We start from the raw sequence: 288,358 nt of genomic DNA on the forward strand, positions 1-288,358 counted from the left end.
TTATTTTGTCATCTTTCTCTTTTCCCCTCTCAGATTTCTGCTCCATTTAAATACCGTGGGAACTGCCCAATGGTTACAGTGCATCCATGGGTTGGACAATGGAGAGGGAAAGGTTCAGAGAACTGCTGAATGGATCAACTTTTGTGCGAAGCTATCCAAGATGAAGTTGCTTCATTGTGATTCCACAGAGTCTCCATCACAATTTGAACAGGTGCCAAATTTTAAAAGCATTTCGTTAATTACAGATAAATGTCGAATCAGCAAACAATTTTCTTCTCAGTTTCAGGAAAAATTCCAAGACTATCGTCACCTTTCATTAAAGTCTTTTGGGAGCGAGAGTTGTCTAGGATTTAATAGTTGGATGGATCAGCTTCTGTCATTATTCATCTCTGAAGACTTACATCTAAATTAAATTCCTGTTACTCAATTTCAGACAACTGCGGGGTAAACCCCAAATGGCAACAATGGGCAAAATAGGTAAATCAACAGGTTTATTGCAATTAATACATGAGATAAACAGTTACATTTTCAATAATTCTCCCATTTATTTTGGTTTGATTGAAGCACTAAAGCCAAATGCTTATTTGATCTGCTTCTGGAGATTTGACCCAATTTTATTTAATCTCACAAAACTCAACCAAGATACACTGTGAGTACAGCAGCTTCTAGTTAAGTTAATGGACCAGAGTTGAAAGTGTTAGGTTAGGGATAAGAGTTGGAATTAATGAGAGCTGGGAAATTAAATTTAAATCATCAAGTAGATTTTGAACATAAATGTTGATAAAGTTGGACACAGTAACAATACCCATTGAATAAATAGATCGTTCAATCATGGTGTCTGCAGAGTTTCATGTTTTACTTCTGTCTACTGTGAAATCACTTCAAGGAATCCCTAGCCTGAAGAGGTTCTCCTTTGGTCTCCGAAGGAAGTTCTACGGGATTCTCTCTCACTGTTACCCATCTGTAATCCCTGATGCTCTCAAACTCTGGTGTGCCCTCCCTCCATTATCCACGTATTACTTCCTACTTGTGGGACTGTGCTCCTCCCACTGTCCTCACCACCACCACCATTTAGTTTGAGAGCCTGTCCACATTTTGTCCATACCTGATGAAGGGCTCAAGTCTGAAACATCGGTTATGTGTCTTTATCTTTGCTACATAAAGTAAACTGTTTGACCTGCTGAGTTTCTCCAGCATTGTCTTTTTACTTCAACCACTGCTGCAAAAACTCATCTGGTTCACTAAACTTCTTCACGGGAAAAATTCTACCACCTTATCTTGCTTGGTCTTGCATGTGACTCCTTCCACCATTGTGCTTGACTTCCAATTGCCTCTTCAGGTCATGAGCAATTGTGATTGAAGAAATGTTTGATCATTTGGCCTTTGATAACTTTTTGGAAAAAAAATGATTACCTTTGGGTATTTGACATGAAGGGCCAAATAAATAACAGTGAGATAAATGAAAACATTTAAAAAAAACTAAAGAGTAGAAAAATACATTTAGTAATGTTAAAACAAGAGGCACTTGTATTCTTTTTGTAGTATTAATAACACCATAATAACCAATGGCGTCTTGCAAATTTTTAGATTTTTTACAATATTTGGCAAGTTATGAAAATAAATCAATAAATCAAAACCAAATTTAAAGCATGCTCCACCACTTGGAGTGTGGGTTTGATCCTCGGAGAAAAGCTCCAAAGCTTGAAGCAGCAGGGAATCCAATAACTCTCACACGATGCAGCTGATGCAGCTTGATTACAAGTGCCCACAGTGAAGAATCCTCGCATAAAACAGTGTTTAATACGCGAACGATACTAACTCCTCCTAAAACTTGAGTTATTCCTAAATCACAGACTGCTTCGGGATTGGGCCTGTCCGGATTTTCCAGATTCTCGGGCAGTACTTTTAAAATTCAAATTTAAGGAGGAATAAAGAAGAGAGTTAACTATTGCTAGTTTATTCATTAGCAAATACAGCACGCTTCATTTATCAAAAAGGAAAATAAAGTAAAGAAGTGGGGTTGCTTGTTGCCGCTGTCCATCTGCGGTGCTTACACAGGCACACAAATTTTAAAAGTTTGAGAGCTTTCGAAAAGTCTGGATTCTCGTATGGTCCGGATATCTGGCCTCCAGAGTTTGGACTTCGACTGTAGAACTGAATTTCAAACTCCGAGGCAATATTAAAATCAACTGTCCAATACTGCAGCGCTTTTGAAACAAACCCTTTAATATTTCTCTGACACATGATTGCATTTCGAAGCAACGTGAATGTCACCATTCAGTTAATACCCTGCAAGTAGCATTACCTCCCAATCGCTGGGTCTTTTAGATTAATAAATTAGGTAGTATATAACTTTCTCTATCTCACAGCATCTAATAGCCTCAATGCACTTGGGGTTGACTGATATCGGAAGCGAACCAGGCACAGGACTGGTTAGTCCTTGGAGGGGAGACCACCTGGGAACACTAGGTTTCTGTGAGGGACACTTGACTTAAATGGCAACTCTCTGTCTGCCTGTTACCCTTCACCCCTGTCCCTTCCCCAACCACTCCTGTTGTCTATTTATGAATGTATGTCTATTTCTAATTTCTAATTTACAATCTACAAATATGGAATAAAGTAAAGGCAGCTACAACAAATATAAACAGAAACTAAATATCGCAGTATTACAACAGTACAACTTTCATAAGGATTGGTGATGCCTTTGGTGCTATGAGTTGCACTTTCAATCTTTTTTTTTAGCGCTTTCAGTCCACGTTTAAAACAAAAATAAATCCACTGTCGAAGCTCGACTGGAAATGGTTGGTTCCACAATGTGCTGGCTGCTTTTGTTTTGCAAAATGCTGATTATAGCAACAATATGCTGACTCATTCAGCCTGTGCACCCAGTTCATCATCTGTTTCTTTCTTGATTTCTTTTTTATGATTAAGATAAAACTAATTGTTATTCCGATTCTCATTTTACCTAACTCGGAATGATAGTTACTGAACTTGTGAATTAGAATTGACTTCCTTTACCTCCTCAAAGCAAATTTCCGTCTATTTTATTGGTTGTGTCTGGAAAACCTCTCACAGGAAGTTTTAGTATTCCTAGATTCCATCGACAAAATCACTTAATTTGCCAAGCCTATCAATTCCTTCACGATATTGGAATACAGAAGAAGGCCTAAAATCCAGAATCCAGACCACCCGAGAATACGGACTCTCAAATTTAGCGGGCTTTTGTGTGTGTACGCTCAGAGCCAGCAGGCAACCACACTTGATACAGGTAATCTTATCACAAAGAAATTCATTTGTATGCTGTATTTTTATTTTACAATGTTTGTTTTTAAACATTATTTCAAGTGTTACCCACTCTCTTTTTGTCCTGAAAAATTCTGTTCACATTTTGTCAAGTATTGACTTTATTTTTCTTTAAACTGATCAGGAAGCATGTGATATTTGCTAACAAATAAACCATTGAAATTTACCTCTTTATTTCTTTATTCCTCCTTAAATTCAAATTTTAAAAGTACCGCCCGAGAATCTGGAAAATCCGGACCAACACAATCGCCAAGCAGTCCGGATCTTAGCATTTCTACTGCAATTAATTTCTAATCTTCAGACCAATAAATCTGAATTAATTGCTGAGCATTATCAGCTGCAGAAACCACCCATTAAGAATGGTGCCCCGAAGACAGGCTCAGGCCCAGTCTGTCGACTGGCCTATTGCTTTCCATGGGTTCCTTTGCTCATGTTCTCCAGCATCCGTAGATTTCCTGTTTACCTTCCACTCTGTGGTAGAGTCAGTGGAGTTGGCATGTACTCACTGTGGCCACATGGGGTTTCCTCTGGGTGCTCCAGCTTCCTCCTACATCCTAAAGACGTGCAAGTTGATTGGTTAATTGTAAGTTGGCCCTGTGAATAGTAGAATCTGGAGGGAACCAGGGAGGACACCAGGAATATGAAAATGGAACATTCTGGAGGCACAGTACAGGCCCTTCAGCCACAATGTTATGCCGACCTATGGAAACCTACTCCACAGCAATTTAATCTTTCCCTACCTCACACCCATAAACTCCTGTCGTTCTTACTTATGCCTATCTAAGTTCATATTGTACCAGCTTCCAACATCACCCCCAGATTTGCATTCCAGGCACTCACCACTCTGTGTAAAACACACATCTGGGATTTCCCTTGAACTTTCCTCCACTCACCTGAAACAGATGTCCTCTGGTATTAGCTATTGTCATACCAGGAAAAGGGTGCTGACTGTCTACCCTATCTAAGCCCCACATAAAATTCTTTCTTTGGCTTGGCTTCGCGGACGAAGATTTATGGAGGGGGTAAAAGTCCACGTCAGCTGCAAGCTCGTTTGTGGCTGACAAGTCCGATGCGGGACAGGCAGACACGGTTGCAGCGGCTGCAGGGGAAAATTGGTGGGTTGGGATTGGGTGTTGGGTTTTTCCTCCTTTGCCTTTGTCAGTGAGGTGGGCTCTGCGGTCTTCTTCAAAGGAGGTTGCTGCCCGCCGAACTGTGAGGCGCCAAGATGCACGGTTTGAGGCGATATCAGCCCACTGGCGGTGGTCAATGTGGCAGGCACCAAGAGATTTCTTTAGGCAGTCCTTGTACCTTTTCTTTGGTGCACCTCTGTCACGGTGGCCAGTGGAGAGCTCGATCTTGGGAAGGCGATGGTCCTCCATTCTGGAGACGTGACCCATCCAGCGCAGCTGGATCTTCAGCAGCGTGGACTCGATGCTGTCGACCTCTGCCATCTCGAGTACTTCGACGTTAGGGATGAAAGCGCTCCAATGGATGTTGAGGATGGAGCGGAGACAACGCTGGTGGAAGCGTTCTAGGAGCCGTAGGTGATGCCGGTAGAGGACCTATGATTCGGAGCCGAACAGGAGTGTGGGTATGACAACGGCTCTGTATACGCTTATCTTTGTGAGGTTTTTCAGTTAGTTGTTTTTCCAGACTCTTTTGTGTAGTCTTCCAAAGGCGCTATTTGCCTTGGCGAGTCTGTTGTCTATCTCATTAAAATTATCTCAATAAAATTAGAAACCTTATAAAACCACCACTCCTTCATCAGGGCTCCAAAGAGAAAAGCCTCCGCTCTCTCAACCTTGCTTCATATGACATGTTCTCCAGTGCATACAACATTCTGGTAAACCCTCTTTAAAGCATCTACATCTTTCCTGTTATTAGGTGACTGGAACTGAATGCAATGGTCCAAGAGTGGTCTAACTAGAGTTTTATAGCACCATTTCCTCACTGATCTTGAACTCAATCCCCCAAAATAATGACACCATATGCCTTCTTAACCACCCTATCAACTTACATGGCAGCCTTGAGACTTCTATGGACCTGGATCCCAAGATCTCTCTGTTCCTTTACACTGTTAAGAATAAGGGGAGAATGAAATAGCGGAAGATGTAAATGGATGCTCGATTTTGGCATGGCTAATGTGCTTGTTGCGGTGCCTATGTTTATATAGAAATAGCCAACCTCTTGTTGTAATATTTTGATTAGATGGTACACTTTTGGGCTCTGTTGAGTAATTTGGACCTTCAATAGTGCAAATATATTTAGGTTTCTAGTTTAAACAAATGTGGTTTAAGGGTTTTGCATTCCTATCAAATCCTGCTGTAGAATTTCTGTGGTGAGCGAGGAAGCACAAAACTCAAAAGACTGTACAACAGGCTTTATTCCAGTAAAAGTCTGAACACCGGCTCATGCTTTGCTGGCTCCCGTGTGACTGGCTCAGGAGGGGCCGGCTCAGATCGATAGTCGGGTCGGCTGATTGACAGCCAGCCAGGTGGAGTCAGACCATAAGTGGTCTTCCTGCAGGTACGGAGATCGCCCCCTGCAGTCGGCTGGTGGTCGTATCCCCACAGTCTCAAGACGAAATATCGACCAACCTTTACCTCCATAGATGCTGCCTAATCTATTGAATTTCTCTAGCTGCTTGTTTGTTTCCAGCATCCGCAGTCTCTTGTGTCTCCGAGGCAAAGACATGTATGAGTAAGATTGCTAGCAGATGGTGGATGCAGCAACAAAAGGTGGCTATTTTTAATTATAATTCAACTGCAGTGATGACTTATACATTTCATCATTAATTAAATCTCTTACATTGTTTGATTCAATACAACCATTGCAGTTCTTCTCCGTTGAAATTGATGCTTTGTTATATACTTACAACTAAAATGGGGACTGAAGAATCAGTTGTATCTCTGAATGGACGTAAGTCAGAATTGTGCCCGTGCAGGTGGAGTACCGATGGCTTCAAGCAAACCGTTTAATTAAATCCTTTTTTTCATCTTACGTTTGACAACTTAAAGTTTCCGGAATTCGTCGATCAAGCTCGGTGAATCTTTCCACATTCTGGTCCATGCTTACCTTGTGAGTTGGTGTTCCGAGGTCCCTGGGGCTGGGCGCGGCCATTTTGATTCCTGTGCTCATGTGTGAGCCTTCGTTGGGTTCACATATTGGAGTTCGCATGTAGCCATTCAAAAATCCCCTGGCACTCATAGTGATGGATAGATCAGTGGTTCTCAACCTTTCTTCCCCAGAGAAGGCCACAGGTGCTCTGTAAGGGATTACTTTAATGGGTATGTGAGGGCAAAGAAAAAGGTTGAGAACCACTCCCCTAAATCTCCTTCAACCTATTTCTCTTAATCTCTTTGGTTATTACATTTAATTGTTTTTTTCTTCCTTGTCATAATTTTGAATATTCACCATTCATTTAACTTATTTTTATTGCGGCTTCAAGTTGGTGTTTGGCGTTTGAACTGAAGCAATTAATACAAGTTCAAGCAAGAGCTCCTGAACATTGATCCCTGGGTCACTTGTCTCGACTGAAAAAAACACTAACGTGTTACAAGTTGCCAAACAACCCAGAAATAGCACTTGCAAAGGATATTACATTTTACAAACAGTGATTACTCAGCAATAATTTAAACATTATTATTTATTCTATTCCCTTAGCACGATGATCTAATTTTGATTTCTAAAGGTGCAACATATCAAAATTTGTTTGGTCATGACAACTGCTAAAAGTATCACCTGGTTTAAAGTCATGAATAGAATGTTGGAGACTAAAAATAGATTAATACTGACATATGCTGTAAACGAGCTGGATATTCATCTGTTTACTGTACAATAAGTGCTGCTCATATCAAGGTCACCAAAAGAGTGATGTTGTTTGCAAAGGCAAAAATGTTCTACTCCCAGATGCTATTAAATTTATGTTGGCTTTTGACAAAACACATGACAGGCTTTTCACTTATTTCAATAAGGAGCTTGACCTTTTGAGTTAGACAACGGGAGCTGTGCTTTGCAATTTCCCATTCCCTACAAAAATGAACTTGTGGACATTATTTTGTTTCAAACAGGAAGCTATTTGGAACCAGCCAGGAAAATCATTTTTTTTTAATTTTACTGCAGTTCAAATTCTTTCACCAGGAGAGGCAAGCAGGCTGTCCCCAGAGAGGGGTGAAGTGCTGCTGGACTTTACCGGAACACTGCACTGGCACCTCAGGAGGAAGATCTGGCACCTCAAGGATTCGTTCCAGGCACTTCATGGCTTTGGCTCCTCCTTGTCACCATTTTTTGGTGAACTCTGGCACCTAAAAAATGAGAACTACAAACTCCTTGCAGAACCTTGGACACGGGTGCGGTAACAGCATCAAGCTAACAGCTACGCTAATTATCCCACCCCAAATTATGTACCATGCTGAATTATAAATTAGAGAACATGAGTTAAACTTCTCCATTCACTACTATAGCTTGACTATTGTGTTCAAATATGGTTATTGAGATACCATAGAAATCCTCTGGCATTCACAATGATGGATAGATCAGTGGTTCTCAACCTTTTTTTTTCGACTCACATACCACTGTAGGACGCCACAGGTGCTCTGTGGTTAGCCTCACTGACAAAAGGCAAAGGAGGAAAAACCCAACACCCAACCCCAACCAACCAATTTTCCCCTGCAACCACTGCAACCGTGTCTGCCTGTCCCGCATCGGAATTGTCAACCACAAACGAGCCTGCAGCTGACGTGGACTTTTACCCCCTCCATAAATCTTCGTCCGCGAAGCCAAGCCAAAGAGATTTAAGGTGGTATGTGAGTGGTAAGAAAAAGGTTGAGAACCACGCCCCTAGATCTCCTTCAACCCACTTCCCCTAATCTCTTTGGCCATTGCATTTCATCATTTTTAAAATGTCTTGTTGTAATTTTAAATATTCACCACTCACTCATTTTAAATTATTTTTATTATAGGTCTTTGGCCTGCTGCTTCAAGTTGGTGCTTAGAGTTTGAACTGAAGCAAGTAATACAGATTAATTGCTTCAGATGGCTTCCCAGATGGCAGTGACACCTGGGAATCACCTGCGCTGAATCTTAATGTGAACCCTACCGGATCTACTCAGTCATTGCACCTGGGAATCACCTGCACTGAATGTTAATGCGAACCCTACAGGATCTACTCAGTCATTGCACCTGGGAATCACCTGCGCTGAATGTTAATGCGAACCCTACAGGATCTACTCAGTCATTGCACCTGGGAATCACCTGCACTGAATGTTAATGCGAACCCTACAGGATCTACTCAGTCATTGCACCTGGGAATCACCTGCACTGAATGTTAATGTGAACCCTACAGGATCTACTCAGTCATTGCACCTGGGAATCACCTGCGCTGAATGTTAATGTGTCATTGCACCTGGGAATCACCTGTGCTGAATGTTAACGCGAACCCTACAGGATCTACTCAGTCATTGCACCTGGGAATCACCTGCGCTGAATGTTAATGTGAACCCTACAGGATCTACTCAGTCATTGCACCTGGGAATCACCTGCGCTGAATGTTAATGTGTCATTGTACCTGGGAATCACCTGCACTGAATGTTAATGCGAACCCTACAGGATCTACTCAGTCATTGCACCTGGGAATCACCTGCACTGAATGTTAATGCGAACCCTACAGGATCTACTCAGTCATTGCACCTGGGAATCACCTGTGCTGAATGTTAATGTGTCATTGCACCTGGGAATCACCTGTGCTGAATGATAATGTGAACCCTACAGGATCTACTCAGTCATTGCACCCACCTGAGGCATGTACACAGTGACATGGGATCCTCAAAAATGATTTGCATACAGTATGTCAAATATGAGATTATGGAGGCACAAACATGCACCCTGCCCTTCCACTTAACCATGTTCCCAGTCTCTGGTTCCATCCATATATCTCAGCACATTCCTAGCTCACAGGCTGTCAGTTGGTCGGTTGGATGGAGGGCAGTCAGTCAGTGTGCTCACCCAATAATTTCAGTGGGAGAAAGGAGGCCGAACTACTTTGTCTGCAGCTACCAGCACTGTTGTCTGACTGAACATTTGAGCCACATCAACCTTCAGAACGGATCAGAAGCTGACCAGCTTGTGATGACAGGACGTAGTCAGGACGTAGTGTGTGGATTATGCTTGTGATCTGAAGTAAATTCTCATGACATTGTTGAATCCTTCACTAAACAAGCCTTATGCTCAACATTTGCAGTACAAATCTCCTCTCCCTGACCCTGCTGCATCACAAGGCCCTTCAAAAATAAAATTTCATGGTAAACATGGATCATTTCCCAAAATTCAAGAGACACCTTTGGGTGAAATCAGATATCGATGATAAAACTGCCAGCACATCTTTTGTTTGACTGTATCACGGCCCAGGGGGTAATAGTGATTCCTGCCCTCTGTATGCCATTAAGATTCCAAGTCCCTTCAATAGGCATGTCAAGGCAATGAAAAAATACCACTAATGCAGTTAGTCTCTGTAAGGTTTTCCAAAATCACAGGAAGGACAAATGGACCAACATCAGCATCTTTTCCCAGGCCAACGTCCTAAGAATTTGGCCGCTATTGTTATGGACCCTGGACAATTTTATTTTAAGACCAGGTACAGGACTGAACCTACAGGGGAAAGAAAGGATCATGTGCTATTATGAAGCACTGAAGTGGCGCTGGGTAAACTGACAGCTGTCAGAAGCGTGAGAGCCATGTGCTGGAAGCCAGAGGGCTCACGGAGAGTGCACCCACTGCTGTCAACCTCTCTCCATCAATGGGGAGAGCTGAAGGCGCATGCTGGGGCAGTTGAAGGGCCCAGCATGCTGAGTTTTTGAACGGGTTGTCAGTTGGACAGTTAGTTGGAAGGAAGTCAGTGTGCTCACCCAGTAGTTTTAGTGGGAGAAAGGAGACTGAACCACTTTGTCTGTGGGTGCCAGCACTGTTGACCTGACACCAGTTTGCACCACCCTTAGATACCCAGAGTGTGTGCTGTGTGTGTGACTGACTTGGGCTTCCCCAGTCCCCTTCCAAGAGGAGGACCTTGTGTGACAGAAGTCACTTGATGACCCCAGATGGGGTGTTTAGTGGGGGGAGGACTTGTGTTCCAGAAGGTCACTTGGTAATCCTCGGGAGCATGAACCTTGTGTAGTGACGAGGAGGTCACTGGGTGAAAATTCCCATGTGAAGAAATCAAAGGTGGTTGTTGCCACATTTGAAACTCAGGAAAGTCGTAAGTCTACAGTGATTGTAGGTCTACAGTGATCACGGCCATCTGTCGCCATGTTTAGCCAAAAGGACCAGCGTGCAACTGAACAAAGAATCCCAAGCCTGGAGACTAGATTCTGCGAGCTATTCCTCTTTTGACTGGCAGACTTTTTAAAGTTTCGCAATCAATGGAGAACTGGTTGTTCAGAACAACAAGCTCCACAACTACTTTATTTTGTTGTTGTAAGCATCACATAACTGTGGCTGACTTCCAAGTTTCACAGAAGCTTGCCACTGAGATCTCCAACAAAACCAAGTGAAACAACAAACATTGTAAAGGAGAACTGTTGATGTAATTCTAATTATATTTGTTAGTTTATCAGTTTATTTTAAAAACATAGAGAACTTTAATTGTGATAATATTGTCGTTACAGAGGCAAGTAAGTATTAATATTAAATCAAAGCACAGGGTCAGAAAACCTCAGTAAGACAAGTAGCTTCAGAGGAGAACAAAAATAGAATCCAAGTTCAATTGCAACAATCACTGATTGGCACTGAGAAAAGTTAGACTGAATCATACAAGTTGCAGAGAAAAGGAGGGAATAAAATGAAAATAATGTAGATGTCTGTGACAGGGGAAAACTAGGAAAGACTGATTGGCACAATGGGCAGTGCAAAAGCTGAGAGAGCATAGTGAACCTGTGCAAATTTGATGAAGACGACAAAGACGATGTGGTCAAACCACAATCATGGCTTTTATTAGCAGAAACTCATGCTACAATAATGAAAGACAATGGGTGCATATACAATTATACCCAAGGGGAATGTCCTTAACAGTAGAGATAATGAACAGCCAATGTTAGTTAGTACAGCAAGGTTCACCAGAGGGGAAACAGGCAGCTTGGCAGACATTCACCACACACAATGGGCAAGGCAAAAGCTGAGAGAGCATAGTGATCCTGTGCAAAGTTCATGCACATCCCTAGAATGACCTTCATTGTATCACAACAGTTTTTGCATAACCCATGTGTCCCATATTAACGACCGAACAGATAATTAATTTGAGTGTTCCAGAACTCCAAGATTACATTTCAAAAAAATATCCATGATTAATTACCACATAGGCAAAAGAAAATCAAATGGTTCTTTCATTGCATTTCCAAATGCTGCTATGCACCTTGATTATGAGTAGGATTGTGTCTACTTGAACTTGGTTCAAAATGTCTTGGATTCCTGCAGCACCGTCTATGTAGTAAAACACCCTGTGAATGTCTTGACATGTTTACTTTTCCCTTCTGCAGCCACTTCCTGCCAAACCACAATTCTATTTATGTTGGGACATTTCTTTCTGCTCACATAACTGGTATTTTTGTGAAGGTCTTGTCAATTAATGAAGATGTTGCCGTGGTTGAAACTCTCCTAGTTCCCACCCAATACCTTGAGAGGCAATTTGAATAACCTTCTATTCATAATCAATGGAATTGACTTTTATTGCTGTGATAGTACAGATTCGATCACCAATGTGTCTACGTACAGATGTTAGTGTAGGATGACTGTGATTGGCTGAGAGCATAGCCACGCCTACTGGCAGGTCTTCAAGGATGGCTCCTCGCCAGACCAGGTCATTCTGGACTGGTCGACCTACATGTGATATGCTCCAGTCTTTTAGTTATTAAAACCCTTGGTTGGGATCAAGAAATCTTTGGTTCTTTCGACGCGCTCTACAATTGTGGCAAACCTAATTGTGAGTGGTAAACAATAAATGTGCCTTCAGTTTTAATCTGCCCTATTTACCCATTCAGTGTATAAATTTGCAGTGCCACAGTGAGCTATTTGCTTTTTATTTCTGCAACATTGATTAATCTTTGCTGACCAAAAGTAAAATAGGAGCTGGGACATAAAATTTCAGTTGCAAATTGTTTTTATAATTATACCTTGCAAATGGATTACATGCCTATTAAAAAAAAAGTCCTTGTAGTACATCTGATGGCTGGTACAGCACCATTACAGCACTAATGACCTGGGTTAGAATCTGGCACTGCCTGTAAGCAGTTTGTACCTTCCACCAATGTCTATGTGGGTTTCCTTTGGGTACTCTGGCTTCCAAAGTCCAGTCCAAAGATGTATGGGGTTAGAAGGTTAATTGGTCACATGGTGGCATGGGCTCATGGGCTGGAAGGCTGCATATCTAAATTTTAATTTAATTTAGTTTAGATATACAGCATGGTAACAGGCCCTTTTTTGAAATAATCCTTAAAATTCTTTGTATTTGTAACTTCCTTCATTTCTTTCAGCCTCTCAATTTCTGGTCATTTGTGTATTCCTGAATTTAAATTGATCCACCATTTAATGTTTATGCCTTCTGTTGTCAAGGTCTCAATAGCCACCCCTAAACTTCTCCTCCTCTTTAACTGAGCAAATCTACACCTTATCATTCCTTTGTGTTTCCTTATCTATGCCTTTGATCACCTGGAAATGTTTTAGTCCATTTGAGAATAATTCACCTTGGGTTGCTTTGCTTGATTGAAGGGTGCTAAACAAAAATGATTTCAATCAACTTTCAAGGTTTAAGAATAAGTTTTACCATCACATTTCCCTCATTCCCAACTTGAAAGCATTTTTTTTTTCCTGATGTTAACCAGACTACTGCACCTTCAGTATTTTAGACAATTTGACACGGGTTTCCTTGACTCCGGTCCACAATACATTAATTTCCACCTCAGACCAATGCTAATCCGATTGGGACAACTAAAGCCGTCTGATATCTGAAAAATAAGACAGCCTCCAGAGCAAGTGAAATCCCGACTTCAGTACGAAAACATGACAGAGAACTTCTGGTTCCACCTCACTCCAAAGTTGTTTCAATTGGAACTCAGTGAGAGCCTGCATTGTTGATTGGCCTACTAAACCTCATTGTTCCGACATAATACATTAAGGAGTCAAGAAAAATATTCTTGGATCCTTTGGTATCTTTATCTTCATAATTTTCCCTAATAATAAACTCAGTTCATTCCAAAACCTTTCCACTTTTTCACAAGACCACAATGAATGCAAAAAAGTCCCTATTTCTTTTGCACATCGAAAATTGAACAAGTCCATTTAACTTATGTGAAGTATAATGCAATTGATGAAGAAAATAATATTGAACCATTTGATATCTAACATATTTAAAATATTTTTATTGGTTAAAATGAAAATAATTGTATACAAAGATACAAATCAGTAAATTATATCAACCATTCCATAAATGAAATAAACAATTCCATTTAGCATAATGCCCATAATTGTAAATCATGACCATTTTTAAATCAAAAGATATTCAGATTTTATTTTACAATCAACATTTACAATTCTCAATCATAGAATATAAAAGAAAAAGGATAAAAGGGAAAAGAAAAAACAAATTAAAAAAGAGAACAGCCCCCCCCCCCTTAATCAAACCCTCACATCTTTACAAAGTTACTGAAATAAGAAAACTGTACAAAGGATTCAAGTGACAACCAGAGCCCAGATAGCGCTTCGCTGGAGGATTCCAACATCTTAGTTCTTTAATTATGAAAATAATCCATGAACGGGCCCCATGTTTTATAGAAATTAAGCCTTGGCATTTTTAATAGAACGCCTGATTTTTTTTTTCCAGATTTAGGTGGGCCATAATATCCTGTAACCATTGAGTTGGTGTGTTGTCAGAGCATTTATCTGTAAACTTGGGAGGAGGGTGGGGTGGGTTAATTATCTATAATGTTATTGCTAGTCTTTTGGGCAGCTATGTGGAGGGGGAGGAACTTGCAGATGCAGCGATGGTTGTTTTCAAAAAATGTGACTGAAAATAAAATACTTTTAAGGTTCATGGAAGTAAAGTTTGTTCAGTGTAAGTACAGTAGTGTTTTTTATGTTTCTTTTTACACAGAAATTCTGCAGTGTTTCCATAAGGAAGACCAGCATTTTTCTAGGTCAGTGTATCTTTTTACACAGCAAGTCAGCATTCCGTGAGCAAAAGGTGGGGACATGTAAATCGTCAGCATCTAATGTCACTTATAACAATACATATTTGATGGCATGCTCAACCCACAATTTTTTCCAAAAGGGCTCAAAAATATTCCCCCGGTCTTGTATATGAAAATTGAAATTAGGGTGATAATGATAACGTTGACAGTATGCTGTCGGTCCCTACATTGGTCATTGTTATGTTGAGAAAGTCTCAAGTTCGTGAGAAACAAGTCTGGAGGAAAGGGTTTGCAATCAAACATTACTTTTATTAACACACAATTAATAGAAGAGTATAGGTCCTCCATCAGCCAGCTCCCCACCATGACTACCAGCCCCCCCACATCTCCATCGGGCACACAAAACTCAAAACGGTCAACCAGTTTACCTATCTCGGCTGCACCATTTCATCAGATGCAAGGATCGACAATGAGATAGACAACAGACTCGCCAAGGCAAATAGCGCCTTTGGAAGACTACACAAGAGTCTGGAAAAACAACCAACTGAAAAACCTCACAAAGATAAGCGTATACAGAGCCGTTGTCATACCCACACTCCTGTTCGGCTCCGAATCATAGGTCCTCTACCGGCATCACCTACGGCTCCTAGAACGCTTCCACCAGTGTTGTCTCCGCTCCATCCTCAACATCCATTGGAGCGCTTTCATCCCTAACGTCAAAGTACTCGAGATGGCAGAGGTCGACAGCATCGAGTCCACGCTGCTGAAGATCCAGCTGCGCTGGATGGGTCACGTCTCCAGAATGGAGGACCATCGCCTTCCCAAGATCGTGTTCTATGGCGAGCTCTCCACTGGCCACCGTGACAGAGGTGCACCAAAGAAAAGGTACAAGGACTGCCTAAAGAAATCTCTTGGTGCCTGCCACATTGACCACCGCCAGTGGGCTGATATCGCCTCAAACCGTGCATCTTGGCGCCTCACAGTTTGGCGGGCAGCAACCTCCTTTGAAGAAGACCGCAAAGCCCACCTCACTGACAAAAGGCAAAGGAGGAAAAACCCAACACCCAACCCCAACCAACCAATTTTCCCCTGCAGCCGCTGCAACCGTGTCTGCCTGTCCCGCATCGGACCTGTCAGCCACAAACGAGCCTGCAGCTGACGTGGACTTTTACCCCCTCCATAAATCTTCGTCCGCGAAGCCAAGCCAAAGAAAGAAGATAGGTAATTTGTAGCAGGAATAAAACACAATTTATAAGAACGTGGGGAAAAAATGGCATGATTTAATAAAACAAGAGCTTTGGAAAATCTACTGCATTGATCTATAGCAATAGATTTTAATTTTTCCTTTCCACTCACATACCACCTTAAGTAATCCTTATGCCATAGATGCTCTGTCATTAGTATTACTTAAGATGATATGTGAGTCGGAAAAAAAATTGAGTACCATCGGTCTAGACCCAATTATTAGTGACTTTGCTCGAGGTGGTGGGCTTGACTGTTCAAACTGAGGAAAAACCCACAGACCGGCTTGCTCACAGCACAAGGTGACTAGACACCTGGAGACAGCTGAGAATGGGGCAGAGGGATCAGTGTGGGGGATAGCCTTTTATCACAATCCCACACCCTTAACACTAATCTCCTCTACCTTAATATCTGAAGGTCTGTCAGTGACTGTCTCAAATACATTCAGTAACTGAGCATTCCCACCCTCCTTCTATAGTTCCAGACTCAGTACACTGATACATTTTTAAAAAATCTCATTCATGAATAAAGAAGCCCTATTTTGAAAGGCCAACAGCCTCCCTACATCTGTCCTGTCAAAAGCACGAATTATATACTTAAATCATTTCTCATTCTCCCAGCAACATATCAGTGCTTCACCTTCCTAACCGTCTAGTAGATGCATCACTATTTCACCACCAGCTCATTTCTTCTACACTTCATTTCAGACTTCTGCTTTCCTGGAAGCATGTAGACATCCGAGAAAGCAGTCAGCGAGCCGCTGGGAGAGAGCGTGACAGTGGTTTTATTATTAAAATGAGTTTTCCTTTTGCATACACTGAAAAAAATACAATCACATCCTTACCCGAGTTGGTCCTGGAAGGCCAGAAGCACCTTTTACATATCCATTGTTCCAGGGCTGTTACTAGGTCTGCTGCCAGAAAGAAAAAGCAGGGACTTGAAGGACTCCCCCACCCCCATTTTAAGACAGCAGGCATTCCATTATAAAGGAACAAATGACCCAAAATGAAATGGCTGTGTTAAAAGCATATTTGTCTTTTAAACTGGTTATTCTTAATGCAGATGTATTAATGAAGAATTATAAGTCTCAAGCAACCAGAAATACACTTATCCAGCACCTACCAATCCACAGAGGTGCTGGATACCAGGAGTTACTGTATATAACAATGTTTCAGGTATGATTCTCAGCATTTCTCTCCTTTCTATCCATGGCCACCTGTGGACTCTTTCCTTTTGGCCTGTGGTTCGCCCCCTCCTTTTTATTCAGACATCTGACTGCTTTTTACTCCTATTTTGATGGAAGGTCTCAGGCCCGACACTTTAGTTATAGTTCTATGGTTATATTGGGCCGAATGTGGGCCAGATGGGCCAAACTGGCCTGTTTCTGTGTTGTAAATGGTTATATGGGTTATATGAGTTTCTCAGCACACTTGTGCATTGCCATTTTGAACTTGCAAAGCTGTGTTTGGTGTATGACATTAAGCACCAAAAGTTTCCATTACAATGAAACAAATGGATTGAAATCCATTCAGCAGGCATTGATGAATTCCAGCAAGTTTTGTATTTGAATTCATTGACAAGTGATCATTGCAATATTTGAAGTGCTTTGAAGCACCTGAAGGGGCAACTTATCTGTTTCTACTGAGCTTCCAAACATTGGATCAAACAGTTTGGTCCCCAGTTTGAATTTATCAAATGTAAATGAGTCATCATCCGAAAAGAATTTCAGGAAAAAAACTGAAAGTTACTTTAACAAATGCAGTTTGATATTTACATCAGAAGTTAAATGAAATTGAATAATAACTGGAAACCTTTGAATTACCCCAAATGTACACAAGCTATTACTGATCCTCCCATACATTATGTGAAAAGAGAAATAGCTTGAGCTATTAAAAGGCATTAGTGGAAAATCCAATTTGAAGTATTTGATATTGATACAGATTTTATTACTTTTTGAAGATGACTGAAATGTATTTAAACCTTTGAAACAATTTTCCATATTTAATGTTAATGAATAAAATGGTACACCAAACTGATAATAAAAACTTAAAATTCTAAAAATCATTTTTTGTTCAAAATGCATCATCTTAAAATTTCACAGGAGTTAAAATTACATCCTTATGACTAAACGTCATATTGAACATAATTCTATTTTCAAGACCAGACGCAATGTTGATGTACATAAATATACAAGAGTACTACAAACTGAGCCCAAACTAAAATCAAAGATAGTGTTTATGTATTACAAAATACAAGTTTGTTTATAAAAGAAGCAAAGCTTGATGCTTAACCCTTTAAAGTTCAGCAGTTAGATTAAGAAAAGCATCCTTTGCAAATGCTTCACAATTTGAAGGGACAGTGATTCACGTTCTACACTAATACAATCTTTGGCACATTCTATACAAAGCACATATACAGATGCATACAGCATTAATGTACAAATAAAATTAAAAATTTTATTATGAATATATTACAAATTTGGATTATAGGATAGAGGAAATTTTGAGGAAGTCTTTTAGAGAGCACATTTGCAGGTAGCAGGTAAATAGACAATTAAAAAATTGGCTTATTGAATGCAATTGTGTTAACTGATCTTTCTTGCAGTTGCATAACAAATCCCTGCTCAGCAGGTGGAAATGGGGAGCAATGGGAGAAGACTAATAGGGATGGGAAAGCTTCGTCATAAAATGGTTGATAATATAAAAGCAAAGAACCACTCTTTCAATTATACACAGTGTTGGTCTGAATATTCTTTCTGGTTTTCCCTTGTCAAGATTACCCAGTTTTGGAAAAGAACAAGTCTAGCATATCAATAGTGAGGTAGGGGCAGTTGTGGAAACAGAACAAACAAGGGATGTATTTCTGAAATAGCAGAGGAATTCAACTAACTTCTAAAGACACGGAAGGAATTGACAAGGATGATCGATCCACCTAGTTAGAAGTTTCCACATGGAAATACAATCATGTAATGAAGAGAGATCCACTTTCCCCCCACCAAAAAAAAAACAGAATGACAGGATTATGGCCCAAAGTGTTATGGCTGCATGTGTTTTTATGCCAAAGTTAAAAAAAAAAGCCATGAAAGATTAAAATTAATATGCTGGTATGGTGAACAGAAACAACAGTACATGTTTGACAGTCTGAACATAATAAACTTGCTTCCATGCTTCTGTTACTAACTCATCTCAATGTTGCCAGTCTTTGAAATTTACATGGCTTCAGAACAAACACCCAAAAAAGTTTAATGTCAATCATCTATTTTAAAGCTACATACATATTACTGGCTTGTGAAATGTCATTTAGACCAATAGCACAGAGGACAAATCATATTTCAATAGTTTATGATCCTTTGTGTGAACTGGGACAGGAACTTTGTTTTAAAAAAAATTCAGCCTTCCCTGCATACTGCTAATCTGACTCCATTCAGTATTTAACAGCCCAGACTTTCATTGTGTTTGCAATTGGGCTATTCTTGGAATGAATTGATATTTAGTGCCACCTTTTTCATCTATATAAACATCTCTCAACACTGGATGGAAAGATTTTTATTATAAAGAGTCAGTGTCAATTTAAAGTTGATCACTTTAAGATTACTTTTATAATCTGCTCTATTCTACCTTTCTCTAAAGAACCATGCTTCATCTGGAAAAAAAAAATCACATTCCGTGGCTGACTGTCTTGCTTAATTGACGTGTAACTAGATTTATTATTTTCCATATCAGTTAACTTGGGTCTTTGTGTAATGCTGGAGCTTTTGTATAGCCATGTTCTTTGGATCACTACTAGGTATACACCAATCGTCAGCTTCGTGGTTATGTTGGTAGTGTCGCCAGGCAGATTTGTTATAAACTGGTAGCCTTTCTACTGAATCTTTTGATAGAGCCTGAAAAACAAATCAACAAATGCAGAGTGAACATCCAAATATAGTAGACATTTCCTTCATTTTGTAACACAAGACTCAAACACCCAATTTTGATAAAATGGGTGTGGGATGGTTGGCATAGCAGTTAGCACAACACCTTTTACAGTACAAACGATCGGAATTGAGGTTCGAATCCTGTGCTGTCTGTAGATTCTCCCCAGATCTGTGTGGGTTTTCCCCAGGGGCTGGTTTCCTCCCACTGTTCAAAACATACCAGGGTGTAGGTTAATTGGGTGTAAATTGAGCGGACTCGTGATGGCCTTTTACCATGCTGTATGTGTATGTATGTATAATGTACTGACATTTATCACTTTACTTGGGTAGAAATGATCATCAGTAATAAGATTTTTTTAGCTCAAACGCAGTAAATCCTAAACGAAACAAGCTAGATGGTTAATTTTGGGGATGCGATGTGCGCCATTTAAAGTAGCAGAAGCACAAATGGATTCTGTAGAGTAGTTGTGATTTAGCCAGAGGGTTTTTGCTCAGATGGGAGGAGAGGCAGACAAGTGCAAGAATCTGCTAGTCCAGTGATTCTCAAGCTTTTTCTTTCCACTCACTTACCACCTTCAAATAAAGGATGTGATAGGTGCTCGGTGGTTAGTAAGAGATTACTTAAGGTGGTATGCAAGTGAAAAAAGGCAGAGAACCACTGTTCAATCCATCACTATGAATGCCGGAGGATTAGAAAGGGATTACTTAGAGTGTTATGTGAGTGGGGTGAAAGCCACTGGGTTAGTCATATGGCCCAGAGTGAACTAAAGGACCATTCAATGGAAAAAAAAAAAAAAAATCGAAGGCCAAAGAATCTAGAAGGGCACAAAAAGTGCAAAACTTCTTCAAACATCACTAACCGCATCTAACTATACTCAAGGCAAAAACATTTCCATAAATAAATTACCAATAATTTGTGACAGAATTTATCTTTCCTTCACTAGCCCCTTTAACACCTGCCACTAGCCCACACCTAAAATAACCTTCCACAAAAAAACCACCATTTTAACCGTGGCAGGAACATCAAACGCATTGCCTGACATTATCAACGTAGCACAGAACCCAGCTGTTGCAGTAAACAGAAATGCTGGAAGAACTTGGGTCTCGCAGCATCCATTTGAGGTAAAGACGCAACAAAATTGAAGCTATACAGAGATGAGCATAACCCCTGTGCAAGGATTATACGCAACTTCGTGAAGTATTCCATATTTTTGTCTGCCCAAAACCTGTTGGTCTTCTCAGTGAAGGAATGCTGTTGACTGGCACAATTTAGAGTGCTAAGGGACACACAGAGTCTTGGTGTAGCCAGCGTGAGGGACCACAGTCTGGAATCCACCCATTACTGGGCATTGAGGGGCTGAGACGGTGGGAAGTCCCTCACAAACAAGAGAGGGAGGTGAGGGGGGAGAAAAAGAGAAGTGACAAGGTGCCACAGGGGAGGTAATGGTGTATTTAGAGAACAAATGTTACAATATACATTGATTGAATTGATATGATTGATACTTTGGGTGTGAAAAGACTTTCAATGGTTTTCATTTTTGTAAATAATTTATTGTGAATAAAATCTATTTTTGGAAAAAAATAGTTACTGATGGGCCTGAGCCCTTCAAGGTATGAGTGAAAAAAGAAGCAGACATCTGTATTAAAAATGACAGGGAAAAAGGGAATAATGCAAGGAGGGAAAAGCAGAGACCAAAAGACAAAATATGTTAATTGAATATGAAAGGAGAGAATTGATTTGTGGTGGTGGGGGGTTGGGAATCAGAATGTGAGTGCAGAGATTAGGCTAGAAGGACAAAAAGCAAGATGCTTTGTGCTCGGAGTTCAGAGGAAGGACAGGCAGGGACAAAACATAAAGGTAGCCAGTTAGAAGGATTGAAATGTGTCTATTTCAACACTAGGAGCATTAGGAATAAAGGGGATGAATTTAGAACAAGGAACTACGTCGTTGTGGCCATTACAGAAACTTGGCTGGAGGAAGGGGAAGATTGCCTGTGCAGGTACCAGGGTCCACGTGTTTTAAAAAGAATAGGATGGGAGATAGAAAAGTTGGAGGTGGGGGGGAAGTAGTATTACTGGTCAGGGATAGTATCATGGCTATAGAAAGGGGGGACGCTACAAAGGGAGTGTCCACTGAGTTGGTTTGGGTGAAAGTCTGAAATAGGATGAGAGCTATCACTGTAAAGCCCCCAAAGAGCCCTTGGGATACCAAGGAGCAGATAAGCAGGCAGATTTTAGAATGGCACGTGGTTGTAGATATGAGTGAGTTCAACTTCCCTAATATTGACAGATACATACCAGCTATGGAGGGAGTGCAGGCCATTACAGCTAACAAAGCAAGGGCAAACACCACAGATGGCTGTGATGCTTCCACTACTCGATGAACTGAAAACTTATGCCTGCTTTGAGAAGAACCAAACCCATGAGAATCCCTGAAAAGGCTGAGGACCCTATGATATCGGAGGGCGATCCCTCACAAGGCATCAGGCTCTGATGGCATACCTGGCAGGGTACTGAAATTCTGCACCAAACAACTTGCAAAGTGTTCATAGACATTTTCAATCTCTCATTGCTGCAGTCAGAGATTCCCACCTGCTTCAAAAGGGAATCAATCATCCCGATTCCCAGAAGAGCAGTGTGGGTTGCCTCCACTCCATCGAGGACATCTACAAGAGGCAATGTCTTAAAAAAGCAGCCTCTATTCTCAAAGACCCCCACCACCCAGGCCATGCCCGCTTCACTCTGCTACCATCGGGGAAAAGGTACAGGAGCCCAAAGATAAACACTCAACGGCACAAGGACAGCTTCTTCCCCACTGTCATCAGATTCCTGAATAATTCATGAACCATAAACACTGCCTTACTTTTCGTGCACTATTTTTTTTATACAAATAGTAATATCTTAAGATCGTGCAAACATACACATTATAAATATGATGCTGCCTCAAAACACCAAAATTCAAGACCTGTTCATGACAATTCTGATTGACTGATTGTAAGAGGGATAGATGGAGCTGAATTTGTCAGGTACATTCAAGAAGGAATCATGATACAGCATGTGGACTGGCCGACGAGAGGAGAGGCCATACTGCATCTGGTTTTGGGTATGAACCTGGTCAGGTGGCGGGAACTCCCAGTGGGGGAAGCATTTTGGTGAGAGTGACCACCACTCCCTTAGCGTCAACATAGGAAAAGGATATAAACAGTCAAAATGGAAAGTGCTTAACTGGGGAAAGGATGAGGAAGGAACTAGCGAGAGTACAATGGAAACATGTTTAAGGTGAAAGCACAGAAGTAAAGGTTCCATTATTGTCATGTAATACTACATTTAGAATGTAACATATATGAAGAAGTTTATGGACCACTTGAGCAAGGTTCAAGATAGGTTTGTCCCAATGTGACAATGGTAGGAAAAAGAAACTGTGGCCTGATGAAACAGGTCAATCAAGAGGAAGAAGGAAGCATACATCAGATATAGGAAGCAGGAAAGGCTCATGAGAAATATATGGTAGCCAGGAAGAAAGGACTTGTTAGAGCTCAAGGAGCGTATGAGAAGGCCTTGGCATGTAAAATTAAGGAGGACCCTCAAGGCGTTCTATGCGTATGTAAAAAAAACAGAAAGGTGATGAGAATGAAGGTGGGCCACTAAAGGATAAAGAAGGCACCATGTGCCTGGAGGCAGAGGACATTGGGGAGGTCCTAAATGAATACTTTGTATCAGTATTCACAGGATGAAAAAACCTTGATCACAGAGTGTGTTGGACAATGTGGAGATTAAGGAAGTGAAAAAGTCAGATCTCAAAAACATCAAGATTGATAAGACTCTGGGGCCAGACACAAGATACCCCAGGCTGCTGTGGGAAGTGAGAAGAGATAGCTGAAGCAGTAGCTACGATCTTTGAATCCTCTTTGGCCTTAGGGGATGTGCCGGAGAATTGGAGAATGGCAACAGAGAATCCTGGTAATTATAGACTGGTGAGTCTTATGTCAGTTGTGTACAAACTAATGGAGAGGATTCTTAAGGATAGGGATCTATGAGCATTTGGAGAAGTCCAGGCTACTCAAGGATAGTCAACATGGTTGGTGACTAGTAGAGTGCCACAAGGAACTGTTCTGGGATTCCTGCTTTTTGTGATTTTTATAAATTGATGAAGAGGTGGAAGGATCGGTCAGTAAGTTTGCAGATGACACAAAGGTCAGATGAGTTGTGGATAGAACTGAAGGTTAGCAGATTACAAGAGGATATAGACAGGATGCAGAGTTGGGCATAAATATGAGAGGTGAGGCATTTTGAAAGGACAAACCAGAGGTTGAGTACAGGGTTAATGGTTGGTTACTTAAGAATGTGGAAGAACAGAGGGACTTTGGGGTTCAAATCCTCAAGGTCACTGTACAGGTTGATAGGATAGTTAAGGGATGCTGGGCATTCATTAATAGGGGGAATTAATTCAGGAGTATAGGGATCCTGTTGCAACTCTAGAAATCTCTGGTGATTTGTGGTTTATGGTTCAGTGTTTATGGTTCAATACTTTTAGTATTGTGTTCAGATCTGGTCATCTTGTTACAGGAAGGATGCGGAAGCTATGGAGAGGGTGCAGATTTACCAGGATGTTGCCTGGATTGGAAAAAATAGTCTTATGAGGCGAGGTTAGCAGAGCTGGGACTTTTCACTTTGGAGCATAGAAGGATGAGAGGAGACTTGATAGCGGTCTACAAGATTATGAGAGACATAGATAGGATGGACAGCCAACATCTGTTCCCAGGGCAGGATCAGCAAGCACCAGAAGACACATGTACAAAGTTAAGGGAAGGACGTTTAGGGGAGACATCAGGGATGTGCGATTTTTTTTTTAAATTTACACAAAGTTGTGGGTGCCTTGAATGCCTTGCCAGGAATGGTGGTGAAGGCTGAAACATTGCAGGCATTTAAGAGACTCTTAGACCGACTCTTTCATCCATCCTCATGGATGAAAGAAAAATAGAGGGTTATGGGGTAGAGAGGGTTAAGTACTTTATTTAAAAAAATGAATATGGGTTAGCACAACTTCAAAGGCTAAAGGGCCTGCGCTGTGCTGTATTGCTCTATGTTCTAAACTTAATCAGCCAGCAAGATTCATCTTCATCATTGCTGACAAACTGAAGGTCATTGGATTTTTAGGTTTGGATGCAACTTCAATGCAATTGGAGTCAATTGCTTGTTGCACTGTGGGGAAGTCTGCAATTCTTCCAAATCCCCTTGCATTTACCATCTGTTATTCCTTTTGATGAGGGAAAACTCAAATTTAGCTCAAGTTGAATGCCTCACTAATGGAACAATAGAGCATGGAAGAGTCAAGCAGAGGAGCAGACCTTCGAACCACAACATTTGGATCGAACACTGTGCTAAAATAACACTAAGACTTGCTGCTGTCATATACATAATATGCCCTTCTATTCCTTGCATTTTAATGTGCATCTACAAGCATTTTAAAATCCCACAATCACGTCTGCTTCAATTGCTAGTTTTGGCAGCCCTACTTTTGTGTAAAAACAAATTTGCCCTACTTTGTTAGAGCTCGAGGAGGGTATGAGAAGGCCTTGCCCTCCTTTAAACATGTGCCCTCTCTCCCAGCAATTTTAAATAAAAGTTGATTTTTTTTTTATCCTGGGTAAAAGATTTTGACTGTGTAGCTTAAAGTGAGTGGGGATTTTGCGGTGTTGTAGAGATAAAGATGTTTGTAAATACATCCGCCAGTTGTCCAGCACAGGTTCCAAGGATAGTATTGCTGGGGTTTGTTTTGGATTGTCTGATAGCATGCATTTCTTGCCTTAGCTGTCATATTCCTGTGATGTTGTCTTGAGAGTCTGGCAGAGATTATACTTTTATTTCTTTTAGAGGGTCAGGTCATCTGACTTGAATGCCACTAAACTTGCCTTCATAAGGGAGTTGACTTCTCAATTCATCCATGGCTTCAGATTGGGGAATAACAAACTACATTTTTAGAAATATTTCCTAATCCCATTTAGTTTTAACCACAATAATTCAAACGCCATTTGAAAACTTTTTAATCAAATTTAATTCTTAAGTAGTGACGGAGAGAAATACCGAACGCTTTCTTACATTTTTCAAGCAGGACAAATGCTTACCTTCAGGTAAATGACTGCATCTGTCCCATAACCTTCCATAGAATAGAGCTGAAGATCTCCTTGAAAATACTTAGCATAAAGTCTTGAAATAGGCAGCCCATAGCCAAAACCAGCCTAAAATTGTAAATAACATTGGATGAGGTTACTCCGAGCAGTGAAATATATCAGCGTACATGCTTTACGTATTACATTATTTGTGCATGGCAATGTGTAAATAAATGCACACCAGAGGTGCTCCTCCAGAACTTCCCAAGTGTGGTGTAGGAGCTGTACTGTACATGTAACTGAATAATCGATCTATCTTACTTAACGGAACACCACCACCTTTGTCATTCATCTATATAAAAAAATAAAACAAAACAGTTATTTCATATCTCATTGTAAAGCTTAATACATGATCAAAATTCTATATCTCGAAAAACAATCAAGTTCCAGAAATGAAAGAGGAGCTTCAAGGAAATTCAGTTTACACTTAGCTCCAGTTAAGATACTGAATCAGAATACTTCAACAGTTCATATAACAAATTTTAAACTTGAAATACCTTAATTGTGACATCCTCTCCTCCCAGTGAAACTCTTACTTTAATGGGTGGAAGACAAGGACTGGATTCGTGATATTCCACAGTAGCTCTCATAGCATTCTTGAATATAAAAAGGCAACTATGTCACTGAATGTATTTACTAAACTAGAGCAGCTCAGCAACCAGTGCCAGGTAGTCACCTATTGACTAAAGTCACATGAACCATGGCTGAGCAATTAATACTTTTTTTTTTTTAAAGTGGTTTCACAAGGGGCAGCACAGTTAGCATGGCGGTTAGCACAATGCTGTTATAGAGTGCCAGCGACCCGGTTTAAAATCCGTCACTGTCTGTAAGGAATTTCTATGCTCTCCCCAAGTCTGCATGGGTTTCCTTCAGATGCTCTGGTTTCCTCTCACCCTTCAAAACGCATGAGGGTTAATTGGGTGGCACATACTCGTGGGCTAGAAGGGACCATCACCGCGTAGTAGGTACAAAAATAACGTTTATAATTGTCAAATATTATTTCAAGAGAATGTATTGATTATTCACTATTGTATGTGCAGGATTAATAACAAAAGTTGAAAAATTTCAATTCCGCTCGAGCACGGTAACAGGCTCGCAAGCTCACGGCATCCAAATACCGTACAACATTTACAAATCTTATACGTTTATTTAGAGGGTGGGAGGAAACCAGATCACCAGGAGTAAACCCACGCAGACAAGGGGTGAATGTACAAACTTCTTACAGACAGCACTGGATTTGAACCCAGGTTGGTGGCGCTGTTGTAGCGTTGTGCTATCTGCTGCGCTGTATGCCACTCTGACTTGTGCTAACTTGGGAGTGTAGTATTCTGTTTTTATCTTACCACAAACTACTTTGCTCCCACTGGGATGGAGTCATTTTTTTGTAGAATTGTAGGGAGAGCAAGTTTACCACAAGTTATTCGTTATTCCAGACCTTCAACATCAAAAGGTTACTCAGAATTATCACTGTTCCTTGTGTGTCGATCAAAGAGCATGAAAAAAGTTAGATAAATTTAGAGTTTGCTCTTCATTGTTGCAATTTTAAGATACCAGTCAAGGAAACGCATGTTGCATTCAATGCCCAACTTGCGCCACTTCTACTGAGATTTGAGTTTTTCCTCAAAAGAGCTAATATTCAAGAGTTTGATAATCAGATACAATTAATCAATCAATAATACAATTTAAATTGTTAATGCAACAGCTGGTTTCCTACCTTGAAAAGTTCAAACAGCATGTGGTAGAGATGTGATGGCACATAAACAATATGGACTGGTCCTGAACCACTCATTGCTGGAAAAAAAAACAATTACAATCTATCAGGTTCCTTTCCAGGAAAGTGAATCAGTACATCTCACAAAAAGTTTTATTGGCATGCATCAAACTCAAATAGGGAAAACTAAATGGCAAGTGTAAATGGGATAACTTATTTGTGCCATGTTAAGAGAAGTACTGATTTAAGCAAAGTACTGAAAACTAAATGGCAAGTGTAAATGGGATAACTTATTTGTGCCATGTTAAGAGAAGTACTGATTTAAGCACAGGACCCCATAATAAACAAACAAGCTAGAAGTCCTGAACAAGGAACAACTCCATAAAAAGTAATCCTAATAAGTCAATAAATGTTATACCAATAATTAGTCTAAAATAACTTATGATGCCTTACCATTGTGCTGGTCCACTTCTAGCGTGGGAGAATCCATATAGTATTGGTCACAAAGCAGTTTGGCAGTTTCATATGCATCTATAAACAACACGGGCCAACATTAACCAGCTCTGAATTCACGACATTTACTTTATGCAAACAATGTAGTTGTCAATATTTAGTTTTATGCAGTTTCTACACTTCATTTTGATGGCAAACCACAAAAGAGACTCTACCACAGAAGAATAACTCTTTATAAACCTCACTTAGACTGTAAGTTCAGACAGTAGGACAAACAGCATCAAGCACAAATGCTTTCCAGCCAGAAGCATGCTAAAACAAATAAAAAATCACCAATTAAAAATCGACAAAAATTTTACTGACTGCAAGTTAGCACAGGTGGAGCGTCAGATGTTATTAATCATCTTCCTACCACATAGCAGAAAGGTAAATAAGTTTTAACTATTAAATTCAACCATTTTTGTCAATATAAATGAAAGACTTGTTTATTCAAAAACTTGATACCAGCTACACTCCTAAATTATTAAAAATAGTAAACGGACCTGGATTTTGCGAGGCAACTGCAATTTGCTAGAGTTTGGAAAAATTACCTGATACAATTGACAAAAACATCTAGATTTCCATCAACAAAAATCAGAAGGTTTTGCTCCTTGGCTGATGTGCAATGGCAGGCTCTTCATAGATTTCATCTTAAGATAAGGAATTTGTAATTATAATTCACTAGAAAATACTATGACAGTTTAGAAGTAAATAGGGCATTCAAATGGCTTCGAATTAAGTAATGGTTTCATCGCTCCAAGCCCAGAAGAACTTAGCGAACTGCCAAATTTTTCTTCTCGAGTTAAGGGAATGGGCTCCTGCAGCTAAAATGGTGTAGAATCCTTTGACAATGTGCAGAGCCACAAAAAATCCTTCATGCTGCCTTTTTCACCCCCACCCCATGTTTTCGAAGGAGGATGTAGTCAGTGACAAAATGACTAGTTAGAGAATGAAGATTAATTGAATCAGATTTGTTAGTTAAAAAAAAACCTGAAATTCAATTTGGTTATGTTAACTAATCAGATACTAGCAAGCATTTACTTGCAAGTTATGTTTTATACACCAAACGGATCAAGACAGTACTTACAAAACTTAACATTTACAATATCTACATAAATAATTTTTAAAAGATAATAGTTTAGAACAAATAGCCAAATAAGAATAGAACAAGCTCCACAAACAGTTCCATTCTTGGCATAGATCCTATTTCTTCTTCACAACCCCCCAACTTTCACAGTCTTGAACATATTCAATGATTCAGCCTCCACATCTCTAAGTTAAAGAATTCTAAAAATCCAATATGAAAAGTTTATCCAATAAGCAATACCCACAAGATCCAGCTTCTTTATAATCAAACATCCTCTTTGCACCTACTCTTTCAAGCTCCCTCAGATTCTTTCAATAAAACCTTCCATCATTCTGAATTTACCTGCATACCTGTTCTGTCTGATCAAGAGCAACTTGAGAAATAGTATTATCCAAAATTTCAAGTGCGGATTGATGCAGATTCCAATTTATTGAATTCAAATTTGAAATTGAAATGCAACTAAACACTGCCACCTGTACCATTAACGTCAATAGTTGGACAATTACTCACGTATCCGGAGTGAAACCTTCACTGGACTATTTTACTGATGACCACAAAACCAGTTATAATTAATTAGAAAAAGAAAATCACCAAGGGTGAGATTCCATAAATAGCAAAGTACCATGAATGTCGCAGCACAGCAATGACCTCACTGAAATTAATGAACCTGGATGTGCCATGCAACACACAGACAACCTTGAAATGAATATAAACCAAAGGAAATCTTTGGCTTCCTTTTAACCAATGGAACTTCACAATGTATTTTTGTGGAGACTGCAACAATAATTAAAAAAAAATAAAGAAAAAGTTTGTCGTGCGTTGGCACACAGCCAACATTCTCTTCATCTTATTGACTACCATAACCCAGTTATTAAAACCTGGCAGTCAAAGATTACTACCTTTGCCACACAATAAGGGACATTTTTGATGGCGAATAGGAGAAAAATCTGATATTCTGGGCATTTTAAATCGGCCATTTTAAAAATAATTACCAGGACAGTCAATTTGCTCTGCATGGGAGCTTGCCCAAGCAAAATATTGACATTAATTTATTCTAAAAGTGACTATCTCTAGAAGTATACGATTACCTGCAAAGTGCTTAGCAATATTTTGAAAAAGACAGAAGCTTTAGTCACAGAAATCCTGTTTATTATAAGGAAATCATTCCACTGAAATCTACCAACATAGAAAAATAGGATTAGGCTTATGGAGTCCCACTCAACATGGATTGAAAGAAAAATTCCCCAAAGAAAACCATCTTACCTTTAACAACATTAACAACTTCGCAGTCAGGATCAATACTGCCTATATGCTTTGGATGAGCAGGATTTGTTGTGCCACCAAAAATGAGCGCTGAAGAGAGAAAAATATATATTCATCTGACACAATTGGCATTAGTGAAATAAAGCACCCAAAATGAAAAAAAGGATTTTTTTATATATATATATAATATATATTATATAATATATTAAATATATATATTATATTATATATTATATATATATATTATATATTAAATATATATATATATATATATATATATATATATATCGAGTCCACGCTGCTGAAGATCCAGCTGCGCTGGATGGGTCACGTCTCCAGAATGGAGGACCATCGCCTTCCCAAGATCGTGTTATATGGCGAGCTCTCCACTGGCCACCGTGACAGAGGTGCACCAAAGAAGAGGTACAAGGACTGCCTAAAGAAATCTCTTGGTGCCTGCCCCATTGACCACCGCCAGTGGGCTGATAACGCCTCAAACCGTGCATCTTGGCGCCTCACAGTTTGGCGGGCAGCAGCCTCCTTTGAAGAAGACCGCAGAGCCCACCTCACTGACAAAAGGCAAAGGAGGAAAAACCCAACACCCAACCACAACAACCAATTTTTCCATACAACCGCTGCAACCGTGTCTGCCTGTCCCGCATCGGACTTGTCAGCCACAAACGAGCCTGCAGCTGACGTGGACTTTTTTTACCCCCTCCATAAATCTTCGTCCGCGAAGCCAAGCCAAAGAAGAAAAGAATATATATTTATTAAAAAAAATCACAAATGTCATCCACTATTAGGGTTAGGGTTATACTATTTAAAGCAATGATTTATTAAAATAATTCTATAAATAACACTCACTATGCTGATTAATAAGCATTCGAATGGAAATTCGGCTCATGTAGAAGCGATCCAGAAAATACTGTACATTCTGAGTGGTGATGCTATCTTCACAAAAGGATTCTTTGTACTCAATCACACCTTGAGCCATAGTTGGAACCACATCATTGTGCCTGTTCCGGATTGTGATTAATGCATCTGTAAAACTAAGAATATACAGTACATAAAATATGAAGCCATTTCCTTGAGGTACAGCACAAAGTCCTCAAACGCTGCTCTTTTAAGTCGGGTTAGAACCTTACTAGATGCAGCTACACTTTGGAAGCTTTAACAGAATAGTAGACTTGATTCATGGAATCGTTGATCCCTCAGACTCCAGGCGTGTACAAATAAATAAATTGATCAATAAATAGATGTGCAGTTTGCATATGCTTTAGTGAGGGAAACTGCATACCATATACACGTCTGGGCCTCCCAGCAATAACCCAAACTTTGTTACAACACCCCAATCACCATGTAACAAACCAAGCTGGTCAGATGAAAATGAAAATTGAGTATAAGGCACAAAATATCCAAATGCATTTGGATTTAGATGAATAAAAACAAATTACATTTATCTGGTCCACTTAAATGTACCTTCCCAAGGACAACTATAAGGTCATTGCTCAGCCTTTTAAACTGTAGGAAATTAAGATGCACTTTTATTTTAATTTTTCCAAGACTGATAGAACATTATTACATACTTCATATAGTATTTTAAAATTAGAGTCTCACCAAATCTCCCCCCACCCCTCAACTGCAAACATTTAAAAAGAGAAGGGGTGCATTTATTTAACTTTTGGGGTGTGATACATAGCCTGTGTAACCAATTATATTGTATCATGCGTAACCTCGTGTTTATTGTATTTCTCCTAGTTCTGGAGCATAGCTTTTCCCATTTTTCATTTTTTTATCTTTATGACACACCAATGCATAACCCTAACCCTAATAGTGGACGACATTTGTGATCTTTTTTTTAAATCCGGTTTTCATTTTGGGTGCTTTATTTCACTGAATTCCAATTGCATCATCATGAAGAAAGCCTCTACTTCCTCAGGAGTTTGCGGAGGAGCTAGTGGAGTTGTTCAAGTGAACCGATACGGACTTGAAGGGCCGACATGGCCTGTTTCCATGCTGTAAACGGTTATATGGATCGAGATAGTAGTTTAAAATGTTAGCAACATTTAGCTTCCCCAAATCACATGTGCAATCAACACAGTGAATAATTTTAAATACTAAAAATTTATAAGGATAAAAATGTGGCAAATGTACTGTGACAAGTCTCTTGAGAGTTGAAAATGCTCCAACCTAAAAGCTAAGCTCAGCCAGTGCTATCGGGGACATTAGTCTTCACCCCATTAAGAACATATTTAAGAGGCTGTGCCTCAAGAAAGCAGCTTCTATAATCAAGGACACTCTACACCCAGGCCATGCCCTTTTCTCACTGCTAGTATCAGGAAGCACACATAGAAGCCTGAAGACACAAAATCAACATCACAAAACCAGCTTCTTCCCCCTCCACCATCAGATTTCGGAATGGACAATCAACCCATGGACAGTATCTCACTTACTCTCTTTTTTTGCGCAAGAATAATTAATTTTTAAAATCTTGTATTTACAGAATTGTAATTTATGTAATAATTTTGCATCTTGCTTCTGCACCAATTACTGTTGCTGCGAAACAACAAATGTCACGTTCATGACAAGAAACTTGATTCTGATTCTAATTAACAATTCACCTCCGCACTTCAACATGTCGTAATCTAATTAGGAATTCAATTAGTCAAAGTGGAGTTTTGGGTCTGTCATGTACAGGTTAATTGGATACAAAAACTGGCCGCAAAAATTGGACTCGTGCTGCATGTTTAAATTTTTAGAAAATTAAAATAACAGAACCAATACAAACAACACCTTTCATTTTCAAAATATTATCTCCATTTACAGATAAAGCCTAATTAAAAGTTATAGTTTTTAAATTTTGCAATTCAAGGCCATATTGTATGTTCAAAGGTTTATGAAACAAGACTCCAATAAACTGCCTTCAACATAAAAGTGAACTGTTGAACATTTTGTTGAAAATTGATGAGTATTCAACAATCATAAATAGTTTTAAAGGATTATTTAAAAATAAACACACCCTGATAAAACACTGAGATCATCAGGGTTCCGATTGTAAAATTCAAGAATATCCAAGAGACTTTGAACGTACCTAAATGGAAACACACAAGTTCTAATTAAAATAACTCAGCAACATGCATATACACAAATGATACTTATGAATTCCTATACAAAACATTACTGACCAAATGAGTGCAAAACATACATGCATTTATTGATTACAAGAGAGATGCATTAAGAATTGTGATCTGCAAAGGAAAAGTTTTACGTCTGATTCTCTAAAAAGCCATTCCTTGAAGAGAGCCAACTCCCATTTTGTCCTTCGTCTCAACGTGCACCAGAGTTCAAATGCATTGAGTGAATTATTGGACGTTAAACTCAGGAGAGGTGGTGTAAGGGAGAGATTACACATGACTACATGCTTATTTTTTTAAATATTAAATTGAACAAACATCCATACTCCATTTTACAAATCCTGACTAGATATTGAAATTAACCTGTTCTATTATACTGGAGGTGGGCTATGCATCCACAGAGCAGTTTTACTTCAACATTAAAAGGAAATTTGTTGAAAACATTACAGCCATTTAACTCTGCCAATAGGAGTTAATCTCAGCCAGTGCTAGACTGTAATTGGATAGTGGGTCAAGTTCAGTCAAACCTTGAAAAAGACAAATGTTCCAAGCTTATCTTTTTTTTAAAAGAACAGCCATATTTACATTAATAAAAGTTTTATAAGTTGTCCTGCAATAAATCTCCACATGCCAGCTTTAAGAGATTAAAGGGCTCAATGTGAAGAGATTCAGTGCTAAATGATCGCCAGCTTTAAGAGATTAAAGGGCTCAAGTGCTAAATGATCAAGATCCCATGGTGGAAATTTGCAGTGCCTGGCAGAATCAAAGTTCTCGAACAGAAATAAACCAAATTTTGAAAAGTTCGGGCAGAGCAATAACAATGGCATTTTTTTTTTAAAAAAAGGATAGTGAATACACGTGGCCAAAATATTATTCTTCACTTTTTAATTTCTCAAGCAAATAAAATTAACATTTGATAACCCTCAGCAAAACTATAATGCTCTCCAATTCCACATTTGTCTTTAGGAATATTATATGACCATCAAGTTCTTTCTGAAAAAAACCCATTCTCGATTGTATTCAGTTACATTACCAGAATAAAGTTGAGAGTTCCTATGGAATGAAGATTAAAAATAAAATGGTCAAAATCATCTACAAATCTCCACTTGTACCATTTGCTCTCCTGAGCAATAATTTACAATGTTTTCTTAATGTGTCTCAGAGAATACATGGATTTGCAAATGAAGTCCAACTGCTAGGCTTTTGAAGGCTGCAGAGTTACTGAATCCCAGCAAGGATCAATGTCCACAAATGTACATAAACATGGACTTTTTGTTAACATTGACTTAATTACCAGCACTTCAATAACAAATTATCTGCTCAATCAACCTAAACAAGAGATTGAAACTGGAAACTTCCAGATCACAGGTACATAGCAGAAAGGACATGCCAATCAATGTTTAATGCAGTGCAGGTACCCATGTTCTACCCCAAATTTAATATAGACATTTTTGAGACCATATGTAAAACAGGGGTTAAATTTAGTAAAAGAGGTTTTTAAAATCACTCACACACTAGATCTGAATATAACCCAATAGAAATGGCAAGTTTACCCTTCTCAATAATTTTAAAGATTTCTAATAATAGCATTGGACACCCTCAACATAGCGAAAAAGGAAATATTCACATTACAAGTTTATACATCAGTCTGACATGATCTGCAATAACTTAATGCTTCACCAAAATATGGAAACGATACACAGATATAATGTTTGCTTGCTCAAGGTAAAATTCTGCCTTTTGCAGTGCATGTCTGAGAAAGCTTAATGCAAATACTAAAAGTACAAGAGCAAAAAAGGAAACAAAAGGACCATGCCAAAGCTCCATTTATTTTGAAGGATTTTTAATTTATTTTCAAATGAAGCAACCCACAAAGGAGGAATACAAATCACATTCTAAAGGTGCTTATAGTGCCATAGAAATATTGTCAGGCTACTGCCTCAAAGATGAAGAGATACGAGTCGGAGACCAGAAACGACTCACTGCTTTGAGAGTTCCTTACAGAACATATTTCTAGCTTTGTTGTGCTTTATTTAAAATTGCCACTTCTGCACTGAAACAAAGCAGGATTTATAATCGTTGGAAGAAATTTAACGATGTAATTAAACAATTTGAATTAAATCTAGATCCAATTTAGTGATTAAAAAGTTGCCCTCATTGTACATGATACAAAAAATACTATTTTCAACTGGCTTTTACAATTCAATAGAACACATTATATGCACACACTGACGTGAGGGGGAGGGGCAGAGGCAGAGCAGGAAAGTGGGATAAAGTTCACAGCAGAGTTTACACAGCTCCAACTATGCAACTTGAGCGTTATCAGCAAATGTATTTAACCAAATGGCTAATAGAACTCGCAATATCCTCGCGTACAGAAAGTTAACATTTTTTTTTAAATCTGGATAGAAAACAAACCAGAATCACAGCAAATTTAATCAACTTGTGCTACTTTCAAGAAGCCACCCACAATAGATACATTCTTAGTCTGAAAGGGTCGTTCTTTGTTGTGCATGAACTTCTTCTGTGTGGCTACTCACCAGCTTTGAACTAACTGAACGGAAGGTGTGCCAAGTAGCCGGTCTGGTAGGAGGTTGATTTCCTTCATAATATTAGACAGTCTCACAGGCAGTTCTTGCCTCAAAAACATAAATGATGTCTTCTCACAGGCATTTGTTGAGCCTAAATAAATAAGAATGCCACACTGTACTTAATGCTAATTATCAATATCTTCCACAATTTTCTTCTCTCCCCTGTGAGAATTAAATTGCAATACAATTCCACGATGGTGGATGGTAACATGCAAGGCATATGGTTCTAGGTGGGAAGAGAAGGAACATTACAGTGAAAATGATCATCACCCTCATCCTAATGCTCGAACATGGGCCCAAGATAATGATATAAACAGGATTTTTTTTAAAATATTCAAGTTCTAGTCTCTTCAGAGAACTTATTTAATGGAATCACATATAGAAATAGCAAGTTGTTGTATTTTGGAATGATACACACAAAATTCTGATCTTTATTTATAAGAGGGAGACATGCTCCAGATGGATACTCCCTTAATTTCCATCTGTACTGTTTACCTTGCTCAAACTATCAACATATAATATCCGAAATCAAAACTACATGGAATTTTCTCTTAAGATCTTAATTTCTTTCACCACCATCTTGTCAATTTTTTTTAAACTAATGAGGCTGGAGAGAAAAAAAAAAACACCATACAGGAATGATTCCTTTCAATGTAGCACATGAATGATCGTAATGAATTTTCTACATGTGCATGTATGTATACTTCATTTTCTATACAACTGCAATTTGTAGTTTATTTGATGGAAACATTCACAAGGTCACATGTGAAACAGTGGCTATTGAAACCACAGGAAAAAAAAATGAACAAGTAATATTTTGTTCCTTAACAAACCTGATAATCAAGAACAAAGTCCCATGCAATCACTTAGAATAATTTCTGCAGGTTAGTAATTCACAGTGAAACTGAACAAGTTTGGGTTTCATTCCACTCTTGCATGGACAAAACTGAAGTTCATCTTGTTCAAACTCCAGACAGAGGTCCAAAAGGTTGTAACCACAAAGGTGAACTAATTAATATTAAAAGACCCAGATAAAGTTCTTAGTCTTCAATTACTTGCTGGACAACAATCAAGTAAACCAAAGGCATGAATTTACATACAACAATAGCCTACAAATAAATCATTAAAAGGATAACATATTTGTAATAAAAACAATGTTGAAGAAACTCAGGTCAAACAGCAAACTGTGTTTTTACTTCAATCACCGTCTGCAGACTTTTGTGTTGTACACATATTTATAATAAATATTTAGCACCATCCCAGAAAATAAAGTAAATTACCTGTTCGACAAAAATATTTAGTTTCATTACCACTGATTGTCAGAGGGGGAACAACAATCCAGGTTTTAAGATGATAAATTCATTGTAGAGGCAGAATTACCAAAGCTAAGTGATGCACATTAATATCAGAATTTATCCAGTGAGTTCCAGGGAAAGGTTGTGCAGACTGGGGCTTTTTTCTCTGGAGCGTAGAAGATTGAGAGGGAACTTGATAGAGGTGTTTAAGATTTTAAAAGGGACAGACAGAGTAAATGTGGATAGGCTTTTTCAATTAAGAGTGGGGGAGATTCAAACTAGAGGGCATGGTTTAAGATTGAAGGGGGAAAATTATAAGGGGAACATGAGGGGAAATTTCTTTACGCAGAGGGTGGTAGGGATGTGGAATGAGCTTCCGGCAGACGTGGTTGAGGCGGGATCATTGGTTACATTTAAGGAAAGACTAGATAGTTACATGGAGAGGAGAGGACTGGAGGGGTATGGACCGGGTGCTGGACAGTGGGACTAGGAGGGTGGGGATTTGCTACGGCATGGACTAGTAGGGCCGAACTGGCCTGTTCTGTGCTGTAAGTGGTTATATGGACTCTGTATCATCTTAATTTTTCAAATGAATCCTTCACCCTGAAATCAACAAGATACATTAGCAAAAATCACCTTTACAAGCTATCAGGATTCGAATCCTGCGCTGTAATGTGTTTCTACGTGCCTCCCCATGTCTGTGTGGGTTTTCCCAGGGGCTCTGATCTTTTTCCCACCGTTTGAAATTACTGGAGGTGTAGGTTAATTGTGTGCAACCTGGGCAGCACAGACTCGCGAGTTGAAATGGCCCATTACCGTGCTCAACGATGCATTTTATTTTTACGAGAAACAATTAATTCAGCTTCAAGCTACAGTCAGACTACCCTACTTTTTGGTAGCTTTCAAAATGAAAGGCAATTTATTTACAGGATATGGATATCATTTGGCTGAAAAATTTATTGCCCATATTAAATTGCCATCACATGCAGTTACATCGACCCCATTGATGGTCTGGAGTCATCTACAGTATAGTTCAGACCACGCAAGGGTAGATCATCTTGTTTAAAAGCTACAATGTATTTATAATAATTTATTATTCCAGATTTCCATTTTAAATTTAAATTCCCTAATGTAATTGCACCTCTAGATCAATGATCTAGTTGTGTAGATACTGCTCCAGTGATACGTGATACACATGCAATGCCACAACTGTAGTTTTATTCTCTGTCCTACAAGAGGGCTTTTTTTAAGATTCAAATTTTAACATCACAATAAACAACAAACCACACGAAGATACCAGTGTTAAGAATTTTATGCGACATGGGCCGCATAATCAAATCCTTTCATTGTTCAATGAAGCTGCATTTGTATAATCAGATCACAAAAGAAATAAACCTTTAAAATTTCAATATGCAAATGGATAAATGATCAAAATGCTTAAAAAAAAATCAGGATTATGAAGAAACAGACTTTACAGTGAAATGGATAGCACCCAAAGAGCTAACACAGGCATGCTGGGTAGAATGGTCTCCTTTCCTAAATGAATGTTAATGCACCAATACAAAAATGGCATAACCCTTCTCTCATTTTGTATCCATTTGTTTCTTAATGATTCCAGTATTTTCACCACTATTTGATCTGTTCATGTCAAATACCACCAATGTGCTCAGGAATAACACAAATTGGTATTTATCGAGAACCTCTGAAGTAGAAAGACCTCTCGAGATTCCAATGGAGTCAAACAAAAATTAAAATTGAAGTGTAGCTTAATTGGGTGACGTGGGAATGGTCACAGAATGGGGTTTATTGAAAGTCAGGAAAGGAGAAAGTAAAATTTTGGGTCAACAACAGAATAGAACAAAGGAATTAAGAAAGTATTACATTGCGTTGGAATAAACAATGTAAACAAAAAAGAGGGTTGAGGACTTTAACATATCAGCTGAGGCTAATGCCAAAATTGGGCAATGCAACAGAAAGGGGTGGCAGTAGCAATATCTCATTGACATGAGTACTGATGTTATTTTAGAATTGCATATGAAACCAAGATTGCAAATTATGTGACCCTTGGTTTCATTTAGTCTCAGTTTCAAGCAAAGAGAATCAGTGAGCAGGGAATGATGTTTATAGCCTGGCGACTGAAGAGAAAGGCTTTTCCTTATTTTGCAAATGTTTCTACTCATCCAACACAGATGGTAGGGCGAGGTGGGGAAAAGAAACAAAGGTGAAGGACAGGCAGATTCTTGAGATGGGTTAGGGTGTTGGGATGTTACAAGGAAAGATATCTGTATTGCAGATCATAATTCAATGGAAAGGTGCAAGTGAACAGAAAAAAGTAGTAGATAAAACTGTCATTCCTAATATAATGGATAGATTTTCCACAAACAACTTGTTTTGCCAAGACTAATGGTGATCTCATTGTGCACAAGTTGGAATAATATGGGGGAGCGCAGTTGTCTTATTGTTCCACAGAATCAGATTGGATGCTGACCTCTAGCATGGTGAAGTATGGAAATTAACCAAGGTGCACTGGACTGCACCCACAATATTACAGGATAACTGGGTCCTGTAAATTGTCCCAAGTGCGAGTGGCTGGCAGGGGAATCCTAGAGATGTATGAGAGAATATGTTGCTGCACAGTGGGGAATGCGATTGTTCTGATAGCAAGCAGACTTAATGGAATAGATGGCCAATGTTGTACAGAATATAACATAGAACATAATAGCACAATACAGACCCTTTGGCCAACAATGTACCTACCAGAAAAAAATGAAACCCTCCCTACCTCATCACCTTCATTTTTCTTTCAATCATGTGCCTGTCTTAGAGCCTCTTCAATGCCCCATCATTTCAACCACAACTTTCACCCCAGTGAGGCATTCCAGGCACCCACAAATGTAAACACAAGCTTACCCCAATGTCTCCCCTAAAATTTCCTCCCAGCACTTTGCACAAATGTCCTCTGGTGTTTGCTACTCTTGCCCTGGGAAAAAAAAGGTGCTGATTATTTATGCCTCTCATAATCTTGTAGATCTTCATAAAGTCATCCTTCTTCAAAAGAGAAAAGTCCCAGCTCTGCTAAACTTGCCTCACGAGTCACATTTTCCAATCCATGCAACATCTGCACTGCACCCTCTCTAGTTTCCACATCCTTCTTTGCAGGAGGTAACACAATATTCTAAGTGTGGTCTCACCAGAGATTTATTGCGGTCAAACATTGTCTCACAACTCCTGAACTCAATCCCCCAATTAATGAAGCCTACCATATATGCAAATATCCTGAAATACTTATTTGTATATAATGCCTTGTTCTTTCTTTGGCTTGGCTTCGCGGACGAAGATTTATGGAGGGGGTAAAAGTCCACGTCAGCTGCAGGCTCGTTTGTGGCTGACAAGTCCGATGCGGGACAGGCAGACACGATTGCAGCGGCTGCAGGGGAAAATTGGTTGGTTGGGGTTGGGTTTTTCCTCCTTTGCCTTTTGTCAGTGAGGTGGGCTCTGCGGTCTTATTCAAAGGAGGTTGCTGCCCGCCAAACTGTGAGGCGCCAAGATGCACGGTTTGAGGCGATATCAGCCCACTGGCGGTGGTCAATGTGGCAGGCACCAAGAGATTTCTTTAGGCAGTCCTTGTACCTTTTCTTTGGTGCACCTCTGTCACGGTGGCCAGTGGAGAGCTCGCCATATAACACGATCTTGGGAAGGCGATGGTCCTCCATTCTGGAGACGTGACCCACCCAGTGCAGCTGGATCTTCAGCAGCGTGGACTCGATGCTGTCGACCTCTGCCATCTCGAGTACTTCGACGTTAGGGATGAAAGCGCTCCAATGGATGTTGAGGATGGAGCGGAGACAACGCTGGTGGAAGCGTTCTAGGAGCCGTAGGTGATGCCGGTAGAGGACCCATGATTCGGAGCCGAACAGGAGTGTGGGTATGACAACGGCTCTGTATACGCTTATCTTTGTGAGGTTTTTCAGTTGGTTGTTTTTCCAGACTCTTTTGTGTAGTCTTCCAAAGGCGCTATTTGCCTTGGCGTGTCTGTTGTCTATCTCATTGTCGATCCTTGCTAAAAACCAGCATGGAACAAAATGAATTTACTATTCTTTTGTACCAAGATAGGCTAATCACCCAAGACATAATTTTAGGAAGTTCCACACCAATGGAGACAAAAAGGAATTCCACTTTGCAAATACAGATATGGAGTATGATGCAATAACTGCGTTTCCTGATTGACAGCGGTTAAAAAACTGTCAGTTCTATTGACAGCGTGCAACTAATTCAAAACAAATCGGAAGCCACTTCACTGTCACCTGATGTTTCCCAAAGTTGAAAGCCAATGGATCAAAAGTGAGGTTTAGGATGCCACTTTTTCGGCCAGCAGACGAGAGGAGTTCTTCTGGTGGGAAAGTGGCAATCATGGTGTATTACAATTTTGCCATTTGTGTGGTTCCAAAAATAGCAACTACAAAAATGATATAATCAATTCTTGCATGTCATAGCCAATCAGAAAATAATTGACAACCTACATTTAAAATAAAACTAAAAACCAAACCATAAAAACACTGGAAACATCTGGTAGAAAAGGTGAAAAAGATAAACAGAGGACAGACCTTTCCCTTTGCACAGGTACTACCTTCCAGTATTTTCTGTTTCTCATAGTCCGGAAAAAACACAGGAGACAAATTTGAAAATAAGAAAACAAAAATAACAAACAAATGTATCAAGTATTGTGTTTGAATTAGAAAAGGCTTCCATAAGCATGCAAAATCAAAATGCTGGAGAATCTCAGCAGGTCAAATCATGTCTATTATGTACTAAAGATAAAGAACCAGGCTTGACCCTTCATCAAGGTCTGGTCAAAATTTAGGTAGGCACCCAATCAAAATAGTTGGGGGAGGGGCAGGGCAAGGAAATGTCCCACAGACAGGAGGTAATAGGTAGATAAAGGAGGGACAGCACACCAGCAAGGGGAGGGGAGGCTCTGTGAATCGAGAGGGAAAGGGGTGAAGAGTTGGAGGAAAGAAAATAGAGGGATGGGGAGAACAGAGTAGCTATCAGAAAGTAGATAAGTCCACGTAACTGGTCAAATTCTAATCTCTTTGCTTGCCCACTTGTACTGTTCCAATGCAAACTCTTGGTGGTGGGCAAGAATTATTATTAAGAAGGAGGAGTCAGAATACAGAGGTGAGGTGCAGTCGCTAACAGACTGGTGCAGAGCCAATAATGTTAATATAGCAAGAGATGGTTGTCATCTTGGGGGGGGGGGGGGGGGAGGGGAAATCTTGGGATGGCCTCCGACCGTTTGAGGTTGTGAAAAGTACCAAGTTCCCTGGAATGCACTTGGCAGAGAATCTCACCTGGTCCATTAACATAAGCTCCATAGCCAAGAAAGCCCACCTCTACTTCCTGTGAAGGCTGAGGAAAGTTCATCTCCACCCTCTCTCCTCACTACATTCTGCAGACAAGGATGTATTGAGAGCATCCTGTGAAAATGAATCACCACCTGGTTTGGAAGCCGTACCTCCTCGGACCGCGAGACCCACAGCTAGTGAAGTCAGCGGAAAAGATCATCGGGGGCTCTCTTCCTACCATGAAGAACATCGACAACACTCTATTCAGGCAAAGGACAATAAGGGCTGCACGGACCCCTCAGGTACATGGTTCTCCCTCTGCCATCTGGTAGGAGGCACCTAGCACAAAGGTCCTTACTCCAGACTGGACAACAGGTTCTCATTCTCCCCCCGCAAAAAAAGCCATCAGGCTCTTGAATTCCCATATGTGGGTAGTGTTCCGTGGACTTTTACTATCTACGTCTTAATTTTAATGTGTTTAACCATTCTAACTTATATTTATGTAAATATGATCCGTGGTTATGGAGAAACACTATCTCGTCTTTACCATGCGAGCTTGGTATAAACAATAAATAAAGGTGACTCGATTTCATCTATACATTGAGATCAAGAGTTTCAGATAATCAAAGGTTCAACCCATTGTCCCTCACAATTCCAGCATTCACAGGTTTTGTCACCATCTATCTGTGGCCCGGGCTCCTGCTGAACATTTTGCTCATACCTGAGGAAGGGCCCAAGCCCCAAATGTTGCGCTGCATAAAGTACATTGACAGCCGGCGAGGTAGTCAGCCCCCCTAAGGGGGTCTACGGCAAGCAAGCATGAAACTCAAGATTGTACAACAGGCATTGTTCCGATACAAGTCTGAACACAGTGTGACTGGCTCAGGTCAGCTGATTGACAGCCGGCCAGGTGGAATCAGGCCCCCCCTAGGGAGGTCTATGGCTGATTGACAGCCGGCCAGGTGCAATCAGCCCCCCTAGGGAGGTCTATGGCTGATTGACAGCCGGCCAGGTGCAATCAGCCCCCCTAGGGAGGTCTACGGCTGACTGACAGCCAGCCAGGTAGTCAGCCCACCTAGGGAGGTCTATGGCTGATTGACAGCTGGCCAGGTAATCAGCCCCCTAGGGTGTCTACGGCTGATTGATAGCCGGCCAGATAGTCAGCCCCCACTAAGGGCATCTACGGCTGATTGACAGCCGGCCAGATAGTCAGCCCACCTAGGGAGGTCTATGGCTGATTGACAGCTGGCCAGGTAATCAGCCCCCTAGGGTGTCTACGGCTGATTGATAGCCAGCCAGATAGTCATCCCCCACTAAGGGGGTCTACGGCTGATCGACAGCCGGCCAGATAGTCAGCCCCCACTAAGGGGGTCTACGGCTGATTGACAGCTGGCAAGGTAGTCATCCCCCCCCCCCCCAAGGGTGTCTACGGCTGATTGACAGCTGGCCAGGTAGTCAGCCCCCCCTAGGGTGTCTACGGCTGATTGACAGCCGGCCAGGTAATCAGCTCCCCTAAGGGGGTCTACGGCTGATTGACAGCCGGTCAGGTAGTCAGCCCCCACTAAGGGGGTCTACGGCTGATTGACAGCCGGCCAGGTAATCAGCTCCCCTAAGGGGGTCTACGGCTGATTGACAGCCGGTCAGGTAGTCAGCCCCCACTAAGGGGGTCTACGGCTGATTGACAGCCGGCCAGGTAATCAGCCCCCTGGGGGGAGGGTCTACAGCTGATTGACAGCCGGCCAGGTAGTCATCCCCCACTAAGGGGGTCTACGGCTGATTGACAGCCGGCCAGGTGCAATCAGCCCCCCTAGGGAGGTCTATGGCTGATTGACAGCCGGCCAGGTGCAATCAGCCCCCCTAGGGAGGTCTACGGCTGATTGACAGCCAGCCAGGTAGTCAGCCCACCTAGGGAGGTCTATGGCTGATTGACAGCTGGCCAGGTAATCAGCCCCCTAGGGTGTCTACGGCTTATTGATAGCCGGCCAGATAGTCAGCCCCCACTAAGGGCATCTACGGCTGATTAACAGCCGGCCAGATAGTCAGCCCACCTAGGGAGGTCTATGGCTGATTGACAGCTGGCCAGGTAATCAGCCCCCTAGGGTGTCTACGGCTGATTGATAGCCAGCCAGATAGTCATCCCCCACTAAGGGGGTCTACGGCTGATCGACAGCCGGCCAGATAGTCAGCCCCCACTAAGGGGGTCTACGGCTGATTGACAGCTGGCAAGGTAGTCATCCCCCCCCCCCCCAAGGGTGTCTACGGCTGATTGACAGCTGGCCAGGTAGTCAGCCCCCCCTAGGGTGTCTACGGCTGATTGACAGCCGGCCAGGTAGTCAGCCCCCCTAAGGGGGTCTACGGCTGATTGACAGCCGGCCAGGTAATCAGCTCCCCTAAGGGGGTCTACGGCTGATTGACAGCCGGTCAGGTAGTCAGCCCCCCTAAGGGGGTCTACGGCTGATTGACAGCCGGCCAGGTAATCAGCCCCCTGGGGGGGGGGGTCTACAGCTGATTGACAGCCGGCCAGGTGGAGTCAGCGCCCCTCCCCCCCACTCAGGTGGTCTTCCTGCAGGTGCAGAGATCGCCCCCTGCCGTCGGCTGGTGGTCGTGTCACCCCAGCACAGCGTGACCTGCTGAGTTGGCCCCCCGCCCCCCGCCCCCCGCCCCCCGCCGATTTTACAGGCTTCATTCCGGGTGAAGCCCCAAACGTTATTGCTCAGGATCGACCAGCCTTGTGTCTCTCTCCGCGCACACACACACTGGGGGCTCCGACCCGGGGTTGGGGGGGGGGGGGGGGCAACACACGACCCTCACTCACCGAAATCCAAGAACTGCTTGATGGACAGCGGCGAGGGCGAGAACTTGGAGAAATGGTCGATGTGCCTGGGCGCGTTGGCCAGGGCCGAGTTCTTCATCAAGAAGCGGACGAACTTCATGCTTCCCTCCCGCCTCCCGCCGCCCCGCCCCGTCCCTCTCCTCCTCCTTCTCTCGCGCTCCCGACGCCGCCGATTTGAACTTCAAGCCGAGCGGCGGCGGCGATTATCGGCCGACCGTAATCTGCTTGGCAACCAGGCCGCGCTGCCGGCCAATCGCCTGCCTCCCCGGACCCGCGTCGTCGCCCTGACGTCACCGCCCCGCCCCCTCTCTCTCAGATGCTCCTGATGTTTTGTTCTCCATGCTGCTTGTTGGCCTCTGGGACAAGTTGTGAAATATGCTGGTTGTTGTGGTGAAAGTTGGACCTTTGCCTGTTGAACATGATTTAAGAAAGGAGGAAACCTGAAACAAAGGCGCAGCAAACCGCCTGCATCTTAAACCTGAGAACAAGAGCTGAACTTCATAGAAATTAACAGAAGTTCTCATCAAGTTCTTTGTGGAGTTTCACATCATACAGCGAGTCGGATCTGCATTCAGTCTAGCAGGACCTCTCTCCTAAAAAGTCGAGCTACAATTAAAAAAGAGGCTAGGTTGAGGACATTAGGGTTCTCTTGATCCTCAAGGGTTTCACAGTTTCACTCCCGAGCCTTCTCCCTGATTCGGGGGCTGGGAGAAGGGGGGGGGCTTTCAGTATGTTGGCCGCCTTTCCCAGGCCGATGGGGCCCGTGCAAGGGAGGGAAGTTTGCCAGATGTCCTGGGCTGTGTTCATTGCCTTCTTTCTGCAGGTTCTTCTGATATCTTGAACGGAGCAGTTCAGGTGATGCATCCAGACTTTCAGTAGTGCGGCTGATGAAATTGTCGAGGAACACGGGGACATCCTAAATTTAGTGTTCTCCTGATGTACTTGCTATGTTGTTGGTATATTTTCTAGGATGTCAGGTCATTTACGTGGAAGACAAACCCAACACCCAACCCCCAACCAACCAATTTTCCCTTGCAACTGCTGCAACCGTGTCTACCTGACCCGCATAGGACTTGTCAGCCACCAACGAGCCTGCAGCTGACGTGGACATTACCCCTCCATAAATCTTCGTCCGCGAAGCCAAGCCAAAGAAGAAAAGAAATAGGAGCAGGAGTAGATCATCTGGCTCGTTGAGCCTGTTCCATCATTCAATGAGATCATAGTTAATCTGATGATAGGCTCATCACCTACCAGACTTTTCCCCCATATCCCCTAATTACCCTGTTTTGTAAAAATCTATCCAACCTTGTCTTAAATGTGCTAACTGAAGTCACCTCCACTGTTTCAATGGGCAGAGAATTCCACAGATTTACCACCCTCGGGGAAAAGCAGTTCCTCCTCATCTCCATCCTAAATCTACTACCCTGAATGTTGAGGCTATGTCCTCTAGATCTAGTCTCCCTCACCAATGAGAACAACTTACCTCCATCTTATCTATGCTTTTCAAAATGTAATGTATTTCTATAAGATCCCCTCTCATTCTTCTCAATTCCCAAATGGCTCAATCTCTCCCCATCTCTGGAATCATACTTATGAAAATCCTTGGCTATGTTTAAACTTGTTGGGATTATTTGGGTATTTGTGTTAGGATGTAAGGTTTAGTGGCATCAGTAATTAAGATGGATTGAGTGTACACAAAATGAAAACAAACACCGCTGATATGTGAAATCTAAAACTCAATCTCTGGAAAGAGAATCAGAGTTAGGTTTTAGTTAAATTTTCTTAGTGGGGACTGTGACAGAGAGAAAACAAGTTGCAGAGAAGATGTAAGAGGGATATATAGAATTAAGCGAAGATCTAGAAAGGTGAGTCCTTAGTTGTAATTAGGTTAAGTTGTAGACATCATCTAGTCCGTGGGTTAATGAAGTCAAGTCTTTAGCAAGGTCAAAAAACCATGTTCATTGATTGATGGTATCCCAGCTTTTTTTTATATTTATTAAAGTTGAACGTGAAGTACCTTGTACTTTTGATCATAATTTTCTTACCATCCAATATTAAAAACTCAGCTGTTCTCTTTTATGCACCTCACAATTTTTCCTATTAATTTCATCTACTGTGTTGTCACTCACTCATTTGAGTTATTTATATCTCCTTGAAGATGTTATATCCTCCCTTCTAATCAAAATTCCAATTATATTTCATCATTTAGCAAACGGAAACATAACACTTAGTCCCCATGAGTTAAAAGAATGATTGGTCAAGCACCAATCTCTGCTGTACTCCAATAACATTGTCTGGTAGCCTGAGAAATAGCCATTTATCGTTTCTGTCTGCTAAGCAATTCTCAATTCATGAAATATGTTCTTCCCAATTGATATAATCTCCAAGACCAGCATTCTTTATTGCCATTATTGAACGTTTTCTGATATCTAAATATTAACTTCCAGTGGTCATCCTTAATTTATTCTACAAATCATACTTTCAAACAACTCCAAAAGATTAGTCAAATATAATTTTCCTTTCAGAAATCCATGCTGACTCAGCTCAATGTATTTTTCTTTATTAATTGCTGAAATATTATATAGTTTTCCATAGATTTTATCATTTGCCTACCACTAATGTTAGTTTACTATTGGTAGTTCACTGTTCCTTGGGTTTTGAGTTGTTTGTTGACCTTTTACAGACTGGTGCTTCTCAAGATGACCTTTTCCCTGGTGGCACAGAGGATACCTGGATCAAGGTGTTACCATGAAATACTGCTTTTGACTGACAAAATGGATGTGGTTATAAAATGTTTCAAGAATTTTCTCAAGAGAAAAACTTTACTTCCTCTTTCTTTCCAGTGGTTTCCATTCTATCCAAAATTGATATTCAGATCAGATTTCAGATTTAATGTCATGACATCACATACAACCCTGAGATTCTTCCCTATGGAGAAGGCAGATTTAACACTTATTTATGGTGCAAACAAAAAAATTGACTCAACAAACTGACCTCAATACAGTCCTTAATAAAGTTCCTGATTGAGTTTGTTGTTGAGGAGTCTGATGGTGGAGGGGTTGCAGCTGTTCCTGAACCTGGTGGTGCGAACCTGGTGGCACCTAGACCTCTTTCCTGATGGTAGCAGTGAGAACAGAGTGTGTGCTGGGTGGTGCAGATCCTTGATGATTGCTGCTGCTCTCCGACGGCAATGTTCCCTGTAGATGTTCTCGATGGTGGGGAAGGTTTTACCTGTGTGTCCTGATCTGTGTCCACTACCTTTGCAGGGCTTTACACTAAGGGGTATTGATGTCCCCACACCAGTCAGCACTCTTTCCAATACTTATTTGTAGAAATTTCTCAGAGTTTCTGTGTCAGGTCAAGCATCCGCAAACTCCTGAGTAAATAGAATTGCTGACATGCTTTCTTCATGATGCCATTTGTGTGTTGGGTCCAGGAAAGATTCTCTGAGATAGTGACTCCCAATAACTTAAATTTGATCACCTTCTGATCCCCAAAGATCACTGGATTGAACACCTTGTTGGTCCCTTCCTGAAGTCAACAATCAGCTCCTTGGTTTTGGTGACATTGAGCGTGAGGTTGTTGTTAGTGAACCATTCAGCCAAGTTTCGAACTCCCTCCTGTTTGATGTCATCAACAAATTTTTAGATGGTGTTATTGTCATACTGAGCATCACAGTCATAGGTGTACAGTGAATAGAGCAGGGGGTTAAGAATGCAGGCCTGTGGTGCTCTGGTACTGCTGGAGATTGTGGAGGAGATTTTACTAATCCTCACTGCTTGTGGTCTGGAGATGAGGAAATCTCGGATCTAATTGTACAGTGGAGTGTTGAGTCCCAGGTTCTGGTGTTTGCTGATCAATTTTGAAGGGATGATGGTGTTAAATGCCAAACTGTAGTCAACCAAAAGCATCCTTATGTGGCATCTTTGCTGTCCAGGTGTTCAACAGCTTAGTGAAGGGCCAGTGAGATGGCTACAATAGACAAATTGGATCTGATCCAAGTTGCTCAGAGCAGAGTGGAGCTGATGTACTTCAACACCAGCCTTTTAAAACACTTCATTACAGTTGATGTGAGTTATTTAGGCAGTTTACCACATTCTTCTTGGGCACCAGTATGATTGATGCCTGTTTGAAGCAGTTGGGTATCACACCTTATTGGTGTGAGATGTTGAAGATATCCGTGAATACTTTGGCAAGTTGGTCAGCACAATTGTATAATATTTAGCCGGGTACTCCATCTAGACCTGATTCCTTCCTCTGATTCATTCTTCTGAAGGCAGCCACACGTCGTCCTCAGATATGGACAGGAGAGGATTATCAGCAGACATGGGAGTGTGCAGTGGTGACACTACCTTGTTCTAATGGTCGAACAGGGTGTAGAAGGCATTGAGTTCATATGGGAGTAAAGCTTTGGTGTCTCCTACTGCACCAGATTTGGGTTTGTAGCAGGCTATACCATTTGGACCCAGCCACAGCTGTCTGATATCCTTCATCATTTCCATTTTCATCTGGAAAATCCACCTTGCTTGGGAGATGGCTTTCTGAAGGTCATACCTGTTCCTTCTGTAGTGATCTGGTATCTGGACTTAAATGCCTGTGATCTGGCACTCAGAAAGTTCCAGATTTCATTGTTCATCCAGGGCTTCTGTTTGGGGCACTTATAGAAAGTAAAAGGCAATCAACCATTTGGGCTTGACTTTGGCAATGTGGAAAAACAGTAAAATACCTGTATGTAAAGGTGGAGGCAGAGGAGAGGAGGGAGGAAGGGTAAGAAGGAAGTGCATAGGCTAACAGATAAGAAGTAAGTTCGTGGGTACTGATGGGAGGGTAGAAGAGAAAATTGCCCAGGACAATGTCCTGCAGGACTTTGGGAAAGTGTTTTAGACTCTGAGTTAGGCTGTTGAAATTCCAGTTTTGGATTTATTGTCAGTGTACATGCATGACATCAAATACAACCATGAGATTCTTTTTCCTCCAAGCTATTGATGGTTGATGTTTTATTGTTAGGGGTTTAAGATAAATTAGGTTTAATATTTTGGTGATAATGGGAGTATAAAGACAACCAGATTAACAATTGCTCCTCTTTTACATTTCAGAACCATTGATTCCTTCACTTTACGACATGATGTCATTGACATGCTCTTCACATTGGAAAACACAAATGCAAATTGGGTAAGCACTTTGTTGAGTAGCTCTGTTCAGCAAATGAGCATGACCCCAAGATGTCCAATTGTCTTTCACTTTAATTACCAAATCCACCAAGGATACGTGAACCAAATGCAACATCCTGTCCCGCACCTTAGCCTCAAGAATCAATCTAAACAGAGAATGATAACCTGAGAGTCTTGAGTCTCTTTGTCAAGAAAAAAAAATGTGAAAGACATGCATCACCTCCCCTAACCTGCACACATGAGAGAAATACAATTAAGAAACAGCCCAATGAGTTTTAGTTGGCCATCAACTCATCCTGCATGAATCCCTTTGTTAAATTCAAACCAGCGATGTCCAGATTAAGCTAATCTGGCATGCTCAGACTTTGCTGGTACAAATTTAAGTTCAAGTTTATTATTATCATATAATCGTAAAGTTCAACTGGTCAAATGGCATTCTTCGGTGGAAAGAAAGTTGCACGATCTAGCCATCCATCGAGTAGGCTGGTAGCATGGGATCTGAGACCCTGACGAGTGTTCAGGTTACTTAGGGGATAGGCTGAATGGGAACAGGTCACCAGTTAATAGGTGAGATCAGTAGAAATTGTGGCCTCTCAGAGTAGAAAAGGAATATGTTAAATATCATATGTGTGAACCAGATGCTGAACTAGTGGAATTTCCAAACAAGGATAGCAGATTACTGGAGTTCAACAGAGTCCAAAAGTGATTATTCTAGGGGTGGCATCACCAGCATCCAATTTTGTTTTGTTAAGACACCTCTACTCTTTTACCCCATCCATTTGTAATAAAAGCTATCATTCCATTTGCTTGGCTTTACCAACATCTTGTTCAGTTTTGGTAAGGTATCTTTCTGGCTTTATTCCATCTACTCTGCAGTAATTTTTTTTGTATTTTCTGCAAGAGTTCATACATCTCCCTCCGTTCAGCAGCTCTTGCAGTCTCTCTCCTTTTATACCATATTCTGCTTTACTGTTCTTCTCAGCAAACTAGATAAACTCATTTTTTCTACATTATATTGAATTTATCAACTTTTTTCCCTCTCACAAAATCTCCCAACATCTCATAAAATGCTCGGCTTTTTCTCTCAACTTGTTTTCCCACTTTATATTGTCAACAAATTTGGCTAAAGTACATTTGGGTGCCTTCATTGCAATATATAGATTGTGGCGGCGCACTCTCTCATGGCGAACCGGCTCCACGTGTAACGCCATGTGGCAGGGCAGCCTTGGGAAGATGGCGCCGTCAGGGTTTCTCCCTGCCTCAAGTCTCTTGCCCAGCGCGCGCCTGGGGCAGCGATTATGTCATCACCTTGTATGTGGTGACTGAGCTCATGCTACCCTTAAAGGGGCGCGCGCTGAATTTGAATTAAACAGTTGTTAACGACTGTGTCTTTCTTGGCTGTGGCCAGCTCTACAGATCATAATTAACTTGTTTTTCTTCTTTTATATCTGCTTTCCTGAGGCAGCCTACTAGTTACATCTCTGAAACCTGAAAATATATCTTTATTCTGACTCACTTTTCTGTTATTTACCCAATCCTTTATCCACACTAATATATAAACTTATTGCCTTGAGAGTATACCATTTAAAGTATATTTTTCCTAAAAATTATAACATCATAAAAGATAAAGAACAAAAATTCCCACAGTTCAAAATGTACCGGGGTTGTCGATTAATCGGGTGTAAATTGGGTGGCATGGGCTTGTGGGTCAAAAGGGCCTGTATGTCTTAATTTGTTTTTAAACAGGGTGTTATTTACAAGAAACATTTTTATCTGTTGTCTTCAGGGCCAGAGAATTTGCTAATCAGTAATTATAAGCTTTGCCATTAAAATATCCCAAACTTTATGCAACAAATCACTAAATTTTCAGTGTCCAATACTCACACTGGTTGACTGATTTCCCTCGATACTGTTGGCAAACAGTAACCAATTGTGGTTGAACCCTACAATCTCAAAGCTGCTGTCAGTTTCTTGAAAGAACAAAAGCAAATTCTGGCCCTAAAGTATCAGAATAGAGTTTATTGGGTTATAAAATTGAGAAACAGCACAGCCTAGCTTACCCAAGTACATTTATTCACCCCTTCTTTCCACCCTCACTCCCCTCCCCCCAGTACAGCCAAAACTTACAAAATTACTTTGAAAATAATTTGTAGAATCTGCTTGAATAGTTTGTAACAGTGAATGCAACAGCCCAATAAGTTACCTTTTAAATATTTTGTGAACATCTTTAAAAAAAAATATGCCCTCATCTTGGCATTACTGTAATAAATATAGTTGCTTCATCACATTTGATATGCTTGTTTAAAAATGTCAGAAAAACCTAAACGCATCTTGGACCAGTAGAAAATGTCATACATTTCTCAAACTTCTTCGTATTCTTTATTTCTAATCACCATTGTATGGAATAAAATTAGACCACTGCTTATTCTCAAAACAGTTAATAGCATTGTAACTGTAGCCACTAATAAAAAGTAACAGGAATTAATCTCAAGGAGTACTCATAACAGACAGGAATTTACAAAGCTCTTTAAGTATTTTGGATAGCACTGGACAAATCTTTCAGTGGTTATCAAATGCTATGTCCAAGATCTAAATTGGAATCTAATAATTTGCTGAACAATTTGATTATTCAACAAATATTTTTCAGAATTAATTGCTCCACACCTCATCATCTAATATGGTTGGCAGGAAGTGCATGATGTTTAACTTTGCAACCAAATCAAAATAATTAGATTGGAATGGTTAAGTCTTCAACTTTTGTGTGTACAAATGCAAAATATGAATGTCGCAGTCACCGTGATGAGAATAAAAACACAATGCTGGAGAAACATACCAGGTCAAACAATGTATTTTATGTAGTAAAGTTTGTGACATAAAGTACACTGTTTGACCTGCTGAGTTTTCCAACATTGTGCATGTACAAATATGTAATGTAACAACCATTTGAAGCCCTAACAAAGCTTTTCTTTGTGCTGAGGTAAAGCAAGTTAATCAGACATGCAGTCAACAAGATGCATTTAAAGAATAATCTTAACTGAGTGTTAAGTTTGGGGGGGCAGGGGTGGCAATACAGTGATCTGGTTATCACTATCTTAAGATAAAATATTTGCACTAATAATAAATTTATTCTTGAAAACTGTTCATAAACTAAAGTGCAAATAGCTGAAAAAGAACATAATACGAAGTTCAAGATTACACTGTGGATGAGGTTAATTTAGGTTCAAAGTCTGTATTTAATATATCACTTGGTTTGGATTGAGCAAGCACTTTATGACGTTGGTCAAGGAGGTGAATGCCATCTTGTTGGCCTCCTCTGTGTTTGATCACCTGGACTATAAGACCATCTACATCAGGCAATTAAAAACCCAAATCTGGTGCAATAGGAGATAGCAAAGTTTCACTCAATGCTTTCTACACCCCATTCGACTATAAGAACAAAGAGGAATCACCACTCCCATGTCCCCTGATGATCCTCTCCTGTCCATATCTGAGCATGATGTGGGGTTGCCTTCTCAAAGTCTTTCAGAATGGCAGTTTACCAAGAGGAGAGGAGAAGCTGTCAATTCTTCATTAAATCTCACATTTTCAAAATGCATCAAGTCCTCAACAAAGCTCATCTCCACTTCACTGCTTAATTTCAGCTACATACTATTGAATGTATCCCAGGGACTAATTTTGTACAATTGACAACAGTGAACAGACAACCTATTACTAATAATGCTTTTGGTATTACTTTCCTTCAAACTGAAAATTTGTACGGTGAAGCCAACTCAAGTTTTCATTCAAATTTATTGTCGGGGTACATTCATGATATCACATGCAGCCCTGAGATTCTTTTTCCCTGTGGGCCAGGCAGAATTCCTGCTTATCAGTAGTGTAACTGTACTCAAGAAAAAGATACATATACAAAAGAGAGAAATGTAAACAAAGAAAGAAATGTAAATAAACTGACAGCAAATACAAAAAAAATTCAATAATAAATAATGTGCAAAGTGAGAGTTAAATATTAAAATATTAAAATGACTTTGAGGATTTTTTTGAGTCTGATGGAGGAGGGGTGGCAACTGTTCCTGACCCTGTTGGTATGTGTCTTGAGGCTTTTTCTGATGGCAACGTACTGGGTGGTGTGGATCCTTGATGATTGTGGCTGTTCTCCAGCGGCAGTGTAACATGGATTTTCTTGATGGGGGAGAGTTTTGCCTGTGATGTACTGGGCTGTGTCCATAACCTTTTGCAAGGCTTTCTGCTCAGAGATATTGGTGACCCCATACAAGACCATAATGCACTTTCCACTACACAAGTTTGCCAAAGTTTCCAATGTCATTCTGAACCTCCTCAAACTCCTGAGGAAATAGAGGCACTGATGTTCTCAATGACATTAGTGTGTTGGTCCAGGGAAGATCCTCTGAGTTAGTGACTCCAAGGACTTTAAATTTGCTCCCCCTCCACCTCTGATTCCCCTGATGATCACTGGATCATGCACCTCTGGGTTTTCCTTCCTAAAGTCTACAGTCATCTCCTTGATTGTTGGTGCACCAATCACCCAAGTTTCCAATATCCCTCCTGTATGCTGACTCATTGCCTTTTTTATACAGCCCACTACTGTGGTATTTTCAGCAAATTTAAGGACATTGGTACTATTGTACTGAGCCAGGCAGTCGTAGGTGTACAGTGGGGCTAAGTATGCACCCATGTTGTGCTCCAGTTCTCATGAAGATTGTGGAGGAGGTATTCTTGCCAATCAACACTGATTGGGGTCTGGAGGTGAGGAAATTCAGGATCCAATTACATAGTGGGGTGTTGAGGCCCAGGTCTGGAAATTTGCTGATCAGTTTTAAGGGGATGATAACGCTGAATGCAAGACCGACATTTGATGCATCTTTTAAATTGAAGAAGTTTGGCGACCGTTTATTCAATATTTTCATATAGCTTAAAAATCATAATTTTATACTGGATTTTCTTCTAGTTCCTTATGGTAAATTTAGTTTTAAGCAGGAAACCCTTGGTTTTCATACTTTACTCTCTTTATTTTTTTTAGATGAGGAGATTTTGTAGTAAAAATAATTTTTTTCTCTCTCTCTTTTGGTTTTACAAAAGGAGAAGAAATTTATGGTTTATATATTTGTTAAATATTAATATGTTCTCATTCTTATACACTTATAAATACATGAATATAATGTAACATGATGGATTTTATCATATTTTATATTATGTATAGATATGTTTTTGGAGAATATAGATTGAGGGGGTTTAGTGTAGGTCACAAACAAACACAAACACTTCATTTAAAATGCAAGAGCTTTGCTCAAACTAGACACTCTGAGCCCAGGGCCTTTGTAAGGACAATGAAAACTGTTTTGCTAGAGGCTTTTATAAGGAGGTGTAAATAGAAGATCCAAGCTCAAGAGACTTCACAAGTAGGTGTTAATTGGACATGCTGTGGAGTAATGGATTATTGTTTTGAAAGCAACAGATGAACACTCAGAAGTGTGGGTCCAGTGCCAGAATCTGTCTGGTTTCAGTTTGCTGTTCTAGGAAGGTCAGTGGTTTTGCAAATAGAGAGAGTACTGGTTTCTGAAATCATGGAAAGCTAGCAGCTTGATGAAACTCCATTTTGAAGTTCTGAGTTCAGTCTATTGAAAACCCTTGTAGTCCATACAAGAAGAAATGGCTGGTTAGAGTGTTTCACCTGAAATAGGGAAAACAAAAGGAACTCTGTGGTGACCTGCAGAAGAAGAGGTTATCATTTGGAAAACCCTGATGGAGTAAGTTTCTTCAGCAAGACACTGAAGTGGCTGATCGGAAGGAATCAGTTTGTGTGTGTCCAACGAGCAACGAATCTCTCTCTGAAACTGACAAGAACCTTCCTGAGTGGTAACCATTTAAGCACCAGAGCTTGGTGAAAATTCATAATGTTAACTTCTGTGCAAAGTATAAGAATTGCCTGATACCGGTTAACTTGGAGAAGTACACATTACATACATCTGCACTTAGAATTAGATGGGGGTTAGGTTAAGTTAATGGTAGTAAGTTAAAGTTTGATCCTGTTTTTATGTTTAAAGAAAATTAAAAGTAACTTTTGTTTAAGTAGCCATTTGTCTTGATGAATTTCTTTTGCTGCTGGGTTTTGGAGTCCTCTGGGCCCATAGCACTCTCCTCTTGTATATATGTTCGATATATTAAAAAGAAAGATAGCAATGAATGCTGAACTGTAGTTGATAAAGAGCATCTTGATGTATGTATCTTTGCTGTTCAGGTGTTCCAGGGTTTTGTTCAGAGCCAGTGAGATGACATCTGCCATTGACCTGCTTCATCAGTAGGAAAACTGGAATGGATCCACGTGGCTGCACGGTCAGGAGCTGATATGCTTCAACACCAGCCTCTCAAAATACTTCATCACTGTGGACATGAGCTGGATCAAAATGTGAACTGATTGTTTCAATATTATTTCTGCATTTATTACATGAATCATACCACTTCATGATAGGGCTGCCGATACATGATCTAAGATTATCATCAGATTCTACAAGTTCTATATAGATTACCAAAACAAAATAGACTTGCATCCAAATTTCTGCAAATGATTAAAGAATTAACAATTCTCCAACTAACAGAAATGCTCAGTGGACCTATTTTTCTGCAAAATAGAAGTTTATTCTGTTGCATCAAACTGAGTTTTTTGTTTTTGCTTTGACCTGAATAATTTTAGCATCCGATCATTTTCACTGTGACAAACACTTGAAGTTACAGGGAATTAAACAGGCAAATCAGCAGATATTGTGATTGTAGAGCAACGCAACTCCAGAGGATTATTAACTTGGCCAGCAACATCACTGGTACCAGTCTTCACTCCATTGAGGACATCTACGAGATAGAGTCTTAAAAAAACCCAGTCTCTATCCTCAAGAACCCCACCACCCAGGCCATGCCCTCTTCATTGTGCTACCTTCGGGAAAAGGGTACAGGAGCCTAAAAATGAGCACTCAGTAGCACAAGGACAGCTTCTCCTCTGTCATCAAATTCCTAAATGACCTTATCTTGTCTTTTCTTTATCTTGCACTCTTTTTATTTATTTTGTAATGTTTATATAAATATTTTCACCGTGGTGCTGCCACAAAACCACAAATTTTGTGCCATGTTCATGGGAATAAATTCTGATTCTGACCATTAGGTGATTACAAATATTTTGTTCTAATGCCACAAGCCTCAAGTGAGGACATCTTTTTTCTCCCCAATTGAAGGATTTGCCAGATTTTACAAATGTCCTAAATAGATTCTTAAGAATCTTGTTAATTCAACCTGATAATATTGAATCTAGTAGCATTTCATCAGTTTTGATAAAAATATTTTTATTTAGATATTCTAGTAGCACAAACTATTAAAAAGACATAACCCATTTCAGCAATTTCAGAAACAGTAATAAACATTTTATACAATATTAATACAATTTAATACAGTAGACTACAGTAGCAAAACAGAACCCCCACTTCCACAGTACAAGAATCTTAGTTCTGTGTCATTTATATATTTGCTAAGTATTCAGCAGTAAAGAATATTAAATACAGAAGTAATCAACCAAATCTGCTTCCACCACCCTTTCAGACTATGCATTCTAGATCAAAACAACACGCTGTATAAAGCTTGTAGGTCATTTCTAGTTCTTTCACTACCTATCTTAAATCTGCGTTTCCTGATCCCTTCTCTTAATCTCTCCGTTGAATTGAAATTTCACATGATAGGCATACTCTGGTAATTCTTTTTTGTGACTTTTTCCAAAGTTTTAAGTATAGTGTCCAGATATGAACACAGCACAAAGTTCTATTTTATATTTTGATCTTCATTTTTTTAAAATTCTGACTGAACAAAAGTGCATGTATTAACCAAGACAGACTTCAGAATGGATTGCAGGTTGTCCAATATCAGTATGATCTAAATGGATAAATTTTAAAAATATATTTGTTTTAGAGTCAAATCATTTGCATTTACTGGAGAATTTAGCCACTCACTGCAAGAACCAAATCTCTATCTCTTTTGTATCTTTACTTCAATAGGGACATCTGAATGTCCTTTATTCTAAGAGATGTTAATCTCTATTTATATTTTATAATATGGAGGATTTACATTTATGTTAATCATTTAACTGTTATTGTCAGCAAGAGGACACCAACTCTCATTTAAATCTAAAGCCCCTTTTACACAGCTTGAAAGCCGGGTTTGGTTCGCCTTTTGAGTGCTGCGTGCGTGAAAGAATCACAAAGTGGATTGGTGGGGCGGGAGGTCTAGACTTACCTGCCTTCGATCCACCTAGGGAGTTAGTCTCAGTGGTGGGGCGTATTTGACTCACAGATCCGACTTTTTTCTTGTTCTGTGTGAGTATGCAAGATGGCTTCCTAAGACGCGTTATGTCTACGGGAATACCACGGCTTTGCAGTATAAAAGGGGATTAAATTTTCAAGCTATGTTAACTTCTGTGCAAAGTATCGTTAACTGGTCACTTGTTTCTTACTTTGTGTTGTCAACTTGAACAGATGTATCACTACATAGATGCACTCATGACCTTGTAATTGATAACCTACCACATGTTATATTTATTAACTTTCTGTGGAGAGTCCTATAAGCAGTTTACCCGTTTGGGCAATGGGAAGGGGGTGCAGCGATGGAGAAGCAAGTATTTGGAATAGTTACCACTGGAGTTGACAATGTTATTCTGATTGTCAAAGTGAGCAAGAAAAAGCTAGGCTTTTGCTTTAATCCCTGTGCATTCACTTTCATCTTGTCATAGTAGCTTTTCTGTTAAAAATAAGAGTGTTTATGAGCAATTAAATGTAATTTAAAAAACTAAAATGGAGAGATAAAATACCTGGCCGACTCCTCTTCTTCACATAACCTTGGTTCTCAAGGCAGCAGACAGTAATGGTAAAGTATGGATCCATTAGTACCTCAATCTGAAGTGATAAACAATATCAAACTTCCCCACTAATATCCCGAAAACACATTGGTAATTGTATCCTTGATACTAGTGCACGGATTGCAATTTAAAAATAGTACCATCTATCAAAGACAATAGAGAAACCAAAGGATTTACATGGCAATCACAGAAAATGTTTTGGTAAAACTGTCTTTCCTTGTCACTTGTTTTTAATTATTGTTTATCATAGAATGATACACTTTCTGCAATTGTTATTCAGTAGATAGTGCACAAATGTAAAGGTCACATCACATCTGTAACAATCTTGGAAGTAGTTCTTTCATGGGTTTCAGTGTGGGACAAAGGAGAACATGCAACACCAACATCAGCTAACCAGAATGCAGTTTGTGTTGCTCCCATTTACTTTGTAATGTTCTTTGGCATGGGGAGAGGAGGAAATAAAAGAACTGTAGCTGGCTGCAACCCTTCCAAGAGCTCGTCAACTGATTTTCAACTAAAATACTCTAACCCACAAACTATTTTAAATGGACCCATCTTCCCTTTTAACACAATAAATTAAACATTAACTGATATTATTCTAGAGTTAAAACTATTACAGCACAATGACATTTTTTTCATAAAGTGGTGATGACTGCCCTGTTCTTTGTGTAAATTAATGCATTTAGTCCAACCTACAATCAGCCCTACCTCAACCCTCCAACCAACAAACTCTTCTATCAGCTTTGCCCTTCTGTATTTTCAGTGCATTGAAGTCTTTACCTAATCTAATCTGGGAAAACCATGCTTCTGCACTAATCAATAGCTCATAGGTGAGCTTCAAAAGGCATTGAATATTCCAAGTTGTTCCCACTGTGCTTTACAAACAATATCTCATATATGTTTCTTGAATTTGGCTGAAACATAAGTTATCATAAATAGAACTAATGTAACATGAACAGAAATGTTTGTACACAGGTCAAGTTCCAAGTAATATTTGCTAGGAAAGTGTTTGGATACAGCAGGATGGCCACTTATAGATCCAGGAAGAAGCAATCACTGGTACTTGTCCTTTTCTTTCCAATTCGTTACCCATTGCTTCTTCTGGGTCTTCTTTGTAAAGCCTTCTGTGATAAAATAACGTTCTTCTTTGCGGATTTTCACAGCATGATACTTTGGCATACTCCTGTAGTATCTTGTTCTCTTGAAGAAGCCACACTGTTCAGGAAAGAAAAGTCACATGGAAAGTTATTTGGCACTTAAGAGTGAAATGTTCTTTTAAAGTAATGACTGACTAATTCCAATATCATTTTGCTATGTTTGCTACCTATGGATAACCAACATCATTTTTAGAAGATTAAAAATAATGAAATCAGGTTCATTGACCTTCATTTGGTAAAAACAGAACAATCTAGTCCAGATATGATTCTCAGATTTTGTGGTGATTTAGCTGACCTCAACAGGAAAGATAGAGAAGCTAGAGGATGAAGGAGAATGGTTATTAAATAAGAGTTAGGTAAGGTATAGTTGAGGAGAGAAGTTTTCAGGAGGTTTTGAAGATGTAAATAGAGATAATTGATGGTTTCAAGGTATTAATAAGAGAATTCCATTCTCAGGGGCTTGATCAATGAAGACTTAATCAGGAATGTTGAGTGAAAGAGTATACATGGTGAACTGAATACAGAGCAAAGTAGGATCTTGAGCTGTGGCTTAATGAGAGGAAAAATTACTCATAATTCTGAAGTCTTTGTGTCAGAAAATAAGCAAAGAAAATTGAGAACACTGGTTTTAATTTGAAACCATTTTAAAAGTGCTAACTAATAAATAGAACCGTCGATTCCAGCAACATTTAGGAAAATGTTAAAAAGAAAATGAGAGGCGAGTAAACATAACATACTATGATACAAATCTTTTCAAGAAAGCTCACTGTAATCAAAAGAGGAAATTAGGCAATATGAAGATTACAAAGAGATCATCTGTCAGCAGGATTAAAAAAGTACAATTAGTAAATTTAGAAAAAGAATTAGAAAACCCAGGCATCTGTTAGAAAAAGGAACTTAGAGAATTAGTCTGTTTCTTGTAAAGGATAAAGCATGAAAACAACAGTTGTAAATTAAACACAATAAAGTAGTCTCTTTTCGTTGGATTTCTTTTGGGCAACAATTAAAAAAATTACATTTAGCACATAACATTAGTTAGCATTTTGATCGCTATCAAATTTAATGGCATTTCAAAATATACTGCAAATATAGTGGAGAAAGGAAATAATCTAAGCAATTCCAGTTTTAAAAATGAGCATCATTAATGCAATTCATTTTTTCTAAATTGATTATATACTATAATATTTCCAAGATAAATAACAACATTCTTGTTATTAATTAACTTGTTTAGGCTTTAAAATATATTTTTAAAATGCCATGAGCTTCAGAAGACAAATGTTTATTGCCCAGCCATTTCTCAACTGGATAGTTCAATACAATTGCAAGAATGATCCTAAACTTGATGTAAAATTCAACCATTGCTCCGACACACTATCTGATCATCATGGATGGACAGTTATTCCAGAGATTCTTGGAAAGTTCAGGATGCTCCACAAAGTTCACTGTTTAACCTGCTGAATTTTTCCAGCATTGTGTTCTTACATTTAATCTTTCCTCTGTCAAACAGCTGATTTAATTAGCATAGATTTGTTTTTGGCAATATCATTACTGAACCTTGAGGAAAACACCAGGAAAATGGGACAAAGCTGGATAGCATTGTCTTCTGTGAAAACATTTGGTTCTGGTGACATAGTTGTGGGTCAGAATTTAAGAACCAGCTCTCTTCCTTCCCAAGTCATTTGCTTTGACTCAGTCGGCAATAATATTTTACAGAGCTCATTTGATGTGGAAATAGTTCCCAAGAATCCTTGCATACTACCTAACAACATTTGACAGTCAGCCTCATAAATCTGGAAACTGGGATAAACCTAGTGTTGGTTTTTGACCAGTTTGGACTTGCTGGGTGAATGGCCTCTTCTGCACCATAAGTTTTTATGATTCTAAGGAATTGTCAGAACAGGCAACCAAAGACAAGGCCAGTAAACTAGGTTTTAAGGTTAGCTTCAGAGTGGTAAGAGACTGACACCATTTAGGAAGGGAATTCCAGACGGAAGATGTAGCGATTAAAAGTTGAGGAATGACTTCTTTAAAATTGTGCAAAGACAGTTCATTTCTTAATTGACTGTTATTTTAGAAGTGTGGAGGAAAAGATACAAAAACAAATATTCCAGTGATTAGATTTCCAAAATAACAAAAATATTTTAAAATTAGCTAATTTCTGCAACAAGTTGAGATGTTGAAAGAAACCAGAGCAACTCTTGGATTAAATTGCTTTTTATATAAAGAATAACCAAGGGGCAACCCTGTGGAGGATTACAAAATAATAGATCCCAAACACCTCCCTACCCAACCTTATTCAGTCACTCTCTATTACCAAAATGTGCAGGTGGTGAGGTTGACCAGCACTAGTCATTATCAGTAAGGCGCTCAGTTTCTGAAGGCTGAATCTTGATTTCAGCCTTTTGCTCTTTGGCTTCGTACATAGCTCGTGTATTCGCTCTCTTGAAGAAACCACACTATAAAGAAGGAAGTTATTCAATTAAAATGTCAACAAAACAAGAAGTATTTAACAAAACAAAGCACAAATACACAAATGCAACACAAAAGTCTTCAGATGCTATGAATGTAGTGAAAACACTAAAATGTTGGAGGATCTGAGCAGATCTCACAGCCTCCATACGAGGTAAAGGTTTCTGGTTGAAGGGCTTCGGGCCGAAACATTAGTTATACAGTACGTTTCCACGTATCTGAAATGGAACAAAACCGGGAAAAAAACCCAAAAACAGCATTGTAGTATCAGCCATTGCCAGTTCCTGACACCACTCGAACTGCTGTCGTTGATCCCTGTCACCTCCCCATCACCGCTGGTCCCCACTCCTCTCCGAGAGCCGGAAGTACCCACTCCTGCCCGGGAGCCTGAGGTCCCCACTCGTGTCCGGGAGGCCGCTCTCCTTAATGTCGCTGAGACAAAGAATTCTTCCGACAGCTTGCAGCTGGGAGACAGTGGCAGGCAGTTTGTAAACCAAGGATAGCGGAGGGTAAAGAATAAATGGAAAGAGAGAGGGGAGGGAGTTACCTGAAACGAGGACCCTTGTACCTAATTTCTCCCCATGTGCTGCATAATCCTCCAGTCCCTCACTGATGGCTCGAGATTCCAGCCTGCTTTTCTGAGCCAATATCTACCCATTCGGCGTCTGTCTTCCTGGCTGGTTCTGAGCTTTCTTACCACCAAACTGGCACCAACAGAGCATCAGAGCCCCACATGGGCAAGTCGGGTGATACATTTTTTTCAATTTGTGACGTAATGTCGGCACCGCAATAAAGTTCAGTTAATGGATCTTTTCGGTATTCAGAACTTTGGATATGCAGAAACGTACTGTATATTTTTATCTCATATGGACGCTGTGAGATCTGCCGAGTTCCTCCACTATTTAATCGTGTAAACACAAAAGTATTCTCTCTAAACATAATTATGATTGAAGAAGGCCAATCTTATTATATATAATCCATGACAGCAGAAATCAAATTCTGCCATCATGGAAGATGTGGATCCTTTGGCAGAATGTATTTCAAAAAAATTTTTTTGAAATGATTCCCAGGTTATTAGGCCTGCAAATGTATCTTGAAGTCAGCTCCAAATTTGGTCCGTGAAGGTGAAATGGAATATTCCAACATCAAATTAAACGTGATGTGGCTTTGTCCAACATCAATTTGGAGAATAAATTCCAAACTTGCTAAGTAAAAATAGTTCTCATTTTATCTTCTCTAATGCTTCAGCAATGAATATAAATGGACATTTCTTGGTTTCCAATAAAGGAACATAGGAACATAGGAAATAGGAACAGGAGTAGGCCAAAAATGGCCCATCGAGCCTGCTCCGCCATTCAATACGATCATGGCTGATCTAATTTATGACCTAACTCCACCTATCTGCCTTCTCCCCATATCCCCTAATTCCTTAGTATACTTAGGATACTTAGTAAAGACCTTGTTATTTTTTTTCTGACTACATCTCCCCTCAGCCTCCTCAGTTCCAAAGGAATAAACCATATCCTATCCAATCTTTCTTCATAGCTAAAAGTTACCAGTCCTTTCTAATCCCCTTATAAATCAACTCTGCTCCCTTTCTCGTTGAATCTCATCCTCACTCTCATTGGCAACTAATACTGAAATTTATACTCACCTCTGGTCCAACTGGTCTCCTAGCAACACTCTTGTGTTCTATTTATTGGCAAATAAAGAAGGATATTGCAAATGCCTTTTATCAAACCGCTCTACACTCATTTATTTTGTATTCCCTGGTCTTCTTGTACCCTCCCAAATATATTGTGTCATACTTCAGAAGGTTGAATTCCTTTAACTTTTTTCCACTCTACTAACCAGACCACCTTTATCTTCCTTGCACCCTCAAGCCTTCTCCCTCGCTGTTGACTAGAGAGTGAATTTTTTGTGCAAAATTGATCAGTGAATTCAAATCGTTTCCTATTTACTACAATGCAGCTGCTTGTCCTGCAGAAGGATCATGGAGTGCAAATCTATTGCTCCCTGCAAATGGCAGCAAAAGGTGATCAGCTGAAAAAGAAGCATTCATTGGTCTGGGACTGGAATATAAAAATCAAGAAGTCATGTTGCAGCTGTCTGAAACTTTGGTGAGACCGGGCTTGGAATATTGTGTGCTGATCTGGTCACCCCATTATAGGAAGGATGCAATTGCTTGGGAGAAGAGGTTCATCAGGATGTTTCCTGAATCGAAATGTATATTCAAATAATTTATTCAAAGAAAGCTTTCTTTGTTTATTCTTTGAGGAAGGGCTCAGGCCCGAAATGTCAGCAAGACATCTTTTATCTTCTATGATGCAGCAAAGACTGGCCGAGTTCCTTCAGCATTTCGAAGTGTTTTTACTACAATCACAGTGTATGCAGACTTTTGTGTTTCACTCATGTCATATCAAATCCACACACTAATAGGTTATAAATAATTTCATTGAGCACTTTACAAATGCTCGATGATTTGCTGATCTATTTCACAATCAAGCCTCCGATCACAGCCTCATCTCATGAATGTCCCTTGATATATCTTCCATCAATTTCATTGTTTATTTTATACCATAAAAATATTCTTCAGTGCTTAAAGGAGCATTGCATGACATGAACTGTGGTGACAGAAGAGTGATACATTAATGTATATCAACTATAGAAATTGTTCACTGGATTGATAATGTGTGAATATTTCCCTCCAAGTATTATCTCTCTGTAAGAAGAAACTGAGAAGGATCCAGATTGTGGCATTGTCAGTTATCCTCTCTGTGTCGTAAGTTTTTTTCCAGCTCTTGTTCCTCATGGCTGCTGCGGCTAATTAATGCCCCAAATTTACAGAATACTTGCAGGCTGAATGACATACCTTCCACAGTAAGAGTATTATGACACTCAACAGTACAATCCCTGCAAGCACAGCCACTATGATTACCCATTCTGAGATCACATAAGGTGGTTCTTCATCAACTTGGGACTCAACATTGAGGATTACCTGGATTAAACAGAACATAAATTTCAGAAGCGGAGCACGAATCACAAAACATAAGAGACAACGGAAAATTTTCTCCCCAATTGTGTTTAAAATTCTCAGATTTGCTTATGAACCCTCCCAATGCCTGCACAATTCTAACTTGCTCCAGCCCACAACCCTTTAAAACCATAGCAATCTTCCAGTTCCGGTGCTCATTTTTACACCAAGGCAACCGAGTCTTTATGGTTCAAGTGTTCAAATTGATTCCCTCATTTCCACTCTTTAAGACCAAACAATCATTATAGATCTTTATGTTAAATTTTGTTCGCTACTACTTATGTAAAGTGCTGAAAGAAATTCTACTCCTTTAAACATCAAGTTGTTCGATTTGATTATTTCAGATGGCTCATATTAATTAGTCGCTTTAAAGTTCAACATCCCTTTTAAAAATATGGACTGTGATTCATGACCATGGTCAAAAAGGACTCACATTTGCATTTGATATTTTCAGTTTGATAGTGGAGACATTGGTCCTTAGGTGCAAGGAAGCATCCAGATGCACAGAAATCCGGCTATAGTCCCTGAATTCCTAGAGAAAACAAATGAAGTGCTTTTAAAAAGTTATGACCTAGAACTTTGTCAGCAGCTTGACAAACATTTTCAGCAAAAGGAGCCAAGAAAATGTTTTGCATGGGAGACTAGTGCTAGAAAAATGTAGTAGCACAGAGAGTTTAATACCTCAAGTATCATTTAGTTGGCCTTAATAAGACCCAAAGTCATAAGATGTGATCTTTTGCAAGATTTGAGACAAGTTCAGTGCCAGGATAGATGCAGGAGCAGAAATAAGACTATTCAGCCAATCAGGTCTGTCCTGTCATTCAATCATGAGCTGATCCATTTTCCCACTCAGCCCCACTGCCTGGCCTTCTTCCTATAACTTTTGATGCCCTGCCTAATCAAGAACCTACCAATCTCTGCATTATACCCATTAACTTAATCTCCAAAATCACCTGTGGCAACAAATTTTACAGATTTACCAACCTCTGGCTAAAGAAATTTCTCCACGTCTCTGTTTTAAGTAGATACCCTTCAAGTTGTGCCTCTTATCCTAGCCTCTCCCACCATGGGAAACAACATTCTACATCGACTCTATCCATTGCCTTTTAATATTCAAAATGTTTCAGAGTTCCTCTCTCATTCCTCAGTTATTACAAGTCAAGAGCCATTAACCATTCCTCATAATGATAACCCTTTCATTCCTAGAATCATCCTTATGAACCTCCTCTGAACCCTCTCTGTCAGCACGTCTTTTTTCAATGAAGAGCCCAAAACTGCTCACAATACTCCAAGTGATGTCTCACCAGTGCCTTGTAAACTTCAACATCACATCTCTGGTCTTGTGTTCTATTCCTCTTGAAATTAATGGCAGTATTGCATTTGTCTTCTTCACTACTGACTCATCATGCAAGTTTATCTTCAGGCTATCCTGCACTAGTACTCCCAAGTCCCTTTGCATCTGGGAATTTTCAAATTTCTTCCTTTTTTTAAAAAAAACCTGCCTGTTTATTTCTTCGACCAAAGTGCACGGACGTACACTTTCTGTCACTGTATTTGCCACTTCTCTGCCCATTCTCCCAAGTCCCCTTGGCCGCCTCCACCCTTCCTCAACACCTGCTCCTCCACCTACCTTCGTACCATCTACATACTTGGCCACAAGGCCATTCATTCCACAATCTAAATCATTGATGTACAATATGAAAAGAAGCGGCCCCAAAGGCCGATCCCTGTGGAATGCCACTAGCAACTGACAGCCAACCAGAATATGATCCCTGTATTCTGATTCTCTGTTTCTTGCCAATCAGCCAATGCTATACTTGAGCTAGCATGTTTCCTGTTATATCATATGCTCTTGTTAAGTAGACTCATGTTCTAAAAGTCCAAATGTTCAATATCCATTGCATCCCCTTTAAGTATCCTGCTTGTCACTTTTTTAAAGAATTCTATTAGGTTTGTTAAGCAAGGGTTTCCCTTAAGGCCTATTTTATCATGTGCCTCCAAATACTCTATAACCTCAGCCTTGATAATCCACTCCAACTTCTTCCCAACCACTGATATCTGGCTGACTGGTCTATAATTTTCTTTGTGTTGCCTCCCTCCCTTCTTGAGTTATGGGATGATATTTGCAATTTTCCAATACTCTGGGACCTTGCGAGAATCTATTGATTCTTGAAAAATCATTACCAGTACCTCTACAATCCCAACAGCTACTCTGTCAGAACTTGGGTACAATCCATCAGGTGACATATCTAATTTTAGACCATTCAACCTTTTGAGCATCTTCTCCCTTGAAATAGTAATTGCACTCACTTCCCTGATGTTTCCCTCCTCGTTACCTTCTGCAAAACTCCCCAATCCTCTATGTGCCCACTAATTCTTGCTCTCTTATATGCCCTCTCTTTTGCTTTTATGCTGGCTTTGATTCCCTTGTTAGCCAGAGTTGTGACATTATTTGAATATTTCCCCTTTTTGGTGTGTATCCATTCCTGCACCTTTCTTATTTCTCCTCAAAATTCCATCCATTGTTGTTCTGCTGTCTTCCCAATTGTAATCCCTTTGGCCAGTTCCTCCCTCAAGCTGCTGTAATTTGCTTTACTCCACCAAAGTAGCAACACATCTTTGAGATTGAACAAGGAGAAACTAATCATATTGTGATCACATACCGGTATTTTGTTTTTCACTAACATTGAACTGTTAAAGCCATAATTCTTATTCAAAATTTTGGGCAGTTCTCATCTAGCCATAAATGCCTACCTGCACCTTGTGCACTGCATCAGGTCTTTAGATTGTCTAGCACCTGAAAAGGAAGGTTACCTGGACTAGTTTCCAAAGCATCAGGTCACCGTGAGAAGAGTAGCAATATGCACGTTATTTGGGTAATTAGGAGTTACACGCAAGAGTTAGAGAGTTTGGGGTGGCATGATTAAAGTAACGGTAAGCACAACGCTGTTACAGCGCCAGCGAGCGGGACTTGGATTCATATCCTGCACTGACTGTAAGGAGTTTATACGTTCTCCCCACGTCTGAGTGGGTTTCCTCCAGTTTCCTCCTACTGTGCAAAAATCATTGGGGGTGTAGATAAATTGGATGTAACTGGGCAGCACAGGCTTGTGGGCCAAAAGGACCTGTTACTGTGCTGTATGCCTACGTTTATTAAAGAAAATTAAATTTAATATACTCAATCCATTATTTTGTAATTTTGCAATTACAATCTTAGGTAAAACTGTCTTTATTAATCAATTAAGACTCATTCTTACTCCTGATATTCAAATAATCTTTCATGTTTGCTTTAAATACATATTATTCACAGAATAGATAGTAAATCAGTGTACTGTTTCACGGATGGAGAAATAAGAATGCATGCTCAGTTTCATTTGGATTATTCAAGCACAGAGGTGCCAATGGGAGTAGCTGGATGCAAATCGAGTAAGTGGGAGGATGACAGAGGGTAAAAGGCAAAGGATTAGTGAGGCATTTAATCAGAGCTTGTACTTGTTAATAATTGACCTGCAGATCAACACTGGAAGTGGCTCTCAAGAGGGCATAGTCCTGCACGTTTGCAGGATTTGATCTGTACCTCAAGAAAGGTGCTATTCCACAGTCGTGCCTTGAGTGTAACTGTGGCCTCTTTAGTCATATTACGTAGAAGACAATTGAATCGCTTGCACCGGGCTGTGTGTTTGTCTTTGCATTCCTGTTAAAAACAAAATGTGAAATAGCATGTTACAGACATATAAATACAATCTGTTTGGAATTTTATATCTATACAATATAGATGAAATCATAAAACGAAACCAATTAGTAAACACTGTTTCATATGCCTCACTAAAGTGTTTTATAAAATTAAGATTCTGATGTTCACAAATTTTTACCTGGAACAGCATCTCAAGAAACATAATGCCACCTGGACAAAGCAGCTCATTTAATTACCATTCCAACTACCACTCTGAACATTCACTCCCTCATTATGAGAACACAATGTCCACAATGCGTAGCATGTGAAAATTGCACCACATCTCTAATTAATGCTGCTCCATCCGCACTTCCCAGTGATTTCTATCACTGAGAAGGACAAGTGCAGAGGTGCCAGTGGAAAAGCTCCACTCTTAGCTTTCCCTCTAACTTTGAACTTCCCAACTTTGAAATAAATCTCAGCCCTTTCATGGTTGTTGATTTTAAACCATTGAGCTCCCCAACCAAAAGCAATGTAGGAATATCTTTAACGGAAGGACTCCAGCTCTCTACCGTCACCTTCTCAAGGGCAATCAGAGATAATATTAACATAAAAGTATTTTTGTGGAAAATAAATATATAAAAAAGGCATCCAATTCCAATTATTATTGATCAGAATAACTCATATACAGACATTTTATTTTATCTACCATAATTGGACCTCTTGCTTGCACAGCACTTCGATGCTGACATTTCATATGTGGCAAATAATTTATGACAAGGGTGATCTTCTGGACTATTTGGAAGTCTTGCAATTTCCCATGTTCCTTTTCACAGATTATTCAGTCTTGCTTTGCATTTCCATTCAGGTAAACAGATAATTTTCAGTGTGTTTCAAGGACATTTTTCACTTCATGGACCAGAGGTTCTGTCTCCCACTGTTCATATTTTAAGAAATTGTCTCGAGCGGATGTCCATATTTCAAGTTCCAGAAAAATGTCACAATTATATAGGATTTCATACTCACCAATTTTTTTTTTCAAGAAAAATCAGAAGTATAAATTTTGTTTTGATGATTAGTTCAAAGTTTCCTGATTGTATACTTACTAATTGTAAATTGCCTTTTCCTTTTTTCACTGTAGCCAAATTTCTGAGATCTTTAGAAGCTGCTGGTCCCACATCCCGTCTTGTTCTTTCTGGGCGTTTTGTTTGATTATTCATCTGAAGTAAAAGTTTCAGAGTGAATATTAATCTCACAACATAAAGGCCAATTTTGTTGAAACAAGGGCAAGACAGTTGGCGTAGCGGTTAGCACAACGCCTTTACAGTGACATCGACCAGGACTGGGGTTAGAATCCACTCGCTATCCATAAGGAGTATGAACGTTCTCCCTGTGTCTGCGTGGGTCTTCCCCGGGGGCTCCGGATTCCTCCAACTGTTTGAAACGTAGCGGGGGTTGTAAATTAATTGGGTGTAAATTGGGCAGCATGGACTCAAAGGCCAAAATGGCTGATTATTGTGCTGCATGTCTAAATTAAATTAAAAATATCTTGATTTTTAGCAAAAGATAATGTGCCAGATTATAGATAAAGATTGATTATTGACCAATATCAGGTCCCAGCTGTTTGCTCATCCATTGTTCGATGGCTCAACAGATTCACAAAGCTTGCCATGTTCTGCATACAATGCCAATGCAGTTTTGAGTGAAGACGGCCAAATTTATTGTCAACTGATTGTACAAGTACAACGTGACAAAGCAGCGTTCTTGGTCCTTGGTGCAAAACATGCAAACACACAACCAGACATAACACACATATAGACAACTAATGCAAGACAAGTATTTAAATAAATAAATATTGTTCTGTGCATAAGAGAGTCTCAATGATGGTTACTGTGACCACTTCCTTTGGTCATTCAGCATTCTCATTGCCTCTGGGAAGAAGCTATTCCTCAGCTAATACTCCTGTTTCTCTGTATCCTGTAGGTCGGCAATATACTATCTCTTTGTCTCCTACGGGTGCTGAAAAGACCGACCGAGTTCCTCCAGCGTTTCGGTGTGCTTACTCCTTTATCTCGTCACTATCTGGAGCAGCTGAAAGATTCACAAACTTACTCGATTTCTATGTAAAAATGCAGAAATGCTGCACAATTCCAATTTTCTCAGTGAAAATTATTACCGCTAAATCATTGGAAAATGGCACATTAGGTAGTACAATCTAAACATGTAGTACAATCTAAACATTACTTTTCAAAGCAGTATGACAGACTGATGTCCTAGTATAGCACAAGCTGCCTGAACCAGTCTGTGGCACTTGGACCCTTGTGATTGTTGCTGCCTCTGTCTCTATTGTACTAAGGCATAATTCAAAGGATATACACCATTAAATCCTTCCCCCACAATTCCCTCATTCCCATTCTCCCCTCACCATCTTAATTTGGCACTCTAGCATTTCCATTGTCCAAATCCAACATGCCTTCTCCAAGACGATCCGAGGTGATCATGGAGAAAAGAGAAGGTAATGGGGAAGGGAGGGTTTAGTACTTTTTTTAGGAAGGAATATATAGGTTGGCACCACATCAAGGGCCAAAGGGCCTGTACTGTTCTCGAAGGTTCATTGGCCATTGTAAATCACCCCTCATGTCTCAGTGACTGGTAGAAGCTGGGATAGCTGAGAATATGCACGGAATTAAAAGAAAAGGATCAATGTAGGATGTGTAAATGAGTGTTTGATGGTTGACACAGATTGGGTGTTCCCACACTGCTTCTCTCCATAACTAGGTTAAAGTAAGACCCCATTTTGCAAGGAAATAACCTTTAAACTCTCAGCAAATTAGTAAATAATGAACTTATATTTTCACCTAATATTTGAGTATTTGTATTGAACTTTGCAGGACTAAGTAATTCCTGTGATGTTTGGAGATAATTCAAATAGCTGCAAAAAAAAAATCACTGGAGTTGGTTAAACATTTAATTGCAATGATAAAAATGGAGAAAATATCCAAATACCTGTAAATTTAGTTCATTCACAATTTTCCCCTCTGGGATACAGTACTGGTCTTCTGTTCCATTCATTTCAATTTCAGTGAGGTACAGCAACCACTTCCCATTACTGATTTCATATGGCCAATAAAAATTAATGTAAAGTATTCCTAAGTCACCCAAAGGCTCTCCATTATTATTCACCTGTTTAGAAGTATAGTACAGAAGTATTAGTATGACACGCCTAACATGTCAGCTACTGGGATAGAATATCAAGGTATTGTAGCCATTAAAACATTCTATTACATACTTCTTTTTGAAAACTGCTTTAAGTTATCTCATCTTTCCAGCTAAAGTAATATCCTGCACAGCAGTCATTCTCAACAGGGCCCACGGACTGAAATCATAAAATATTTGTAATTTTTTAAAATGTAATCGGTAGAAGAAACCAACTAAAGAACTGCTTCACATGGAAGGGGGCTGATAAACCTTGGGCCTAAGGGGGTTGAGAATGGCTGCTGTAAAAGGTTAAATATGGAAATACATAATTTCTCGAGTATAAAATTCTTCATTGTGAAAAGAAGAACACGAGAATCATAGATGCTGTCACCAAGGACAAGCTGGAAGGACTCGGCAGGTCAGGCAGCATCCATGGAGGGAAATGGGTCTGACCTGAAATGTGAACAGATCATTTCCCTCCACGGAAGATGCCTGACCTGTTGTGACTCTCTCGCTTTTCAATATTTGCTCAGTGATGCTGGATGTATTTTCCATTACTTACAAGTTGTAGCAATGTTAATACCACACATTATTAAATTTTGATGATTTTTATTATGAACAGCAAGTAATGGAATCTTTCCTATAGGTCAGTGGTTCTTAACCTTTTATTTCCACTCACATTCCATCTTAAGTAAATTCTTACGAACCACAGAGCACCTTTGACATAGGATGACACCTATGGCCATTTTATGACATAGGATGACACCTATGGCCATTTTATGCCATAGGTGCTCTGGATAGTAAGGGATTACTTAAGGTGGAATGTGAATGGAAAAAAAAGGTTGCAAATAACTGCCATGGGTGTTTTACAAGGTAGTTGATATTCTACATCACCTTTGTTGACCTCACCAAAGCCTTGGACACCGTGAGTAGGAAAGGGCTTTGGCAAATACTAGAGCGTCTCGGATGCCTCCCAAAGTTCCTCAACATGGTTATCCAACTGCACGAAAACCAACAAGGTCGGGTCAGATACAGCAATGAGCTCTCTGAACCCTTCTCCATTAACAATGGCGTGAAGCAAGGCTGTGTTCTCGCACCAACCCTCTTTTTAATCTTCTTCAGCATGATGCTGAAACAAGCCATGAAAGATCTCAACAATGAAGACGCTGTTTACATCCGGTACCGCACGGATGGCAGTCTCTTCAATCTGAGGCGCCTGCAAGCTCACACCAAGACACAAGAGCAACTTGTCCGTGAACTACTCTTTGCAGACGATGCCACTTTAGTTGCCCATTCAGAGCCAGCTCTTCAGCGCTTGACGTCCTGTTTTGCGGAAACTGCCAAAATGTTTGGCCTGGAAGTCAGCCTGAAGAAAACTGAGGTCCTCCATCAGCCAGCTCCCCACCATGACTACCAGCCCCCCCACATCTCCATCGGGCACACTGAACTCAAAATGGTCAACCAGTTTACCTATCTCGGCTGCACCATTTCATCGGATGCAAGGATCGACAACGAGATAGACAACAGTCTCGCCAAGGCAAATAGCGCCTTTGGAAGACTACATAAAAGAGTCTGGAAAAACAACCAACTGAAAAACCTCACAAAGATTAGCGCATACAGAGCCGTTGTCATACCCACACTCCTGTTCGGCTCCGAATCATGGGTCCTCTACCGGCATCACCTACGGCTCCTAGAACGCTTCCACCAGCGTTGTCTCCGCTCCATCCTCAACATTCATTGGAACGACTTCATCACCAACATCGAAGTACTCGAGATTGCAGAGGCCGACAGCATCGAATCAATGCTGCTGAAGATCCAACTGCGCTGGGTAGGTCACGTCTCCAGAATGGAGGACCATCGCCTTCCCAAGATCGTGTTATATGGCGAGCTCTCCACTGGCCACCGAGACAGAGGTGCACCAAAGAAGAGGTACAAAGACTGCCTAAAGAAATCTCTTGGTGCCTGCCACATTGACCACCGCCAGTGGGCTGATATCGCCTCAAACCGTGCATCTTGGCGCCTCACAGTTCAGCCGGCAGCAACCTCCTTTGAAGAAGATCGCAGAGCCCACCTCACTGACAAAAGACAAAGGAGGAAAAACCCAACACTCAACCCCAACCAACCAATTTTCCCTTGCAACCGCTGCAACCGTGTCTGCCTGTCCCGCATCGGACGTCAGCCACAAACGAGCCTGCAGCTGACGTGGACATTACCCCTCCATAAATCTTCGTCCGCGAAGCCAAGCCAAAGATTAACAGAACAATGTCATAATATTCTCTCACCAGAAAAGTAAACTCCACAGGACTTCCCACATCATCAAATGTCTTCATTCCACTTTCACCCATGACCGTACCACTGTAGTACGTCTGCATATTGTTTCGTTCCCTGATGTGAGAGAGGAAAAAAAATAGGAGTTTTATTGCACATCCCATGCTCCAGTGAGGGTTCAATTGACTCATTTAGTAACATAGATTTGATAACATAAGGACATGTTAAACTTGGCTCATAAATGGGTCCCATCTGTGCTTACTTTTTTGTTGGTTATGTGAAGTAATCCATGCTACAAGCCAACACAGGCTTTTCAACTCTACCTCCGTTACATTGACCACTACATTGGTACTGCCCTCATGCACCCATGATGTGGTCATCAATTTTACCATTTTGCTGCTAATATTCACTCCAACCTCAAATTCACTTGGTCCATCTCTGGCAACACTTTCCCCTTTCTCAATCTCTGTCGCCATCTTGAGCGCAAACTCTCTACAGATATTTTCTACAACACAACCAGCTCCCACAATCACCTTGATCACATCCCTTCACATGCTGTTCCCCACTCTGCTTTCCATAGGAGTGCTCCCTCCATAACTCCCTCATCCAAAACCCTTCCCACTAATTGTCCATATTGTACCTACCCCTGTGACTGCAGGAAATACTGCACTTACATCCACACCTCCTCACTCAGCACCATTCAGGGCTTCAAACATTCATCAAAGTGTAGCAATACTTCACTTGTGAGTCTGCATGGGTCATCTACTGCATCCAGGTAGTTTTGGTGAACACCTTTGCTCTGTCTGATGCAATAATGCGGACCTCCCAATGGCCAACCATTTCAATTCCACACCCCATTCCCAAACCAACACATCTGTCCTTGGCCTCACGCACCACAAAATTGAGGCCACCATCAATCGGAGGAACAACACAATCTGAGCACTCTCCAACCAGATGGCATTAACATCAACTTCTCCAGTTTCTGTTAGGCCCCTCCTCTGATTCTCTTTCTTTGACTATCTCTCCATCTCCTTTCTAGCTCCCTGCCTCCTTCCTTCTCCATTCAGTAAACTACTCCCTCCCCCTATCACTTTTAAACATTTTTCTCTTCTGCCCTCCCACCCATATCCACTTGTGACCATTTGCCTATTGGCCTGTGCTCCTACCCCTGTCCCTTCTTCCCTCCTTCCCTTATCATTTATTCAGGTACCTGTTTGCTTTCTGTTCATCACTTGGTTCCCCGTTATTTCCTAGGGATGCTGAGTTTCTCCACATTTGTGCATTGCACTAAAAATCATTGCACTAAGAATCTGCAGGGCTTCTTGCTTAACTTAAATAACAACAAACTGGCTTGATTAATAGGGGAATAAAAAGTCACTGGATCTGCCACATAAAAACTATGAGTATTGCCATTTCAATCAGTAGATTCATGGTATTTTACATTTATCTGCTTTTATATATAAAATTCAAAGTTTGGAAATATGAACAGCTTGTTTATCTTATGCACCAAGAATCTAGCTCAACAGCAATTGATAGATGGCTAATTATGTAAAAGGCTCCAAGTAGTGGGAAAACAATACTTCGTTCAAAAATTCTAATCTCTCATCAGATTTGTAGCATCGAAGAAAATGAAGACATGCTTAACAGATCAAGTAGAACCTTACCCAACTAGGTGAATTGGTAATTGAATTTCCATGGATATTGATGCCATGACTAAGTGTAAATCATCTTGCACACTTTCCCTGTTGATAACATAATAAATTAATGCTTGAATATATTAAACAAAAAGGTACCATTCTTAATTTCATGGCCACACCAGGTAACATGGATTGGGACATGATTTTGTTTCTAAGCAATTGGCCAAAATTATCTTTCTAACTACATTTTCATAAAGAATCATGGTGGCACTCAGCTGGATCTTTCCCAAACAGTATTGAAGAAATCTAGATGAAGATTAGAAGGGGAAGTATAGGATGCCATAGGTGCTTTGTGGTTAATAAGGGATTACTTAAGGTGGTATGTGAGTGGGGAAAAAAGTTGAGAACCATAAATTTAGGATATCCAATGCAAACAAAAAAGAAAGCAGATGCTGGAAAACTGGGACAACACACAAAATGCTGGAGGAATTCATTGGGTCAGGTCCCATCCATGGAAAGCAGTAGATCAGTGGTTCTCAACATTTTTATTTTTATTCACAATACCACTTTAAGTAATCCCTTCACCATAGGTGCTATATGATTAATAAGGAATTGCTTAAGGTGGTATGTGGGTGGAAAGAAAAAGTTTGAAAACCACTGTTTTAATCGTACCTAAATGACTCGTTACATGCACAGTTTCATAACTCCAAAGGAAATAGGCCAGTGACAATTTTTCTCAAGCAAAATATTTCAGTAATATTTGGGTCTACAGTAGTGATTCTAAACCTTCCCTTCCCACTCACATACCACCTTAAGCAATCCCTTACTCATCACAGAGCACCGATGGCGTAGGGATCACTTAACATGGTATGAGTGGAAAGAAAATGGTTGAGAAGAGAACCACTGCAATAGATAATCAAGTGTCCACTGCCTTCTATGGATGCTGTCTGACCTGCTGAGTTCCAGCATGTCCATATTTTCTATGCATTTTAAAGTTATACCTTTCCCACTATGTTTCACTATCATGGATTATTCTTCCATTATGTCTAATCACTGGGCCACATGACTTTAGGAGCAGAAATTGTCATTGCTATTGTAATTTTAGTCCAAAGGTCTGCCAGTCAGTGAAGATTACTCCGAGACGGATTGATTGGGGTTTTCACAGATGCTACCAGGCAATTAAGTTCTCCCATGCAACACATTCCCACATTGTCCATGACAACTCCTTGTTCGATTTAGGATTGCCCTTATTATCCATGGCAAGTTGAAGCTCACTTTCTCAGTTATTAGCTGAGGTGTTTATAAAAATATTTTCAACCAGAACTCTCTAATGTGGTGGATTACAAGGTTCCAAAGGGGACTCAGGAGATTGTGGGTAGGATTAGATAACCATGATTCTCTATGAAAGGTAAAGTTGGAGATGTTGTTCCCTGTAGAATGGGAATGGGAAAGGGAGGTGGTGGTGGAGAACTGAGTTGAATTTAAGATTCTGGAGACCACTTTCATTACCAAGTGGTGTGGTGTTGGGTACTGATGATGGTTTGAGGCCCAGATAGGAGTAGGACATTCCGTGTCCTTTGGAAGAGAAACAGAATTAATGTTTCATGCTGAAGATCCTTTATCAGAATGGGGAAGGAGAGAAAAAGAAACTTGTTAAACTGCAGGAAGGATGGAGGGAGGTTGGATGTCTCTGATCAGGTCAAATAAAGGTGACCATGGAAACAAAGTTATCTGGTGACTAATTGAAAGGAAATAGAACATGGAGATAAAGGAACAGTTATTCAAGGTGTGAGCACAAGTTCAACCAGGTGAATGAGTCCATGGGTAGATGAGAAATGAAAAAATAGTGAAGATTTCATAGACCATCTTAAAGTGGGATGGAAGTGTAAAAGGATTGCCTATTCATGGTCAAGATGAGCTCTTAGAATTAGGGAATTGGAAGTAGTCAAAGTGGTGAAGGACATCAGTGGTATCACAGATACAAGTGCAAAGGGTCTGAACCAGAGGAGAAAGGATCAAGTCAAGGCAGGAAGAAGTAAGTTCTGCAGGGCCATAGCAGCTGAAGCAATGCATCTTTCAGGGCAATCCAGCTTGTGAGTTGGGTGGGAGATAGAAGTGGGCTATGCTGAAATGGGAAATTGTAGAGGGAAAATTTCCAATGAAATGTAGTCTATGGCTATATGGGAGTCCATGGCCATATGGTCAATGGTGGAATTGTGAACCAAAGGAAGGTATAAAGAGGTGTCTGAGAGCAGTTGTCTTGCATCCATGAAATAGAGGGTGGTTCAGTGCTGACACCAGAGTTAGCTCTTACCAAATGGACTGTTATAATTTTAGAAGGCAATGAGTTAGAGCGTCTGACTTATTGGTCTCTGGCTTCCTGTACTGATACAATGAGGCCCAAAAGCAAGTTTGAGTAAAGCATGACATCTCCTAACTGAACACATTGCAGCCTTCTGGAATCAATATTGAATTCTACATTTCAGGCAACATGATTTCAGTGATCAGTCACCCCTCTTTGATATTGTCTGAGCTTGTTTCATTCTCTTTTTCCTTTTTTATCTCTTGAATTTGCGAGCAAACCCAGACTGCCCTGCTGGACACGTCTTTCTACTCTGCGTCACACAACTCCCCACAGCTGAATAAGTCAATTCTCCTTCCCAGTTCTGACAAAGGGTCTTCAACATAATTTTCTGCTTCTCTTCCCAGATATATGGCCAGTCCTGCTGAGTTCTTCCCACCACTTTCTTCCTTTATTTTGGATTTCCAGGATTTGCTGGATGGTTTGATTTTCTGAAATTTCAGTGCCAGGAGGACCAGAGCTATAACCGAAGTATGGCGAACAGAGGTCTTTGCAACCCATCTGGTGTCAGGCAAAATTCTAGAGTTCCTTACAGTCCATTCAGACAGATCGCAAAACTTCAAGAATAGAAACAAGCAGGCCTCACTAATTATGTCCACATACCCGAAGAGAGAGAGAAAAAAATCCATGCACAAGATTTACTGTTTTGGTGATCATAAAATCCTTTAATTGCAAAGGATCAATCATAGATCTTCCCAATTTATATCAGCACAAAATTTGAAACCCTCTTATTTAGACCAAGAAATAGAGTTTTGTTTTCTCTCCAGAATTAAATCTTTTTATTTCAGTTGGTGGATCTGTTGTATTCTCTCTGAACAGGGATTTAATTTTTTTAATATATAGTTGTTGCAAGGTCTGTCAGTAGGTCAAGGTCTTTGGGTCTTTATTCTTTGGAGCGTAGAAGGTTGAGAGGGGATTTGATAGAAGTATTTAAGATTATGAAAGGGATAGACAGAATGGATGTGGATAGACTATTTCCGTTAAGAGGAGGAAAGATTAAAACAAGAGGACATGAGTTAAGAATTAAGGGGCAGAGGTTTAGAGGTAACATGAGGGGGAACTTCTTTACTCAGAGAGTGGTAGCTGTGTGGAATCATCTTCCGGGAGAAATAGTGGCGGCGGAGTCAATTGTATTATTTAAGAAAAGGTTGGACAGGTCTATGGATGAGAAGAAGATGGAGGGTTATGGGCATTGTGCAGGGAGGTGGGACTAGAAAGGGGTGTTTGGTTCGGTGCGGACTAGAAGGGCCTAATGGCCTGTTTCCGTGCTGTAATTGTTATGTTATGATAACACTGAGTGACAAAATCAATTCAAAATTGCTGCAGCAACAGTTCAAGATTCTTTCAGCATCCGTACCATAATGGATTGGTTTCAAAAGTTTACTTTATTTTAAAAATTAACGATGAAAGGAATAATAATGAAGAAACATGTTGTACACATGAACAATGGACAAATGCTTACGTTGCAAGTTGGAGCCCCACTTCGATTTCTCTCACTTGGAGATGTATTTCTTTCATTTCCAAGATTATATTGACTTCAGCCTACAAAAACAAAAGTACCATCCACTAGCTTTCTTTGATATTTCTCATTTTTTCCTCTTTAAATATTTTTGACCCTCTGTCCCTTATACATTTCCGAATAAAGTTTACATTTTATGCATCTTCTCTCTAACATTATCTTTTATTCAGCATTAAAAGCAAACATCAACAATATAAACAACAGCTTGTCTGGCATTTTCACACATGCACCTGTCATATATGTAAGTCTTAGAAAAAAAAAGAGGTTTACAAGTATATCCAGAATGCCATGATGCTATTAAAGCTGATTGAGTTAGGGGCAAACCCACTTTAAAAAACAGATTAATGCAGTGGTTCTCAACATTTTTCTTTCCACTCACTTACCACTTTAAATATTCCCTATACCATAAATGCTCTGTGATTAGTAAGGGGTTGCTTAAGGTGTTATGTGGGTGGAAAGAAAAAGTTTGAAAACCATTGTTTTAATCATACTTAATTGACTCGTTATGTGCATGGTTTCATAACTCCACAGGAAGTGGGCCAATGACAATTTTTCTCAAGCAAAATATTTCAGCGACAATTGGGTCTAGAGCAGTGATTCTCAACCTTCCTTTCCCACTCATGGACCACTTTAAACCATCCCTTACTAATCTCAGAGCACCGATGGCATAGCGATTACTTAAAATGGTCTGTGAGTGGAATGAAAAAAGTTGAGAACCACTGGATTAAAGTGTTTATCACTTTTTAAGAAATTATTTAATCATTTTTAATATTCTGTATTTGTTTTTGAATATCTGAGACATTTAAAAAAATCATTAACCATCATTTACAGCATCTACAGTTGACAAATCTGAGGATGGAGTATTTCCAGCTGTCATTCTGATCAGAGCAGTGGTAGTGGGTGCCCTTGGGAATCTGGTACCGGGGCAGAGACACCAATGCTTCTGCTTTTTAGATAATTTTCTGTATCTTGGCTACCCCATGAGACATCCATTTTTCCCCATTAAATCAATAGACACCATGAGTGTTGAGTCGGGATATCTCTTGGATGACCACATCTTCTTAAAAAGGAGATGATATCACCAATAGCTTATTTACTTTGGAAAGGTGCATGCATGTTGCCACTGGAAATTCAAGACACCCTTAGCATCCTATCACCCCCACCCCACAAGTTGTTTATCTAAGATCATTTGTGCCTCTTCTCAGTCCTCGAGGCCCAGCTAAACCAGGCCTGTGTTCCAAAATATGTGTCAAGGTTTTTTTTACATCAGGCATGAGCACAATAGACAAACCTGGGTAGTAGGATTCACCCATGAGTTTCAGACACCAAACTGGGCTTAGGTGGTAGGAACAAGCCTGGGACAGGATAGTGGAGACCGATGTTATCGGGGGGACTAACTGACTTGTGGTGCTCACCTTGGACTAGACAAGTCTCTCACTGACAGTAAATGGATTTTAAAGCATTTTTTCAAAGAGTTGTTAGAGGAAAAAAGGGCTGTGAGTTTATTTGAACTACCATCCTTGGCCTCTTTCCTATATTTTACTGTTGTTTGATAAAGGCATGTATATTGTAACTCAAAGGATTCTCAGATAAAGCTGATGCTTTAAAGAACAGCAGTTTAGGAAATGTGTCCAGTTTCCTGACATAGGGGAGTGGGACATTTGCCTTTGAGATTACAGCTAGAATTAATATTTCATGCATTCTTTCTGAATGTCTAAGTGTTTATATTTTGAGCTTAATAATCAGATTTCCAGAATGGGTGGATCCTGTTCCATATTTTTTTGTTAATTTTTCACTTATTTATCATTTCATATGGAGTTCAGAGTTAATACAAGCAGTTTGGCGCATGGAACCTGTGCCTATCCAGGGCTCTTCTAATATACACTGGGGCTTGTTGTTAATGGCAGAAGTTTGGTCCCACTCAGAACAGGCTCCATCCACACACTATCTTCTATTGTTGAAATATAAAGTTAGCAACCCTTTTCTCCTTCAAAAAATGAACCCTCCATATCTGATGGGCAAGTACAGATGGGGGATGGATCAACAACACCTAGCTCTACGTTTAGAATGTTGGCTGGAATTCATGTCTGAATCAATTTTACACAGAGGCTAACTTTTTTATTTTGATCTTAATATTGCAATAATAGTTACTTAGGTAAAACTCTTTTGCTTCTCTAAAGTTTTGATGATATTCTTTACCAGTATTGTAAATCATTTAGTTTTATAAGCTGTGGTAACTCGTGGTTTGCTAACAGCCAAGATAAAGTGTACTTTCACCATCTAGTGGTTTAGAGAAATCAATGCATAGAAAAGTGAATCAAGACAGTCCAAATTGAACTGATAGAACTTTAGACTGAGGAGATGATCAACATCTTTTATATTGCCCTAGTTTTCTCCTCAGATTTTACAAAGACATCTACTGTATGTTTTTTGTCATATCTCTCTATTGTCTCATGTTCATATCAGAACTAATACTTAACCAATTTCTATTTAAATCATGTGTGTGTGTGTGTGTGTGTGTATATCTCCAACCACCATCCTGTTAATGAGTATTTAATAGAAAAAATTTTAGAAGTTATGACTTTCTGACAGAGATGAGGATGTAACCAACTGTGCGAAAGCTTACACCACACCTAATTTACTGAGGAAAGATACAATCGGAAGATCAGAAACAGCACAAGCATGGATCATATGGCCCCTTTGAGCCCAATTTGCTGATTACGAAAATAGTGCCTGGTCACTTGTTCAAGTTATATTCCATCTGCCATTTCTTGTCCCACCTTCTCAGCTTATCGAGATCTTGTAATCTTAGGTAGCCTTTTCCCCTGTACACCACCCCACCAATTTCGATGTCCATGTTGCCTCTTCATTAAGTTAAACAAGAAAGTGTGCAGATGCTGTGATTGTAGTTTACACAAAAGAGGTGGAGAAACTCAGAAAGTCATGCAGCTTTCTTTATGGAGCAATAGGTCAGTTATGGAGGTTGGTCAGGCAAAATAAGCACGTGCTTAGGGCACCAAGGGAAGGGGGGACCACAGTGTTTTTTTTCCAGTACTGGATTTACTAGGGCACCACAATTTGCATTTTTTTCCTATTGCTCTAGTTATAAGTAAATAATTTGCTTACTGCTATTTAATGTTAAATAATTTAGGGTTAAATAAAATTTTAGAAAAACAGGTTATATTTAATATAGTTGTGGGGTCCAGCCTGGAAGAAAATTGAATTTTTAATTTATTATTTCACATTCAGCACTTATGGAGTCTTAATGTCTTGTCAGTTAGACAATGGAAGGGTCAAGGGAGAACCATTGTTGGGCTGTGCTTAGGGCATCAGTTGGCCTTAATCCTGCCCTAATGTTGGTGGGAGGGCACAAGAGAAAAAGGAGCTCCCACCCATAGTGACTCTGTGCCTGTGCTCCTCCCCCTGCCCCTCTCCCCCACCATTTTATTCAGGTGTCTACCTGCTTTTTGCGCACACCTGACGAAAGGCTCAGGCCCGAAACATTGGTTATGTATCCTTATCTCCTCTTCGAGACTTGTTTTTCCCATCTATCTATGTTAACGTTCTGATGTAGGAAAATAGCCATTGAGTGCAACTTTATTCTGGTGGGAAACAAACAAAGCTGCAGATGCAGGAATCTGAAACAAAAACAGAAATGCTGAAAGAACTCAGCCATTCAAAAAAGATATGTGAAATGAAATCGGTCAACATCTTGAGTCAGTGATCCTTCCTCAGTACCTTCTGACGAAGGGGCTCAGACGCAAAACATAGACTGGTTTCTCTTTACACAGATATTGCTTGATTGGCTGTTTATTTTTGAGTATACTCCTTGAGTATTTCTATTTCTGATTGTTCCTTTGGAACTTCCAGAGCTTTAATGCAAGTTTGTGACACAGAAGCCTTTCTCATTAATTTTATGGAACTTTTGTGAATATTAAAGCATCACCAATGGACTCCATACAATATGTCAACAGCAAAAGGGTAGTGAAAGGGCACACCTGTTTTATCTGCTTCTACACGGTTCCAGTGACCAGATTCAATCCATATCTTGGATTCTGTCAGTATGGACACTCTCCCTGTGGAGTATGTGATTTCCCTGGATGCTTGGTTTACACCCCATATGCCTGGCATATGCTAGTTAATAGTTTAATTGGCTAGTGTGTTTCCAATGGTATAGGTTGATAGTAGGAAGAGTGGGAGGGAGTATGGGTGTGGGGTGGGGCAGTCTATATGTGTGCAACAGACCAGTGCATTTGGATGCTTGGTGGTCAATGGAGACACAATGGGCCAAAGGGTCCATTCTCTGCTGCAGAATGGGAGGCATAAAGGTGAAGAACGGGAGGCATAAAGGTGAAGAACGGGAGGCATAAAGGTGAAGAATGGGAGGCATAAAGGTGAAGAACGGGAGGCATAAAGGCATAAAGGTGAAGAACGGGAGGCATAAAGGCATAAAGGTGAAGAACGGGAGGCATAAAGGCATAAAGGTGAAGAACGGGAGGCATAAAGGCATAAAGGTGAAGAACGGGAGGCATAAAGGCATAAAGGTGAAGAACGGGAGGCATAAAGGCATAAAGGTGAAGAATATACCTGCTGTTTCTTTTTAAAAGGGTTTCCAAAATCACAAATCAAAGTGAAGTCGCTCTCTGGATCACAGCGCACTTTATCCTGAAAGAGAAAGGTTATAGTTACTTACAGCAATTCAGAATAAAGCTGACCTATTGTGAACGTACAGATCTATCACCAATGTATATAGTGTATATAGTTACAGTATCTAGACTGTGCTTACAGCGATTGGCTGAGAGCTAAGCCACGCCTACTTCCTGGGCCTTAAAGGGTTGTGTCCCTAGCCAGGTCGGATCATTCCGGACTGGTCGGTCACCTGTGAAGAGCTCCTGTCTTTTGCTAATAAAAGCCTTGGTTTGGATCAACAAGTCTTTGGTTCTTTTGACGAGCTCTTCACCTATCCTGCAGAATATCTCCATTTCAGCTGTCTAGTCCCTGGCTCTTTGCATAAGATATCATTTCGCATTTGAATCTTGATGGTGAGGGTGCAAAAGGAGAGAACTTCAGTGGGAGTTTAGGGTTTCACATTCCAAATGGAATATGAATTTAGAAAATTGGTTGGTGCTTCTAAGAGTTCATTAGATCTTTTGTGCTGAACCAGCAGATTCTATTTGTGAACTTGTGACTGGGAGATCCAGGAGTGCATGAGGCCAGTGGCACTGTGTGCTCTTGTACTTCCTAGACATATATTTTGTATGTGTTTCCCTTATTTTTCAATATATATATACTTTTTTAATAATTCTTTCTGTGGGCTAGGAATGTTTGAAGGATCATGAGGGAACTGGCTCAGAGTACAAGTGGACAATGTATCCAGGATCTGAAGGGGTTTTTGGCTGACAGACTGGAAAAGGAATTCATGGGACGGTAACATCAGTAGTGGTAGAAAGGGCTATTAATTAGGGAACAGGCTCAATAGTTGAAGGGGTGGGCCTTTGCTTGAACATGGGGTTGGAGTCGGGTTGGCCTGGCAGATTGGATGGGTTTAGGGATTTTTCAGTTATTTCAGGTTGAGAAGGAGACTGGAGATGCTGCAAAGGGCTTGAAGAACAGCCAGTTAAGAATTTAGAGTTGGGCTCCCAGTGCCAAACTATTATGGGCTCTGTTTATGTTACAAAGAAGCAGGCTTTATAGGTACAGAGGAGCATCATTTCCACATCAATAGTCTCCAGATCCTGAACAACTTTAAAGATCTTGTATGAAGTCTGCAATTCACAATTGCATTTAATTTACTGGAGTTTGGAATTTATCTAGAATTGTTGCTCAGTATTGCAATATTTAAGTCCTTCTGGTTTTAGTTATATTCACTTGTGTTTGTTCCAGTCTAATTATGGCATAAGCAAATAGCTCATAATATACAAGTGAACAATGACCAAGGTCAGATGATTCAATAGTGATCTCTTTGGTTAGAATTGCACTGGGTTAATAAAGGCAACAATTTACCACCAACTATAAACATAGATGTTGGATTGTACAGATATTCTTTGGACACTTTTTTTTATTTTATCCTCTATATCTAAACCACTCCTATTAAGTGTGCTTCTGAGAAACAGTTCTGAAGCTTCGATAACAATGTCCTGCAACCACTGATCATGACAAAAGAAAGGGGCCATTTGGCCCATTAGGCCTTTGATGGTACTCAGGGCAGTCCCATTCTTCCATTTTAACCTCTTCACTCTCTTACATGCCCAGAAACTCCTCCCCAAATCTCCTCCTACCCAGTCCCATTCTTCCATTTTAACCTCTTCACTCTCTTACATGCCCAGAAAGTCCTCCCCAAATCTCCTCCTACCCAATCTACAACAAAGGCACCTTCTTACCGAACGAAAACCAGAGTAGGACAATGAATCTGGTAGAGTAATGTTCAGCCTGGCCTGGTGTGCATCCTCACCATTGGTAGAATCTGTTGGGTTATTGGTAACATTTACTTGCAACACAAGTTTAAATTGCAAGTTGCTTTGCGGATGGTACTCCAAGATTTGCTTGCCATTCTTTCTGGTATTGAAACATCAAGATAAAGAATTATTTCCAACTTTGATCCCAAGAGCATTTCAGATAACAACAATGTTGCGTAAACTATATAATTCTCATTCTCCTTATAACATTTTAATGATCATATTTGATGGCATTTAAGACCCACCTTTTTCCCAAAAGAATGGCTCAAAGATATCCCCTGGCTTTTATAAGCAAAGTTGAAATTAGGGTGATAATGGTGAGTAAGGCCAACCTCGTGTGGCTCGCGAGCATCACTGCCATCTATCTGGTGGCGGGATCAGTGCGGGGGCTGGTGGCAGGCTGTCGGGGGGGGGTGGGGGGGAGAGTGGGAGCAGGACAATTGATGGCAGCGATGCTAGTGAGCCATGCAGCAACGATGATTACCGTCGGCATTACTCACTGTTAAATACTTACCCATCAAATATGGTAATTAATGCCATTTTAATTATTTTTTTCTCATCATCTAGGCACCCTGCTGCCTATCCTGAGGAAGAAAAATTGGGGGGAAAAAACTAGATATTGTGATACAATTTATTTGATACAAGAACAAGAAAAGGACTTCTGTTTTTCTATTGAGGCTTTTTTTTAAAATTTATTTCTTCTTTTCGTTTCCAAAATTTTCAGCAATTGTAGCATCTTAGTTGAAGTTGTAAATCCTGCATTACCCTTTCTGTATCTCAGCAGAGGAGGTACATTTACTTTTGGGAAGACGCTTCCACAACCTCACTTGCAAGAAGAATTGTTTTCCAGACTGTCACAATCTCAATAATGTTCAAAGCATTCCCAGATTTTTTTTTTTGTTACAGGTTTCTGTAGGTTGTAATTTATCACCTAATCAGTAAAATCAGGAGATCTTTATGTTTTAAGTTCCCCCACCCCCCAAATGTAATAATTCCATGGTCTGGGCAGAACAGTTAGCAAAATGCTGTTATAGCGCCAATGGCTGGTGTTCGAATCTGGCATTGTTTTTAAGAGTTTGTACATTCTTCCCGTGTCTGTGAGGGTTTCCTCCGGGTGCTCCACTTTCTTCCACCCTTCAAAATGTAGTGGGTTGAGGTTTAGACTAGCAGGGGAGTAGCTACGTCATGTACCCTAGACCGGCGGAGCCCTAGACCGGCAGAGCGGTCCTCTTCTAGGGGGCCATCCTCTGCGACCGAGCACTGAGCTTTCTATTCCTGTAAATGTGTCTCATTTAATTGGGAAAGATGATTTTACTTGTAAAGATATTTCATGATCCATGTCAAACTAAATTTGGTGAAATTGTGTTTGGAAAATATTGAAACTTTAATTTTTTGGCTATAACTGAATATGTCCTTTGTTAACCTTTGCTCTAATGTTTAGTTTTGCTGTGTGTGTATAAATCATCTCAGCAATCTATAATTTGTCTCAAGGCTATATTTACCAGCATTAAATCATCCAATTTTCAGACACTTCTTCTTTATAAAACTGTTGATTGAATATAAATGAAAATTGAAGTACTAAATCCTCAAATTAATTTGTACAATTGGAAATAAATAAATAAATAGATAAATAGAAATGTACTGGGTTGTAGGTCAGTTGGGTATAATTGGGTGGCATGGGCTCAAGGGCTTAAGTGGCCTGTAACCAAGCTATATGTCCAAGAATTTAAATTTTCCTTGGCGTTGGAAGTCCAGGCACTAAATTTTTAATATAATTCATAATTTCCCAATATTTTCAAGCTACCAATTAATAAAGTATGCAATCACACGAGCCAATAAAACAACTGTTTTTTTTTGTTAAATTTTAACATTCTGTTCCCAACCAATTTACTCCAGAAGCAGAAAGGAGCTGAGGATCAAATGCAATTTGATCAGATGGTGAAAAACATTATAATCTGCTCTCTTGCACAAATGCCTAAACTAACTGCGTTCCCATTAGATTGAGATATACAATGAAGGAAGTAGAAGAAATGTCACTGAACACAGGAAACCAAGTACAGTAAAATCCCTGGTATTCGGCACCTATGGGGATTGGTATAAGTGAATTTTTTGGTTGTTGGAGATTGTGTGTTGCATGATTGCTGAATTAATGGCAAGATGCGCCAATTTTAAACTTCCATATTTTTTACCTATTTATTTTCCGTGATTTTTTTTTTTGCTGGTTGCTTGAAGCTGCCAGTTGCTTGAATTCCAAATAACAGGGGTTTTACTGTAATACCTTGCTTCTCTATTTATGATCAGCCATTTGGATGATGCATAAACACAATGGACCATCCTAGATAGCGTGCTCTGTTAACTTGGGCAACAGTAAATTACCATATGAATTCATAATCAATATCCAAGCAGTATTAAGTTTCCCAATATTTTATCTTGCAATCTGTTCAGAGAAAACACCATATCATTTTGAAAAAAAAAATGAAAATGTCCTTTCAGAAGAACGTTACCAAACTAAACGACAAGGTGGCCCCAATGTGTGGACAAACTGTAGGCTTACAGAAACTTAAAAATGATAAGAAGAGACAGGAATTTCAGGCAAAAAAATAAAAATGGAACTTGGGGCGAGCAGTGAAATGACTAAGATGCGCAAGAAACTGGAATTACCAGAGCTGAACAAACAAAGGGAGCAAGAGGCAACGAAGGAATCTAAACAAGAACTTATGAGGTAAAGCTTTGGCGAGGATCTTCTGTGCCTGAATGAAGAGAGTTTTCCAATTACCTCCTGATAGGTTCAAAAACATCATTTCTCTTGAGCCTGCCATACTGGTATGTCATATGGAGATTGCTTTTACAGATGCGATCCTCCCCACATTCTTTCTGAATATGTATCTGCAAAAAAAATCTTTTTTTTAATAATGAAATGAATGTAAAGCAAAACACAATCCCTAAAATATACACAAATGTTTCAATGAAATTCTTTTTTTATGAGTATTGTATCTAATTTATAATTTATAATTTATAATCTAATTTGGGGCTGATGATTAGATAGATGGGGAGTGAGGGCAAGGGCCTGCCACTGGCAGTCTGACAGGAAGATGTCATTGGTTGGGTGCATGGTACCTGTGATCAACACCAGAAGGCAAGGGGGTGCTTATATTGGGATCTCAGCATCTGGATGAATGGCTTCAGGAAGATCGGCAGCTACATTTAAACCAGATTGGGTAAGCAATAAAGTTGCACTTTGGAACAATGGGACCTAATTTAGCCAGGCAAAGCATTTTCCCACTCCTGTCTCATTCAATGCAAGCACAGTTCATTCCAAGAAGTGAGCCACCATCCAAAGTGAATTCCACAAGCAGCTCTTCAATTTCCAGTACCTTATCTAAAGCACAAGAGGCAACAACATTGGGGCCTTTGCATCTGTCAATAAACTTTTACTTTCAGTTGGATCATTCTTCAATGTAAAGACTTTTTTTTAATGACTATAAAGCCATTTGTGGTGCTTCTATGATCACCCCGCTAGGTGCGGCTTTTCTAAAATTGTCATCGTAATAGACACTACTAAAAATTAGTGGATTTTTTAATGTTTAAGTCCCTTCCGTGGACCCTAAAGCGAATTGCTTGAAAAATCCACATCATTTGATAACGGCCTCTTGTCTAATTTCCAGACTCTCACAAGCAGCATTTAGCAAAGTGTGCAAAAAAATGTGAAAATCTGCAGACATCGTGACTGAAGTAAAAACACAATGTTGGAGAAACTCAACAGGTCAAACTGTATTTTATATAACAAAGTTAAAGGAACATTACCAACATTTTGGTATTGAGCTCTTCATCGAGGTTTTGTTTGTTGGTTTTGTATATATCTTTGCTATATAAAGTATTTCTTGCTGAGTTTCTCCAGCATGGTCTTTTTTTTACTTCAGTCACGGTGTGTTTTACACTCTTTGCTAAATGCTGCTTGTTGTGGAATCATTAGGTGGATAAATCTCCAGATTAATCTTCAAATTACCTCTTTTTTGGTGACGTACCGGTGACGTTCATTCAAAATGGGATAATTGTTCATATCGACCATTCCTTCAACTGATTTGCTTTTATTGTTAATTTTATAACTCAAAGTGATCGAAATGGGTTGAAGTTTATCCTGCACATGGTCCTGGAAAGCACACAAAAGATCATTTCAGTGTGAATTAATATCAGAAACTCACCATCCATGCATAGGCAAAATTCTATTAGTGACCAATCCTCAGAATTCAAGCTGGTTTACTCTCTAAGCTCAAGTGATCTGAATCTAATAGAACTGGCCTCACCAAAAAAGGGAAGGAATTCAGAAAATCAGCCAGGATTTTGATAACCCAAAATACATTAAGATATGGAAATACATAATCATCAAAAATGTAGCGGTGGCTGTAAGATTTATCACTTAAATTTCTATGGTGATTAATAGCAAAATGCAATCAAATGCAACAGACAAAGTGAAGAGGAAGTGATACCAAAGAAAATTTGAAGAATATACAAAGAGGAATAAAACAGACAAACAATAAGACTGGAGAAGAAAAGAAAGATTAAGAAATATGCTGAATATTGGTGAAATAAATAATTAAATGCAAAGAATAATAGAGAAGAATTTAAATAATTGCACAATACACAAAAGTGCTGGAGAAACTCAGCAGGTCAACATTTCAGGGCTGAGCCCATCATCAAGGTATATAAATAATCCCTTTGCTTCCTATAGATGCTGTGTGACCTGCTGAGTTTCTCCAGCATTTGTGTGTATTGCCCTACAATCGCAGCATTTACAGACTTTCCTATTTATAGCTGAATTTAAATAATTGCTTGGTGGTGTACATTATCAACAACATTTATTTATTTTCTACTTTTGTAAAAGTTCTTTACTAACTCATCAAGGATCAGGGAGAACTAAGAATCAGAAGCTTGGAAGGGGAAGCAATGGCAGAGAGACTGAAAAACCATGGAGTGTTTTAGCGAGGTTCTGGCCTCTGGGAACAGGAGAGCTAAAGATGATAGGATATGGAATCTGAGACAGGGTAAATAATTGAGAAGATACATTAGCACGTGCACGCAATGTGTTTGCAACATATCACACATTGCAGTGTTGAAAAGTAGTGGGCGTGTGTGTGTGCGCGCGCACCCTTCTCCATTTCGTTCAAAAGCCCTGGTTAATACTCATTCTCATCGACCTACCATAATGTTTATTTCCCTCTCTCAATCACCACCAATTTCTAATTGATTCCTTCCAGGAAAGAACCTGATACCTTTTCGCAACATTACATTTCCTATCTTATTATCTGATTATATTTCAAATCTAGTTACGTTTCAAAATTCCTCCATTGGTTGTGAAGTGCTTTGATGGATCCTGGGTTGAAAAACACAACACTTGCGCAAATTCAAGCAGCAAGAGAATGGAGGATGGTAAAATACGATCATTTACTGCAGTTAGATTGAAAATTCCAATTTATGGCGCAGAGCTTGGAACTATTCTTATATAGTTAAAGGTTAATGCACTTATATGATGTGGTAATGCTGCATGGCATTAATAGGGCAGCAATTTCTGGGAAAGGAGAGGGAATGGAATTCAAATGTTAATTCAATTTAAAAACAACACATTAGTGTTTGAATCAATATTCCCTCTGCATTTCATTTGGTATAGACTGCATTAAGATCTGTTTGGAAACGTGTTCTGCACCATCACAAATATTACTTTTGAAGATTTCAGATAAAAACATAAAGGATAATTCAAATATTACTAAACAAAAAATAACTTAAGGATAGGTTTACCTTACCATCAATCCCAGCTTGATAACATGACATTTTGATGTTGGCATTTTGAAAACCCCTTCGTAGATAGCACTTTTAGTCTTAACAAATCTAACTCTTGGATTAGAGCGCCTTTCCTTTTCAGCTTCCAATTTGTATTTAAGAGCTGCATATAAAGGGAACATTAAATAATGACTTACAAGCTTAGGAAGCTCCCCCAAGATAGTGAATGATTTCTCCACATGGTGAACATCTGTTGGAATATGCCACGACGTCTCTTTCGATCGTTTCTGAAAGCAGACTACTGCTTGTTCATCTTAGACTATATAACTAAGTCCACAAAACTAATTTTACACAAATTAGCTAAGAATTCTTATTAAAATAATTTTTTACTTTATCATTTGCTTGTTTCAAATTAATGGCAACTAGAGAGGTTAATGACAATGTCGTCAATAATTCTAAAATCTTGATTCTAACTTGAAAGTATTTACTGCTCAAAACAATGAAAGTATATTGCTATATCTACCAATCCTGAATCCGCAAGGGAACCCTCATCCCAAAAGCTTCTATCAGTCGCATAACGAAAAGGTGGCAGAACAATGGTCACACTTACCAATAATGCGGTTGTACTTTCTATTTCCAGTGCTTACAATGTACGAGAAGCAAACTTTCACGGTGACACTAAATGAAAAAGAGCCCATGGAAAATATTTCACACTATAAAAAAAAATCAACTTCACATTTGCATTTCTAGAACAGAGAATGAAACAAATTGAACTTCTGAGTCTGAATAATCCCATCAATCCCATTCCTCCACATACATCCCTACAATTCAATCTCTGCCACATGCTCACTGACACCACCCTGATTCTCCTGCCATCCATCCACATTAATAATCCAATGTGTTTTCAGGATGTGTGAGGAAATTGGAGCACATGGGGAAGCCCATTAGTTTCAGGAAAAATGTGCAAAATCCAGTTTAACAAGAGTGAAAGTCAAAATTTAGCCAAGGTCACTTGAGCTTTGTGTCAGCCACTTAGTAATCTTTGAATTGCTCGAGTTAAAAATCCTTGGATTAAAAATATTGCCCAACTTCCCAAGGTGAGAGAAAAAAAACCTTTTTGAGCCAGAACCATTAATCAATTCTTGATGAAGTTCCAATTTGAAATGTTAACAATTCTTTTTCTTCCATTGACGCTGCTCAACCTGCTGAGTTTCTCCAAAATACTGTTTGTTAATGCAGAGTCCAGCATCTCCAACTTCTGTGTGACTCCAGTTATCCAACTGCTTCTCCTCCACTGCATTATATACATCTTGTTTTGAAACAGAGACACAGCAGTGCTTCCTCTGGACTTATTTTTTTGTTAGACATACAGCACAGTAACAGGACCTTCTGGTCCAAGAGCCCATGCCTCCCAACACCCCGATTTACCTACAACCCCTGTTCGTTTTGAAGGGTGGGATGAAACTGGAGCACCCAGAGGAAACCCACATAGACACAGGGAGAACATACAAACTCCTTACAGACAGCACTGGATTCGAACCCATGTCGCTGGCGCTGTAATAGCACTGTGCTCACTGCTAGACTAAATGTGCCAGCCCTTATGTACAAATATATTGAGAGAAAGAGTTACACGCCTGCTGCAGCGTGCTGCAACACCATGGTGCAAGCTAAACTGTTACTGAATGCATGATGTCATACAGTCATAGACTCAAACAGTGCCAAAAAGACCTTTTAGCCTAACTTGTACATGTTGACCAATTTGGCACACTGGGCTAGTACATATCCTAAGCACTTCCTATTCACATACATGTCAAAAAACAACCAATAAATTAAGAGAAACATGTTAAAAAATCAATTGCTTACCAACTCTTTATGCTGCAAATGCTAGGATCAATTATTTTTGGTTGCACAGTGAAAGTTTCATTTATATTAATAACTGGCCGAGATCTGCAAATAAACCATAAGCCATTAATTTCACCATCTATACCACTGACACCCACGTACGACTCTATCTTCTTGCTGAGGATTGATGATTTGTGAGATGCTGGTTTAATTTGCAATATGTTGAGCCTAAATTAAAATTGTAATGTCAAAAAAAATCTTAATTTTGATGCAAGTATCTTGCATCCATCAGGATTTCTTCCAAAAGTTATTTCATTCATTTTCACATTTGATACAGTTTTTTTGGCAAATTTTGGTCTCTCCATATAGAATGAAAATTGCCTGTGTAAATTAGACATGTTGTAACTGCAGTGCTTTGCAGTTGATGACTCTATGGTTTGTTTCCCATCCCTTTGATGATACTGTAGAAATGTTCTTATCATATCTGGTCAAACACCTCCAAGTTTACAATAGTAATACAATGAGTTTGAAAAATAGTTTGCATGAAATGGGAACTCAACAATGTGTGTGTATCCTCTTCAATTTTCCCTTACTCGCTAATCCTTTTACTTTGACTCCATGCCCATTTTCACTATCACATAAGTTGTACCTCAGTAAAACGACCTTGTCAGATAATGTTCCAATTAGGACATCAGGATATTCATTGCTATCGACATCAAGCCCTCCACTGATTGAGTATCCAAATGTCTTGATCTTATTAGTACCACCCAGGGTTTTTCCACTGATGACCTGGAAAATTAAAAATGAGTAGAGATTTTACTATTATTGAACATAGAACAGTATAGCACAGTATCAGGCCCTTCAGCCATGTGTCAGTACTAAACGTAATGTGCAAATCAAACTAAAATTCTGCTGCTTGCCCTTGATAGATGTCCCTCAATCCCCTTCATATTCCTGTGTCTATCTTGAATCCTCTTAAATACTGCCATTATATCTGGTTCCACCACTATTCCTGGCAGCTTGTTCCAGGCACCTACCACTCACTGTGTAAAATATTTACCTTGCACATCTCCTTTAAACTTTATTCTCCTCATCTTAAATGCAGGCCTTCAAAGTGTGTGATGGTTTTACACTGGAGAAATGATTCTGATTGTCCACTCCATCAATGCCTCTCTTCATTTTATGAGGACTCCTCTCGGCCTCCTACACACTAGAGAAAACAACCCAGGTTTATCCAATCCCTCCCTGTAACTCCTACCTTCTAAACCAGACAACAACCTAGTAAACCTCTTTTCTGTACCCTTTCCAAAACATCTACATCTTTCCTGTAATGGCACAACCAGAATTTGCCACAGTATTCCAAGTGTAGACTAACCAACATTTTCTCCAGCTGCAACGTGACTGTCTTACTTTAATATTTAATGCCCTGCCCAATGAAGCCAAGCCTATCATCTGCCTTCTTTACCACCTTATCTACTTTCAATAAGTTATGGACGTGAACCTCCAGATGCTGCTGCTGTTTTTAATAATCCTGGTATTAATTGTTTACATTCCCCTCACGTTTGACCTCTCAAATTGCAACACCTCCAGCTTAAACTCCATCTGCCATTTCTCTGCCCGTATCTGTAACTGATCAAAATCCTGTTGTATTTTTGATTGCCATCTTCACTGTCTACAACTTTATATCATCTGCATGTGTGACACACACACACACACACGCACACACACATCCCTGTGGAACATCACAGGTTACAGGCCTGCAGCTCGAAGAACAGACCTCCAACCACCTCTTGTCATCTATGGGCCAGCCTATTTCATATTCAAACTATCAACTCACTGTAGTTCCCATGAATCAGTGTTTCTTGAAGGGCTTATCAAAAGTCTTACTAAAGTGCATGTAGATAACACCTACTACCTTGCCCTCATCAACCATCTTTGTGTACTTCTCAAAAATCTCACTCAAGTTGCCCCTAACAAAGCCATGTTGGCTATCCCTAATCTGACCACGACTTTGCAAATGTGCATAAATTGCATCTCCCACCACTGATACAGGCCTATAATTTCCTAGATCGTCCCTTTCTCCCCTTGAAAAGAATCCATAACATTAACCACTCTCAAAACCTCTGGGACCACTCCTGACACTTGTGAGGATGGAAAGATCTTTGTCAAGGCCTCTTTAAATAACATGAGGTATAATCAGTATCAGGCCCAGGGGCCTTGTCTACCTGAATGCTCCTCAAAATCCCAACACCACCTCTTTGTTCATCTCAAATTGCCCTGATATTTGAGCATTTCCCAAATTCTGGTCTTTATCACTGTCTATGTTCTTCTCCTTGGTAAATACTGATACAAAGTACTCATTTAATACCTCAACCACTTCCTCCAAGTTCCCTCCTTTATCTTCAAATGTTCCTATTTCTCACCCAAGTGATCCTCAGGTTTTTAAAATGCTTTGGGTTTTTAATTCTGCTTGCTTCTCATGGCCTTTTCTGACCTTCAAAATGGAACGTGTTACTTCTTTCCTGAAATCTTTATATTCTTCAAGGCCCTGTCTGTTTGTAATGGTTTAGTACAGGTGTTTAATCTTTTTTTCTGAAGTCCTTGTAGTCCTTTTGAGAATTTTTTGGATAATGGAATAATATTAAAATGATGGTACTTTAAAGTAATTGCGGTGGGGGGGGGGGGGTTGAAAGTGTTAGAAGGTGGGGTGGTAAATGAAGTGAGATAAAGATAAACTGCTCTTTCCCCATTTGCCCGCCTGAGTCGCACCACCGCTCTCTCCCCAAAGCCACTCCCTCTGACAAATACCCTTTCAGCATTGATGCTGAAATTTTGCTGGAGGACAATTGTTAGGTCTGCTTTGTTCATGAATGAGTGAGTCAAACACCAGACTGAGCCGAAATCAAGGTTCTTTATTACCGGATTGTAACACTTGCAACTAACAGTGTTAGTTGGAGAAGGCGCATTCTGCCGTTATCAGCAAGTGGTGTTTTTTTATACCTTAGGATACGTACTTAGTAAATTATCATACCATGACATTGTCCAATGAATAAACTGTTGCTATCCTTCTCTGCTAGCTTTCTGCACATCAATTTGTCATCACCACTCTTATCTTGAGAGTACAAGGTCACAACTGCATCTTGTTACGGCCCAGCACTGGGTGATTCCTTCATTCCCAGCTCATGGTGTTTTTACCTAACACAATCCCTGTATTTTTGTAAAGCATGCAGTAAAACATCAAACTTAAACTGGCACAAACATCTGAAAATATATTCTACGTGCAGTAAAGAACTGTTTGGTTTTTGCTTTTCAGAATTTCAGATAAAAGATTACATACTGTATTTATAGTAAGAATTGTGTTTCAGGCCTACAGTCAAAAATTCGTTCCATTATCCATGTCTTCATTTGAATGTATTGTCCTTTTCTTACTGTTAGCTGTACTGAAAGGTTTTGATTGGGTACATAGGGGAAAAACCTTTTCTCTGAATACTCATTGAATGGTATGTAACGAAGTTTAAGTCATCAAAAAATGAGGTTAAAGATTAAAAGAAAAAAATCCAAAACTATCCACTCATTCAAAAAAAAATCTATCTGCAATTGAGTAAAAGTAATTCCTTTATGTGAAATATAGGAGTGTCACACATTGCATTTCCATGACCATAATTAGGTTACACTCAATATATCAACCACCATTAGATTGCACAGTTGGCTAGTGGTTACCATATCGCTGTTACAGCGCCACCGATCGGAACCGTGGTTCAAATCCCACGCTGTCTGTAAAGAGTTTGTACGTTCTCCCCGTCTGCATGGGTTCCTCCCACCTTTTGAAATGTACTAGGGGTTGTATGTTAATCGGGTTTAATTGGGGCAGCACGGGCTCGTGGGCCGAAATGGCCTGTTGTATGTCCAAATTTAAATTTATATTGTGTATTTACTGCAGTCAATCAGTAATGAGTTTCAATACAAATATCCATACAGACAAAGATGAGATGATTTGAAGGAATATCATATTTTAGTTCATCTTAACTCTCAATGCAGGTAGGCTGGCTGTTTGTTTTTTTTTTAAAAATGGAGTTTAATGGTTAACAGCAAAGTGCATTAATTTCCATATTGTCAGCAAAGTTTAAAAGTTGAGGATCGCTGGCATTCTACCTTTGGCAAATGAAGGTGCCATCTCCCAGAGTGCTTCTGGCTTAACTATCCATCAATAAATATTAACATATTGTTTTAATTAACTGCAACATAGGTCCCTTCATGATCTCCGTAAGTTAAGAAATTAGTTCAGGATATATCGCTGGTTTGACAATTAACAAACACTCTTGTTGAAGGCACTGGTTGGGGGGAATCGGGGAAAGGTCTAAGAAGCAAGAAGGGGTCAAGGAAGCAATTCCAGATGTAGTTCATCCACTACAGAAAGTAAAATATTTGAAGGAAATCCAAAAAGAATTCCTGATGGAGAAATTCTGATGTGACAGGAGGGGCATTAACCCAGCGAGTCGATGTGTTTAAGGCATCTGTGGTATGTCAGTTTTCCGTCTCTGCAAGATGGAATCCAGAGACACCACTGTGGCAACAGAAAAATAAAATAAAATAAATCTTTGGACCAGGAATGCGAGGAAAGCAAAGGCATTCAATCTGTAACATCCTCATATTCAAAGGCAGATGTTGTTTTGCTGGTTGAGGAGACTTTGACCATAGTCATAGACTAAAATTAAAATCAGTTTCTTCAAAGGGAGCTCCAAAAAGCATCTGGGGAAAGTGACCACACATCCAGTAAGATCTGAAAGGAGAGGTTCAGCCAAACTTTTTAAAAATTATTGAACAGATCCATAACAAGAAGTGAGCCAGGAGTTGCTTGCCTCAAAAGATCTAGCAGCCAGAGTTTAAACCCAACCCTCTGGTGTGGTCTGTGTAGAGTTTTATGTTCTCCCAGGAAATGTGTGCTCTGTTTTCTTCCCACATCTTGTTAGGTTAATTGGCCGCTGTAAATCACCCCAAGTATGTAAGTGGGTGGTAGAATCTGGGAGGAGTTGATGGGAATGTGTGGAAAAGAGATGTCAGGGAAAAGTCGTGCAGGGGTGGAATAGCTCTATGAGCTGGTATAGACTCAGTGGGCAGAAATTACCTTCTACATTGTGAGGAAATATGAATCAACATTCTTTACAGAGAAAGGTAGCGGAAAAGCAAAATAAACATCAGAATTTTCATTTCCTCAGCAGGGAAATTGAAAGAGGATATTTAGACTTGGGTCTAATCAGATTTATTGTCAGAGTACATCATTTACATCACATATAACCCGGAGATTCTTTTCCTGTGGGCCAGGCAGAATTACCACTTATTGGTAGTGCAAAAACCTGTACACATATATGTAAATAATGGAAACTAACTGTGCAATACAAAGAGGAAAAAAATTCATTAAAGTGCAAAATTAATAGTCCTTAAAGAGTCCCTGATTGTTTGATGTTGAGGAGTCTGATGGTGGAGGGGTAGCAACTGTTCCTGAACCTGGGGTGTCATCTATACCTCCTTCCTGATGGTAACAGCAAGAACAGCGAGTGTGCCGGGGGGTGTGGATCCTTGATGATTGCTGCTGCTCTCTGACGGCAGTGTTCCCTGTAAATGTTCTCAATAATGGGGAAGGTTTTGCCTGTGATGTCCTGACCTGTGTCCATTACCTTTTGCACAGTTTTTCTTTCAGGGGGTATTTGTGTCCCCAATATAAACCACAATATAGTAACTCTACCTCTCGGTACCCAGCTTTGGAACATGACCCTTTATACCTATGGGTAACATAAATTTAACAATTTCATTTTAAAACCTGCAATTGATCTTCTATTGATTGGCATTTTTCAGGAAGGACTTCAATCTTTTGTTGCATTCTGTACCTGGAAGTATTTCCTTGACAACTTAGCAAGATTTTAATTTTAGTCTATGACTATGGTCAAAGTCTCCTCAACCAGCAAAACAACATCCTGCCTTTGAAACTTAGGTTGAGTCAATAAATTAACCCAATAGCTTAACCTATTTTTTTTTTTAAATCTTAATTTTGCCTTTGGTAACAGATGATCACTATTTGGGGCCAGTAGGACTCTCCCAAGGGATGGTGCTGAGAATACTCCTTGTGATTTAACAGGGCTTTGTATATAGTTGTGGCATAAATTTTATCCTCCAGTAGTCAAAACTTTTAGTTAAATAGACTTTTATTCAATTGGTTTTCTTGATTATTTTCTGAAAAGAGAGGTGTATGTGACTCAGGCGATCACAAATGCCCTCCCCCACTACCTTCCATTAACCCCAATCTATACTTTCCATGGCTTTAGAAAAGCAGCCAACACATTAAAAGACCTCTCCCATTCCTGGCCACACTCTCATCTCCCCTCCTATCTAGGGAGATAGATCAGCTCGTTGAATGGTGTAATGGCAACGTTAGCAAAACAAAGGAGATGGTTGTGGAATTCAGAAGGAAGTCAGGGGAATATGACCCAGTCCTCATCGAGGGCTCAGTAGTTAGTGGTCAAGAACTTCAAATTCCTGTGTGTCAACATCTCCAAGGGTCTCTCCTGGTGCCTCCATGTTGATGCAATCACAAAGAGGTGCTTGAGGAGATTCATAATGTCACCGAAAGCTCTTGAAAACTTCTACAGGTGTATCATGGAGGACATTCTGGTTGTTTTCATCTCCGCCTGGTATGGAGGCACTAGCTCTCAGGATAAAAATAAACTCCAGCAGGTTGTTAACTCAGCCTGCGATATCACAGGCATCAGACTTCACTCATCGAGGACATCTACACGAGATGGTGTCTTAAAAAAGCAGCCTCTACCTTCAAATGCCCCCACCACCCAGGCCACACCCTCTTCACTCTGCTACCATTGAGAAAAAAGGTGCATGAGCCTAAACATGAGCCCTCAACGGCACAAGGACAGCTTCTTCCCTGCTGTCATCAGATTCCTGAATAATCAATGAACCAAAGACACTGTCTTACATTTTGATTCTATCTCCCATTGGGAAGAAGATTCATGACTATGTGATAACACATCGCAAATTCAGTTTCTTTCCTGCCATCGTCAAACTACAAGGAACCTCACATGAGTAAAATTATGTTACCTTTGGTCTGTACCAACTAATGTCTCTCTTTAACTCCACACTTCTATAGCATGCTTTACTCGTTGTACCCTCCATGGGATGTCTAACTGGACTGCTTGCAAAGCAAACTTTGGCATTACACCTTGGTATATGTAACAATAAATGAACTCAACTTAAACTTGAACATGTCCTTGATATTTAAGTGACACATTTTCATGTACATGGGACTCTGTTACTGTTTAATCACTTTTTACAGTTTAGAACATACAGGTTCTTATCCCTTTATCCGTGATTCTGAAAACCAAACTTTTTTTTAACTGAATATACAGTATATTTGCAGGTATTCTAGCGAGAGTGAGGAGAGAATGCGGCTTGGGGGCAAGGAGGGAGAGAGTGAGGAGAGAACGTGGCTTGGGGGCAAGCAGGGAGAGAGTGAGGAGAGAACGCGACCCAAGGAGTGTGAAGGCCCAGTTGGGGCAAGAAGAGTCGGAGCCCACCGAGCTGCCAGAGCCAGAGGGTGAAGGGACCCAGGTGCTGAGCTCCATGGCCCGGGAGGAAGGAGGAGAGAAGCGAGCCAGCGCGCAAGGAGAAGGTGGTGCCAGAGGGAGGAGGAGGTGGCACGAAGCCCCCCGGCAGCCAAGCTGGTGCAGAGGGACCAGATGATGGGAAGCAGCCCAATGGCAGCCGAAGCGGGCCAGAAGGAGGCAGACAAGGGTATGGTGGAGCCTGGCAGGGTGGGCTTCTTTTTGTTTAATGCAGGATCAATAGCCATCTTCGTTACCCATAATCCCCCACACAGCTGGAACCACTCTGCATTTCCCAGTGTGGTTCTAGCTGTGTGGAGGAATATGGGTAACAAAGGCACCCATTGGTCATTCAGCTGGCTTCAATGGAGTGTCGCTCCATAAAAGGGGCCTATGTTTTGCGCCATTTTAATTCTATAATCTGGAATAATCCAAATACCATAAAGTGTCCGGTCCCAAGGATCTCTGATAAAAGGTTAAGCATCTGTACTTTATTGTTTGTCTGTTCTATCTCACATTGGAGTACAAAAAAGGGTCACAATCTGAAATGTTAACTGACCATTAGATGTTGCCTGAGACTGAGCGCCTGTAGCAACTCACTGTTTGCACTGGAATATACTTACTTGTTTTGCAGGATGGTTTACTCTACTGGTATCTCTTTGAAATTTAATGTCTCTATCTGCACTGACTACAAGTTCAAGTCTTTATGATATTGTCAACATGTAGATATTCCACCTCATTGTCTCTGCCTCTTACAAATACAGTGAATGGTTGTCTGAGATCCTTGCAGGGCCCTACATCCTGCTCGTTTCTGTACCAGTTCATTATCCCCAATCTTTGTCTTCTGCCACTCAGCCAACCTCCCAACCAAAGCATTGACGTGTTCAATTCTAACATCTGTGGAAAGAGAAGCAGAGCAAATGTTTCAGGTTAAAGACCTCACAAGTGAAGGGTCTTTGGCCTGAAACATTGCCCATTGGCTTTGGAATAGAATAATGTTGCCTGTCCTGTTGAGTGTTTCCAGCATTTTCTGTTCTTGGATTTTAACATTTGCTTTCACTAACTGACTTGTTCCAGGAACTTGATCAAATTACTTCTCAAAGTCTATATAAATAAATCTGTAGACAATTCCCTGTCTGCTACTTTAGTCAACTCTCCAAAACACTTTTTAATTTGTTTTATTAGGCATGGCTTTCAATGTCTGGGTAGATAAAAGCCAGGAAATTTTTATTCTACTGAATCCAGCCAGTAGATGGTGCTATTGTCCTGTTCAAACTGGTGAGGGAATAAAATACCATTACATGATGTTAAGTTTCTAAAATAAATGTGCCACGAGATAGGAAACTGAGCAACTGAAATATACATTGTAAAGCTCCACAAATAGTAATGGATGATGTGTTGACGGTGTCTTGTTGGTTGAGTGATAATTGATGGCTCCAATGCCATAAAGTCTCCTTCACACTTCAAATTAATTCCTTGTCTCATTCAAAAGGCAGCATTTCCAAATGCTTGGGAATTCTCTGGGCTTTAACTGGATTTTCCTGTCATTTATGAAAATTCAAAGTTGCTGGGGGAACTCCCACTAAAATTTGGGTCCTGCAGATGTGCCATCTTTACTGGTGTATGTGTGGATATCAGTCTGCACTTCCAGTTAACAGGCTGACAAGTCTGAAGATTAGCTCTTTGAAAGAGTTCCTCAGTCTATCTCCAACTCTGTCAGTATTGAAGCACCAGACTAGGATTGGAGCTCATGACCCTGACGTGTTGATGAACACACACCTGTTGATTCCGAGGTAACAGTGCTGACCATTGAACCAAGCTGACACTGAATGGTGAGAGCAGGCTACAAGCACCTCAAATAGCATGCACTCCTTAAATTACACTGCACTCCAAATAAATCGGAAGGACAGCTAAAACTTTCCAGTCTCCTGAGCACAGACAGAAATCTGAAGTTGAACTGTTTCTTCTTCCCTCTAATATAAATCTGTCATGTGATCCCTCGGCCAACATCGGCAGCCGACTCACAGATTGGTGACCTGCCGTCATAGTGAAAGTGATAGATGGCATCAGGAGCTGTTGGTTGCACCAAAGGACAAGTTTAAGGAGAGGGTTTATACCAACAACATTTTTCCATGGATGGCACACTTTCTGGGTGTGAAAATTTGCAGTAGTACTCACAGAACGAAGGATAATTCACATTTATATTTCAGTAAACTTTTTAAATTGCTTTGTTCATAATGATTTCCTTCTGTTGAGTACACCACTCTCAGAATATAATACAGTATATCCTCGTTAGAACGCTGTAGTTGGGGTCCAAGATTTCATAGCCGAGTGGTGGAACAGATGCATATATGTGGCTGGAGACCCACCAAAGCGGTTACCATCTTTACTGCCTCCTCAGTTCAAGAACGATTCTTACCCAGTCTAGCCTCCATGTACTAAAACTGTAGATATCGTGGTTGAAGTAAAAACACAAAGCTGGTGAAAATCAGTAGGTCAAGCACTTTGATTTATAAAGTTCGGGGTCCACATACACCCACGCTATAAGTGATTCCACGGATTATCGAATCACGTTCAAACGAGGTTTCAGTATTCTTGGAGCAGAAGCTATTTTATAGGGAGTTACACCTGATAAGCAACTATGAAAATTAATAACTAGTTAATCAAATAACTGTTAATCTATTCATATTGAAGGATTTTACAAACGACACCTATAGAAATCTTCCTGAGATCTCTAACCTCACTCTCAAAAGCATAATCTGGTAGCTAAGGCTCTGATATAAAATCTCAAACTAAAAAAAAATTGAAGAATGTTATTTGTCCTGTAAACTGCAATCAATACTTGTCTAGATCACGCTTGAAACCATCATAAACAGTTTAAACCCAAGGTACAAGTCATCCTAACTGCTTATTCAATATATTTTTTAAAAAACTAGAGAGTTTAGAAATCATGAAAAACTACACAAAATCTCCAATGGTATCTCAGTCCTTCAGTCATCAAGTTCACTGTAGAAAACATGTTTACTGAGTTTCAGATTGTTCCCTCGCCAGCAGGACACCAGAATCCAGTCAGGTTCATGCATCTCTGCCAAGGGAACAGACATCGTTAACCACTGCTCCATCATCAATTTGGGGATTAAGTTGGAAAAGTATCTCACAGCTAAACCACCAGGAGCAGATACTCACGAAGCAAACAAGAAATTAGATTTTTGATATTTTTGGAACCATCTGCCCTCATTTTCTTTTGTCAGGAACTCTGCGGAACGGAACATTCAAAAGACTCTTAGATAGGCACACGGATGTAAGAAAAATAAAAGGTCATGGGTGTGAGGCAAGGAAAAATTAGATTTCTGTGGATCAGGTTGACAATAGGTCAGCACAATATCGTGAGCTGAATAGCCTTCACTGTGCTGTAATGTTCTTCGTTCTCTGAATTTCTATCATGGCGGGTGAATAACAAAATATATATCTTAGGGGGGAGATGAGTACTGATAAGGCAGAAGGGAATGAATGCTGCTGCGTGGAGAGAATTAGGTGAGCAAGGAGCTAAATTTGGACATGCAGCATGGTAATAGGCCCTTTGGCCCACAAGCCTGTGCCACCCAATTACATCCAATTGACCTACAACCCCAGTATTTTTTTTCCTTTAAATATTTTATTGAGTTTAACATATGAACTTACATACAAAATTTTAAGGAAAACATAACCAGTCATCTCAGATACAGTACAACTCTGCTTATCCGAAATCAGATTCTCTAAAATACTCATTTAATTTAAAAAAAAATTCAGATAAATGAAGATCTCCCAAACAAATTAGAAATCCTCACTGGAGTCGAGCTAACCTCACAGGTTTGAAAAAAAATTCACCTGATATTAAATTAGAACGACGATTGTCCTCATTTCAGGTAACTCCCTCCCCTCTCTCTGTCCATTTCATCTTTACCTTCCCCTATTGACTGCATGCCGCTGTCTCCCAGCAAATCCCTTGTCCCAGGGCGGCCTCCCAGGCAGGAGCGGGTCCTCCGGCTCTGTAGCTTTCTCTCCCCTTCCCTCCCTCCCTGACACTGTGGAGCTCCCAGACACTGACTTCGAACCCTCCCCTCGGCCTACTACCACACACGCACAGCGTACTTCCTGGTGTGCGTGTGTGGTAGGCCTAGCAGGGCGTCAGTGTCGGGAGCACCGGTGACTGGAGAGACAGGAGCCTGCCAACTTGCCATTGAGTGTTCAACTGGCTCAGGAAGCCTCCATGGGGATCAGCGGCAGCAGTGGGGTTGTGTCAGGATTGACTATGGTTGGGAGATCTCTGTGACCAGCATTTTTTGATGAGAATTAAACATTATTTTAATGCTTAAAAAGCCTTCCCTTGTGGGTGGTTGTTGTTGTTTAAACATTGATACAAATGATTTGTTGTTGTTTCTGGGCTGATTTTTTTTTAAAATGACCACCTCTCTGAAAAAAGCTGTTGTTTATCTGACGGAGGCCCGGGTCATGTCAATCTCGGATACTTGGAGTTGTACTGCACATTCAAGTCCAAAAAAAATGGATAGAACTATCATTAAACATGAGAAACAAGTTATTGAATGAGACAGTGGGAGGAAAACAGAGGAAACCCGTACAGGTATGGGAAGAACCTACAAACTCCTTAGATACAGCACTGGATTCAAACCCCGGTCACTGGCGCGGTAACAGCGTCGCTAACCCTGCTGCCCCGTTTTATATAAATTTTGCAGTTGAAAACAAAGCATACCTGGCTTGGTTTAGGCGACAGTCCTTTTATTCCACCATGGTAAATGAAAAATTTGCCGTCATTATCATAGGGGGCGCCAATGCCAATATCTGTGGGAAAAAAAAACATGCATGTGTGACTACCCTGCTGTATGCAAAGGCTCATGCCAATGAGGTGGGAAAACTCGCACATACATGTGTGATCATTGATTGCTCAGGGAAGGCTGAAACACGTAAGACTGCAAAAATTCACAGATGTTTCTTCTCCGCCATCAGGCCACTCCTTCTCAGATTTTTTAAAACATCTCACCTGGAAAGCTGAAGCAGGCCTAACATTTAAGAGTGACTGAAAAAAAAAATCAAATAAAAATTATTTTCACCAAGGATTAAAACATTTTTTTACTATATATATTGGGGATTATATTCACCATTTCCACAATCTTTTTTGAATTAATGTAACTTTTAGCAGCAGTGGTCAAAACATTTGGAGAGGAGAATCAATCTGAACTATTTCCTGACTAAAGTAAAAACCCTGTTAGCCAGAATTCAAGCAAATGGTCGCCTCAAGTAACCAGCAAAAAAAAAATCAAGGAAAATTAATAGGTAAAAATATGGAAGTTTAAAATTGGTGTGCCTCACTGTTAGGTCACCAATCCACAAGACACACAATCTCAAGCAACCTGAAAATTCACTTACATAGAACGTAAAACACTGCAACTTAGTACAGGCTCTTTGGCCCTTCATGTTGTTCCGACCCATATATTCCTTTAAAAAAAAGTACGAAACCTTCCCTACCTCATAACCCTCTTCCATCCATGGCCTGTCTACGAGTCTCTTAAATGACCCTAATGTTCCAGCCTCCACCACCATCCGTGGCAAGGCATTCCAGGCTCCCACAGCTCTGTGTAAAAACTTACCCCTGATGTCTCCCCTAAACTTCCTTCCCTTCACTTTGTACATACATCTAGTGTTTGTTATCTCTGCCCTGGGGAAAAGGTGCTAGCTGTTCATCCTATTTATGCCTCTCAAAATCTTCTTGACCTCTATCAAGTCTCCTCTCATCCATCTTTGCACCAAAGAGAAAAATCCCAGCTCTGCTAACCTTGCCTCATAAGACTTATTTTCCACATCAAACAACATCCTCGTAAATCTCCTCTGTACCTTCTTTGTAGCTTCCATGTCCTTCCTATAATGACAGGACCAGAACTGAGCACAATACTCCAAGTATGGTCTTACCAGTGATTTGTAGAGTTGCAACATGATCTCTTGACTCTTATACTCAATTCCCCATTAATGAATCCCAACATCCCATAGGACATCTAAACTATCCTATCAACCTGAGCAGTGACCTTGAGATATGTATGGATTTGGACCCCAAGGTCCCTCTGTTCATCTATACTCTTAAGAAACCAATCAACCATGGAAGGTCAGCCTTCTAGGTTAACCTTCCAAAATGCATCACCTCACACTTATCCAGATCGAACTCCATCTGGCAACTTTGATGCCCAACACTTCATCCTGTCTATATCCTTTCGTAACCTATGACAACTTTCAGCACCATCCACTACTCCTCCAACCTTTGTATCATCCGTAAATGTACTGACCCATCCTTCGACCTCTTCATCGAGGTCACTTGTAGAACAGAGCCCTGCGGAACTCCACTAGTCACTGACCTCCTGCCAGTATACTTTCTGTCCACTACTACTCTCTGCTTTCTACATGCCAGGCCATTTTTTTAAAATCCACACAGCCAAGGTTCCATGGATCCCATGCCTTATGGCTTTCTCATGGAAACCTTGTTAAATACCTTACTAAAATCCATATAGACCATATCTACCACCCCACCTTCATCAATTTATTTTGATACCTCCTCAAAAAATCAATTAGGTTTGTGAGGCTCGACCTTACCTTCACAAAACCTTGCTATCCTTGAGTAGACTGTACTTCTCCAAAGGCTCATAGATCTTATCATTAAGAAACCCCTCCAATAGTTTTCACACCACTGACTTAGAACACCCTGGTCTATAATTCCCAGGATTCTCTCTATTACCTTTTTTAAACAAGAGGACCACATTTTCCATTCTCCAATCCTTTGGCACCTCCCCTGTAGCCAAAGAGGACTCAAAGATCAGAGCCACCACCCCAGCTATCTCTTCCCTCACTTCCCACAGTAATCTGGGGTATATCACGTCCAGCCACGGGGACATCAATCAATGTTTTTAAGAAGACCCAACACTTCCTCTTCCTTAATCTCCACAATGTCCAGCACACAGGCCTGATCTATTCTAACCTCACCCTGATTAAGGTATTCTTCTCTTGTGAATACTGAAGTATTCATTTAGGACCTCCTCAACCTCCAGGCACATATTGCCATCTTTATCCTTTAGCGGCCCCACCTTCATTCTCATCATCTTATCCGGCATCTACCAATCCCCATAGGTGCTGAATACCAGGGCTTTTTACTGTATTTTTAAAAAAAATACAATGGTGCAGCTCTAAGGCAACAGGTAACAGGACACATAGACCCTAAACATGATGGGCTGGGTTTTCAGCCAGCGTTGAGAGCTGATCACAACTAGAACAGCATGAAAACATCTGCAATTGCTTTTGATAGTTCTATTGTTCTGGAATCCCACTCCTGATCATCCCAAACCTCTGAAAGATCTGAAAAAGTATGGAATTTTGGGCAAGGAGAACAGAACTGGATTCAGCTGCCATGCTATCTGTTTCCATCTGATGGATAATTGTTGGGGCTAACGTATGGAGAATGTCCATGCAGGAAGCTATAGTTCTGCAGGTGCCATCACTATCTTCCTTCAAGAAGGAATGGAAAACTATCATAATAAACCCATTAAACAAGGTCATCACACAATGAAAATAAACAAGAAAATTGTGTCATCTTCTTTTTACACACTGGGTCAGTTCATTTCGTCTTCTTCTCATTCTATCATTTTAGGGGGTGCTTCATCCAGTTTGAGGCTTAATTCTTTACTTCTTATATTACTTAGAAGAAAGATCTCTGGATTTTTTGGAATGTTGCTTTTTGTGATTTTATTTAATACCTGGTTTAGATCTTCCCAAAACTTTTCCACTTTCTCACTTGCCCAAATTGCACGTACTGTTGTTCCCGTTTGCTTCTTACAGCGAAAACATCTATCTGATACTGTTGGGTCTCATTTATTTAACTTTTGGGGCATGATATATATAGCCTGTGTAACCAATTATATTGTATCATGCGTAACCTCGTTTTTATTGTATTTCTCATAGTTCCGGAGCATAGCTTTTCCCATGTTTCATTCTTTATCTTTATGTTTAGATCTTGTTCCCATTTTTGTTTGGGTTTACAGCTTATTTCATCATTTTCTTTCTCTTGCAGCTTGATGTAAATGTTTGTTATAAATCTTTTCAATTATTTTAGCTGTAGCAAAAAAAATGTATAATGTCAACCTGGAAATCAGAAGAGAGCCTGAGAGTACAGGAATGGTACATGAAAATTAGTAAATGTATTCCATTGGAAAAAATAACATAAATTTAAAGAATAAAGTCACATTATTCAAACAAATTTGGGAACCGTACATGGAACACAACAGAGAGGGCCTACCGTGGACCTCCACCCCCTAAAATGATAGAATGAGAAGAAGACGAAATGAACTGACCCAGTGTGTAAAAAGATGACACAATTTTCTTGTTTATTTTCATTGTGTGATGACCTTGTTTAATGGGTTTATTGTATTGTATATGTTGAACGTTTAATGGGTTTGGAGGGGGGTGGGAAGGAGGGAGGGATGGGAGGGGGAAAAAGGGGAGAAAATTACACTTTGAATATTCAAGAGGGAAACGTTTGGGTGTATTTTGGTTAATATGCTTCATAGTGTGAAAAATAAAAAAAAATTAAAAAAGGAATGGAAAAGATGGTACACTGGACACTATAAGTAGGAGTCAGGTGTATGGTCATTTTAACTAGCTCAGCCATTAAATCAGGTGAGCTGATCTGAATCTTAACCACTTACTACCCATGTCTCAATGCGAAAAGCAAATATCTATAAAGTGCTTTTAAAATGAACTAATTTATTAAGATTCTTAACAATTGAGGAGAACTGTAACTTGTACCCTATCAAGGCAGCTTTCATGTGCTACACATGCCTAGGATTGACATTTAGATTCATAGAGTTAATACAGAACATTAGAGTTGCACAGTCAAACAACACAGAACAGGTCCTTTGACCCAATTCATCCACATTGACCAGTAACTCCACTGCCTGCATTTGGTCTATATCCTTCTGAGCCCTTCTTATCAATTTATCTGTCAAAATGTCTTTTGAACATCAGGATTGTCCTGTTGTGTCCTTTGTCAACTCGTTCCAGATGCAGACTACCCACTAAGTGAAAAAGGTCCCTCTTAACTCTCTCTCCTCTGACTTAAACCTGTGCCCTCAAGTTCTAGAATCAAATGCTCTGGGGGGGAAAAAAAAGACTGCAAGCATTCACCTCATCTATACCCTTCATGATTTTATAAACCTTTATAAGATTGCCTCTCACCCTCTTACATCATGGGGAATAAAGACTCAGTCTATCTAATCTCAGAATTTCAGAATCAGGATTTATTGACATGAACAAGTCATGAAATTCGGTGTTTTCCAGCAGCGTCTTAGTATAAACATTCATATTATAACCATCATACAACATTACTATAAAAAATAAAGTAATAATAATAATAGGGTACGAAAAGAAAGACAATGTCATGGGTTCACTGATTACTAAAGAATCTGATGGCAGCAGGGAAGCTGTCCCTGTGTCACTGAGTGCTCGTCTTTAGACTCCTGTACCTTTTCCTGATGGTAGCAGAGTGAGGAGGGCCTGGCCTGGGTGAGTGATGGGTCTTTGAGGATAGAGGCAGCTTTTTTAAGACACCGCCTCATGTGGATGCCCTCGATGGAGTAAAGTCTGGTGCCTGTGATGTCGCAGGACGATTTAACAACCCTTTGGAGTTTATTCTTGTCCTGAGATTTGGCGTCTCCATACCAGGCAGTGACGGAACCAGCCAGAATGCTCTCCATGTTACACCTGTAGAAGTTTGAGAGTCTTCAGTGACATACTGAACTACCTCAGACATCTCACAAAGTATAGCTGCTGGCAAGCCTTCTTTGTGATTGCATCAACATGGAGGCTCCTCGGAAATGCTGACGCACAAGAATTTGAAGTTGAAACCCTCTCCACTACTGAGCCCTCGATGAGGACTGGGTCGTTTTCCCCTGACTTCCTCCTGAAGTCCACAATCATCTCTTTGGTTTTGCTGACATTGAGTGCAAGGTGGTTGTCGTTCCACCATATGACGAGCTGATCTCTCTCCCTCCTGTACGCTTCCTCATTGCCGTTTATGATTCTGCCGACAACTGTGGGGTCATCAGTAAACTTGTAGGTGGTATTGGAATTATGTCTGGCCACACAGACATGGGTGTATAATGAGTCGAGCAGTGGGCTAAGCACACATCCTTTGTTACGATCAGTGACGAGGAGACATTGTTTCCAATTCATACTGACTGTGGTCTTGTGATGAAAAAGTCAAGGATCCAGTTACAGAGTAGGGGTATAGAGGCCTAGAGATTATAGCTTCTCAACCAACACTGAGGGAATAATAGTATTGAAGGACGAGCTGCCGTCTGCATGAATTGCTGTTTTCGAGGTGATCCAGAGCTGAGTGGAGAGCCCGTGATATTGCATCTGCTGTGGAGCGATTGTGACGATAGGTGAATTGCAGTGGGTCTTTACATGCTAATTCTGGCCATGACCACCCTCTTTTAGCACTTCATCACAGTAGAAGTTAGAGCTACTGCCCGGTAATCTTTGAGGCAGCCCACGCTACTCTTCTTGGGTATTGAGATGATTGATGCCTTTTTGAAGCTGATGGCAACCTCTGACTGCAGCAATAGGAGGTTGAAAATCCGTGAACACTCAGCTGTTTGGTGCAGATTTTTAGTACCCTGCCAGGTATGCTATCAGGATCTGACACCTTCACCCTCTTGAATGATGTTCGCATGTTACCTTCAGAAAAAGATCTCATGGAGTCCTCAGCATTTTCAGGGATTCTAGTAGGCATTGGTTGGTTCTTCTTCTCAAAGTGAAAGTGGTCTCTCCCTCTAAATCATGCCCTCTGTGCCTGGCAACGTCTTGGTGATTCTCTTCTGTATCTCTTCCAATTTATTGATATCCTTCCTATAACTGGGTGACCAATGCCTCATATAGCTGAACCAGATCCCAATTGTAGTACTCAATTCTCTGACTAATGTAAACCAGTATGTCAAACACCTCTTCAGCATTCTCAAGTCAGATCCTCTAGCTTGGAGTCAAGAACTTTGTGGGCCCGAAACTGGAATTTAATGGTACATTACACAAAAGATTTAATAGCTTGATAATAATCTCGCAAGTTCTCTAAGTCACAAGGCTGCCAAAAAAAATGTAAAATTGTCACATTAATCCATTGGACTAGTTTGGTAATTAGACTCCAAGTCATAATTTCCAAAACATTCTGGAAGATTATTATTCTGCAATGCGACCCATCTATCTCTGTGACAAATAATCTTGAGAACTTGTGTCTTTTTATGAAATTGGAGGGAAGCCCTTGACATGAGGATTTATTAATAATCCAGTCATTTAAAGTCTTAATGATTCAGAACATGATTTGAAATAACCATGAATGAAAATAGGATTCCAAAATCTAACGATAATAAATGCCAAAAATAAGATAATGAAAGATAAATAAATCCCTGAGCAGATCTCAGTTTTCTTCTGGGTTTTAAAATGGGTGTCCCAGAGAATGCATAAATAAATAAATACCTGTAATCAGCCAAGTGACCTTGATCCACACCAGACGGAAATCTCTGGAATATTTTAACATGTTGTGAGAGTCCATTTTGGCTTTGAAACAATCAGCAAGCCTCAAGTTCATCAAAGCTTGGCTACAACAAAACTTGTACAGAGAAGAATTGCTTTGAGCCCTCCATCCTTTCAGTCAAGGACTTTCTTCCTGATAATGTACTGAGATTTGTCGCAGAATGTGAACCGAGTGCAGCTAAAGGGGAATACGTACATCCCAGCTCCCATCTACCAAACACAAAGGGTGGGTGAAGTGATGTAGATACTGGCTTGTGAAATGGACCCATGACTTCACTAGCAAGCCATCAGTCAGGTGGCACACAGCACCACTGCTGGAAGTAACAAAGCAAGCACCAGTGAATGCCTGATTATGAACTGAGCTCCTGAATTCAGCAGTGTTATTGTGAAGAGAGTGAAACACGAAGGTCTGCAGACGCAGTGATGGTAGTAAAAACTCACAGAAATGCTGCAGGAACTCAACTGGCCTCACGGCGTCCATAGGAGATAAAGATATATTTCTGACATTTCAGGCCTGTGCCCTTCTTCAAGGAATAAGCAAAGAACAGGAAAGCGTCAGAATAAAGTCTGAAGACTGGCCAGGGGAGGAGTCCAGGCCAACAAAAGGTGTTAACTGGAAATGATGAGAGGTGAGAACTGATTTTAAATCTGTGAAAGGAGACAGAGGGAAGAGGGAGTGAGAGAGTGAAACATGACCACAGGCAGAGCTAGGAGTAACTGGCTATGGGTGAGTTGTCAGGCTCAGGTGGTACAACTTTTCACAGCAGAAAATGTACAAGATTTCACCAACTTGACATTTTAAAGATTCTTCTTTCCCAAAAGATCAGGTGTTCCTGTTAAATTAATTCCAGAGTTTACAACTGACTGAGTTCGGCTCGGAAGTATCTGGCTCTGGGAATTGAATTGTTAAATGTGGAAAAACTAAGAATTTATTTTGTGTTTTATATATTAAAAGAGGAAAGTCACTCCACCAGATAGAAATTTAAACTGCTCAAAGTACTGGAAAAAAAAACACTTAATTTGAGATACATCAAATCAGAAAAGGTGCTAGAGAAACCATGGGTAGCAAGACAGCTTTTTTAACACTAACAAAACTGGTTGAAAAAAATTACACGTTGGTGACATCTTGGAATGTTTAAAATTGCAATGTTTTGAACAGCTCTCCTCAATCCTTCAGTGGACAATGTGTGTATTCAACTGTGTGTTCCCCAGGTGAAAGATCAGTTCTGTAGCACCAGTGTCAACATTCAAACATCTAAATTGTCACAGCAGAGTGAAACTTTACAGCTGCAACTGACAGACTGTTTAACTTCAGCTAACAGAGTCTGCGCAGAGTGCACTAGTGGCAGTATGTGAATGCACTGGCTTCTTTTGATCAGTGACAAATGTTAACATTTCAGATTTTGATGCATACAAAAAATAGAGAAAACTTTGAGAATACAGCATTACCGAAATTGTCAAACCAGGTTCACAGATTTACATAGTGCCTTGTTGCAAATTGCGTGGATGTTGTTTGGAAAAGTTTCAGTAGGAAAACTGTCGATAGGACACAATGGTTTAGAAATCCTGGTCCTCCATAATTGTGTCTACAATCTATATTATCTCAATAAGCCTGTTGGTGAAAACATCAGTAAGATCAGACATTACCCAGTACTGGGGGGGCTGAAAATGTATTGCGTAGAAGCAAAACCAATGCGGAGATTAGAGTAGCTGCTGACCAGTAATCAACTCAGTAGAGTGTGGAGTTCCAACTGGCAAATTGGAGGGTCATTGGCCGATCAGCGAGCCAGTGGGGAAGTTTAATACATTGAGGATGGGAACAAAAATGGTAGTCAGAGACATTGGGAGAAAGGATGGAAGTGGAAAAAATGTTGGTGGATAGCATTGAAAGATAAAAAAAAATAAGGATCTACTTTGGGGGGATTCCAGTCCATCAAAGACCAACATTTCAGTTCGAGTGAATCTTCTTCCAAAAGGTTGATCTTCCAGGGGATCTGTTTAGAATCCCATCTACTCTCCTGCTCTTCTGGAGATGGGGGTGGGTTGGGGGAAAGAGTGATCCCATCAATACTCCCACTCTGTGGAGCTGGGAGATGCAATCGTCTCGACACTGCTCCAGATTCCTGAAGCTGGAAGCAATGGACATGTTTCTTCCCTCACTCAACCTTTCCTGTGTCTGTTTCTGTCCTCCCTCTCCCCACCGTCTTGGTTCTTCCTCTGCCTTTGTTGTCCGCCCATGTTGTTCCTTGTCAGATAAGGACAGATGGTGGGATCCATCTGTGCTGTGACCTTTCATCCTACACTTCTGCATATCAGTCACCGTTTCTTTCTTGGTGGCTTTTGAGGTTTCTTTCGTCTCTTGACAGTCTGCCACTTCTTTGTTCCCAGCGCAGCTCCCTCCTCCACATTTGGCCCAGGTGCTGAGGGACTTGCTGGGCCATTTTGAAATGCAGTTAAAAGTCAACCCATTGCTGTTGGACTGGGGCCAAACGTAGCCCACACAGAGTAGGGTGGGAAGATTGCCAGATGGGATTTGACGACAACTCAGCAGTTCCCTGGCAACCAAAACTGATGTTAACTCTTTTGATTCTCTGCGGCTGCCGGATGACATTGAATGTTGTCTGATAATGTGATATCTGACTGCAAGAGTTCCAATCACATGACTCTTGCAGTTTACAGATGTGGTAATATTGAATGGTTGATTTGTTTCAAGTCCCTCGTGATAATTTGGTGTAAAACACTTAAGTCTGCTGACATCGTGAATGAAGTAAAAGCACAATGCAAAAGAAACTCAGCAGGTAAAATATGGCAAAGATAAAGATCCAAAGTGGGCACTGAGTCGGAGAGGGTGGCATATAGCATGCACGGAACTCATTAAGAGCAAAAGGTCAGAGGACATGGTAAAGACCAAGCAGGAGTCAGAGAGGGAGGGCAAGTCAGTGTGGTGGAGGGAGGAGGGTGTGGGGAGGAGTGCGGTATGTGGAGGGTTGGGCAAGATAGAAGGAGGAGGTGCAGGTTGGGGGGGTCAGAGGGTGGAGGTGGTAGGGGAAGTGGAGGTTTGGAGAGGTTAAGGGGTGAGTTCAGACAGGTGGTGGAGGGTAGATGTCAGAGGGGTGAGGTGGAAGTTAGGGTGGAGGAGAAGGTCTGAGAGTTAGGGGTGGGGAGAGCTCAAAAGGGGAGATGAAGGTTGAGGTGTGAGGGGTTAGGGAAGGGTAGGGAATGAGCCAGTGGGATCCAGCAGCGGTGCCACATTTGGCAGTGCAGGGGAGGTCGGGACCACAGTAAGTCCCTGCGTCATTGAAGGCGTGGGTAGCCACGGCGTGCTGGCAGCCGGGGCCAAAGTGAGAATCGGCGTTGGAGGCATCCAATGGGCATGCGGCCAGGGCCCATGTGAGAGTGATGACATGAACCAGCTGCTCTGAGAACTAGAAAGTCACCAATGCAGAGGCAAGGAAAGTGAACAGATTCAAGCCACACATAGGAAGCTCTGCATTCCTGGCATTTCTCCTTCAGAAGTGTTTGCTTCAACTTCCAGGAATGCCATCTCGTCAGTGAATCTAGTTAATTAGGTTTTAGGCAAACATTAAATAAGTTCAGTAGCCCCTCAGTATAATTCCACACAAGCCCTTGAGCCCATTCCCCTTGAGATCTCTCCTTCTTTTAAATATCTTATTTAAAATTAGACATACAGCATGGTAACAGGGCCTGTCAGCCCATGAGCCCATGTCTCCCAGTTAACCTACAAACCCATACATCTTTTGAGGGGTGGGAAGAATTCCTGACGTTGGGGAAACAGAGGATGACTTTCCTTATTCTCCCTTTATTCGGGACAACATTATACATTGTGCTGAAACAACAGCAAAACTCTTTAGTCAGCAGGCGCGGATAATATCACGCATGCACTCATGCAAAATGCTGATAGTGACCTGCCGTACAAGATAATGCAGGGATATCCCAGAATTAGACTTCAACTGGACTCTGACAGAATGATAACCTCTGCATTAACAGGGAAGTTTGCTGACTGGAATTTTTCTTTTAGAAATGCCACAGTAGTTTCCCATAGTTCCAGGAAAATCCTGGTCAACCCAAGAGGATCGAAAATCCTTATTCTTTGCCGGCGCTGCCAGAACTGCTGTAACGGCAGTGTGACTGCTGGTGCGGGCTCAGGAGAGTGGGAGGCGGAGACACAACACTGCTCCGCAGGGTCCTACTGCCCGGTCTTGATGTCAATGGTTCCATACTGGCGTTAAACAGCCTGTAAGAGGATCTAATGGTGTATTTCTTAAAATTCTGGAACCATGGGGGTCTGTGCCCAAGATGGGAATACCAGTGCTTGGCAGCGAACCACAAGGGGATGCAGACTGGCAGAGCAGCAGTCTAACACAAGGCCCTAGAAATAGGGTGAACAGCCTCCTGCTGAGAAGAAGCATGGGAGGTAAGGTGACTGTGGCAGGCTAGCAAGGGGCTCAGCAGTCAAAGGGCTCACACTGCTGTGGATATTGGTGTCATGGGGTCGAAGGACTCACACAGGCTGCGAGCTATTGGTGTCATGGGGTCAAAGGACTCACAGAGGCTGCAGGCTTCTGGTGACTTGCAGTCGAAGGACCCACAGAGGCTGCAGACTGGAGGCACTGGAGGTGAATCCACGGATAATCAGTGAATCTGAAGGGACTCTGTTGCTTCTCCTTTTCTTATCGTTAGGGTGCCAGGCCTAACTCTTTGTTTGCCTTGTGGCAGACAGAAGTTGATCATGTATAATTATAATTTATGACAAGACATTAAAAGGAACCTTGACCCATTATTATTGGTTCCCAATTAACTTGCCTAAGTACAAGCATTTCCATTGCTTCATGGGAAGTCGCTTCATCACTTGAACAGTGACATTGTGTTGTCATTAAGCAATCCTGCAAAGTGCTCCAAACATCCAAAGTATTTTTATTGCCTGCACTTGCAATGTTAAAGCACTCGATGATACACTGACCTAAATTTGGATGTATTTTAAAAATAATACTAGAATGATGGTTTGAGAAGAAAATATCATGATGAATTAAACGTCTTACACGTGACAGATTAGCTTTCTTCAACATCTTCACACCAAGATGGTCACTCACTTTGATCCTGCAGCCCACCAATCCTATGGTCCCTCCTTATTTTAAATATCCTTTTTGTTTTAATTAGACCTACAACACGGTAACAGGCCCTTTCAGCCCATGAACCCGCGCCACCCAAATACACCAGTTAACCTACAAACCCCATACATCTTTTGAATGAGCACCCGGAAACAGGGAGAACGAACAAAATCCGTACAGACAGCGTTGGATTCAAACCCAGGTAGCTGGAGTTGTGCTAACTGCTACACTAACCATGCCTCAGTTATTCCCTCTCAGTTATCCTTCAGTTATTCCCTCTCAGTTATCCTTCTCTCAGTTATTCTCTAAGATGAAACCAACAGCAAGCCGAAAAATCAACCACCAGTGGTCGGAACTATAGCCCCGCCCATGGGCTGCCCACTGACTTTCCGAACCGCAAGCTATCAAAGGCCTTTTCCCTGTTTTTAAATACAGTGGGATTTGAGGCAGGGGAACAGGAGGTCGAGGCAGGGGGAAGGTTGATGAGTGCTGCTTCAGGATATGTGCTTTGAGGACATCACAGAAATCTGAGCACAGCAAAGTAACATGAGCCAAAACAGCAGTGATGTATCACCGCAAAGCTTAGCTCCATTTTGGCCTGATTGGACTGCAGGACATCTACCTTCCAAACGATAGATCTAACCAGCTGAAGAACTTTGACTTTAAGGGTCTGATGAACATTCCGTGATACTAATTCAGACTGGTCCCGAATTTAGCTCGCTCACCTGCAATCCTCCAACAAGCTCACCCAGGTCTGGTCTCTAATGAAGATAGTCATGTACATGCATGAAGGTAGAATTTCTCACATTCTCTCTGCATAGCCCAATGAGACAAGTATTCATTCATTGCTCCCCAATGAAGAGGGTTGAATGCTCAGAGAGGTGAAATAGAAAACGGGCATGTTCACTTTGATTGAGATAAGAAACATCAATCAGAACTCATTCCAGCAAATCATATCCCTTCCAGAACAAACTTTCTGAGGAGTTCAGGCGACCATGTTGGGAGGATGGAAGGGAGGGGGAGCTGCAAAATGGGGTGGGTGTACATCCTGAGGAAGTGGTCTGCACTTCAATTTTCTGTAAAGTGAAGCTCCATATTCTGTGGATGTGTCAAGAAAGAATTCCGATTTCTTTTTCTCCCCCACATAAATTCCATGAGGCCCTATTTTATTCTGTATCTCAGATTTTTGGGTAGTGTTGTGAATCCGGTGCGGCTGTAACACGAGGGTTGGCCGTATTGAAAAATTAGTAAATCAGTCTTCTCATGGAGCACAGCTGAAGTAAAGCTGAGGAACAATTCCATAAATAACTTTCCCCGCTTCAACAGCTAGACATTGAAAGACTGGCTAAAAACTGTGACATAATCTTGAATATATTTCCAGTTGATTTCACATTGTCCAATTTTGGTACTGAATTAACTCTGTTATAATTCATTCAACTGACATAGCATCAGATGGCCAGTAGGTGGAAACATTCTCTACTTTTCCGGGTAAAGGAACCAAGTCCACACAAAACCTGAACTCTCAGATTTCCTGGTTATTATCGGTTCCTAATTACCTTGCCCAAGTACAAAATAAAGGTCCATTGCTTAATGGTTAACAGCTTCATCACTTGAATCGCATTGCGTGGTCATTAGCAACTCTGAAAAGTGCCCGGAACATCTGAAACATTTTTATTGCGTACACTTGCAATGTTCATCACACATGCTGATCTGTTGAGGGCAGGTCAACACCACCGTCAACGTTCGCTAGTATATCATGCTCACCCACCCCACCCATAATGAATAAAAATGATCAACTTCTATTTAATCTGCAAATACAAAACCTGGAATCACAGATCAAATTTCCTCCCGCACTGAAACTTTAAAACAATAAATCTATAACGTGCATAAAGTTCAAGCTTCCCTGTTCATATGGGGAAGCTGTGGCAGCTCTCTTACAAAATAATTTCCTTCTCTACTGTTGCAAATTCAGGGAAAGTACACTCACTTAATCTTGGGTATTGAGGGGCTGTATTTTCAGAGACAGGTTAGACAAGTAGAGGTAGAGCTGAGTTTCTCCAGCATTGTGTTTTCAACCATAGTGTCAACCACGAAGACTCAAAAGGTGGTCGTGGAGATGAGCCCCCACTGCTACACAAAATTCTCTTCATGAAGGGCAACCAAATCCAACTCCTGGCCTTCACATGAGGCACGGTTCTTATGCCCGGTGGAGCTAGTCTCACTGACAGGAGAAGGGGCAAAGGCGGGCCACTGGTGCCTTGAAGTCAGTTGCTCGAGGCAGATGGGGCTCGTGAACCATGGATGGTAGCTCATCTAGGAGAGGGATCATACCGATTTCAAACCTCCGCTGCCTTGTGGCTATACCCACTCATGGGAAAGGCTTTGGGAGTAAACCCAGAGGAAAAGTCCAGAGTCAAGAGTCCTGAAGGTGCCTGGGATGCTGCTGGCACCAAACTGTATTGACTTTCGTTGTTCTTTTGGGCTTGACATTAACATGGAGAGGGGGGGGTCCCAGGGCATGGGCAACATACAGATCTATGTGTGGCTGTGGCTTGGCGAGGCCACTCCAGTTACTACCAGAGGTGCAGTACCCATGGTTGACCATGACCAATGGAGGCTTTCGTGTTTAGTTCCTTTAAACAAGTAGAGGGATATCGGGATGGACTGATGATGTTGCTACTTGCCCTCCTCCCCCCACCCTTCTAAAGAGTCACAGTAATGGAAAGGCATTTGATGTGTTTATCTTCTGTTAACCCCACACTTGATCATTCGACCAGGTAAAAGAGGGGCATCCTATCCACTTGAATTCTGGGAGTTTTGGCATCTGAAGGGGACTGCCCACATTTGGAGTGTTTGCATGATGTAACCCTCAAACTATTGTTTCCCGAAAATTTCTGATGGAACTTGTTCAGTGTATTTCAAAGGACAAGTGAATTACAGATGAGGGATGGAGATTGAAATCTGAAGAATTTTATTTTCAAATTGTGAATAAATCACCTGACCTTGAAATCCGTCTTGGTTTATGTCTCCGACGCTGCTGACTGCGTGACCAAACAAGGAACCCAATGAACCATTCAGCACCAGGTTTGGTTGTTCAGAGAATTTCCCTGCCTCATTCATGTAAATATAAACAGTGCCACTGATCTCCTTCTTGTGGTCAAAGTAGTGAGGCGCTCCAACAATGAGGTCCTGCCAACTGCATTGAAAAGCAAAACAAATCATTTTAATTTCTACAAAATAACATAATTGACATCACTTACTTATAGACCAGCCCAGTCGGAACAGAATGCAGCAGGCTCTGTTTATCTTGTCTGAAATTAGCAATAAATGAAGTACTGTGACATATGAATCCACTAGATTTCATTAGAAGGAAATGTTAAATGTGTAATTTCACTGCACAAGCAGTTGGTGCTATACGGAGAATTCCACTTACACAACAACATGGTTGATAATTGAATATGCAATGTGAACCATATAAATCTGACAGGTCCTTAGCTCGCCCCTTAGCTTCTATTATATCAGCTAATCCCTCTTTCCCAATTCAGATGAATGGTCTTCGATCTGTTAGCTGCCTGACTTGCTGTTTCCAGCATATACTTTGACAAAGGAGGCTATTGGATCGTGTCACATCTGCAGACGAAGGAAGAAATAATAATTAACTGGAGTTCTCTGTGCTAATCATTATGTTTTGGTTCCAATTTGTGTTCACTTGGGTGGATGTCAGATGAGAACAGTGTGTAGTTTAGCTTTTTTTTCGAAAGGTACTCAATTTTGCTGATGTCTGCTCACACAGTGCTGGCAGTTTGCCAGCATTTCACTATTTGGCCGCATTTTAGATATAAATCTAATGATTTGTTGTTCAGCTACTTCACAATAAGAAAGGAGTTGCATTAAAACCATACCTTTCACGGACTTGGAATAAGCAAGGAGTTTAATGGCTAGTTCATCATTCTTGAAATAGAGTTATTACAATACAGGGAAACAGGGCAACAGAGACACCCAGCACACAGAAATGAAATAAATGACTGTACAATCTAATCATAGCTATGCTCGTTTGCAATTGATAGCAAACAGAGAACGAGAACACCCTGGCTCTTCAAGGAATGCTGCTGTGTCTTTCAGATTCATCTGAAGGGAAATAAACAATCTGTTCTTTCACTCTTTAAAAACACTGAAGGGGCACAAAGTTTATCATTTAGCCTTTTCAACTGCAGCACCTGGTTAGCCTTCCTGGGACCTAGGTACAATGACTGGGGCAAAGGCGCTGGAAGCACCCGTTAAATTGCAACAGGATCGACCCATTAAATTGCCAACCCTGCGATTTAAAGGGGATCCCGCCCCCGTAATGACGCGTCATGCACTCACTGGAAGTACTGCCGGATGTTCGGATGCTGGGTGCCCGGTGACGCACGCACACAAGCGCAGGCATCACCGGAATAAATGGGTCAGCCATTTTTGTTCTCAAATGGCCTGTGGACACGACCTAGGTAAGTTTAATTGGGTTCCCTGACTACCTCTGAGGTAGGTCAGGGACCCAGTTGGATTCCGACGGGGTTGACCGGGTCAAACCCTTTCGAACTGTCACATAACTGGGGCACTAACTGGGCAAATAACCCCTTCTTACACGGTAATTTGAAAGGGCCTACTGAAGTAGATGCTACATCGACTGAGATAGGGCTGTGACCGAGTTAGCTTGAGCTCCTGGAAAGAGAGAAGAGAAAACTAGAAGGGGAAAACTAGTATGAGAGAAACCAAAAAATAACATCAAGGGGTAGAAAATAATCCTTGGTCAAACTTGCAGCAATAGTTACATATTTTGGTGGCTCACCAATTCCCAAATTTAATTCAATTGAGGAAATGAAAGCAAATTTCTGAAAATGGGTAAAAGGCATAACTGTAATTATCAGTTTAGGTCACTTGAAGGAAGGTAAATTTCTACAGTCATATCTTTCTGAAGTAAAATCATTAATAGAATGATCACAAGTTTGTTGATGTCTAATACTGGTTGAGCAGGAATTCCAGTTCACATTACCTTACACCAGTGATTCTCAACCTTTTTTTTCCCCACTCACATACCACCTTAAGTAACCCCTTACCAACCTTTCTATCCTATGTGGCATGCCATAGGTGCTCTGTAGTTAGTAAAGGATTACTTGGGGTGGTATGTGAGTGGGGGGGGGGGGGGGGGAGGGGAGGTTAAGAAACACTACATAATACTCTCACAGAATGCGGTTTCTCATATTCTGACAAGATTTGAGCAAATTTTTTTTTTTAATAAATGTGAATTAGGGAGAAATTTTTAAAGAGAACAGGTCACTGAGAAAGACATTGTGCAGCAGATTTGCAGTGAAATTTCAGAAATGCATAAAAGCCTAAGGGGAGAAACTTCAACAATCTAGAGAATGAGGGAAATGGAAGTAGTTGTTCAGAGATATGCCTGAGAGAACATTTGGGTGACATGCTTAGCATTACGCTATTACAGCACCAATGTCCCGGTTTCGAATCTGGCGCGACCTGTACAGAGTTTGTAATTTCCTCCTGTGTCTCTATGGGTATCCTCTGGCTGCTCCAGTTTCCTCACACATTCTAAAGCCATTCAGAGTTAGTAAGTTAATTGGTCACATGTGTGCATTGGGAAAGCATGGGCTCATGGGGCAGAATGGCCTGTAACCAATCTTTATCTCTAAATTAAGAAACATTCTTGTTCAGTACATTTCTGGCCAGTGGCAGATTAACTACCACTCAGGCCCCTAGGCTGAGTTTTAGTAAGGCCCCTCCCCTGATCTTGCCTACACCCCCCCCCACCCAGGTGATCCCTTCCCCTCACATATTTTAAGTTTACCCGCCGGGTATGTACTTGGGGTGTGTGCACACTGTGCTCAGCGATGGTAGGATAAAATTGATAGGCCGGGTGGCAATAGCCTGGTGGAGAGGGGTGGATGAGGAGTGGAGAGGTTGGGCCAGTAGTGGGGTGCCTTGGTGCCAGCTGGGCTCCAACACTGATGACCACCCATGTAACCGGTTCGTCAATGTTGGCATTTTATCTTCTGAGCTTTCTGGCTCAGGTTCAGTGAAATAGCTGGAGACAAAAAACAGCTAGGTAAAAATCACGCATAGGCAAATTTCTAAGATGCAATATGCTTGTATATAATCTATTACTAACGCATATTTCTATTCCCGGACTTCTTTTTCCTCTAATTACATCGATTAAAACAGAACACTCTGTCCAGGGTCCGCCTTTGCTTGTGCCTTGACAACACAATGGAAAGCTTCTCAGTTGATCGATTCAGATTTATTAAATCATAAATACCACACTGAAAATGCACAGATATATTTCTGTGTGGTAGGGAGAATTGAAAGAATAAGGTTATTTTTAATTTGGGACACCACGGGATGTGAGAGTCTCTCAGGAAACAGCGAGGTGATTGCATTGAAAGGCAATGACTTTACCCTTCTTGGTGACAAAACATAGGCTGCGACAGCGGTGAAGTTCAGGGAACAAAGATAGATTGTCCCCCTTCTCCAATCTCTCCCCACCCCCTCCATCCACCAGGCCTTGGAGTATTCACACTCAGCCCAATTGCTTTGAAATGTTCTCCAAGAACCCCATTTTCTCAGGCAGTGTTGTGTGGATCACGGTGACTCGTGAGGCAAATAAAATCCTTTGCAGTTCTTTGCGATTCTGACATCAATTATCTTAAATCAGAGCACCGGCCGGGTCATGTCATGCTTGTCGTTGGGGGGGGGGGATCCTAAACTCTTCCTTATTATGATGTTATTCTGGAGATTACAGGCAGGATTCAACACCGTCTCCTACCCAACAATCCTCCACCTTCCCACCAAACTACAGTATTAGATTTTAACATTTCTCCAACTCATTTGGACATTAAAAATCTAATAGTTTGGTGGGAAGGTGGAGGATCGCACACGCCACAAATCTTTACGCTGTCGCAGCAAGGGTCACCCCAGCAATGGCGCAACGCCAACTCTGGCATGCTCACAGTCACTACCTTCACCCATGACAGCCCGCAGTAAATGTGAAAGGATAAACCGAGACCAAGCTACCCTTTACTGAGCCTTCAGGCTCAGGCCCCTAGGCTTCAGCCTATTCAGCCTAACGGTTAGCCGCCACTGTCTAAAGCCCATTAAGGAAGACAGCGTTTGCTGTGTTTGGTTCTGGGAAGCACATCAGATCAAAGGGCAGCAGGGTTAGCGTAGCAGTTTGCTCATTGCTGTTACAGTGCCAGCGACGCTGGTACAAATCTGGCGCAGTCTGTAAGGAGATTGTATGTTCTCCACATATCTGCATGGGTTTCCTCCCACCCTTCAAAATGTATGTGGGTTGTAGTTTAATTGAGCTTAATTGGGTGGCACGGGCTCATGGGACGGAAGGGCCTATAACCGTATGGTATGTCTAAAATTTAAAATTTAAGTGGACCAAGCATCGGTGAATGAATATTTAGAAAGCAGCAATCATGTTATAAAATTTAGCTCAGCTATGGAAAAGAGAATAGACAATTGTGAAGTAAAACCACAATTGGTTGAGGGCCAATTTCAAAGGGTTGAGAACCCATCAGCCTTGGGTAAATAGGAATCAAAGCTAGGATGGCAAAACTATAATTCAGCGATGGGAAGTCATTGTGGAGATGTTTCAGCTAAAATTCAGACACACTCCTTTAAGGGAAGAGCGTAGGGAATTTAAAGAGTTTATGGATGACAAGATAGAAAGTAATATAACAGCGTGCTTTACTCTCTCCAGGTCATTTTCTATCAGAGGCTAGTTTTAAACAATATCTAACAGTAGCAAAGAAACAATGAGTCCCATTTATTGATGGTGTGTCAGCACGGTATTCTCGATCTCCCGGTCTGATAAAAGTTAAACACTTCCATCAGGAATTGGAGGAAGTTTCAGGAAAAAGTTTAGAAAAAGCTCATATTCAGTTAACCAGTTTACCTATCAGATGCAAGGATCGACAATGAGATAGACAACAGACTCGCCAAGGCAAATAGTGCCTTTGGAAGACTACACAAAAGAGTCTGGAAAAACAACCAACTGAAAAACCTCACAAAGATCAGCGTGTACAGAGCCGTTGTCATACCCACACTCCTGTTCGGCTCCGAATCATGGGTCCTCTACCGGCACCACCTACGGCTCCTAGAACGCTTCCACCAGCGTTGTCTGCGCTCCATCCTCAACATCCATTGGAGCGCTTACACCCCTAACATCGAAGTACTCGAGATGGCAGAGGTCGACAGCATCGAGTCCACGCTGCTGAAGATCCAGCTGCGCTGGATGGGTCACGTCTCCAGAATGGAGGACCATCGCCTTCCCAAGATCGTGTTATATGGCGAGCTCTCCACTGGCCACCGTGACAGAGGTGCACCAAAGAAAAGGTACAAGGACTGCCTAAAGAAATCTCTTGGTGCCTGCCACATTGACCACCGCCAGTGGGCTGATAACGCCTCAAACCGTGCATCTTGGCGCCTCACAGTTTGGCGGGCAGCAACCTCCTTTGAAGAAGACCGCAGAGCCCACCTCACTGACAAAAGGCAAAGGAGGAAAAACCCAACACCCAACCCCAACCAACCAATTTTCCCTTGCAACCGCTGCAATCGTGTCTGCCTGTCCCGCATCGGACTTGTCAGCCACAAACGAGCCTGCAGCTGACGTGGACTTTTTTTACCCCCTCCATAAATCTTCGTCCGCGAAGCCAAGCCAAAGAAGGATATTCAGCTACAATGTTTCTTTTAAATTGATGTTGACAACCATGTTTGGTCTCCCTTTGGAGCAGAAATTTTCTCAGAATTTTTCCACTAAAGGAAAAACGTTCCTTCTTTACAAATTGACTGGTAAAAATAATCAATTCAAACGGCAGCTTTGAACTGTCCAGATTACGTACCTGTCACTGTCGAGATCCGCAACAGCCACAGAACTCCCAAAGTATGACCCTGTTTGATGGCCGGTTATCGTGTGTTTTATGTGCAGTTTATCGGTTTTCCCTTGTTGAAGCAGAAATACAGCCCCTGTGTGATTATAGCGTGGTCCTCCTGCAACGTAAGTGAAGTGATCTTTATGCGTGATGCGCTTCCCAGAGGTGAGAGAGTATCCTATGGAAAGAAAGAACAAACACAAGGTTATTCTTGAAGGCATTGAATAGGTTTAAGAACGAGGTAGCTGAATGATTCCAGTCCAAAAGACTGAAGCTTCCTACATAGCACTACTGCAAGATCACTAAAGATTTATCATTTAACATAATACACTTTTGGACTATTAGCCCTCAGCCAACCAACTGAGAATACTGACTATTTATTTATTTTACCATTGTACAGTAAAACCCCAGTTATTCAGAATTCAAGGATCCAGCAGTCTCAAGAAACATGCAAAAAAAAAAGTGGACGATATATAAGTAAGAAATACGGAAATTTAAAACTGACATGCCTCACAACTAGTTTGTCAATCTCGCAACACACAATCTCGAGCAACCGGAAAATTCACTTAATCGGCATCTACCAGATAATGGGGACTTTACTGTATCTTTTTTTTAATCTCTCCTCATGGTTTCATACACATGATTAATTTGTGTCAGTCCATTTTACGTAACTGGAGTGAGTAAAACTTTCATTCATTGCATCTGTACATTGTGCTTATGCATTTGACAATGAACTCTCACTCATTCATTCAACCTCAAGGACCAAGTTAAAGACGGGTCTCATCTGTCCACTGAGGTACTACAGTCAGTGGGCCCATTCTTCATTGAGTCATGCCAGAAAGAACATTTTTTGTCATTGTTGTACGATGACAGGATAGACTTCCATTAGTTCATCTTGTCTTAAACTCAGATTGAATTGACTCCATAACAAGAGGACTGGTTGATGAGGACTGAGCACTGTGGCTGCCTAATGGAAGGATTCAGCATTAAGTCAGTACCTCACTTAGAAGAGTGGCATCGTGGAGGAAATATTGTGGAGACTGTTCAATACCTATATAGCTGTTACTTATTGATAAATCCGGGAGCTGATAGGGGCCATCATCCAGTATATTGAGCTCCAGAAATGTGATGTTCTTTTGTGCAACTTGGACGGTTCCTATTAAAAAAAAAACAAATTAACCATTAATCAACACCTGAAATCTCATTCATTCAGTACTTCCTCAAGACAAGGCATGAAAATATTCAGATAAAAAAAATTCACAGGAAGTTCAACATCACTGTATCATTGGTAACGAGTAACATGATAAACTTGGTTTTGATCTCAGCACTATAGCCTCCCTGAATTGTTTTTTTGTTTGGGTGACAGTGATACTAACTTCTTTTCTAAATGCTGAAAGAGATACAACAGCTTGAATCTTAATTCAGCCTGTCCGAGCATGGAATGCATGTCATCCAGCCCACTTCAAGCACTGTTACAGCACCAGTAACCTGGGTTTGAATCCAGTGCCGTCTGTCAAGAGTTTGCACATTAGCTGGTGGTCAAAACTAATCACCATTTCTGGACTTGGGTGACCAATCTCAGGTTGCTATTTTCTGGCCAAAGTGATGCTGAATCGTTGGCATGGATGTTCCTTATTTGGAGGAAAAGAAAACTTTTTGACGTTGCAGGCAACATCCCTCCATTGACTTTCACCTCATCAAGCATCAGCTGAGAAGTGGGTGCTGGTCAACTCAAACCACATGTTCTCCTCCATGAGGCAATTGTTAGCATGGCAGAAATTAAAAAGAGGGGCAAAGTGTTCATTTCTCGGAATGAAAAGCGCTTTTGGCTCAATGTTTGTGTGAACCTTAAAAATTACGGAAAACAATCATCGAATATGGCAGAACAGAAATGCTACTGCCACATAATGCCAGAGATCTGCATCATCCTTGACTTCCAATGCTGTGTGTGGACTGTGTACATTCTCCTTATGATCAAGTAGGGTTCCCTCAGATGTTCCAGTTTCTTCCTATATCCCAAAGACGCGGGGCTGGAAATTTACACTGGGACTGTAGATGGGTGACAGGAGAATTTGGGGAGCTGATTGGCCTTTGAGAAAGAAAATCTTTCAGGGAAATGTAAAGGAAGAAGACTGTATTTGATGGGTCAAATGGCCTCCTTACTCATTGTGTGAAAGTATGAGGAAGGACAAGTACGTGGCCCTAGAGAAGATCACCTATAACCTCAGAAGCAGGTATGATGTATTTTCAAGAATATGGAATTCACTCCCAAGGTACATCAGGGTAAATCTTCAACGATTCTCCCTCCCATCTCTTCCAACCACCACCCCCCACTCCCCCTCCCCCCACCCCCAGTGCTCGCAGCACCGAGGACCCTAGATAAGTCAGGTTATTTCTCCCTTGATGGAACTGGGGTTTATCCGAGGTGAAGCCCATCTTTTCTTTTTCTTATTGTTTATCTTTTCTTCTTTCTGGGAGGATGGGAGGTTCCTCTTATTTGGTTCTTCTTTCTCTCCATTATCTTTCTATTCTCTTTCCCTGCCTTTGGTACATCATGGACATTGAATTTGTTTTTTGGAGTGTTACTGTAACTTTTTTAATAATAATTGAATCACATGTTGACTTCTTTTTTCTCATTTTCTTTAATATTGACCTGCAGATCAACATTTGTATTATTTTGTTAATATTATTGATGATTTTCTTTTGATTTTTTTTTGTTTTGACTGCATGTTGATTAAAAATACTCAAAATAAATTATTTAAAAAAAGACAAGCAAGTGGGACTGATCTCTGGGATCAACTGGATGTCAGGCTCAACGAACGGTTTGGGATTCTTCTTTGGCTTGGCTTCGCGGACAAAGATTTATGGAGGGGGTAAAATGTCCATGTCAGCTGCAGGCTCGTTTGTGGCTGACAAGTCCGATGCGGGACAGGCAGACACGGTTGCAGCGGTTGCAGGGGAAAATTGGTGGGTTGGGGTTGGGGTTGGGTGTTGGGTTTTTCCTCCTTTGTCTTTTGTCAGTGAGGTGGGCTCTGCAGTCTTCTTTAAAGGAGGTTGCTGCCCGCCGAACTGTGAGGCGCCAAGATGTACGGTTTGAGGCGATATCAGCCCACTGGCGGTGGTCAATGTGGCAAGCACCAAGAGATTTCTTTAGGCAGTCCTTGTACCTCTTCTTTGGTGCACCTCTGTCACGGTGGCCAGTGGAGAGCTCGCCATATAACACGATCTTGGGAAGGCGATGGTCCTCCATTCTGGAGACGTGACCCACCCAGCGCAGCTGGATCTTCAGCAGCGTGGACTCGATGCTGTCGGCCTCTGCCATCTCGAGTACTTTGATGTTAGGGATGAAGGCGCTCCAATGGATGTTGAGGATGGAGCGGAGACAACGTTGGTGGAAGCGTTCTACAGTAACATCCCTCTGATTACACTGTCACACCAGAGCTAACAATTCTATGCAAACATTTAAACTCTACATTTGTTAGTTTTCATGAATGAACAAATACCAATTGATAGATGAATCTTAGCTATAAAAATTCTACATAAATGAGATGACCTTCAGAGCATAATCTATATAATCATTAAGATGTACAGTACAACTCCGATTATCCAAAATGATTGGGACCTCGCCTATGTTGGATAAATGGTTTTTCCAGATAACTAGTCTTTCTTTTAAAAAAAACAGCCCAGTAGCAACAGCAAATCACTTGTATCTATGTTTAAACAACAATAAACAATAAGGGAAGGCTTTTTAAGCATTAAAATAATGTTTAATTCTCACACAAAAAAAATGCTGGCCGCCGCCACCGATCCCTGATATGTCCCTACCACTGCCACTGATGCCCAAGGAGGCCTCCCGAGTTGGTAGAACACTCACTGGCAAGTCAACAGGCTCCTGTCTCCCTGGTCGCTGGAGCTCCCAACGCCCAAGTCCCGATTTTGAATCTTCCCTAGGCTGATCCCACATGCACATCGGGGAATGTGTGTGAGTGTGTGGTAATAGGCCGAGGGGAGGGTTTGGAGTTGGCATCGGGAGGGAGGGAGGGATGGAAGGCGATAGAGGGGGAGGGGAGGGAATGCCACTGAGCTTGAGGTCCCACTCCTTCCCAGGAGGCCATTCTCCTTGATGACGTCGGGACAAGGGATGCTTCTGACCACTTGCGGCTGGGAAACAGTGGCACGCAGTTTGAGAGGGAGAGTGAGAGAGAAAAGTCAATAGGGTAGGTAAAGAAGAAATGGAAAGAGAGAGGGGAGGGAGTTACCTGAAACGAGGACAATCGTCGTTCTAATTTCATGTCAGGTGAATTTCTTTTCAAGCTGTGAGGTCAGTTAGAGACCAAAAAAATTTTGGATAAATGAGAATTTCTGAATTGTTTTGTATATCCCCATTTATCCGAAATTTTAAAAAAATTTGGATCAATGAGGATTTCAGAGAATCTGATTTTGGAGTTGTACTGTACTCAATCTCCATAACATTAGTGAATGATTCCCTCATCCCTTGATTGTTAACTCTAGACTCCAGCACACTCCAATCTTGTTCCACTGTCTACAAACTTCAGATTTATCCCGATGCCTTAGCTCCTGCTGGCATGTTTCCAGAGTAAGTTGATGACATGTTGACTTCAAAATTCACATCCTTGTTTTCAAAGTACCTTCTGGTCCAATTCAGTCCAAAAAAAAACAAACAAGGGCGGAGAAATTAATTTTTTGATTGGCTTCAGCTCCAGGAGAGCGATTTTGCACATTCTTCAGAAAATCTGATTTCTAACTTGATGTCAGGATTTTTGTTTATCTTATCACCTGGTTTCCAGATAATATTATCAGACATGTAACATGCCCACTTCATCTACAGTGAAAAGTGCCAGGCTTTGCTCATTCTATTTCCTCTGGAACTGACTGTACTGGTTAAAGAGTCAATGCTCCAAATGTAGCCTTTATCCTCACTGGCATCTGGCATTCTCAAACACATCTTCCCATTTTTCCCTGGAACTAAGAGTCACAGACATGGTTGATTCATTAGTCACAGCATCATGGTTGACACGGTTCGTGTAGTGGTTAGCTCAATGTTGTTACAGCACGAGCAACCTGGATTTGAATCCAGTGCTATCTGTCAGGAGTTTGCACGTTCTCCTCGTGTCTGCGTGGGTTTCCTCCGGTTTCCTCCCACCCTTCAAAACGCACTGGGGATGTAGGTCAAATGGGTGTAAATGGGTGCGACGACTTGTGGGCCGAAAGGGCCTGTTACCATGATGCTGCATGTCCAAATTTAAAAATTTAGATAATTCCAGGCAGTGGTCAGTTCTCACAGTTTACTGCACACTGGTGTGTTTGACAGTCACACAAACTTCTGACTCAAAGGGAGGAAACTTCACCTGGTTTCTCTTCAGCAACGGAGCCTTGCACATTTGACTGAGTTGCAAGCTTGAAAAGCAGGCATTCGCAGACCTCATGGCTACCTCAACATCTCCTGCCAGGAGTACCCAGTTCCACAGGATCACCATGACTCCTTACAAATACCAGGGCAGCTTGATGGGTAAAGAATATTGTATACCTCAGGATGGCACACAATGCTATCACGGTGCCAGCAACCTGGGTTTGAATGTGGCGCTGTCTGTCAAGAGTTTGCACGTTCTCCTTGTGTCTGTATGGGTTTCCTCCAGGTGTTCCAGTTTCCTTCCACCATTTCAAAAAAAAACGTATACGACTTTAGGTTAATGGGTGTAATTGGACGGCATAGCTCTCAATGGACAGAATCGGCTTCTATCATGTTGTAAATAATCAGAGAGACTTGGTCAGGTTGCTGATTCAACAACAACCTTGATTCTCTGGGCACACTCTTCCACAATCCCATCACTGGAAAACTTGTTCATTCATCAATAACACTGCTGGCTGCGCAGATCAAAAGCGAAAATCAAAAATCCAGAAGAAACCGTATATACTCGTGTAATAGTCGACATCATGTAAAAGTCAACCTCCCTAATTTTGACACAAAAATCTGATCTTTTCCATATATCGTATAAAAGTTCATCTCTCTATTTTTGGCCCCAGCCGTCTATCGATGCTCCTGACATCCCAACACGGACTATCACCAAGGCGCCGGCCACCCACCCATATGTATTATGCGTGTAATAGTCGACACTCTAAATTTTAACCACAAAAAATCTCCATAAGATATAACTGTTACACACGTATATACGGTAACAAATCAGGCATCACTGGGAAGAGAAACAATGTTAACATTTCAGGTCAATAGCTCTTGGTCGGAACTAGCCTATGTTGGCAGGATAAAGCTTGGGACCATCTGGAACAAAGAAGTACTATTCTAAACAATTTATTCCTTCTACCATTGCCACAGAGAGGTTGCAATGTGTACCATTAAAAAAATTACGTGGTTGTTACTCATCTCTGTTATTCCAACATCACCTCCCTAATTTTTTTTTTAATTCCACCTCTGTGGGAACTCAAAACATGTCACTTGTTTTACACAGGGAAATTTGAGAAACTTGTCACAAAAGTAGCAAATGTAGATTTTAATCTTTACATGACGTTCACAAACGGACATAAGGTGACATTCAAAAGCAATTTCTGTTTCAGTTTCATAAACCATATTCCAACCACGTCTGTGATTTTTAACTAAAGGCATGTCGGAGAATGGCCTGACACCTGGATCCCGACCTAGAAGAAATCAAAAGAGTTTCAACTTTTTTTTCAGGATTCTTTAGGAATTGAACAGGTATTCTCAAGGAATGTTTAAGCTTTCTCATGCACTGTGAATTTTTCCTCATGCAAAATGGTGGTGGGTAGGGGCAGGGAAAGGCCCACAGACTCCTATTACCTCATAGGTTGATAGGGGTGGGAGCACAGGCAAATGACCTCTTGCTTGTGTGCCTGTGCTCCTCCACCCACCATTTTGTTCAGAAGCCAGGCTACATCTTGCTCAAACCTTGATGAAATATGTTGGTTATGTGCCTTTTATCTGTGCTCTATAAAGTACGCTGCTTAACCTGATGAGTTTCTCCTGCATTGTCTTTTCACTTCAATTGCAGCATCCTCAGACATTAATTTAATCCAAAATAGATAGATGGATAGGAAAGATTTAGCAGGATATGGGCCAAATGCAAGCAAATGGAACAAGATCAGAAGACAACTTGGTCAGCATAAGCTGAAAGGCCTGTTAACATACTGAAAAAACTCTTAGCTCCATGAATCCCCTTCTGGGCTTTTGTCATCTCCAGTCCAAAATAATTTCTGGTCCACCTCAATCTCAAATTTACCCAAAATGAAACAAGTTCTGAAGATTATCACAAGATCAGGAACAAGTTTATATGAAGATACAGCCATTTAAGTTTAATGTGAATGAAAACTAGAGGGGATAAAAAAAAGTCACACCTTGCCAGTTCCAGCCGCCTGGCGCTCCATAATATGCGTAGTGATTGGGCTGTGTGAATCCTGCGGCCATGCCCTGCTGACACATCAGTAATCCGCGGTGGTCGTCCCCTACATTTTCACAGAACTGCACTGGAGACGAATCCCAGTCATCTTCTGGGTTGATGGTGATGTCGTCACTGATGACAAAGCAGCGACCCACCAAAATTCTCTTCTCATCCCGTGAGCTCAGTTGTCTTTTCTCATACCTATGCGCACACACCTGTCAGGAAGAGAAGCAAGATTTAAATTAGCGACTTACCAGTAAGAGTTTTGTCTTTTGAAGCCTCACCTCCCTGCTTCTGCTGAACTAAATTAGCTTAGGGCATGAATAATATTGAGTTGTCAAATAAATCTAGTTAAAATGGGATAAGACTCAACTTTTAGAACAAAATTCTTTTTACCTTCCTCGCCCAGAATAAAAATGCTTTCTACCATTAAGTGATTTCTCTTAGAAGCAGATGTCAACAAAGTTATCAAGCCTTTCCATAGAATTAACAGAAAGATGGCTGTATCTCCAAGAGATCTTTAAGGCTAAACTTCTGAACACTTGTTGACTCAGTTTAGATCAGATAATCAAACCAGTACCTGAAAACTGATTTGACATATTTGAATAGAGCACCAGTTGCTTGATCAATATAAACACACCCTTCAGGAGTTAAAGGTTTATGGACGTTCTGCAGATGACGGAGGCAAATTGAGGATTAAAATTCCTTCCACTCAGACCTGCAATGTATTTTATATGGGAGGGTTGTTTCATTTCCCTCACCAATTGCTTTGACAATGACTCCCATGTTTAGTAGCAGAAAGTGCTGACTTGTAGGTCATTTTGTGTCTTGAACTGAAAAGTCATTAAAGACACATTAACACAAGTAGAATTCTTGTCATCTATAAAATGAGAAGAGTGTATCTCAAGATGCTTGGGGGAATTTAAACTCAACTCTGAATAAGATGAAGACGGCACTTCATTTCATGGAGTAGTCTAACTTTCTAATGCTCATAACTTATGCCAGAACGTGTGTTATGTCTGGTTGTGTGTCCGCATGTTTTGCACCGAGGACCGGAGAACACTATTTCGTCAGGTTGTACTTGTGCAATCGGATGATAATAAACTTGATTGTTCCTGATCTTGGTGTGTTACTTCTCATTGTTTATGCTGGCGAGGGTGCCAAGGGGATTCGCCAGGATATTGCTTGGATTGGAGGGCTTGACTGAAGGAGAGATTGGATTGGTCAGGTTTCTTTTCCCTGGCCTGAAGGCAATGAACAGATGACCCAATAGAGGTATATACAATTATGAGGGAAATAGATAGTAAGAATCCTTGTCCCATGCTGGAATATTTAAAACAAAAGGGCATAGTTTTAAGATAGTGTCGAGGCATCATGTTTTTCCACACAGAGATTAGGAATACGTGGCCTGAGCAGGTAATGGAGACAGATATCACCACAATTGAGAGTTATGTAGATGAACACTAACACAGCCAAGAACCTAATGTGGATAAATGAGATTAGTACAACAGAAAATGTTGGGCCAAAGGGACCAGTTCTAGGCTGAAATTACTCGTTTTCAGAATTTTTGCAATGCCATTAAGTAGACAATTGCTCCTTGCTCTCTGTACAGGAGGTGCTCAGCATTTTAAACACAGCTAATGATGGCCCAGAGAAAAACAGTGTCATAAATCAATAGCTCCTTCTCGCTAGTCTTCCGAATAAACTCATCTGTGCAACGTTCAGATTTGCCTTACCAGCACTTTTCCACCAGGTCCCTGACTTGCCACCGTGACCCCAAGCCATTGGTCTTCCTTACTTTCTGTTTGCGGATCAGCTGTGAAAGGAAATAATTCATTGAAGGTGAAAATGAACGTGTGGGTGACACGGTCAGCGTAGCAAAAAGCACAATGTGGTTACAGTGCCAGCGACCTCAGTTCGAATCTGGTGCTGTCTGTAAGGAGTTTGCACATTCTGCTTGTGCCAGCGTGGGTTTCCTCCCACCCTCCTAAAGCATACAGGGATTGTAGTCGGTTAATTGGTGTATTAGGACAGCACAGGCTTGCTAGGCTGTTACTGCATCTCTAAATTTAATTTTTTTTTTAAAAAAGGTTTAGACATACATCATGGTAACACCCCCTCCGGTCCACGAGCCCATGCCGCCTAAACACCCTGGTGCATTTTCGAAGGGTGGAAGGAAACCAGAACGCCCAGAGGAAACCCACGCAGACACGAGGAGAATGTACAAACTCCTTACAGACAACGTGGAATTAGAAACCGGGTTGCTGGCGCTGAAGCAGCATTGCGCTGACCGCTAGGCTAATTGTGCCACTAAAATAAACAAAAATTAAAAGCATAATTTCCATCTGATGAAACAGAAAAATACCTTCTGGTTCCACAGCAGGGTAATTTTTGAGTGCCCAGTTCAAATAACATGCCTATGGCCACAAATATTCTGCTTCATGAAAGAATGTTTTATTTTGAATAGATTAATGAAATTTTGGACTGAAGTTGTGAATCAGACACCAGCAGCCAATCCAAATCTGGAAACCGCGTCCCATCAGATCAACTCCTCCACCCATTTTGCCATAATATTTTGCAGCAAGTCTCACCTACAATCCAACATTATCTTTAGTCATGATTGTTACCCCATTACTTCGATCATGAGGCTTTCCTCTAAATAGCTCGTGCTCAACTAATTGGCTCCGTGATAAACAAGTAACACTGGGCAACAAAGATTTTGCTTTCTGAACACTTTTGGGCGTATTTCATGGATTTTGGTCTGCTGGTCATGAAAATCACCTTATTTTCCTACTATGTGCCTTTTTTTTTTAAAGAGATGACCCTTTTTGTGATTTGCTGTCTTATTTTAAGTCTACTAGAGTAGTGCCCACAAACCAAGCTGTTTTGGTCAAACCTGGGCACCTGCTCAGTGCTGGTGCTAAGAAAATGTTGTCATAGGTCTGGACATGATTAATCAGGATAGCAAAAGCAGCTCTCATATACAGATGTTGTGCATTACATTGATTATAGATTGAAGGCATGTGATGCACATTTTCTTCAGGCAATAGCATAATGAATGCAATAGCATTTATTGTCTTCAGGAAGATTCAATACAGCAGAAATGTCTCAACAGCTGCGGAACATCCTGTTACATTTGTGGCAAGTATATACTTGACGCTAAGTTCAATGAAAGTTATTTTAACATTTCTCCAACTTCCTGCGTGATACAGCAAATCTGAAATTATCTTTGTGGTCAACTTGAAGTTGTCTATCCTAATCCCCAATTTTTGTTTCAGGAAGCAAACCTTGTGGAAAAAAAACTTGTCCAGTGTATTTTGACAATATTTACTGCTTTGTTGCAGAAATCTGTGAATTCATTTCCATTGCCATATCATTCCCCATAAAGGGTCAATTACTTTGATTTCCTTGCATTTATATGACAACCTCAAAATGTAGAAAGTCTTACTTGGTTTTTCAAGATTGGCACGTTCACAGTCTTGCTGCGATGCGGTAACTGGGCAGTAGAACAAAGCCCCTGTGCGATTTGCCAACTGATTTTGGAGCCCTGCCGCCCGAGGAGCACCAACTAGTAACCTGACCAAAGGAAACAGTGAAAATCTGAGATAATCATGGAACCAAGAGGCCAGCGCTCAAAGTATCGCAATTTATGCAGCTTTTAAAATCAGACAATAGCAATTTGCCACCAAAATTCTGATGACTGCAGCAGGATCAAAAATGTTAAGAAGGGAGAGAGTGTGTGAGGGGACCAAAAAAAGTGAAAGAAAAGGGAAGAGACTAACTAATTACTTTTCCAAAATGATTAAAAGGGACCCAGGAATTTACAGAGGCTCGTTGAGAGGGGTCAAGCCATCTCTGGATTGGAAGATTTAGCAAGAACAAATTTATTTTGGCAAATACACGATCTTTTCAACCAAACACCACAGTCACAGATATTTATCGCTCTCAATGCAGGAGGAGCTTTGAGATTTAATTTTTTTTTAAATGCTGGAGAATCTCAGCAGGTCACACAGCATCTATAGGAACCAAAAGGTGACCAACGTTTCGGGCCACAGCTCTCCGGCAAGGTATGAGCAAAGAACAGGCAAACACCCAAAGATAAAAGTTGGGAGGGAGGAAAGGAGGGATGTAGCACAGGCCAACAGGCCAGAGGTGGTATGGCAGAGAGAAAAAGCTGAGAAGTGATAGGGGGAGGGGTAGCTCTCTGAGTGGAGGGGGAAGAGAGACTGGGGAGGGTTAATGGAAACTGGAGAAGTCTATGTTAATGCCATCTGATTGGAGATGGAACATTAGGTGTTGTTCATCCAATCTGCAGGTAAATTTTGGGGTTTGTTGTTGCAACTTTTCAAATCATATATTTAATATGTGAGCAGCTGGGTTAAATGGACTCACAATCTCCAAATGCATCCAACCTTTAAAAAGTTTTCAACCTTTCAAGTAAGTTCACTTATGAATGGTACGATCATGTCTGGTGCTCCAAATCAGCACCTCCTGCATATGGTAGAAAGCTCACTAGGCAGACCTGGGAATAGTAACTTGCTTTAAAGGCAATGGCTGGTCAAGGGTGGTTGGAGATTAAATTCTGTGGACAATTTCCTGGGCAGTTAAATTCCAGTCCAACAATGACACAAGAGTGCTGATTGCCCCCAAAGGCTATTTTGTCCGTGAACTACTCTTTGCAGACGATGCCGCTTTAGTTGCCCATTCAGAGCCAGCTCTTCAGCGCTTGACGTCCTGTTTTGCGGAAACTGCCAAAATGTTTGGCCTGGAAGTCAGCCTGAAGAAAACTGAGGTCCTCCATCAGCCAGCTCCCCACCATGACTACCAGCCCCCCCACATCTCCATCAGGCACACAAAATTCAAAACGGTCAACCAGTTTACCTATCTCGGCTGCACCATTTCATCAGATGCAAGGATCGACAACGAGATAGACAACAGACTCGCCAAGGCAAATAGCACCTTTGGAAGACTACACAAAAGAGTCTGGAAAAACAACCAACTGAAAAACCTCACAAAGATAAGCGTATACAGAGCCGTTGTCATACCCACACTCCTGTTCGGCTCCGAATCATGGGTTCTCTACCGGCATCATCTACGGCTCCTAGAACGCTTCCACCAGCGTTGTCTCCGCTCCATCCTCAACATTCACTGGAGCACTTTCATCCCTAACGTCGAAGTACTCGAGATGGCAGAGGTCGACAGCATTGAGTCCACGCTGCTGAAGATCCAGCTGCGCTGGGTGGGTTACGTCTCCAGAATGGAGGACCATCGCCTTCCCAAGATCGTGTTATATGGCGAGCTCTCCACTGGCCACCGTGACAGAGGTGCACCAAAGAAAAGGTACAAGGACTGCCTAAAGAAATCTCTTGGTGCCTGCCACATTGACCACCGCCAGTGGGCTGATAACGCCTCAAACCGTGCATCTTGGCGTCTCACAGTTTGGCGGGCAGCAACCTCCTTTGAAGAAGACCGCAGAGCCCACCTCACTGACAAAAGGCAAAGGAGGAAAAACCCAACACCCAACCCCAACCAACCAATTTTCCCTTGCAACCGCTGCAATCGTGTCTGCCTGTCCCGCATCGGACTTGTCAGCCACAAACGAGCCTGCAGCTGACGTGGACATTTACCCCCTCCATAAATCTTCATCCGCGAAGCCAAGACAAAGCATTTATTCCATGCAGCTAAGAAATGCCTGATGACATCCAAAATGAAACTTATTAACTATTAGCTGTGATTGCAGTTTTTGGGATTCTAGGTCACCAGTTAGAAATTAGCATCAGAAATTCAAATAACAATACTCCTTAAACTAATTAAAATCATACAGCGTTTCCTTTGTATCTGTGAATACAAGGCTAACAAATACAAATTCAGTATTCTAACATCTGTGAAAGGATGTTACGAACCTTGAACTTTACCGTACTTGGTCAATGCCATCATTGGATATTATGGGGAATTGTTATGGTTAATCATTAAGGAGACGTACTCGTGAATATACAAATTGGAACAGGTTTGTCAGGCACAAATGCACCTCTTGATGGATCAAAGCATGAGCTGCTAGAGTAAGCTCTCTCTCACTCTGTCCCCAATATCTGCATTAGCACAGTGATTAATTCATTTTTGACATACCTCCTCATTTCCCTTATTTGTGCACTATGTCATTGTTTCACTGGCCCAGCAGCTACTCCTCATTCATTGAGAACTCATTTGCTTCAATGTCATACGCTGAATTAGAAACATCCTGGGATATTCCTCGGTGAATTTCTTTGGCTGTTGCACAAAGTTAAATCCAGGCAAGATGGAAACATATCCACACCGGGGAAAAGTGCAAAGGACCTGCAAAGACTGCACTTCATGTCAAAGTACTCAGAATCATGCACTTGCTTACAAGAATTCCCATTAAATTGTTTAATTCGGCAAACTATAATGATTGTCCTTGAGACGGTCCAGTGTTTTGTGAGCTCTCCACTATTCTGGAACATTCTTGCAAAAAAAATGGATGAAACCAAAACCAAGAAAATAAACTCTTCACTCATTTTTTTTAAAAATTGAATTGAAATAATGCGTGTTACTAGGTTTGATCCTGACCTTGGGTGTTGCGTGTGTTGTTTGCGTGCTGTCTCTGTGAATGATTAGATTTCAGTCAATTGAAGCAAAAACATCCTACATTAAAGATCACCCTGCATTGGAGGTACTGGTAGGTTATTTGGCCACTGTGAATGTATGCATACGACAAAAAGAACAAAGGGGATTTGATGGGCATGCAAGTGAGAGCCAGCTGCGGAGCTGAATGGAAATAACCAAAGACAATAGGGATGATGTTCTGCTGGTAGCCAGTTCACCTCATCACTTAAATGATTTCCATCTGTGTCACAATAGGTTAGCGTGCTTAAGGTGAATTTTCATGCACATGCAAGTGGCTTTGGGACTCATGCTGTTACACCACTTACACTGGACAATGAAACTTTTGCTTCCTGAACACTTTTGGGTGTATTTTATTGATTTTGGGCTGCTGATCATGAAAATCACCTTAAAATATTCCTATCATGTAGTTTTATAGCCATAACCTACTTTTGTAATTTCCAGTCATATTTTAAGTCGACTTCAAGCATACAAAGCCACGAAGTGCAACGTGTCGTTGAAAATTCATTTTCTGCATTCGCACTTGGACGTCGTCCCTGCTGATCTGAGTGCGGTCAGTTGTGACGAACACGGTGAGAGGTTTCATTAGGACATTGCGACTGTGGAAAAACTGTATCAGAACAACTGGAATCCATCAATGCTGGCCAATTATTGTTGGACATTGACATGAGAGGCATCAGATGCTGAGTACAAATGAAAATCAGCTGCAAAATATTTTTAGGTCAGTTAAACTAACGCAATGTGTCGGCGTCATTATGCGATTAAACATACTGAATTCAATACAAATTAATTTAACATTTCTCCACTTTCCGATGTGATAAAGTAAATCTTAAATTATCTTTGTGTTCTGCTTGAAGTTGCCTACCATAATCCCTTGTTTTTTCAGGAAGCAAATCTTTTGAGAAAAAATTGTTGTCCGGCGTGATTAACTCATTTTGCACACGTTGCAGTTTACAAGGTTTGTAAACTGCTGAACAGTTGTGTATTTATGATACCCAAGTGGTCTCTGAACCGTGGTTCGAAGATACATTTCTACACTTGGAGATTAACAGCAGTTTTCTACCTTAATCCTCCCTTTATTAAATACAGGACATAAAATATTTGTTCTGCTTACATGGAAGCATACTCCCTACATAAACAAGATGAGGTGTTCAATTGAAGATTACTTTTGCAGCCTAAATCTTGGAAACAAAGATTGTATTCCAGACTTAGTTTTCAAAGTCTAATTGATATGCCAGGACAAGTATTCATTTCAATTTAGAAAAGTGGGTGAAAAGAATTTATGAAGAGATTCCCTCCAGTCAATCAAACAGGACTCAGCTGCATAACAGCTGGTATCACTGTGACACCATGGGATATTATGCATGAACCAGTGCTGAATCTTGCTGGGGTGCAGTTCCATCAGAGTGAATCGGGACCATAAGACCACAAAGCATAGGAGCAGAAATATGCTATTCAACTCATTGGGTCTTCCCCACCATTTAATCATGAGCTGATCGATTTCTCCACTCAGCCCCACAGCCCAGCCTTCTCCCCATAAGCTTTGATGCCTTGGCTAATCAAGAGCCTGCAAATCTGGTCTTAAATACACCCATTGACCTGACCTCCACAACCACCTGTGGCAACACATTCCACAGATTTACTACCCTCTGGTTGAAGAAATTGCTGTACTTCACACGCTTCAATCCTGAAGTTGAGCCGTCTTGTCCTGGATTCACCTATCAAGGGAAATAACTTTCTACATCTGCTCTGTCCACTTCTTGCAGGCAATTCAATTGTGGAAGGATCTTGTACTAAGATCTGGCATATTTTCACTAATTTAAAATTTAAATTTGAATATACAGCATGGTAACAGACTCTTCTGGCACACAAGCCCGTGCTGTCCAATTAGAACCATAGAACTATACAGCCCAGAAACAAGCCCTGTAGCCCTTATAATCCTTGCTGAACTATTATTCTCCCTAATCCCACTGACCTCCAACCTGACCATAGCCCTCCATACCCCTCAAATCCACGTACCTGTCCAAATTCTTCTTAAAAATTAAAATTGACCTCACATTCACCACTTCAGCCGGCAGCTCGTTCCACATTCCCACCACTCTCGGGTGAAGACCTACTACTAACGTTCCTTCTAAACCTTTCCCTTTTCACCCTTAATCCGTGTCTTCTGGTTTATATCTCACCTGCCCTCAATGGAAAAAGCCTACCTTCATTTACTTTGTCTAGACCCCTTATAATTTTAAATATCTCCCCTCAATTTCTATCCTCCAGGGAACAAAATGCTAACCAATTTAACTTTCCCTGTATCTCAGTTCATGAAGTCCAGGCAACATCCTAGTAAATCTTCTCTGCATTCTTTCGATGAAAGCCAATTGACCTACAACCCCCATATGTTTTTTGAAGGGTGGGAGGAAACCAGAACACCTGGAGGAAACCCACATAGACACAGGGAGAACATACAAACTCCTTACAGACAGCACTGGTTTTGAACCTGGGTCACAGGCGATGTAACAGTGCTGCGCTAACTCTGCCACCCCAATTTATGAGCAATTTCCACTGATCAGTCTAATGCATAGTCGATTCCCTGTGTTCTACCCCCCAGCTCAGTAATGCAGCAAGCTACAGATTCCTTGTTGCCACACCTCTTGATATCAGATAATTTAGTATTGGCTAAAAACTGACCGACCTTTGTACCTTCCAGGTCTGTGTTGTATCATCCCATCTTGGCAACCCCTTGATAGAAACTGACTTCAATTCTTTGCATCCTTTCATGTCAACATATTTACTGTCATTCGAAGGACTGGCTGTGAAGGTGTTTTATTTTTTAAATTTCTAATTCAACCATGCCCAATGTGTTTCCTTCCAGCAAATAAAGCCACTTAAACAGAGGGAAAGTTTCCTTCAAGATTCTCTTTTAAACAACGTCAGCTTCAATTAAATAAAAACTACTCCTAAAACATCCAATTGATTTCCCTGTCAGCAGGCAGCTGGCTAAGATATTGCAATTAGGTTCAGAGGTCACAGATGGGAGTAAGATTCAATTCTCAGCATCTCTAAAGTAGTTTGCTTTAATTACAATTAATTGACTTCCTCCTCCTTTCTCATTCCTTAAAAAAACCTCATTTCTTGATGAGAAATTGGAAAGAAAAGGTGCTGAAGGATACAAATATCAAACGTTAATGGTAAAATTTAAAAGAGTAACAGTGTTTAACAAAAAAATAAAAGCAAACACTTTTGATCACTGAAAAAGTATAAAGTAAAACCCCAATAGTCCTGTTAAACAAGAGGCTTGCAGATAAAGTGGTCAAGTGCATTAGTCATTGGTTACTCTTTATCCCTATGGATGGTGCGTGACCTGCTTCGTTTTTTCCCAGCACATTTGTGCGTTGCAATAGTACATTCAGGAACTCAAAAGTGCTGAAATGACAGATTTTCCATACTACTGGACGTTACTCCATATTTATGCGCAAACATGTTTTTAATTTAGCTATTTTTCAGATATTACACAATAAATATTCTAGTGAACCCTTAAAGTTTAAATGGAGCACAGGAAATTCAATTTAAAGGGAGCACAGGAATTGGATCCTGGTAAGTTGAAAGGTAATCTGGGAACCAGGGCTTTGGTGAATGAAAATGTTGGGCAGGAAACAGGGTTAGTGAGAAAATGACTGTGGGGAGCATTTTACATTTTCAGTTTCTTCCAAACACGTTCATAGAAGTTAATTTTCTGTCCAAAAATTTTACTTCAGAAATGCCTTCTGTCAGAACCCCCGAGTGCGGGTTAAAAAAATACTGCTGTGGCGACGCAGATAGTTGTAGCGGTGAACCGGCCCCGCTTGTCACGAGTAGTCAACGGGGCAGCCGCGGCAAAGATGGCGTCGCGGGATCTTCGCCTGCGCGCTTGCATCAGCGTGGCACCAGCTCCGGGAAGTGAGGGGTGGGCCAGACACAACCTTAAAGGCTGCAGCGCAGAATTCAAAGTAAAACAGTTGTGTTACTTGAGCTCTTGGCCTGTTGTCTCAGTCTTTTTGTTGCACTCGTGCACAACTCACTGCACATTGCTTGTAATTACACATTTCAGATAGGGAGGCATGGATCCTTGGTGATTTTAAGCTATATAGCCACATACCATTCAATGCAGCCAAAATTCCACCCCAAAGCGGTAGTGCTAAATATGCTACGTGGTTCCATCAGCATATTGTGTTCTATCTCCGAAATGCATGCCAGTGAAGTCAACAGAATGAATTGCAGAGGCAGTATACAAAGTGTTGCTACTGCTACGCAGTTCATTTAGCACTAATGACCAGAGATGATGATCTCAACTCAAATCTTCTCCACTAGTGAAAATGCTGGCGGTACTCAGCAGGAACATTCCTTTCACAATAATGATTGCATGAAGGGCAAAGATTCAACCAATGCGTTGAAGATCTAAATCCTAACCCTAAACCTTCCCAATGAGCCAAAAGACTACATCTATTTATTTTCATTCTCAATAAACGATGTAAAATCATTAAAACAAATCATGAATCTCTTCCAAAATTCCAACTGGAAATAAATCACTGTGTTGACAATAATTCTACTCACTATACATCATTATTCAATACATTATGAAATTAATTCTAGTGCACTTCAATCAAGGTGGGAAAGGGACTGAACTCAACTTCAGTCAGGACTGGTGTTAAAATTGCCCCCCAGGTTTGTGGCCACATAAATAGCATCCATTCAATACAAGAAAATAAAACATTGGATCTCCCAGTAGAAAACTGGAGACAACCTCTGTTGAAATTGCCAAAGCACCAGAAATTTGTCTCATGGAAAATATTACAATAACCCAAGCCTGATCCACTTGAAAAATCATGAGGCCAAGAGTCTCTGCTGGCACCATGAAATCATGAAAAGTCTTTTTTTTTGTTTCCAGAGTTTCTTTGTAAGGTACTGAAATTGATTAGAAATTGATATAAACATTATTAACTATTAAGTTCTGGAGTATAGGCATTTCATTTTCTGAAGCCTCATGCAGACATTGTTGACAATAAATCTCAAGTCTCTCTGAAAATCTCATTGATTGTAGGCAGGAAAAGAACATGATTAATGACATCAGTAGTTTTAACATTTGTACTTCATACATAATACATTTACTACTCAGTAATAAACCACTGAATGCACGTACAAAAGACATTTCAATCGGCAATTTTGGATGAGGATGTAAAAAGTTTTAGCCTCAAGATGCAAAATCAGCAGATTTACTTAATAAGAATTTGTGCCAGGGTCACTTTCCAGTGGAGTTGGGCATCAGTCAAAAGCACTTAGGAGGTGATTTGAAGGTGTAGCTGAGTCCACGGCCAATTATCTTATTGAATGATGGAGCAGGGTCAATAGGCCTGGTGACCTTCTCCTGCGCCAATTTCTAGGTTCTTATGAGAGTTTTAATGTTAAATTCTAATACATTATGAGAATACTACAATGTGACACAAGAGATATACAAATCAAATTTCGAAAAGTGCATGAAGTACCATAAGGCATAAGAAGTATTATTTCTGTAAAGGCTGATAATTTTTTTATATTTAGACATATAGTATGGTAACAGGCCCTTCTGACCCGCGAGCCCGTGCTACCCAATTTTGTAGGGTGGGAGGAAACCAAAGCACCCGGTGGAAACTCATGCATATATGGGGAAGGTACAAACACCTTAGAGACCTCATGGGATTCGAACCTAGGTCACTGGCGCTGTAACAGCATTACACTAACCATGCAGTTTATACTAGTGCTGCGCTAACCATAACTTTAAATATCTTTTCCCTTTCCATAAATCATGGTTACCCAATGGATATCTAACCAAAACATGCATTCAGTTGGGCATTCCCATTTCATGTTTTAGTGGGGAAAGCTTACTGCATAGGATTAAGTTCAAGTGTTAGCAGGTATGGAAAGTGAGGAGGTGAGAGGATGATGTCTGGCAGCCGGGAGATGCGGGAGGGGAGCACCCGACTCAGATTCAGTCCAGGAGGGGTAACAAGATAAGTTGCCGAGAACCAGGGCATCAGAGAGATGGGCAGCCTGGAAATTTGGGCATGGGCCTTTGGATAAGTTACGGAAGAATAGGTGTCTAGGGTGGGTGTTTTGTGGGTCACTAAAGAATCAGCAATAGACATTAGACTTAGCCTTGTGTGCCCCCAATCCTGTGCCATGGTATACTCCTCATCCTCTCAACAGACATCTTCCTCAAAGCTACCAACTTCCATAACTATTTTAATTACACCTCTTCACACCCAGTCTCCTGCAAGGATTTCTTTCTTGCAATTCCTCGGACTCCGTGGCATTTGCTCCCAGGATAATATCATCTAATGCCAGGTCATCTAAACATGCCCTCCTTCTTTCAAAAACATGGCTTCACCTCTACTACCATCAACTCACCTTGCACTCACATATCCTCCATTACCTCTGGCCCCCTCTGCTTCTAGATGCTACAAGGACAGGATTCTCCTTGACCTCACCTACTACCCCACCAGCTCCACAGCCAACATATCATGCTCTGCCATTTCTGCCACCTACTATGTGATCCCACCACCAGACAAATCACCTCTCCTCCCCATCTTCCAGAGGGACTGCTCCCTCCATGACTCCCTTGTCCACTTCCACTCTTCCCTCCCATTAATCGTTGCCTTGGCACCTATCCCTATGATCGCAAGAAATGTCACGCAACCACACTTCCTCCTCCATCACCATTCAGGGCCCATCTTCCAAGTAGACCAGCACTTTGCCTGTGAATCTGCAGGGATCATGTAACTTGATCCGATGCTCACATTATGATCTCCTCTACATTGGAGAAACTGGGTGGGGAGATCGCTTTAATGAGCACCTTCACTCTGTCTACTGAAATAATGGCAACCCATTTCAATTCCCCATCCCACTCCCATGCCAACTATTCTGTCCATGGTATCATGCACTGTCAGACGGAGACCATGTGCAAATTGGTGTAACAACATCACATATGGTGTTTCTCTCATGGCCCATCCCTTGGCAAGTGAAGATGAACACGGTGCCTTGTAGCTCTTCTTTTGTTCTGTTTTCCATGGAGCTTTAGGCACAATGTGCCGGGGCAAGGACTTGGAGGCGAGTGCTTGCCCAGGACAAGCGCCTCTCTCTGGGTCCCACGCCACTGGGCCTGGCAGAGTGCGAGGCACGACAGCCAGAGTGACGTGGGATTGCCCTGCAGTGGTCTGTTCCAAGACCATGCTCGCTGACCATTGTCCTTACGGATCCTTCTCCCACCGAGTTTGCTGCTGCAGACCGCTATGGGAACTGTTTCCCAGCGCTCTGTCACAGATGCCAGCCCCTGCTGCCAGACTGACATGTGCTATTTGCCCATAGCTGAGGCCCTTTCCAGGTACTGACGGCTGGGCGAGCCAAGGCCGGGGATTTGAAGTCAGAGTTACCTTCTTCTAGCCTTTGCCTGAAGAGGCAAAACCTGCAAGGCAGCAGGTGGTTTGAACCGACAGATCCACCCCCGGGAGGAGGGACCCCCATCCGTAACTGAATCCTGGTCCGACTCCTTCATGCCCTCATCCCGCTCCCTGGCTCCAAGAAGTGCTCCTTCCAGCAGCCCGGTTTAGGTATTTTAAAACTAATAGGATAGGAGATAGAAAGGGGAGTGAGTTGGGGGGTGGGTGGAGTAGTATTACTGGTCAGGGATAGTATCATGGCTATAGAATGGGGCTGAATTTGTCAAGTCTGTACAAGAAGGATTCCTGACACAGTATGTGGACTGGCCAATGAGAGGAGAGGCCACACTGGATCTGGTTCTAGGGAATGAACCTGGTCAGGTGGCGGACCTCTCGGTGGGGAGCGTTTTGGTGCAAATGACTACAACTCTCTTAGCTTCAACATAGCTATGGAAAAAGATAAAAAGTGAAACTGAGAAAGTGCTTAACTAGGGAAGGGCTAATTATGAAGGGATGAGGGATGAACTAGCGAGAATAAATTGGAAACAGGCGTTTAAGGGTGAACGCATAGAAGTAATGTCGAGGAAGTTTAGGGACCACTTGTAAGATAGGTTTGTCCCTCTGGGATAAGGAAAAGGGAACTATGGCTGATTAAACAGGTCTGGCAACTAGTCAAGAGGAAGAAGAAATTGTGACAGAGGCAAATCTGAAATTGCTACATTGACACATATGTTTTGGTCTTGTTCATCCTTAGAAAATTATTGGAAAGAAATTTTTAAAATCTTTTCAATTGACTCCAGGTGGAGCTACAACCCAATCTAGTAACTGCTCTTTTTGGGGTTATTGACCCAGACACGAGGAGTTTTTCTGCACCTTTGCAACAGGTTGTGGCCTTCTCAGCGGGTTGTTGGCTAGAAGAGCCATTCTATTCAAACAGTGATTCAATGGTTTTCTCATAGTATGTCCTGTTTAAGTTTAGAAGAAATTAGATATCATGTATTTGATTTATCGGAGAAATGTGTTGATACATGACAACCTTTTATGTCTTATTTTCACTTGATGTAAATGTTTCTAATGTGATTAGATGTACTCACTCTTTCAGATGTGATATTTACAGAAGAAATCAAAAGTTACAAAACATAAGTAGCCCTCAGGATAAGATGCTCAGCTATTTTTTTATTAGAGTAGGTTAGGTGGTTTTTTTAAAAATGTAGAATACTTTTGATTTTTTTTTTCATTTTCACTCTTTGCAGTGGAAGGGGGACCAAGTCTATACTGTTTGAAGTTTTATATTAATCTATATCATTTATAAACACACACATATAAATGACCTGGATGAAGAGGCAGAAGGATGGGTCAGTAAGTTTGCGGATGACATAAAGATTGGAAGAGTTGTGGATGGAGCTGAAGGTGGTCGAAGATTTCAAGAGGATTATAGACAGGATGCAGAGCTGGGCAGAATAGTGGCAGATGGATTTCAAGTGTGAAGTGATGCATTTTGGAAGGGCAACCAGAAGGCTGGGTACAGGGTTAATGGAAAAGATATTGATGGATTTTTACCACTGTACCATTGAGAGCATATTTACCTATGATATCTCAGTGTAGTATGGCAATTGTCTCAGCGGGTGGTGAAAACTGCCCAGTGGATTGCCCACCATTGAGAGCATCTATCAGGAGCGCTGTCTGGGCAGGGCAGAGAGTATCATCAAGGATTAATCTCACCCAAACTATGGACTGTTTACTCTTCTCCCATCTGGTAGGCGCTACAGGAGCCTTCACTCTCGAACCAGCAGGCTTAAGACAAGCTTCCATCCCTTCCCCCGAGGCTGTGACCCTGCTGAACCTCAAATCCCAGCGCTGAGTGGTACTGCACTCACATTGTACTGTCAGTACTTTTAGAATTGTTTGTTTGCTGAGGGCGCTTTTTTTTTATTTGCACAGTTATTTGAAAAATGCACTTAAAAAAAAACTTCTGGTTGGATGCTAATTGTATTTCATTGGGTTTGTATTTTACTGGCACAATGACAATAAAGTTGAATCTAATCTAATAATTTGTCAACTTTTGTACTCAATGATAAAGGTAAGCTTGCCACATGCCTTCTTTACCTTCCTATCCATTTGTGTTGCCACTTTCAGCGACTTACACCCCTCTGTAAATCAATGCTCTGAAGGGTCCTGCCATTGACTGTATATGTTCATCACATATTTAACCTCCCAAAAATGCAATGTTGCAACATTAAGGGAAAATTAAATTTTAAATTCCAAAATGTCATTGATAATAAAATCAGGGTCTACACATATTGGCGCCATCAGCTGCTGTCAATTCGACCCCGTCCGAACCTCCGACACAGTCAGGAAACCTTCAGCACCTCCTCACATCCCAGTTCCGATACCTGGTACCCCTCCAGCCAGTCCGCAGTCTGGCACGAGTCTCCCGACAGCGGTCTCCAGCAGCCCACAGCTTCCTCGCCTCGAGTCACCAGCAGCCCCCCACATGCACTGGACCCTCAGTCGCCGAGCCCCGTCACTGGTCCGCCGCCGTGGTCACCATCCCCACGGGTCGTCTCCTCCAGTTCTCCCTCTCAGACAGTGTGCGATCTTCCAGTCCTCCGCTTCCCCGGAGTCTGCAGCCCCTCATGGGTACTGCCGTCTTGGGTGCAGACCCACGGTCGCAGGATTTCAACTAAAACCACATTCAGCTCCCCCATCAAGCCATTCAAAGCCTGTGTAGAGCCAACAACAGTCCACTGGGCGGCTGGATCCCACGGGAGCGTTGCATCTTCCTTCCCTTCCTCCTCACGGGCAGCAGTTTCTACCGCTATAGTGGTTCTGGGAGTGCCGCCATTTTACTCATTTATTGGTTGTGCAAAAACTGGTACTGAAGAAGATAGGTATACATGGTAAACAAATAAATGTTAACAAACTGAGCAACACAGAGAGAAAATGTAAGAGTTCTGATTGAATTTGTGGTTGAGGAGTCTGATGGTGGAGAGACAGAAGCTGTTCCTGAACCTGGGGGTACGAGTCTTGTGGCACCTACACCTCTTTCCTGATGCTAGCAGCGAGAACGGAACATGCTCTGAGCATGACCGCTGCTGCTCTCCGATGGCAGCGTTCCCTGTAGATGTTCTCGATGGTGAGGAGGGTTTTGCCTATGATGTCCTGGGCCATGTCCACTACCTTTTGCAGGGCTTTACGCTCAGCGGTATTGGTGTCCCCATACCAGACTGTGATGCAGCCGGTCAGCACACTTTAAACCACACATCTGAAGAGATTTGCCAGGGTTTCTGGTGTCGTACCAAACCTCCGCAAACTCCTGAGGAAGGAGAGGCGCTGACGTGCTTTCTTCACAATGCCATTAGTGTGTTGGGTCCAGGAAAGTGGTGCGTTGGGTCCAGGAAAGTGGCGCTGTAACTGCACTGCAGCTAATCGCCACTCTAACCATGCAGCCTTTTATTGTATTCTGATTTGGCAACTCGTAGCTCTGTGGCACAGATAATGGAACTCCTGCTTCGTATTCTACTAACCCAGGTTCGATCCTAACCTTGCTGTTGTGTGCAGTTTGCATATTTTCTCAGCGCACCCGAGACAGTGACTCCCAATGACTTAAATTTGCTCACCCTCTCCACCTCTGATTCCCAAATCTACATACTTCTGTACCCACACTTCTGTAGAAATTTGCCAGGGTACATTTGTGACTTCATTGTTTTGAATAAAATGCCAAAAAGTAAGAACAAACAAAGAAAAGGGTGTGTGAAAAACAATGAGAAATTATTTGACCTCAGCAACATTTTCCTGGACAATAGATGCTTAAGGATATGAGACGAATATAATGGAATTTTCCAAGTTGGAAGACATATTGCTTTCTTGGGATAGAAACATATGTCGTTTTGACGTGACTGTAATGCAACCTGTCCCTTTAAGACAATAAAAATCCAATTGCACTGAAAAGGCCCATCCTGTGTTCATTTACAAGCTAAGCACATCCTGAGGTCATTTTGAGGATAACTGTGTTTGAGTAGTTTGCCTGCTTGCTGTAAATCCTGGGCTTTTCCGAAGGTCGGAGAGACTCAAAGGAACAACTAGGCTCTTTAGCTATTATTTTCATGAATCTGCAAGTCTGGGGAACGTCGACGGACAAATTTTACCCTTCAGGTGGGCTGAAGTTGAGCAAGAAAATGAGCAAGAAAACTGGCTGAGTTGTTGGCAGGTTCCTCTGCCATCAAGTGGATGGCCCACTATATTTTATTGATTACAGAGATCTGATACAAAAGAGCAAGTAGGAAATGCATTACTAACACATGATTTGAATGAGAAAAGGAGCAAACGTGCTGCATACCTATACTGCCTTACAGATGTTCCTAATCCATTTTAGAACTGCACCTCTCCCCTTAACTCGGTCGGTCCCCCTCATGAATTTGAAGTCTTCCCTATTCATTTCACTTTTTATCCACATCAAATATTATGTCAAGTTGCATCCTTTTCTCATATCCTATTTCCTTACAACACAGAAGGAGGCCATAGCCATTGAGTCTATATTGAAAAATCCCGTTCCACACTCATTTTCCCTGTGTCTTGCACATAACTCTGATTCTAGCACTCGCCTACACACTTGGAACAAATTTACAGGGGCCAATTAACCCACACACAACTTTAGGATGTGAGAGGGGAAGCAGGACACCAGGGAAGTCGATATGATCAGGGAAAAAATGCAAACTCCACACAACAGCAAGGTTAGGATCGAACCTGGGTTAGTGGAATACGAAGCAAGAGTTCCATTATCTGTGCCACTGAGCTACGAGTTGCCAAATCAGAATACATAAAAGGCTGCATGGTTAGAGTGGCGATTAGGTGCAGTGCAGTTACAGCGCCAGTGACCAGTTTGAATCTGACACTGACTGTAAGGAGTTTGTATGTTCTACCTGTGTCTGTGTGGGTTTCCTTCCACCCTTCAAAACATACTGGGGGGGGGGGGGGGGGGAAGAGTAGGTTAATTTGGTGTAATTGGGTGGTATGGCCTCATGTTTCCATGCTGCATGTTTAATTTTTTTTTAAAGTAGATCAATAGTACTCTCATACCTGCTCCAAAATTCAATAGGATCATTGCTGAGTTGTTTTAACCTCAGCATCACTCTCTTGAAGTTGATATTATAGCCATCTTACTATAAAAATAAAATAATAATAGGGCATTAAAAGTGTCTCTGATTTATTGATTGTTCAGGAATCTGACGGCAGCGGGGAAGAAGCTGTCCTTGTGCCGCTAAGTGGTCGTCTTTAGGCTCCTGTACCCTTTTCCTGATGGGTAGCAGAGTGAAGAGGGCATGGCCTGGGGGGTGGGCTTGAGTTCGTTAGCAGCCCATTACTCTGCAATAACTTCAGAGCATCATTTTTCCCCCCTTTCACACAGGGATCATAATATCCACAGATTTTTTTTAAAAGTTAATAATGGAATTAGATATGGATTTACATTTTCAAAATCTGACCAAGGTCATCAAAGCTACAGGTGCTGCATTATGAGATTCTGGTGGTCGTGTCAGTCAATTTGAGACTGTCTGAAAATACATCATCTTCTGAATGGAATTTACCAATGTATGAGATAATCCATCAGTCACAGGTTTAATCCATACAAATGGATCGTGGCTACTCTTCTATCTGCAAGGGTAATGAATTATGGCTGCTCCAGTGCTCTCTGTTGAAGCTTAATTTGTTCCCTGATACATGCTTAAAAACAGGATGCTGGAGATTTCCTTTACAAGTGAGTTTGTGAGGCACGGAGCGGAACTGGCTTTATCTGCAAAATGCAGATGCCTGGATATTGCACAACCTCTCACTGAGAATTCATTAATGGAGTTAACTAAAAATGAGTCACCTTCTAACAAAATTGTAAGAAAAAAAAACATCAAATTGGCTGGCAACTTGGAAAGTCAAGGTAAGAAGGAAAAAAAAAATTAAGGCATAATTTGAAACCTACAATGCAGGAAAACAGCAATGTGGTCATCAAATTTCAGTTTGTCCTCGGGTAAATCTGGTGCTTTGCAAGGAGAATGGGCTTTTGTTTCACATTTTTATCCAGTGACTGATTCACTGAAGGGCAAAGCTTATAACAATATGCCTCATCTCATTTATATATTTTGTGACTGGATTGGTCCATGACCAGAAACAGATGAAACTATAATGTAATCATGAATTAAGAGGGGTGAATGTTAAATAAAGAGCATAGTTATTGATGTTTAGGTCCTTTAAAGATCCTTTAGTTCCCTATGTGCTCTCACATCAAGTTGATTGTATTAACACTGCAATTGGCAACAAGTGCCATGAGGGTCCAGTAAAACGCAAGTATTTTTACTGTCAGTACACTCATGCATGGAGCTGATATGTTTGGGAAGGGGTGGATGAATGTAGGAAGCTGATCACATGCCTGTGGTGCACTGTTAGACAGAACCAGACACACACAAGGTAAAGACTGTACAACAGGCTTTAATCAACAAAGACTTCCACAGAGCCAAGCTGGGTGTAGCTGCAGTAACTCTGAGTGAGACTTCGGAGGCCGGCGCAGGCTTATATCCCAGAGGGTGATTGACATCTGACTGGGTGGGGCTTGATCCAATCAGGTCAACTGATTAACAGCCTGCCAGGTGTTGTCCTGTCCCCCTTACAATGTCCAACACTTCCTTTTGTTCCTTCTGGAGAACAAGGCTTCATCATGCATCCTAAAACCTTATTTTTCACCTTCAGTGTTTCAGAACACTCTGAAGACTTTCATGCAGTGCCCAATATCCCTCGAGCTAATGTTCATAATTCGACAAAACCATCAAGGTCTTAAGGTCCTTGACCTAAAGCATTACCTCTGCTTTGCTCACTACAGATGCATTTGACTTGTGGAGTATTTCTAGTCATATATTAGTTACAGTTTTATAAAATAAAGAAGTTTTGTCTAGGTATATTAATTTTTTTCAGCTTTTAGCTGAAGTCCCACAAGTCTTGTTACAAATCAGTTTAAAATTTAAAAAGAATCTCAGGGTTGTATGTGGCATCGGGCATAGGTGACAATGAATTTGAACTCCGAAAATTTCTTAAGTTGTCAAGCTGTGTCACAGCAATAGTTCACTTAACATAGAACATTCCAGCTGTAATTTCTGGGAACACTAAAGTTTTAAGCAGTTGATCTGACAGTTGGAGGTGTTGCTTTCAAATGAGACTTTAGACGGAGGACTACTTATCCCATAACCAACATAATTAAACATCATAACCAACTTGCCATTTAATTCAAAACCCAACACCCAACCCCAACCAACCAATTTTCCCTTGCAACCGCTGCAACCGTGTCTGCCTGTCCCGCATCGGACTTGTCAGCCACAAACGAGCCTGCAGCTGACGTGGACATTTACCCCCTCCATAAATCTTCGTCCACGAAGCCAAACCAAAGATTTACATGATGTTAGACAGTGATATGTAGCTGTTCACTTCCTGGAATAAAGCAGTGAGAAAACCAAGAGTGTTTAAAAAAAATCAGTGCAATTTGATAAGATGAAAGACACCTCTTAAATGCTACATCAATCTTAGTTTATGCATTGATAAACCTGCAAGGTGTAAATGAATAATATTCTTCATTGTGAGTCAAGGGTTGTGCAGGTATTGGACTAGAAGCCACATAAAAAAAAAATAAATTTAGTGATACAGCCCTTCCAGCCCTTAATCCACCTATCTGACCAATTAGCCAACTCATCCTGCATGTCTTTGGAACGTGGGAGGAAATCTAAGCACCCAGAGGAATGCAGCTGGATACAGGGAAAACGTATAAACTCCTGCTACACTAACGGTGCTGCCCCAGTACTAGCACTGCCTCTGCAAGACCCTCTGTCAGCTCAACATCTCCAGCATCGAGGGGCCTAGTCGCTCTCTGCCAAACATTATTGAGGACCTTGAGGGAGCAGAGAGAAGCACTGCAGTTGTGCGCCACCTCACAAACTGCCCCCGACCCACCATGCATGGAAGGAGATACAATTACCACACTGGTCTCAACCTCCTCAGGAGAAGGAGAAGGATATAGATGTACAAGGTCAAATCTCAATTTTACAAATCTGGAAAATGAGCACACTACACTAGACTTGTGCTAGGAGTGGCTTATTAATGTCCTTTGGGGGAAAAAAAAAATCTATCATTCTTATCCAAACTAGCTTAAATGTAGTTCCAAAAATCACCAATGTGGTCAATTCTTTACTTCCTTGCCTGCTGGTGGCCATGGGTAGTCAGTCACTCTCACAGGTACAGAGATTTTAATTCCATTTTGGCTGCTCTGGGAACCAGATCTCAATAATGGGGTCTGCTGAGATTGTCCAGCACTTTTGTGAATTGCGCTCATAATGAACAAACTCGTTTCTACAGCAACGGGTGCGATAAATTGCAGGTCTGCTTTAGAAAATGAATCTACAGTAAAAATGAAACAGTAATCTTCCTGCTGGTCAAGGAAACCTTAAACCACCTTGTGTAGCTCAGCAGACAAAGTTTACTACGGTAATTGTAGAGATGTCCCAGAGATCCAGTTGCCACATGATATCGTGAGAATTAATTGGAAAATACAATTAAGAGATGGACACACAACAAATTGCTTTGACCCTGATCAAATTCCAGACTGAGAATCTATATGCTGGACTATTAATTACTTCTGCATTTGTGGATTGTTTAAAATATTGAAGTGGCACTGTCTTCCCTTCCTGAATTATCATGTCCAATTTAATTTTGAGGGAAGTTTAATTTTCTAGAATGTCTCATTTATACCCGAGGTTATTCTTTAATAACACTGAATTATAAATAATTGAGGAGATGAGAAGACATTTCCCTGATTGTAATATAGGTTCATAGTCACAAATTTGTAGACATCTCAGGCAGCCCAATTGGTACAATGGATTCAAAATATTCCTGTGGCACATTTAATGTTCATTCTGCTACAAATATCACAATAGTTGGTCGAGAGAAAATAAGGATGAATACTGTCGCATATTTATGGACATTTTCAACATGGGCAGCATATGGGAAAGACTTCATGACCTCACAATGACCATGGAAGATTTATTTATTTACAGTGGAGGCCATGTGGCCCATCAAGTACATGCTGGCTCTTAACAGTAAACTCAGCAATTTCATTCCAATTCTCTTCATTTCCCTGTAGCTCATTTTCTAACCTGCTCTCCTTTCATTACTTTGCCTTACTCAATGAAGTAATTTGCAGGAGTCAATGAACAGCAGAAACTTATGCAAACTCCACACATGTAGAAATGGATGTCAGGATGTTATCTGGGTTCCTGGAGGCCACAGCACCAACTGCTGTGCCCCAAATTTAGAATGTTCTTTGGTACCTAGGAAGAAATTAGAAATGGGCAGCTCGTGGACAACTTGCAGATTTGCGGCCTAAATTTCTATTGATAACACGATCAAAATGCCGTGCACGATTGAATCAGCCTTACACAGTTAACACTTTTAAAAGTCTTTCCTCTAACACCCCATTGCTTTGAGTATGGGGTACGGTGTGGATGAGCCATGGAATGAAATGAGGTTCATTTTAAATTAATTTGGGTCTATAGGAAATAGATTCTCTGCACTGGGCTCGTTGTAAGCAAAGGCGCGTGTGGGTGTAGAACCTTGAAAAGAAATTGCAGCCGTTGTGGAGCACGCGATGGGCCACGGTTAATTTCAGCAAGCATCTTTCGTTTAAGTCGTCTGCAGAGCGTGTGGCTTCACAGAATTTCTTGGTTTCAAAATGTGACAGTAATTCCAAGAGCAAACTGTGGAATTCACAGACCCATTAGCTGAAGGCAAGTAGTCCAAGTACAGAAGTCTGAGAGGTGTGAACATCTCAGAAATTGTACAACAACAATAAATCCAATCAATAAAATTCCTCAGGCTTGAGGAAGCTTCAACTCAGAATGAGAGTCATTGTTGAAACTCTTCCACAATGTACACGCTATGTACAGTATTAACTGCTGGCGATGTCCAATCCAGCCAGAGCCAAAGAAACATTCAATGCTCAAAGGTTGCATTGCCAAGGAAACTCACAAGCACATCTATAATGTCAGTGAAGGACCAACAGAATTAGTCCCTTCTAAATTATTGAGTTACCGCTAACAACAGCAGCATGAAATGAGGGTTAACTATTGATAGCCTTAAATCCCTAGCGTCTTATCCTTGGCAATACATAGCCAAACCAAAGACCCAAAATATTCAAACGATGCAGAACTTGGGCAAATCCCAAATCTTTTGTTGTGATGGGAACAACTAAAGAAAAAATGCATGCACTGAATAGGTGAGGTGGATGCAGTAAGTAGGTTAGAATCTGAAAGAACTACTCACCACGATAAGTTTCAAACGTTACCACTATCTTAAGGTTTTCATTACTTGTCCCATGTATTTTCACACGGGAACTATTACTCCATCACATTCATATTTTTTTTATATGGAAAATCAGGCAACACTCCTTGTAGGAGGAAGCAAAATGCTTTCTGAATCCATGGCAAGGATGTTGTCTCAGCAGTAGCATTCCACTGTGGTAAGAAAACCGATTTGTTATCCTGTCAACTCAATTTCCCATACATGTGGTACAAATCACACACAACCATGATGGGCCATGCAACAAGTACACCAGATTTGGCTTAAATTGATCTAAAGACATCAGAAATTATTATTATAACTTGCAAAGGCTGAAGCATATTTATAATGAAAAATTAGATTGATGCATTAATAGGACTTTCAATTGGCACAAGAGATTTTAAAGATTCAGAGGTTGAAAATTGAAAAAACACGGTATTGGTAAATGGCAGGAAAGAGAAAACTAATGGTTTTTCTCATGAGTTATAAAGCAAACTTCGAATGAATGTGGAAACGGCGAACTATCCCTCAGCTCATTTATTTTTACATTTGCTCTCCCAGAAAGAAGTGGAAAATAGAAATGTTAAATGAAACTGGAACCTGATAATAATCCATAACCTCTCAGCCTAAACCTCCCATTGCAAGTTAGTGGAGAGAATTCCACCATTAATGTGGAAATGAGGAAATGCTGATTGTTGGGAGTAGAAGGAAACATGGGATAGGACATTCGTCACCCCTCATAAACTTGTCAAAATTATTTAGGTTCAGACTCGTAGCCTTTTAACAAGTCACTTCGCACTTGTCCAAGTTAAGTTCCACCTCTCATCCTTTGCTCACTTTCTCAATTGATCTAGGTCCAGTTGTGACCTTGGATAGCTTTTTTTTTAATTGTCCACCACATCAATGAGGTCAAATTCACCTTGTGCCCTGCCCTCACATACATTCTTAAAGGCATATCCATAGCCATACTCCGGTCCTCTGATTCTTCACCTGTGGCTTAACAAAACTGCAGTAAGTTACAAAAGAATTAAGAATCTTAAGGTTCCATTATTGCCACATAATACTACATTTAGTACGTAACATACATTCAACTTGTCTACCATTAGGCAGACAGAGTCGCCACTTTGCCCTAGCAAGGGACAAACTTGCAACCCTTGGTTTACAAGGCCAGTGCTCTAACCACTGAGCTATCAGTCTCCAGCTAATGCAATGGATAGATTAGGTGGTATGGTTAGTGTGGTGGTTAGAGCAAAACTGTTACAGTGCCAGTGATTAGGAGGAGGGTTCGAATCCTGCACTGTCTGTAAGGAGTTTGTACATTCTTCCTGTGTCTGCTTGGGCTTTCCCTGCGGCCTTTGGTTTCCTCCCACTAGTCAAAACATACTACATTAATTTGATAGCACAGGATCGTGGGCCAAAATGGCCTGTAACCATATTGTATGACCAAATTTAAAATTTTAAGATTCAGTGAAGGAGTTTCCATTCATGCTGTAATTTCATCCCATTCATCTCCTTGTGCAAGATCAAGTGTATAGATTTCCTCTGGATGTTTAAAATGGACAATGTATTCTGCAGTACACTATCCCAACCATCTTCTTAGTTGTTTAATTCCAGTTAGAAATATTGATAATGAGCTAACTTTAGGATTAGGATTCACCCACCCCAAGCAATACAAAGGGAAATTTGTTTTCAACAGAATGTGCATTTAATGTCAAAAATTTCATACCACCTGTTCACCAATCACACAGATGTCCACTGGAACCTTTTTTAATATTAATGGATCAACAATAAATATTAACAGATTGAGCAGCAGAGGGAGGGAATTATGTGACTTTTCAACAAAAAGGATTTGTTGTGATCTTATCTGGGCTTGGAAATTACTGATCTTTGTCTTTTAAATCTATAATCAGCCTAGAGGTGAATAATGGGCTTGGATATCTATTATTCACTCAATTGACACAGGAAATTAGATTTAGGCTGATTCCTTTCTTGCTTTTACAATTTAAGAAAAAAGGGGTGACACGGTTGGTGTAGCAGTTAGTGAAATGCCTCTACAGCGCAAGCGATCGGGACTAAGGTTCAAATCCCACACTGTCTGTAAGGAGTTTGTATATTCTCCCCACGTCCACGTGGTTTTTCCCCCCGGGACTTCTGTTTCCTCGCACTAGCCTTTTTCAGCTGCATTCTGCGCTAAGAATGCACCTCAAGCAGAAGCGGCCCTTTAAATTGCCGTTCAGGTGGCAGCATTTAGAGCACAACGCTGGCAACCTGAAAGGACAGCTGCGCCGGGATGCACATCTGAGCACATTCCGACACCTGTCCCTTGGGCTGTCAATTCAGGATGGCTGCTGTCAGCTGGGACAGCCAGAGCGGGCTATCAGCGCAGGGACATCCCGCATGGAACGTTCCCACACTGATCCCGCTTCCCCACTCACGTGGCCGGAGCAGCCGGTGGGAGAGAAGGAGGCTGGAGCGGCTGGTGGGTGAGTACACCCTCGAGTCGGGTACCGGCATTGTTTTGGTCAGTCTCCTTCTCCCCCGCCGGCCGCTCCAGCTCTGCAGTCCCCACGCTGACAGCCCAGCCCCCTTCTCCCCGCCGACCACTCTAGCCCCGCAGTTCCCATGCTGACAGCCCAGCCCTGATGTCCTGCGCTGGGAGAGGAGCGGTCAGGCTCGCCAGCTGACTGTCAACCCAATGCAGCCGCTTTTAGGCAGCTGCATTCAGATGGTTGGGGAGACCACTGCGCTGCGGCGATTATCCCTCTCGGAGTTCACTTTGCAAGCACCTCCTGCACATTCAGGTGGCCCCCCCCCCCTCCCCCAACAGCCGCATATTGTCAAAATATGCGGCTTTACAAGCCACCTGAAAGTGCCTACTGTTTGAAATCTACTAGGGGTGTAGGTTAATTGGGTGTTAATTTGGCAGCACAGACTTATAGGCCGAAATGGCCTGTTACCGTGCTGTATGTCACTGTCAACTAGGTTCAGGCACAAAAGATAAATATGATCATTCCCTTGCCTATATTTTACTTCTATTTTCTTGGAAATTTCTACTTTCTGAACTACTTAGTCTCCATGAATGAAGCATATCAGCACCTTGACTTCCTCAAAGGTTTGCAGAGGTTCAGTCTGTCAGCAGAAAACTTCTATAGATGTGCAGTGGAAAGTGTGTTGATCGGCTGCATCACAGTCTGGTACGGGGGCACCAATACCTTTGAGTGGAAAGCCCTGCAAAAGGTTGTGGACACAGCCCAGTACATCATAGGCAAAACCCTCCCCCACCATCGAGAACGTCTCCAGGGAACACTGCCGTCGCAGAGCAGCAGCAATCATCAAGGATCCACACCACCCAGGACACGCTCTGTTCTCGCTGCTGCCATCGGGAAAGAGGTCTAGGTGCCACAGGACTTGCATCACCAGTTTCAGGAACAGTTACACCCCTCGACCATCAAACTCCTCAACAACAAACTCAATTTAAGGACTCTTAATTTTCACATTTTTATTACTGAATATTTATTTCTTCTGTATTGCACAGTCAATTTGTTTTCTTTGCTTGCATTCTCTCTGCATCTTTCTTCTTAAGGACATTTCCAGTTACCAATAAGTGAAAATTCTGCCTGGCCGGCAGGCAGAATGCCAGCGTTCTATCTGATGTCATGTATGCACTCCACCAACCAATCTGAACTTTGAACTTCCCTGAAGTACAACAGGAGAGTGGAGAAGTTCCATTTGCCAGCAGTTGAGAACCCAAATCTTCTTGCTCAGCGGTGAAAACATTTTAAAGCACATGCTCTGCTTTGCACAACACAACTGGACAATTAATGAAGACCCTAACCTTCCCTCAATGCTCCTATGTCATTCCAGTGTGAAAAAGAATTGGATCACATATACACATATTAACATTGAAAATATTAAATCCAAGCATATACAAATTGCAAATTTAACCTCACTCAATGCATCTTTAAAAGCAATCATGAAAAAGCAGAAAGTGATGCAAATTTCCCCTTTTAATACCAACTCTTTTAAAATGACTCACCATTACCTGGGCAAGATTTTCAAAGTAATATGTTTTCACCCTTCTTTCTTTGGCTTGGCTTCGCGGACGAAGATTTATGGAGGGGTAAATGTTCACGTCAGCTGCAGGCTCGTTTGTGGCTGACAAGTCCGATGCGGGACAGGCAGACACGGTTGCAGCGGTTGCAAGGGAAAATTGGTGGGTTGGGGTTGGGTGTTGGGTTTTTCCTCCTTTGTCTTTTGTCAGTGAGGTGGGCTCTGCGGTCTTCTTCAGAGGAGGTTGCTGCCCGCCGAACTGTGAGGCACCAAGATGCATGGTTTGAGGTGATATCACCCATACAATAACTGGCAATCTAGTCACAGGAAATGAATCACAAGATGGAATTTGAATTTATTAGCACGCTTTAAATGTAGATGAGTCAGTTGGGATGAGATGAATTGCCGCAGGTTATATTTTAATCAGGATATATTAACACAGAGTAGATCAAGGTAGAGTGGTTTACATTAATCCTGCATTAAAATAGAAAAGCCACTTGGGTCTGGCCAAGGATTTTTCAGTCTTGTCAGTATTTCAAAAGGTCTGTTCTAGGCACAAAAGCCCTCTAATAATCAACTATACTTTTAAAAAATATATATTTGGAGTAAGGCAATCTACCATTTCCCAAGGGCATGAAAGGCACTACGTCAATACAAGTTACTCCTCTTTTCTCACAGATATTGTCTGGCTATGGATCTTTCTCTGTTAAAGTTCAGCATCGAGAGCATTTTATTTTTGATTTCAAAATGAAACCAAGTTAACAGAGAGCAGTTCGTGGCCTGGTGCAAATTTTGCATCACACTCACAACTGCAGAATGGATTTAGCTTCCAGTTCAGAAGAAGAGCTGATTTTGCTTTCACCAGGAGGATGCAGCATGCCGAGTGGGCGCACAGCGCGGATCTGTGGGCGTGCGGAACCACAATATGGACGGCTGCATTCTCATCTCATGGACTGCACGCGAGAGATACTGTGCGCCCACTCGGCCTGCTACATCCTTTTTTTGAAAAGTGCATTGTTACGGGAAGAATCTTTTCCCATTGAGTGCCCAACAGCCAGTAAAAGAGCAGTGGGAGTTTACTTTTCGCCACTAGCTCAACAGTGCTCAAACTCATTCTGCTCACCTTCCAGTGAGTGCTGTTACAATGCAAAGTGAGCTTCCCCTCACAGTTCCATTGAGCTTCAATGTTTTGTGTCCCAATTTCTTTGAAGAGCCCAGTTTTCTTAACTCATTAAACTGCAGAATGAAGTGAAATATTTGGTTTGTCAAAGTGGGTATTTATGCTGCAGGCTGGAACTAGAATAAAGAGTGAATGGGAAAATCGCAACGAATCCCAGAAAGTTTTAAGAGGAGCATAGAACTTTACAGCACAGTGCAAAGGTTGACAAATTTTCATCTCCAACAGAACTGGGTGTTAAAAAAAATGGCATGGCCCTCATAAGAACAGTGTACAGAAACAAATTATTACATGAACTAGCATTTAATAACAGTAAAATGTGACTTTAAAGTGACATTGCCTTGAAGGGGCAGACAACACAATTGTTTGACACACTGAAGGAAATGCACCGGTCCGCAACATCACAGCCTGGAGAATAATGCTCGTATTGTTAGCTCCCAAGTTACTGGCTATCAACATCCAGGTGTTTTTTTTTAAAGTTAGACGTACAGCATAATAACAGGCTCTTTTCGATCCATGGGCCTCTCATGCCCAATTGGCCTACAACCCCCGGTAAGTTTTTAAACAGTGGGAGGAAACCAATGTAGTCACGGAGAGAACGGACAAACTCCTTACAATCAGTGTGGTATTCAAACCCCGTAACAGCATTGCACTAACCCTGCCACCCATAATCGACAGACATTTCTCAAAGTTCAGATTTATTCTCAGAGTACATTCATGACATCACAGACGTGCTTGAGAATCCTTTTACTGAGGGCCAGGCAGAATTTCCAGTGCAAATAACTAATCAAGAAAAGATAGAAATGCAAAGAAATTTTAGAGCTCGAACTTCAGAGCAAAACGATTACTGTTACAAGCCAATAGAAAAATTCCTTGTGGAAAATAGAATTTGAACTATGCTGGGCTGTGCAGTAATATTGAAATTCCCCTGAAATGACCTTACCTTGAAGGGATCAAGCCCGAAACATCAGTTATGTATTTTTACCTTTACTATATAAAAGACACTTTGACCTGCTGAGTTTCCCCAGCATTGTTTTTATATTTGAACCAGGGTGTCTACAGACTTGTGTTTTACCCCCCCCCCCCATTGCCCCTTACACCACCCCAGTAGTTTTATTGTCATGTATCTTTCAAAATATTGCTCACTGTCTATAAGATGTGGTAGGAATAGAGTCAATGCACAAATGATTCATCAATATTTACAGCTGTGGTTTTGAGGGGAAATTGGATAGGCTAGGTTTACTTTTATAGGTTTACTTGGAAGGCAAGAGGATGATCCTATAGAAGTTTACAAAATTACAGGAATACAAGTTAGAATAGACCACCAAAATTTCTTTTTATTCTCAGGGCAGTAAAGTCTTGAACTTGAGTGCACAGGTTTAAGGTAGGAGTGGAGTAATGTAAAGATTTGAGGGGTAAGTTTCCCCCTCCCCCCCCATACACACACAGAAAGTGTTGAATAACTGGAATGAGTTTCAAGAGGAGGTGGTGTTGACAGACACAATACAACATTTAAAAGGCATTTAGACTAGGGGTCTACAAAGTGGTTGATATGGACCCTTGGGGGCGATGGGAACAAGCCAAGGGGTCGCTAAATGGTGGTGGGGGTTGATTCGAACTTTTGAAAACAGTACTTATGACAGGGTGGGCAAAACCTCTCACAAGAGCTGGCCTTAGTGGCCATCATGTTGCATTTGGCTTCACCCTCTTAATAGTAGAGAGTGAAGGACTGACAGAGCCAGGAAGGAGGCATGTATCCAATGTCACTGGACCCCACCACCACCACTCCAAGGATTCAATGCCTCAAAAATTCTATGCTGGGGGTGGGGGGGAAAGAGAGTGTTGATAAGTTTGTGGACCCCTGATTTAGAGAGATACTTAAATAGAAAAGGCACAGAAAGAAATGCAGGTAAATTCCCATGGGCAGTGAGAATGATCAAAGGAATTGCCTAAGCATTTACGAAACATTATTTATTTGTATATATGAATACTTGTCTTGCATATGTATTGTTATGTCTGCCTATGTATCTGTGCACATTGCGCTGAGGACCGGAAAACACAATTTCATCGGGTTATACTTGAGCAATCAGATGGCAATAAACTTGACTTTATTGTTAAATAGGCCTTAAAGATGGCAGGGACATAGTGGGCTGCAAGGACTCATTTCTGTGTGGTACATTTCTATGATGCTATTACTTGCAAACCCTGAAAGACCTTCCTCTGTGAACTCACCTCAGATAGAACGTCTTTAGCTAATATACCCACCTGACTCTCCATTATCATTATCCACAGCATCTCAAATATCAATGGATCTTAATACAATAATTTTAGGAAGCTTTCAATATTTCAGATAGTGCCATGTTTCAGGGATGGCTGGTCACTAATGAAGTAGAGTTAGACTGCCTAAGCTTGTATCTGCAGCAGTTAAGAAAATTGGGAGGGGACTCGATTGAAATAGGCAAATTTCCTCTCGTAGGAGAATCTAAAATTAGGATAACATTTTAAAAACTGCGTGTCATCCATTTAGACAGAATTAGGTTAAATTCTTTTCAGAGTCTATGGAATTCTCTTCCTCAAAGGGCAGAAAATCAGGTTTCTTGAATTTTTTGTAAATGCAAAGATAGACAGGTTTTTGATAAGCAAAGGAATTACTGTAGGTAATAGGGATGTCATCCAAAGATGACAATAAGATCAGCATGATCTTATTGCTTGCTAGCACAGGCTTGAAGAGTCAAGTGAACACCTCTTGTCCCTAATTCATGTAATTATTGCAAGATGCTGGGATATTGACCTGGGAGGAAAATGCTCATGTTGGTTTCCTTATTCTCTAGGGGAAATGAAAGGATTTTGCAAGACCACATTGGTGGAATCCCTCCACTGCTGGAAGATGCTAGCTGGAGGCAAAACACAACTCAGAAGGATATAGAAAGGCTTCCTGTTAGATCATGAACATTGTTCAGGGTTTGATGTCTTGCTCTTTAAACCTTTTTTTTTTTGCTTTCATGGCCAAATTTACGCCACTATATGGTCATTAGTGGTGAATGTCTGGTTTTGCTGAAAGGCAGCTCCCAATATATCAGAGATGGGTCATGGTGGCTTTGTTCAGTTGACATTAGGAGTCAGACATAATTCTCTCATGTTCTTCATTGAACGACTAGTCTCAAAAACATCAGCATTCTGTGATGCAATGACCTTGGTTCCAGAGTGGAAGAAGTGTCAACTATAGTTTCCCTTTTTTCACTGTGCATTAGGTTGGCTCTGTCAGAAATTTCAATTATGCTAAACTCTTTTGAGATGCTCAAAAGATGTGTTGCAACGACGATTCAGCCTTGTGCAATACCAGTTTGCACCAATCTTAGTTGGGTTGTAATATCTAGAAGGACATTTTGGAAGAACACTCCACGGTATTCTTTGGCGAGATCAAATTGACCATGTTTCATGATTATTATTAGAATGTAACATTTTGTTCTGGGTCTCATCATCACCTTTTCCCTGATCTCCATGTTGTGTCTGCAATCAAATGACCTTCCTCATTGTGTAACTGAAAACAATCAACTGAATATCCTAAGCAGAACCAACAGTCCTACAAAATGACAAGGTGTTTATGCACACATTGAAATGCAGCAGTTTACAACACAGCGCAAAGTACTAAAGTGTACAGTTCTTACCACAAGTTTCCCATTCTACAGCGATTTTAATCTGGCATAGACCCAGTCACCGACAAAAAAAAAGATTACTTTTGACATGTTACTATGTGAAAGTGTGCCTTTGAATCTAGAAGATGGGGAAAGAAGCCATTTAGTAGGAAGGTAAAAGCAAGTTATGTGATGAAGTTTCCAAGATAGCAGGCAGTGTTATTTATAGATTTTATTTTAAATTGCAAATTAATGTTTATTCATGGAATGTGGATATTGTTCCAAGTGACAACATTGTTAACTACCCACAAACTGAGAGAGTTACGAGTAAACAACATTGATATGTCTGGAGAAGAATGATAGATTTCCTTCCAGGTGGGACATCAGTGAACCAAGATGTTGTTTTTAAATAACCATCCAGCAGTTCATTTGTGCCAGATTCCTTTCCACCTGATAATGGTGGTGGTTCCTGGAAAGGCAGGAAGGTTCTGTGAAAGCAGTCATGAAGAAGGGTGGCCAGCAGTTATACTTCATGAGGAGATGCAGTATGTCACCAAAGACTCAAATTTCTACAGGAGGACCATGGAGAGCATTCTGATGGTTGCATCGCTGTCTTGTATCAAGGTGCCAAAGCATAGGAAAAAAAACTCCAGAGAGCTGCGTACTTGACCAGCAACATCACAGGCACTAGTCTTCATTCCACTGAGGCATCTATAGGAAAGTAGATTCTATCCTCAAGGACCCCCGCCACCCAGACCATGCCTTCTTCACATTGCTACCATCAGGAAAAGGGTGCAGGAGTCTGAAGACGAGCCCCCAGCAGCACAAGGCCAGTTTCTTCCCCTCTGCCATCAGATTTCTGAATGGACAACAGAATGAACCACAGACATTACCTCACATTATCCTATTTTCTTGCACTATTTATTTACTATCAAAATGGAATTTACAGCAATTTTTGCCCTGTGATGCTACCACAAAACCCAAATTTATTGACATGTTCATGACAATAAATTTTGATTCTGAATGAACCCAATTTGCCCATTATGTTAAAATGATTCTAACCCAGTTTGACTATTGCAATAATTAATCTTGTTACTGCGTTAACCAAATTGTTTTTAAATCCAAATGGCTCCAGAATGGCAACTTTATTGCTAGATGCCAGAATAGCACAAAAATGAAAACTTTACATTGCATCTTGGTTCATGTGAGAATAAACAATCAATAAAAATTAGGCACACTATTTTTGCCAATGGTACTTCATGTACTGTGTACGGTTTACAAACACACAGGCCAAAGAACCTGGAGCAAAATTATTGCGTCTTTGAGATTAAAGAGTATGAAGAAATGGAAGACTATTACTGTAAAATACAGCACTATTTCAAAATACATGCCAAAAGATAACTGAAAATAATTGGGGGACACAAAAATATGCAGTTGCTGCAATCTGGAGCAAAAGAAATCAAACTACTGGGGGACCAAGGGGATCAAGCAGCATCATCAAAAATGTGGAAGAATCCATAGTCCATTAACCCTCAAAATGGAGAAGGAGCATTCAAGGTAACAATGAAAATCTAGAGTCCATTCACCAGGCAGAAATCCAGCGAGAATGAGCACAGGCAGCACAAAAAAAAATCTCAATATAATGTGTCATATCTTTCTGCCTCCATATACGCTGCCTGATCCACCAAGTTCCACCTACAATCGTCTCTTGCAGCTGAAAAAATTCCAGATTAGATTTGCTAAGATTATTGCTTTAACAAAAATTGTTGGTGCAGACAACAAAAATTCACCCTGGAGTCATGTAGTTCATACCTGTATATCTGATACCCATCTGCTGACAGAAACTAGCAAATGCACGATTATCTCTTTGCATGTGTCTACATGCAGCTGAGAAAGTTCATGTGGGGATTCAAAGCCACAAATAGGCTCACTGCCTGCTTAATAGCATTCAAATGGTTTGAGGCTTACAAAAATGTAAAAACCACAGTAAAAGCTAAAGCAGACTCATAGAATCACTCTTTTTGTCAACATCTAAAGCCATGTTTGAACTTTCATTTGAAGTAAGGTCTTTTGCCTTCAACTTGTACAGTTTTAAGAAATTGCACCATCAAGCAAAGGCAAAAGAGGAAGAAAATATGGTAAAATAGCACAACTGAATATGCTAAAAATATTACAATTCTCAACTCTTATTTTCAGCCTTAAGCCTTCTAATGACACCATTTCACTTTCCAAATACTTTTGGTTGACTTTCACAGTTGCCAAAGCAGTTACAGTGTCAAGACCAAAATGTCTGGGGCCATCATTTGTTTTCTAATGATAAATGATTTGTAAGTTGTCATGTCCCAAATTAAGATTTTTACCTTCTAAAAGTAGTTCCTTGAAATGCTCCCCTCTTGAGCGAGCTCTTTGCTCAGGGATGGGTCTCATGCTGTTAAACGGCAGCGCAAGTGCCCTGAGGTAGGACGAGTTCCTTCTTCAGTCCTCTTGGAGCTTCAGATAACCAAGGAGAGAAGACCAGTCTTTTAAGGTATAGATAGATTGTATAGAGTTGTTTTTCAGCATTTATCATCTCCCTTTAGAAGTCAAAATAATATAGCCATCCTTGTCTTCTAGGTTTTCTTTCTAGTTTTTTTTAAATCCTTTGCTCCCTTAGCAAGGTAATAGCAGGCTTAAGAGGTACACAATATATATATATATTTATTATGCACCACCGAACTCATTCCCACTGGAAACATTATTAAAACGACAGTAAATACAAGTAACTCATTGAGATAATTCACAAATATAGAATTGAGAATAGAAATTATTAAAAGCCATTTTTAACTCAGTTACAAGGCATCATTCTAGGAATATAGAAAGACATGAATATGTGGAGGTAGTAATTAGAAGATTAGTTACAGGACTATCTTCTTCCTATCAGACAGTCCTTTGGGATTGAGGATAATTTCTTCCACTCCAGTTCTGTGGGTTAGGTGGTGGACAATGAATCCTATGTGGAAACCATCATCTCTGCTCCAGATTAATGCACAGTTTGGGAGGTGGGGAATTTTTTGTGCTGTCTGTGCTCATTCTCATTCGATTTCTGCGTGGTGAATGGACTCTAGGTTTTCATTATTATCTTCAATGCTTCTTCTCTGTTTAGAAGGTTAATAGACCATGGTTTCTTCCATGTTGGTGGGAATGCTAAATGTTTCCTAGAGACTTAGAGAAGAGCATAAAACCTCTCCGCAATGCATCCAAAGCTGACACCCGCTAGATTGCATTGTTAACCGAGCATCAGGCTGCAAAGAAGCTCTATCAACACTACCGTGGAAGGTACCAAAGACTGCCGGACAGACCACTACCCAATCTGCTCTGTTACTTCCATAAATATATCTCCAAAACAACAGCAGCAGGTTGAACATTGCTGCATTTTAAAAAAATCAATCCTGACCGACTCAAAGACCTCTTAGACCAATGCCTCGTGGAAAGAAAGATAATCTCCACCTGATAGAAGTCGCAGAGTCATCAGTGCATGAATTACTCCGATGGGCACCATAATTAGCATCTGAAAAGACAGTCTCTGCAATTTCCTTGGGGAAGGCAAGAGTGTCTTAATAATAACGACCAGGCAATTGAGGCATTAATTAATTAATTGTAAACACAAAGCTTTTTGGATTAGAAAAAGCAATCACTTTATAACATTCCCGTGGCCCAAGATTTCACAGGATGGTGAGTGTAAAAGTACAGGCCAAGCAAGTCTCTGATAACTAATGTGTGCAAATTCTTTAGCACTGTTGAGGCTATCCATGGCCCAAACACCCACGGGCCCATTCCTCTGAGAATCAAGTCTTTTTTGGCTTTGCTTCGCGGACGAAGATTTATGGAGGGGTAATGTCCATGTCAGCTGCAGGCTCGTTTGTGGCTGACAAGTCCGATGCGGGACAGGCAGACACGGTTGCAAGGGAAAATTGGTTGGTTGGGGTTGGGTGTTGGGTTTTTCCTCCTTTGCCTTTTGTCAGTGAGGTGGGCTCTGCGGTCTTCTTCAAAGGAGGTTGCTGCCCGCCGAACTGTGAGGCACCAAGATGCACGGTTGGAGGCGAGATCAGCCCACTGGCGGTGGTCAATGTGGCAGGCACCAAGAGATTTCTTTAGGCAGTCCTTGTACCTCTTCTTTGGTGCACCTCTGTCACGGTGGCCAGTGGAGAGAACACCACATTGACTACATTTCAGTGCAGATTAGATCTGCCCTATCACTACTTCTGACCAACAAGAGGTTGAGAAAGCCACGTCAACAGAAAGAAAAAGCCAAGTAACAAGCAGTCTCTTCTGAAGCTCTAAAACTAGGCAGAAAGTAATTTCAGGCATAACTTCTGCTGCCTAATTTGGGGACATGAAGAGCTTTCAAGGCAATCTCTGTTGACCATCTTCAAAGAATAAGTCTTATGATGGCAATTGCAAAGAAGGTTTCCTTGCTCTCTTCCCTGTGGGTTGTCATTACCAAAGTCCTCCTTAATTGCTTTCTCCCAACGGCTAGAAACCTGCTCCTCAAATCACAATGTAGATTCCAAGCACAAAGAAACAGTCTTCACTGTGCATCATCTATGCCAGTGGTTTTCAAACTTTTTCTTTCCACTCACATATCACTTCAATAATCCCTATGCCATTGGTGCTCTGTGATTAGTAAGGGGATTGCTTAAGGTGGCATGCGAGTAGAAAGAAAGAGGTTTGAAAACTACTGTTTTAATCGTACCTAATTGACTTGTTATGTGCACGGTTTCATAACTCCAAAGGAAATGGGCCAATGGCAATTTTTCTCAAGCAAAATTTTTCAGTAACAATTGGGTCTAGAGCAGTGATTCTCAACCCCCCCCCCCCCTCCATTCACATACCACCTTAAGTAATCCCTTACTAATCACAGAGCACCGATGGCACAGCAATTACTTAAGGTGGCACGTGAGTGGAAAGAAAAAGTTTGAAAACCAGATTACACACTACAAATGGACTGTCTGTACTAGGGCAAAAATCACTTCATTCTTGCACGAGGATAACTGAATATTATCTGTATCTTTTGTCTCTTTTTAAATTCAATTTAGGTATATTATTGTAGTCTTTTTAACAAAGTACTTGTTCAACTACAGAAAGTAAGAATTTCAGTGGATATAAACATCTTGCAATGTATAGGACAACATGCATTATGATCATAGGTTTTAAGTCATCATCTGAACTGGCACGCCTGCAGTGGTGCCTCAGAGAAGGCATGCTATGACGTGAACCAACAGGTCTGAATTCCTGGTATAGAGGGCCTAATTCAGACATTGTTAACTCCAATTTCTGTCAGGTGGAGATCATCTTTCTGCTTTTGAGGACTTAGCCAAGAAGTCTTTGAGTCAGTCAGGACTGATTTTCATCCATCAGTGTTTTCAATTACTGTTGTTGATTTGCAGATAGACTAATGGAGGTAACAGATGGGGAGTGGTCTGTCCAGCAGTCTTAAGTGTCTCCCGTGATACTAGTGATGCATCTTCTTTGCATCCTGTTGCTCAGGAACTGATGCAATCTAGCAGGTGCTATCTTTAGATGTGTTACCAGGATGTTTTATGCTCACCTGTGGTGAAACAGGGTGCTAATTCTCACAAGAACACAATCCAAAAACTTTGACAGAAGGAAGTATCTGATGGGCTGAGGCCCTAGCCCCTCTTGCTGGTGGATTGAATCCTTTCAGACAATAATATTAACATTGCACTGGACAATCAGTGTTTCTATCTCTGTTGTAGCCTAGGATTTTAAGGTTCCAAAAGGTGGTTTCCTTGGCCACTTCTGCGACTACTTGGGTTTAGTATACAAGATAATGATGATAGCATGCGCTAAAACACCAGATCAACTCATTCTTGATGGCAAAGCTCATCCATCAGGTTGTTATTCCTCTTATGGTGGGCCATGCACCATCCCGACTTTTGTCCAGGCTCCTGATTTCATACTGCTCTTCCTCAGAGCAACAGCGTCAACGTCATTCAACAAACTTTACATGCAGAGGAGAAAATTCAAACAGTTACAGTCCCAGTGTGAACTGGGATGCTTCCAAATGTAATTTTAGTAATGCAAAGAGATCAGGATGTCTGCTTTGTGAGGGGAAAAAAATTGATACCCATGCTACTTTTATAACCAGCAAAACATTTCACACAAGTTTCCTGCCATTTAACTTTAATGAATCTGGATCTGAAGTTAACTGCAATTCCTCAACAATGCAGAGTAGCTTGCTGGGTACATTGAGAGGAGTGAATCAGTTCTCTTTACAAATTCTGAATTCCAGAGTTCTAAATACCAGAGCACAATACAATTATTTCAGCCAAAGGACCACTGAACCCTCCATCACTAAAACAACCCTTTTGGCCCATATAGTCTATGCCAAATGACCTGCACCCAGACTAAATGGATGAAATGAAAACCAAGAACTCCTGCTTCAAAACTTTTTAATGTATATAACATAATAATCTACTTTTATTCAAAAAGGTTTGTTTCTGGGAGTTTTACACAGCAATTGCATTTTACTATATTTAAATTGAAACCTATTCATACCATTTTAATTCATTGCCTGGCATTCTTTCAGCCCCCCTACCCTCAATTCGCTCGATTCCATCCCTTGAATATCCATCCCACCCTCCTCCCATGGATGAATGCCTATAGTTCCCATGGACTGGAGTTTCTCTCACACCTCTTTCCCTTTCCATCTTGCTTTTTTTTTTAATTCTGAGATTCCACTCGAAACCTTTAACTCAATATTTGGTCGCTCTTTGCCGAGCTCTCCCTTGGTTGAAAATCCAATGTGCTTACGTTATCGTTAAAGCACAGAACTGTTTTTTCTGTTTCATGAATGCAACATTTCTTTTCCTGAAATGCTTTTGCTGTATGAGTGGTCCACAAGTTTTAAAGGCTTTTGCTGTGAGAATATTTCTCTTTCTAAGTGGAGTCACAACTCAGAAGAGTTTCAGAATGAGAGGTCACCAATTTAAAACAAAGATGAAGAGGAATTTCTTTTCACAGATTATGAAATTTTTGGAATTCAAAACCACAGAGCTGAAGTAATTGAATTACTGAGAGATTTTTTTTAAACTTTAGGGGATTCATGCCTTCTGGGATCTGGCAGGAAAATAGAATTGAGTTCAAGGGCAGATCAGTTTACTTGTTTTTTTTCTTGTGTTCTTATCCTACAACCCTAAGAATCTCAGTTGTTCATTTTGATTATACAAGATCTTGAAATATTTTAAACATTTGGACTCTGGCCATTTTTAACCTTTCATAATATATACCATACTCTAGACTGGGTGCATGGGTAAACCTTTACAGTATGAAAAAGCTGAGGGTTGGGTATAAAACCAGTCCCAGAAAACCGGGACACGGAATATATGAGCTTGTTGGTGGTCCCACAAAACCAGGACATGGAGTATATGAACTTGTTGGTCGTCCCTGAAATCTGGGACAGAGTCCAAAGGAAAATGGGAGAGAGAAAAAGAATCCATCCCCAAGACATGAATAACTTGTTCTTAATGTGCTTTTTTAAAAAAAATTCCAGCTGAGATCAGGCTTATTTTTAAAATTTAAAGCAAAGGAAGAGAAGTTGAAGATCAAAATTTACATGAAAACCATTGATCTGAATGTTGTCTCTTACCTACTAATTAAATTCCTACAAATATCAAATGATATCTTGACACGTGTCTGCAAGTATTGAGGAAGGAGCCAAGTGGGGATTTGAATTGGACAGTTTACATTAGAATCGCACACTCTTAAACGTCTAAATGCATGCGCAGGAGATTTTGAGTCAGGAAAGCTGGAGGAAGGAAGCACTTGTCCCACACAGGCCTTGTTCAAGCCAAGAATGAGGTAGAAATTAGTTAGTAATAAATGGGCTTGAAAAAACATAAAAATGAGCCAAAATTTATTTTTAAAAATTACATGGAAACTGGCCACTGAACCTTTGAGCAAGTGATCCGACAAAGAAAATAATCCCGAAATATCTAAACTCGGCAAAATCTGTAGTTACAGACAGCAAGTGTGATTAAAGAGTGTTACCTCACTTGGGGGGGAAAAAAAATCAACAGATTCACATAATGAAATACAAATACATGATTTATGGTTCAATCACAAATTGAAGATACGTATTGGAACACAACTGCTACTATGTAGGTTTATAGCTGTTTGCAATAAAACCTTATGAAAGGCCCCTTCAAGTTATTTTAGCCCTTGAGAGAGGTCCATCATTATGTTTTTATAGGTGTGAATTTATTGTCTTTTTGTTTGAAATAGTAAACTTGTCATGCAGCCCAAGCAACTTTAAAAAAGAGCAAAATTAAAAAGTGAGACATGCATTTATATTACACTTTTACATCCCCTCAGGATGATAATAAAGTCTTAGACAGCCAATAACATAAATTTGAAAAGCAGTTCCTATTATAAGGTATCGGGAATAAAATGATTATTTTCAAATTAAATATTACTAACTCTGAGGAAAACAAATCCCACTTCCGTTTTTAAAACAGTTTCTTCTTTTAAATTATGTCATAAGCTTACCATGGAGGCAACTCAAGATCACATTGTAATGTTAACAGCCATGTTAACAGGATGAAGGGGATTCTAGGACAAGAGGGTACAACTTCAGGGTACAAGGGCATCAGATAGAAATTTGATTAGTCAGGGCATCAAGTGTTTATGGGGAGACAGCTGGGGAGTGGGGTTGAGTGGGAAGATGGATCAGCTCATGATTAGAATGGTGGAGCAGACTCAATGGGCCGACTTCTACTCCTTTTTCTTGTGAACATGAATGCTATTATAGCCAGCCCAGCTTAGAGCCCAAAATTCCTTGAAGATAATATAGTTAGATAACATGGTTAAGAAAGCAAGTGGGACCTCATCACTCAGGGTGTTGACAAAAAGAGCAAGATTATCCACCAACTTTATTAAAAAATGGTCAACCCTCAGTTAGTGTACAGGTCTGGTCACTATAATAAAGGCCTGATAAAACTGAAGAAGGTGCAGAGAAAATTCAGCAGATTGTCCTTGAGATGGAGCATTTCAGGTCTAAGGGGAGACTGTTTGTTTTGCTTAGAACAGAGGAGATGAACAGGGGGACAGGACCAAAGTGTATAAAATTATGAATGGTTTAGATAGGGGTGACTGCAGGAAAGGTTTGCCTATGTCAGAGGACATCGATTTAAGGACAAGAAGATTTAGAGAACTTTGTCGCCCAGAGAGTGGCGTATAACTGGAATATGCTGCCCAGTTGACTGGCCTGCGTGAGCAATGAAGCAGAGTTGCTGGCAATAATTGAAGTAGTGTCTAGATAAGCCATTCTCAACATTTTTTTTTGGCTGTGGCCCCTTAGGACTGCTCAAAATTTATGGCTCCCCTTCCCTGTGAAGCAGCCAGGGAATATTGAACATTATAGCATAGTACAGGCCCTTCAGCCCTCGATGTTGTGCTGACCTATATGTTCCTACCCAAAAAAAATAAACCCTTCTTACCTCATAACTGTCTATTTTTCTTTCATCCATGTGCCTGTCTAAGAGTCTCTTAAATAGCCCCAATGTGTCAGCCTCCATCACCACACTTGACAAGGCATTACAGGCATCCACATATTATTTCTGTGTAAAAACTTTCCCCTGAGGACTCCCCTAAACTTTCCTCACTTCCTCCACTCACTGCATTTTTTTTTTGTTCAGGAGGTATTGCCCAACTTTGTTTGAAGTTGCTGTCATTTCTCTTTCGTCCACACTTGATATACATTCATGAGTGCAGATGTTTGGTATGAAACCTGACAAATTTCTACAGACGTATGGTGAAAAGTGCACTGACCAGCTGCATCACCATCTGGTACAGGGACAGCAATGCCCCTGAGCATAAAGTTTTGTAGATTATCTATTTGATGCCCTTGTATCCTGAAGTTGTACCCTTTTGTCCTAGAATCCCCTTCGTCCATACAATTAGTGGCTGTTAAACTAAAATTTTGAGGAAGTACTATCAATTTGTTTCTTTTGTACTTCTCTCCTACCGACGACAGGGGTGGCGTATGGCCCCTGTTGAGAATGGCTGGTCCAGATTAAAACTGGAATCATCTAGGTACAAGGGGCGATGGACCAAGTGCTGGAACAAAGGATTAATACAGATGGGTACCCACTGTTTGACATGGACATGGAGAGCTGAACAATCTGCTTGCATGTTGTACGACTACATGACTATGACTTTACCAAAAAGGGAGAAGGAACCATTGTTTCATTATCTCCAGTCCTCAATCAGAAATTCCTCTGCGCTTTTACACTTCCCAGTTTAAGAAGTCCATCAGATGGAAATCTTTAAACTTTTATATTAAAATGAACAGTCCAAAAGGACTGCAGCTCAAGTAATCCTAGCAGTGCATACTTTACATCATTTTCCTGCTACCTCTGTTCATTTAATCTGCCAGCATACAGTCCATCATGGAATTGGGTAGTTTTAATGAATTTCCTCAAGGTAATTTTGTCCACATCAGAAAATACACACAAAAGAAATTACATGATATGGTAATCACATCTCCATAATTTTGCATTGTATGGCATCAAAAAGACTGATAAGGAGAAACAAGTACTAAATGTGGGGAGAGCCTGAGAGAAAATGTTCTGCCATTCATAGGAGTAAACATACCTACATCAGGCATTTAACATTCCTGTATATTGTGTGAGCTCATTCATATAACAGAATATCAATCAGTTGTTTATAACCCAAGTCCCACCAGTATTCTTTGGTTGTCCTTTGTACTTTGCTACTTTTGTTATAAATCTTTCTTTGGCTTGGCTTCGCGGACGAAGATTTATGGAGGGGGTAAAAAGTCCACGTCAGCTGCAGGCTCGTTTGTGGCTGACAAGTCCGATGCGGGACAGGCAGACACGATTGCAGCGGTTGCAGGGGAAAATTATAAATACAGCATTGATATTTGACCCAAATTCTTACAACTCTTTATGCTGTTTCCATTAACCTTCGCTGGCTTTAAAATATTGCAAAGTTGCAAAATATACGTCAGTTAATTAGCTGTAGGTTACCATCTATGTAAAGAAGTAGGCATGAGTTATAACTGCAAAACCTCTGACATTTGAGATCTGTTGAACTTGATGGGTTCCAACAATTATTTGACAAAGAACAACTGTAATTAACAAATCATTCTGGAACATTCCTGCATTAAAGATGTGTTTTGCATACATCTGCCATCTCAGCTATATTATGAAGGGGCTACAATCAACTAGGAGATATTCCAAGGGTAGAAATGCTTCAAATTGTTTAACACAAAAAAATTGCTGAAGTATAAAATAGGGTGGCAAGAACTGCTGGAAATATTAATTGCATTAATATGTAATTATTCTTGATGAGATTATAAACGAGAACAAATTGGAACAGACCCCCTCAGCCCACAATGCCATTGCTAATCAAATTAAACCAAATCAGATCTTCCTGCACATGGTGTATATTCCTCCAATGCCTGCCTGTTCATGTACTCCTCTAAATGGCCTATCAAGCCCTCTGGCTGCATACTCCACATTCCTACCACATGATATGCAAAAAAAACTTGCCTTGCATATCTCTTTTAAATTTTTACCTTCCCACCTTAAATCTACAACTTCTTGAATTTGACATTTTCATTTGGGAAAATTTCTCTGGAGCAAAGCAATCCAAATTTGTCCCATCTTTTCCCCAAGGCTAATGCTCTTTCATCCAGGCAATGAACCTCACCTGGACCCACTCCTCTTGTAATGCAGCAAGCAGAACTGCAGACTCCAAATTGGTTCACACACATTTTATACAGCTGCATGCTTAATGAATAAAAATAATATTTCTTCACATTATATGAATTGTTTATTTGTCAGTATTTAGAGGCTCTAAGTTACTTAAACTACAACAGAACCTGCAATTGCTTTTATAAATGGTAGCTTTCTTGTTATATAGCATTTTCTGAGATCTTGGGCAGCTTGAAAGTGATTGTGATAACCACAAATGACCAACTAAAGTTTACAAATCAAATGCACATCTTTCTGCTTAACATTGAAGGCTCACACGTTTTCTTCTTGCTAATTGCTTTCCTTAATAAACAATAATCAAGTCTCTTCAAGCAGTCACCTTCAATAGTAGAAATATAACAGCCTTCACCCCTCTACTTTCACTTACTAGAGCACCAGTTTCAACCCAACACAGGGTGACCAAAAATAAATGACTGCTGTCCATACTCTCTGGTTCATACGAATTATTGTCTCACATTTGGAGTAAAACACAAAATTCTGCAGGCACTGTAAATGAAGTAAAAAATACAATGTTGGAGAAACTCAGCAGGTTGAAGTGTACTTTATATAGCAAAGATGCAATTCTCTGGTTTCTGCTGGTCTACTCTTACCCATTCCTCCAACTCCCCTTCAGAGCCATCTCCCCGTTTGCTGGTGTACCCTCCCACCCGTATCCAACGATTACCTCCTGGCTATGGGACTCTCTGTCACCTCCCACCACTATTTTGTTCAGGTGACTGCCGACATTTTGCTCATACCCGATGAAGGGCCTGAAACCTTGGTTATGCATCTTAATTTTTGCTATACAAAATCCACTCTTTGTACTGCTGAGTTTTTCCAGCATTGTGCTTTTTAACCTCTGTCTGATTGATGTTAATTCACCAGAGGGTGCTCACTGGCCTTTCTGACCCAACTGAGAGCTAAAGAATTATGGATCTGCTTATGCAGTGACTCAAAATCCAAATCTTCAACCACTTTTTTTTTAATGTGCAATTTTTATAACTTAATAGCAGGATTATGCTCCAGACTATCATGTGATGTGAATTAGTGGTTTCAACATGTGTTTATTTCAGTTTAATACAGCGATTTGAATGCAGGAAAGCTTCTCAGTACTTCTCAAAATAGAATTACCGGGCAAAATACAACACCAATCTGCAATTAAAAACTGCAGAAAACTGATTTTAACAAAGCAATGTAGAACACAAGACTGGATTTGAGAGAATGGACTGTAAAAGCTTCTGTAGTTAGTGATAAAGAAAAAGACAAATGCAGTGGTGCAGGAGTGGTGGTGAAAGCAAATACAATAATAGCATTTAAGTAACTTGCAGAATATGAAGGGAATTGAAGGATATCAACTAGTTGAACATCATGTTCTGCACATACACATGGGGTTAAGGGCCTGCCTGTTCCTGTTCTATGTTTTATTACCAGTAAGAATGCATATAAATATATCAATTCATGCCTTTTACCATCAATTGATCTTTTACAGATTTCATTTGTCAATTTACACAGGAAGAATGATCAGCTCCTTGAAATGGCAGGTTGCCAGAAATGAATAATTAATCAGATCCCATTATCCCTCACTACCTGCAGCAGAGAAGATGGGTTGGGCATTACATTCACGTCTCCCCCACTGTTAGATATCTAAACAGCTTGGGGAAGGCAGGCAGTCACAACAGCAAGGTAGTGCAAGATTTTGAGGCCAGAGCAATAACTAAACAATTGTTATGGTACATTTTCACTTCTTGTGTGGAGGAACTTCCAAAAACAAAATATATTTTGGCTTTCTTTTTCCCTTTTGTTCAGTAAGATATTATCTGAGCCAGGCAGGTAAGAGGAGGGGAAAATGTGTGGTGCACATTGGGTAATTCAGAGAGGTGGGGGGAGAGGCGCAGGCAAGGAGGAGGAGGAGGAGGAGGAGGAGTTGGGTGATCACTTTCCGTCCAAGTCAGTCTTGGATGGGAGGACTACCCAGACAGGTCCAAAAGAGAATATATGCAACAAGTCGACACATCTGATGTTTCCCAAGGTGTTCATTCCCATGTGCACAACCTGTTCCGTCTAAGCCCTATCTGGTTTCTGGCATTTTACATTAACATTTTAAAAGACCCACATAGACATATGCTGCAGCCCACCAGTGGGCCATGGCTCACTGGTTGAGAAACACTTCATTCAAACACAGAACAGTGCAACCAATACAGCCCCTTTGTAGCTACTGAGTAAAATGACGACACAGTTAAATAATCCACATCGGATGCTCCCCACATTTACTGATGGATGTAATATTCTCACGACCTAATACCCTGCATCCCTTCGTGTCCAAGTTCAGACATCCTTCGTGTCCAAGTTCAGACATCTTGTAGAATTACTAGTTCCCAGTTGTCACCAGCAGCTCACTTAATGAAAGGATAACATTTTTAAGAGAGAAAGAAAGAAAAAATAGGTTCAACCGTAGATGGAGTACTGCATGCAGTCCTAATTGCCTAACTGGAGGAAGGATGAACTACCTTTTGAGGCAATGTACAGGAGTTTCATCCAGGATGAGGGGGTTAGCCCATGAGGAGAGATGGAGTCATCTGGGGCTGTACTCGCTCGAATTTAGAAGAAATGAGAGATCTTATAGAAACGAATAAAATTATGGAAATCATAAAGATAGGGGTAGGCAAGTTGATCCAATTGGTGGGAGAGTCTGGAACTAGGAGACATTGTGCTCAAGATCCAGGGTGAGGAGTTTGGACAGAGATGACAGGGTGGTGAAGCTGTGGAATTTGCTGCCCATTGAAGCAGTGGAAATGTTGAATTTTTCATTTTAGGAGAATTAAGGGGGGGGGGGGGGAAGAGGTGAAGATGAACCCGTCATCAGATCAGCCACGATCTCATTGGTTGGCAGCAGGCTGGACAGGTCGACTCCAGCTCCTATTTCTTAAAATGCAACCTTGCTAACACAACGCCAACCCCAACACTGTGGACTTTTCCTGCAGTCACGTCGTGGCAATGAAACTCACTCCTGGCAAGATCTGAGTGAATGCATCATTGAGCAAATTACATCAGATCATTGGGCTAGAATCTGGAAAAGGAGGGGGGGGGGGGTATTTTGAGACACTACGTGCTGTCCCGACTATTTCGGAAAACTAAGCACACCTTTTAAAAAGTGAGCATCAGGTGGCCACCCCCGTGTCCCGGAGTGTTCTGACAAGGACAAGCGGCGACTGCAAAGACAAATAGGCTAGACCACCCATCCCCCCACCACACACACACTGATCTGCAGAGGAATTCCTTGCCGATTAAAAAAACCAGTTCGCAGCTTAGGTACAGCGAGCTGCTCGCCAAGTTCAGTCGCAATGGGCTCGCGTTTGACCTTGGGTTACAGGTGCCCCCCAACATCTCCAAGTCCAGCGCTCACCTGTCAGCCCTGAATACTGCGAGAGGGAGGGGTGCTCAATAGAGGGAAAGGAAGGGGGGGGGGGGGACATTCCTCCCACTTTCTCCCAGAGCTGTGCAAGTCTCCTGAAGCCTCTGCTCCGTAGAGTAACAACCCCCCCCCGCCCCACACAAAAAAAGTCACCTCTGCGGTAAAGTGTTGCACTTTATTCAGTCACCCCACAGGACCAAATCAAGGGAAGGGAGCCTGCCCCACATTCGGTCTGGGAGGTGGGGAACGGGGACTTCGCAACTTTTTAAGAGCTCTGACTGAACTCAAAGGAGTGCTTTCCCCCCCCCCCACGACCGCCCTGAAATAGTTCCGCGCAATCTGGGGCACCATGAGAGGGACCCATACAAGGTGCGAACACTGCAAGGAACTTCGGGGGGGGGGGGGGGGGAAGGAAAGTTTAACAAAGAACAGATCTAGTATCTACCCCCCTCCCCCAATAAAGCCGGCAACGCCTGTATGGGGCTGGGGTCTTCACAAGGGATTTGAAAGTTTGACAAACAGATCTTCTAGTATCTACCCCCCGCCCCCCAATAAAGACAGCAACGCCTGTATGGGGCTGGGGTCTTCACAAGGGATTTGAAAGTTTGACAAACAGATCTTCTAGTATCTACCCCCCGCCCCCCAATAAAGACAGCAACGCCTGTATGGGGCTGGGGTCTTCACAAGGGATTTGAAAGTTTGACAAACAGATCTTCTAGTATCTACCCCCCGCCCCCCAATAAAGACAGCAACGCCTGTATGGGGCTGGGGTCTTCACAAGGGATTTGAAAGTTTGACAAACAGATCTTCTAGTATCTACCCCCCCCGCCCCCCAATAAAGACAGCAACGCCTGTATGGGGATGGGGTCTTCACAAGGGATTTGAAAGTTTGACAAAGAACAGATCTTCTAGTATCTACCCCGCCCCCCCCCCTATAAATCTGGGGTCTTCTCTTCAAGAAACAAGGGATTTGCAAGAGCGAGCTCTCCCGACCGCTGAAATCAAGTTGCAAGCTCCCCACCGGGAAACACTGCACCCACATTTTATTGTCAAGCTGGTGGTCCCCGCTCCGGATGAACAGGGTTCAGGAATGCAACACGCCTGGACGTTGGAACCATAAGTTGCAAGAAGCCGGGTGGATTCAGCCGGCGGGGCAGTTAAAAGGAAAAGAAACCTGTTCAAATGAAAGCTCTCGGGTTCTGCCGGGTTTCACCTGTTGTTCTTTGGAAGGAGCCCGTCCCACCTGAGATCAATGCACTTACAGGTAGCGATCCTGGTCTTTCAGCTGCCGGTGCAAAGCGACCGAATATCCGAAGAAGCTGTCGGGCGGACCCTTCTTCACGATGGGGTTCGCCACGTCGATGTTAAAAGCCGAAGCTGCAGCCAGGAGTAAGTGAAGCCCAAGCCGAAAGTGAGGAGCTGCGAAAGGCGTCATGTCTATTTCGAGGGGGCTTGCGTTCGCCGCCCTGGCTCGGTGATTCTGCGAGCTCCCCCCTCCCCGCCCTGCCCTTCAAACCTGCGCTCTTCCGGATCCACGATGACCTCCCCCTCTGCACTTTGGCAGGTCCGACCGGGCGCCGCTGTTCACGCTCGGCTCATTCCCGGGGAGGCGCCCGCTCTCAGGTGGCTGGTGGGTTTCTCCTGGCGCAGCCCAGCGCATGAGAAACTGGGCGACAATCTGATTGCATTTAGTGGACAAGGATCGGATCCCCGCCCCCTTAAGTTTAGATCTTGAAATGTTAATTAAAATCACCGCCTATTTGAATGTGACAAAGATCCTTTATTTTCCCTTTCCCAGACTTTGGCTGAGAACCACATTCTGCCTTCACTCAGACTACTGCAACCTCGAATATCCTTGATTGGAGGATCTTCTCCCTCCCTTCCCCCCGCTCGTATATCCTTGGTTAGAGGATCTTCTCCCCACCCCCCACCCCTCCCAGCTCCAGAAACGCTGGCTAAATCCTGACTTCCTATTACCGTCGGTGTGGAATTGGCTTGCCCTGCCCCACATTTCTCCCACTCCTCAAAGATGTCCTGCTTGGTTTGGTCGATCAACACTGCTCTTGTAGAGTCTATGAGACTCTACAGACGATGAGTGCGTGGGAACTCATTCTACAAATTTGCTGATGGCACCAAGCAGAACCACGAGTGGCAATGAGGGAGGAAGGGAGATCAGGTCGTGGAGTGGTGTCACCCCAGCAACCTGGCACTAGACCTTACCAAAACCAAGGAAGTCAGGGGAACCGCGATCCAGTCCTCATCCAGGGCTCATCAGTTTGGGGGGGGGGGGGGGGTTCAAGGACTTCAAGTTCCTGCATCTGGAGGATCAGTCCTGATGTCTCAAGTTGATGCAAACACAAAGTAGATATACTTTGTGAGGTGTCTGAGGAGATTCACCAAAGACGCTCAGAAGCCTCTACAACTGTACCGTGGCGTGCATTCTGGCCAGTTGCATCACTGACTGATATGGAGGCACCAACGCTCAGGGCACCCAAAAAACTCCAGAGGGTTGTTAACTCGTCCCTCACCATCACAGGCACCAGGCTTCACTCCATCGAGGACATCCACAAGAGGGGGTCTGAAGAAAGCAACCTTTTTCCTCAAGGACCCACTGTCCAGGCCAGGCCCTCTTCACTGCCACCATTGAGAAAAAGGTACAGGAAGCTGAAGACGAGTACTCAGCATTGCAAGGACAGCTTCTTTCCCTCTGCCATCAGATTCCTGAATGAACATAAACCACAGAAACTGGCTGAATTTGACTTTTTCTTACACTATTTTATTTATTTTGTAAGGAGGTTTATATAAATGCTTCCATTGTACTGCTGTTGCAAAGCAATGAATTTCGTGGCGTTCAAGATAATACAAAAAAAATAGGTGTATCTGCAAGGAATTGGAAGTATTGTGCAGAGAATCAAATTAATGGAGGCTTGGCGTGTAATCAATGGGATAAAGGGGTTGCTTCCAAGTTGTATAAAATTAAATATAAATGTCAGGGCTTCGTTATCACTGAGTTTCCCTGCCAAATAACCAGGGTGACCTTTTATCTCAATATGAAATCTCACCTTCCAAAAACTAGAGAAAGACCAATTGACTTTCAGTGAATTTTTTTTAAAACACAGAAATGAAGGTCAGGCATTCAATCCTCAAAGCATCAAAAGAAAACTCTTCTGATCATTGTAATATTTAACAGTAGGTTAAAAAAAAACATAGAACAAAAAAACATAGAACAAAAAAACAGAACAAAAAAACATAGAACAAAAAAACAGAACAAAAAAACATAGAACAAAAAAACAGAACAAAAAAAATAGAACAAAAAAACATAGAACAAAAAAACAACAAAAAAACATAGAACAAAAAAACAGAACAAAAAAAAATAGAACAAAAAAAATAGAACAAAAAAACAGAACAAAAAAAAATAGAACAAAAAAACATAGAACAAAATACCTGCAGCGAAACAGCTATTGTTCTTTAGAATGGCTGTGATAGTACAGATCTATCACCAATGTATATAGTGTATATAGTTAGAGTATCTAGACTGTGCTTACAGCGATTGGCTGAGAGCTAAGCCACGCCTATTGTCTGGGCCTTAAAGGGTTGTGTCCCTAGCCAGGTCGGATCATTCCGGACTGGTCGGCCACCTGTGAAGAGCTCCGGTCTTTTGCTAATAAAAGCCTTGGATTGGATCAACAAGTCTTTGGTTCTTTCGACGAGCTCTACAATGGCCTTCCATCCAGCCTTGCTGCTTTCTGCAGTTCATTGCCACTAGTGGTTGCATTTTCTATTTGAAACACATTTTTGCAAGGTCCATGTAGCTTCCAACAGTTTGACACACAAGAGTGCACAAAGTCAAAAATTTACATGTGCAAATTACTGTGTTGTGTATTTAAAGACTAGTTCAATAGGGACTGCGCTGCCAGGTGGATACAAATACTTTTGCCACATAAAAGGATTATTATTTGAAAGACATTGTGCCACCTTTTCACATCTAATACTTTCCGTGTGACCCAATCAGACATCAGTCAGGCGATCACTGGAATTCCATTTGTCCATTAATCAAAAAGATCATTTTCATCCTTCAACTTTCACCGCTTGTTGTCAAATGTCAAAATGATCAAGTTCAAGGTTATTGAAGTCCGATATGCAGCCCACAGGCAAAACCCTTCCCACCATCGAGAACATCTAAATGGAACGCTGCTGTTGGAGAGCAACAGCAATCATCAAGGATCCATCGCATCCAGCACACGCTCTGTTCTCACTGCTACCCTCGGCAAAGAGGTATAGGTGCCACAAGACATGCTCCAGCAGGTTCAGGAACAGTTGCTACCCTTCCACCATCAGATTCCCCAACAACAAATGTAATCAGGGACTTATTTTTGCACTTTATTGGTTCTTTTCTGTATTGCATAGTCAATTCGTTTACATTTCTTTATTTGTTTACGTGCATACATATCTTCTGAAGCACAGTTTTTTACACTACCAATAAGTAGTAATTCTGCCTCGTCCGCAGGAGAAAGAATCTCAGGGTAAGTGATGTCGTGTATGTACTCTATCGATACATCTGAACTTTGGAATTACAAAGATACTGTGGACTGGATGGTAAGGGCCTTCAATGCTTATCAGAGTCCCCTAGAAGCACCATTCCCTGTAGATATTATTGATAGAGGGGAGACCTCAGTGATCTGAGCAGTTTTAGTTTTCCTGGTTCTCAGAAACTGATCACCTTTATTAAAAGCCTGTGGTTTGGAATGAGGTGTGCAGCTTCCAAGCAGTATTCTGCCTTTGCAGCCACAGCTGCTAGCATCCAATACAATGAGGATAATTTAAAAGGATTAAGTTCATTTCAAACAGAACCTTCCACCTCAGAAATTTGACCTGAATATGTTAATTAGGATACTAAAAGCTTCTGAGGAGAATAGGCCTTTCTCAGTTCAGATATTTTCCTAAATAGGAAGTAGAAATTTTACATAAGATTTCTTTGCTTCTGCCAGTATGTCTAGTTACATAACCCAATAATTTACCTGCAAGAATGCAGTCAATTTTCAACAGACTTGCATTTTTGAATGTTGGTGTAAATCCCATTCTTTGTTTATTGCATTAGGAATTATTAATATTCCTAAATGATTATAGATGAATTCCATTTTAAATCATGAACCTATCTAAATTGATATAAATCTAATAATCTCAAACTTATTAACCAGTGACACAAATGAGTACAAAATACATTATGACTGGATAGCGGATATGGCTCGTACCTTGAATGATATGATGGCTCAGTTGACAATTAATTATAAATTATTAGTAAAGTTACCATTACTATAACTAAGCAATAATTATTTAGCACTGAATGAATGCAATTAAATTTATCTAATTAAAATTCTAATACTAGTGGAGAATTGAGCTGGCTATTATTTCCCCAATGGTGACACTAAATAAATAATTGATTTATCTGCCATCATTAATTGTTCAGTCTAGATATCTTTATCACTTCTTTTCACTGTGTGCATTGAATTTTAAACTCCCTGTGCTGACAAACAACATAAATCTTACCCTTCTTTGCTCCAAAGAGAAAAGCCCTGTTAACCTTACCTCATAAGATATGTTCTCCATTCCAGGCAACATCCTGGTAAAGAAATCTCCTCTGCACCTCTATATGTTCCACATCTTTCCTATAATGAGGTGACTGGAACTGAACACAGAATTCCAAGTGTGGTCCAACCAGAGTTTTATGGAGTTGCAACATTACCTCACAACTCTTGCACACAATCCTCCAATTAATTAACTATCCTATCAACCTGCATGGTATCCTTGAGAGATCTATGAAATTGGAGCCCAAGGACCCTCTATTCTTCCACACTATTAAGAATCCTGCCATTAACCATGTACTCAGCCTTCAAGTTGACCTTCTAAAATGCATCACTTCACACATCCAGATTGAACTCCATCTTCCCCTTTTCTGCCCAACTCTGATCCTGTCTATATCCTGTGGTAATTTTTTTTTGTATATTTCATTTAAAAAATTTCCATACATGTAATAATCAAAATTGATATAATTATACAAGTTCCAGAAAAAAAAACAAATTAAGGTTACATATATAATGGTATTCACCTCTATCCCAAACCCCCCCTCAAAACAATTAACATATAAAATATAATATAGCTATAGTCCCTTTTTAATTTCAAATGTTCTTTTTCAGTTAAATGAGTTTCTTGAAGAAAGGCTACATCAGCTCCTATTTTCTTAATATTTGTTAGTCCTCTCTTTCTTTTTACAGACCCATTTAACCCATTTACATTAAGATTTACTAACTTCATTAACTTACACATCTAGGTAAGATATGGTCAAACCCCTTCCATCACCTCCCCCACCCCCCCGCAAGTCTCCTCTAATTCCAATAAGTAATAATTCATGTGCCCATACGCATCACCTCCAGCAATCCAAAAAGAAAAAGAAATACAAATAATATAGAATCCCATACTTATAACTATATTGATATATAAGAAAACCCTCCCCATAAGTGTTGTTTAAAAGTACACTACCTCTCTCCATTTTACAGGTTGAGACACAAGTCACTAGAACACAGATGATCCCATAGCAATCATCAACCCCCCCCCCCCACCCACCCCACTCCTCCCAGCTTCCTTGGTACATTTAATACATATTACTTAATTATTTAATTAGTTTACCAGAATTAAAATAGCATCTCAGAAATCAAAAGGAAAAAAGAGAAAAAAATCATTATCTGATTTCTTCCACCTCACAGACTTCCCCATTTCCAATAACAATAAAATGAAAACCAGCAAAAGGAAATAATTCATCCCATCAAAGATACAATGTCCCTTTGAGGCTGTGCTCTAGGGAGGGTATGAACAAATTCTTCTGCTTGGGCAAAGTTAGTTAAGAATTATTTTGCTCTCCAGGCACAAAAATCTTCAAAGTGATAGGGTAATAAAGAAAAAAAATTATTTTTTTTTGTCAGAGAGAACTTTCTTAACTGGGTTAAATTCTTTCAACAAATCTTCACTTAGAACAGGATAAAATAAAATTCTATCTCCTTCCCATTGCAGCTGGCCTTGTCATTCCCTCACCCCTTTTATAGCACGACTTATCTGTCCTGATAATGTAAAAATGTAATTAATATAGAACGCGGTCTTTGATTAGGAAGAAGGTTTGGTCTCAAGAAGCTCTTTCAATTTCAATTGGATTTTCAAAATTCAGGAATCTAATCTTGAAAGAAACAAATTGCATCAGGGCCATCTTTTCCTTCCAGGCCTACTATTTTATCATTATTTCTTCTGCTAAAATTCTCCAAATACATCTACTTTGTCTAGAAGCTTTTGTTTAAACCAGTAGTAGTATTTTCCACAGTAGATACCCAGTCTTCAGCATGTTGCATATCACCCTGTACACTTGTAATTTTCTCATCCATTTCTCCAACATCTAGGACTTAGTTTCTTCCTTTATTTCTTTAATTTCAACCTTCAATCCTTCTTTCATTTTCCCCTTCATTACTTTAAACTGATACGTTATCACTGTGGTTAACTAGATGTTGCCTGGACTTCAGGAACTGAGTGACAGGGAAAAGTTGAACGGGTTAGGGATTTATTCCCTGGAGTGTAGAAGAATGAGGAGAGATTTGATAAATGTATTTAAAATTATGAGGGGGACAGAGTAAATGTAGATAGGCTTTTCTCCACTGAAGGTAGGTGAGATACAAACCAGAAGACATGGGAAGAAGTGAAAGGGGAAAAGTTTAGGGGGTACATGAGGGGGAACTTCTTCACACAGAGAATGGTGGGGGTGTGGAATAAGCTTCCAGCTGAAGTGGTGAATGTGGGCTCAATTGTAACATTTAAGAGGAATTTAGACAGGTACATGGATGGAAGAGGTATGGAGGGCTATGGACTGAGGGCAGGTTAGTGGGATGGCAAAAAAAATGGTTCAGCACTGACCTGAAAGGCTGAAGAGGCCTTTTTCTGTGCTATAATGTTCTATGGTTGTAATGTCAGTATTTGTGGGAGCATTGAAGAAAAATTGAGAGATTGTGTAGAATATAGTCAACAGACTATAACCTGGATCTTACAGGCAGATAACACAAGAGAGACAAGAGAGAAACTGATAAAAAAAATGCTCATAGTTAAAATCAGAGACTAATGACAAGGAAGATGTTCATTCAACCTTCTGTAGCCATGATTAGCAGGAATCTTGTGCAACTGCATCACTGCCTGGTTTGGAAGCTGTACCACCTCGGACCTATGGAGAATAGTGAAGTCAGCAGAAAAGATCATTGGGGACTCTCTTCCTACTATGAAGTATCTACAATACTCAGTGCAGGCAAAAGGCAATAAACATTATGGACTCCAGACACCCTTCACCTAAGCTATTTTCCCTATTTGCCATCTGGTAGAGGTACCATCACAATCGGGCCCTAATGTCCAGATTGGGCAACAGTTTCCCCCCCCCCAATTTGATAGTGTACCATGGGGTTTTACGGTATACATCTTAATATTTTAATGTTTAACTTCTGTTCTAACTTATATTCTTATATTAATGTAAATATGCTCTGTGGTCCTGGAGAAACACTATCTCGTCTTTACCGTGCGAGCATAGTTTGAACAATAAATAAAGGTGATGACTTGATAATATTGGAGGAGAGTTGGATGGATGTGCAAACTAGGTAACTATGAGCACCTTGAATTTACTCTTGGCTATGGCAGGACTAAGCGGATGATTAGCTGCAATGAAGAAAATGATTATCTTTGTATCAACAATCCTAGGGAATCATAATATTTGATGTAGTGAAGCCAAACTGACATTTATTTTCAAATTTTCCCCTTTGACCTTAAATTAATGAAGGTTAGAGCCACACCACAGATTAGATTTGAGTTGACAATGACGATAATTTTACTGTAAAAACAGAATACTGGAGAAACTCAGCAGGTCACAGTATACTTTATATAGCAAAGATGAAGACACATAACCAATGTTTTGGACTTGAGCTCTCATCACAATCATTCTGTCAGGTTCAATGTAAATCATCAATCTTGCACAAGCTTAAAGAGCATTTTCCAAAAACTGGGAAATATTCTCCCATTCAGTGAATGTTAAGAACTAAATCCAGGCTTTTGGAGTTGTATTGGCTGCATCAACCACTTTTGGTCTCCAATCTCATTCGTTTCCCAACCATAACACACCCTTGCTAACCTCTTAAGAAATTTACACACTTAATAAATAATCTGTTTCTATAGTCTTAAAGTATTATACTAATAGGCTTCACCATTTTAATTTGAAGTTGTGTTACAGGTTATATGGTTATGGATAAATATGTCTTTAAAAGGGATAGATTGTGGGGGTTTAGTATAGGTCACTTCACAAAAAGAGTAACACTTCACAAATCACATCTCATTTAAAATGCAAGAGCTTTGCTGAAGCTAGACGTTGAGGCTCTGGCTGGATTTGCAGAAGCAATGAAGAATGCTGATCTATTGTGTATGAGCAAAAAAGTCCAGCCTCAAAAGTACTGATAAGATCTTTCAAAGATTGGGTTTGGAGCCTTGGCAGAGGTTTTTGTTTTTTACAAGCAGAGAGAGAAAAAAAAACAAACAGGATTCTTCTCTCAGAGAGAGAGAGCGAGTGAAGTCATTTCTACAGTAGCAGTAGTTAAGGCTGCAAAATGGCAAGCTGGCAGGCTTGTTGAAAGATCCCATTTTGAATATGGGTTGTGAGTTCTGAGTTTAGCCTGTTCAAAACCCTTGTAGACCTTATAAGAGGAAATGGCTGGCTAGAGTGTTTCTCCTGAAATAAGAGAAACAAGAGGAACTCTGTGATGACCTGGAAAAAGAGGTTATCATTTGGAAAACCCATGATGAGGCAAGACATTGAAGTGACTGATTGGGGGAGATCAGCTTGTGTGCGTCCAATGAGCAACAAATATTTCTCCGAAACTAACAAGAACCTTCATGAGCGGTGACCATTTAACAAGCACTAGAGCCTGGCGAAGATTCATAAATGTTAAATTCTGTGCACAGTATAAGAATTGTGAACTTGGACAAGTGAGAAATGAATAATTGGACTATGAAACAAAGAATTTTCCTGATCATATACACATTAAATACATCTGCACTTAGAATTAGAAGGGGGTTAAGTTAATAGTAATAAGTTAAAGTTTGATCTTATTATGTTAAAAGAAAATTAAAAGCAAATTTTGTTTAACTAACCAATTGTCTTGGTGAATTTCTATTGCTACTGAGTTTTGGGGTCCTCTGGGCTCGTAACAGTTGTCTTTGTAATTCGCACTGATTGTGCTCTACAACCTTGGAAGTTTGCGGTCAAACTGCAGCTTTAAAAATAATCAGCACTGATGACAGACTGAGAACAACGTCGAAACAATAAGGGAGATTTGCCTCTTTACAGCTTTCCTGCCAGCATATTGAGGAGTGCCATTCAAATTAATTTCCTGGAACAGACTGTTCTCACAAACCCTGCCATGTTTACCAGTATAGAAAGTTCCTTCTGGAACAAACATAGTTTTTGAATTCAGGCAGAAAGTGCCATGATTTGTTTAGAAGTTTTTGAAACAATACCCTATCTTGAAGTCAACCATTAATGGAGTTGCCAGAAAAAATGCAACCCACTCAAGCACTTTCTTAATTCATAGTACTGTTTTTTTTGGTGGAATGATGAATGTTATTCCAGAATTTTCAGATTTATTTAACCTTACTGAAATATAAATTTGGGTATACCTGCATTGTTGCAGGCCTGGAAGTGTCTTAAGTGTTTGATAAAGGAATGCCTGTCGGTATCCTAGGAATAGTTTGTGATCGCAACAATAAAAAGTTTAAATTGGCCTGTGACCTGACTGTCGGTCTTTTTTCCCTTCCAGTCACATTAGATTTTGATGCCAACTGTGTCAGTACTCGACAATTATTCCAGATAACAAAGTGCCTTTTTCAAGGTAAAATCCATCCATCCTCCATAACAAATTTGCTCAGACTAATAATAATAACTGTGGAATGAATTGATGCAGTTTTGTCTGTTGCGCTTAGTAAGCAAACTTGGGGGAGTGAAGATGTGAGATGCAATAAGAATACAAGTTGCTCCTCGTTTCAAGTCACAGCCTTCTCTGCCTTGTTTGTTCCCACTGCCCCCAACCCCCCCCCTCCCCACCACTTTCCCACCTCCTCTCCTGAAGGCAGAGATTTATTCTGGCACCTATGTCCACAGGCACTCCTGGAGGGGTTGTATGTCAATCTGCCAGTGAATGGCTTAATCTTGCAGTGCAGCAGGGCTGAAGAGCTGATTGCAGTTCCCCTCTTGATGAAGACACTGGTGTGGCTGAAAATTGTAGACAACAGGAATTGTGACTTTTCTCCTCCTTCATCTTAGAAATAGGGTGACTGCATATCATTCCCATTAATTTCCTAAATAACATCAATAAACTCAATACAGGCTGATGATTGAAATTGGGTTTCTCTCTATTTTTATTTATTTTTTCTTAAGATATAAAAGTCTAAAGTCTCAGAACAATTCCCCAATCCTATTTCTCCATGTATTTTTCCATAACCTATTCTTCTATCACAAATAACCATTTAATCTATCAATCAGTATGCATGGGAAGAAGTCAAAGCACCTGGGGAAAACCTACACAAGCATAAGGAGAACCTGCAAACTCCACATCAGAAGTCAGGTTTGAACTTGCTGGTGGGAGACATGAGGAAACAGGTTTAAATGCTTATCATGTGGGTAGTGAACTTAGGTACAACAGGTAGCAGATATGTAATTGGCTGAAAGGCCTGTTTCTTTACTGTGCAGCTCCATGTCTTTATTTGCTCCACCAGTGTAACACGGACATGGTTTGTACTGCTCAGAATCATAATGCATTCACCCTCTGAACTACTGGGGAGCTCCCGTATCTCAACCTCAATGGACCAGAGGACATAGGTAGAGGCAGGGACAACTGTAATTTTTAAAAAAAGACATCTGGACAGGTACATGGATAGGAAAAGTTTAAAGGCATTTGCGCCAAATGCAAGCAATTGGGACTAGCATGGTCAGCACAGAATAGTTGGGCTGAAGGGCCTGTTACTTCATAGTAGAACTATGACCAAGTTTAGAGCCAGCAACAACTTGTACTTTTTGTCCTTCAGATAACAGGAACAATTCAACCTCAGAACAAGGACACTGTGAACTTGCATTGTACATTTTAGAAATGTCAAGTAAGATATATATTTTTTTATATTATTTTAATTTAGAGATACAGCATGGTAACAGGCCCGCCCGGCCTACCCCCTTTCCAGTCCCCATCGAATTCTGTACGTTTTTCGAATGTGGGAGGAAAGCAGAGAAGCCGGAGGAAACTCACGCAGCCACGGGGAGAACATACAAACTCCTCATAGACAGTGCCGGATTTAATCCCGGGCCTCTGGTGCCGTAATAGCATAGCGCCAAACACTACACTAACAATGTCGCTCTAATCTGTAAATTATACTCCGATGTAATGTAGTTTTGTCTTGTATTTTATGGAACTAGTATTTGCCAGAAATGACAGGTGAACCAAACTATATTGATCTCCTGTACTTCTCACAAGCAAGACAGAGATGTAAATCTATTCAGAAAAGCAGCACGAGTAATATTTTTATTTAATTAGGGGTAAGAATAGTGAATAAGAAAGGGATGGTTATCCATGGAAGCATTTTAGTAACATCTAGGGCAGTCTTGGCATTATTAATATGAAGTGATTAATCTGCAATCATTTCTTCTCCGCAAGTATCAACAGGTCAAAACACATTGAAGTATTACTTCAATTTCCTGTGATCACATCAGACAACACAGAAAATGAACTGGCTGGAATGTAATAACGTTATTCCCTGAAAACATTTCCGATTCACAGTGGGTTGTGAAAAGCAGAGAATGGACTGGAAATTCTGAAAGATATTTACGAGAGATGTTTAAATTAGCTACTAAATCTTTACCAAGTTCATCTATCCACCTCAGTGATCTGTGCATAATTAAATAAGTTTAGAATTTTGCGCACACGACAGCTGGCAAAATCAGTAAAGGGCCTATTTATGGAGTCATGGAATTGTTAAGCTATAGGATGTCCATGAAGTGTTGAATATAGTTGAGAAATCACATCAGCTCCATTTTCCCCATTCCTTCTCCATTGCCAATAAACAATTCTGTCTCTAGCTCCTATCCAATTCCCTTATGAAGGCAATAGCTGATTCTGTTTACACCACTCTATCAAGCAATGTGTTCTGACTCCAAAACGAAAAAAAAACCTTTATTTGGTTGGTATCCTAAATTTTTTAAGCTGTGAACTCAAGTCTTTGGATTATCTACTAATAGGAATGTCCTGATCTTGTCCACTTCCTTGAAATACCTCTGCTTTGCTCCAAAGGTTGTTATGTAAAATCATCTGGTTGGCATGCTGCTTTTCCCAGCTAGTGTGCTCCAGACTGCAGAGAAGCAAAGAGATTTGTTAATAATGGGGCTTGCAAACTGCAAGCTACCTGGGTTGGGAAAGAATAATGAATCAGCCAGCCTCGTGGCTTGCTAAAAGCACAAATATAGACGTTGATGACACAGGCTTGGCTACAAAACCCCCACGGTTTAAAAAAAATCACCGAACTCACTGTTGAGAGTTATGAGTTAAACATTAAATTCAAAAATAGCTGATAGAAGGGGAAGAAAAATTTAAAAAAATAATTTCCTTCTGAGCGTTCAATGTAAATATGGCAAGACATTCTTCTTCCTGCAGCAAGATAAAAGGCTTGTCTTTGTTCACTGATGCCTTGCAGCAAATGCCAGCAGCAATGTAAACTTTTTCTCCATTATCGAACGCATTCCTATAATCCTGTCACACTGAAAGCCCTATTTTTCATCTTGAGGTTTGGCCCTTCCAATCATGCCATTGATAAATATTCTGAAATATATGTAGGCTGGGACAAAAAGATCATCTTCATATCTTCTTCAACCAAGTGAAACTTCCCAACGTTCTTTATGGAGTATCATCAAACTAAAGCAGTTGATGCTTTTGGAAATAATTATCAATTTCTGTTGTTGCCATGGAAAGAAACAATTTATTTGCCCGATTTACACTTTGACATCTGCTGTTTCTACACCAAATTTTAATGAACTCGGAATATTTTGTAATGCCTGGGAAAGGCTAACAATTTTAGACAAAATAAAATATTGATAATTTGTGCCCTATTTATATGGTGATATGGCATGAATTATGCATTGTAGTACATTAGGCCTCAAACACAATGGTCACATCGCCCCTCTTGCCTTTCCTCCTACAAATATCAGGACATTACATTTTTTGCAACTCTGTTGGATTTATTTCTGAGTGGAACAGGTCTGTGGGACATAGCCAGCTAAGGGTTCAGGTACCATCTGAACCCTCTGCTTTACACCACCAATACATAACTGGTGCAGCCTCATTCATTTATTTTTTTTCATGCTTTTAATTGATTTTTTGGCTCCTTTTAAATGTCTCTGATCACCTCTGAGAGCTGTTCACCACTTGTGCACAAGTCGTGGATTGGAGGCGCCGCCCCCCCCCCCCTCCCCCACCTGTTACACAGGTGCTGCAAGCAGGTAGATCAGCATGGCCAAGGGATTAATGTGGGCTCCACACCTGCAGGCAAGTCAGATCGATTTCAAAGCTCCTGCTCTTGGAACCTCTGATCTCGATCTCAGCTAGTTCCGAGCCCTCTGTGAAAGCAAATTTCTTTCCTCCCTGAATGATAGCAAATTTATGAAGCAGAATATCTGCTAGTTTAGCAAGTTCAATGGTGAATGAACTTCTACCCTGAATTGCCAGTTATCTGACATACATATCTGATCTATGTTGAAGAGTTGATAATGGGTGAGTGGTGTAATTCTGGGCCATAATCTTAAAAGGTGCTGGTGAATATTTTACACACTGTGGTGATACGATCACCAGCTGACTGCAGGGGGTGATCTCTGTACCTGCAGGAAGACCACCTAAGGGCAGAATCCACCTGGCCGGCTGTCAATCAGTCAACCTGAATATAGACCTGAAGAGGCCCCTCCTGAGCCAGTCACACGGGAGCCACCGAAGCATGAACTAGTGTTCAGACTTTTATCGGAATAAAGCCTGTTGTACAGTCTTTTTTGTGCTTGCTCGCTGCTACTTCAGTGCACCACAAGAAGCGCTTATAGGTTCAGAGGTAGCCCATTCGGCCCTTCAAGCCACCACTACCATTCACTGTGATCATGCCTGGCCATCCACAATCAGTACCCCGTTCCTGCCTACTCCCCATATCCCTTGACTCTGTCATCTTGATGAACTCTATCTAACTCTTTCGTGAAAGCATCCAATGTACTGATGGGAACAAATGGTGAACATAATCCCATTGAGAGAATAATAAAACTGTGGGGAAAAAAACCTGTCAATTCATAGGGAGGAGTCAGGCAAATATTTTTAATGTTGGTTGATCAGAATATTAGGCAGAAACAGAAAATGTTTCTTTTGTTTTGAAAAAGAGGACAAATATTATAGAGAGGAAAATAATAAGGGGAAAGAGCAGGAAAGTGTTCACACAGGTAGCTAGAGGGGCATTTGGTATGCTTGCCTTCATTGGGTGAGGCTTTGAATAGAAAGGTAAGGAAGTCATGTTGCAGCGATATAAAACTTTGGTTAAACTACACGTGGAATACTGTGTGCAGTTCCAGCCATCCTCTTCCATTGGAAGGCTTTGGAAAGATTACAGAAGGTGATTACCAGCATGCTGTCGACTTTAGAGCAGCCATTCACAACCTTCTTTTTGGCCATGTTCCCCCTAGGATTGCTCAAAATTTATGGGCTCCCTTCCTTATCAAGTCACATTTAGCTGGTTTCTTCTGTACTTCTCTCCTACTGACTACATAAAAACATTTAAAAAAATATATGATTTCAGTCCCTTAAATGTGCTGTAACCCCTGGAGGGGGTGGGGGCAGGGCTGTATAGACCCTGTTGAGAATATTCTCTTTCATGCAGTCCAAAAGCTCGCATGTAAAGGCAGAGATTCTCCACCCTTATGTCGGGAGACGTACCTCCATGAATGTGCAAAGCACCGACTGCAATCCCTCTCAGGGAAGGGTCAGTGGCAGAGCGCAGCTCTCCACCGCCGAGCATGAATATAAGCAGCTGGCTTGAGGCAGGGTGATGATGTCATCAGCCTGAAACACAGGAGCAGGACTTGGTGGGCGGTGCTACCGCACCAGTCGCCCCGCATCCATGGGCTCCGGACGTGCATTGGTTAACTGCATTTTTATGGACAACTGAGAATTGGCTTTAAACAGCCCAGTAGCATAAGCAGAATACTTCTATCAGCCGTGGCCGATCTCCAACACTGCCCCACTGCCGTTATGGAACCTGTCCAGGAGCCCGAGGTCCCAGCTTGGATCCCAGACACCTTCCCACCACTGTTACAGAACTTGCCTGGGAGTCTGAGGACCCTGATCCTGTCGCCGCTGCCAACCCCCCCCCCAACAGTCTGATACTGCCATCACCACTCCCACCCCCCCCCCACCCCCCCAGTCTGATGTTGCACTTATGCTCCCTGATTAGATCTGTCCTGATACCAATTCTGGGGACAACAGAGAACCAATTACAGTGGAACGTAAAGAAGAGGGTAGGGAATTACCTGAAATGAGGACAATTACCCCATACGCTATCTGGGCTGCTAATTTCTCCCATTCGCTCACTGATGTTACCAAACTGGCTCGAACAGCACATCAGAGCCCCACATGAGCAAGTCAGGTGAATTTTTATTTCAACTTGTGACGTCATGTGCCGCCAAACTTTTTTTTCGGATAACTGAGAATTTTGGTTAAGTGGTTTTCGGATTATTGTAAATGTGCAACACTTGTTTATTCTGTACACAATGACATAGAGTTTCGATAAAACTAATGGTCATTAATCCTTATTGGTGGAATTACTCAGAGCCAAAGCTATATGACTGCCAGTGAAACATTAAGTGAGAAAAATAGCATTAGTTATTCTAGATAGCAAAAAGGTATGCCTTCCTGTCTCTTTGTTCTTTGGTATTCTTGAGATTTCAGATTTATTGCCAGAGTTCATTCATGACAACACATACAACCGGCGGGCGAGGAAGAATTTCCACTAATTGGCTGTGCAAAGAGACTGTACTCAACATTCACATGTAAACTTATAATCTAAGAAATAAATACCCTCAGTTTTTTTTATGAATTTGGTGCCCATAAACCCAAATAATGGGATTAAATTTGTAAAGATATCCTCCTTATCTCTCTGGGCCTGCCGGACTCCCTTCTGTAAGTTCATATTAGATCCGATGATTTGTACTGGACGACCGACACCTTTCTCTGCAATCCAAGGAGCCCTTTTCTCTTTTTATATTTTGTATCTATAAAGTTTTTTTTTCAGTTTGTTTATCGAATCTTTGAGGGAGGTGGTTGGGTGGGAGGGAAAGGTTTTTGGGGTGGAGTGAAAACCATTATGAATGTAATCAATTTGGGTTTTTTTTAATATCTGTAGTATTGTAATAATAGTTACTGTATAGAATATTAAAAATATTCTAAAAAAAGTACACATGTAAACAAACTGATTGTGCAATACAGAAAACAATCAATAAAATGGCCAAATAAGATCCTTAAATGAGTCCCTGATGGAGTTTGATGTTGAGGAATCTGACGGTGGAGGAGGAGCAGCTGTTCCTGAACATGGCACCTCTACCTCTTTCCTGATGGTAGCAGCGAGAACAGAGCATGTGATGAGTAGTGTGGATCCTTGCTGATTGCTGCTCCTCTCCGTCAGCAAATTTCCATGAGGATGTTCTCGATTGTGGGGAGGTTTTTGCCTGGGGTGTCTTGGACTGTGTTTTCACTACCTTTTGCAGGGCTTTACTTTCAAGGATATTGGTGTCCCTGCAGCAGACCGCGATGCAGTCACTCAGCACAATGAGTAATTTGTCAACTTGCTCAACTTCTGCCACTCACCCCAACCTCACTCACAATAATCCTGAAATCCAATCCACTTCATTTAATTATAAAACATCTGAAATATAAATAAAAGATGGTTGTATTACTTATAAAAGTTATTTGGACTTTATTTGGGTAATTTAAAACCTTTCTCACTAAATCTATTTTTTGATTTTCTTTATTATTTCCCAGAATCAGTTTTATGTTTGGGAACATATGAAATGAGCTAAAAGACAACTGTGCTTCCTGTGATACTGGATCTAATTCTTTGTTACTGGCCTTTGCTTCTCTGATCCTTCGGTATTTTTTGACTGACAGAAACAAAAATAAAGATGTGGAGAGAGAAGAAGAACAAAATGACACATCTAAAGAGGTTATTCTCATCATTGATGAAGAAAATGTCATAATGGTTCCTGGTAGCAATGAAAACAACTAAATCTCACATTCCGTACGTAGAACTTGTATCATATATAGAGGCAAGATACATTGCCAGTGGCAGATGTGGTATTTTGCCAGCTGACGTTGCCCTAATATTTGCACAGACAAGATTAAGTTCAAGCTCCTGCATTGTCATTTTCTTGAAGATTATTACAAGTCTTATAGAAAGTTCTAGTGTAGAAGGACGCCAATCAATCCATCATGCATGAGCCCAGCTCCCATCAGAGAAAATCATTATTTCCAATGGCCAGCCCTTGCTTTAACAATATTGCAGCAAAGTCTTGGGCCCTTCTGGTCCACAAGCCCACACTGCCCAAATTACACCATTGTGACCAATTAACCCCTTAACCCTGCATGACTTTGGATCGTGGGAGGAAATCTATTCGGACACTGAGAGATTTGATTCCGAGTTGTTGGCAGTGTAATAACATTGAACTAACTGCTACTCTACCCATCTACCAATACCCTTACATTTCCACATCCCCTTAAATTCTTTTCTTTACTGTTTATTTATCCAGTTCCCTATTGAGGACCACAGTGGAATCTATGTCCACTGCACTTACAGGCAGAACATTTCAGATTCCAAACGCACACTGCATTAAAATAAATCTTGTTACTCTATATTTTCTTCCCAATTATTTTATACCTGTGACCTTCAGCTCTGTTTCCTTCTGCCAAAATAATCAACTTTGCACTATTCACTTTAGCTAGACCCCTGAGAATTTAATTCACTATTCAATCTCCCTCTTTAAAGGAAACAGTTCCATCTTCTCAAATCCATCCCTGTAACTCCAGCCATTGATGCACACAGCACAGAAATGGGCCATTAGCCACAATGCCCACAACGGGTTTTTCCCATCTACTCTAAACCCACAGTCCTACACAAAATTGCCATCTCTTATTCCAGGAACCATTCGTATAATCCTCCAAATATTCTCACATCCTTCCAATAATGTGGGGACTGAAATCAAGCACAATATTCCAGCCGAGGCTGGACTAGTTTTTTTTTCCCACATAGTTTAAACATGACTTTGCTCCATTTTTAATTTAATTTAAATATACATACAGCATGGTAACAGGCCATTTCAGCCCATGAGCCTAATTACACCCAATTAACTTACAGCCCCTGGTATGTTTTGAATGGTGGGAGGAAACCGGAGCCCCCAGTGAAGATCCACGCAGACACGAGGAGAACATACAAACATCTTACAGAGAGTACAGGATTTGAGCCTTGGTCCCAATCGTTGGTGCTGTAACAGCATTGCACTAACTGCCACGCTAATTTAATTTCTGTTAGAGATCCAGCTCCTTCAGTAAAGGGAATGATAGCTCAGAGGTTAAATTACTGGGCTAATAGGTGAACCTTGGGACTACTGAGCCAGAGATGAGTTCAAATCCCACCATGCATGAAGGGGAATTTGAATTCAAGTAATGAAGAAAATCTGTAATTTCTCACAACTGGCCTAATGTGTATAATTTTGGCCTATTTGCTATTGAAAAGAATGTATTTTCAATGAAGAATTGCAGTAAAGATTACTCATGCAGAAGCTTGGGCTGGCCAATCTATTCTCTGGAGATTAGAAGAGAAAGAGGATATCTTATTAATAATAAAAAAATCTTAGTGTTTGACAGGTTGGATGAGAGAAGACAGTTTCTCCTGACAAGGAATCTAGAACTGAGTTATACTTCAAAACGCGGGCTAGGCCATTTAGGACTGAAACTTCTACACTCAGAAGGCACTGAAACTTTGGAATTCAGTACCCTTGAGCTAATGGAGTCTTAGCCATTGTTTGCATTTTGAAATGAGATCAATAAATTTTTGAGTGTTAACTGAATCAAAGGATATAGGGGTCGAGTGAGCCTCTGTTTCAGGTAGAAGATCAGCCATGAATCTGTGGAATGTGGAGCAGGCCTGGGGGGGCCAAATGGGCCACTGCACATATTTCATTCACAATGGGGGAGTGGCAAGTGGGTGAGAGAGTTGAAGTTTCTCATCACCCATCATGGAATGTGAGGGTCCTGTCATTTTACAGGTGGATCCTCTAAACTGTCCTGAGGTTTGTTCTCACCGTTCCCCCTCATTTCTTGCCCAATTACCTCTTCCGCTTTCACTTGCTTGTCTGGCTACCTTATCCTTTCCATTAAATTCTGCACTGGCCTGATTGTGTCAGAACTCCCAGTCTCCAACTCAACTACTCAATTATCTACCCACACACACACACACAACAGGGAACGGGTTGGCTCTGTGAAAAGAGAGGGGAGGGGTGGAAGAGCCGGAGGAAAGAAGGCGGAGAGATAGTGAAAAGAGGGAGAACGGGGAGTTGGCGAGCCGAAAACGGAGAAACCGATGTTAATGGCATCCGCTTGGAGAATGCCCAGACGGAAAATTAGGCGTTGCTCCTCCAATTTATGGATGGTCTTGGTTTGGCAGTGAATGAGACCATAAGCAGACATGTCAGCATGTGAATGGGGTGCAGAATAGAAATGGTTGGCCACTGGGAAATCTCTGTCACTGATGCGGACAGACCGCATCAGACACACCACGTTGGGTGTGACCCATCCCAGATTAATGTCAGTTAAAGAAGTCAAATATTGGATCCCAAGGTTCACAAAATTTGAAAATAAAATACAATATTTTAACCACCTCCTTGTCAATAGTAAGCTCTACTTCAAATAAAGACTTTCTTTTGCGTAGGCTACTATTTAATGCATTAGACTAATTACCAGGTTAATGTAAGTACTTCAGAGTTGAAGCAGGAAAAGCCAAAATCTGGAACTTGATTTGCATAAGAGCAATAAAATATTTCGGCAGACCCAAGATCCCAATAATTAAATTGCTGGAGAATTTTTTTAAGTAATTATGAAATTAAACAATGATCAACCAAGATTAACCAAGTTCAAGCAAGAGGAAACATTTTTCCCCTACAGCAGCACATAGGTGGAATGAACAATCAGTGAAAGTATTTAATGCCATATTGAGCTCTAGTAAAAACGGAATAATTCTTCACATCCTGAAGAATTAGAACTGAAATTACCTACAGTAGAAAGTGAAATACAGTGAGCAACACAATATAATTGAGATTACAAACCTATAACCAGGAAAATGCCTGCTCTCGAAGAATGAACAATGTAGTACTTGGCTCATCTTCTGCCCGAATCACTGTAGGAATGGGAGAAATTAATAAACCTTGATCTTCTCTCTTATTCACTCACATCTGGTGCATTTCAAAACCTTTCAGCAATATTCTGATCTGTATGAGTATTATTGTCTATAATATAAACACTGGAGTGTTTCGTTCCCCTGATGTTTTCCCACTATTATTGGAGTATGATTTGTTTCCCTTCTTTGCAATCATGTATCCAAACTAATAACTGGTCCCAATCAAGCACATGACTTTATTCCAAGTCCCATCATTCATTCACAGTAATTGCATTTCTTAGAAATCTTTCTTTATTCAGATCACAATAGAATATCAACAGCTATGATATTCTCCTACAACACACAACAATCTAATTTCTAATTTCTAAAGTAGATTCACTGGCAGTTTTCAAAACAGAATTAGATCATTACGTTTAAAAAGACAGATTTGCAGGGCTGTGGGAGAAGAGTGGGACTAATTAGACAATGTAAGACCATAAGTCACAGGAGCAGAAATATGCTATTCATCCCATCATATTACAGCAGAGAAAATAGGCCCTCCATACTCCTATCCACTTACCTGCACCCAGTCCACTGCCCTCCATACTCCTATCCATGTACCTGTTCAATTTTTTCTTCTATGTGAAAATTGAGCCTGCATTCACCACTTCACCCATTGAGTCTGCCCTACCATTCAATCTTGAGCTGATCCATTTTCCCCACTCAACCCTTCTTCCCAGCCTTCTCCCCATAATCTTTGATGTCCTGGTTAATCAAGAATCTATCGATTCTCTCTTAAATACACCCAATGTTCTGGCCTCCACAATTGCCGGTCTATCTGAAAAAAATTCTTTTGCATCTCTGTTCTTATGCATGTTACAGTTCAATATGATTGGGGATGGAAGGGTGGAATTGGGAGTCGAGGCCATGATTGGGAGGTGAAGGCAACTGGAGAGTAAATAGGTAGGATTAGTGTGTTGAGGTTGCACAGATGCTCTGCGAAACACTTCAGAAATGTGAAGAAGATACTTCAGAGAAGCATCAGCTAATGCAGTAATTTTTGAAAGAACATTGCATTGGAAATCATGTTATGAACATCTGGTACACCCATTTCAACATTAACATCCCATTTATGCCGTTATATAGGATGACTCTTGTGTAGAACAACGCTGGAATTTCCACATCAAAAGTTGGTTTTGAGCGATACCCTTTGAAACAGATGATTTATACCCCCCTCTCACCCCCCCCCCCCACACCAAATCTGGTACTTCCCACTGACAGTGGAGGCTGTTAGAAGCAAATCACAATATATCATTTAAAGGTTTAAATCTTTTTGGATATTTTAAAATGAACCACTGTTGGGTCCTGTTTAAAAATGGACCCAGCGGAGGAGTGCTGAGACTTCGCAAATAACTAACATGGCATGCGCGAGATTGCATCGGAGCTGGCAGGAAGATGGCGGAGGTGCTTCGACTTGGTTGGCAAGGTAACAATTTTAGACTCTTTGTATAGGATGGCTCTGATTTTAAGGTGAAAATTTTAAGTTTCAAGGATCATCCTATACAACGGCATATACAGTCAGTGTAAATGATTGAAGGTTGCCAGAATTTTGTTCCATTCAGGAAATAACCAGTCTTCATTAAAATATTGCTGAAAAATATTACGGGTATATCAATTTAATGTTCTAAGAAAATGTTTGCTAAATAAGGAAAATAGTGTCTTAATGTGTACACTGATCAGATGTACAGAGGGATGGAAATACCAAGTCAATGAGCAATGATGTTAATATGTTAATAGATAATGGTAAATGGATGATCCAGTGAACTCCTTGAGATCACTTTAAACATTTATAGAATTCTCATTAGAAAATTTGTGGTATATCTCTCTGGGTTGTCCTTAGGAACATGGAACTTAGCCCACTGCAGGCCTTTTGGCCACAGTGTTGTGCCAACCTAATAACCTACTGTAACAACTGCGTAAAATTTCCCGACACCATTTTTCTCAGTTCCTGTGACAGAGCATATAGATATGTTTTTGGGAGATAAATTGGGAAAGGTTTGTTGGAGTAGGTCACATATAAACACTTTAAAAAAAGATCTTATTTGAAATACTGGAGCTCTTCCCCATGCTAGACATATTGGGGTCTCAGAGCATTTGCAAGAGCTTTGAAGAGTGCTCAAGAAACCTCACTAATGGATTGTTGTTTACAAAAGGCAACAGATGAAAGAGCATGTTGGAGCCGCTGCTGTATGGAAGAGAGCTTGCTGTTCTAAGGGGCCATGTGGTTTTGCAAGCAGAGAGAGTCAAATAAGCTTTCTCTCAGAGAAAGAGAGAGATCGAGAGAGAGAGAGACAGAGATCACTTGTACTGCGTTACAGCCAGCACACAGCAGCTGGGACTGGAACAGGACAAGCTCGCAAGCTTATAGAATGCTCCATTTTGGAAGATGCCCTGGTCAAAGTCCGTGTGGTTCATGCAAGAGGAGAGGACTGGCTGTCTAATATTTTACTTGGAATAAGAGAAACAAAAAGGGGTCCTCTGGGCTTGTAACAGTTCCATGTCCCTTTTCCTTGGTCCCAGCAGAGCTTGAAAAACTCATGCAGTTTGACATGCAGAGTTTTGCCACCAACCTCTGGGGGGATTCCATCCATATCTGCTGCTTTGCCACTTTTCAATTGTTCAATTGCCTTATATGTCTCTTCCCCAGTGAGGACCTCATCCAGCTCTAGCCTTAAGGGCTGTTGAGGGAGCTGGAGCAGGGCGGATTCTTGGACTGAGCGGTTGGCACTGAAAAGAGATTGGAAGTGTTCTGACCATCGGTTGAGGATGGAGATCTTGTCGCTGAGGAGGACTTTGCCATCTGAGCTGCGCAGCGGGCTTTGGACGGGGTGAGGGGCCGTACACAGCCTTTAGAGCCTCGTAAAAACCCCTGAAGTCGCCAATGTCCGCGCTGAGCTGGGTTCGTTTGGCGAGGCTAGTCCACCACTCATTTTGGATCTCCCGGAGTTTGCGCTGAAGATGGCTGCATGCGCGGCGGAAAGCTCGTTTCTTCTCTGGCCAGGACGGCTTTGCAAGGTGAGCCTGGTGGGCAGCTCGCTTCTTTGCCAGCAGCTCCTGGATTTCCTGGTTGTTTTTGTCGAACCAGTCCTTGTTTTTCCTGGAGGAGAAGCCCAGTACCTCTTCAGTGGATTGCAGTATGGCAGTCTTCAGCTGATCCCAGAGGGTCTCATGGGACGAGTCCGTGAGGCGGATTGCATCCTCGAGGTTTGCTTTGAGGTTTGCCTGGAAGTTTCCTCTCACTTCGTCTGACTGCAAGTTTCCAACATTGAACCTCTTTCTGGGGGCTTTACTGTTCCTGGACTTTGGCTTGAAGTGAAGGTTGAGCTTGCAGCGAACCAGCTGGTGGTCAGTGTGGCATTCTGCGCTGGGCATGACCCTGATGTGGAGCACATCTCGTTTGTCTCTTTCTTGCACCAGGACGTAGTCCAGGAGGTGCCAGTGTTTGGATTGGGGATGCATCCAGGTAGTCTTCAACGCACCCCTACAGCCGACAAGGTTGTCATCCTTGGCAACTTCAACGCTCGCGTTGGCAAAGACTCAGAAACCTGGCCAGGAATCCTGGGCAAGCATGGTGTCGGCAAGTGCAATGACAACGGGCGCCTCCTGTTGGAGCTCTGCGCAGAACAGCGGCTTGTCATTACAAACACCCTTTTTCAGCAGAGGGACAGCCTGTTGTACCTATCTAAGTGTCTCTTAAAAGATCCTATTGTTCCTGCCTCCATCGCGGTTGTCGGCAGTGCATACTATGCACCCACAACTCTCTGTGTGGAATTTAAATTTAAAAATTTACCTCTTACATCCTCTCTGGACTTAATCCCAAGCACATTAAAACTATCCCCCTCACAGCCCTGGGAAATAGCCCCTGGCTATCCACATGATCAATGCATTTCATCATCTTATACACCTCTATCAGTTCATCCCTCAGCCTCTGTTGCTCCAAAGAGAAAAGACCTCATTCAGTCAACCTGTCCTCATAAGGCATGCTCTCCAATCCAGGAAACTAAATCTTCCATGCACCCTCTCTGTAGCTTCCACCTCTTTCCTGTATTGAACATAATATTCCAAGCGGGGTCTAACCAAGATCTTATATAGCTGCAACATTACCTGATGGTTCTTGAACTCAATTCCATGTATAATGAAGGCGAACACCCCATACACCTTCTGAATGACATTAGCCCCTTTCAAATTGCAGTACCTGAGTAGCCCTTCTGAGACCCAGGTGCCATTAGTGGGGCAAAGATGCTGGAAGCCCCTTTCAAATTGCAGGGGGATCTACCCATTAAATCGCCAACCTGCAGTGAATGACGTGTCATGCACTCACCGGAAGTACAGCTGGATGTTCCAATGCTGGCTGCCTGGTGGCGCACCCAGCACTGACATCACCAGAATAAACAGGTTGGCCATTTTCCTTTTCAAATGGACAAGATCTAGGTTCATTTATCTGGGTTCTCTGACTACCTCTGAGGTCGGTCATGGAATGGTTGGGTTGACCCAGTTGGACCCTTTCAAACTTTTGCTATTCTAAGGGGTTGTGTGGTTTTGCAAACAGAGAGAGTCAAATAAGCTTTCTCTCAGAGAAAGAGAGCGATCAAGAGAGAGAGACAGAGATCACTTGTACAGTGTTACAGCCAGCACACAGCAGCTGAGACTGGAACAGGACTTGGTGCAAGGTGCCCGGTTAACCCCATTTTACACAGCCTATGATCAACACCGTACATCAGCTTAGAGTGCACTATGTGTCTCTCAATTTGTCCATATTGCTCAGAGTCCTTTCATTAACATTGGATTCTGCCTTCAAATTTGATCAACATTTGATGCTCATAATAAATTCAGCAACTTCTCATGTAATATTCTGATCAGATTGTAAATAAGGATTTAGATGTAAGTAGAAGAAAGCCCTCTTGTGACTCTTAGAAATATCCTGGGATGGAGAAAGTGAGTAATGGAAAAATAATCTTGGCACATTTATCAAGTTGAGAAAGATAAGGTGTATAAAGCACTGCTCTAAGCTAAAATGCAAAAGTTTCTGAGCATATTATTCGCTGAGATTCTCCATCAGACCTTCTTTTAGAACTATAGAACATGACAGCACAGAAAACAGGCCATTCAGCCCTTCTGGCTGCGCCAGACTATTATTCTGCCCAGTCCCCCTGACCTGCGCCTCTCCCATCCATGTACCTGTCCAAACTCTTTTTTCTAAATGTGAAAACTGAGCCCGCTTTCACCATCTCAGCTGGCAGTTCATTCCTGTGATAGTACAGACCTATCACCAATGTACATAATGTATATAGTTACTGTATCTAGACTGTGCTTACAGCGATTGGCTGAGAGCTAAGCCACACCTATTGTCTGGGCCTTAAGGGGTTGTGTCCCTAGCCAGGTCGGATCATTCCGGACTGGTCGGCCACCTGTGAAGAGCTCCGGTCTTTTGCTAATAAAAGCCTTGGTTTGGATCAACAAGTCTTTGGTTCTTTCGACAAGCTCTACACCCCTAACGTCGAGGTACTCGAGATGGCAGAGGTCGACAGCATCGAGTCCACGCTGCTGAAGATCCAGCTGCGCTGGATGGGTCACGTCTCCAGAATGGAGGACCATCGCCTTCCCAAGATCATGTTATATGGCGAGCTCTCCACTGGCCACCGTGACAGAGGTGCACCAAAGAAAAGGTACAAGGATTGCCTAAAGAAATCTCTTGGTGCCTGCCACATTGACCACCGCCAGTGGGCTGATAACGCCTCAAACCGTGCATCTTGGCGCCTCACAGTTTGGCGGGCAGCAGCCTCCTTTGAAGAAGACCGCAGAGCCCACCTCACTGACAAAAGGCAAAGGAGGAAAAACCCAACACCCAACCCCAACCAACCAATTTTCCCTTGCAACCGCTGCAATCGTGTCTGCCTGTCCCGCAACGGACTGATCAGCCACAAACGAGCCTGCAGCTGACGTGGACATTTTACCCCCTCCATAAATCTTCGTCCGCGAAGCCAAGCCAAAGAAAAACAATTCCATATTCCCACTACTCTCTGTGTGAAAAAGTTCCCCCTAATGTTGGCCCTAAATCTTTTTTATTTTTAGGCTTCTCAACTCCAATAGAAGTGATCTCACATCTCTAGTAGTACGCTGGCAAATTTACACTTCATGATTTCTACTCTTTAATTTGCTCCAAAAATTAAAGACAGTATTGTATGACAAAGCCATGTTTTGTGACTTCTTTGTAAGTACTTTTGTTTTTTAATTTACTTGGCCAGCTATCTTGCAGTATCTTGGAAAGAGAACAAAAGAAGATACTGAGAGAGCGCTCGGGAGGAAAACATACCATGACATCTGTGTGAGATCAGTCTTAACGCTGTGCAAAGGCGTGAGATAGGAAACAGTGAATCAAAATTCAATTGAAATGCAAATTGGGGGAGATTGTATAGAAAGCTGCTGATTGACGATGGCACGACTGTGGCAGAAAGCCAAGATCTAACCCAGTGAGTTGAAAGTTCCTTCTTAATATTTGGGCTCTGCTGGCTTTTACAAATAGTGCTTTTCTGGCTATTTTCAGTAGAGTTTAGAATTTGGCGTCAGTTCCTCATACTTAAAAAATCTTCGAAATTAAAATAATAAGTGAAACAAAAGTAAATTCAAGGAAAATGGTTAACATTGCATGAAATGTCACTAATTTGACAGATTCAATCACGATTCTGGGTTGCATTGAGCCATTTCATGTCAGGCCTCTACCTGGAGGCCGGCTACAAGCGTGGATCGAAAACTTAAAACTAATCTTTCAGACAGCAGCTCTAAAAGGCTGTTCCTGCATTGCATTCTTATTGAGTGGCACATTGTAGTGCCATCCGGACACAACGGAGGTGGGGCGACTGGTACAGTAGTGCCACTCGTCATAAATACGCGGCAGAGCAATGGCCGTCTTCCCTATCCATAAGCCCCCACGCAGCTGGAACTGCTCTGTGTTTCCCAGAACAGTTCCAGCTGCCTGGAGGATTATGGGTAGGGAAGACAGCCATTGCTTTTCCGCGTTTTGAGCCGCAGAGAGCGGTTTTCCCAGCCTGCACCAGCCACCCCCTGACGACTCGCGTCAGCCCCCGCTGCCCCAACGGCTCCTGCCTTGAGGGGCTCATGGAGGGAGAGGAGTGATTGGGGAGATGGGTCGCGGGCTGATGGTGTCATCAACAAGCCCCTAACCAGCCAACTGCAGCAGCTGTACATTCAGGTCAGACGGGAGAGCGCAACGCTCCGCCGATTATCCTTCCCCGAGAAGGGTTGGAATCGGCACCTCGGAGCTGGTCACAGCGCATCCAGAGAGGTAAGTCTTTAGGTGTTGGGGGGAAGAATCTCCACCTTTACAGACAGCCATTTTCCTTGCTTGAAAGGGCCCATTCTACGGTCTACCTTTGGATTACTTCAAACATAATATATCTGTTTGTTTCTCCTGACAATAAAAAAAATTGAGGATTTCAATGAACAGATTTCTATAATTCTTGTTTTTTTTACATTTCTAATCAAACGGATTATATTGCATTGATATTTTATTATAAAACAAAGAAAATATAAACCCACTACCAAGAAAAAAGATGTTTGGCTAAAAAAAGAGACAGTATTCTTATCAGTGATAAACTTCCTCATTAGTCAACATTTCTAGCTTCATAACAAATCAAAGATTCTAAAAGTAACTCAAACAGGGTCCCCACAGTGTTTCAAAATAAAAATTCAAATCAGTAAACTGAACATCTAATCTTCTCTAAATTTACACATGACATGGCGTCACGCAGCCATTGAGCATTATTAGGTGGGGTAACGTTCCTCCATCTGAGCAATACCACCCCCCCTCGCCATAAGGGAAATAAAAGCTAATACATGCAGCTCAGATGCCGCTAAAGTTATGTCACTCTCTCCAACAACAGCAAATAATGTAGTTAAGGGATTAGGTTTAAAATTAACTTTAAAAAGTGCAGAGAAAGTTGGAAATACTTTGATCCAATATTTCTCAAGATTCTGAATGTCCAGAACATTTGAATTAATGGAGCAACTCCATTGTTGCATTTAACACAACGAGGAGATACATCTGGATAAAAACAACATAGTTTGACTTTGACGTGAGCCCATAGTTCTTTTTAAGTATACGCAGCATTTCTAAATGAAGCAAATGAGGCTTACTGTATATTCATTGCCCATCTCTATTTTCTCATGAGAATGTAGTGGGAGTTACTCAAGGCCAGATCAGTCCTATTTCCTGAAGACATTCTTGAATGCGGCCATGCAAGTAGATAGGGTGGTTAAAAAAAAAGCATATGGCATGCTTGCCTTTACTAGTGAGGGCATTCTGAATAAAAGCAAGGAAGCCATGTTATAGCTCTATGAAGCTTTGTGTAGGCCGCACGGAGTATTGTGTGCTATTCTGGTTGCCCCATTGCATGAAGGATACAGAAGGTATCTATTTGGATGCTTCTTGCATTAGATTAGCTAAAAAGAGAGATTAAACAAATTTGGATTGTTTTCTCTGAAGCTTCGGAGACTGAGGGAGACCTGATGGAAGTTTATAAGCTGATCTAGTCAGAAACTATCTCACAGGATAAAAATGTCAAATACAAGAGAACATTTTTTTTATCAACGAATTAAAACAACTGTGCTGAGTCTTCAAGCTTGGAAGGTAAGGAGCTCGTGGACCTCTTTATCTTCCCAATTTGTAGGTTTTGCAAAAGAGACTCTTGGAGTTTGCCAAGGTGGAATAACGGAAGAATTCAGCCACTGAAGTTGGAATTCGAGGGCCAAACCCATCAGGACTATTGCCTGAAGAAGGCGCACAAAATCAGTGACCCGGTGCGGACTCAAAAGGCCAACATGGCCTGTTTCCGCTCCGTCAATGGTTATATGGTTATATGGTATACATTTAAGGTGAGAGTGAGAAGTTTGAAGGAGATAAGCAGCAAGTAGGTGCCTGGAATGGACTGCCATCAGTATCAGTGGAAGCTAATGGGCTAGTAGTGTTTGAGTCTTTTTGATAGACATAGTCAGTACGAATTTGCAGCAATGATTCCTCGCTAACGATCAACACAGGCATACCTCAAGGATGCGTGTATAACCCACTGCCCTACTCACTCTATACCCACGACTGTGTGGTTTGGCACAATTCAAATGCTGTCTAAAAATTTGTCGATGATACTGCGGTTGTTGGCAGGATTACAGACAACAATGAGGAAGTGTTCAGGAGGGAAATAGATGAACTAGCTGAGTGGTATTAAAACAGCAGCTTGGCACTCAATGTTAGCAAAACCAAAGGAGGACAAACCAGTTCTCAGCAAGAGTCAGTAGTGGAGAGGATCAAGAACTTCAAATTCCTGGGCATCAACATCTCTGAGGTTCTGTCCTGAGGCCTCCAGTTGATCCAATCATGAAGAAGGCTCATCAGCAGGTATATTTCAAGAGAAGTTTGAAGAAATTTGGTATGTCACCCAAAAATTTCTACATGTTTACCGTGGAGAGCATTCACTTGCTAGTATGGAGATGCCAATGCACAGAGAGTTGTTAACTTGCCCAGCGACATCTCCAGCATCAGTCTTAATTCCAGCGAGGAGATCTACAAGTGGCGATGTCTTAAGAAAGCAGCCTCGATACTCAAGAACCACCACCACCCAAGCCATGCTCCCTTCACACTGCTACCATCAGGAATGAGGTCAAGGAGCCTGAAGACGAGCACAAGGACAGTTTATTCTCCTCTGCTATCATATTTCTGAATGGACAATGAATCACGGACACTACCTCATCTTTCTTCTATTTTCTTTCATGATTTATTTTGAAATGTAACATATTTGCACTGTAATGCTGTCGCAAAACAATTAATTTCATGTCATGTCATTACAGTACATTCTGATTCAGATCCTGACATGGATACACAGGAATTTTAAAAGATGCGGATTACGTGCAGGAAGAAGTGATTAAGTTTAATTTGACATCTTGTTTGACACAGATATCGTGGGACAAAAGGCCTGATCCTGCATTTAACTGTTCTATAGATTATCCTATGAGGCAGGGAGGTTCAGGATTTAGATCCACTGATGACACATGACCAGCCACTCATCCCTGAATGTTGTCTATGTAGGTTTTACCCCATATAGAAATGACAGCTTCATTTGTTGAGGAATTGTGAATGGAATTCAACAGTGTTCTCTTCAACAAATATCCCTTGTGGAGGAAATGCCAAATAAAATTCACCAGTGAAGGTTTCTGGCCAAGATGATTGACCTCCAATAACCACAAATACCTTATTTTGTGGAAGTTATGTCTTCAGTCAATGGAGTGTTTATCTTTTGTGACTTGACTTCACTTCTAACTGGTCAGTTTGATGCCACATAATAAGCTGCTGTCTTGAAGTTAGCATGATGTCCTAGAGCTACTGGGTAGCTTTAGAGCTCAAATCAATCACCTCTTACTTTGAAGTCATATCTTTTTGCATCATCCTTTTGATACAAGATCCATGGTAAGCCTTGTCTATTTTTCCCCTCCATTTCATATTTCATGGCCTGCTTTTTCTTTTTAACCATCCAAAAGATCCGGAGACAATGGAAATTTGAAGTAAAAGCAGAATATATTAGAAACACTGGAAAGGTCAGGTAGATAGGAGTGGCAGGAAGAAGCCAAGCTTCAGGGAGAAGTGATTTCAATTAGAACTGGGAAAGAGATTATAAAAAAGTTGGTTTAAGGTTGCAGAGAGAAATAGGAGGAAGACGATAAGGCAGAGTATTAGCTCTGATAGGGCAAGGTCAGTATCGCACTGCAATAAGCTACTGATGAAGCCTGGTTGGTAGATCAATGAGGGAAAATAAAAGATAAAGCAAATATAAGCTCATTTAATGTTGTGAAGTTTCAGGTCAGAGATGCAGGAAATGTCCAACAGATCAGGGAATGTCAGCTGAGAAAGAAAAACTAAATGAATATTACAATCCACCGCAGAGCTGGCCAGTTCTGATACAAGTGGTGAAAAATTAGTTACCTGAAGCTGTTACACAACCGCTGATGACACACTGTGAGGATGGCACACTGTCTCCCATGGAAACCTGTTGATTGGGCAGCACGGGTTGGCATAGCGGTTAGTGCAATGCCTTTACAGTGCCAGTGATCAGGACCAGACCGGGATTTTAAACCTCCGCTGTCTGTTAGGAGTTTGTACGTTCTCCCCGTGTCTGTGTGTGTTTTCTCCAGGGACTCCAGTTTCAACACAGCGTTCAAAAATGGTCCGGGGAGTATAGGTTAATGGGATGTAAATTGGGTGGCACGGACTCATGGGCCGAAATTACCTGTTACCATGGTGTATGTGTAAATTTAAAATTAAAATTAGAAGTTTAAATTTAAAAACATTTAAAGATTGGCCTTTATTGATACCCAAACCTCATAAAATGAGTAGAAGAGAACAGCTCTTTTGCCCCTTGAAAACAAGGACAACTGGAGAAATTCTAGCCTATCTGGCCTGTGGAGAAACAAAATGGCTTGGTGTAGAAAGGTTTGCATGGTTTACTGAACTTCTGACTTGGAAGTTAATATTGGACAGGTAGTAAACCATTTTTATACTTAATCCCAATGGTTACCTATCAAGTGTCCTATGTAAAAATGTTCCAATAGAATTACTAGAAATATTTTTCATTCTAAAATATTGGTGACAAAGAAACAGAGCCTTTAGTTTCCATATACGACTAATTATTCCAGCTTTTGCACCATGTCCCATCGGAGCTGCAGTTGCAGAACGTTGTCAAGTCAGAAGAAGAGCGAGATAAAAAAGGGAAACATATTTCAGAGCCAGATTCCTCATCTCACATCCTGTCTCTATGATAAACGTCATGTATAAAGAATCTCATAAATAATTTTACCATGAGCTGTAAACCAAGAATAAATCAACCGATTAAAATTGTAGTTACTCAAAACCACACTGCTTGTTATCCAAGGGAACATAGACGCTCTGCTTATTATTGACACAATTAGGTTTTGCATACCTTGTCAATTGGCATCAGGAATCAAATGATTTTTCTTTGCAAACTTATCAAAGAGCGATCTTTAGCTGTCCAAAAAGATCAATAAGTAATGATTTACCATTCCTTTGAATCTAGGCATCAAGTAAATTTCTTCATGCTGCGACCGTATCTGTCAGTGAACAGGTTTGCAAGGGTAATTTATTTAGCTGCATGGCATAGTTGGAAGCTGAATGCAGTTTGAAACTAAAATCCCAACCAGGTGCAAAGGAAACTCAGTCGTCTGAGCTAGAAGTGGCAATGTTTTTTATACCTGCGTTTGAGTTTGTGGAATGCCATGAAACCGTTTCTGTATAGTGTCAATATTTAAGTTGGTTATGGATTGTTTCAGAAGCCACAAATGGTTTCTAAATGGTGTAAGAATTCCTTTCGGCAAAACTTAAAAGAGATAAAATAATTGATAATAGTTGGCACCAACTATTGTCTTTGTGCAACAAAATTAAAAAGTTCTGCCACATCGTTGGTTCTGTTTATGCAGGGACGATCACATCACTTGTAATTATCATTGTGTTAGCCTGGCTTTGATTTCCCTCAGGAGATGAGTTGTAGTGTTAAATATACTTCATAAATCACAACGAAAGAACAAATTCATAGTTTTGTAGTTTATTTTTTCTCCGTTTAGATCTTAGAGCAGAGCCAAAATAAATGTAACTGGAGTTCATGAGAAAATATTATCCATCAGTTTGTAAAGAAACATTCTGAAAAATTGAAGTCAAAGCAATGATAGAGGTGGCAGTGTGCATGAATTTGGTGTCGGGCTTAAAAATGGAATAAAATACTGTAAAAGCGAGAAATGCAATTTTCAAGCAGATTTATCAACGATCAGTGATGTGGCTGAAAACAATGTCTGTTAGCAATTAGTCACCTGGGGTGGGTAAAGATAAGATAGCTGTATCACTAGATCCAAAAAGACCTTGTAATTATCAAGGAACCTGAATGTCATCAGTAAGGTTGACAAAGATCAACAGTATCCATTCAGTAATATCAGTAATTGCTTGTTTTTAAATAATATTACAACCATAACCGAAGTGTTAATCTGGCAGCAGAGATCATAAAAATCACAATTCTTCTAGTTCCTTAAGGTAAGAGTTACCATTATAAAGATTCTTAGTTGAGGGGCTTCTCTGTAATTGGACAATTATGTTGACTTGTCTGTTTGCAAGTATCCTAACTCTGGACTCTACGCTTTAACTACAATTACATGTTGAGAAATTCAGTGATGCAGATGTTGCAATCTTGAGTAAACAATCAAGTGCTGGAGGATCCCAGTGGGTCAGATCTCATCTACGGGTAGAGAGGATCAGTCAATATTTCTGGTGAGGACCCTTTATCAGGACTGTCTCATTGTTTGCAATTACATGTTATTGGAAAATCCTGAAAATGGTGCACTTTATCAAAGACAACCTCAGTGGTGGGCTCAACAGGGGATAAAGTGCATTTGGGACACCCTCCTAGTTCAGAGAGACCATACCTTGAGAGTAGGCATGGACAACACACCCCCCAGGCCTGGCTGTGGGCATGCTGACCTTCCCTCCACACCCACCCCCCCCCCCCCCCCCCCCGCCGGGTTATTTGAGAGAGAAATAAACCAGTAATATTTTCAGGTTCCAGAAAAATAAACATTAGGGCAAGGCAACACCTCAAGTAGATGTAAACAAAGCCAGAATCACCTTGGACTGACAGACCTAGTTCTGGGAGAATGGGAGCACTCCACCTCCAGGGATCTGGGAAAGACAAATCTCAGCTCTACAAAACATGGAGGGAAGAACTTTCTGATCCATTTTAAGCTTTGAGTATCTGGGAGTGATGGATTCCAGAAACAATATAGCTTTTGATGCCCTCCTGCTTTGATCCAAGACACTAGCGTAACCATTGTCTCAAGGAGAAAATAAAGCAGTTCAAACATTTCAGAAGCTTCAAAAATCAAGATCAGAAGAAATTGCATCAACTCTAGAAGTGCATGTGGATATGCTCCTTCCATAGTCAATAGGAGGAGGAGGAGGAGAAATCGTAGTGGTAAAGAGCCTGCAAACCATGTGAATCCACACCATGTGAATCATCTCACCATGTGAATCATCAAACCATGCGAATCATCAAACCATGTGAATCATCTCATCATGTGAATCATCTCATCATGTGAATCATCAAACCATGTGAATCATCTCACCATGTGAATCATCTCACCATGTGAATCCTCAAACCATGTGAATCATCAAACCATGTGAATCATCTCACCATGTGAATCATCTCATCATGTGAATCATCAAACCATGTGAATCCTCAAACCATGTGAATCATCAAACCATGTGAATCATCTCACCATGTGAATCATCTCATCATGTGAATCATCAAACCATCTGAATCATCAAACCATGTGCATCATCTCACCATGTGAATCATCTCACCATGTGAATCCTCAAACCATGTGAATCATCAAACCATGTGAATCATCTCACCATGTGAATCATCTCATCATGTGAATCATCAAACCATCTGAATCATCAAACCATGTGCATCATCTCATCATGTGAATCATCTCATCATGTGAATCATCAAACCATCTGAATCATCAAACCATGTGAATCATCAAACCATGTGCATCATCTCATCATGTGAATCATCTCATCATGTGAATCATCAAACCATGTGAATCATCAAACCATGTGAATCATCAAACCATGTGCATCATCTCATCATGTGAATCATCAAAACCATGTGAATCATCTCACCATGTGAATCATCTCATCATGTGAATCATCAAACCATCTGAATCATCAAACCATGTGCATCATCTCATCATGTGAATCATCTCATCATGTGAATCATCTCATCATGTGAATCATCAAACCATGTGAATCATCAAAACCATGTGAATCATCTCACCATGTGAATCATCTCACCATGTGAATCATCAAACCATGTGAATCATCTCACCATGTGAATCATCTCACCATGTGAATCATCTCACCATGTGAATCATCAAACCATGTGAATCATCTCATCATGTGAATCATCTCACCATGTGAATCATCTCACCATGTGAATCATCAAACCATGTGCATCATCAAACCATGTGAATCATCTCATCATGTGAATCATCAAACCATGTGAATCATCTCATCATGTGAATCATCTCACCATGTGAATCATCAAACCATGTGAATCATCTCACCATGTGAATCATCAAACCATGTGAATCATCTCATCATGTGAATCATCAAACCATGTGTATCATCTCATCATGTGAATCATCTCACCATGTGAATCATCTCACCATGTGAATCATCTCACCATGTGAATCATCAAACCATGTGCATCATCTCACCATGTGAATCATCAAACCATGTGAATCATCTCATCATGTGAATCATCTCACCATGTGAATCATCTCATCATGTGAATCATCTCATCATATGAATCATCAAACCATGTGCATCATCTCACCATATGAATCATCTCATCATGTGAATGATCAAACCATCTGAATGATCAAACCATGTGAATCATCAAACCATGTGCATCCTCATCATTGAGGATCATCAAACCATGTGAATCATCTCATCATGTGAATCATCGCAAGTTATTCAAATGCCACTGGGATGCATTAATTCTTCAATTAACTCAATGGTTGAGAAATAGAAATGGGTGGTGACCGAAGACGATGGACGTTGGTAATTTCAATCATGGCCAGAAACAACTGAAAGTGCATTTTCCATTAATATACCACCCATATTATTAACATAAGTTCTGTTTTTCTCTTCCAGAAGATTGTCTGGATTTTATATAAATGGCTGACAGGGTGTATGTCATTTGGTACACATGGGGCTTTTTGGACAGATGGATAGGTCCATTCAAATCTCTTTTGTTCAGAAATATGTCCAGTCACATTTATTGTCATCTGATTCCTCAAGTGCAACCTGGCGAAACAGCGTTCTCTGGTCCTCAATGCAAACCACGCAACCAGACGTAACACATTACAGATAAACAATACATATCCATTACTAATATGTACAAATAAATACATAAATATTTATTGTTTTGGAAATATGAGTGTCTCGATGATTTGTGTCAGCAATTCCTTTGGTCGTTCAGCCACCTCACTGCCTGTGGGAAGAAGCTGTACCTCAGCCTGGTGGTGCTGGCTCTGATGTTCCTGCATTTATTTCCTGATGGGAGCAGCTGAAAGAGGCTGTGTGGAAGGGATCTTCAATAATTTTGCGTGCCCTCATCAGACATCAATCCCAGTCCATGGGGGGAAAGCGGCTCCAGTGATCCTCTCTCCCACTCTGATGGTCCTGCGGATTGACTTCCGATCCACTTCTCACCACACTATGATGCAGCAAGCCAGGATTCTGTGTTCCCCAAGGGTGCAGTGACAATAGATGTGCACCTATTTTTGGTGTGTTGTGTTTATTAGATTTCATCTAATGTTGTGTATTCCCTGAAGTTTTCTTCATTGGTTGCCTGGATAGGGGGGGAAATACAAACAAAAATAACACATGGAGATGTTGAGTCAGAAGAGAGTTTAGCTGGCAGGGGAGATGGGACACCGCTCCCACATGTAGTCAAAGGCACATGCAAGACTTAGTCAACAAAAATAGATCTTGCGCAACAGGCAGGAAGCGGGCTGACACCTCACTTGTGGCTAATCCTGTTACAGCAATTACGGAAATTATTCATTCAGTGTAAACGGTCCTGTATAATGGATGTGAAAGGACTTCTGGTGCTAGATGGTCTCTCCAGGCTGATTATTCATGTACTTCTTTGGTGTTGAAGGTTAACCGTGCATTCTGAAAGGTCTCAGAGATGATGCCAGCAGAGTATCGAGAGCAAAGATTGAGTGAACCCTTGAGATCAGTGCAGCTGGCAAATTGACCCAATATGCTTGGAAAAAAATTCTTCTGATCAGTGTCATATCAATGTTCATGTAAATGTCACGGTGCCTTAGCTATCCAAGTAAAAATGTCAGACATGCAACTCCAGTTTACACACAAATTTACCTGTACCCTTCTATTCTCATGGGAATGACTTTTTTAAATTTTATTTTATTTACATCATGGTAGAAGCCGATTCCAGCCATTGAAACCCATGCAACCAAATTAACCTATGGTGCTGTATGTTTTGAAGGGTGGAGGAAAATGGAGCCCCTGGAGAACTCTTTACAGTCAGCGCTGGATTCCAAGCTGGGCCACTGGCATTGTAATACCATTATGATAATTGCACGCTAACCTTGTTTACAGACTAACTGAGTGAGAGTTTCAATTCCATCGTTATTATTAGAAAGTGATAGAGAACATCATTCTGCAAAATCTTTTGAATGACACACTCTGGAAAGGAATAGATGTGTAAACTCAGCCCTGGCTCTCAAAATACCATGTAGTGAATTGAGACTTGGGAAGTAGTTATCTCCGTAGGCTGTCTTTTTGATTTTTTTTTTGCTCATTTCTTATAGGGCAGCAACCCCCTTTGAAGAAGACCGCAGAGCCCACCTCACTGACAAAAGACAAAGGAGGAAAAACCCAACACCCAACCCCAACCAACCAATTTTCCCTTGTAACCGCTGCAACCGTGTCTGCCTGTCCCGCATCGGACTTGTCAGTCACCAACGAGCCTGCAGCAGACGTGGACATTACCCCTCCATAAATCTTCGTCCTCGAAGCCAAGCCAAAGAAAGAAAGAAGAAGAAAAGAATCCAGTATGATTAAGTCATATTAATTAAAAATACTTGATTTGTCAATTAAACATAAAGAAAGACATAAGATTATATGTTAGCAGGCGAAATTTTCAGATAACATGGACAATGAAGATTTTGTTTCCTGAACACTTTTGGGTGTATTTTATGGATTTTGAACTGCTGATCACCAAAATCACCTTAAAATTCTTGTATCTTGTACCATGTTTTAGGTATAATCTATTTTTGTGATTTTCTGTCATATTTTAAACCTAGGTTAAGCATATAAAACCATGATGCGCAACACGTCATTGAAATTTCGTTTTCTGCATTCGCACTTGGACTTCTTCCCTGCTGATCTTGGTGCCGTCCGTGACGAACATAGTGAAAGGTTCTACCAGGACATTGCGACCATGGAAAAGCGGTATCAGGGCATCTGGAATCCATCAATGTGGGCTGACTATTGTTGGACACTGACACGAGAGGCATCAGGTGTTCAGTGCAAATGAAAATCGGTGGGAAAACATATTGAGGCCAGTTGAATTAACACAACATGTCCGCATTATTATGTGATTAAACATGCTAAATTTAATAAAAGTTAGTGTTTCTCCAGCTTCCTATGTGATACAACAAATCTGAAATTACCTTTGTGTTCAGCTTAAAGTTGTCTACCATAATCCTCAATTATTTTTTAGGAAGCAAACCTTTTGAAAAAATGTTTTGTCCAGTGTAATTCCACCCCTACTTTACTCAACAGCAGCACTGGATCGAAATGTTAGTCCTTGTGATTTAGTGGGACGCTTGTTTAGTTTGATTCTTTTTGATTCAGTTTGGTGTTTCAAATGCAGTTGTCAGCAAGAATCAGCGACAGTGTACACTTTGATAGTCAACTTGATTCATTATGGGATGCTTTGTTAATGGAGATTACACAGAATGTACAATCATTGTGGAAGAAAGTAGTTTTTTTCAATCCAGATGAAATGATTTTACAAAGTCAAGTTGGAAGCCATTACAGCCAAGAAATTGTTTGGCTCTAAAAGTGCACGTTGAACTGGCAGAGTGCTGGCTGTGTATTTATTCACAGACGCAGCACGACAAAATGATATTGCTCATACAGTCCAAAATCTCACTAATGGTATGACCATTATCGAATTTCACCATTATCTGCATCACCATTGAAAAGAAATTAAATTGAACTAGTTATGAAATACTTAACTTGAAGATTAGGTCAGGGACTAGTACACTGCAGCAAGTACCTTACTTTTGCCTTCCCACCAGATGAGTGGCAATCCAACAGCACCAAGAAATTTGATATCCTTCAGGATATTTGATTCAGATTCATATTTCAGATTTATTGTCTGCAGGCTCTACCCTTATTGGTAGAGCAAAAAACTGACTCATCGTACACTTCTAAACAAATAAAGAACTGTAAAGAGATAACAAATGTAAACACACTGAATGTGCCATAGAGAGAGAAGTTTAAAAATTCAATGAAGTGTAAGTCCTTAAACGTGTCTCTGATTGAGTTTGTTATTGAGGAGTCTGATGGTGTAGAGGGAGCAGCTGTGGGTGATGTGTGTCTTGTGGCACCTCTACCTCTTTCCTCATGGTAGCAGCGTGAACAGAGCATGCGCTGGGTGATGCAGATCCTTGATGGTTGCTGCTCCTCTCTGATGGCAGTGTTCTTGATGGTGGGGAGGGTTTTGCCAGTGATGTCCTGGGGTGTGTCCACTATCTTTTGGAGGGCTTTATACTCAGGGGCATTAGTCTTCCCATACCAGATTGCGATGCAGCCGGTCAGCACATTTTCCACCACACATCTGTAGAAATTTGCAAGGGTTTCTGGTATCATACCCAACCTCCACATACTCCTGAGGAAATAGAGATGCTGACATGCTTTCTTCATGATGTCATTAGTTTGTTGGGCCCAGGAAAGATCCATCAAGATGGGCTCTCACTTTACCATTCTAAAATGTCATAATGTATCATCCCATCAAGATTCTTGCATGGGAAAATGAGGAACCATTCTCCAATAGAATGGACAAGTGGATACCTACCATGGTAACCCTACTTTTGACACTTTCAGTGCAAATGTGAATTTAAGACCTTTATGCATGCCCCAAATTGTTGACATTTGTCAGTTTGTTATCCTGGATGAGGTAATATTTATTGGGATAGGATTCAAAGAGCCTAGAACATAAGGGCTGAAGAGTGAATGCTGGCGGTCGAATGCCAGGGCCACCATGGCTGCTCCAGATAGACTTTTCCTCTTTACATTGCACCCATAATTCTTGGATTCAATGAGATAGTAGCCAGGTCTGTGAGTAACTGCACAGTATCGGAAACATTGCCACTAAAAAGCTGCATCTGTCAGAATTCAATCTACTTATGACTAGCTTTAAGTGAAACAAAACCTCCCTGCATATCAAGTTAAGAAATTCAGTGTTTCATAAAATAAATTCCTGTTCTGCAGCACATCACAACCCCTCCACATAGTTCTGCTTATCTCTGCTCAGAAACCATTACATACCATGTACTATTCTGCTTGCTACTGAAAGATACTCTTGTTATTACTGTATGGAAATTAACCCCAAATAGGTTTTTAGCCCCATTTGCTTGATGTGACTGAGGGATCGTCCTGGAAGTTTAACTGATGAATGACTGGCAAAGCAATTGTTGCATCAGTAAGCCTGGGGGCTGGCTAATCAGAGAGCTGGTAGGTCTGGGTCAGCCTTGTGCTCTGGAAGAAACTCTTCCAGTCCTGCTTCCTACTTTCTCTACTGAACCCACACTTTGCAGAACTGATGAGGCCAAGTAGTGCATGATCTTTGGCAAGTCAGCAGCTGTTTTTGTCAACTTCCTGCCAGAATGAAACAGACGGGAGGCCTACCAGCACCAGGTCATTGGAGCCAGGCTATTCATGTTCGCCGTGGCCCCAAATTACCATTAAGCAGACTGGAAATTGTCTTCAGCAGTTTCCCAATGCAAGATTAAAATCGAACCCCCAAGATGGTACATTGTGTAGTTTGGTAACTGTAATACGTGCCTCTACTGCTTAAGCACTGTTCTGCAACTGCATGCGAGGTACTTTTCAAGGATTTAGTTCTCATGGTTTAAATCTGAATATAGGAAATACATGCAGACCATGACTTCAGTGTAAAGCAGAACAGTAGTTAAGGAGGGAGGAGGGTAACAACATTCCTCTGTGGTCAACATTTTTTTTAATATTCCGATTACATTTGGAATGAAATTCAGAGCAAGGTGCTGAAATTAAAACCCATAGATAATGTTAAAAGATGATCATTTTCTCACAGAAGGTCATAGTTTTCCTGGGTGCATGAGCCAAGACGGATCTTGGACAGTGTTTACAATTATTATGATGATAGGGCCACATGCAAAACTAGAATTGTGTCATTGTAATTGAAATAGAAAAATTATGTTTTCGTTCTTATAATTTTGAGGCTATTTTATTTATTCATTTAGCATTTGAACAGGGTGCTTCAAGTAACACAGTTCGGCTAATGAGAAGAAATAACAAAATGCTTGTAACATTTTATATTCTGTTATAGAGCAATTCATGGTTCTTGTGTTTAAAACATGCATCACTAACATTACTTTAAAAGGTTATTATTCTACCAAACCTAAAAGATTAATTGTTTCCAAATTTATAACTTGCATCCTTGCCGATTCAAGTCTGCTTTGAACATATGGTTTGTCAAAGAAATTCAAACCATTCTACATTTGGTTACTGGCAGGAAGTTGAGACGAACTGCAACACATTCAAAATATTTCAGCTACAAAATTTTATTTTTAGCTAATACGTTGTAAATTCAAAATTAGACTTTTAACAGAAGGATGTTAGGCTACTACCTTGGGAAGCCAACATCTAAACTTGTTCTTCTGTAGTTATTCAGACAGTATATTAAATACCCAATTTAATTCATTAAAAATTAGCCTTGTGTAGAGCTCGTCGAAAGAATCAAAGACTTGTTGATCCAAACCAAGGCTTTTATTAGCAAAAGACAGGAGCTCTTCACAGGTGGCCGACCAGTCCGGAATGATCCGACCTGGCTAGGGACACAACCCTTTAAGGCCCAGACAATAGGCGTGGCTTAGCTCTCAGCCAATCGCTGTAAGCACAGTCTAGATACAGTAACTATATACACTATGTACATTGGTGATAGATCTGTACTATCACACCTTGTTTGGTTGTTCCTATCTTTTATTTAAACAAATAATATCACTTACCAGACTCCCCTACTCTGAACCAACTAGTCTGTTTTATTACAATTAAAAATAAGGATCTTTGTGACTCAGCTCAGAATACTTAAGGTATCTACATGGTTTTTGTTAAGGTATAGGAAAAGTCTTTTGCGTTCCCACGCCATTCCCAGGATTTTGCACAGAGCCCAGAATTAGGATGGGCATGACAGGCTGGGGAAGAGTGTTGGAATTGAGAAGAACGTCAGTAAATATGAAGAATTCCTATGTTTTGATTTCCTTAGTAGTCACCTGGTCGATGGATATGAATCCTGAAAAAAACTGTAATGTTCACATTGAAAAATAAAGTTTGTCACTATGGTGTTGTATCAGCACCAGAATTACTTGAAAAAAGAACTTCACTTTGGCCTGTAGTATCATTCATAATCTTGAGATGTGTTGAAGCGTTTTACTTTTGAATAATAGAGAGGGCACAGAGACGATGCAGAAAATATCACTTGCATTGGTGGTAAAAAAAAATTCTGGACTTCGGGTAAAATTTCTGTTCTCCTTGAATTTTTGCCTAATGGATTTTTAAATCCTGGGAAGGTGGATGAAACTTTTAATGTTCAATATAAATGTTAAAAGTAATGCTCCCTCAGTCCTGCTTTGAAATATCGGTCTTGATTACTTGCTTAGTTATAAATCTTATCATTATTTGTTCTTGCAATTGCCTCTTGCTATTATAATTTTCATATTTGGTAGTTAATGACATAACATTTATTTTATACAGTAAAACCCTTGGTATACAGCACCTATGGGGAATGGTAGATGCCAGATAAGTGAATTTTCCGGTTGCTTGAGATGGCATTTTGCATGATTGGCGGCAAGGCGCGCCAATTTTAAACTTCTGCCTTTTTTTTTACTTATTTATTTTCTGCTATATTTTTTCCGATTGCTTGAGGCTGCCAGTTGCTTGAATTCTGGATAACAGGGGTTTTACTGTACTTCAAATTGACATCTTAAATATATTTATTCTGACAGGTGACTCAGTATTAAATATAATTTTGAGTTTTAAGGGGAAAAACAGAACATCTTCAACATTAGATTTAACTTTGCCTTAAAGTTCACTGTGGAATCACGTCTTTTATCCCAGTCAAGAAAGAATGATGAGAATGGGAGAATTTGGCACCAAACACTTTGCTCCTCTAACATTTACCCTTCATTCGCTAAATTGTGATTTTTTTCAAACCATGAATACTGGGGTGGGGGGGGGGGGGGGGGGCGGGAGGAAGTGGTAGTGCAATTCAGCTAACCTTACATGGGTCTCTGTATTGCACAAGGCATCATTTTGAGCTGGCCCAGTGCCTAGATTGGCCAAGAATAGCAACTGTAAAAGTTCCATTACAAGTAATTTTTTTTGTTAGCTATGAAGTTTGTCCAATGCAGAATTTACAAGTCTTTGTTTCATTTCTTTTCATTCCAGGTTGCAAACCATTCAGATGTTACTCAGATTCAGCCCAGCCCCAACCACAACACACTACCTCCACTCCTGCATAGGTTTTCTTCTCAGATTTTTCTGATTATTTCTGAAATTTGGAGCAAATGACTTGGATTCAGATTGCCCTTCCAAATGCATTTTTCAAGCAAGTTTCACTGCAGAAACGAATCTGCACAAAATAAGCCCCCACACAACAAGGTGATAATAATTTCATTGATGCTGGTTAAAGTTAATTGGAAACTTAAATCAAATTTAAAAAATAACATGCATCTGCAGGTAAAGAGCAAACTGCAATAAGCCAATAATTCATTAATGTCACCAAGAAAGAAATCTATCTTCCTTGTCCAGTCTGGTCTGTGCTCACAACTTTCTTCTTTCTTTGGCATGGCTTCGCGGACGAAGATTAATGGAGGGGTAATGTCCACGTCAGCTCCAGGCTTGTTGGTGGCTGACAAGTCCGATGTGGGACAGGCGGACACGGTTGCAGCGGTTGCAGGGGAAAATTGGTGGGTTGGGGTTGGGTGTTGGGTTTTTCCTCCTTTGTCTTTTGTCAGTGAGGTGGGCTCTGCGGTCTTCTTCAAAGGAGGTTGCTGCCCGCCGAACTGTGAGGCGCCAAGATGCACGGTTGGAGGCGATATCAGCCCACTGGCGGTGGTCAATGTGGCAGGCACCAAGAGATTTCTTTAGGCAGTCCTTGTACCTCTTCTTTGGTGCACCTCTGTCTCGGTGGCCAGTGGAGAGCTCGCCATATAACACGATCTTGGGAAGGCGATGGTCCTCCATTCTGGAGATGTGACCTACCCAGCACAGTTGGATCTTCAGCAGCATGGATTCGATGCTGTCGGCCTCTGCCATCTCGAGTACTTCGATGTTGGTGTTGAAGTCGCTCCAATGAATGTTGAGGATGGAGCGGAGACAACGCTGGTGGAAGCGTTCTAGGAGCCATAGGTGATGCCGGTAGAGGACCCATGATTCGGAGCCGAACAGGAGTGTGGGTATGACAATGGCTCTGTATACGCTTATCTTTGTGAGGTTTTTCAGTTGGTTGTTTTTCCAGACTCTTTCGTGTAGTCTTCCAAAGGCGCTATTTGCCTTGGCGAGTCTGTTGTCTATCTTGTTGTCGATCATTGCATCCGATGAAATGGTGCAGCCGAGATAGGTAAACTGGTTGACCGTTTTGAGTTTTGTGTGCCCAATGGAGATGTGGGGGGGCTGGTAGTCATGGTGGGGAGCTGGCCGATGGAGGACCTCAGTTTTCTTCAGGCTGACTTCCAGGCCAAACATTTTGGCAGTTTCCGCAAAACAGGACATCAAGCGCTAAAGAGCTGGCTCTGAATGGGCAACTAAAGCGGCATCGTCTGCAAAGAGTAGTTCACAGACAAGTTGCTCTTGTGTCTTGGTGTGAGCTTGCAGACGCCTCAGATTGAAGAGACTGCCATCCGTGTGGTACCGGATGTAAACAGCGTCTTCATTGTTGAGGTCTTTCATGGCTTGTTTCAGCATCATGCTGAAGAAGATTGAAAAGAGGGTTGGTGCGAGAACGCAGCCTTGCTTCACGCCATTGTTAATGGAGAAGGGTTCAGAGAGCTCATTGCTGTATCTGACCCGACCTTGTTGGTTTTCGTGCAGTTGGATAACCATGTTGAGGAACTTTGGGGGGCATCCGAGTGTCTTCTAAACTGGTCAAGCTGGTCTCAACGTTCTATCAGATTTCTAGGATTGTCCAATAAAAGTCACTCAGGCTTTCAATCCAGTAGTAATTAGAGACCTATAAGCTCTCCTTGACATTGTCACCTTAAACAAAGCCACTGGGAATTTCAAGGGAAATTTGAGGTTAAAATGCCAAGCTACATTAATCAAGATTCCCAGTGAGCAGTTTCACTTTCACAGTTTGGCCATCTGAGGGTGTCTCCAGGTCAAAACACAGAAAGGCTGGAGTCTCCAGATCAAAACACAGAAAGGCTGGAGTTTCCAGATCAAAACACAGAAAGGCTGGAGGAATTCTGCCAGTCTCGCAGCGTCCATAGGAGGTAAAGATAATATTACTGATGTTTCAGGTCTGAACCCTTCCTCAAGGCCTAAGCCTGGCTGCTTTTTGCTTATACTTTGAAGAAGGGCTCAGGCCCGAAATGTTGGTAATGCATCTTCACTTCCAATGGATACTGCGAGATGGACTGAGTTCCTCCTGCATTTCTGGGTTTTGACAATAATCAAAAATCTGCAGACTTTCCCGTTTCACTCCAGGTAAAAGTCACTGGCTCTGGCTTTCATCAGGGATCCTGTCTCCCAGTGGAAGCCACTAGCTCTGCTGAGATCATGGGTGGAGATCAGAATGAGTCACATCAGCTGATGCCGAAAATACAAGAAAAGCAGGTGAAGACAAGATGTTATAGAGAGTCAGTTTCATACAGCATGGAAATGGGCCTTTCATCCTGACTCATTCATGCTGCCCGTGATGGATATCTGCGCTAATCCTCCATTTTTGCCCCTTATCCCTTACCAAACCATAATCCTGACCAAGTACTTTTTAAACATCGTGATCGTACTTGCCTTTACCACCGTGGCCAGCTTATTCTGCATATCACTACAAAGCAGGAGAAACCTGCTTTTAAATATTCACCTCTCACCTTTAATCGATGTCTTCCATGGATAGGATAGGTTTGGAGTGATGTGGGCCAAATACATGCAGGTGGGACCAGTGAGGCTGGGTCATTTTGGTTAGCAGGGGAAAGTTGTGGTGAAGGGCCTGTTTTAAGTCAATCAAATAATTGATCTCATCTTAAGCCAACGTCCTCTGTGGAACGGGCTGATGGAGCAGGTGGTTGAGGAAGGTACCATTGCAAACTTTAAGAGAAAAAATGGAAGGATACATGGATAGGATAGATTTGGAGAGATTATGGGCCAAACACAGACAGGTGGGACTAGTAAGGGTGGGCCATTTTGGTCTGCATGGGCAAAGGGCCTGTTTCCACACTGTTTGATTCTCTGACATTAAGTCAATCAAATAATTTATCTATTGTCCCCCAGAACCCTGTTAATATCAGTGGTCCTTCTGTAATTTCACCAGGTCTAAACTGGGACATCTAACGAAGTCCACTAGCACAGTACAGGAAGCCTGTTGCTGCCAGTTAAGTGTGCAGAAGATTACGCTTTTACCTGGGCCTGAGTGATTTTTCCAAATCCTAAAAGGATTTGGTACAGTTTCTGCAGTGAAATGGATTGCAGGTCAATCCACAGTGCTATAAGAGCAGCAGAGAGGATCACGGTGTCTCCCTCCCTCCATTGACATGATCTACTGGGATTGTTGTCTGAACAGGACATGCAAAATCATTGAGGACCCCTACTTCGCCACACACTCCCATCAGGGAAGAGATACAGGAGGATCAGAGCCAGCACCACCAGGCTGAGGAACAGCTTCTTCCCATGGGAGGGAGAACACTGAACGACCAAAGGAACTGCTTACGCGAACCATCCGAGACTCTCATTTTCACAAAGCAGTATTTATTTATTTGTATAGATGAATACTTGTCCTGCATATTGATTGTTTGTCTGCGCACGAGTTATGTCTGGTTGTGTGTCTGCATGTTTTACACTGAGGACCAGAGAACGCTGTTTCATCAGATTGTACTTATGCAATTGGATGATAATAAACTTGACTTGACTTGAAGAAGGTCTGCCCCATTACAAGATAAAATACCACCAGAAAAATATTCATTAATAAAATTAATAAAAATTTGCTGCATGTTTGTCAGCTTTGCATGGAATGGAACTTGGAAATGTACTTGGATTGTTGAAGTTGAGGGTATGTTGTGATGAAGAATGTCCATTTTTTTCATCATATACATGCATATGGTTTCGCTTAAGATGCATCATTTCTGAAATGATTTAAATGCCTACACACATTCATTCCTTACCTGCTTTTACTCTTCCACAGCCAATTCTTCACGCCTGGCCTCTCATGCTGCCTGGTACTGGAAGATACAGCTGTGTAATCTGCTGTCAGACTGTTCAAAAGTCTTGAAATGCCTGTTGAAATTTCCAAAGCAACCAGACATTAATCTTGTCACGGTTTTGAGAAACTCCTTTTGAGGATCCAAAGTGGCACCAGAGCTTGTGTATGACAAGCAAACTGAAGCTATTCTATTACCATAAACAATTCAGCTCCAACATATTCTGAAAATGGCTTTTTAACAGTCAGTGAGAAAAAATTGATAACATTGCAATGCTTTTAAACTATGGGTTTTCCATTCGAACTGTGTTTGGCTGAGCACCAAGTAGAATCAAATGTTGTCATTTTAAACCCTTTTATCTTAGCCTTTTTTCTGTTATAGAAAGAGGTGAGAATCAGAATTTATCGTCATGAACACGGCATGAAATTCGTTGTATTGAACCAGCGTCATAGAGCAAACATTTATTTGAACCACCTTACAAAATAAATTTTTAAAAGTGCAAGACATAGTCAAAGTTCATTGTTCATTCAGGAATTTGATGGCAGAGGGAAAGAGGCGGTCCTTGTGCTGCTGGGTGTTCGTCTTCAGGTTCCTGTACCTTTATCCCGATGGTGGCAGAGTGAAGAGGGCCTGACCTGGATGGTGGGGCTCCTTGAGGATAGAGGCTGCTTTCTTAAGACACTGCCTCTTGTAGATGCCCTCAATGGAGTGAAGACCGGTGCTCACAGGCCGAGTTAACAACTCACTGGAGTATTTTCTTGGCCTGACCGTTGCCACCTCCATACCAAGCAGTGATATATCTCCACAATACACTGTAAAAGTTTTCAAGAGTATTCGGTGACATACTGAATCTCGTCAAACTCCTCACAAAATATTGCTGCTGGTGAGCCTTTTTTTGTAATTGAATGAGGAAATTGCTCGGGTCTTGACAAAAAAAAATCTTTATATCCAGCAAAAGGCAAGGTCCCAGCAACCTCTTCACTCCATCTTCTCTCCCACTTTCCGTTTGGGATTGTCTACGTCCCAAGCTCAGCACCATTCTACAAGCCTCTCTGTTTAAACCAGGTTAACTTGAAATTATATAATATACCTTTTATATCTGTGGTGTGTGATGGCTTAAATTAACTGAGAAAAAACATGATGCAAATATTTAACTAGGACTCTGAAGCTCTTCTTCTTCTTTGGCTTGGCTTCGCGGTCGAAGATTTATGGAGGGGTAATGTCCACGTCAGCTGCAGGCTCGTTTGTGGCTGACAAGTCCGATGTGGGACAGGCAGACACGGTTGCAGCGGTTGCAAGGGAAAATTGGTTGGTTGGGGTTGGGTGTTGGGTTTTTCCTTCTTTGTCTTTTGTCAGTGAGGAGGGCTCTGCGGTCTTCTTCAAAGGAGGTTGCTGCCCGCCGAACTGTGAGGCGCCAAGATGCACGGTTTGGCGGTGGTCAATGTGGCAAGCACCAAAAGATTTCTTTAGGCAGTCCTTGTACCTCTTCTTTGGTGCACCTCTGTCACGGTGGCCAGTGGAGAGCTCACCATATAACACGATCTTGGGAAGGCGATGGTCCTCCATTCTGGAGACGTGACCTACCCAACGCAGTTGGATCTTCAGCAGCGTGGACTTTGAATCTCACTTGCTAAATATAGATACAGGTATATCTGGGGTCAAGAAAATCACAGCAAGTCATATCTGTCACACGCCAAATACATTTTGTATCAATGACGGCAATTTTCCGTTTCGCTTATTCTTATATCTTCTGAATGATAAATGATTGCAAAGTAATTTCTCAGTCCCATGTTTTCTGGGAATTGGTGCCCGAAATACGTCACAAATTTCTTTTGAGTAAAACAGGAAAGTCTGCAGACGTTGTGATTGTAGTGCAATACACAAAAGTGCTGGAGAAACTCAGCAGGGTACTGCAGTGTCCATCAGAAGCAAATTTAACCAATGTTTTGGGCCTGAGCCCTTTGTGCAGGCATGAGCAGAAATTAGGCAGGCATCTGAATAGAAAAGGAGAGGAGAGGTGGAAGAAGGGGCAGGGGAAGCAGTACAGGCTCCAAGGCCAAAGGTCACGGGTGGATATGGACAGGAGGGCTGAAGAGAAAAAAAGATGAGAAGAGATAGGAGAAGGGGGTGGTCCTGAAGAGAAGGAGACAGAGGGATAAGCTGCTTTCAGGTGCTCGGACACAGATAATGCACCGGCAGACGCAGCTGGGGGAGTGCAGCTGGGACGTTCAGGTGGCCACGGAGAAGACATATTTCTGTCACCTGAACATGCCGGCTGAAGGAGAGCCACATCTGAGCGAACGCCAGCTCCTGTGGGCTATGGCTGTAGTCCCACTGCTGCAACAGGGGATTCTCCGAGCCGGAGACTATACCTACAGGAGGAGGGTTAAGTACGTGCTCCTCCTGGCCGGCTTCTCCACTTTCAGGTGGTCACCCGACAGCTGCATTGGGGTAGAATAGGCAGCTTTACAGTCGGGTATGCTAGCCACCTGAAAGCGGCTATAGTGAAAAAGAAAAAGGAAGAGAGAGAGAGAGAGAGAGAGAGAGAGAGAGAGAGGGGGGAAGGGCCGAATGGAAAGTTGATGTTAATGCCGTCTTGTTGGAGAGTGCCCAGATGGAATAAGACAGAAGAAAACAAATTTCTGTTGCATTATAAAGACAAAGAATGAGAAAGCTAACGAAGCGATAAACCAATATCTGATTCTGAGAGATTAAAAAATGTTGCTGTGCACTGAACAGCTCTTGTGACAATTTAAAAGCATATTTAGAATATAAAGTACCCTTAATTTCTTTACTGACATTGCTTTTGATGTATTGCACTAGCTCAAACTATAAAATAACAACTTCATTAATGTTAAAAGTTTGCAGCTATTATGTGCCAATGCATAATAATAGTGTTAAATATTTTAAATCATTCTTCATAAAATTATAACCATAATTTATGTCCTCTGTTCCATTAGATCCATTTTTGGTATATTGGCAAAAGGTTACTAATAGGAATCTATTAAAAATGAGACAATTATTTGAATAATGACAGCTGGCATCAAAATATACCCTATTCAAGAATTACACCAATCTGGTAAGAATCCATGTTCCATTATATTGTCTGGGCAACATGATTTAGCATTAAGATCAAAAGGAAACTGTTATTCAATAATAATGTTTTATAATTTTCATTATAATGTCAATAGTGTGAAAGTTAAGGTTAATTTTTACAAAGCATATTGAACAAGAAAGGACTGCTTTTTTTGGATAACTACAAGTGAGGTCTTGGGCATCCTCAGTTTGAGGCAAGAAGATAAAGTAAAAGCAATATTATGGTCGAGCAAATTGGACATACAGAGGACATGGGTTAAGGGTGAAAGGGGGAAAGTTTAGGGGGAACTCTTTCACACAGAGAGTAGTGAGAGTGTGGAACGAGCTGCCAGCTGAAGTGGTGAATTCAAGCACAATTTAAATAATTAAGAACAATTTAGACAGGCATATAGATGGGAGGGGCATGGAGGCCTATGGACTGGATGCAGGTCAGTGAGCTTTGGCAGAATAATAATTTGGCACAGACTAGATGGGCCAAAGGGCCTATTTTCTGTGCTGTACTAGTTGTCTGGTAGATTGGTGGTGGATTGGTGGATGAGGATTAAGGTTGGCCGCTGGAAGGTCAGTGGTGGGGATCAACAAGAGAGAATGTTGTTGGTGTGTGTGGGCATCAGCTTTTGTTTTGAAGGGAGGGGCAACCTGTCAGGTCAATGCTGGGCGATCAGTAAACAGGAGAAATTTTGGCTGAGGTCCCTGAGCTATGAGGGTTACGAACATGAAATGGTGGGTAGGGGCTTCGGTTCCAAAATAAAGTCACCTAATGAATGAATTACACTGGACAACAAAGATTTTTGTTCCTGAACACATTTGGATGGGTTTTATGGCTTGTTACAAGATCATAAGATAAAGAAGCAGAAGTAGGCCACAAATCCACCCTGAGCTAAACTGTTCACACATCTAGTTCCAAATTCCAGCCTTTTCCCCATATCCCTTGATACCTCTCAATCTCCCCCTTAAACTCCCCAAATGATCAGGCCTCCACAGCTGTATGCGGTAACAAATTCCACAAATCGACAACCCTCTGGCTAAAGAAATTTCTCCTCATGGGTACCTTTTAATTCTAAGACTGTGCCTCTTGTCCTAGATTCACCCATCAAGGGAAACATTCACATCGACTCTCTCCAATCCTTTCAGCATTCAAAATATTTTTATAAGATCCTCTCTCAATCTTCTATATTCAAATGAATACAGTCCAAGAACCATTAAAAGTTCCTCATAAGTTAGCCCTTACATTCCAGGAATCATCCTGGTAAATCTTCTCCGTATTCTCTCCAACATCGTTACATCCCTTCTAAGATAAAGAATCCAAAATGGTGCACAGTGTTCCAAATGAGGTCTCACCAGAGCCCCATAGAGCCTCATCAACACCTCCTTACTCTCATACATTATTCCTCTTGAAATGAATGCCAACATAGCATTTGCTTTCTTTACTGCCGATCCAACCTGGTGGTTAACATTTAGGTTATCCTGCACAAGGACCCCCAAATCCCTTTGCACCTGAATTTTGAATTTTCTCCCCATCCAAATAATAATCTGTCTGTTTATTTCTTTTTCCAAAATGTAAAACCGTACATTTCTCAACATTGTACTTCATCTGGCCATTTCTTTCCCCCCTCTCCTAAGCTGTCCAAGTCTCTCTGCAACCTTTCGGTTTCTTCAGCACTTCCTGCACCCCCATCCATCTTGGTGTCATCTGAAAACTTCACCACAAAACATTCAATCCATAATCTAAATCAACAATGTACATTGTGAAAAGAACCGGCCCCAACACCGATCCCTGCAGAACACCACTAGTAACCGGCAGCCAACCAGAGCAGGATTCCTTAATTCCCACCCTTTGCTTTCTGCCTATCAGCCAATGCTCCACACAATTTAATATTTTTCCTGTAATTCCATGGGCTCTCATCTTATTAAAAGTAGCCTCTTATGTCTCTTTTCTCTTTGGCTTGGCTTCGCGGACGAAGATTTATGGAGGGGGTAAAAAAGTCCACGTCAGCTGCAGGCTCGTTTGTGGCTGACCAGTCCGATGCGGGACAGGCAGACACGATTGCAGCGGTTGCAAGGGAAAATTGGTTGGTTGGGGTTGGGTGTTGGGTTTTTCCTCCCCCACCTCACAGCCTCTTATGTGGCACCTTATCAAAGGCCTTTTTAAAACCCAACTACACAACATGCACCACCTCTCTCTTGGGCTACTGATTGTGAAAATCACCTTAAATTTTTCCTATCACGTACCATTTTTTAGATATAACCTAATTTTGTGATATCCTGTCATCTTTTAAGTCAGCTTCAAGCTACAAAACCATGAAGTGCAATGTGTCATTGAAAATTCATTTTATGCATTCGTATTTGGACTTCTTCCCTGTTGATTTTGGTGACATTAGGGACAAACTTGGTGATAGGTTTCACCAGGACATTGCGGCCGTGGAATAGCAGTATCAGGGCAACTGGAATCCATCAATGCTGGCCGATTATTGGCCAGGAGAGAGAAAAGGTGAGAATTGATTAAAGATGGAGATGGGAGTTGGCTCTGAGTGGAGAGCTGGAGTAAAGAAGGCAGAGGGAAAGGGAAGAAAGAAAGAGCTAGAGGATTGGAGACAAAGGGAAAGATGCTGGTTGGAAAGCTAACAGAAACCAGAGAAGTTGGACACTGACACAAGAGGCATCAGATGCTGAGTACAAATGAAAATCAGTGGCAAAACATTTTTAGGTCAGTTGAACTAACGCAATGTGTCAACATCATTATTCGATTAAACATGCTAAGTTCAATAAAATGTAATTTAGTGTTTCTCCAACTTCCTCTGTGATACAGCAAATCTGAAATTATCTTTGCGTTCAGCTTGAAGGTATCATAATCCTTTTTTTTAATCAGGAAGAAAAACCTTTTGTCCATTGTTATCCTTACCTCACTGGCAAGGCATGAGTTTGGGAAGATCTGTTCTGTCATGCAGCATCTGATTTCACATCTGAAGCCTGTCTCAACACGAGTGGCTTGATGGAAAAGGCCAATCAAACACTGAAAATCATTGTCTCCATTTGCATTGTTTTTTGGTCTTTGTGAGGTATTGGACAGACAAAACTGGGGAGCCTAACCCCCATCAAATCCTTGGTTTTGATGGAAATTAGATCACGCAGCACACTGAACTGTGGATGCGATCTTCAGAAAATCCAAAATGTTTGGTTTTCCCTTCATTCAAGCTTAGCCAAGAACTGTTTGCATTACTTTTAAAGTCCAGATTTGCAGGTGTGGCCCAAGTGAGGAGGAAACTGTGCTCACAGTCAAACAGTCGGCCACCACTGTTTCTTCAGTCTTCTTTGCCAAGAGTAGCCACATGAACCAATATTGGCCACTAGCACAAGAGACCAGAGCTAAGTGTTGAGCATCATGTTCAACAGAATTAAAACAAAGCAAAAAAAAAATTAAAAAGGGATTTTTAAAAAATATTACTCATAGCACTCCAAAAATGACAAAATCTCACCAAAATTATGAAGATCCTCCAGGCACTGCCCATGTTTCCTACAGTGCTTTGGATACTCAGTTGTTGGGTGTATTCTGGGTGGGAGAGGGTCGTGTAACACTGAGGGTCAATGGGAGATCTCACTGATCCAGTGTGTTTATTGTAGAGCAAGAGAGATTTGAATGACAGTGGAGATGGAAAAAAATGTCCAATACATTATTTTTCACTGAAATGCTAAAATCAGAATCTCCTTCCAGATCCCCAGATAATAATTGTGGTAGTGAAATGCTGCAGGATATCAGCAGGCCTCACAACTCCATGGGAAGTAAAGATATATAACCAATGGATTCGGGCTTGTGCCCTTTCTCAAGGTGTGAGTAAGAAGCAGGTGAGTGTCCGAATTCAAAGAAAGGGCCGGGTGGAGCACAGACCAACAGACAAAATGTGTGAATTGGATATGGAGAGGAGGCCAGGAGAGAGGAAAAATGAGAATTGATTAAGGATGGGGTTGGGAGTTTGCTCTGAATGCAGAGCTGGGGTAAAGAAGGGAAAGGGAAGAGAGAGAGAGAAAGAGCTAGAGGATTGGAGACAAAGGGAAAGATGCTGGTTGGAAGGTGGGGTGCAGAGCTAACAGAAACCAGAGAAGTTGATGCTAATGCCATCTGGTTGGTGGATACCCAGATGGAATATGAGGTGTTACTCCTCCAAATTGCAGGTCGTCTCAATCTGGCAGTACAGGAGACCTAGGACAGACATGTCAGCAAGGGAATGGGGCAGAGAATTGAAATGGATGGCCACTGGGAAATCCTTGCTATTGTGGCAGTCAGAGCTGAGGTGCTCAACAAAGCGACCTCCCAGTCTGTGTCCAGGCTTTCTGATGTAGAGGAGACCATAACGAGAGCACTGGATGCAATAGATGACCCCTGTAGATTCACAAATGAAGTAAACACACTGCTAGAGAAACTCAGCTGGTCAAACAGTGCACTTGATAGCAAAGATAAAGTTGCATAACCAACGTTTCGGGCTTGAGCCCTTCATCAAGTCATGACGAAGAGCAAGGAAGATGTGTCTAGTGGTGGGAACGGATAGTAGGTGTTGGAAATGATGGAGGATGCAGAGACTGGTGGGGTGGTAGGTGAGGACAAGGGCAATAGAGTCCTTGTTGTGCGTAAGGGAGGAGGAGTCAATGGTAGATGTGCCGGTAATGGAGGATAGACAGGTGAGGACCAAATTGATGATGGTAAAGGGAAGCCACATTGTTTGAAGAAGGAAGACATCTCAGATGATCTGTCATGGAAGACCTTTTCCTGGTAGCAGATGTGATGAAGATGGAGGAATTGAGAGAAAGTAATCGCATCCTTACAGGGAATAGGATGTGAAATGTGTAGCTGTGGGATTTAGAGCATTTGTTTAAGATGTCTGTCGGGAGTTTGATTCCTGAGATGAAGATCGAGAAAGGGGACAGCATTGCTCAAGTTGGATCAAGTGAAGTTCACGTTAGGGTGGAAGATGACAGCCAAGAGGATAAAGGTGACAAGCTCATCATTAGTCCATGAGGCATCACCAAAGTAGTCATTGATGTAGTAAAAGAAGAGTTGAGGGGCAAGTGTAGCTTGTAACATGGATTGCTCTACGTAGTCAGCAAGAAGGCAAGCATAGCTGGGGCCATGCAGGTACCTATGGCTATCCCTTTGACCCAGAGAAAGTAGGATGAGTGAAATGAGAAATATTGAGGGTGAGGACAAGTTCTGCCAGCTGGAGAAGGGTATTGCTGGAGGGGAACTTGTTGGATCCATTGTCAAGAAAGAAAAGAAGGCCCATGGTATGGGGCATGAAGGTGTATGGTGATTGGATGTCAGTGTTAAAGATGAGGCAGTGGAGCTCAGAGAACTGGAAGTTATTGAAGTGATGGAGAGCATGTGAAGTATTACAGATGGAGGTGGGGAGGAACTGGACCAGGGGGACAAAACAGTCTAGTTAAGTAGATACCAGTTCAGTGGGGCAGATATTGAAATTATGGTAACAAAACTATCATTTTGATTTTCTAAGGATGAAACTGTGATCTATTTCAATGAATGAACTAGACCTTAAATTTATATCATTTATACTCAGTACAATCATAATTCATGCCCAAAGAAATTTTTTGAAATAAACTGTTGATGATGTTATAATTTTGTGACCCATAAACACATACTGTTACAACCCCAGAGGACCCCAAAACCCAGAAGCAATAGGCATTCACCAAGACAAAAAGTTACTTAAACAAAAGTTACTTTTAATTATCTTTCAACACGAAAATAGAATCACACTTTAATTTAACTCTATTGACTTACTTAACCCCCTTCTAATTCTAAGCACATGTGTATGTAATGTGTGTGTAAGTTCAAAAAAGTTCTTTGGTCACAGTTCAATCTCACTTCTCATTCCTCCAAGTTCACAGGTTGCAGGCAATTCTTATACTGTGCACAGAATTGAACATTTATAAAGTTCACAAGGCTTTGGTGCTTGAAAGGAAAATGGTTACTTCTCAGGAAAGTTTTTGTTGGTTTTCAGTGAGATATTTGTTGTTCCAGGACATCCACAACTGATGTACTTCCATCAGTCACCTCAGTGTCTTGCTGACAAAACTTGCCCTGTTAAGGTTCTCCAGATGATAACCTCTTTCTTTCAGGTCACCACAGAGTTCCTTTTTGTTTCTCTTATTCCAGTGAAACATTAGACAGCCAGTCCTCTCCTCTTGCATGAACCACAAGGGGTTTGACCAGGCCGTCTTCCAAATGGGCTTGCCAGTCCTAGCTACTTCTGCTGGCTGTATAAGTGATCTCTGTATCTCTCTCTCTCAGAGAGAAAAGCCAGTTTGACTCTCTATGCTTGCAAAACCACTTGACCCTCATACAACAGCAAGCTCTCCTCCAGATAATATGCGGCTCCAACAAGCACTTTCACCTGTTGCCTTTTGTAAACAACAATCTATTAGTGAAGCCTGTTGAGCACTCTTCACAGCAAAAGCTGTGATATGTCTAGCATGGGGCAGAGCTCCAGTATTTCAAATAAGATCTGTTTTAAAGTGTTTGTATGTGACTTACTTTAACAAACCTTTCCCAATTTATCTCCCAAAAACATATCTATATACTCTGTCACAATACACATAGATAAATGACAGTTAATTAAGATGGAACAAAAACAGTGTAGATGCTGGAAATCCTTAATAAGAACAGAAAATGCTAGAAATACTCATCTCAGGTAAGCATCAACTACTGTATATACACATGTAATCATCAATACCGTGTAATAGTGTACTTTATTTGGTCCAAAAATCAGATGTTTTTATATTACTCATGTAAAATAAAAGTCAACCCCCCCATTTTTGGCCCTGACTGCCCACCCATCCAAACTTCCGGTGTCCCAGCCCCCCGCCCATCTGAACTCCTAGATTTTCTAGATGTCGATAGCTTTGTGCTTTTAATTTTGTGTATGTTTAAAAGAGGCATACATCAGCACTTATCCAAAATCCAATTAAGGCATTTTGACTCAAGCTGATAAATGCCTTCTTATTGCATTTTCTTTGTTCTGGGAAAAGAGCAGCATAACAGGGCAAGACATGGCAGGATGAAAAGCAATCCAACTATACGACTGAACGTAACATTATTTATGCCCAAATGAAACCACAACTTCAGGTGAGTTCATTTGTGTTCAGTACAAAATCCTGGAAACGGCCATCCCAGATTCATCATTACTTTTTGAGAAGTGCAAAATTTCTCTCTGAAGCTCTCTGTTCAAATATATGCATTGTCTGGAAGCTCCTGTACCATTGCCATGGATAGGGGTTGAATGTTCCAACCTGTCTTGGATTTAGCAAATCAATCCTGTCTGAATAACAATTTAAAGTTATGTCTCAATTTTCAGAACAAGTTTCCCTGTACTGAAAGTTAACTTTACCATAGGTAGAGCCTTATTCCTTCAAACTTCAACAATTTTTGAGATCTTTAAAAATGCTTCATTCTTATTTCTTATTTTCTTTCTCTCTTGTCTCTCCCTTAATATATCTTCCTTTTCTTGTCTTTATTTCACATTTTGAACATGGTTTGACGTTAATGTCACCATTTAAATTTAAACTTATTCGGGTAACAGTCTGAATGATTTTTAATCTGTTCAGGCAAGGTAATAAACCATGTTCATTAGAGGTCCAGATGGTCTGAATAACATGCTGTGCTCTTTGGATGTCTCTTTGACAATTATTTGGCCGGCAACCTCCAAGGGAAGGACTATAGTATAAAGCAGAATTACTCAACTTTTTTTTGGCGATGGCCCCCTGCTCAAAATTTACAGGCCCCATTCCCTGTGAAGCAGTTATGTTCCTGACCCACCTAGAGAATGATGTCTCATATGCCAGGCAGCTCTTCATTGACTTCATCTCGGCATTTAATATGATCTTTTCGCCAGAGCCTGGTGGAGAAGCTGTTTTCAATGGGACTCAGCAGCATTCTCTGTAACTGGATTTTGGTCTTCCTAATGGAAAGACCAGTCTGTCTGGGTTGGTAGCAGAAAATGGAGCACTCTGAGGACAGGTTCAGCATGGGGCTGTGTTCTAAGCTGGCTCCTATTCATCCCACAGACCCACAAAGGCATTGGAAGATCCAGCTCCAACAGAGCCAACAAGTTTGCAGATTTCAGAACAGGTAAATTGTCTCATCAGAAACAACGATGAATCGCACTACAGATAAGATGAGGAAAATCTTGTGATATGGTGCAAGAATAACAACCTGAGTCTCAATGTCGACCAGAAGAAGGATATGATCGTGGACTTCAGGAGGACCAGGAACAACCACCTTTCATTATACATTAATAACCAGTGGTGGAGTGAATCGAGAGCACCAAGTTTCTTGGAGTCCGCCTAACAAGTGACTGATTGTGGACTCACATCTCCTCACTTGTCAGGAAGGAACAACAGCAATGACCACTACATGGTACAGGCTGGCCCACCTCTGACCTTGTAACTCCTCTGCGCAAGATTCCCAATAAATGCTGATAGGCCTAGTCTCCTCCCTCCATACCAGTCTTTGATCTGGACCAGAAGCATATAGACATGCCTAACATTTCAGGTTATTAAAGCCTTTAGTCACTCACTTCGAGTCTGCTTGTGGTTATTGATCGCTCTTCAGGAGGGAAATGTAAATCTAGCATTTCAGGTCAAGACCCTTAATTAAAACTGTAGGTAGAGATGAAAAATAGCTGGTATAAAGAGAAGAGTGGGAGTGAGGAGAGGGGGGCCAGGAGGTGATTGCTGGACTGGGCAGAAATGAAGGTTGACAGATCAAAGGATCCAGGTGGGGAAGAAGGAGGAGATGGAGTTAGGATACAGGCAGGTGAGTGATTGGTGGCAGAAAATCAAGAGGGAGAAAAAAATATGGAGAAAAAAGAGTGAATAAAGAAAAAGATGGAGCTCATGGGGAGAGGAGGGTGAAGATGAATCAACTGCAAGCAGTCCTGGAATTTGATCAGTGAGGTATCCATTTGGTGAAAGGTAAATGACAGGGGAAACTAGATGGAGGAGGAGTGTAGAGCTCGTCGAAAGAACCAAAGACTTGTTGATCCAAACAAAGGCTTTTATTAGCAAAAGACAGGAGCTCTTCACAGGTGGCCGACCAGTCCGGAATGATCCGACCTGGCTAGGGACACAACCCTTTAAGGCCCAGACAATAGGTGTGGCTTAGCTCTCAGCCAATCGCTGTAAGCACAGTCTAGATACAGTAACTATATACACTATGTACATTGGTGATAGATCTGTACTATCACAAGGAGGTAGTTGGATAGAACAAATAGTGGGAAAGGGATGAAAATAGATGATTTGGGGAGGTGGGGGGGGTGGGAGATGTTGAGCTGAAGACGTGTATAGAAGAAGAAGCAAACATTAGAAAACAGGAGGAAGATTGGAAGGACAGAGAGAGAGATGGATTCACATGAGATCAGGGTTTTCTGTCATTGTTCACACCATTGGTTGTAAGCTAACCAGGTAGAGCAGGAGGAGTTTTCCCTCAAGTTTGTGTTGGCCATTACCTTTGCCAAGGATGGACAGGTCAGTGTGGGACTGGGAAAGGGAGTTGAAATGGCATGCAACTGGAATTTCAGGATGGCTGGAAGGATAAGTGATCCAATGTCAATGACTTCTCCTAGGCCAACTTCCAGGTTAAACTTTGTCATCTCCATTGGCCAACTTCCAAGTTAAACTTTGTCACCTCCATTGGCCAGACTATATCTCTCACACTCAAGACTCCGGAAGCTCTGTCAAGGGTTAAGATTTCCTGGTGGAGAGAGATTAAAATTCAAGGATGAGCTCAAAACAGGTTGAAAAAAAAAATACATTCACTCTACTGCCTTATGGGAATTTCAAGTCTGAGACATCTCAAAATTTGGGATGGTTTTGAAAACCTCACATCCATTCATTGGAAGCTCTGCTTAAGGTGTGGAAGAAGAACACCTCATCACAAACTACCCATCCGCCCACACCTACAAACACACAAAACTAGGTTGGGAATAAGCCATCCTTAGCCCTAAAGAAACCCCTGAGAAGAAGATTGACTCCCTAACACTTGTTGACAGAATCTGGTATCTACCAGATCGTGGATTTTCATCTGTTTGAAGAATAATGCAGAAATTATTTGTTCCTCTTCATTGCTGGAGGAATTCAGCTAGCCATGCAGCCGAAATTTTGCTTATATATCTTTACCTCCTCAGGATGCTACATGACCTGCAGAATTTCTACAACATTTTTGTGTTTTTGCTACAATCACAACATCTGCAGAATTTCGTGTTCCACCACAATGATTTTCAAAACCACTTTATGCACTCAATTTATACTGTGTAATTAAATATTGCCACTGTTTGTTTCAACCTCAATTTTGGTTTAGTATTCTTGGGAACTTGCTTTCTCTCACCATTTGTGGTGAACTGCTGCATTCCTGGTTACCTGGGTCGGTCCCGTCCTGTGACTGTACCTGTGGCCCCTCCCTCTTTTGACCTTGGATAAAGCCTCTAACACTTTGACCTTTCCCCAGAAAGCCCAGGTCACAGCACAGGATGAGGTCCTGGTCCATTGTGAATAAATGCCTGTAGATCAGTGACTCAGACTCAGCCTCTCGAGTTACTTACTGCATGTCACCATTTATATTTCATAGTTCCTCTTCAGCACAGAATGCTGAAACATTCGGGATACAAGTTCTTTCATGAAATCAGTGACTGTGTGCTTGATGAGATGGAAGGAGTGGAAGTGAGTAAGCAAAATGACTCAGCAGGTGCTTATTATAATTACCAATGCTGATTTATTCTCTGCTCCAAATCGCAGCAATCTACTGCAAAACTGGAAATCACAATTTGTAAATGTTTGACTAAAATTTAATCCATAGCACGTTGAACAACAATTGCTTGCATTAATTTACGAATCTTGGAAACTATATTGTGTAACCATGTAAACGTGGTGGTTCTATCAAGAGAGGCCAGAAAACCAAAGAATCATAGAGTTTTACAAGCCCCACCATTAATTCACCATCAAAATGCCAACCTTTATAACCATCTGCATCAGTCCCATTTGCCCCGTACATACTGTATTAGGACTGTATATGTGTTGCCCAAACAGTTTGGGTCTGTATTCATTGGACTAGAAGAATGAGGGCTGAATTTATTCAAACACATAAGAACCTAGGGGTACTTGTCAGGGGAGATGTCGAGCTGTTCTCACTAATCGGAGGGTCACAAACAAATGGACGCAAGTGCAAAATAATGGACTGGTCATATCAAACTAATATTTGTAAAAATGTCTTCTCTCAGAAGGCAGTGAATCTCTGGACCTCTCTGTCCCTGAGCCTGGTAAAGGACAAATAGTTAGATCTGAGGTGGAGATCAATAGATATTTGAAAGATTGAAGGTCATGGGAAATTGACCAGGAGGAGTTGAGGCCAGCATATATCAATCATTGCCTGGTGGCCTATTCCCACACCCATTTCTTTGTGTACCTCTCATTGAAGCAATTATTTGAGCAATCTTACTTTATTTAAATTGTGCTTTACCTCTGACAACCGCTCACGTTTATGTCCGTTATGTAATGAAATGCACCAAGATGCTTCATCAATACATTAGTGGATAACAGATCAAAGGCATTTTTCAAGGAGTAAGTTTTAAGAAGCTTGGAGCCCTTTAAGGAGAGAATTTCAGAACTTATGGGTTTGGTGGTTACAGACGCAACCTCCCGTAGGAATAGGTTTTCAACACACAACACCAAGAGGTTCAAGTTCAGGTTTGTTGTTACACATACCAAGATATAGTGATAGAGGTTGTCTTGCGAGCAGACCAGTTGGTTGCTTTTCCAAGGCCATGGGGGGTTTTAAATGAAGTTGATTGGGGGGGGGGGGGGGTGGGTGCTGTGTGTGATGGCCTGAGGTATATTCAGTTTCTTGTAGAGAGGTTCTCATACCAGGTAGTGAAGCACCCTGTTAGGATGCTTTCAGTGGTGCGCCAGTGCAAATTGTTAAGGGATGTTAAATTCCCTTGAGCTTCTGAGGAAGTACAGACATATTGCATCAATGTGAGTGGATTAGGACAAGTTACTGGAGGTGTTTACCCCGAGGAACCTGAAGCTGTCTACTATCTCCTGCTCAGCAGATTGAGGTGGACAGAGGAGTGAGTGCTGCCCCTCTTGAGAAAATCTGTAACCAACTCTTTGGTCTCATTGATGTTGAGGGAGAGGTGGTTGTCCTGGGAGCAAGCTACAAGGCACTCTATCTCTTCTTTGTACTGCTTTACATCATTGTTAGAGACCCTGCCTGAGATGGTGACTGTGTTTGGTGATATACAGGGAGTGCATTAGGTGTCACATTCTTGTGACACTCTGGTGTTGAGATGATTGTGGAGGATATGCTGTCATCGATCCTCACTGATTGTAGCCTGCAGAATAGAAAGTCATGCATCCAATTGCAGGGAGGGGTGTTGAGTAAAAGGTCACATAGCTTGGGCATTCATTTGTTTAATACAATTGTGTTAAAAGCAGAGCTGCAGTCAATAGATAAAAGCCTGATGTTGTCCTTGTGTTCCAGGGCTGTGCAGAGCCAGAGAGAGAGCATCTGGTGTGGACCAATTATGATGGTACAGAAACTGGAGTGAATCAAGGGTGGCTGGATGGTTGGAGTTAATGAAGAAGCACTCTATGAAGGGGGAATGTCAGAGTCACTGGTCAAAAGTCATTTAGGCCCCTCAGTATATTCTTCCTGGTCCCTGGAATGATCGTGGCCTTCTGGAAGCAGGTGTATATTTCAGGTTGCTGAAGAGAGACCTTGAGAATGTCATACAGGTGGCTGAGGGCCTGCAGAGGCCATATCCAGGGACTCTGACTGATCCAGTCACTTTTTGCGGGTTCACTCTCCAAATCTTTGATAAGACCGCGCAGAATATTGAGTTCAATTTTGGACACCTGATTAAAGGAAGGATGTGGAAGCTATAGACAGAGTGAAGCAGAGATTTACCAGGATGTTGTCTGGATTGGAACATGTCTTATGGGGCGGTTAGCAGAGCTGGGGCTTTTCTCCTTGCACCATAGAAGGATGAGAGGTGACTTAATAGAGGTCTACAAGACTCTGAGGGGCCTGCCTCCCCTCCTAGGTCGGTCCATACTGCCTCCAGCCCGGTCCATACTGCCTCCAGCCCGGGTAAGAAACCTGCATAGGAGAAGGCCACTCCGATATAAAACCTACGACCCAAGGACCTCGTTGCCACGTCCCAGCTTGCTTGGCCACGGCACACGAACCATGGGTGTAAAGGGTGGGGCCAGTACTGCGCGCACTGCACTCCACCTAAAAGCTCCTTTGCGCAGGCCCGAGGACAGGTCCACGTCCTCCCCCTCCACGTCCTCCCCCTCCACGTCCTCCCCCTCCACGTCCTCCCCCTCCACGTCCTCCCCCTCCACGTCCTCCCCCTCAAAAGATGCTCACAAACTCAAGCTAGCATGCTGGAACATCAGAACCATGCTAGACAAGGCTGACAGCCACCGACCTGAACGTCGGTCTGCCCTCATTGCACATGAACTCCTCAGACTTGACATCGACATAGCCGCTCTCAGTGAAGTCCGCCTGGCAGATGTAGGCAGCCTCCAAGAACGCGGCGCGGGCTACACACTGTACTGGTCTGGCAAGCCTTTGGATGAACGACGCCTATCTGGTGTAGGCTTCATGGTCAAGAGCTTCATTGCCTCCAAACTCGAAAACCTTCCGACAGGCCTCTCGGACCGAATCATGTCCATGCGACTCCCCCTTCAAAACAAGCGTCACATCACCCTCATCAGTGTCTATGCTCCAACCCTCCAGGCGGAACCAGCAGAAAAGGACAAGTTCTACACCGACCTGCGCAACCTCATCCAACGCACCTCTACAGCCGACAAGGTTGTCATCCTGGGCGACTTCAACGCTCGTGTCGGCAAAGACTCAGAAACCTGGCCAGGAATCCTGGGCAAGCATGGCATCGGCAAGTGCAACGACAATGGGCGCCTCCTGTTGGAGCTCTGCGCAGAACAGCGGCTTGTCATTACAAACACCCTTTTTCAGCAGAGGGACAGCCTTAAGACCACCTGGATGCATCCCCGATCCAAACACTGGCACCTCCTGGACTACATCCTGGTGCGAGAAAGTGACAAACGAGATGTGCTCCACACCAGGGTCATGCCTAGCGCGGAATGCCACACTGACCACCGGCTGGTTCGCTGCAAGCTCAACCTTCACTTCAAGCCAAAGCCCAGGAACAATAAAGCCCCCAGAAAGAGGTTCAATGTTGGAAACCTGCAGTCAGACGAAGTGAGAGGAAACTTCCAGGCAAACCTCAAAGCAAAGCTCGACGATGCAACCCGCCTCACGGACCCATCCCCTGAAACCCTCTGGGATCAGTTGAAGACTACCATACTGCAATCCACTGAAGAGGTACTGGGCTTCTCCTCCAGGAAAAACAAGGATTGGTTTGACGAAAACAGCCAGGAAATCCAGGAGCTGCTGGCAAAGAAGCGAACTGCCCACCAGGCTCACCTTACAAAGCCGTCCTGTCCAGAGAAGAAACAAGCCTTCCGTCGCGCATGCAGCCATCTTCAGCGCAAACTCCGGGAGATCCAAAATGAGTGGTGGACTAGCCTCGCCAAACGAACCCAGCTCAGCGCGGACATTGGCGACTTCAGGGGTTTCTACGAGGCTCTAAAGGCTGTGTATGGCCCCTCACCCCAAGTCCAAAGCCCGCTGCGCAGCTCAGACGGCAAAGTCCTCCTCAGCGACAAGATCTCCATCCTCAACCGATGGTCAGAACACTTCCAATCTCTTTTCAGTGCCAACCGCTCAGTCCAAATTCCGCCCTGCTCCAGCTCCCTCAACAGCCCCTAAGGCTAGAGCTGGATGAGGTTCTCACCCTAGATGAGACATATAAGGCAATCGAACAACTGAAAAGTGGCAAAGCAGCAGGTATGGATGGAATCCCCCCAGAAGTCTGGAAGGCTGGCGGCAAAACTCTGCATGCCAAACTGCATGAGTTTTTCAAGCTTTGTTGGGACCAAGAAACTGCCTCAGGATCTTCGTGATGCCACCATCATCACCCTGTACAAAAACAAAGGCGAGAAATCAGACTGCTCAAACTACAGGGGAATCACGTTGCTCTCCATTGCAGGCAAAATCTTCGCTAGGATTCTACTAAATAGAATAATACCTAGTGTCGCCGAGAATATTCTCCCAGAATCACAGTGTGGCTTTCGCGCAAACAGAGGAACTACTGACATGGTCTTTGCCCTCAGACAGCTCCAAGAAAAGTGCAGAGAACAAAACAAAGGACTCTACATCACCTTTGTTGACCTCACCAAAGCCTTCGACACCGTGAGCAGGAAAGGGCTTTGGCAAATACTAGAGCGCATCGGATGTCCCCCAAAGTTCCTCAACATGATTATCAAACTGCACGAAAACCAACAAGGTCGGGTCAGATACAGCAATGAGCTCTCTGAACCCTTCTCCATTAACAATGGCGTGAAGCAAGGCTGTGTTCTCGCACCAACCCTCTTTTCAATCTTCTTCAGCATGATGCTGAACCAAGCCATGAAAGACCCCAACAATGAAGACGCTGTTTACATCCGGTACCGCACGGATGGCAGTCTCTTCAATCTGAGGCGCCTGCAAGCTCACACCAAGACACAAGAGAAACTTGTCCGTGAACTACTCTTTGCAGACGATGCCGCTTTAGTTGCCCATTCAGAGCCAGCTCTTCAGCGCTTGACGTCCTGCTTTGCGGAAACTGCCAAAATGTTTGGCCTGGAAGTCAGCCTGAAGAAAACTGAGGTCCTCCATCAGCCAGCTCCCCACCATGATTACCAGCCCCCCCACATCTCCATCGGGTACACAAAACTCAAAACGGTCAACCAGTTTACCTATCTCGGCTGCACCATTTCATCACATGCAAGGATCGACAATGAGATTAGACAACAGACTCACCAAGGCAAATAGCGCCTTTGGAAGACTACACAAAAGAGTCTGGAAAAACAACCAACTGAAAAACCTCACAAAGATAAGCGTATACAGAGCCGTTGTCATACCCACACTCCTGTTCGGCTCCGAATCATGGGTCCTCTACCGGCACCACCTACGGCTCCTAGAACGCTTCCACCAGCGTTGTCTCCGCTCCATCCTCAACATCCATTGGAGCGCTTACATCCCTAACGTCGAAGTACTCGAGATGGCAGAGGTCGACAGCATCGAGTCCACGCTGCTGAAGATCCAGCTGCGCTGGATGGGTCACGTCTCCAGAATGGAGGACCATCGCCTTCCCAAGATCGTGTTATATGGCGAGCTCTCCACTGGCCACCGTGACAGAGGTGCACCAAAGAAAAGGTACAAGGACTGCCTAAAGAAATCTCTTGGTGCCTGCCACATTGACCACCGCCAGTGGGCTGATAACGCCTCAAACCGTGCATCTTGGCGCCTCACAGTTTGGCGGGCAGCAACCTCCTTTGAAGAAGACCGCAGAGCCCACCTCACTGACAAAAGGCAAAGGAGGAAAAACCCAACACCCAACCCCAACCAACCAATTTTCCCCTGCAACCGTGTCTGCCTGTCCCGCATCGGACTTGTCAGCCACAAACGAGCCTGCAGCTGACGTGGACTTTTTACCCCCTCCATAAATCTTCGTCCGCGAAGCCAAGCCAAAGACAAGACTCTGATAGGCATAGATAAGGTAGACAGCCAGCACTTTTTTCCAAGGATGGGCGTAATAAACACTAGAGGACATCAATAGAAAGTGAAGGGGTAAGTTTTTTTTTTAAACAGAGAGTTGTGGGTGCCTGGAATGGTGTGGTAGTGGAGGCTGGACAGGAACATGGATGAAAGGAAAGTAGAGGGTAACGAGGAAGGGAGGGTTAGTTTTTTATTTAATCGGTAAAATATACAGGTCGGCACAACATCGAGGGCTGAAGGGCCTGTACTGTGTCCCATATTCTATGTTCAAAGGCTGATCTGACAGTAGCAGCCGTAACTGCTGTGTGCTCAAAGCTGCTTTGTGGCTGAGTATTTCTAGCATTTTATTTTAGCATCTGCAGTTTTTTTTAGTTAATTTACAATTAAAAATAATATATTTTGGTTAAATTAGTTTGTGCCTCCAATTTGACTCCAACAGCTGTAAAGCTCTGATTAAACTAATTTCCTAAACTTTGTCTATAGCAGAATAGATAACAAAATTGCTTGCATTAGGTTAAGCGTTTTGGAGACTATTTGTGCTGAAGCCCTAAGCTGGAGGCACATTTTTCTTTTCTTTATCTTTAATATCAAAACACTTATTGCTTATTCTGAAGATACTATTTCTATTACCTCCTGTTGGCTATAAATTCTTTCCATTTCAATGAACTGAACATTAATTCTATTCCTTGTAAGTGTACCTTGACAGGATGTGGTACTAAACTATAGTTAGCCCACAGCACATCTGAGAGGTTTTCAGCATTATTACAAAACCTAAGATCTTTTTGTGCTATTCCATCCAATATGTAAAATCAATGGACAAAGCAAGTACTCAGAGAATGGCGTTGAAATAATCGTGGATAAAATTAAAAGAAATCTGCGTGTAACACAACACTTATCATATCCAATCTCTGCACATTGTTAATGAAAAAGGGGAAGAATGATCATTGAATCAGTTGAGTACAGATCAAGTGACAGATGAGCCATTGGTTCACATCCATGGGGGGTAAGATGTAGCTGAGTCTTGGTTTTGGCCACCATCCAATGAAACTGCACTCTTTGGTTCCCTGACAGGCCCAAGGATTTTTCTCTCTGAGAGTTTCCACAATCGATATACTGATTAATAATCCAAATGAATTCTTTCTTGGAATGTTTTATGTACAGATCTATGTACCCATTTCTTCTCCATGGATTGTCACCTTATCGTGGTGGAAAAGCTTGTGTGGCCCTGTGATCCCAAGAGCTATGCCATCTGGAGCTGTTCTCCTGGTAGGGTCACCCATGGCAGTGAGGTCCCTGACAGAATAATCCAACCAATTCCTCAGTGGCGGAACAGGCGGATGAAGTCACTCTGAACTCAATGGCTGTGAAGCCAGACGAAGGCTGCAACAGATCCATCTGCTCCAATCGTCATGATTTCCATGCAATTGGAATTAGTTGGTTGATTGGTGAAGTATCGTGTGCTTCTTGGAGTGCAACATCAAGTACACTTTAAACAAATACATGTAGGTGTCTTCACTCTGTGGATCAATGGTACAAAAGCCATCATCCTCTACCTCAAGGGTAGACACGATGATGGCGACTTACCCATTTCCATTTGCACATTTTGACTCAAGCCCCTCCATTCACCAATCACCCAGGTTCTTCTTTTATCTCCCTGATCCGAGACTCTAATAATTTACTGAACAATATTTATGTATTTATTTTATATATGATTACTTGTCCTGCATATTGTTTGTCTGTATATGTGTTATGTCTGGGTGTGTGTCTGTATAATTTGCACTGAGGACCGGAGAACGCTGTTTCATTGGGTTATACTTGTGCAATTGGATGATAACAAACTTGCTAACTGAGATGAATATCAACATTTTCTCATTCTAACTAACTCTAGTTCCTCCACATTTCAATCACTGGCTTTTCTACTTGTTTCTTGTCTTGTTGCTGTCATTCAAGATCTCACTCTGCTACCTGGTGCATTCCCCCATTTCTGCCTTCAACATTCTCCACCACCCACAATCCGATTGCCATTATGACTGCATGAATGCAGATTTTCCTGCCTTTTATTCTTTTGCGGCCTCGCTACCTTTATAGTGAAGGGTAATCCACTCCGTGGGCTTCTCCACATTTGTATTCATGTCACTTGCAATGCCCGGAATATCTGCAGTTTTGTCCTTCTACAGAATATTATACATCTTTCTTTTGTACATTCAAAAAACAAAGCATTCCATCCATTAATGCTTGAGCCTTCTTTTCCAATAAATCACGATGTTTTTTGCAAAGATATCTTGCCTGAAAGTGTTTCAGAACTATAAATTGAGTGAGTCAGGCTCACTCTGTTCACTGTATTCTGTGCTTCTCAGAACTCACCCTTGAGAGTATACAGAAATCGCTGACTGCCGATTATTGGCAGCGCTTTCACGAAGCATTTCAGTTTGTAGCTTCACAATTACCTGAAAAAGCCACTGGAGTCAGGATTAACATTATAAACAGCAAAAATTACTAAAAACAATACCGTATTTCCCATAAACTTGGATGAAGAGTCCAAAGCTTAATGATCTAAATCTGATACCATTTCTCTTTGCTGTCTCCGTATCTATTCCCAAACTCTGCTCCCCTCAAGTTTCCATACATTTTAATAGGCAAATTGAAAATAAGTGAACATTGATTTACCACTGATGAAAAAGAAATAGAAATTGTGGAAGCCATCAGCAAGACTGATAGAGAAGCAGGGCTAGAGTTTTAGGTTAATGATTTCTCATCAGGAGTGGTAAAATGAGAAACAAGCTGGCTTCAGATACAGAGCAAAGAGGGACAGAAGTCGAAATCGAAAGGGGTGTTTAGGAAGGTGGAGAAGGCAATGGAGAATAAATGATAAATATTGTCATTTAAAATAACATGGCAATGGGACTAGGAAAAAAGGTCAGTGTGGAAGAGGGAAGAGCAAAATTATCAAAATTATAATTAATGCTCTAAATCTGAAGTAAAAATGCTAGAAATAGTTAGCAGAAACTATTGAACACGTAGTTAAGTCTGGAATATCAGAGGATGAAATGTAAATCCTTGCGATTTGTTGAGATAGGGAGTGAAGCTTTTACTCATGAAGTGACTTACTCAAATGACTCTCATTTTGCACATTATTATTTTTTGTATTGCACAGTCAGTTTGTTTACATTTCTCTTTTGTATATGCACCTTTTCTTGAGTTTTCTGCACTTCCGACAAGTGGACATCCTGCCTGTCCCACAGGATAAACAATCTCAGGATTGTATGTGATGTTATCGATGTACTGACAATAAATCTGAATTGAATGTTTAACAGAGAAATCGGAGAAGGGGTGGGAAAGAAGAAAGGAGTGCTGGCTGACTCTTAATCTGGGTTTTAGCTTGTAGTTTGAATGGACTTTAACCAATCTCTACACCATGTGCCAAAGGAAGAAGTTGCTGCAGACCTAATGATTCAAATCAATGACTATCCCTTTGCCTCCACAGATTCTGCTCAATCCATCAAATTTCTCCTGGAGTTTGCAAGTTTTTGCACCTGATTATAACACCCACAATCTCTTGTGCTCAAAGGATGGCTCTTCTGAGAAGAGTAATGCCACTTCTCATTCCACTTTTTAAATTTCCATTGTCCACTGATCATGGAAAGGTTTCAGGTTAATAATTTTCAATAACGTAAAATTATAATTATATTCATAAATGTATGAACATGTGAAAGAAACCAATAAACCTGTGAATAGTCATGAGAGAAAGTTCTTTAAAGGCCTCGAATGATACTTATTTTCTGTCAATAGCTATGATTTTTTTTATATATTGGAGATTCATGTTGCTTGTCCACACACATTGCTGATGAACACAGTCAGAATTATAAGCTTGTCAGCTTCCACTGAAGAAGGTACAGCTCCTGAACTTGTGTGAGCTAGTCTCAGCATTAATATCATCCCTCTTCCTGCCCCTGCCCCCCACCAAGGAATTTTTGAGGTCTGATCCAGTTATTCATCAATGAATAAGATGGAAGAAGTCATTAACTCATGATGTCTTTGCTCTGCGAAAATAAGATGGGCTCTACTCCTGATTGTGGAATCATATTATTGCACAGTTTATATTGCACAATAAAATTTAATTTCACTTTGTAAACTATTTATTTGCAAACTTCACTGTTTACAAGAAATTGCACATTTGAATAATACGATTCAATTGTGCCTTAAATACACTTAACTAAGTGGCTTGAAAGGTGGAGAAAATATTAATTCTTTGCCTAAATTCCAAATTTTAACATTCCCTTAACCGTGCGGCATGGCAATTAGTGCAACACTGTTAATAGTACGAGTGCCCTGTGTTAGAATCCGGAGCTGTCTATAAGGAGTTTGTACGTTCACCCTGCGACTGCCTGGGTTTCCTCTGGGTGCTCCAGTTTCCTCCCACGTTTTAAAATGTACTGGGATTTTAGGATAATTGGGCAGCATGGGCTTGTGGGCTTAGAGCAGAAACTTCTTTAGCCAGAGGGTGGTAAATCAGTGGAATTTGTAGCCACAGGTAGTTGTGGGGGCCAGGTCACTGTACGTATTTAAAGCAGAGATTGATAGGTTCTTGATTAGCCAGGGCATCAAAGGATATGGAGAGAAGGCTGGGCAATGGGGCCAAGGGCAGACTCGATGGGCTGAGTGGGAAAATGGGCAGAATCGATGGGCTGAACAACCCATTTCTGTTCCTATGTCTTATGGCATTATGGCCTTATGGACTGAAGAAGCAGCACTCTGTCATGAATAATGCAGTGAATACCTGTATTTTGAGGAAGGCCAGAATTCTAGCAAACCATTGTGCCACCTGCTCCTGTGGATTGCAGACAAAGTAGATGAGCCTTTCTCTCCTTGGATATGGAAATTATAATTCAGCAATGAGTAGAAAATCTAGCAATAGTTTAATTTGGGATAATGCTTGGTGCAGATATTGTGGGCAGAAAGGCTTAATCTTGTGGTGTTCTGCTCTATGCTTTAGTGCGACAGCAACCCAGAATGGAATCTTCCACTGTCCGACAGGGGTTTATATGTCATCCTCGTGTCTGCGTAGGTTTCCTCTGGGTGCTCTGGTTTCCTCTCACCTTAAAAAAAGGTAAATTTGAGTGCAATTGGGCAGCATGGGGGTGTAAATGGTCAGATTCAGCTTCTAAAAATTAAAAATTTCAAAAATGTAAAGGGGATCAGTGGCAACATGCAGGAATGGCCCCGGGGGCTCAGAATATATGAATAACCCTGATCTTGAATTCTAAAGACAAAGCAGTAAAGGCACATGTATGAACTTATATTTGAGGTAGCAAGAGGTGAGGGTTCCCAGAGAAGACAAAGAATGCTGTTGGAATATTGACCCTTCACATAAGTAGGAGTGCTGTTTCACAGACCAGTGAGGTTGACGTCACGTCAGAAAATGTGTTGTACATTGCTAACATTTGAAAGAGTTTTGTGAGAGAAATATTTTCTAGTATGCTAACAAAATTCCTAAAAGGCAAAGGTCAAATTTTGGACTGAGTGTTGAAATGTCTGTTATACTTCTCCATCTGAGATAAATCCAATTTGCAACTGTACTCATTGTTTTTTTTCCCAGAGCTTTGTGAAAGAATTTCTAGGCCCCCGCACAAGATGCGGACTTCTGTCAGCATGCTGTAGGGGTTGCATATACCAGGCAAAATGAGGCGGCGGGCTGTGGTGGGAGGAGGTGGGGGGGGAGTAATGATGGTCGAGAATTTGGGGGATTTTAGGGGACCAGTCCGGGGTGAGTAAGGAGCCCAGGGGAGAGCTGAAAATTTTCAAACTGAAAGAGAAAGTTTCTAATTTGAGTTTCCCTGCATCTGCCTGGAAACTGCTCAGCCTTTAAGTTAAGCTAAAGCAAGGTTCATGTGCTGTGCACACCAGACCCAATTAAAATTCCAGGACCAGCCTTCTGGCATGTTCCTGGACACTACCCCATATATGGGGGATTCAATGTGCATCGGTTCCATGGTGAGCCCAGAACAAATCATCCAGACTTCATGCAAGTCGCAGACAGCCCTCGTTTCCTTTTGTGTTTTTTTTGGTCATCACCCAATAATATACAGATAATTCCTCTCCCAACTATGTTCATCCGATTGTGAAAAACTAATGTGTATTTTTGTTTTGAAATATATGCTATTTTGCCTTCTCTGTTACTGTACTATATTCTTGTTGTTAAAGAGTGATTTATGAAATTCACCAGGCACTGCCTCAACTAGTTTGGACATGAAATCCTGCACATTCTCCTTATAAATAAATAAATAAAAGTCTTAGAAATATCTCATTCAAGGTTTGCACAGTTTTGGCATTTGATGACCATTAGAAAATGTTTGCACTCTTAAACCTGAAAATTACTCGGATGATCGATTTATTTGAAGAAGAAACAAATACCTGCCAGATTACTCTGAAGACAGTGCAGGCCATTACCAAGCCCACATTCCTTCCTCACAGAGTTCATTCAAGTTCTGACACATTCCTCAACAGCAACACTCTGTGGTGTGGAAATCCTCTCCCCGAGGCTGCAGGTGTGAAGCATCGAGTGGCTGACAGAAGTTCAACAGAAATCTCTAACCCGAGGGGCCTGTTTTTCGAGCAATGAAAAGGATCTTCTGGAGCACCACTGAAGTTTAAAAAGAAATAATGAGCACAAGATTGAGGAACAGAGGTTCGACAGAGACTTGGTTCCGGTTGTATTATGGAGGCTATGGGGAACCCTCATCCTATGGATGGGAACAACAAATTAACCCTTTCCTCATTACAAAGTTGTGAGACAGTTATTTATTTACTATTGACAACAACTTCCTGCCCACTGAAGACATCTATACGAGGTGCTCCCTCAAAAAAGGCTGCCGACATTATTCAGGATCCCCATCACCCTGGTATGATAACTGTTGGGACCAAACTATGAGTTTACTTCAAAGAGATGAGCTGAGATAAAAAGGTTTGCCATGATCATATTGGATGGTGGAGCAGACATGAGGTGCCAAATGGCCTTATTTCTACTTCTCGCTTTCGTGCTCTTAAATAAAATGAAGAACAGAGGCAGCCTATTTCGGCAGGCAATTTTTAAATGTTATGAAGCAACAAGGAAGTTATTTAAATTAAAATATAATTCTGGGATTTTGTGCCAGGTGAACTCCAGAGGGGAATGGTATGATATTTCCTGGTTATGTTCAACACTGCATTAGAGATAACTCCAAAACAGAGCCAAAGCAGGATTTGAAACCCACTTGGAGGATTCGATTTACTCTGCATCCTGAGTTCAGTGGTTAAACATAGAAACATAGAAGATAGGAGCAGGAGTAGGTCATTCGACCCTTCGAGCCTGCTCTGCCATTCAACGAGATCATGGCTGATCTTAAAGTTCAGTACCCCGTCCCCGCCTTCTCTCCGTAACCTTTAATACCCTTATACTGAAGAAATAGATCTAATTCCCTCTTAAATATATTTAATGAACCTGCCTCTACTGCCCTCTGTGGCAATGAATTCCACAGATTCACCACCCTCTGGGTCAAGAAATTCCTCCTCATCTCGGTCCTAAATGGTATTCCTATTATCCTCAAACCATGGCCCCGGGTTCTGGATTTTCCCGTCTTTGGAAACATCCCATCTGCATCCATTCTGTCCAGTCCTGCCAGAATTTTATAGGTCTCTATGAGATCCCCTCTCAATCTTCTAAACTCCAGCAAGTACAATCCCAATTTGCGTAATCTTTCCTCATAAGTCATTCCTGCCATTCCAGGTATCAGCCTGGTGAATCGCCTCTGCACTCCCTCCATTGCAAGAACATCCTTCCTTAGATAAGGTGACCAAAACTGCACACAATACTCCAGGTGGGGTCTCACCAAGGCCCTGTACAGCTGCAGTAAGGTATCCTTGTTCCTATACTCAAACCCTCTTGATATGAAGGCCAACATACCATTTGCCTTTTTAACCGCCTGCTGTACCTGCATGCTCGCCTTCAGAGACTGGTGTACAAGTACCGCTAGGTCTCTCTGCACTTCCCCATCTCTTAATCTACTGCCATTCAAATAGTAATCTGCCCTCCGGTTTGTATTACCAAAGTGGATAACCTCACATTTTTCCACATTGTAGTGCATTTGCCATGTATCTGCCCAGTCCCTCAATTTATCCAAATCACACTGGAGCTTTCTGACCACCTCTTCCGTGCACACAATCCCTCCTAGCTTAGTGTCATCTGCAAATTTGGAGATATTACATCCAATCCCCTCATCCAGATCATTAATGTAAATTGTGAACAGCTGGGGTCCCAGTACAGATCCCTGTGGCACCCCACTGGTCACCGCCTGCCACTCAGAAAATGAGCCATTTATCCCAACTCCCTGTCTTCTACCTGCCAGCCAGTTCTTAATCCACATCAATACTTTGCCCCCAATCCCATTTGCCTTGATTTAGGAAGCCAGTCGTTTATGCGGGACCTTATCGAAGGCCTTTTGGAAGTCCAGATACACCACATCCACTGGTTCTCACCCATCTATTTTACCTGTCACCATCTCAAAGAATTCCAATAGATTTGTCAAGCACGATTTACCTTTTGTAAATCCATGTTGACTCCGTCCGATCCCTTCTCTGCTAGTCATATGGTCCGCTATTACATCCTTAATAATGGATTCCATCATTTTGCCCACTACTGATGTAAGGCTCACCGGCCTATAATTCCCCACTTTTTCTCTACCCCCCTTTTTAAATAGTGGGGTAACATTAGCTAACCTCCAATCCATGGGTACTGATCCTGAGTCTATCGAGTTCTGGAAAATAATTCTTAAAGCATCTGCTATCTGAATGGTTACTTCCTTAAGTACCCTAGGATGTAGATTATCAGGCCCTTGGGATTTATCTGCCTTCAATCCCATCAATTTTCCCAAGACCATGTCCTTAGAGATACTGATTTCTTTCAGTTCCTCCCTTGCATTAGTCTCTATGTTTCCCAACGTCCTTGGGAGGTTATTTGTATCCTCTCTTTTCTCTTTTCTATGAATAAAAATAAGAGGGTTGAATTTATTCAGATATTTAATAACAAATGTGCAGCAAGTTTCCCAAGCTATTGGGACTGATTAACATGAAGAATCATGTTGAGAAAAGCTATCTACTGCTTCTTAAATTACTTATGAATAATAAAAAGAAAATGGGGAAAGATCCTAGCTTCTCCCATGTGATTATAATTTATGTCAATTGTTAACCCGACTCAAAAATATATGATCTTTGGGATTCAGAACTGTGGAGAACTCATTCACAATTCCTAGTTCTACTGACATTCAATGCCAGACTTTGGGTGTGTTTCTTACTAAGCACGGTGCACCCTGGAATATAGAACTGATTCACGTTGACAGCCAGTTTCTACAACTTCCTGGATGTATTCCAACATCAAATTTGTGTTTGATGAAACATACACTTAATTTTTTTATCTTGATTAAAATGTATTCCTTGCATAATATGTCACAAGATCAACAAATAATGTGCTGTTTAACAAACTAGGTTTGTAGAATTAATGTAATCCTAAATGAACAGTTTTTTAAGTCTTTATTTTCATATTTCTATAAATCGAACTGGTGCATTTTGATCTTGATATTACTCAGGACTGTGAAGACTTCTTAAGTAAAACACAAAAATATTCTCCGTCTCCGCTGCATCTGATCCCAAGGTGAGGTCTTCCAGTCCGGATCTTCCAAAATGCCTGCCTTTTTCCACAAACATGTCTTCCCCTCCAACATCATCAACTCAGCCCTCACCCGCATCTCCTCCATTTCCTCCTCATCTGCCCTGGCTCCTTTTCCCCCAGATGCAACAAACACAGAATCCTCCTTGTCCTCACCTACCACTCCACCAGCTTCCACATTCAACACATTCTCCTCCAGAATTTCCAGCACTTACCAGATACATCTTCCCTTCTCCTCCCTTCTCTGCCTTCTGTAAGGACCGCTCCCCCCACGACCACCTTGTGCACTCATCCCTCCCCACCAATCACCACAAATCCCCCGCCCACCAACACCTTCCCCGTGGCCACAGGAGGTGCCACATTTGCACCTTTACCTCCTCTCTCACTGCTGTTAGAGGCCCAAAACAGGCCTTTCAAATGAAACAACACCACTTGTATGTCCAGAGGATTGACTTACTACATCCGGTGCTCCTTTTGTAGCCTTCGGTATATCAGAGAGACTGGGCGCAGATTGTGAGATCTCTTTGCAGAGCATCTTCACTCCACCTGCACCAGTGATAGTGATGGAGACCTCCCAGTAGCCATTCATTTCTGTTCTGTATCATAACTCCCATACTCGCATGTCTGTCCATGGCCTTATGTACTATCCCACCAAGACCTCCTGCAAATTGGAGGAACAACACCTGATTTTCCAGATGGCAATAACATTGGCTTTTGCTGTTTCTGCTAAACTGCTCTCATCTCCCCCCCCCCTCTATTCACCAAACCGTCTCTTCTATATCCTCCCCCCCTTATCCACCTATCACCTCCTGCCTTTGCGACCATGTCTTCCTCCCCCCACCCTCCCCCCGACTCTTTCATAACCATATAACAATTACAGTACAGAAACAGGCCATATCAACCCTCCCATCTACCTGCTCCTTGCCCATAAGCCTTCAACCCCCTCACATCCATGTATTCATCCAACCTCCTCTTAAATGACAAAATTGACCCTGCTGGAACCACCTCTTCCGGAAGGTCATTCCACTCAGCCACCACTCTCTGAGTGAAGAAGCTTCCTCTTGTGTTACTTCTAAAGTTTTGCCCCCTAACCCTTAACTTATGACCCCTCGTTCCAATCTCTCCCACCCTCAGGGGAAGAGCCTATTCTATTCCCTCATAATTTTATATGCCGCTATCAAATCCCCTCTCAACCTTCTGCGCTCCAATGAATAAAGACCCAGTCTACTCAATTTTTCTCTGTATTCTAGATACTGCAATCCAGGCAACATTTTAGCAAATCTTCTCTGCATCCTCTCTACCTTATTGATATCTTTTCTATAATTTGGAGACCAGAACTGCTGACATACCTTGGCAAAGGGCTCAAGCCTGAAATGTCAGTCATGTATTTTTACTTTTGCTATATAAAGGACACCGTTTCACCTGCCGAGTTTCTACTGTGAAGAGTTCTTGGTTGACTTTGTAATGTATTCAGAAGTGAAAATTACAGTATGTACAGAGTTTCATGTTCCCCACAGGTATTAACAATAATATAACTGGTTGCAGGTTACCAACAATAGCAAGGTCTGGTTGCAGGTTGGACACATGTTCATCCCAGTGTAAGATGAAAGGTGTAACAAAATTTTATAGAAACTACAAGGAAAAGAAATGTGCTGCTCATGCCACACCAATGTTCACATTTTTGCTGACAAAACTTGATTGTTTTGTCTGGTTCTGGACTCATCAGTGAACACAGCAGCAGACGATTAGTTCAGTAAAGGAAAATCAAGCTACTCCGAGTCAGCTATAGAGCAAAGAATTAGGTGACTTGGTCCAACATGTTGATGCCAACAATTTTGCTCATCCATGTAAATCCCATTTGCCTATATAAGGTTCATATCCTTCTCTGCCACGCCTATGTAATCAGCCATTGTCAATGAGGGCCCTACGGCACAGACACCCCCCCCCCCCCCCACCACCTCCCCAACCACCGAGGGCCACAGCGCATTTCAGTAGAAGTCGTGTTTTCTTTTCACCTCAGGTAGCATAATTTTTTTTTGTAGTCGGTAGGAAAGAAGTGTGGAAGAGACCAAAAGTTGCCTGATTCACAGGGCCCATAAACTTTGAGCAGATTCCTAATGGGGCCATAGCCAAAAAAAGATTGAGAATAACTGGTCTCTTAATTCACTAAGTATATCAGCTCACTACCACTTCTGGCAGGATATTTCAGACGTCTGCCACACTCAGTGCAAAAAGCTCATGCATTGGGTTCTTTTTAAAACTCCTTGCTTAGGGGAAGGGGTTTTGACATGTATTTCTTTTATTATATAACCATTGCAGCATGGAAACAGGCCGTTACAGCCCTTTTTGTCCATGCCGAAACATTTACACTCTCCTAGTCCCACTGACCTGCAATCTGCCTATAACCCTCTATACCTTTTACGTCCATGTATCTATCCAAGTTTTTCTTAAAAGATAATATTTTACCTGCCTCCACGACCTCCACTGGAAGCTCGTTCCACACAGACACCCCTCTCTGAGTAAAGAAGCTTCGCCTTGTGTGGCACTAAACTCAAATTCACGGAGGGCCAAAATTAAAAACTTGGACTAAGTCGAGGGCCGAACTAAATATTTATTGAAAATTTTCAACAACATCTGCATGTTTTCTCTTCTTTCAACATATGTAATATTAAACTTTTTCTTATTAAAATAAATGTTTAATAATAGTTTTGGATAAACTCTTTCCAGAAGCATTAACAAATGAGAAATAAAATATTCAATAAATAATATTTCTCTACAGAGGGTTTGTCAAATGTTGCTAGTGTGCTGTCGAATAGTAAAATCTGAGGGCTATTGAGAATGTGGGAGAATAACGTGATTCCTGAAACAATCAAATGGGGTGACTGATTATGGGCATGAACTCTAGCAGGGTTATTTGCCATGCTCTTTTTCCATTGGTACAGATATCCTTTGATTTACACACTTTTCAAGTTTTATGCCTAATGAGCTAGTATCCAGGTGCAGGACCATTTTTAACCAGGAATATATTTATCACTGTGACATGAAACTATTGGAAGATCGCTTTATCCTGAGTTTAAAGTTCATAATACTTACTCAGGCCCGTGTGTGGGAGGGCGGGGTTTGCGGGCGATCGGGTTGGACAACGACAGTGCGGCTCTCGCTGCAGGGCGGCATCTCGGCGGATCAGCGGCCCCATCACCGTGAGTCGCGGGTCGGCCTGCGGCAGGGAGGGGGAGTGGGCAACGGTCCTGGCGAGGTCAGGCCCAAGGCCTCCGGTTCTGGGCGCTGGGAAGCGGCCTTGGCTTCCCCTGACACCGGCCAGGCCGCGCTGCGGTGTGGGGGAAGGCGGGGGGACATGACAGTGCGGGGGCATCTCGGCGGATCAGCGGCCCTGTCACCGTGAGTCGCGGGTCGGCCTGCAGCAGGGAGGGCGAGTGGGCAACGGTCCTGGCGAGGTCAGGCCCGAGGCCTCCGGTTCCGGGCGCTGGGAAGCGGCCTTGGCTTCCCCTGACACCGGCCAGGCCCCAAAACCAGAGTCCACGGTGAGACCCTGCAACGTAAACAGAGGAGGTGGGGGCGATTAGCAGGCTGGATTCTGGGATTTATAGTATTAACTGTGCATGCGCTATACTGGCGCGGCGGCCAGCGGGCCACCTCTAATACATTTTTGAAATGATCTTGCGGGCCAAATATAATTATATCGTGGGCCAAATTTGGCCCGCGGGTAGAGTTTGACATGTGTGCACTAAACTTCTGCCCGCTAACCCTAAACTCATGTTCTCTATTTTATTATTATAATTGTGTTTTGGAACTTGTACTTAGGATCATTACTTGAACTTGTACTTAGGATCATTATTGGTCTCTCTCCCCCCTCTCTTTTCCCCCACTCTCCCTCTCTCTCCCCACCCACTCTCCCTCTCTCTCCCCCTCTCTCTTCCTCTCTCTCCCCTCTCTCTCTCTCCTCCCTCTTCCCCCTCTCTCTCTCCCCTCTCTCTCTCTCTTCCTCTCTCTCTCCCCTCTCTCTCTCCCCTCCCTCTCCCTCTCCCCTCTCTCTCTCCCCTCTCTCTCTCCCCTCTCTCTCTCCCCTCTCTCTCTCCCCTCTCTCTCTCCCCTCTCTCTCTCCCCTCTCTCTCTCCCCTCTCTCTCTCCCCTCTCTCTCTCCCCTCTCTCTCTCCCCTCTCTCTCTCCCCTCTCTCTCTCCCCTCTCTCTCTCTCCTGTGCTGCCTGGCATTGACTTGGCCCTTATAGAGGAGAGACATTGATGTCCTGAGCTTCCATACCCAGGATAAGGGGGAAAAAATTAACACAATGGGCAGCTGTTACCCAGACCATGGTATCATTTTAATCTTCAGATTTGGTGACTGCCTTCAAGTTTGGATCTAACTGTTTTTAAACCCCATTTCATGAAGTCAAGTTCATTGTGTAATCCGAAGTGGGTGACTGGAACAAACACAGAGCAAAGCAGAATTGGTCTTTCTGTTCAATGTAGACAAGGGGTCTCCCTCCTTGTGGAGAAACCCCACTAGCTGGTGATTGGTGTCCCTTTGTACTTGGAAAATTATAAGCTCCTCGTGCGAGGCAACTAGATATCCAATGAGGGACTTAACCTGCCCACAAATTGCTTCTTGCTGCTCCATGAGAACAATAGTCAACCACTGGCAACATTTCCTTCTTCCTCAAAAGGTTCCTATTACGCCTGTCAGATCACTACCTGTATCAGTGTAAGAATCCATGGGAAAAGAAAGATGCCAGGCTTTTTCCATCTGTGCTCTTCAGCAGCTCTCACCAGAACCAATGGGAAGAGTATCACAGGATTGTCGCCAAAAGGCTGAAAAGTTGTATACATCTCTCTCATGGGGTCAGACCACCATGCTCCTTGTCCTCTGCTCCATATAAATTACTTAAGGCTGACAACATGCTAACTGTATCACCTCTGCCATGAAATCATCCTCAACATAATTCTCATCTGTTGCCTGGTATTCCTCCTGAAGGTATGTGCATCTCCAACCTATTTTACCCATTTCTTATGGTGCTGGTCTTTGAAGTGGAGTTGTGGGGCTTTAAATACACTAATGAACTAAGCTCATCGTCAGTAATGGCAACAGCATTATTATCATCTTCCCCTGTTCATTCTTCTCCATCTAGTTTGACTCCTCTTGATCCTCCTGTTCTGGGTATGGCAGTCTGAAGACAACTCATCAGGTTGAGCATTTTTCACAAATAAACAAGGACAGCCACTTGGATTTGAAAGAAAGGGGAATGGGCACCTAACAGCTAAAATATAGCCAAATGGGGTTCACCACAATTTTATTTTAGACATTCAGCATGATAACAAGCCCTTTCGGCCCACGAGCTCGTGACACCCAATTACACCCAATTGACCTAGCAGTATGTTTTAGAAAGGTGGAAGAAAACTGAAGCACCCAGAAGACATGGAGAACATACAAATTCCTTACAGACAGTGCCGGATTCAAATCCGAGTCACTGGCTCTGTAACAATGTGGTGATAAAGGCTACACTAACCATGTCACCCATCATGTTGCCCTAAACTGCCAAATTCTACCGACATGGTGTGAGTGAAATAGGTATGTTCTTTAGTGCCACATATTTCAGACAACAAATAGGTACGACCTCCGACGTAAAAAAACAATCCCCAGCCAGGAACTCGTCTTCCCTGTTCACGGTGCTCCTGTGGTCAGCCTCCAGTATGCTTGACACGTGCCATAACACAGATATTGTTATTGGTGATAAAGTACATATTCTGCACCTTTACATTTGATTTGTCTGAATGTATCTCTCAGGACAATTATATTAACCTGCTGCACAAATTAATTATATACTAAGAGTGTTTTATTCAAATTTCCATAATTTGAAGACTTATTCCTTGCTTGTTGATTTAATTACAGGACTAGCTGTGTATTTACAGTTATGGTCTGGATACATAAAGTTTAAAAGTTTTGCCATTGTGTGTGTTTTTTTATTATTGAAGTTAGGGTAACAAGCTGAACAGTCTTATCTATCATCATGTCTTGCAGTGAATGCTTCGTTGCTGTTGTACAATTGCTAGGTGTGGGTTGAATTTCCTAATGTTTCATGATATAAACAAAAACAATAGTGTATTTTTCAGTTACAAAAGCTTGATTATTGAGTCTGCCTTCTCTTTTATCCCATAAACTTACTGACACCAACACAACTTCAGAATATGTGCTCTGCTGGTGCGCAAGGTGTTTCAGTGGTTACCTTCCTCTGTGCTAAACTGTTGAGTAAGTTGCCTCAGTGCTAGATCAGTGAGTAAGTTGCCTCTTCATTTAACTAGTCGGTAAGTTGCCTCAGTACAATACCGGTGTGATAGTACAGATTCTATCACCAATGTGTATATGTATAGATGGTAGTGTAGGATGACTGTGATTGGCTGAGAGTGTAGCCACACCTACTGGCAGGTCTTCAAGGATTGTTCCTAGCCAGACCAGGTCATTCTGGACTGGTCGACCTACTTGTGATATGCTCCAGTCTTTTGGTTCATAAAAGCCTTGGTTTGGATCAATAAGTCTTTGGTTCTTTCGACGCGCATTACAACCGGTAAATAAGATGTTGCTATGCTTTGCCAGTGAGTTTGTGGCCTCAGTATTACACTCCAATTTAGTTCCTGAAATTAGGTAAGTTAATTGTAAAAATTGACATTTCGCAGCTGTATTACCTGCAGGGCCATCTGCAAAATTGCAACTTAAAGCAATCACGTTGGAAATAATTTTGGCACCAAATAAATGTTTCTCACAGTAGTTTGCTCAACACTAACTATAATAACAAAAGTAAATAGCACCTCCCTAAGGTCCAAAGTGCAGATTAGCAGCCAAATAAATTCAAGCTTTCAGCGCTGCTGTAGTTCAACCTGCCCTTATAATTGCACTACATCTGATTTACCTTCCGAATCTGACCATGTCTATTAACTACATCAATCAATTGAATTGATACATCCATTCTTTCTGTTCAGCAGCATGGTTTAAATGGATTCCCTCATCTCTGATATGATACACCCATTGCTAGTCGGGTGTACATCATGTTTTAAGGTCAAATAAATCTTTTATTTACAGTTAACAGATGAACTCATTGTTGGAAAATCTGATGAACCATGTTAGTGTGCCATCTATATATGCAACCCAGGATTTTAAATTACATTGCAGATAGCGCCACACATTTTTATTACAATATTATTTTCTTGCTCAATATTGAAATTGAAGTATTTTTTATTTCTGAAGAAAAGTGTGGGCCTAGACCCCTGTGGTGCCCGAGTAAAACAATGTTTTTATAATTTCAAAGCAAAGACAAAGCTTCCAGTATCATTCCCCACCCTTAATCGGTCAAATTACCCCCAGCCACCACTAAAAGAAAGATATTGGACCTTTCACAACTCAGATTGTTCAGAGTCTTTTTACATAGAACAGTACAGCACAGAAACAGGCTTATCAGTCCACAATACCTGTGCTACCATGATATTCATTTAAACCAGCCATTCTCAATAGGGGCTCTGTTCCCCCACCCCGGGGACCACAGCACATTTAAGTAAAAGCTGGATTTCTTATAACCTCAATATTTTTTGTGCTTTTATGTAGTTGGTAGAAGTACAGAAGAAACCAAAACTTGATTGCTTCACAGAGAAAGGGGCCCATATACTTTGAGCAGAGTCCTAGAAGGGCAATAGCCAGAAAAAAAAGGATGAGAAAGGCTAAAAAAAATCTAATCTGCTCACATGTCATCGTTTATATCACTTCATTTGCTGTCTGATCGTGTGTGTGTGTGTGTGTGTGTGTGTGTGTGTGTGTGTGTGTGTGTTGTGTGTGTGTGAGAATCACTATTAAATGTTGTGTATTGTATCTGCTTTCACCAACTTCCCTGGCAATGGCAGAATAGGTTTTTGTACTCAAATTTCCAGAATATGGATTGAATCTAGACACATGGATTAAAAAGAGGGATATTGATGTAAAGAAGGATTAGATTGTTGTGGAGTAGGTTTACACAGGTTGGCACCACATTGTGGGCTGAAGGGCCTGTACTGTTATGTTCTATGTTCTAACCTTTAACCCAGAGTGCCTAAAGATGATCCTGAACTTATACCTGACCTCAAAAGTGGAAATGAACTGGGATCTAGCAAAAGAGTAAAATTAATGGCTGGAAGCATAATATTTTGGAATCAGCATCATGTTTGAGTTAAATGTAGAAGCCATTGCAAAACTAAATAAGAGATGAAAAAGGAAATAGAGGGCCAAAGAATTATATAAAAGATTTCTATTATTCCCAGTTAATGAGGAATAGACATGGCGTTCATCTATTCTCTGGAATTGGAGATCTCAAAGGCAAACAAAGCAGTAACAAATTGCAGAGCTCACAGGCAAACAAAGCTGGTGGCCTTCAGGGAAGACAGGAGAAGCTCGGATTTTTTTCTCCTTAGATCATGGGAGGCCAAGGAGTCACCTTACAGATTTGTACAAGACCATGAAAGGCACATTTTAGGTGAATGGTCACAGTCTAGGGGAATCTAAAATGATAGATTTAAGGTGAGAGGGCAAAGATTTGAAAGTGTGCTGAGAGGCAACTTTTTCATACAGAGGGTGGTGAGTAAAAGGAACAAAGCTGCCGGAGGAATTGGTGGAGTGAGTAAAATTATGACATTTAAAAGGCATTTAGACATATTCAAGGATAGGAATGGTTCATGAGTCCAATGCAATTTCATGAGAGAATTCTGGTTGGTGATTTGTTCAACATGGAGAATTTGAGTCGATGGGCTTACTGTTACCTCAGAAATAACTCAAACAGATAAAACTAACCTCAGTGTCTTTGTAAGTTAATGAAAAACAACAATGGATGTTGGAAATCTAAATTGAGTGGAAAAGCAAATTGTTCAGAGGATACAGAGAGATATAGATAGATTGCATGAGTCGGCAAGGGTCTGGCAGATGGAGTACAATGTTGGCAAATGTCATTATCCACTTCAGAAGAAAAAATGAAAGATCAAAATATTATTAAAGTGGCAAGCAATTGCAGCACGCTGCTATGCAGAAGGACTTGGGAGTGCTTGTGCACGAATTGCAGAAGGTTGGTCTGCAGGTGCAGCGGGCTATCAAGAAGGCAAATGGAATGTTGTCTTTCATTGCTGGAAGGATTGAATTTAGGAGCAGGGAGGTTATGCTACAAATGTACAGGGTATTGATGAGTATTGTGTGTAGTTCTGGTCTCCTAACTTGAAGAAGGGTGTACTGGTTTTGGAAGCGGTGCAGAGGAGGTTCACCAGGTGATGAAGGGGTTGGCCTATGAGGAGTCTGGGACTGAACTCGCTGGAATTTAGAAGAATGAGAGGGGATCTTATAGAACCAAATAAAATTATGAAAGGTATAGATATGATAGAGATAGGTGAGTTGTTTAATTTGGTAGGGGAGACCAGAAATAGGGGACATAGCCTCAAAATTCAGGGTAGTAAATTTAGGACAGAGATGAGGAAGAACTGTTTTTTTTCCCCAGATGGTGATGAATCTGTGGAATTCGCTGCCCATTGAATCAGTGGAGGTGACCTACCTCAGCGAATATATTTGAGACAAGGTTGGATATATTCCTACATAGTAAGGGAATTGATGGATATGGGGGGAATATGCAGGTAGGTGGAGATGAACCGATCACATTGAATGGCAGAGCAGGCTCGACGGGCCGGATGGCCAACTCCTGCTCCTCTTTCTTATGTTCTTATAAAACTGTGGTGCGGTATCAAACAGAAGCAAACTCACAAAAAATAAAGTCTGTTCTACAGGCTTCATTCAACTTAAACCTTCACCACACTTGATGTGAGAATACTGGTGCAAGCTCTGAGACTGAATCTGAAAGGGCTGGACCCAGCTTATATCCCAGAGGGTGACTGACAGCCAACCAGGTGGAGCTTGTCCATTCAGGTCTGCTGATTGACAGCCGGCCAGGGGTTGCCCTGTCCTCCCGTGTTCTTCTGCAGGTACAGAGGTCACCCCCTGCAGTCGGCTGGTGGTGTACCAACACAAAAACAAAAGGAGAAATGTTGTAAACACTAAGCAGGTCAGTTGTGGAAAATAAAAACAGTCAAATTTGTGGTCAAAGGCCCTTGATCAAGGTTTATGATCTAATTCCCTTCCACCATTTTTTCTTTTCGGCCCAGAGGTGTTTAATTTTGGCAAAGTAGTGGTAATATATTTTGCAGGCTATTTCATCATTATATCAATGTTTATTTATTAAAACTAATATAATTGATGGATTTTGCTCACGTTACAAGTTTCTGCAAGGAATAAACACAATGGACAAGTCTACTATGTTCAGTAAAAAGGCCAAGCAAACAAAAATCCTCATCACCTAAACTCCTTGCCAGTGTTGGTGTCCACAGTTTATTCATAATCTGTTTTCACATAGGAACGTGTGTCAATATCAGAGTATTTGGGGTTCACTTGGAAATATCAGGGGATAAAAATGATATATGTGCTATGTTCACAAACAGAAAAACAGTCAACTGACTAGAGATTTGATCATGTAGTAGTGTTCTTGTTTCCGTGCTATATGTGTGGTCATTGATATGTCTGCAGGGTTGATCGTGATTGCTATGGGCTTAGCGTCCAATTGCATCATGGTGGAAATTTAACCAGAAACCTCTGATGACTTTTGCAAGCTGATAACAGGATTCCGCAGCATCATTCTTACATAATTACTCATGCTCCACTAGATCCTGAGGTGCATCAGGCATTAGCAGATCTCAGTCCAGATAGTCTTTTTCATTGTGCTTGCTCCCTTTTAATTTATTTACTTAATTTCTTTCCTAAGGACTCTGCATCCATAATTCCAGCCCTATCTTATCCAAAATGCAATGTTTTTCAAGGCCCTTCCTCCTCAATACACCAAGCCCCATAATCATTTTCTGACTCTTGACCACAATGTCCCTGACTTAAAGATATCCATCCACTCTCTTCCAAGAGAATGACATCAAACCAACCTCAATTTAGCAATCTCCGATTTCATCCAATCCCACTGATTTCCATACACCAGGCAATAAACCCTGCCACATCCAGCTCCCAACCAAAGACTGTGGACTCCAACTCCCCTGGTCAGTGGTTATTCCATTCTGATCCCAAACCCCTTTGCAGCCAGCAACACACCGTAACTCTTCCAGTCACCAGTCCAAGGTTTTCTTTGCACCTCAGCCCTGGGAAAGAACAAAAAGAGCAAACTCCTTCAATAAATGACCAGCACCTTGTTCTTTGGCACAACTGATTTTTTTTATCGTCAAGCACAAGGCTAAACAGATGATCACATGGGTCCTGTTGACAATGGGCCTCTGCAGGGACCTTGCATTCTCTGTTGTGAAAGTGGGTTTCCAGACATTGTGTATATTCAAGAGGGAAATGTTTGTGTGTATTTTGGTTAATATGGTTCATAGTGTGAAAAATAAAAAATTAAAAATTAAAAAGTGGGTTTCCAGGAGGACCACTGGAAAGGGTCTATAGATGGGGTGGAGAGGAGCAGCCTGAAGTGGGGAGAGGGATGGTGAGACTAACAGCATGATTTTAATGAGGCGGTGGAATCAAAGCATAGATCGGTGGGAATGGATGTTGTCTGGGTGAGAGAAATACGTGACTTTCAAGGGTGGCAGTTGGTTTGCTGTTCTATGACTTGGGCATAAGGTAGAATATCAAAACCCGCAGCTGGTACTAAAACCAAACATAGAGGTGCCAATATAGTGGGACACTGACAGAATGAAATTAATGGGGTTTACTGTGAGTTACAACCTAATGTATTTGAAAGTAACAGAAGAAATGAAATGAAAGTTTGATGATCAAATAGATTTCTCCCTTTTTCCCTGAGCTGTTTATCCTAATTAGTCCATTTCCTTTTATAATATTTTGTGGGTTCTTCATTTAATTTTAAAGATTAATCTCAACTTTTACCTCCATGGTATTCTCATTTTCTTTATTTTCTTTTAGCACGATTTAATTTTATCAGATTCCTTCCATTTGGAATAATTTTAAACAAAAGTACATGGGAAGCTGCAAAATTGGAGATGATTTTAAAGACAAACATGCTACTGCTGGTTGCAAACCTCCTAACTTCTGGTTTTAACAGAAGATCCTTTGGTTATATTTTGCTACATTGCAAACCCCTGGAGAGTAGTACATTTCCTAATAACATTTGGTAATCATTCAATTCAATTTTCTAAGTGTGGTTTGCATTTGATGGAGATGGAAATCATCCAATATTTTCAAATGGAAAATAATCTTAACCAGGTTTCCTAGCAGCCTTTGGAAAATGTATTCAGTCATCAATCTTGGTAGCACAGCAGTCTAAAAATATGCATGCTTCATGGATAACAGGTGCAAACTAGTCAATGAATAGGCAAGAAGTAAATCACAAAAATCTCTAGACATCGTGGTTGAAATAAAAACACAAAATGCTGGAGAAGCTCAACGGGCCAAACAGTGACCTTTATGTAGCAAAGGTAAAAAATACAGAACCGACGTTTCAGGCTTTAGCCCTTTATTAAGGTACGGGAGAATGCCAGCAGGCGTCTGAACAAAAAGATGGGGGGGGGGTGGGTGGCAAAGGTAGGAGATGATAGGTGAAGAGAGGATGGAGCAGTGAGGGGGAGGAGGGATGGCAGAGCAAGGAAGGGGAAGGTGGGGAGAACTGAAAAAGGGGGAAGGGAAAGAAAAGGCGAGCAGGTTTAGCAGAAAGCAGAGAAGTGAATGTTAAGGCTGGATAGTGCCCAGATGGAAAATAAGGTGTTCCTCCAATCGGCGGGTGGTCATGGCAGGATAGTACATAAGGCCATGGACAGACATGTGAGCATGGGAATGTGACTCAGCATTGAAATGGTTGGCCGCTGGGAGATCACTGTTGTTGCAGACGGAGAGGAGGTGCTGAGCAAAGTGATCTCCCAATCAACGACTGGTTTCTCTGATGAAGAGAAGGACACAAAGGGAGCACCAGTTGCAGTAAATAAGTCCTGTGGATGTACAAGTGAAGTGTTGCTTCATTTAAAAGGCCTGCATGGAGCCTCGAACCATGGGGAGGGAGGAAGTGTGGACACAGCATTGCACCTCCTGCAGCCACAGTGGAAGGTGATGGTGGTGGTGGGGGGGGGGGGGGAAATGAGGGATGAATGCATGAAAGAATCACAGAGGGAGCAGTCCCTGTGGAAGGCCAAGAGGAGAAGAGAAGGAAAAATGTGTCTGGTGGTGGGATCCTGTAGTAATTGGGGGAAATTCCATTTGAATAATAAATAGGCAAGTGCCAACAGCCAGCCTATATGTTTTATTGTCTCTATTTTGTTACAGTGATAATATTATACACAATCAGATGTTAAGGAAAAGGCTAAAATTTAACTGAACCCTCATATCCAAAGTGTAGATTGAAAAAAAAAACCAATAAATTTCATTCTTTGTTAGATTCTAAATATGAATCAAGGAACCAGGGTAGAGTTCAAGTAACCAACCAACCAACCAAGTTCTCTGATAAATCAAATTCAAAATGACCTACATTTCCTCCCTTTTGACTGTGGATGCTCCTCAATGCTATATGGCATGTAATACTCAGGAGAATCATGACATTTTCTGCTCTCCCAATATAAACTTCATGAAAATTCTGCATTGCTACATTGTTGGGAACATTTACAGACCTTAAATTACACTGGACAACAATTCTTTACAAAAGATTTTCTTCCTGAAGAAAAACTTTGGGATGATGATAGACAAGTTCAACCTGAACCCAACAACAATTTCAAAACTACTGCATCGTGTAGGCAGTTGGAGAAACATTAAATTAACTTTCATTGACTTTAGCACGTTCAATCGGATAATGATACTGACACATTGCGTTAGAAAATTTTTGCCGCTGATTTTTGTTTGTACTTAGCATCTGATGCCTCTTGTGTCAGTGACCAGTATTGATGGATTCCAGTTGCCCTAATACGGCTTTTCCATGGTCGCAATGTTTTGGTGAAACCTTTCACCATGTTCATCACTGACTGCACCAAGATCAGTGGGGAGGAAGTCCGAGTGCGAATGCAGGAAATGAATTGCACTTCATGGTTTTGTATGCTTGAATATGCATTCAATCTATATTAATGTATATTATTGTATATGCAAGCTCTTTTTAAAGCCCGTCTGCATCTATCCTGATGAAGCATGCCCAAGCCTAAGACAACATTTGCATAGCATCTGCATTGAGTGCATGCCCAGGAATGCTTAGACTGACCAAAACAACTTGGTTTGTAGGCAATATACTAGTAGTCTTAAAATATAACAGAAAATGGGTAATATATAACAAAGCGGTACATAATAAAAAGATTTTACGGTGATTTTCGTGTCATCCCTCCCTGTGGCATCAAGAGATCAACTGCTTAAAGGGTTGTTACAGAAGTGGGGGAAAACACAAGGAAGGGGTTCATGCTAAGCTTCAGGGTGTTTGGTCATCCCTGCCTTGATGATATAGTCTCAGGGTATTCCATCCTGCCAGTAGCCCCACACCACTGAAGAATGATCAGAGATTGTGGTATGAAGCACAAAAACAATGAATCTCCCATTATTTTGTACATTGCATGGTGAGGCTAGTAGATGCTTTGTGCAATACATTGACTCAAAATGCAGACACTTTAGTTCTCTTTATCATTGCAAGGGTGGAATTATAATTTTGTTTGGTTGAGGTTGCAACAAGCTGATTTTTCTGAGATTCACATGCACACCTGAAGCCAGGAAAATCTCAGATGCACTTGGCATGGATCACGTTCAGAAGAATTCAGCTGAATTTTGCAAAAGTCGTGGTTTCAGATGGGAGATTATGGCTCACCCCAGGTAAATTCTGTTCTGCTTAGCCTGGCACAAAAAAAAATATGCGCAATGTGATGTGCTCTAAATCTGAAAAATTTGTATGCAAACAATGAAAAGAATCTAAAGTTGTATGTACGATTTCCAAAGTTGGAACAAATCTTTGCTGACATATTTCAGATGTTGTTGATGGGAGCCCCCCAGCACAGAAATGCAAGTTTACAGATACAAGTTCCAAGCAGATTTTCCACTACAAAACCCAAATACAGTACAGGATTTACTTTGTAGAATCAGTAGGTTTTTTTTAAAAATTCACAGAAACACAAAGAATTCTTGCCCCTTAGATTCCTAAAGGAATCTCAGATTACCTACATTGGTTAACCACAGTCCCATGGGTAGAATCCCTGAAAGCGCAAACTGAGCAACAATTGGGAACAGTGCCACATTAAACTGGAGGTCTCAATTTGTGCACGGATTTCAGCCCACATGCATCAGTCACTTTTGACTGGATAGTCATTTCATCGGATTGTTTTTCTTGATTTTAAATTAAATTCTAATTTTAATATTTAGACATACTGTACAGTAACAGGCCCTTCTGGTCCATGAGCCCATGCTGTCCAAATACCACCAACCTCTAAAGGTTTTGAATGATGGGAAGAAACCAGAGCACCCGGAGGAAACCTACAGCGTCAGATTCAAAGTTGTGTCACTGGCACTGTAACAGCATTACACTAACTGCTACACAAATCGTTTGTGGCATTCCTCCCAATTTCCAGTTTATTTTATTTGTGTGGGACTGTCCTTTTAAGAGACCAGATTTAGCAAAAGCCTGCAGGTTTGGAAAGTGACTGTGAACTAGCAGCAGGTTTTGGAGACAGCATGTTCTTCACTTGAGACATTTTGCACAGTGAAGGAGAAGCCCTGAACCAGAGACCATGTGATCAGCTTCTTAAAAAGACAGTTCACATTTTGTTCAAGAGGCCATTTGTTGGGCACTACCAGTTGCCCCATAATTACAAGGACAAAGACTGAGGGGAACGACAGGCTTTATTGTACAGAAGACTTGAGCTGGCCCGGATCCAAGCTAAGGAAGTGTAGGGAAGGGAGAGGTGGCCCGACCTTTATGGCCTGGATCCCAGGGGAGGAGTCCAGGTGAGAGTGTCATCAGGGGGCAGTCCAGCCCGAGTCTTTACTGGCCAATTAGTACATACAATCCATACCATTCAAATGGTGTAATTTTAAGAAGGCAGCACAAAGGTCAACATCTCTTCGACCTCTTTTTGTGGGATTGAGAAACCCACTTGGCCTCATTGTGTGGTACAGACAGAATTGGCCTCATTGTGTGGTACAGACAGAATTGTCAGATTAAAAAAAACCTTTTGCGTATACAGGGATGAGAAACCACTTCAACTAACACCAGAAAAGGGTTTTTAAAGTTCCAGAAGAAATACTGCACTCTTCTCAACTGACCCGCGAAAAAGGTTCTCTATTGGCAGAAAAAAATACTGCCCTCCAATTCGACTGACCCGTAAAAGGAGTTCTAATTGCTGAAGAAGGCCCTCGTCTAAAATGGACATTTCTCTGAAGTACCAGAACAAGGGTTTTGATGAGTTAATCAACCTTCTGTCACCTACCCCCAGTCCCTTTCACCCACTTCATGAACTGCTCCTTCCATCTAAGTGCATGTCTCACCATTTTAGGCCTGTGTGTCTCAACCAATTAAAGCCTGCGTGCTTCAACTATTTAAGGCCTGCGTGTTTCACCATTCATCTAAGGTCTGGGTGGCTCAACCACCTAAAGCCTGCATGTCGAATCAATCTCAAGCCCATGTATTGTCACCGAATTTCTGTACTTTGAACTTGGAACTGCCTTCCCAGAACTGAGCCTTCAGCTGTAGGGGCTTTGGGTATTCCACACATGCAAATATATTTGCGTATAGTTAAAGTTTAAGTTAGATAATTGTCTATAACTTTAGTTATGTTTAGATAAGTTAGTTAAATTAGAGTAGGTATAAATGTTGATTAATAATTAGAAATATTAAATATAACACCATCTGGGCTAAAGTTTAACGCTGCTGCTGTTTACGTCGCACTGTGCCGCCTATAGTTTGTATTTTAAAAATTTTGTATCATAAATGGGATTAGGGTTTCTGGTCATATATAAACAAATATAATGGAACCTGGAAGCTAATCATGATCAGGCTGTAGTTTATGACCAAGTTAATACAAACAGATAGTTAAAATTATTTCAGAAAAGTGTATGCTGGAAAGAGAAAGAAGACTCCAAATATTTTAAAGCCACTTCCATTTCAGTTTGCTGTGATTTTGGAAAATCTTTCTGAAAGCATTTATCGAGGGAAAAATAACATGCAGGTAACATTATTTTTGAATCAGGGAAGCAAGTAGGCAAGAAAGGTCTTCCAATAGCCAGGTCGACAATATAATCCCTCATGCCATCCGTCAAGTATAAACCTCCCTCTTTTGAGACTGCTCAAAAATAAAAGATGTTGCAAAATGTCCAATATGATACACATTGGGTCTCTATTGTAAAGTAAGATATGGATAACAAGGGAAATTAGAGACAGCATTAGGTCCAAAGAGAGAGCATATCAATTGGCCAAAAAAAGTACCACACCCGAAGACTGGGAGCAGTTCAAGATGCACCAAAGGAGGACAAAGGGATTAATCAAGAGAGCAAAACTATATTACGAAAGTAAGCTTGCGGCAAATATAAAAACCGACTGCAAAAGCTTTTATAAATATGTCAAGAGGAAAAGATTGGTGAAATCCAGACTAGGTCCCTTGCAGTCGGAATCAGGGGAATATATAATGGGGAATAAGGAAATGGCAGACCAATTAAATTCTTACTTTAATTCTGTTTTTACAAGAGAGGATACAAATAACCTCCCAAGGATGTTGGGAAACAGAGACTAATGCAAGGGAGGAACTGAAAGAAATAAGTATCTCTAAGGACATGGTCTTGGGAAAATTGATGGGATCAAAGGCAGATAAATCCCAAGGGCCTGATAATCTACATCCTAGGGTACTCAAGGAAGTGGCCATTCAGATAGCAGATGCTTTAAGAATTATTTTCCAGAACTCGATAGACTCAGGATCAGTAACCATGGATTGGAGGGTAGCTAATGTTACCCCAGTATTTAAAAAGGGGGTAGAGAAAAAGTGGGGAATTATAGGCCGGTAAGCCTTACATCAGTAGTGGGCAAAATGATGGAATCCATTATTAAGGATGTAATAGCGGAGCATATGACTAGCAGAGAAGGGATCGGACGGAGTCAACGTGGATTTACAAAAGGTAAATCGTGCTTGACAAATCTATTGGAATTCTTTGAGATGGTGACAGGTAAAATAGATGGGTGAGAACCAGTGGATGTGGTGTACCTGGACTTCCAAAAGGCCTTCGATAAGGTCCCGCATAAACGACTGGCTTCCTAAATCAAGGCAAATGGGATTGGGGGCAAAGTATTGATGTGGATTAAGAACTGGCTGGCAGGTAGAAGACAGGGAGTTGGGATAAATGGCTCATTTTCTGAGTGGCAGGTGCCACAGGGATCTGTACTGGGACCCCAACTGTTCACAATTTACATTAATGATCTGGATGAGGGGATTGGATGTAATATCTCCAAATTTGCAGATGACACTAAGCTAGGAGGGGTTGTGTGCATGGAAGAGGGGGGTCAGGAAGCTCCAGTGTGATTTGGATAAATTGAGGGACTGGGCAAATGCACTACAATGTGGATAAATGTGAGGTTATCCACTTTGGTAATACAAACTGGAGGACAGATTACCATTTGAATGGCAATAGATTAAGAGATGGAGAAGGGCAGAGAGACCTAGGGGTACTTGTACACCAGTCTCTGAAGGCGAGCATGCAGGTACAGCAGGCGGTTAAAAAGGAAAATGGTATGTTGGCCTTCATATCAAGAGGGTTTGAGTATAGGAACAAGGATACCTTACTGCGGCTGTACAGGGCTTTGGTGAGACCCCACCTAGAGTATTGTGTGCAGTTTTGGTCACCTTATCTAAGGAAGGATGTTCTTGCAATGGAGGGAGTGCAGAGGCGATTCACCAGGCTGAAACCTGGAATGGCAGGAATGACTTATGAGGGAAGGTTGCGCAAATTGGGATTGTACTCGCTGGAGTTTAGAAGATTGAGAGGGGATCTCATAGAGATTGGATGTTTCCAATCATGAGAAAATCCAGAACCCGTTTAGAAGATTGAGAGGGGATCTCATAGAGATTGGATGTTTCCAATCATGGGAAAATCCAGAACCCGGGGCCATGGTTTGAGGATAATAGGCAAACCATTTAGGACCGAGAGGAGGAGTAATTTCTTTACCCAGAGGGTGGTGAATCTGTGGAATTCATTGCCACAGAGGGCAGTAGAAGCAGGTTCATTAAATCTATTTAAGAGGGAATTAGATCTATTTCTTCAGTATAAGGGTATTAAAGGTTACGGAGAGAAGGCAGGGACGGGGTACTGAACTTTAAGATCAGCCATGATCTCGTTGAATGGCGGAGCAGGCTCGAAGGGTTCAATGACCTATTCCTGCTCCTATCTTCTATATTTCTATGAACATAAGCTGCTGTTATCATTATCATTTTCAGAACATGGATAAATTAATAGAGCAAGAGCAGGATACAACACCACCCAATAAAATATTGAGTCAGTTGATGATTTTCAAAAGTGTATAGCCTTTTCACTTCCAATTATCCAGGTTCTCAGAACATAAATCATTAATTATGAATGAAAATGTTAATTTAAAAAAAAAAATCACAATTATTTAATCATAACCTTTTATCATTTGGTTTGAGCAGAGAAACATTGTTGATAAATTAGTGGCTGATGCATTCACACATCATCATATGTTACAACTCCATGTGACAACTGATTCTGTCTGTTACTAATGCATTTAGATGGTTTGCTCTTGAAAACTCCCAAGTTGAACAATCTGTATGAATCAGTTGTTGGCTCAGTTTTGGAATTCTCACAAGGTTGTGAGAATTTGCATTGTATTCCAGAAACGTCAGTATTAAATCGACGCTGTCTCAAGTTGTATGAGGACTGTCAGGGGCAACATCCTTTTGAAGGCAACATTTTGGTTTGACTCAACTCTCCCACTGAAATAAATGATTTCACACCACTATTATGAAGTAAAAAATTATGTACTAGCTCAATTTTCTAGCCTGTAAAATGGAGGATGATGCTCCATAAATGGACAAAGTGAATAGTAGGTTTTGATGCTTTTCTTTCCTTTTGTCAGAATCAGAATGTATTTATTGTCATAACGAAGTTGAACAATGTTGGTTTAATGTGCAGTGATATTGCAGAACATATTAGGAAAAAACAGGTTAAAGACGCACATCACCCATCCAATCCCTTCATATGGATAAAATACATTTAAAGCAACCTGCCCCCTGCTCCCTGCAACATTTCTTTTCAACATGTTGGTGGAAGGCAAGAAAGCTCACCTGTCACAGATTGTTTTCTTTCCTATTGCAGCACTGCTCCTCTCCCCAGGGTGCTGTTGTGTGACTGACAACCGTAACGGTGAAAGGCAAAGGTCAGTGGAATCATGGCACCTGTCATACCCCTACAAACCTTCAAAGTGGTTGGTGTCAGAGGGAGGGTTGTTTGCTCACTTCTGATTGACAAGACTGTTATTGCCAATAAACAAATAATAAAACTGGCTAGATTCATAAAGTTCCAGTTTTTCATGAGATCTTTGGCACATCAAGATTCATCTTTCTGAATTTTTATTTATCATATGGGGAGGTGGGGGGGGGGGCTGTGCTCTTTTTAGGTCCTTATTGCAGAAGCCCATTCCAATGTACCTATGAACCCTGGTTCTACATGACAAGTTCAGGGGGTTATGGCTCGATATTAGGTGCCTGATTCCGGTGAATACCTCTGCAAATGTTTGACTCACTACCTTTCCTTCAAATCCTCACCCTTCTCCTCGTCTGCTATATGTGGATTGTGGAGGAACACGTGGCCTCCCTGTCTGTCTGGAATCTTGTGGATTGTGGTCAGTTACGTGGCCTCCCTGTCAGAAACTTATTCAGAAATTGGATCACTGCCAATCAAGGTTGGACTCTGGCCACCCATTAGTGCACACCTTGCCATTGGATCATTTAAATTACTTAGGAACATCATTGGTTAGACGCCTCGATCAGAGCTGTATAAAACATCAATGAATAACTCAGCTCTTTCTCTCTGTTCATTGTCCAAGACCCAGACGTCGCTCCATGGACATTGCTGGAAGAGTCGCTGGTAAGGCGTGCACTACAGTTAAGCTGAGCTGTAGTATTGTGATAGATCAGTGCTTGCAGAGAGTCACACCCCTGTTTATACAGGGAACCGGGAGTGAATTTGAAAATACCTGCCTGTAGAGTGTGTACATGTACATGAGCGTGTAGAAGATAGGCAGCCACTGGTATCAGAGTCCAAACTGAGTCCAATGTGAATGTCTATATAGTTGTTGAGTACTAGAGCAATTAAGTATTGTTTGACGTGCTCCCCTGTTTGTCTCCTATGTTTTCAATAAAGTTACCTGTAATTGTAACACTTGTGTTCAGACTCATCTCTCTCTGTGAACCCACCGAACCTGATACTCTTCCAAACACAACACCATCATTACTAGTGCCCACACCCCTTCCACGTCATGACTCTTGCTGACCCAGTTCTCTTCACTCACCTTCCTCCTCTGGGCACCTGACCACATTGTTTTCATCCCCATTCACTGAGCACCTTATGTGACCATTTTTACCCATTCACCAAATTTCAGATTTATTGTCAGAGTACATACATGGCACACATACAACTGAAATTCTTCTTCCTGTGGATGAGGAAGAAGTATTTAAAAAAAAAACTAACGTACACATGTTAACAAGAAATGTAAACTGACTGTGCAATACAGAGAGAAAATAAAAATCAATAAAGTGCACAAGTATGAGTCCTTAAATAAGTCCCTGATTGAGTTAGTAGTTGCGGAGTCTGATGGTGAAGGGATAACAGCTGTTCCTGAACCTAGTGGTGCGAGTCTTGTGGCACCTCGACCTCTTTCCTGATAGCAGCAGCAATAACCAAGCACATGCTGTGTGCTGTGAATCCTTGATGATTGCTGCTGCTCTGTGAGAGCAGCGTTCCCAGTGAATATTCTTGATGGTGGGAGGGATTTGCCTGTGATGTCCTTGGCCGCGTCCTCCACCTTTTGCAGGGCTTTATGCTCAGCAGTATTGGTGTCCCCATACCAGACCGCAGTGCTGCCAGTCAGCACACTTTCCACCGCATCATCTGGAGAAATTTGCCAGAGTTTCCGATGTCATACCAAACCTCCACAAACCCCTAAGGAAGCAGAGGTACTGACGTGCTTTCTTCTTGATACCATTAGTGTTTTGGGTCCAGAAAAGATCCTCTGACTCCCAAGAACTTAAATTTTCCTCACCCTCTCCACCTCTGTACCTACAGCTCTACCTCTTCCACAACTTAAATAGTCCAACATAGATTCTCACTCAACTTTACAGTTTAACTTATAATTTTCACTCTGAGTTCAAGAAGAAATTTTCCCACCTGGTATTGCACTCAATGAATGTGTTGCGTTTACATCTCCTGCTGGGCAGAATTGACAGTATTCTCTGCGTTATAAACTATCTTTGGTTTGGAAGATTCCTGGTCCAACTGCTTAGACAGCTCCAACTGTAAATGGTGTTGATGTCGGTCAGAGCACCAAACGGCTGATATTGTATCAACTCCTGATAAATTCCACATTGGAAATAAGATGTAGGCAGGTCAACAAACAACCCCCTGTCAGTGTTACATCAGTGATCTGGTCGCTAGATTTATTGAGTTTCAGCTGGCTGCTTTCTTCTATCTACTGCACTGCTCCTCATCCCTCAATCACTTTCCATAACCTCCCTAACTGAGCCTCGGGCTGAGGGCTAATGTGATTTTTTTTTTGCATTCTGCACTGTATCTGATAGCTTAACTTGGGTGCTATTACTTTCCAAGGGTGTGCCCATGACCAAAATTGTCAATGAATCACCACAAAACAAACATACACCTCTTTGCAGGCGCTGCGAAAATTGTAAGGCAGTGTATTTTGTGGTTAGTTAACCTTTCAGCCATTGGGAAGGGGAACGCGATTTAGTCATCTTCTTTACTAAATGATTTAGGGTAAGGTGTAAAACCCTAATTAAAAACAGTGACTTTTGTGGAACAAGAGAGTTTGCTCCAACGTTAGATTGCCTGCACAGTTCTCCAGGAGTCAATGCAAAGTACAGCTGAAAATAACGTCAATCATTTGGTTCTTTAAGCTGCACAAATATTTTACATTGTTATTCAACAGTGAACGACATCAACCAGCTCTTCATCCTCAGGAATGCCATTTTATTCAATCACAACTTTATTCAAGCACATGCCTCGAGCAAAGCACAATGAAGGCACTCCTATGTTTGAATATTTGCTCCCATCTTCCCAAAAGGTATATATGTGTTGCTTCAGAGAACATTTACAATTTTAAACTTTTATTTAAAATTTTATTTATTTATCAAATTATGCATGTGTTTATTTATTTTCCTCTCCCCCCCTCCCCCAATTTTGCCAGTTGCATGAGGACAGCAGGGGTTTTACTCTACGTCCTTTTAGATTAGATGTCAAGAAATGTTTGCCCTTACAGATGAATGTGAATGGTACAATGGCAGATCTTCAAAATAGACCAGAGTAGTAATCCTCAATATCCTGCCCAATAGAGGTCCCTCAAGGAAAATCTCAAAAGCTGGACACGTAGAAAGCATAGAATCAAGAACAGAGAGGTCATGCCAAAAATATATAAAAGCTGAAAAGAACATAATTAAATAATGTCCAATACTGGTCAGCACTCTCAAGGAAACATGTGAAAGTATTAGAATGGATGCAGAGGAAATTTAAAAGGATGTTGATAGGGTTGGGGAATTAATATTATCAGGAGTGACAGTATAGCTGATGTAGTTTCTTCTGAAAGAAAAGGAGTCTAAGAGGATATTAAAGTGTAGCATTCAAAATTATGAGAGCTCAAGACAAGATTAACAGGAAGGACATATTTCCCTTAATATGGAGGGCATCCCACCAATAGAAGAACTGCCTGAAAGGATGATGGCAGCAAAATCCTGGAGAGGATTTTAGGTGTAGCAAATCAAATAATAAATTATATGCAGTAAAACACCTTGTATCCAGAATTCAAGCAACTGGCAGCCTCAAGCAATTGGCAAAAAAATTGAGGATTTTTTTTTTTAAATAGTTTAAAATCGTAAAAGTAACATGTAAACCTTGGTGAAGATGGGAGTAAGTATTTAGTCAGCGGAGAGTCTTGGTCGTATTTTGCTTGCAGCAGTTGTTTTGAATAAAGTTGTGTTTGAATAGTTTCACCCAGGATGGGTTGATGCTGCTCGCCATTGGGGTGACTCTCTTAAAGTGTCTCCTTATCGCTGTTTTGCAAGAGTTGCCTCAGTCAGAGGATTTATTTGTAAACCTGGAGAAGGGGGTTGTTAATTCTCTTTAACATTATTGTTCATCCCCCTCTGTGGAGGGGGAGGATGCTGCAAATCCAGCAATGTTTAAAAGTTTTCTAAGAACGCACTGAAAATAAAGCAAGTTCATATATTCAAGCAAATGAAGTTTGTTCAGTGTAGATACGGTACAGTATTTTTGTCTTTTAAACTGTTCGTTCTTAAAGCAGGTATATTAGTTAGGCATTCAAGCAAATGGAAATTGGACCAATCATTCACCAATCCCCATGAGTGGGAATTTTTCCCCAGGGGTTTTACTGTAATGGCATATCTAGATTAATTATAAGATGTATATTGCAAAGGAAGTGTTTAAAATAAATTTGTTGTGCAGGTTAAACCAATGGCTTTTTACTGTTTGTATACAGGCTTTTTAGCAAATTTTAAAAAGCAAATGTTGGAATGGTGAACACAACGAAACGGGTTTAAACAAGAAAGTCTGGAGAAGGAGGTATGAAACATAACACTGTTCTTTCAATATATAATTGGGAACAATGCTCAGTCCCATGTCCAATGGTGAGTTGCTACTTGCTTCTTGGAAATATCTGCTCTTATAAAGGAGCAACATTTATTGTCCCTAAAGGTTTGATGTAACTATAGTGAAATAGTTAAATGAAGAATCTGTGGTTGAAAACTATACATTAAGATTTCAATTTCAGGATATTAGATCACATCTGTGAAATAAGTTTGCTTCAGAAGGGTTGAAGGGTCGATGAAAACTCGAGTTGTGCAGCAACAATAACCTGGATTGGATTAAATGCATTCTGCATCACTTCTAGTAGGATTGGCCGTCTACACCAGCCAGAACAAAAAGATAAACATAATCGTTTGCTAACCATCATGTGCATGTGTGCATTGATGTGGCACGCTTGCTCGCTCTCTATTTATTTATCGTAGTCCATAGGAATGGAGTCCATGGGGTCATTAATCATTTTGCAGCTTCTGCTACTCCCAACACAGAACGAGCATCAGCTGAGCTGCAGCTCAGTGTTTGTTGCTACAGTTTGATGGCATCCTGCCGGTGCTGGGAGGACAGTCCCAACCCTTGTCTTTCTGCCCTTACAGAAGCAGCTGGCTGTCAGTCAGCGTTTCGACGCAATGGGATGACTGAGTTAAACAAACTGTTATGTTGGCCATGGCAACTTTCTCCTCAACACCATGCAATCTGATGTGTCACCTTTCATCAGGCTCCAGCCCAGCATCAAAGAAAAAAAGCCCCAATGAACAACAACTTCTAACATTACATCTCTTTCAAGAACTAATCCAGTCAGACAGCAGGCTTGTATTCCATATTGACTGTGATGAATTGGTAAATAATCCATTC

General features: G+C 41.3%; 2 protein-coding genes and 1 non-coding gene across 7 annotated transcripts; 1 reads left to right on the plus strand and 2 right to left on the minus strand.

Moving 5' to 3' along the window:
* Positions 1-17,933: 17,933 nt before the first annotated feature.
* Positions 17,934-45,806, minus strand: LOC138746471 (pyruvate dehydrogenase (acetyl-transferring) kinase isozyme 2, mitochondrial-like). Of its 4 annotated transcripts, XM_069904662.1 has the most exons (11): positions 45,536-45,804; positions 36,030-36,171; positions 33,375-33,446; positions 31,220-31,404; positions 30,356-30,445; positions 27,967-28,044; positions 27,517-27,593; positions 26,300-26,398; positions 25,984-26,094; positions 25,758-25,871; positions 17,934-19,599 (listed from the first exon to the last, which is right to left on the minus strand). In XM_069904662.1, exons 1-11 carry the CDS (start codon positions 45,651-45,653, stop codon positions 19,435-19,437), a joined length of 1,251 nt encoding a protein of 416 aa, XP_069760763.1. In that variant the 5' UTR covers positions 45,654-45,804; the 3' UTR covers positions 17,934-19,434. The 4 variants fall into 4 exon arrangements, with proteins under 4 accessions (XP_069760763.1, XP_069760765.1, XP_069760766.1 ...); XM_069904664.1 differs by lacking the exon at positions 26,300-26,398 and having other exon boundaries at positions 45,536-45,806; XM_069904665.1 differs by lacking the exon at positions 25,984-26,094 and having other exon boundaries at positions 45,536-45,806.
* Positions 20,743-20,845, plus strand: LOC138747816 (U6 spliceosomal RNA). The gene has a single exon (XR_011347674.1). It is a non-coding gene; the product is annotated as a U6 spliceosomal RNA (small nuclear RNA).
* Positions 45,807-60,758: 14,952 nt separating the features above from the next.
* Positions 60,759-186,089, minus strand: itga3b (integrin, alpha 3b). Of its 2 annotated transcripts, none has more exons than XM_069904667.1 (26): positions 185,493-186,089; positions 139,185-139,312; positions 137,473-137,552; positions 135,693-135,951; positions 129,358-129,462; positions 128,277-128,484; positions 122,379-122,572; positions 107,379-107,467; positions 95,671-95,810; positions 95,043-95,126; positions 93,790-93,857; positions 93,203-93,342; positions 91,411-91,554; positions 90,181-90,290; positions 87,330-87,504; positions 85,537-85,614; positions 80,893-80,972; positions 77,096-77,173; positions 75,446-75,548; positions 72,972-73,148; positions 71,072-71,185; positions 69,870-69,986; positions 66,726-66,824; positions 66,197-66,256; positions 63,104-63,245; positions 60,759-60,847 (listed from the first exon to the last, which is right to left on the minus strand). In XM_069904667.1, the coding sequence occupies exons 1-25, from the start codon at positions 185,663-185,665 to the stop codon at positions 63,135-63,137; spliced, it is 3,114 nt and encodes a 1,037-aa protein (XP_069760768.1). In that variant the 5' UTR covers positions 185,666-186,089; the 3' UTR covers positions 60,759-60,847; positions 63,104-63,134. The 2 variants fall into 2 exon arrangements, with proteins under 2 accessions (XP_069760768.1, XP_069760767.1); XM_069904666.1 differs by having other exon boundaries at positions 66,131-66,256; positions 185,493-186,088.
* Between the last annotated feature and the right edge of the window lie 102,269 nt (positions 186,090-288,358).

The sequence above is a fragment of the Narcine bancroftii genome, chromosome 12 (genome assembly GCF_036971445.1).
Source record: "Narcine bancroftii isolate sNarBan1 chromosome 12, sNarBan1.hap1, whole genome shotgun sequence".
Taxonomy (NCBI): domain Eukaryota; kingdom Metazoa; phylum Chordata; class Chondrichthyes; order Torpediniformes; family Narcinidae; genus Narcine; species Narcine bancroftii.

Bases quoted from the DNA above. Each gene is read 5' to 3' on its own strand.
- itga3b (XM_069904666.1), bottom strand. From the start codon at position 185,665: ATGACGCCTTTCGCAGCTCCTCACTTTCGGCTTGGGCTTCACTTACTC. The intron at 95,811-107,378 runs GTATGCTTTGTT...TTAATTTTCCAG, and splicing joins TGTCGCCTAAACCAAGCCAG to GTCATCAGTGGAAAAACCCT. The intron at 90,291-91,410 runs GTAATTTGAAGA...TTTTTTTTGCAG, and splicing joins GGTACGTCACCAAAAAAGAG to ATACATATTCAGAAAGAATG.
- LOC138746471 (XM_069904662.1), bottom strand. From the start codon at position 45,653: ATGAAGTTCGTCCGCTTCTTGATGAAGAACTCGGCCCTGGCCAACGCG. The intron at 36,172-45,535 runs GTGAGTGAGGGT...TTATTTATTTAG, and splicing joins CAAGCAGTTCTTGGATTTCG to GCTCAACAAATGCCTGTGAG. The intron at 25,872-25,983 runs GTGTGCATTTAT...TTACAATTTTAG, and splicing joins GTTCTGGAGGAGCACCTCTG to GCTGGTTTTGGCTATGGGCT.